This window comes from Dermacentor albipictus, chromosome 6 (genome assembly GCF_038994185.2).
Source record: "Dermacentor albipictus isolate Rhodes 1998 colony chromosome 6, USDA_Dalb.pri_finalv2, whole genome shotgun sequence".
Lineage (NCBI taxonomy): Eukaryota > Metazoa > Arthropoda > Arachnida > Ixodida > Ixodidae > Dermacentor > Dermacentor albipictus.
This window is the reverse complement of record NC_091826.1, coordinates 15496094-15739886: the sequence shown is the minus strand read 5'-3', so window position 1 is coordinate 15739886 and position 243793 is coordinate 15496094. Positions and strand designations below refer to the sequence as shown.

The following is a 243793-nucleotide window of genomic DNA, read 5'->3' as shown; positions in this document are numbered from 1 at the left end:
TAGTCCACATGGTTTGGACCTGTCCTAGCTTTGCCGAGCCAGCTAAATGTAGAGAATCCTGGGAGTCCTTGCTACTCAACCAAGGAGAAGATGCTCAACGACATGTCATCGACCTCGCCCTGACCGCCGCCGCGTCCCAAGAGATCCCGGCCGACGGTTAGGGAGGATGATTGGGGGGCCCAAGCTAAAGCCTCCACCCCTGTCATCTATTTGATGGGTGCGAATAAACTCACTTCTCTCTGGCTCTCTCACTCACACAACACATAAAAACGAGGGGAGTGCTGGTATTGGATTTGTACTGATTATAACCGCTGTTGTAACTGTGCGGTCTGGGACCTCTGTCAGGCCTTCGTGCCTTTAGACCCAGTCTCCCCTCGCACGGACGAGAAATAAAGTTAACTCAGAAACAAGGGCGAGTTTTTATGCACTCCAGGAAGACCTTCTCTACAACATTGAAGAAAGGTCCTGAAAACAATTAAATTGAAAGAGATATTTTCAGTATTGGAAGACTTGAGGTGTTTTGAGAAGCTGCCACAGTGTTACTCAACTTCCGCGCAGCCAGGAAGCAACCCGTTTCGCATATTTTTCGGTGTTTCGGCATCGATCATTTGCAAAAAAAAAAGAAAGATGCCTAATTAGTGTCCGTATTCCCCACCAATCAAACTACGCGATCACAGTAAACAGGGGGCTGTAATAACCGAACTAAACGCATGGTCAGGTGGTTAGCCATGCTTATCCTTTCACGAGAAGGTTGGAGGTAGGAAAGAGCACGAGGTCTATGTAACTGTGCCCATAGTGCGCGTCGATGGTTGCGCCACTGGTGGCGGCCTTGCTAAGTGCACTCGGGTAAGGAGGCAACTGTCCGCCGTATTTTTGCTGTGCTGTTGCTCGCGATTCGTTGTTTTATTGAAGTTTTCCGAGCGAAATAAGCACCACCCATCGCATCTGCATGGTGGCGAAAGCTTCAAGGCGTGTCGAAGGACAATTCTTGCGCGGTGGATCAAGTGCTCAAATACATGCAAGAGCTTGCCGGTAGCATTGCTCTAATAATTCCCCTGCCTACCACTGCATAGCCTACTTCTGCAGCCAGAGGGTACTTTCGAAAGTGACCGCTAGGTGGCCATCAGTGGCGCCTCTATAGGCGATGCACTACGTGCATAGCAAGGAACTCTTGCGCTGCTTCTGTGGCTGAAAACGTTACGCGTGCGTTATGATCGTGAATCTCACGAACAGCAATTATGTGATGCGCACGATGAATTGCGTAGGACCAGGCAGTGTTCATGGTACGCCAGCCTATAGCAAGCGGTACTTATTTCCTTGCACATTTAGTCGCAGATGTCTCGGTGTTAGTGATGTCACGACAAAGTGAGGCGTTTTTTTTTTTTCTGCCGCTTGTGTGAACGGTCACAATAAAGTATACCCCCAGCGCCTGGTACAGACACAGGCAACAGCTGACATGCATTACTGTTACAGTACTGTTATATTGTGTATTCGATGCCCGTTCGGAAATTTTCACTTACAACTAGATATTTTTCTTCTATTGGAGATTACAATCAGCACAGCTACTCACTTTTTACCCCGCGCGCATATGAGCACTGTATGTTGATCTCAAGTGCCCAAGTGTGATCTCAACTATATGTATGACGTTAATTTTCTGCAGCTGTAGCCTTGTTGGGTTCATGTACCTATAGCTACACCCAACCCCGCGCGCGGCGTTCACGTAAGGTCCGACTACAACGTAAATTTATTAGCAGAAATTAATAAAACTTGTATTCCCGGTCGAAGTATGCAAAAGGCATCAATGCTTACTCAGTAAAACAAGAAAGCGAGACTGTCGTTTGTGGTTTGACTCCGAAACAAGAAACGTATTTAGGTTCTGAATTTTTTATTGAGCGATTTTTAAAACGGTAAAAAAAATGGTCACGTTGGCTGGGCGCAAAAAGCGCGGCAACGTCTATGTACATGGAAGCAGGGCAGTGAAGGCTGCGGAAGACCCGTTGCACTCTGCTGCGACTTCGATGACTCCGGAGTCTGGGCAGTTCCCGACGTCTCGACTCAACACGAATCGCGTCTCTTTCGTGCCTGGTCGCACATAACGCGACGGCACTGAAGTTTGAAGCCGAAACCGCTTCTTGAAGGCAACACATTCACGCGACGTACGAAACTGCCGATTCATTTCGAGGACGGAGCGTTACGTGGCCCTGCGCGCTGAAACCCACCGCAATCCGCTTGTCTGCGAAGGTCTTGACGCCCTGCGTTGAGCCACGCCACTCTCGCTCCGCGGAATGATTCAGCGATTTTTCACGTGGTGCGAGTCCACCTTAACCAACGTCACTCTGCAAGGGACGGTGCGGTTGCACACGCTAGGGGTAGTTCTTCGTGGTCGTCTCCGAGGATCGAATGCCTTCGTTCTTGAGTCGCTGGATCATTGGCCCGTAGATCTCCTGTGCGAACGGAAGCACCATGCCCTTGGCTTGGATCTCGCCTGCGAAGGAGTGTCGCGTGATATCGTCAGCGCAGCGCGCAGGAACGTTGTGGTCAGGCATGCAGTTACTACTGGACCTGTGCTGTGGCTACAGAGCAGGACTGAAAACGTTCAGTACGGTGTCTGTCCACAGGCAGATCATGTTGAAGTTCTCTGGAATTTTTAAATATCGCCTGTTGTAGATAGCTTACTTGTTGTCCTTGGGATGGATTATTCGAAGAGGCTTACATTACTAACACGAGAGATCGAACCACAAGATTAACTAAATAACAATATGCGCTAATTTCTTAATTTACGGCACATATTGCAATTTACGAACTGTAGCTGGTGGGTTTCCAAGATGTATCCACTTCACATGAATTTTCAGGATGACACCAGTTTCGATACATTTCCCAAAGTGAGTGCTTCAATATATGAAAAAGCGTCTTGATAACAAAGTAAGTGGAACAATAGTGTATATTTAGGGCAAGTTTGACGGTGCATAACTCCAAACTGGCGTCATTCTGGAAATTAATTCAATGTGGATACGCCTTACAAGCTCACCGGGTACAATTCGTAAATTGCAATACGTACAGTAAAGTAACTAACTAAAAATATTCACCGACATTGAGATACGCCCTAATGCGAAATTAGATCGCAGCTGTATACGTGTTTTGATTTCGCGATATATTGGCTGGCGCGGACAACCTGTCTCGTGCGGCACATTGCAAACGGAGCTAAGTGTGGCGCGACTGTCTCGCTAATCGGGAGATTGCGAGAGCTGGAGCGTGGGCGATGCGTGGGCGCAACTCACAGCAGCCGCCGCAGACAGACCTCCGCTCATGCAGCGCTTTTATACAACGACACACGCTACTCTGGCGCCATCTCGTAGCCATCGTCGCTGCAAAGCACATCTTACACGGCACTAAGCTCTGTTTCTCACGCTTTCGCCATACCCCCCTCCTCCGCTTTCCGCCTCATGGTTCCGCTACACCTCCTTCGTTTTCCTCCTCGTGCTCTTTCGCCATCGACGTCTTTCATCTCCCTCTGCGCTCCGCGTTCGCCTTCATCCTTCGCTGCTGCTCGTTCGCTCGGTTACGAGCGACAACGCCGACGCAGGAACGGGTGCTAAAGAACTGCGCTCTAAAATAATTAGTGGATTTTTGTTAATTAGTTGAATATGTGTTTCGGTTTCTCCTGCAACTAATGCCCATCTCTCGATATTCCACCTCAAGGACTAGAATTATGTTACCTGCAAAAGGCTATTTTTTAAAATTTCGTAAAACTTAAAATGACCACCCCTGTACAGTCGGGGTGTACTTCGGAACCACGAATTTAGGGCGAACACTTTGAACGGACACCCAAAAGCTATAGTTTTTCTCTCTCAGTACACGAGTTCAGAGAGCATGTTAACTACATATCTCTTGGAACGTGTGCTTTGGTACATGTTCAACATACGCAGCACGATCGGCAGGACGAAAGAAGGGACGACGCATGTGCAAAACAACTGTTCAGCCGATGCCTCTTAGATAGCAGGCCTGTATCCTCTGCTCTATGACGTCAAGCAAGTTGAACCGAAATTTCCATTGCCAAAGCCCGACGTGACGAAAGCGGTGACATCAAAATCTACGCGGCTTATTCGGGAGCATCCCCATTAGATTAGTGGGACCGGCCTATCGGGCAAGTCAGTAGCACTACGCTTCGCGAACTGCTACTGACGACCTTACTCACCCTGCAAAATCATCTTGGCAGCAATGGCAGCCGGGTAGCCGACGGTCTTCGCCATCGCAGAGTAGCCGTTGGGGTCTCCGTAGGTCACCATGTCGACGTGCCTCATTTCCTGCACAACAGTCACGCTAGCGGTATAAACTTCACAACACTTAAAGGATGAACTAGTTCGAAGATGTTATCATGTGGACGTATACTACTTTGATCGTATAACGCGCCCGAGGCAGATTGCCATCTCAGATGCGCAATAAGCAACAACGTCAACTATACGTGCATAAAAGAGACGGTGGCGTCTGAGCAGTGCTGACCCTACGACCAGACTGAATGAAATGCCGTGGATAGCGGGCTTTTATCTGTATTTGCGTAGCACGTGCTCTTCGAAGAAAATTAAGGTAGCCCGTCACATAACGGACAATGCATACATATTGCTCTAAGGATATCGTTCACCTTTCCGTCCACATTATCTTTCGCTGAAGTATTGTAATCAGCGTTCATTCGCTGCGATGACGCTGTAACGCAGGGAAACTTGCCTTCTTTTCATCGTGCCACTGGATCCCGATGTCGTGCCTCATTATGACTATATCCCGCTCGCCAGGTTCTGCGACAGACGGACAGGCAGACTTGAAACACTTCAAACGGGTGCGCTCACATACAACCAATACACCACACAGAACCACAGACGCCCATTCTTACCGTATGCAAGCCTGTTGGACAGGTGGAAGATGAGCGTGTCCAGGGGTGTGTTTTTCTTCTCAACCGGTATGTCATCGAGGAGGCCCAGACTGTAAATTGCGTTTAGCACAGGATGCGGCATCACTTAAATATTAAAGCTGTCAGTCAAAGCTGCCAAGTACTTTATAAGCTTTAAACATCACCCATATCCTCGCCTTTAACACTTTCTGGAGTATGCACATTCTCTCCATCATTCTCCGACGTAACATTTGGCATCAGATTAAATGCAGTAGTTACAATTTTCTTTTTGGTTCAGCAGTCAAATGTGGCCACAGTCCGCGAATACAGAATCACAGGCACTTAGGTCAGCACGATGCTATTCTCAAATACAAAGCAGTGCTCTTGAAGCCATTGTAGCGATAAAATTGGGTGAACTCAGTTCACAATGTCAACAAAAACGTCGTTGGACAAGGATAGCAGGTAACAGGGCTCCTTGTGTGCTTGTCCCTCCAAAACCAACTTGGGCGAGCTTAGCTAGTATGAGGTCACTAGACGCATGGTAACAGAAGCATGGAAGAACAAACACAGAGGAGCGAACGTACTCTTCAATGGCTTTCGTCCTGAACTCGCACTTGTCCACCCGGTCGTAGATGAGATTCTTGATGTTGGAGGTGAGCAGATTGTCCGGTTGGCCCATCAGCGTCGTCATGAACAGGCGCTGTGCAAACGAAATATAAGTGCTGAATAACCATGGCAAGTGTATAAGGTAGCAAATCAGTGCACAAAAGAACGACCTACGAGCCTGAATATCAAGTGGCAACTAAACGGCGAGTGTGCGATCACACGGATGTAATGCCACTTGGCAAAAATTCGACGCATACCCAGGTTTTCTGAAGTGAAGGCGCTTAAATTACGGAGGACAAAGAAGAAACACACACACACACAGGGCGCCCTGTGTGTATGTGTATGTCATCGTGGAGGCCCAGACTTCACGATGTTTCTTCTTTGTCCTCCGTCATTTTAGCGTCTTCACTTCAGAAATCATGCTTAACCAACACGCCCAACTATCCATTCTAACAACATACCCAAGTGATCTCCGGTCCCCTCGGGTGCAGGCTGGGGTGAGGCTCGGTACCTAGAAGTCCGAGAAGCTGAAGCCCTTTCATGGCGCTTGAGAATCCCTGGGAGAAAGACCGCGATACGTTAGAGGTAACCTGAGTAAATATTAACCAATCAATTGACTGCGTCGCTTTGCACGCTTACACGCATGGCACACTTCGTGAAAACCATTCAAATGCATAAGTTCAGATGGCCCACCAGTTTCAATCGCATGAAGCAGCTTCTTGCGACCTCACCGAACGAGGGAACGATTTGCAGATGTTATTTGTTAATCTTAAGAAGCGTCGCATTTCGGGTCTGAAAGAACATGTTACAGTTTTTGTACGCTTTCTGCGCCGACATACAACTGTCGATGAAACGATTTTGACGTTGACCTGCGCGACGCCATTCCAATGAACGTGCAAGTTCAGGGCCCCCGTGCGAGCCCAGAGTTGGCCACATGTGTAGTGGCGTTCTTGTTAATGACCTCGCGCATCGTTACTGCATCAGCACTCCTCACCTTGTATCTGAGCGTACCGCGAAGCACGGTGTGGGCGTTGTTGATACCGTAGGTGTTCTTGTAGACAAGCGAGTCTCTGTTCGGGTATCCCTCAAGGTTGAAGCCCGGCAGGAAGGGAACGCGCTGGGCGTTGTCCAGCAGACTACCGGGAGCTATTTCCACCTCCTGCACGGAAACAAGCAATGCGTTGGCCATAAGTGCGTTGACGCCGTCGCGAGAGCTGCGATGCTTGACTGCGTGGCGAAACTCGCCGACAGGCTTGCCGAATGTAATTACCCCCGTATTCAGGCATGCAACTTAAGTTGAAGCCCAAGCTTGACTTGATCTAAGTGACGCCTATCGAAAACGCACCGAAGGAAACCCAATCAGCGTCTTTGGGCACGTTAACGCGACGCGTCATCTAAATCAAGTCAAGCATGAGCTTAGACTTAAGTTGCATTTCTGAATAAGAGTGTGCTTGTCACGGTGCAGCAAGCCCAGGCCGAGAGTGTCCGAGCTCACTCAGAAGATGCTGCTAGGCGAGATTTCTATGGACACGACCTTGCATACGATGCAATAAACGTGGCGCCCATACGGAATACATTCGAAAGGTTACCGCTGCAGCTGGCTGACATCCAGCCGTATTCCAGGCTCAACATTCATGCAGGTGGAATCTGCATTTAATCCCGACTCCTGCGTCTGCAATGCGGGAAATATCGAAAAATCGGTTTGAATTGCGGTCGCTTACCTTGCCGTTTTCGAGATATCGAGCCGGTCCCATGCAATTGACAAAGGCGCTTCGTGGATTCCAGCTGTGACGAGTAAGAAGAGGACATAATTAGGTTCCGAGATTGTCATTTACGTTTATTTTTACTACTTCCTAAGCGTGTGCGAATTACGTATCGTACACTTTTCTTTCGAATTGAGGAATGCGGTTCAAGAGACTTGTCCAATTTCACAATTTCCTACTATGACCAAAGAAACAGTTGCACTGCCTCTATCGGAGCTTGCTGGTGGTAAAAAGAAATGTTTAGGCACATATCGTCCATCGGCATGCTTCGAGCGCCCGTGGTATACGGTGCTGACATTTTGTTGACATTTTGTTTATTAAAAAGCTATTCAACCAGACTTACAAATGGCGTTGCGCCTGTTTAAAAAGAAAAGCCTTTGTACAATAATTTCTATTCCCCCCCCCCCTTCCGCGCCCGCCGCCCTCCTAAATTTTTTTTCTTCTTGCTCACTGTCATACGAAAAATATCTAGTGTTGCGCCCGATATTCGAAGCCAGCATATTTCGCTATTTGAACATGCTCACGTGCTACTTATTCCCCCCTTGGTGCGACGATGAAAAATATTTCAACAACGGTTTTATCTTGTTTGGTTTTTGACTGCTCAGCGTATACAGCCCGAACTTACGGACATGACATAAAGGAGACATCAGGACATTGAGCGCACGCAAAGTTTCTTTTGACAACGCCCACCTGATCTTGTATCGAAGCGGGTTGTTGGCGTGTTCCGGGGCCGGCAGCCCACCACAGTAGGACACGAAGGATACGACCTGCAGAAACGACAATGCACCGTCAGCGCAATCCGAGCCATGAACCCGACACAGGCGGGTCGAGTTGGGTTGTCCGGCTGTAAACTGCTCGTCGGGGTCACGTGAACGCCAGCGGATTGTGCCGAGCGAGAGTTCTGTCACCCCTTCGTCAAAGGATGGGTAGGTCTTTGAAACTCGCTTGGCGGATGCACTTTAAAGGCGGTCGGGTCAGTCTGGGTCAGCTAATTTCCGACTCGACCCGTTCGCGTCGAGTGCATGTAACCGAAGCCACATCCTCGGTGTACAATGACTCGTCTGGTGCCTAACAATACACGAAGAATGTGTACGGCGTCGACCTACCTTGCCTCCCTTTCTGCGTACTTCGTCGAAGCACTCCATGGCCAGAAGGTGGTCGATGCCAGGGTCGAGACCGACTTCGTTCATGACCGTGATGTTCGCGTCAGCGGCTCTGAAAGTATGGTCACAGGAAATAATCTTGATGAACGTCACTTCGTTGGCGCAAGTCTGAGGCAAGTAGCTGCCCAGACCCGAGAGAAAGTTAAGTAAACGGCACTTACGCGCTGTGCAGTTCTTTCATCTCCGGGGTGAGGTAGCTGGCGGTCACCATGTTTGTCTTGTGTGCGATGCAGTATTCGGCTATCGTTGGGTGTAGCGGGTATGGCAGCAAGCTGTTAAAATAAGTACAGTTTCACAGTTCCGCACTTTTTGTGCAAGATCTCGCGAATGCTACAGTAAAAACACAACACTGAGATACTTTTATGATCTGACTAAAAAACACTGTCAGTCCACATCGTCAAGCAATGTTAACCGACTATAGGTGCGTAAAGCAATCACAGGAAATGCATATTTGCGGTAACAGTCCCCCTAATCACATGTTGCGGAAGAAATTTAGAACGTTGCTTTACAAGCTGATGCAATTAACACGGACAGGCACTGAACACAAGAACATGGTGTACAGTCTTAAGACATAGCTCGGCTAGTTCACTGCTTCCATTGCATGAAATATTTATATCCATAAATATGGAACATCGAATAGACAGGATGGGCTGAGGATGGCAGCCGTGTTGCACGAATGAATTACTTTTGCCGTGTTACGTTCCAAAACCACGAATTGATTATGAGGCACATCGTAGCGGGGGAACTCCGGATTAATTTTGACCACCAGGGCATCTTTAACGTGCCTCCATATACGAGGCACTGGCGATATTGTATTTCGCCAGTGCCACTATAGCCACTAAGCCACCGCGGTTAGTGGCAGCCGAGTTCAGCTGCTCTAGAAAACAAATGAGCACCAGCACCGACGATTCTATTCTATATAGAAATAAAAAAAATGGGCAGTTCCGCCGGAAAGGAGAACCACCGATACCGATAGCAAATTAGCAGATAGCTGTGCGATTAAGGATAGTAGTTTTATCGACCGTTTACACTTGTAAACATTCACTTACTAATTAACAATAATAGAATGTGTAAGCGCGACTCAACGAGGACGTAGAAAGAAACAGACACACGGAGACAACGCTGTCTTTGTGTGTCTGCTTCTTTCCAAGTCCTTGTGCAGTCGCGCTTACACATTCTATTATGGATTCAAACGAACTAGCCCGTCAGTGTTATAACTAAGTTAACCAGCACGGTGTCACGCGCACACAGGTAAACATGAACACACATCGCTTGATGAAGGCGGAAACAGTGTGAAAAGGCTAGAGTTAGGAATCGCGGCAGGAGCCAATTGACCTCCGTGCATCTGTCGCTTCAACACGTACGAAACGTCGAAAGCACAGCGCATACGAAGCTACCGGCACTACGCGCACTCTGAAAACGTCTCACATCGCTTTAAAGGTGAGGCCCGCGTGGGCGTGCACTTTATCCACGTCGCAGACCGCTTTCATGACACGAGCGCCGGCAACGCATCCCTACGGCGTCCACCAAAAGCGTCTACTACGGCGTCCGCCAAAAGCGTCTACTACGGCGTCCGCCAAAAGCGTCTACTACGGCGTCCGCCAAAAGCGTCTACTACGGCGTCCGCCAAAAGCGTCTACTACGGCGTCCGCCAAAAGCGTCTACTACGGCGTCCGCCAAAAGCGTCTACTACGGCGTCCGCCAAAAGCGTGGCCAATGCCGTAGTAGACGCCGCGGTTTCCTCCACTCTGTACGGAGTGGCGGGCGAGTAGGACATCGAGGCACCGTAGCAGCTGTCGGAGAAGAAAGCCCCTTCTCCCACGCCTCACCCCCTGCCATGCGCGCCACAGGAGGGCGCACGCATCCGGGCCACGTTCCTTGCTCGCGCACGCGAGATTGAACCGCGTTCGCCTGCTCACCCTTACACGCTTTCACTCATACGGAACCTCACTGTGACGCCAGAAATGCGCCTGGAGTGTCCATATAATTGCTATCGCAAAAAAAAAAATATCGGAGCGATGGACGTAAGCTCGCAAGGTCGAATAATTTTATGAAAACTGCGGCAACCTCAGCGCACTCACGTTCGCACTGTCCTCCGGAAAACACTCATTTCAATTTCCTAAACAGCAACCTCACCGGAAATGACAACGGGCCGCCTGGTATGGCGGCTGAAAAAGAACTGCTGTCCGAAAGCCTGCGCACATGCGGCAGCTGCGGACACAGCCTGGGGGCGTGGTGTACCTGACCACTAAATCGGCGTCCTTGATGAGGTTCTGTATCGCGTCCGGAGTCTTCGTCACGTCGACGACCACGGACTCGGTGTTCGGTGACTTGATGGCCAAAGCCTCGCCTTCCTTCTGGAATGCCGTTCCTGAGAGAGAGCACAAGGGGGCAGTGGAAAGGAGAATCATTCGATCGTGTATGCCACATTCAGTCCTTGAGGCTGGTGAAAACGAAATTTATTTGAAGGAAGGCGCATGCCGGGCTAAGATAAAACCCCGCTGCTCTACACAGAGAGAAAGAAGAAAGACGACGGGCGATAAGAACAGACGGTAGAAAAACATTCAAGATTCGCATCCGGAGTGGCTTAAACCACAGCCGGGAATTTAAATCTGCATTGCTCAAATTCACTAAACCCACCAATGACTTGGCCAACTAAGGGCTCAAAGGAAGTTAGCCTCAGCCAATAATATCCTGCTAATTAATGTCGTTGAAGGGGCCGATGCTTTAACATTCGCATGTACATTGGAGCATACAAGTATGCGCTCGACTGTTTTGGACCGTTCACACAAATGTTTCGAGAGTCTGCGCGCCTGACGGGTAGTAGAAATGGCATGTAAAGGCGACACCCAAGTTTAACCTGCGCAATAAGAAGCTCGCATGACTACGCTGCATGCAGCACAGAATACAAAATCAATCTTGCAGCCATTGACGCAGTCTTGGCTGCTTGAACAACCGCTGGAAGCCTAAAAGCAGCAATCCCGGATGCATTCTCTGAGCCTTCCCGTATGTGCTCAAAGAACAACCCTAGTCCAACATTTTTTTTTTTCCTTTCGGCTCGGTGCCTTAACTCAGAAATAGCAGGGCCTGCCTCTCTGCTCTGAGCCTTGCCAGGGCCACATTCAGCGTAACTTCGAGAGCCGATAGATCAAACTTAATACGCACCAAGCATAACGCTGAGAATACCCCGGTCATGTTGGGCTCGGAAGTAGCGATATTTATGTTTCTCTGAAAAGTGACAGCGAACGATTGCTTTGTACCACAACTACGCCAAAGCATGAGCGACGTTTTATTGCAGGGAGGTGCACAACCGGTTACCAGGCAACCTTTTGCGTTGGCCTCCGTATTAGGCGGTTGGCCGCTCTGCCCCCCCCCCCCCTCCGAGGCCTAGCGAAATTGCTCTCGCGCATGCGTCGTTCGCGATTACGTTTCCCCACCCTAGTACAGAGAGTGAAGTGCCGTACCGATGACGACGTGCACGGAGTCGTCCCTCGTCAGGTACTCTACCAGAGGCGCCGACACGTAGCCCGCGCCCAGCACCAGCACCTTCTTCATCTTCGCAGCCGTCGCACTCTGCGCCTTCTTCATGGACCTGCGCACGGGAACGGGGCGCGCGCGTTGCAGCGGCAGCGATACCGCAGATAGCAGCACCGCTCTCGAGAAGGCAGGCCACTCAGATAAGCCTCTCGCGAAATGGCGGCCTTTTTTTTTTAGAGGCACTACAAGAAATAACAAAGCAGCCTCAGGAGAAAGGTGACTATAAGGCTGTGCGAATATTCAACATTTCCACTACGAATCCAATAAGGATGTAAACATGGGCAATTTCATATTCAATCCCTTTGGATATCTGACATGACTGAATACACGCTCATGCGGATTGTTTTCGCACTGTTTGAAGCAGGACGATATTCGGCAGTAAAATCGGTAATCGGAGGACCTCTGCATATGTAGATATACAGACACACATGCGTATACATTATTTGGTCGTTTCACAATTTAAACGTCCTTGGCCACACTTGTTGCCATTCCCACCAGTAAAGCGTGTCGCTCAATGAGCGACACGCTTTACTGTTACGACGCCCGTGTAAGGTGAGCTGCGCCATAGTCGTCAGCTCAGAAGTGAGCCGAGTTACAAGGGACTCTAACATTGAGGTGCACGTGACCTCTCAGTATTGATTTAAGGAGAAGCCTTTTCTGCACGCTACTACAGGTGTATTACTGCTTAACCTACGCCATGAAATGCTGCCGTGACGTTGACGTGTACGTTACAGGAGTTTCCCGAAGTACGCGCGATCACACTTTACCTGTGATTTATGCTAGCTCCGCTGCGCGCTGACGGAATAAGAAAAGTAAACTATAGCAAGGTTCTCGAGCCCCTGGTATGGCCCACGTGACCCTCCTGCGGCATCATTTCATCCACGTTAAATATTGAAGCCGTTGTCGACGCAGCCTGCCTCCTCGGAAAGTCGTGCCGTCAACAAGAACTCATCTGCTACGCAAGCGATCCTGTGCGCGACTCCTGGACTAAAACTAACCTCGACGTGTTGCGCAGGTCCTCTATGTACTCGTAGTTGGGCGTCAGCTTTCCGTTGCTGGCGATGACTGCCTGCGTGAAAGAAAAGCACACGCGCGTCAGAATTTTGGAGGGAGATTGAAACCGTCAAGTATGCCGAGACGCTATACGCACCCCTTCGACGACAGGTGACATTCGGTGTTGAGACAGCGGCTTTGTCGCGTCGGAGGCCATCTGGAAGAAAGTCGCATATTGGGATTCGAGTCATCGTCTTAAAAAATGGTTCAGTCTTGTAGAGGGGTCAAATTGTTCGGGTTGCCCAGGTGATGGCACACTAGCCTGTACTGTGGTCAGTTTCATAGTGTCACTTCCACGCTATGATCTTGCTAGGAGATTGTCTACAGCTTGTAATAGTAAGTTCGCATCAGTGTAAGCAGACGGAGGCAATACGCCCCCCCCCCCTCCAATATATGTATAACAATGACATTTATATTAATTGGTGGCATAGTATGAGGATTTAGCTGCCGCGGATATCGCGCTTAAGCCAGCGAAGTACCACTAACGCGAAATGTGCCTTCAAGCAAACTTGCGAGAAGTTTGTGCTCGCTGAACTTTGTCATATATTACTGTGGTGACTGGCAGCATTTCTTACGATGTCGTTGATGTAGGGCATGAGCAGCTTCCCGAAGTAGTCGGTCGCTTCCAAAGGCAGCTGCGTCGGCATGTTGTCAATGGAGCACACGAGAACGCCGGGGCCTGCGAAGCTGAAAGATGCGGGAAACGGGATGCCACGTTAACCAAAATCGGACGTTGCATGTAGTCGAGAATCTAGCCGCAGCTAACTACCATAAAGCATTGTGAAATGCGTGCAAGGTGTCTCAGCCATAACAGAGACGTATTTAATAAACGAAAGTGGCCGAAAGACCAGAGGGCATATTACTACTTGTGGCTGGCCTAGTTGGTTGCTCCTTATTACGATGTATTAAGACGCAAGACAATTTGAAGTAGGACAGATTAACCTTGCCCTCCGCCCTGTCCACCCGGCACTCTTCTGTCTTGTTACGGCCTTCAATTTGTTTCACGTCCTCTTACACTGTAAGAAGTACCGAAGGACATGCAGGCTCTAGATTCTGCTGGCACGTAAAGTGAGTTGAGTTGCAGAAGCATCTGACCAGCTACGTTCAAAGCTACATGTCGATGAGGCACATGCAGATTTTAAGTGCAGCGCCCGTCGATGGAGACGCCATCAATGAAAACATTCGTTCTTAGGAACCGCTGTCCTACGCTACGCAGTTTGCTACGCATGCGACAGCTAGGTGCTCACCAACTCTTAGGCTGTAAGCTGAAAAAAAATTCAAATTATAGTTTATCAAAAGGTAGTGTTTATAGTGACAATGCAATAATAGAATAATAATAGCATAATATAAAATAATCAAGGAACTAATGTCAAAGCAGTTGTAAAGGGCGGGCAATTAACGCGCACGGGGTATCACCGCCGTCAGGTTTTCAAGCACATGATTTTCAGAAAACTATGTCCCGTCGTCGTGACATGTTTGCCACTGTTCTTCAAAATTTTGATGCTACCGCAAGAGTGCGGTATTACTACGGTGTGCAAGAACTCGCGTATAAAGCCAAACGCTCAGCTCTCGCACGGCACTCGTCAAAAATTGTTTTGGCAGAGACAGCAGTCAGCGGCCCTAATATTGTAACGATGTGTTCTTTTCACCGCATGTTCATCGTCTGCGACGCCGCACCATTTTCGCCACCAGGGTTCGCCACGGGAGGCAATGCAAAACGAAATTAATTGTTACGAAGTACAGTAATAAAATAGAACCACAGCAAGGAACGGCAACGTTAGTGACGAAAGGAGGCGCTGTGTCGAGGGAGCTAGAACGCGCGTGCCGAACCGGCGCTTACCTCTCGGTGTTCTTGTGTTGGTCGGCGTCGTAGAGGCAGAACGGCGCGTCGATGGTGGTGCACTCGTTCATGAACTCGATGGAGCCACCGGGGTCGGCGCTGATGTCGCAGATGGCGAGCAGCCGGTGAGGCAGGGACGGCCCGCCGGCGCTGCTCGGGAGCCACGGAGTGTTGGTGGGCTGCAGCAGCCGCTTGGCGTCCGGAATGGTCAGCAACTTGGGGGAGTTGACCGCCCAGTAGATGCCGTTCACGATCACCGACGCGTACGGCGCGATCTGCGGGGACAAGAGAACGTTATAACCACAAAAAAAGAAAGAAAAAGTAAAGAAAAAGGTTGGTCGCAGACTCAGAGCGAGCACAGAATACTGACCCTACCCAAGATGCAAGGGCACCGCGAGCAATAATGTGGCAAGGTTTGCTAAGTCCTAGGGACCTTTATGACTTGTCTAAGCGTATATAACACTGCCGTCAGTGCAGTGAATGGCACGAAGGTCTGGACGGGAATTTAGGGCGCAGGCTGTTTTCCCAAGCGTACCAACCCTGAAGAAAGCCGAACTCCAGGCCGTAGTACACTTGGGCGCATATGAGAACCAGTGGGTGCCTGCGGTCGGTGAAAATCGAACCAGCAACCTCCCGTAGCCGAGGCCGGGGCTCTACAACTAAGCTGTCTCCTCTCTTTCCTGCTTTCTGTTTTTGTCGTCCTGCGCTGCCCTTTCAAGACGACCCAATGACATGAATACAGCAGCGTGGATTGGACAGCGAAGCAGTGTAGCTGATATTTCAGTCGAGTTAAAAAGAAAGAAGTGGACTTGGGCAGTTCGTGGAAGGGGTAGGTCAGCTTCAATGCTTTCCTGGCAGAACTCGATGCTGGGATAACTCTCTTCAGCAGGTGCGCATCACACTTAGGGAGAAATCCAACCATACAAAACAAGTAATCTTGAAGTAACAATAGACGTCAAGAGAAAGAACGCACAGTCGAGTAGTGCAGGAGATGAAGTGATGCGATGAGGTTAGGAAATTTTCGGGAATAAGACTCAGTCGGCTGATGCAAAACAATGGTGGTTAGGAGATGGCTGGGAGAAAAAGAACTTTAATGAGCTAAAGGTTAAGAGGTCGGGCTGATGGGGTTTTACTATGGGAAGAAGGCGCTCCTTTCTGCAGCCCAAAAGAAGGAAGCACAGCTCGGCACGTGGTCGGCCTGTGTCATGCAATTAGCCTGCTACTCCGTGCAGGTGAAGGTGTTTGGGAGAGAGACAGGCTATGAAGATATCACATAGAAATTGCTGCACATTGTATATATACTACTATGAAACCCGCATTAGAAGAAGAGACCGAGTAATACCACTGATTACGGGCAATGCCAGCAAAATAAGGGCAAGTGGTAGAGCTCATAGGAACTCACGATGAGTTACGAAAGACTGAGCACTGCTATATTCCAGAGCCGACGATTTTAGTCTTTACCGACGGTGATAGGGTGTGTACGATTTGTAAACAGCTTAGTCATAGCTGCAGTGCTAAAATAACGTGGGGCACCAGAGGAGGACAGCACTGGGCAAACGCTGCGGAGGTGTTACATATAGGCATTCACTATAAAACTGACACGTTACGTGAAGCTTTCGTGCGGTCGCATCTGTTGAAGCAATGTGCCGTTCTACGAGATACAAGACCCCTCACCGATGATTTCTTGGACGGCGCAGTTACACTAAAATCTGCACGAACATTTTGTTCTCGCGACTAAACCGAAGAGATGTACAAGGAGAATGTTTTGCAGATTACTCTGCGCATACGGCTGAATCTATAGTATTCGCTAACGCTGTACAGGCAGGACGAGGATATATTCTGCCGACACGAAAACATCGTAGTGGGTTAGGTCATAAAATCATGCACCAACCAACCAACCGCGCAAATGCTCGCGCTGCCTTTGTATCGCGAGCAAGAAAGAAGCGTCTGGGCAGGAAATCGTCATCACCAGGAAATCGTGCTGTTCGAAGCTGCAGTCATGGCGCAGGAACGGCAGAGGCTACCCGCGAACCTCCTCTGGGACGTGCTGGACGATGCGCTGACGCACGTCGTCCGAATACTGACGGCAGTCAGCTGTTGCATGCTACTCGTCATCATCACAATCAACCTGAGCCCTCGCTTCCTGGACAGCGGAGGCGCCACGCTGCCTTACACGCCGCTGCCCGACACGGAGGAGCAGGTGTCCTTCACGCGAGTCACGAACGCGGCGGCCAACGCGCTCCTGCTGCTCGGAGTGGTCATCACGATGACGGTGCTCATGGTGACGCTCTACTACTACCGCTACTACACCGTCATCGGAGCCTGGATCACCCTCGCCTGCGCCATGATCCTGGTCATGTCGCCCGTCACCTACATCGACATTTTCTTCAACAAGTACAACGTGCCGGCCGACATCTTCTCGGTTGGCTTCTTCGTCTACAACTTTATGGGGCTCGGCCTCGTCGTGATACTGTCCAAGGGCCCGCTCCTGCTGCAGCAGTTCTACCTGATCGTCGAATCTGCCTTCATGTCGATCATTCTGCTCAAGTTCCTGCCCGCCTGGACCCTGTGGGTCGTGCTGTGCCTCATACCCATCTGGGACCTGGTCGCCGTGCTGGCCGTCGTCGGGCCACTGAGGATCCTCGTCGAGACGGCTAAGGAGAGGAATGAGGGCCTGCAGCCGGGACTGGTCTTCTCCACAATGGTGGTGGGCACATTCCCGGGAATGGCGACGCGGCCGAAGCACGACTCGGCGAAAAAGCGACGCTCCCACGGTCGCAGGGCATCCGACCGGCGACCGTCCGACGTTCCCGACCAACTTGGTCCGGCTTTGCCGAGGCCGTCGGACGCAGGGCCTCCCGATGTCGTGCCGCTAGACCGCAGGATGTCCTACCGCAGGCCGTCGGACGCTGGCTCCAGCGCACCGGAGTCTTACGACGTCGCCGATGATCAGGCCGAACAGGCTGAGTCGCCGCCGGCCCAGGTAGCGGAAGTTCCGCCAGCTCAAGGACGACGGGGCCAAGTCAAGAAGCCGTCGGCGGATTTGTCAGCGGCGAAGGATGAGGAGGATTCCAGTTCGGACAGCGGATCGGACGACCAGGAGAGCCAGGGCATCAAGATGGGGCTCGGCGACTTTGTATTCTACAGCGTCCTCGTCGGCAAAGTGGCGACGTTCGGCGACTGGACCATCGTGTGCGCCTGCTTCGTCGGCATCCTGGTGGGCATATGTGTCACCCTGTTCATGTTGGCCATCATGCAGAGTGCGCTGCCGGCGCTTCCCGTATCGCTGGCATTCGGCCTCACTTTCGTCGCCTTCCACGAGCTCATTCAGAACTTTATGAACGAACTGTTCGTCATGCAAGGGTTCATATGAGGCCACGAGCCTCCTCCACACGCCGCACAGGACACGACACACCGAGCACAAAAGGTGTGTTATGCGAAATAAACAAAATGCTCATCATAACTGGCGGCCTGGAGAGAACGTCGGGCCAACAGAAACTCATCTTCTTTGTTCTATTTTATGATGATCAATTTGAATTGATAATTCGAATGCACGAGCACATCAGAGGTAAACTCAGTGTGTGCACTGCATCGCGTTTTAATGACTTAAGGAATTGCATTGGCGCTCATATTTCAACCGAGGATGTGAAATGGTCATAACGACCGTGACTTACGTCCTTGGAAAAGGTGGAGTAATAGCGCTCGGGGAACTGGTCGCACTCTTCGGGGTCATAGTGGTCATCCTCGATCCTTCGGTAATGGTCGTCCCGGCTGACCACGGCGCCATAGACCTTGGTGATGGCTGAAAGAGGTGGCAGGAATTACTGGCTTTGTTTGCCCACGCAGACCCGTCAGGAGATGCCACGGTTATTAGAGCAAACCCTTGTCAATTGGGGGTCCGTGAATATTGGAATTTTTTAGCACGAATCGTATACTGGTTCTTCGAACATAAGTATTCGATCGACATTTGAATCGTTTACACATTTTATTTTGGTCACTGTTGGGCTGCAATTCAATATTTTCCGCCTTTAGAAGAGCCAAATCATACGACAACCTGACCGCTTCAGGTTCTTGGTTATTGTAAAATTATCGTGAAGCTCGCTTCCACTTTACATGATACGAAATCGAACGGAATTTCAAATGGCGTTGCGTGTATTGGAGCTAAAAAGTTATGTCGATGATGTCATGTATCTCCTGCTTTCTTTTTATTCAGTTATAGAAGACAAATACTGAGCATTCTATTCGACGGTAATGCTGTTCGCGTATTCGCACTGCAATGGCAAAAATTCGCTGTTCGAATGCCCGCGTTAAGAAATTTGTTGACTTACTGCCTTGCTCGCACACTTCACGTAGGTCCCTCGGATCGACCCACTCGCATGGAAGGGATTCGAAGATATCTTGCGCACCCTGGAACGGGAAAGAGCGACAACGCTGTCACTGATGGTGTGTTGTTTATAGAGTCATCTACGGTTACTTGGTGGTAAATGTGACGGCACAAATATAGGTCGAGGTTCTTGAATTTCGTGCCAAACTACAGTACTTGTAGGTCAGTTTGATGTCACGTATCCGGAATTATCTCGGCGCATCTGGGCCGTTCATGTGCAGGATGGGTTCTGAAAGCTCACCATGTTGAATGTTCGTTCTTGATTTTTCAGAATCGAATATGGAATTTTCATGAAAGTAAACATTTCAGACAAAATGTGACGTTACGGGGTACTAGTTCAGGAAATTCAAGGTGGCGGAGCCACTTGTAATTTTTTCAGTTTCCCCGACTTACGAAGGTTCCGATCAAGCAGTGACCTTGCTACACGCCTGATTAAATGATACAGCTCTGACTTTTTTTTTCAGTTTATTGAACTTTCTGACAAATGGTGCGCGAGTTAACTAACAGAGCAACATGCTAGAGGAGAATAATTTATTAGCCGCATTTGTTCGTGCAGCTGTACAGAGTGGGTAGGGATATGGTTTGTGGTGCTGCATGTCGGGCTATAGAAGCTGAATTTGCAGCAACTTGACTAGCGCCACATCCTCGTAGTTCACAATGCCAGCTTTAAAGAGACGTAAATTGCCTTATTTGACAAAATGTGCACTATTTACGAACAGGAAACATTAAGATAGCGTTTTTTTGGTAAAACCAAATAAGAAACCTTCGTTAGTGAGGCTGAACTGATTACCTATTGTTTACCAAGAATGCTCAAACATTTGAAATCTGTACTTCGCGCGCGGCCCTCGAGTATACCTATGTTCAGAGTGTCGAGTAGATCGCGAATTTTTTTGCGAATAGACGCAACCGCTATTGCGTAAGGCCGAAAAATTGACATTTGATAGTTCAACTGACTTTAAGAAGGAACAACACAGGCGGAACGTCAGTATGAATTTTTAATTGTGTGATGATATTTTTTCTGTCGTAACATGATCTAATTTTCCGAAGTAAAATCAGTTGAAAGGCCAACGTATTCTTTCCCCTCTCTCCTAACGATGTTGCACTCGTTCAGAGACAACACATGCGCGCAGAGTAACAAAAAAAAAATAACGAGGAATAAGCACGCTACCTGCGAGACGTTTCCGGATCCGGTGAAGACGAACGTGAGCGGCCCGATGGACCGGGGCATCATGGCGAGCGCGATCTCGTAGCCGGCATCGCGCACAGCCTGCTTGGCCATGCCGCTGTTGCGGTAGTTGTGCGCCGGGCCGATGTGCTGCGCCGCGGGAAGAATGGCGGCGTGAATTGCACGAAGTGCGTGCGTGAAACGCCCTGGACACAAGCACTGCAGACGCGGGAAATCTTAGCGCACTAGAGGGGGATCGGGCCGCACTGCCCGATCCCCCTCTAGTGAGATAATTTCGCTTCTGTTCTGGTTCTTACATTTGAAAGGGAGAAAATAAATATGAAGCTAAAAAATTGCAGTTTACGGCGAGCCTTGTCGCACAGATCGCCGAAACCAGAAGTGCTGTCGGCGCGAACGTGGTGCAGTTTGCACCGCCTGTTCGATGCCACCACCTATAAATAAGTCTGGAACAACACCCGCGTTGTCAACGGCAGAATCAAAAAACAGCGTACACTGAGCAGATCGAGAAACGAAAAGAACGAGCGACAAGTATAGCGCCTGTCTGTAAAGCGGTTGATGGCCCCTCTCTGTTCAGTGTATACGGACCGATTTGCCGTATAAACCTGTACCAGGCAGCGCGCATAAACGGAGTTCATGTATGGCTTAACGCCGCATTAGGCTTATCAGATTAATGAGTGGTGGCCGACTCACCGACTGCACAAAGCCAGATATTACGCTCAATCAAACGCGCTTTCGAGAATGCGACAGAGCTGACCAGTCAATACATTCGCGCTACAATCTGAAGTATGCGACAGCTCTTCACCCCAGTTGAATCTTCAGCCTCCTTGCGGGTTCCCGCAGAATATTTTGACTCTAAGAAGCACGCCACGTGCTTCTCAGACAGCATGTACTTAGCGGTTCTGTTCTCCACAGAATTAAGCAATGAAACAACAAACGGTAACTAAATATCCCCACGGCAGCAAGTGCGTTTCGTCGGGCACACAATTCCTTTAATAAAACGAACTTTCTTGAAGCGCTCGGGTATTCACTCACGCTGAAAATCATTGTGAACAGTTTCTGCACAATTTTCTGTCTCGCGTCGCGTTTCAGCGGTGCCACGTTGGAAGTCAGCCAGGTGTTCGTGCGGCAGCAGCGGTGAAAGCCGACTGCGTGTGCCAGCAACGCAGCTTACGAGGGAGCACCGAAGTGGCGGTATGACCGTAGGGTCAGTGATGAACCACCACTAAGAGCAGCCAGCATATAGACCCCTGTGGGTTTGACAACACCTGAGGTATGCAGCTTCGCCATCGTTGATGTACCATTTACTCAGACTGGCATACATCTGCAAATTACTTTCGTATGGCACCGACATCGAAAAGCCACGTCATTCGAAAAGTGAGTTGATTTTTTTTTTCCCGAGCCTTTCCGAGCGATTGCACCAACAAACACCTGGATATGTGCTCCGACGTCGGCGATCGAAGGCGCGCAACAGTCTGAGCGGTGCGCATCTCGCATCGCAGCTGGTGAAATGATACACGGACTTCAAATGTGACAACGATAGGGATGTCGCTTCACTTTACCTTTTAGCGTGATATTAACACGATCGCGCTAAAGGTCCCGTGTCGCAGAAAATCCGGTGTTTGTGCCCGGCGCTTTAGCCGACATTGGTGTCCCGTGAGCAAAAATTACTGTATATATTCTACACGGCACTAAACTGCTTTTGTCACTAACGTTGCTAGTACCTTGCCTTACATTACTTAGAAAGTTATTCCTCGGAATTTCGAGAGCGACAGCCCACAAACAAATGTCATGAAACAAAACGCCTATGGCGCGTGCATTTTATGCTAAATCTTCTCGGAATGAAATATTTTTCAACTCTGGCTAATCCTTGTACTGCAGCTTGTCTCAAGTTATTTCTGTTGAATCGGCACTTTTATGTAAGATTTAGCTTGGCGCAGGAAAAGCTAATCTTACTTCAACTAGACATCTAAGGAAAACCGATGAAGATTCCAGGGAAAACATCTCCCAAATTGAAAGCAAGATTGGAAAAATAGAGCGCAGTACTCGAGAGACACAAAGAAGACACAAACATATAGGCGCTCATTCACAAGCCGCATCATTCGAAAAGTACCTAATGCGTTTTTTTTTTCAAGCTTCAATTTTTTTTAAGATTTGAGTCACTTCGTGCCTTGTTATTGCTCTAGTTTTGCAATAACGAAATACCAGCTAGCAAAACTGTACACACTAATGCAATAGAAAAAAAAAATTCGTCCTGGTCCAGACAATCTGAAGCCTGCACGACGGCGCGGCACTGTTTATAAATGCACTGCAGCGTCATGAAAGACGATTGAAAGAAACTGAAACGCTGAGAAGTGCCGGCTTAGCGCAAGCAAAGCGGACTCGTGCGCCCACCATGAACGGCGTGTGGTGACCCAGGGCGAGCAGTCGCAGGCCGAGCCCGTGGAGGATGTTGATCATGCCGGCCTTCCCGGCGTACTTGCCGAAGGCGACGACGCGCGAGCCGTTCTCGTCGCACATGCGCTCGTAGTCGATGAGGCGGATGTTGCGCTCCAGGATGACGTCCAGCATGGGCATGTTGGCCTCCTGCGCCTTGATGGTGTGCGAGAAGAACACGTACGTCTTGTTCGGGTGCAGCTGGTCGATGGGCACCTGCTTGACGCCGATGATGACCGGCACATCGCTGATGTCCTCGCGAACCTCCGCGCCGGCGTTCACGTAAGCCTGCGGCGGGAGAAATCAACCGGACGACGGCTCTGTTGGAGGTCGTTTGTTGAGAGGGGAAGCTTTACTGAGCTCTGACGGCTCTGGGTTCCCCAGCACCGAACTGAATCAAATTCCTTGCATTTGGGAGAGGAAAATAAACCTTGACGATGGCAGTCATCAGTATTGATGTAGGACTTGAAGTGTTTTACGATATTTGCCAAGAACTTACGGAACTCTAAGGCATCAAGTTTGCGAATTCGTCATTTCACACCGAAAGCATTAGGCGATTCTGTAAACCACGTCAATTAGAGGGTCGATGCGGATCAATGTAGTTGCACAATGTTGAAGCTTACGGACGATTTTTCTCAGTTGCTCCAAATTAAAATGCGACTGGAGTTGAACTCGGGACATTAACGGGAGAAATCCGCATTTGCAACACCGCTTTAGTGGTGCATTACGTAATACCAGCTTACCATACCACACGCAAAAGAAAAAAAAACAAATAGAACACATGGTCATACGACAAATTCTCCGTTCGGCAGAACGGATCCAGCCGAGGGGCTGCGGATTACCGTATTGCCCGTACGGCTAACACGACAACGCGTCGGAACTAAAGCTGTAATAACTCGCAAGTGGTTATAGGAAATCGGGGCAAAACCTGGCTTACCTGAATCGGGTAGGCCCTCCTGTTGGAAGGCTGCACGTAGACCTTGACGCCGCTCTTGGCGAGCGCTCGCACATGGTGGGGCGCCAGGGGGGCACGACGTTCCCAGAGCGACGCATCTTCGCGCCGGATGGCGATGGTCTGCGGACAGCCCGTGAGCACAGTTGAACGAGTGACGTACACAGATGGGGCATACGTAAAGCAGAAGTTTTTGTTGGGCTAGTTAGTGCATGTTACTGACGTATACTAAAGCGCCAAACAGACGACACAAGAAGAGAGACGGACGAGCGCTCAGTATAAGAACTGTTAGTAAGTTGGTAGTAAGCGCTCGTCCGTGTCCCTTTTGTGTCGTCTGTTTGGCGCTTTAGTACTTCAGTAATACGTAAAACAGTTCGATAAAACGCCATCGCACGTTTCTAACAGAAAAGCCGGTTGATATTACCTGCGTGATACCAACAAGCATAAGCTGAGACACCTTTACGTACTGCAAAGGAGTCTGAACTTAAGCTTGTTGGTACGGTTTTATGTCGGAAAAGAAAGTTAAACTGGGTACACGAGTTATTTAGCATACCGCCTCCGATACCAGGATGCAGCTGGTGCGGCCAGGAATTGATCCCGCAACCTCAGCTGCAGAAAACGCCATAACCACTGAGCGGTGGTTGCCGTTAACGTTTCTAGCAGCAGTGACGCGTCTCTAAGGTGAGCGGTAATATTGAGGAGACAGGGGCAGCGACTCGCTGAACTACAGCAAGCAACTTAAGGTTTTCGCGGTTTGAAAATTATAACAGCGCTAACACACGCAACCACAAAAGAACAACGACGAGAAACAGCGCTTGTGTCTCGTCCTTGCTCTTTTATGGTTGCGTGTGTTATCGCTGGTATAATTTTCAAATCAAGTATGCACCAACTCGTCCAGAAAGAAGCTTTAATGAAGCTTTTGCGGATTTCATGGAAAGAAAACGAAAAGGCAAAAGGTGACATATTTATGTGACGGTAGCTTGCACGTCACGGGCTATATGCCTACGATAATTCCCGACTTAAACCATCACCTTGAGAATAAAAGAAATCGCGCAGTCTGTCACAATAATTTGCAGAATTGTCATATACCAGGGGGCAAATTGCTTTAGGAAACCGACTACTGCGATTTCATTTTGATTGATTTAATTTCACTTTCTTGTAATACCTTGCACTTCACTTAAGAGTGCGACAACAGAGGAAGAAGATTACAAGAACGCACGTGCGCTACTCACCTTGTGCCTCGCAGAGCGCAGCTCCGAAGAGCAGCGAGATAGGACGGCCTTCAGGCAGGGCAGCCGGCGACCCTTCAGCATATGCAGCATTTTATCTGCGCGTAACCAGCAAGGGGCGTTGAGTCCTCGATTAGAACAAACTCGAACCGAACCACGCCGAACACTGGACGGCGCCAAACGAAACAGAAATCCGCGCTATTCGTAACACAAAATTTGTACTTCACATCGAACACAGCCACACACAGGAACCGGTATTCAAGCACATCGGGAAGAAAAGCATCGGGCAAGACCTCAAAGATGCCACCCCGACTTCACTATATCCGAGGCGCGGACCAATGAGAGTAACGATGGTCAGCTAAACGACACAAACAGGAACCACCGGCAGCGCAGAAAGCCCAAAACTTCGAATGCTTCCACTTGAACAGAACCTAAATGCACCCTTTCCGCTACACCGAAAAGGCACACACGCACGAACCTTTTAGGAAGGCACGGTGTAACAACTGAAAGGCTCCGCGCCGATTTCACTGCAGTTAGGGCCGAGTACCGACGAACATGATCTCGTCCCCTCGGCGTCTCCCCCTGGGCCGACAATGAAGAGGCAGCGGTCAGCAGATGCCGCTTATGCGAATTCCCTTCTCCCCTCCCCCCCTAAATAATGAAGCAACGCGTGACGTCACAATGCGCGACATTCCTCTCTCCCGGCTATCATCGCTCAGCGGCGCGTCGGTACTTTGGTACATGCGTGCAGCGCCAAGGCACCCGAGACGTCGCTCTCAACGAAATCACATCGCCTTCGCGGATTGATACATCAGGGCAGCGTACAATGCGCGGTCGCGCGTTTGTAGATTTAGGCGAGAAAAACTAAAGTAGTCTTTCCCGCTTGTCCGCTTTCGTGACATGTGGCAGTCGTAATTCGGAAGTACGCGTTATCTCTGCGCAAAGGTGAGTTTTTCCGTCTTCATGCTGAGCTGTCACTCTGAATGACGTGGTTGAGAGGGCGAAAGAGAAAGAGAGGATGACAATCAGAGGCGCACGCAACACAGGCTATTTTGTGTATGTTCTAGCGCAAGATTGTTTCATATCGCGCGATTTCCCTCGCTATATTGCGGGTACGCGACGCCGCAGCTGCGGCAGATGCAGCGTTGACCGCGTCGCGCGCGCGATTTTTGCGACGTTCGAGGGTTATGTGAACTCGCCCCGCGTAATCGGTTGGGATGCGTGATCGGGGAAGCCAACAAAGACGCGGCTCGTGTACGTCAACGCGTCACGGTGTTGCTCGCTGTGACGTCAGAATGCCACTGCCGGCCTGCTTATTCCTTCCTTTGACTGAATAACGCGTTCGAACAAACGAAGACCCTTGACGCTTGGTCGTGAACGAGATGTATCGGCGATGGCCGCTGTATTCTGGGTGAGTCCACGACTCGCGAAACGGCGGTTCCGTCTTCCGCTGCGTATTCGGAAAATTCGCAGATTGCAGACATCGCGGAGCATGAGGTTGCGGGTTCGACTCAGCGTGGCGGCGACCGCACTTACGATGCCTGGCGGCATGCAAAAACGCTCGTGTACCGAGGCTTCTGCGCATGCGTGAACAACCGCAAGTACTCAAAACTAATGCGGAGCCATCCACTACCCCACGTCTTTCGCTATAGCGTTGGCGGTGTTGCTTCGAGCGTCGCCGCTAGAGTAATGCAGAATCAGTTTAAAGTATTTTTTTGTACTGTTATTAAATACTTAAACATCCTTTCAGTACTCTCAATTTCGTTAATATGGCGAAAGAGAGGACTGAAAAAAAAAGCTAAAGGCTGAATTTTTATGAATTTCGCGCCGTAACCTAAGCGCCACCAGCACTACAGCGATTTCAATGTATGCTGTTCTTTTTTTTTTGGGGGGGGGAGGGGGGGAGGCTTCTTGGGCACACGAAATATTTTCGAAGGTTGCTGGTACGAGTCTAGGCTCAATATTTTTGTTTAGACTGGCAGACAAGAACGCACAAGCTAAGGTCGACCTCGATCACTGCCTTTCCTGCAAATATAATCTATCTCGCATGTCGCGATAAACGCTTATAACTATACCTAAGTAGACGCAATGTGTCGCGTTAAGCTGGATCAAGAACTCCAAGGCGGCGTCGGCATCCACCTTTCGTCTTTGCGACTTTCCTGGTTTACCAAGACTCGTCTCACGGTAAGAGCGGCTGTTTTCCTCTTGCATATACGTAATTTACTGATACAGCATAACTCAATATTCCTATTTAGTGCTCCTTTATAAGCTCAAATGGTCGATCAGAAAATATCTAAGTGAAACTGGCTTTTATTTTTCACTCTCCCTTCTCAGCCGCCCCTCTCCAACGCCGAGGTGTTCGATCACTGTCGATCTCGGTCGACAGCCTAAGCATTGCTGCACAGAACTCGGGGTCCCGAGACGACGTGGGGCAGTAAAGGTACTGCGGCGGGGAGTAGATGATACGGGCGTACGATAAGCTGCAGTCGTGGCGCAAGCTTCCAGCGCGTCACGGGGGGTGTCGTCAGGAGGAGCTGGCGAGATTGCGCGCGGCCGAGATGTCGCACGAGTGGCGGGCGTGTTCGATAAGTGTACACTGCGCATATACGCGCACCGAGATCGACACGAAGTGCCGCCGTGAGATATCTCGCCGCTGGCATCTCTCATCATCGTCGGGAGCGTTGGCTACTTAGCTGCCGTGGCGTGAGAGCTTCGCGGACGCTTCGACGGAGACTATTAAATATTCCCGTAGACAGCGCCCCAGCTGATCCCCCCTCCCCCCGTATGTCCCGGGATATCCTCAAGTGTGAAGCATACCAACTATAGATCCATCTGTCACACTTAAAAATCGTACGCTCGTCACACTTGGTCGCAAACCTTTCTGTTCAAGAGTACATTAATACCGCTATTGCGGATTATAGTGGGAGTCGGCGGCTGCGCCATAAAAACGGAAATTTACTTACTTTATTTCATGCTTTGAAAATAAAAATAAGACAATTATAGTGTTTCACGCGCCAAGCCTTCGATCTGATTACGAGGCACGTCGTAGTGACGGACTCCGGAATAATTCTGACCACCCGGGGCTCTTCAGCGTGCACGCAATGCTAAGTACTACACGAGCGTTTGTCTTTGCATTTCGCCCTCCATCGAAAGGCGGCCGCCGCGGCCGGAATCGGACCCGCTACCTCGAGCTCAGTAGCACAACGCCATAGCCACTGGGCTACGTACCGGCCGCGACGGGTTCCATGCTCTGGGAGCCGTGCAGAACGAAGACGTTTCTTTTATGCATTCCAGTTGTTGCCGTTCAGTCGCCGTTTCCTCGGTGAAATCTAATCTCGGCTTAACTGTCCCATCATCGCGCCGCAAGTCCCACACGCCGTAAGTCCTTGCATAAACTTTACGACGCTAGCCAAGTTTTGAAAGACCAGCTTCTAATTCGGCCGGCTTGCACCTAATCCTGCAGTGCATCATCGCTTCGAAGTTGGTAATTGTGGTGTTCTTCCAGGCAGGCAGGAACCAGGCGGTTGCAGGGATAGTACGCAAAGGGAATTGCTTTATTCCATTGACAAGGTGACTGGCGAGCACCAGCACAGCTGGGCCGCCGACTGTGATAAGCTGGGAGGAAGTGCGCCGGCTACGCTCGGCGCCGCGGTATATAAGCTCTTATCAAAGGGGCGTGTCGCAGTAGCGCACGTGTAGGTTATCGGTTGGCGTGCAGCCACTACAGTAATGCCTTGTGTCTCACTTACGCACACTTCAAGAGGTTCACGGGATGATGGAGGCTTGAAGTGTAACAGTGCTAGAAGAAAGAATTAAGGTCACTGAAGCAGACGTCAGGGCCAAGACAACGACGAAGAGAAGACCCAATGCCGAAACGTTGGTTTCAGCGAAATTCTTCGTTCTACCACCGTTAATGACTTAACGCGTGCTATCTATGTCTCCTTTCTCCCCCGAACTATAGCACAGATTAGATGCGCGTTCTTGTTACCATCGCTATCACGACTCACACTGTCGCCTTTAAAAAATTCTGTCGATGACAACGGGTGATTACCACTACATGCCGTCGTGGCATAGAGAGTATGAAAATAAATAAATTACTCTGAGAGTGTATACATAAAATAAGGGGGAAGGGGGAAGAGTATAAGGGTGCTAGCGATACTCGTCGCAAGCGTACGGTGATTTCTTACGGATTCCACGAACAGATAGTGGCGCGGCTCTTATCAAGCGACCTTGTCAGCTGGTAGTCTACTACAACGACTCCGACAGCTCTCCTCCTTCAAATCGCTCTATCTGAGGCCGCTACAGTGTAGCAAACCGTTCACCCGCCGTGTTTGCTCAGTGGCTATGGTGTTCGGCTGCTAATCACGAGGTCGCGGGATCGAATTCCGGCCACGGCGGCCGCATTTCGGTGGGGGCGAAATGCAAAAACACCCGTGGTACTTAGATTTAGGTCCAGGTTAAAGAACCCCAGGTGGTCTAAATTTCCGGAGTCCTCCACTACGGCATACCTCATAATCAGAAAGTGGTTCTGGCACGTAAATCCCCATAACTTAATTTTTGTAGCAAACCGCGTATCGGCTATGCACGCCTCCAGCAGGCCATCCTGCTGCATTACATCGCAATGCAGTTTCTCGATTTCATTTCGCAAGCAATCATCGCAGCCACGCGCCTTTAACATGCGCGAGCACAATTAGACACAGCGGCATTATCGCCGGGCACTCTCAACGACTTAAGAGACATGAATGACCGTTTAAGCTGACGTGAAAAAAAGTTATGCCGATCCAATGTACTATTTGAAATGAGTTGCTATAAAACTAAATGCCGTGCTTCCAGCTGTGTTTATCAACCTATGCAAGTGTAATCTGACGCAATGTGTACGTTTGGGAAACGCACAGGTCACAACTTAATGGCGCATTCAACTGGTTCTATAACACTCTCCGACTCGACCGCCTTACAGCGATGCGACGCCCTCACGACATTGAAGCCAGAGAATGCCTGCCCCGGCAGAATGTGCAGCTGACACCAGAGTTATGGTAATTAGCCATGTCATTGAAAGATTCCGTCGAATCTTGATCGCGCTCCCACCTCGAAGGTGCAGAGCGCCTCCGAGCGCTCTGAACTGGAGTGCTGCGACCTGGGTGCACCAGGCGAGTGTGAGCCGAGCACTCGATTTCGACGAGCCAGATGTAATCCGCACTTCTGGAGCGCTCGAAAGGGACCAGTCGAATGTACCATTATAGTGGCATGCAATGTTTATGTTTGTGGACTTCACCGTTCACAAGCTATGCCGAAATAGAAACAACGATTCACGCGAATGCATACCTCAGTATGCATTCGCGTGAACCGCTGTTTCTATTTCGACGCAATCATGTCACGAAGGCGATGTTTGACATGTGTCGAGAGAAGAATGGCAAGTAAAAGGTGCACGCATACGTAAGTACGACGTCTAGGACCGCGGGTAAGGTTGACTGTTACTCGGCCCGTTTCATTCCAGCTTGTGTGCCAGATGGAAGCTTACATTTAATTTCACTCTTACGTTATGCCGAATGGCAATCCAAGCGAATAAAAATAAAAGATGAAGGAAAAATGAATAAAAAGCTGGCGTGCACGCACGTTCTTTCGCGCAAACGTGGCACGTGCTGTACGCGCTATGAGAGAAGTATGCATTAGATGAATAAAGTAATAAAAAAAAGATGTCCGGTGGCGCTGTAGTTATACCAACAATGAGAATAACCCAGCGGCTCAAGAATTCCCACATCACTACGTCTACAGCTGCAGAGGTTGCGGCTCTCCGCGACGCGCTTCATGTGATAAAAGCTGAAAGTCCTAGAAAATGGGCAGCCTTCTGCGATTCAAGGCCGGCCCTGCAATGTGTGCAGTCGTTTCTCAGACGAGGAACTCCCGATAAGCTCACGTGCGAAATCGTGGAACTTGTCCATCACTTAAGAGAAAAAGGCCATGATATCTCTTTCCAGTGGATACCAGGTCATTGCGGTATCATAGGAAATGATGACGCCGATAAGGCAGGTCGGACATCAAACCAAAAAGACCGCTGCGTCCACATTCCTCTCTCAAGGACCGACGCCGCGAGACAACTTGGCATTCTAGCACGCACGATCTCCTTAGCAGTGTGTAATACCGCACATACAAATCACACAAGACTGCACAGACTAAACCCGTCGCTTCAACTCAGACCCCCAGACGGTCTACACCGACGTGAAGCGTCTCTTCTGTGTCGCTTATGGCTTGGAGTTGCCTTCACCAATGCCTACTCGCCACTAATTGGAATGGCTGATAGTCCTGCATGTGATGTTTGCGGATGCGAGGAGAACATTGACCACATATTGTGCCATTGTCCTCAATTTCAAGCACAAAGACAATCTTTGTCCAACACATTGAGGAAAATAGATGATCGTCCTCTGAGTGAACAGACAGTACTAGAGCACCGTTCCCACCGATCATCGGCTCAGAAGGCAGTGAAGGCACTTTTGTGCTTTCTCAGAACTTCTGGTTTGTGCGAGTGGCTTTAACTCGAGTGCTGTCCATACACGTATCTACACCTTCTCTCTCCCTTCTCTCGCTTCCCCTTCTCCCTTCCCCCAGCGTAGGGTAGCCAACTAGACTATTGACTGTTAAACATCCCTGTCTTCCTATATTACTCGCTCTCTCTCTTGAGCGCAGCTGTATATGTGTTTCCTATTCGCGATAAATTGAGGCAAAGAATTTGAGATCAAGATCACTGCACCGACTGGCAGTGGACCGGTGCCGTCAGCGGCTTCGCAGGGGGAGGGGCAGTATGGGTTTGCATAAACAAGCGTCTTCCCTTTCTTTAGATCACTATCATCATCAGTATAGGAACGCTAGCATGATGTGCGGTGTCGGAGCCAGCGGTGAAGAATACGACGACAAAGGCGCGAGCGGTGGCACGAGCGCTATCGCACGGTTACGCCGAAGGACAGTGATGCTCAACCCAGGAACAAGGCGCCTAAGAACTGCGCTTTAAAAAAAAAAGAAAAAAAGAGACTGACTTAATGTCAGAGCGTCGCGGCGCTCTTGTGCTGGTAGGTCAAGGTTCAATCCCTTTAACGGACCCGTAGTTTTCGCTTATAAGTTTTCTACGTGTGATCTGTTAGGAAAGGCAGCAGCCGTTGTTATCGAAGTCCACGAAGGTTCGCTAAGGAAGTTTCGCTCTACAGGCATGCTGCTTCATTTTCCTTCGCAAGTTTCATAAAAAAAAAGAGAAAAATAAAAGAGAAAAAAGTTGAAGGCCGAAGAAAAAAATAAGCACCCCTAACGTTCGACATATTTCAAAAATTATTTAGTTTATGCACGGGAAATCTAACCGAAATCGGTTCATTGGATAACAGAACAAAACGATAGGAGCTACCGAGTCAGCGAACCGTCAAAGCCATCGCTGCGATTGTGCGTCGAGCCCCTATTAGAGTGACGTTGAAAGACGACCGTCGATGCTGCGACAGCGACGCTGAGATCAATAAGAGCAGACCTAACCAGTTCAGTTGGACGCCCAGCCAACGTCCAAGAAGCCCAATTCCAATCAACCTTGTCGGAAGCAACTTCCAATCCCAATCTCCCCTCCTCCCGCTCTCGGGCAGCTTCGCACTATACCACAATTACTGGCGCCTGACGAAAGCAAGAACGCAACAAAGGAGTGCATATAGTAATTTGCCGCCTCTGGTATTCGAAAAATTCCGGCCGCCATGCCTCAGGGGTCATTGCATCCTGCTGCCGAGATCAAAGTTGCAGGCATGACTCCCGGTTGCACATCAGTTGGTGGGGTGATGGGTGAGGGGGGGGGGGGCGTCAGAACCTATTAACCCTCGTTTACCGTGATTTGGGTGCACGCGTATAACCCGTCAAAACTTACCCTTATATTTTTGATACGCCGAGTTTGATTTTCAGCGCCGGATATTTCACGTAAATTCATGGTAGCGTTTTTCATTCTCGACAGTGAATAAAAGAAGTTAGCAATCAAATATTTACTATAGTGATGAAGTTCTAACTGAAGTAGTAGTACTAATAATAATAATAATAATAATAATAATAATAATAATAATAATAATAATAATAATAATAATAATAATAATAATAATAATAATAATAATAATGTTTAATTAAAATACAATACCAATACAAGTACGAAAGCGGTTCTGCCGAAGCCAAACGAGGGCTTGAGGGGCAATACCCCTCGAATGGTATGTCATTGCGTTTTTCGTACGAATGTATTCTCCATGGCCAGAAATAAAGATGAACAAGTCGTTTTAGTTCTCCTTAACGTAGAAAGGTGTCTGGGCTTTGCGGGGTTAGAAAAGCACAGTTGGTCAAAATTTATTCTCTTCTACTCATTTTTTTTTCTTTTTAATTTGTGGCGTCTCTCATAACGGTTGGTTTAGAACGTTTAATAATTTAATTTATTTTTATTCCCGAACGAGAGGTGAAACTAATAGACACTGGAGAGGCAGTCACACGGTGTAGCGGCGCCAGTAAGCAAACAAGAAAGAGCGAATCGTGTCTGGGTTCCCTCGCCAGTTCCGCCACGCGCCTCATCCACGCACGAGACTGTTTTTCCGGTTCTTCAGCCTTCCGCGTTTCGCTTTCCTTTTGTGCTCGTTTTTGGGAGCTGGCTCGGTGTCTCTTTCTCGCGTTACTTAGTGGTTTTTCTTCCTTTATTTCCTGAGCTCGCTGTTTTTTCCTTGGCTGTCATCGCTACAGGTATGGCGGGAGAGAGGGGGAGGGAGGGGAGGGGAGAGAGGGGAGCCAGCCGGGCTGAATGGAAAATTCCCACTGACTGGCGGTTGGCCTCCTCGACGGTCAAGGGCTTGCGTTTGCACCGGGGTGCAGTTATTTAATTGGAGGCACGGTCATTTATCATTCCTTTCTTTTTGTTTTAGGGGGGGGGGGGGGAGCACTGTCGTGGCTTTCTGTAGGTCGCGCAGCTTTTGTTCCAATACGCTACGGTATTGCTATTGCCAAATGAATCCATGCAGCTGCACTGCACCATATTAAATAGAATGACTAATGAATACGGTACAAGGCTTCTGAGACGCCATATAAATAAATAAACATATATATATATATATAATGTATGTATGTATATATACTAAGTTAAGTTATGGGGCTTTACGTGCCAAAACCACTTTCTGACTATGAGGCACGCCGTAGTGGAGGACTCCGGAAATTTCGACCACCTGGAGTTCTTTAACGTGCACCTAAATCTAAGTACACGGTTGTTTTCGCATTTCGCCCCCATCATATATATATATACTGAACATCCTGAAAAGCCACCCGAGAACACGAGTTTTCGGACGACAAGAGACAAACAGACGCGACGGGCGGATCGTATACGACACTCGGGGCCTCTTGGTAAGCGCTGAAAAACATATATATATATATATATATATATATATATATATATATATATATATATATATATAAATATATATATATATATATATATATATATATATATATATATATGTGTGTGTATATATATATATATATATATATATATATATATATATATATATATATATATATATATATATATATATATATATATATATATATATTTGACTTCTAGATGTATATGTGGAGCCTTGTAAGGAAGCTTTTACGGCGGCGGCAGCAGCCAACAACAACAATAATAATAAAAGCGATAAATAGGGAGTGCAATCATACACATGCACACACTCCTATATGTAGACCAAAAAAAAGTAAAGTACTTGTGCCACCCTTTACATAGGTTTCCGTTGCGTCGAAACCCGTTGACGTTTTAAGTACAACGTGAAAAAAAAAAAAGGTAAGGCGTGCAGACACGGACACAAGAGAACCAGACAACACAAACGCCGTTTGTGTTCTCTTCTCCTCGTCTGCAAGCTTTGCCTTCTTGCACGATGCACCCCTGCCAGCTAGCTCAACCTTCTGTGGTTGTAAGTGCAACCTGTAAGTTGTCCAAAGTGCCAATGTAACTTTGAAGACATCAGCGGCTCGCTGTTTGCGTATGGCTTGGCTCGGTCAGGTATGGCTGTCACAAATTTTTACAGAGCTCTATTGACGAAAGGCAGAGAAATCACGCGATCGTATACTGAGGTTAATTCTGTTAGACAGCGTCTAATCAAGCGGGAACAAGGTATATTCAAGAAACATCTTGCGCTTTCATATACCTGGCTAGCAAACGGGGGGGTCTACACATGGACTCCCATTAAGATGAACGCCATGAGACCGTGACCATCTGTTGGTCATAATAGAAGTGGCCCTTTAGGACTGCAAATCTACCCAACGAACTAAAATATAATGTAAGAAGAGGATTCAGTGGAGAGCCTGTTTCGCCACTGAATCTGGATCTTTTACGTCAGGAGCATCCACCCCTTTCGTAGAAAATATCAGCTCCTTCACTTCTCGGTTAGTTCTTTTTAACGCTTCGAGAGCTGTTACGCAAACGCTACGCATGACTCTCTTGGACGGAGGCCAGAATGTGGCGTGAGATGGTGTCGAGGTGTTTCCTCCAACCGGCGGTCTTTCAGGTTTCAAAGTAAGCGTAGTACCAGCAGCACGTGTAGTAGAGCTCGTATATCCTGTTCGGGGCATCTTGAGAGAGACAGCGCGAAAATACGATACACATGGAAGACGCATATATATATATATATATATATATATATATATATATATATATATATATATATATATATATATATAATTTGAATTTTTGTTTGCGACGTTTCTGTCAAGAACACAATAATGCCAACTTGCGGAAGTTTTATATGTTCCCCGTTCGGAGCCTTCCTGTCAAACAAATGTGACACCTCCGGAAACAAGCGAGAATTATAGTTTACATGCAGACGGATAGAGGAATGACCAAACAACACAAAAGCAGCGACGAATACACGCGCACAGAATGCTATAGCGATATCTGTGTCCGCATATGTGCCTCTTTTGTGTTGTGTGCTTATTGCTCTATCAGTCGTGAATCTGCTCTACCAACTCATCCCGTTTCTAGCGTGAGAAACTCGACGTGTAGGGCAGTTATCAAATCCGGTGTCTAATAGTACGCCAACGCCGGTAGCCTCTCTCAAGAAGGAGAAATCGTTCGATTTAGAATGTACAAAACAACGTGTTCTATCGTCAACTACTACGCCCAAGCACCCTTTATTCTGACTTGCACTAAACCTCTTCCGCTGTTCGCCTCACGTCCTCCTCAGGACGAGAGCCTTTCCGAGCGATCTCCAGTTAACTGTGTATTGCATCGACCGACTGCGTATCTTATACGCTTGTAAATTTCCTAGTTTGGTCACGCCTACATAGTACCTTCTTCCCTCCCTCTCTTTTCTTTTTTCCCCTTAAAACTCTTCCCCTGTGTAGGGTAGCAAACCGGACGTGCGTCTAGTTGACCTCCCTACCTTAATTTCCTTCCTTCCTTCCTTCCTCCCTCCCTCCTCCTCCTCCGAGTTTTATCACTCTGTATAATCATCTGCTACCTCTGACAATAATTCTGTAGCTTTACGCGAGCACAGGTTATTTCTAACACCAGCAACACCCATTTGTTATCTAGTAAGTCACTCCGGATTGATTTTGACCGCCTGGGGGTCTTTTAACTACCACCTGAATCTGAGCGCATGAGCGCTCTTGAATTTCTCCGCTGTCGAAATGGGGCCGCCGCGGCTGGTTTCGAAACCGCGTCTTCGAGCTCAGCAGATCAACGCCGTACACCCACTGGGTAGCCGCATCGGGTCTTCTCGAGCTTGCGCGCAGAGATTATTTTCATATATATTCTTATACTTTCTATACCCATAGTATCCAACCGGAGAGTTCATTTGGTTAACCTCTGCACCCTTCATCTCATCTCCGTATCTCTCTTGGAGGAGCAGAGGGGCCACCAGTTTCCTTACTCCTTGCTATGCGCTATTTTAGGGCTCAAGCAGTTCAATGAATATCCGTCACACGAAAAACAGACTTGCCCTAAAATGACCTTCAAGCTCAATTTCAAACGAACTTCAGTGCAGATGTGTTGGATCGCGGCCTGACACAGGAGCATCTGTCGCGAATCGGCTGGCGTTACGTTCATCTGATAGCAACCCGCTCACGTTCACAGCAGGGCGCGAAAGAGGATAACAGTGTTTTGTAGCGAGCTGAATTGTGCGCGTTGGAATTCGTCTTCAGCGTATAATTTACATGCATACGTGTGGTTACCACAGATGAGGACGTTGAGCGTGCGGGAAACCGCGAACGTTGCCTTGAGATGGCTGTAGCCTTGTCCTCGACGACGTGTGATGCCTGGATTACGGCATAGCTTTAACGACGTAATTTGCAGGCCGCTCGAGTAAAGAAGCATACCGTCTACGGTGCAGTTGTTTATTGGGCGTACTGGTAAATAGTATGTTTAGACAGCATTTATAGAGAGATAAAAAAGGACGAAAAAAAAGCGCCGTTGACGGAAGAAAGGAGAAAAGAAACTCTGACGTTATTTGTGCCCCTCCTATTTAGAGAAATAACAGCGGCAAAAGCTACCGGAAGGTATGGCGCATTGTGCGTCAGCGCAGCTTCTATTCAAGTATACGAGACAAAGATGTCGACGGGGTTTTCGTTAATATAGTGTGAACGTTTGAAGGCAAGCGCCACGATAGATCAAGCTGCATTGGCCAATAATTATCTGTTAAAGTTAGTGCACTGTGTCGTCTGCGTCTCCCTCTAGTCCTTGGCTGCTGGGACTAAAATGCTGCGTTTATCGACAAACAATGATTGCGTTGGTTTCTAAAGAAATCAAAGACGAAGATGTATAGAATGTTTTCCATACAGAAACGGCGCAAACGTCAGAAAATTTCTGTAATTTCGTCGCTGACAGACTCTGCAGTTGCGGCTAGATATTCAAAAAAGAGTTCACCCTTTATTTTATCCGTTAATAAAGAGATATTGAAGCAGCGCACTTACATCTGACACGTACACGCACACACAAAAAGGACATACACAGACGCTGCTGTGTGCGTGTACGTGTCAAATGCAAGTGCGCGCTGCTTCAGTGTCATGGTTCACCAACAATAGCCCATCAGCATCTTTTAAGCAAATAAGCAGATTCTTTTTTTAATCTATGCTTTCTTTGCGAACTCTCCCAAACTTTGCTCAGTTCTGCTGCTGCTGTCTTGACGAATAGCTTAAGCGCTTTGTACAACAGCAGGCATATAACGAATGAGCTTATAAACAGCGATTTGTGCAACCCCTGCAGATGCAACCCCTGCAACCCCGGCATCTTTATTGTGCAAAATAGAAGTGAGCCGTGCAGACAGGACACAAGAGTAGAGAAGTGGACAACACGAACGCCGACTATCAACTGAAGGGAGCACTGAGGCGAAAAAAGAAAGAAGACACAAAACTCATCTGCGCATGCTCAGGAATGGTAACACCACCTGTCAATCGGGTACACGTGCCGGTCTACGTGAGAGATAACTGTTAAGGCACTTAATCTCTTCCTTATGTAAAGTAATCGAAGGTTGACTCACGCACGCACTTCCATTATTATAGATATGCCATGCCTCTACCACAATACGCGTACCTTCATTCTTATGCCTGTACAATATCGCGCATTCATCTAACTCTGGCGTGCAGTTACAATCTCGGCAATGTAGCGAAAGATTAGAAGGCGATCCACCGGCCGGCATCTGTTCTCTACGGTATTTGGCAATGAAACAACAAACGGTATACCTATGTTACTTACTGCTGTAAATATGCGCCTGATATTTCTTCGCCTGATTCTCCGAGGGATCTGGCACGTCTGCTGGTTCGGTTATTCTCGGACCAAAGCGAGTCGGTCCTGCGGATAGCGCAATATTGAACTGGAGCCGATCCTGGAGACAGCCTAATGAAAAGTGACAACTCAGTTCTGCGGAATTCCGTAAGGTGGAGGAAGGTTCATGTAAGGAAGAAAAAAAAAAGAAAAATTGTCCTCCGCCTGACTGCAGCACGAAGCTACGAAGAAAACCAATAGTGCTTTCTTGGAAAGAGAGCTTCGCAGTCGAAGGAAAATTCCTCCTGGTCCGTGATGCACCCAGACGAATGCGAACGAATGTTTCTTCAACTGCGAAGCTATCTGAGAAACCCGTACGGGTTTCTTTTGTAGTTTTGTGCTGCACTCGGGTGGAGGACAGTCTCTCTCTTTCGTTTAATGAAAACTGGGTCAATTCGGAAGGCTGCAATCTGTGATCGCGCGAGTCACGTGGTGGGAGTTTCCGCATCTTCCTCGTCTGACGGACAGGCACGAAATCACCGCGCTGCAAAGCGCGTGGGAGAAAACGAAAAGTTTTATAGCACTCAATTATCCGTTTCGCGAAAGCGTCGCTTCACATATACGTCATTTTTCTTTTCTGCAAATAAACGCTAATTTAGTAGTGAAGGAATATTAGCCGGGCTAAACTACCAAGTGTTGACTTTTTAGTGTCCCCACGGTGCACGGCGTGCGCACGCGGTCCGCGAGCAGCGCTTCGCTAAAACTCGCCAGCGAAGTCGCGCTGTCCCTCCCCGTTGTCGCCAAGGTCGCTGCGGCGAGGTTGAAGGCCTGGCTTCCCTTCCTGTCGCGGTGTACGACGCGCAGTCGTCGAGTGGGAATTTCGCGTAAGAATCCGTGCACGTCTCACTTGCCCGCTCGCCTCGCTTGCCGAAGGGTGAAACGCCCCTCCAGGCAGGAACGCGCAGGCATTCGAACGCGCAGGGAGCGTGTTTTAGTCGCAAAGGTGCGCGTGTTTTTTCCAGCTTTCGCCGCGGGTTCGCGGGCACCTCTGTGTTTCGAGGCTGATTTTGCAAGGCTGCGACTGCACGAACGCATGCTTCGTTTTGCCGTACGGTTTTTTTTTCTTTTTTTTTAATGTCTAAGTTTGTGTATCCGTTATAACTATTCTGTCCGTGCGTTAAAGTACCGTGCGCTGTATCGCCAGAAATTTGTTTCCTTTTCCTGGTTGTTTCACTGAGTCTTCTTTTGTAGCATTCGCTCATTTATGATAAATTCGCGCCGGAAGCAACGACACCATTCGACCTCCAGCCGGTCTGAGAACTGGCTAACTTGCCTGGATTTCTGTCTATTTCCCCTCCTCCTTCTGGCCGCTCTGTTTCGAGCATGTTTTTGATTGAAGTTTACCCAAGGAGGCTTAAACGTAAATTTAATCCTCGTTGGGTTTACCGAAGTTATGCAGCAGCTAGCCCACCAATATCGTGCTCTGCTGGATTATAGCAGATAAGAGAGAACACCCTATGTCCACATGTGCGGTTTTTTGGAGGTCTTGCTCGCAGCACAAGTATTGGCTTCTCTCTCTCTCTTTCTCTCTCTCTCTCCTCCCCCTCAACCGATGTGTTTCACGAGCTTTACAGACGGGCACTACTCTGCAGCTGAATCTGAAGTTCGCAATGTAGTTGCGCAAATAATTAATGACGATACGTATACTGACGCATTGAACAGATATAACGGAAGGCATGCTTAAAGGGAGGAGCACCTGAAGGCACAGACGGGAGAGACAAGGCCTACAGCAGTAACCTGACGGGATTCGCTTCACGGACAGAGGTCTGTTAAAGGGCCCGAGCGGCAACCTTCGGGAGCGTGAAGTATGCGCTAGGCCTGCCTGTGCCTTTCCAAAAGCGCACCTGCGCACTGACGCACGCGAATGAATCTTTGTTTCTCGCAAGTGGCGACCAGGAAAGGAGAGAGAAACGAGGCGGGGGAGAGGGAATGTCACTGCTGTTCAGGGTTGCGTCGTGACTGCTTTGTATTGCACACGCCTAGCATAATGAACGGCTGTGGAACTGAGAACGCAGGCTTGGTATGGTGTCCTAACGGACGCAAGTGCGAAAAGGCAGCTGGCGAATTCTGGTAGATATTTCCGCACGTCAGCGTAACACCATAAATTTTAACTGCGTCTTGTGCCGGATAATTAACTGTTGCGCTTATCGATGAAGTAAGATTCCGTCGCAATATAAAAGGTTAGTAAAAAGTCAACCTAACGACATTTTCTGCGTTTGCGCTGAAAGCTCCCAAATAACGAACACACACGCACACACGCACACACGCATACACACACATATGTATATTTACAACGTAAGATTCATGACGTGTTATGGATCATGGCATGGCAGTGTCAGCCCGAGCGCAATGTGCAAAAAGAAAAATGAAAAAAAAAGAAAGAAAAGAAAAAGTTACTTGTTTCGTTTCTCTTTTGTTTCAGATAGTATAAAACAACCCCTCTACCACCGAGACAGCTTTGAAATGGTTCCTTTGGGTGAAAAGAAAGCCTTTCGAACCACGTGTAATTCTGCAGTTCGATATATGAGGTTTGCATGCTGCCGCCGTCCCCCGTAATGGCCTCATAATGTGTGCATGCACACCGGAGGCAAAAGTTGTTTACAATGCGTAGGCTACACTGGCGTTCATTCGTTATTGTTCTTCGGCGAACGACGGCTGTCGAAGCATTTGCTTCTCTTGATTGTCGGTCGCTGTGCCGATGTAAACAGCTTCACGTTGATGTCGCGTCATAAGTTCGTCTTCGTCTGCTCTCCTTAGTTCTGCTGACGGCTCGTGGTCAATATAAGTTCTTATTGCAAGCATCGGTGGGTGCGCCCTTACAGTTAGGCAGCACTTAACGAATTGCTATAGAACGCCAACCCTTGGAACATTTCACTGCTGCCAAGAAGCCAAGAAAAACAACAATGCCGGCTTCTCCGTTCATAAGCTCTATCTCTTATTTTTTTTTAATGACCAGCTTTTGTTGAGCACCTGGTTACGTTTGTTAAAATATTTCTTTTTCTTTTTTCAACCGGAGGCGAAATACCTGCCAGGCAACATTGTCGTATAGAGCGCTCATACTTGTAGGTCATGCGCCTTAATACACCGTTGCTGCTTTCTGTATTAGGGACGATCGGGTATCTGTAGTTCCAAGGGCTATTTTCAGCTTTCAAATAAACTGTGCAATGCAGATCGTGAATGGCGATCATTCGCAGGTTTGGTACGAAGGACGCAAGAATCGTGTATTTCACGTTGACGCGATGTTCCATCGCTTAGCTGATGCTGAAATGATGTCAGCTGGAATCGTACATCCTGTCTTTGAATCTGTATGCGCAGTGTTTTCTGTGAAACACTGGAAAGTGTATACGGAAGGAAAAAAAGGATCCGATTTTCTTTCGGCTGCAGGCGAAGTAAAAAAGGTAGGCGTTGACACGCTCTGCCCGCTCGGCAAGATGCGCGCTGACCCGCCGTCTTAGCCCACCGGCTATGGCGTCGCGTCGATGTGCTCGAGGTCGCGATTTCGATCACGGCCATGCCGACTGCATTTCGATGTGGGGGGGGGGGGGGGGGTGGAAATGTGAAAACACTCATGCACTAGATTTAGATTCAAGGCAAGGAACGCCAGTTGGTCAAAATTTATCTGAAGTGCCTCACTGTTATAATCTCATAATCAGATCATGGTGCTGGTACGTGAAACCACCAGAATTTAATTTAATTTTGCACGTAAAAGCCGCCGGGTCGCCCTGGGTCAGCTCGACTTGTGACTCGATCCGCTCCCTATCGAGTATTTTTTTCTCAAACGAAGCTCCTGCCCCGGTTTCGTCGTGTTGAGTCCGCTGAAATTGTTGGTGCTATAAGAAGCGCTGACGGTACGTACCAGAGTTCACGTTCTCTAGACCTTTCTTGCTCTGCGGCTATATTAAGGTCGGAGGTACGACGCTGAGCGTGACACTGACATGACTGAATTTTTCACTGTCTCTTGAAGCACATAGTACAACGTACTCATCGCCACAAGGCGTACCCGTTATGTAGAGCTCGCGTTATTGCACACACACGCTGGCATCTAAATCAGTTGGCAGTCTCACCGCATTGGCGGCGAACAAGGGAGCGAAATAAACTTTTATTAAGAGTAGAGAACAAGAAAAAAAAACTGAACATTCACCGGCGCGTTTCGGCACTAACGCAATGACCTAAGTACAACCAACTCGGTCGCCTATTCCAGAGAACGAAATTCTCTACGAGACGTGATAAAGGCGCTATAGTCTGCTCCAGTATTTAAAGAAGAAGAAAAGAAGCGTCCAGCCCATCATAATTACGCAGGGCGGGCAAATACGGGAAATAATTGCAGGAGGAAACCAAACGCTGTGAATCTCCGTTCCCGGCTGCTTGAGCGGTTCCACTCTGTGCTCCAACATCGTACAGGATATGGGGTCTTAAAGACTGTACTGTTTGGCGAACAAAACCTGATGACACAGAGGTGGCTACGGAGATTCTCTGATGCGTATTGAAGTTTCACACGATGCTTATCATTGTGCTCAAGTACCGACGCTTAGTAGTAACACTGAGCTTCCATATAGAATATAATGTACGTACAATGGCATCGAACGTGTGCAGGCGCACGTAAACGTATATTCGCAGTATAGGACACAGAAGTTTACGGAAGATTAGATCTGTCCAAAGAAACGAAGAAAAAGCTGTACTTCCACGAAGCATAGGTGCATGGCTTCAAATTCAAAGTGTCCGTCAGTAGTAAATTTATCAACCCACAAGGCGGTCGATTAAATTAGAAGCGATGTGCCCTAACACAGCAGAAATTCACACCTGTCGTGGAATCCGTCTTCCGTAAAATGTTGTAGTCAATTGCGCGCTGCTCACGACCTCACGGTTTGGGTCACGCAAGGTTCACTGGGAGAAAAACAAGAGAAGCTACAAGAGGCTGCGCGCTGTGTCGAAAAGTACACCAGAGAGAGGGGACTGGTATGCTCCACAGAAAAATTCGAACTACTGAGAGTAGGTAGACACCCCACCCAAGCAACACTGGAAGTAACGCTCGACGGTCAAAACATCCCGGAAAAGAATATGATTAGAATCCTGGACATGTGGCTACAGGGCAGCAGAAAATGCAGCCACACCATCAGCCTGCTGAGCAAAGTGACGGAGCAGGTGGGCCGGATGATCAACAGGGTCTCCCAAAAAAGATACGGCATGAAAGAGGAAGACACACTCAAACTCGTCGGCAGCCTGGTCGTCAGCCGAGTCATCTACTCGCTACCGTACCACGCAATGACCAAAGGAGAGAGGGAACAGGCGGACACGATACTCAGGAAAGCATACAAGACGACTCTCCATCTGCCAAAAAACACGTCAAATGAAAAACTGCTCCAACTGGGCATCAGCAACACTTTCAGCGAACTGGCGCAAGCCCTGCTCGAAACGCAAAAAGCCAGACTCAAAAGCACCCCTGCAGGGAGAGCGCTCCTGACTAGGCTGGGACGGGACACGAGCGGACACGTAGATAGATACGCAGACGTGCCCGACTGCTTAAGAAAAAAAATAAGCGTTAGGCCAGTACCTAAGAACATGGACCCCAACCTCCACGAGAGCAGAAGGTAGGCGCGAGCCGAATACGTGGAAAAGACACTAGCGCTACTAGACAACACGGTATACACGAGTTCTGCCACGTACCCGCGAGAAGGGAAGCGCACGGCCACGGCGGTGGTGGTGGACGGCGACAGGAATCTGATCATATGTGCGACGGTAAAGGCAGCCGACACAGCGGAGGTCGAAGAAATTGCCGTGGCGCTGGCGGCAGTAGAAGGATATAGGACAGGCAGGCCTCTAAACATCTTAACAGACTCGAAGGAAGCGTGCAGAAATTACACGAGGGGCAGGATTAGCAAAGCCGCCCTCAGAATTCTTGACGGAGCCAACTTCGCCGAGAGGAACGTTACGCAGAAGTTAATCTGGATTCCGGCCCACGCAGGCATAGAGGGTAACGAAAGGGCATACAGCCTAGCTCGAGAGACCACGTTCCGAGCAGAGCAGTCGCACGCCCCGAAGTATCACCCACACGCTTGTGAAGGAGGATACACAGAAATCTTAAACTTATACAGAGGGACGAGAGCCAAATATCCCCCACCGCACAAAGCTCTAACGTAGGAGGAAGCAACGAGTTGGCGCAGATTGCAGACAAACTCCTTCCCAAATTTATACATCCTAAACAAAATGTACCCAACACAATACAGAGACACCTGCCCGTGGTGCGGTGTCACACCCACACTATATCATGTCACATGGGAATGTAAACAAAATCAATCATTCCACCAACACAATAACCCGAGTGCGGAGCAATGGGAGAGTCGGCTTACCAGCTGCGAGCTCACGGCCCAAAGGGCCTTAGTGCAGCACGCTAGTGAGGTAGCTAGGCTCAGTGGAGCCCTGGAATAGGGGCCCACCCTTGCCGGAAGAGGCTCCAAGTCGCCGGCGCCCAAGACGACAACCGAGACCTCGAGACGCTAAATCCTTGAAGGAACCAAATAAAGTTTTTCTCTCTCTCTCTCTCACCAATAGTGGTGCTTCTTCATATTATACTTTGTGCGGCTGATCTCGTGTACGCATCCATGTTTCTATACGTCAACAATATATATATATATGAACAGGCGAACGTCGCATGAGCAGCCACACGCTGTAATAAGCAATTCGACGAGGAGGAGGACGTGCGAGTCGCGCCGGCTCACCTGTTTACAGACGAGCCAGGAGTACTCGCTGGAAGCCCAGTTGTCGCGGTGGACGGCCTCGTGCTCGGACCAGTAGTCGCAGCGGCGTACTTCGCCGAACAAGGTCGGAAGCATCCACTTTTCACGCGTCGCGCCGCGAACGCCCTCGGGGGCCGTCAGAACTGGGGCGCACCGCTGAACGTGCCAGGCGAAGGCAACCGGAAAAGGCCCGTCACCCTAGACGGTACGACGGCGTGACCCCTCTTCTTGACAGCAGAGGATACTCTCGGCGGTGATACTCCCTCAGGTGGTTCGAAGTCCGTGCTCAGACGAGGTTCGAAGGCGACTCGGCCTGTCTGCGCTCTTGAAAGAAGCCTTGCGAGCAGTAAGACTTGTTTACCTTCGTCCTCGGGGTACGCCTCTTGTTTTTATTGATTTATCTATTCACTTCCCTACGGCCTACAGGGGCAAACCTTGCAGCTGAGGAGGTCGACGCGCTGTGACTGTCGCAGATGTGCTCGGCGGTGCAGTGGTTCTTGGAGATGCGCGCCAGGCCAACCGCACCTTTTCTGGCTCTTCCGGTGGGTTAAGGCGCTCTTTGATGAAGCTTTTTACTTCTGCACCACTTAAGGCAGGTCGTTGTCCCGAGCATACAGCTGTAATCGTTGATCCATGGATCTCCGTAGAGTGTCGGTGTGGTTTTCCCTTCAGCGAGCAGCCAGCTTTACTGCCTATCCCGGCGACCGCCTCTGCAGGAAAAAAAAGCAAACAAACAAACAAACAAATGAGCTTGAAAAAGCCATGGCGTGAGCGAGGCAAGTGAAGAAAAAAAACCGAACCGTTATTTCACAACGAGTGGAGAAAGGAGCTCGCGGCAGTTTTCAGTGGCGTCGAAAGTTGCCACAGAGGAAAACGCCAGTATAGGCCGGACGGAGGCAGGAAGTCGCGCTCTCGCCAGTCGATCGGAAACTCCAGATTTCAGTTCCGCCAAGCAGTTCCCCCACCACGCTTGGGCAATGCGCTCGTAAGACGACGGGCGGATGCGAAGCGAGCCAGCGAGTACGTTTTAAATTATGCGTACGCGGACGATGAACTAAATTACAAAAAAAAGGGGGGGGGGGTTACACGAGGGAGGTACATACACGAAATGCAGGATACAATCCATTGCTACGTACACACACGGCCCATTGTTAAATCAGTCCACGCGAGTGATGGCCAACCGTATAGTAAGGTCACGCCACACTTTACGTTCCTTTACTGACGTCACACCGACGCGTAACACGTGCAGCAACTCCACAAAACACGCTAGCACACATTTGAACTGTTGCCCAACACGTGCGGACAACGCACAACGCCCAGAGGACAGGACGCGAGCAAGGGCACGCGCTTTCTCCTCTTCCCCTTCGCGTAGTACGCGCTGGCCGGGGAAACACGTGCGTGCACCACAGCACTGCCCTCGCAGTAGACAAAACGTCGTAACGTAAACGAGCGAACATAAAAGGATGCAAGCCAAGGCCGAGAGGACAACCGTGCCCGCCTCCTCTCGGACGGCGAACGCACCGTCGTCGCCTCGTAGTCGCCCGGGATGCGAGCCGAAGTCGTTCGGTGAAGGTTACACTGCCGGCGCCGTGTCGTGGTCGTACGATCGTATCCTTCCCCGTCCTCCGCTGCTTCGCCGGCGGCGACGGAATGCACGAACAGCAGTAGCAACGAATCCACGCTGCAGGCGCGTCTGTGAGCGCGCGCGTAGCTTCGCTATCCCGGCTCCCTACCGGCACCGTCGCTACGGCGGCTTCTGCCAGCATGCCACGTTGGATTCACTTCTCTTCGTTTCCCATCCACGTTTACCGCATTTTTTTTGCTGCTTTCTTCGTTTCGAGCGATCCACAGGTGCTCGTCGAGGGAGAGAGAACCAAACGAAGGGCGCGGAGGGGAGCAGGAAGAGTCGTCCGAGGGGAAGGAGATAGAGACGGAGAGGTCGGCGAGCGAGTGAGGTAGCTGCTGGCACGCCGCAGCAGAGGCCGCAGCCTGCTGCCTCTCGCAGTCTGCGTGCCCGCCTGTCTGCGCGTTCGCGGCCGCTTTGTGTCGGGTGTCAGCGGGTTGTTGTGCGGATATCTCGTACGCGGAACCCCGTGCACGGTTAATGCGCTACTCCCGTCATGCGAATGACTAAAGCGCTGTTGAAGTTTCTGCATGACACGAAACTAGACGAGCGGCTGTAGTAGGGTCACCGTCTAACGCACCTAAGCACTCACCACTTATCAACATCCATCCCAGTGCTTTCATTCCCCTTCCCTCTTCCCCAGTGCAGAGTAGCAGACGAGCGCACTAGCTCAGGTCGCCTTCTCCGTCTTTCTTATCAATAACATATATCTATCTACATTTTCTACGCTCTCTGGCATCTATCTGGCTGCCGAATAGAGCTGGTACTCAGACGGTACCAGCAATGTGATGCAGTACCTCTGAAGATCACTTGGGGCTTATACGTCACAAAAATTTGTGCGAGCATCGCGTATTGCACAGCGTTGAAATCTGATGCTACATTCCGACGGCGTACTATCGTTGCGCTGAAACGTTCTGTATTCTTTTTTTTTTTTTACTGAACATACATATCTGTCCTCGTAGTTGTATGTTTACACCCCTCCCTGCATCGTAAACCCTCCCGGAAGCGAGCGAGTGGCTATGATATTCAGTGTAGGGGCACTGAAGGGCACGCTACATTTGCATAACAACTTGTACCTCTAATAACGCAACGGTGTCAGCTCGCGGAGTAGCGTCACCTGGGCTTTGCGTACAACGAAGGTGCTTAGCTAGTCTAGAAAAATTGGTAGCGCAAACTAAGCTTCGTGGTCTGCTGCTGGTCTTCCTCTTGTCACTTCTGGTCCACACAAAAACCTATTGTCTGGTCGTCCTGTTCCGTTATGCCAATCTTTGCACCAAGAAATTTATAAGATTTTGGTATGCTTAATCCTTAGTTCCTTTAGTATAGAACGTAGTCTATTGATAAGCAGTTACTTAGTACATGGCATCCGATATAAAGGGGCACGCTTTCTCCCGCGCAGCTCCTGATCTCAGAGGCCATGCCTAATCTGTGCATACGCTGCCGAAATTCGTGGTGCCGAGGGGCGCTATGCTGTTCGAATTTCACGGCGGAGTCACTGCCTTCCTCTTGTTTTCGCGTCTTTCATATCTTTCAAAGCTTCCTATTATTGTTGAGACTGGCCTGTATTGTATTCAAGAAGCCTGTAACTTACACATGGCCACTCATTCAAAGCAAACTGCGTTTTTGTCGATCTGCCGTGGCAATTACTAAACCGTCTTAACTTAATATACGTACAGCCGGCGTCAGACTTGACCGCTGCGATGAAGACAGGTCGCACAACTATAACAAGTGCGGCCTGTAAACAACAGACATCCAATGTTTTGTAAGGAATACGCATCAGGCTCAGCACATTCAAGCGCACCCTCTCCCCCCCCCCCCCCCCGAAAGAATTATACACCATCCTACGCAGAAGCAAAAGAAGCTATCCAGGCCTCTTAGGGTTAAGTATGACGGAGACTGCATGCGTCCCTGGTGTCCCTTTCAGCGCCAAACGAGGGCACACTGTCTAAAAAAAGAACTTGCAGTTACGCAATACCCAACAGGCATGGTGCTTGAGTCTCTTCTTCCCAGTTTCCAGATCGAGAGAAAGGCGTTGCCCTTTGGATTCTTTCTCGCGTCCCAAGGCTCCGTCGGCGCCGAACGTAAACACAGCAGACTATGTGCACGGCGTCTGCCAAGAGTTCCGCGACACAAACATGTACGCGAATTCCTTCGGAGGTGCTCCAACGCACTCCCCTCCCCCTTTATGACCATCGCCGCCTTTGCCAGCGACCATAAAAGCAGGCGCCGCCGCTGTGAAAATGTCCGGCCTTGGGAGCCAGAAGCACGATTATGTAGCCGTATCCGTGACACAGATTTACGCTCGCTTTAATTGCCCCTCCTCTTTATCCGAGGTAGTCTCTCCGGGAAAGCGTAAAAAGCCTCGCGCCTATGTGTCTCGATGCCGCATACATGCACACGTGTGCGTTCCCGTGTCTCCTTTTCCTTTATTTTTTTTTCTTGACGGCGTAAAAGTGGGCTTAGCGAGTGCGTATTGTTATTGTTTGTTACGGTCAAGGATACCTGCGTGTGCTTATTGCAAATTAGAGTCAGGTGGACGTTCAGTAGCGTACAGCGAATGGTGAACCGGGAGACGACAAGCGTCGTGTTGAGAAACAGAGAGGACAATGTGGATGAGACAACTAACACGGGTGCGTGATAATCTGTTTGAGATCAAGATAAGTTACTGGAGCGTGGGTAGCAATGCAAGCGAAAAAAAAAATGCTCTCAGGGAGGTGAAGATGTGAAATAATGTGGAGTAATCGAGCAATGGATGTGGCTGGAGCCAGCGTCTCGACAAGGGCACTTGTCTTCATCAAGTGAGGGCAAGTGATGAGTACGACAACACAGCTCGATAAAATTGACGGAACCCGCTCAAACTCACTCAGACTCGCTCACAACTCGTATCTTTATCTTGCGACTCACTCGGACTCAGACTCACCAAACTTCTGCTCAACTGGTCTCACTCAGACTCAACAGAATTCTACTCAGCTGGGCTCACTCAAACTCGGAATCGCGAGTCGTTGTGAATGATTCCTAGGTAGTCGACTCATGAGTCGGCTCTTGGGTGGGTTCGCCGACCTTTGGACTCAACCCTTTGTTGAAACGTGGTTCCATAAACCCAAAATACTCGTCACCACTCGGCGTTGAACAGGTCACGTAAGGCACTGAAGAGAAAGTCACTAATCTAATAGCGTAAAAGGAGTGCCAACGGAAGGTAGGCGCAGTCGGGAATGGTTGATTCTTGATTCATGCATGTTACCATGGTGATAGAAACAAGACACAAAAAGCAGACGCAGGCAACACAAACGCTGGGCTTTGCAGCTAAGATTACTTGAAACAAGGCAACAAAGGCAAGAAGCATAAAACGTGTAGCATTATTACTGCGCATGAGTGCCACTCGACCTCAGACTTAGATACTCCAGTTGTGAAGCCAACAGAAGTGATGATAGTTACATTGAGGAAGCCTGATGCGACTGTTTTTAGGTGGTCTTATGCCTAATTCAGTTTAGGCTCCGAGGAGTGCTACTCGCAACGCTACTTCTGTGCTGCTGCTCTCGGCTCAATTAGAAGGCTTCTCCAGACAACCAATGGTAATTGGTCAGATCTGTATTTTCTGTCCCGTACCCCTACAAAAGTCGGATCCTCTCGTTAAATATCATTTGACGCTACAATGCACAGCAATATCCAATCAACTGGCCAGTTCTCCTTTCGCCAAAAGTTGTCCATTGGTCCGGACTTCAGCAGTAGGCTCTCTCATGAGTTGTTCGTTGGTCTCACTAAGCAGCAATCTCTCCCGTGGCACGGACGCAGCAATCATTGGTTCTTGTAGGTCACCGATCGCTCCCGCCTTCTTCCGCCCGCGCCGACTATAGATCAGCGCGACGAGAACTGCTATGTCGGTGTCGTTGTTCGTTCTCAAAACAAGTGGCCTCACGCAGGGTCTTCGGTTTCGCTCTTGGGTTCCCTTGTTGATGTAAACAGTCGAACACCACCGCGGCGCCCATTTCTGGGAATCTGCTTCTTGCGCACGTTTAAGTAAACGCCGTAAACGTCACCGCAGAAATATGCCTCGCAAGCGGTCGGATATCGAACGCCTTTCCCACATCCAGGTGCGCTCTGCCCCTTGGACGATGAGGCATCGAGTCGAATCAATGCCCGTGTATGGTGCGTGGCAACTGGTCTGGCCGTCCGCAAGCTGATCCGCCGATTCTCGGTGCAGAGTCTCCGTCGTCGTCGTCCCGTTCCCTCTCCGGTGTTCAGAGCGCTGTTTACGTCGGCCGCACTATTGGCCTCGAGCTCCACCACTGGAAAAGCTGGCGCCACCGTCGGCGTGACGTGCTAGGAGGGATCACGTGGGCATAGCGGCCACGTCGTCTGCTTCGGGCGCGCCGAAGCGAGCTGAAAACGAGCTTAAATTCCCTCGTACGCTGCGGTTTTCATTTAGTGGCGAAATTTTCACGCTTCGAGTGTCTCCTCTACAACGCTTGAAAGCACTACAATAGGTAGTGGCTGCCTTTGAAGGCGCGCGACATGGTAGGCTACTGCTCGACGTGCCGCAGAGCCGGACGCACGTAACGGAGGCCGGTGTCAACCTTATTCGCACGTAGCCGCAGGACAAGAAGCTGTGTGAAGCTTGGCTCGCGAAACATAAAACCGGCAAACAGACATCGGCTACAACTCGGGTATGCAGCAAGCACAGACGCAAGGAAGATTTCTGCTACGGCGCCGGGCCTGCGATGTTCTGGAAACGCGCACTGAGACGCTCGCCCGAGTCCGCTGCCCGACTAATGTCATGACGGTTTAGTCTATGAACTTGTCGATACTATAGATACTGGCAAGTTCAGTGGAGTGGAAAGGCAGCGGTAAGAAGCACATTTAAAGAAAGCATGGCATATGGTCATGTTTGTGTTATGAATTAATGCGCTGGATTACAAAAAAAGGAGCAGCGGGAAATTGCACGCTGAGAACGCCGATAAACATACAGTGCGACGCAACTAGAGAAATAGTATTGAAAGGACAAAGAATTTAGAAGAAAAAAAGATTGAATCGTCGCGACGGCACATCACAGTCCCGTAGGCGTCGAAGTCTCTACAATGAAATTATTTTTGAACAGCTCTGATAGCGCCCACGCAACAATGGTTGCTTGTATGTCAAATGCTCATATTCTGCGGCCTTAAGCTCATGGCACGGTGCGAAAACGCGCGCGCGCAGAGAGCGAAACAGTGCGCGGACAAGCATGCAGACGCGCAGTCGGTCGCTGCGAATCTGCGCGATCGCTGCATTGAGGCTTCATTCTATTACGCTCCATTTAGTTATACAAACACTATAAGAACATATTTCACATAGTTTGCTCTCAGCGTTTACCTACCTTTCACGCAAGAAGCCGGTTCGGGAGACTCCATCGCGGCGACCGCGCGCAGTGGCGTTCACTGTACGTATTCGGTAAAGAGATAGCGGCTGTAAACGATTGTGTGTTTTCAGTTTGCCCAAGATTATTATTTAGACAGTAAGAAACTTCTCTCGTTTCGAAAGTACTCACAGAAATGTCCGGGAGAGCTCACGCGTGGTGTTTTCAGTGAGCGCTGACAGCAAAACCTACGAGGAGCGCGCCACGTGATCCCTCATACTACGCCAGCGAGGCGCTTCCGATAGAGGGCGACTCCGTAACTCCTCGCCGCCAATTCACGTTGACTCTCGTTGCAGCGTTCCCACCGTCAGCGCCCAACGTCGCCGGCCCGCTCACTCTCCAGTCCGCGAAGCACTGTTTACGTGGGCCACGTCGTTCACGTACGCTTGTTTCGTGCCAACTCGCTCGACGTGCTGCGTTGGGCTTGACAGTGATAATGCACTTGTCGCTGTCCTTTTCTGATGCTAAATGCATCAAAGGCAAGGGTAACTTAACATACTAGGAGAAGGGCGTCGTCCGAGATCTGCAGTGAATAATAGTTAAGCCATTGATAATTTGTTTTGGAGATCTCGTTGAATTTTTCTATGGTTCTGTCCAGAGGTATTGTACGTAAAGGCGTAGCTCTTCGTTTATTTACTGCGAGGAGGCTTCTGTGTTCCCCATGGTTTGATGCTTAACTCAAAAAGTTATAAAGTCAACAGAATCCTTGTCTCCTTGTCCTTGTCCATCCTTGTTTTAAGAGTGAGCGTATCGTAGCTTGTTTCTCTTACCCAGTTCTTGTTTATGTGAACTTGCTTGGGGCGGAACAGAGCATTCAACTAAGCCTCGTGTTAGACGCCCTATTGGCGGCGAGGAGTTACGGAGTCGCCCTCTATCGGAAGCGCCTCGATGCCGTAGTATGAGGGATCACGTGACGCGCTCCTCATAGGTTTTGCTGTCAGCGCTCACTGAAAACACCACGCGCGAGCTCTCCCGAACATTTCTGTAAGTACTTTCGAAACGAGAGAAGTTTCTTACTGTCTAAATAATAATCTTGGGCAAGCTGAAAGCACACAATCGTTTACAGTCGCTATCTCTTTACCGAATACGTACAGTGAACGCCACTGCGCGCGGTCGCCGCGATGGAGTCTCCCGAACCGGCTTCTTGCGTGAAAGGTAGGTAAACGCCGAGAGCAAACTATGTGAAATATGTTCTTATAGTGTTTGTATAACTAAATGGAGCGTAATAGAATGAAGCCTCAATGCAGCGATCGCGCAGATTCGCAGCGACCGACTGCGCGTCTGCATGCTTGTCCGCGCACTGTTTCGCTTTCTCCGCGCGCGCGTTTTCGCACCGTGCCATGAGCTTTAGGCCGCAGAATATGAGCATTTGACAGTATACAGGCAACCATTGTTGCGTGGGCGCTATCAGAGCTGTTCAAAAATAATTTCATTGTAGAGACTTCGACGCCTACGGGGACTGTGATGTGCCGTCGCGACGATGCAATCTTTTTTTTTCTTCTAAATTCTTTGACCTATCAATACTATTTTTCGAGTTGCGTCGCACTGTATGTTTATCGGCGTTCTCAGCGTGCAATTTCCCGCTGCTCCTTTTTTGTAATCCAGTGCATTGATTCATAACACAAACATGACTATATGCTATGCATTCTTTAAATGTGCTTCTCACCGCTGCCTTTCCACTCCACTGAACTTGGCAGTCTCTATAGTATCGACAAGTTCATAGACCAAACCGTCATGACCGTCAGGCAGCGGACTCAGGCGAGCGTCTCAGTGCGCGTTTTGAGAACATCGCAGACCGGGCGCCGTAGCAGAAATCTTCCTCGCGTCTGTGCTTGCTGCATACCCGAGTTGTAGCCGATGACTGCCGGTTTTATGTTTCGCGAGCCAAGCTTCACACAGCTTCTTGTCCTGCGGCTACGTGTGAATAAGGCCGACACCGGACTCCGTCACGTGCGTCCGGTCCTGCGGCACCGAGCAGTAGCCTACCATGTTGCGCGCCTTCAAAGGCAGCCACTACCTATTGTAGTGCTTTCAAGCGTTGTAAAGGAGACACTCGAAGCGGGAAAATTTCGCCACTAAATGAAAACCGCAGCGTACGAGGGAATTTAAACTCGTTTTCAGCTCGCTTCGGCGCGCCCGAAGCAGCCGACGCGGCTGCTATGTCCACGTGATCCCTCCTAGCACGTCACGCCGACGGTGGCGCCAGCTTTTCCAGTGGTGGAGCTCGAGGCCAATACTCGAGCTGCGCTGCGCTTGGTTTTGCACGTCTTGGCCAACGCTCAACAGTCAGCACAATCAAAACTAATCGACCACGTAAGTGCTGAGAACATCGCATCACCGCTGGGCTTTCTTTCCTTCTTTCTTTCCTTCTTTCTTTCATTTTTTTTTCTTTTCTTTTAACTCATTTTGATGCTCGCAGATGGCACGAGAATTAACTGGTCAGCAGTCTAGATAAGTAAGAGACTATCGGGGTATTGATAGATTGATAGAGATTTATAGGTTCCGAGTCCTTGCGAAGGTAGCTGATGGTACAGTATAGTGAGAGGTACAGTACAGTATAGAGGTTTTAAATACGAAAGTCAAGGTCGAGATCAGATTGTCAAAAGGCTCCATATATGTTGTAAAACCGGGTTAAATAAAGCAGTCTAGGGGATTATTAGTCCCCGCCCTGTTTCAAGTTGGATTGCCAAATTAATAACAATTACAATAATAATAATAATAATAATAATAATAATAATAATGATGATGATGATGATGATGATGATGATGATGATGATGATGATGATGATGATGATGATGATGATGAAGGAGAAGGAGTAGAAGACGATGACACCGATGGTAATGATTGCAAGTTCTAGCCTGATTATTGCTACCATTTTTGGAACGCGTACGGTATCGAGGGCGCATTCGTGGCGAAATCGAATGACTGGATCGAGCAATAGCATTGAAATTGGCACAGAACCGCGCTGAGCATTGGCGTGGTTCGTGTTTCGGCTGATACGTAAGCGACAGTGCGGAGATCAGAAATGGACATCCGACCAAGGGTGCACGACGTTTCGATGGCACATCCAACAACACCGGATTTGAGAGGAATAAAGAAAGGAACATTCCGCCTATACGTGGTAAACCAGAAGAATAATTTTGTTAGTGAAAGTTGGCACATTTACTTGTGAGAAGCGGCTGGTGGGCCAGAGGGGCACTCATCTGCATAGATAGTGACAAGGTAAAGAATGCAGTGGTAAGTGCCCCTTCAACGGAAACATTCTCGTACATGCGCCAGCGAATCACCGCATGCGGTTTTTTGTTCTAGCATTGGTGCATTACGTTGACATTCATGTTTTAAAGAGAAGCTTTAAAACGTTACTGTCATGAATTATTCATGTCTCGTGAATGAATGTATGAAAACACGAATGACTCGTGAATCCTTCATGTTATTATGATTTATGTTTACCCTTGTTATTCATGTTGTATGTTGTTCATGTTATTCATGTGATTCATGTTTAACATGAATGTCGTCTAAACCACCACAATGCCGTAAACAGGCACTTCCTTTTGCGTGAGCGGTATCTCTAGGAGAAGTATCGTTTTTTTCCTCCTTTTTTTTAAGCGCGGAGGTAAAATAATACACCCGTCACGCTTACCTTTATATGAACTTTTTCAGAATTACATTGAAGCGGAAGAGCGGCAGACAGGAAGGAAGAGTGATAATATTCACGTACACGACCTATGGGAATGTGTATGTGCTTATGTGATCACTGTGTATATATATCATAATTCTCGCCCATAGCCTGGAGTAATGTGCCAGGCTGAGATATCCAGGATAATATTAAAGCCTGTATCTCCCGCTGTCTCAACAGGAATGTTCAACGTCTCCTCTTTAGACTTGTGTGTTTAGAAAACGCATAGCAAGCCACGTGCGAAATAATAATTCAGAAAAAGAAGCTGCATTGAACTGTTCTCTTTTATCAATCCAAGGGAACTGCCGTTTCACTCGTAGAAGAATAGGCGAACGCACGGGGGAGCCGCCGGAGGTTCGTGAGCCGGCGTCCATTTCCTACACGTGTGGGTGACCTCGTGCAGGAAACACTATAGACAGGCCCGACCACTAAAAAAGCGCGATGTTTAACTGTTAGTTCAGAATGATTCAGCATGTGTATGCCATTAAAGAGAGACTAGAGGGCAACGCATGAATAATCTTACTGATTAAGTATTCTCTCAAAAGTCTATTTGCATTTTATATCGTGTGGTACAGCGCGAAGCAGGGGCAAAGGACGCAAGAAAAACGAGGACAAGCGCTTACTGCCAACTGAAATTTTATTGCTTGGTGCAAGGTGTTATATATAAACAAACAGAGGGAAAAAGACATAAAATTATATATGTAAGAAACAAACAATACGGATGAAACAACCAAGAAGAAAAACATTCTGAAGGTGCCATCACAGCTCACTGTTCGCGCTGCCCTTGTCTTGTCTTGTGTCTTGTCTTGTCTTGACTCCCTTCGTGATGAGGCCAGGGATGGCTTGCTTATGTAGTCATTATTCACGCGCCATGCTAGCCGATTCAATGATGACGCGCGTTCGGTCATCGCCGCGTGTGAAGGTTACTTCTGTTTTTTCGAACAGAGGCGTGCAACCGCATGCGCTACAGCGCAGGGCTAAGAAACCTTCGTCTCCATTCTTAACATTATTCGCATGTTCACGCAGACGATCGTACAGACACCTGCCTGTCTGACCTGCGCCACACAATAGTGTATGTTGTTTATATAGAATGTCTAGTCCTTCTTTACGCTTAAACAATCTGCCAGCACCAGAACAAACGTTCGTCTAAAAACGAACAGAATGTTCGTCTAAAAAGTCAGTTAAATGTCTGTGAATAATATTCTCAAGTAAGTTGCATGCAGTAGAGATTGGCCGATAATTTTGCTTACATTTTTTGTCACCACCTTTATGTAGAGGTTTAATTCTTGCGACTCGCCAGTCATGCGGTAAAACACCTTCCTGTAGCCACCTTCTGGATATCACAAATAAATATTTAAAGTACTATTCAGCATACTGCTTTAGAAAGGCATTTTGGAATGTCATCTGGACCGGGTGATTTCTTCACATCAAGTTTTAACAATAGGTTAAACACTCCATTTTCAGGTATGATAACATCAGAGACAGGAGGTAAAGACAAACTAAATGGTGGAAGGTGACCATTGTCAGCAGTGAAAGCGTGGAAGCGTGAAAATGCGTGGAACCCCAGCCATATACAGCCTCGCTGTAATATTGAAGAATAAGTTATCAGACGAATGAGGCCGGACGTGGCCAAATAACAAGTTTGTCTGAACAGCACGAACAAATACAGTTGTGTTTAAATAGTACATCTGCGAAATGTGGCAGGAGTAACAACGCTTATCGGGGAGTTCACAAAGAGGTAATAAATTCTTGTCGTACCAACGGTAAATCAGGCGGACGACATTTTTTTCCCGTTGGTTCTATATTCCTGCTGTAGTAGGAAATAATCCTTCGTAAAAAAATGAACCAAAAATGTGGATGTAACATCCTGTATTAAAGCTGTTGTGTCTGCCTGGCAGTAAGTCGGTAGATTTATATCTTTCACAGGAGTTGAAGGGCCGGCGGTGCATGCGTGCCTGCACCGCCGGCCCTTGTGAGCGGTGCATGTCAGCGGTGAGCGGCCCTTGTGAGCGGAGCCTCATTCAGCTACAGCTGAATGAGGCTCCGTTGCAGATATCAGGATCACTTCTGTCGAAGCTTTGAATGAGCTTGTCGATGCTGATGCCTGTACCTCCGCTGCGGCGCCGACGCATAACAAGCTATGCGGTGTTTCCAAGAATGTAACGCTTCCCCCCCCCCCTCTCTCTCTCTCTCTCTCTCTCTCTCTCTCTCTCTCTCTCTCTCTCCATATATATATATATATATATATATATATATATATATATATATATATATATATATATATATATATATATATATATATATATATATATTAATGAGAAGCCAACAAACACTGACACCAAGAAGAGTGTCTTGGTGTCAGTGTTTGTTGGCTTCTCATTTTATGACTAATAAATATCGGGTCCCTCGGTTAACCCCCTTTCTTCTCGTTTATATATATATATATATATATATATATATATATATATATATATATATATATATATATATATATATATATATATAGAATGCTTAAATGTAGCGTCATTGTCGATTTGTTAAGTTACATGGCTACAAAGCAGCAGATTTGCAAAATTTTCTGGATGTAGCGGCATTCAAAGCTTACCTGTGGCTGTATAGCAATGTGGCTATCGTTGCGCTGCTGAAATTGAGGTCGCGGACTCGATCCCGGCCACAATGGAAAAATTCCGATAGGGGCGAAATGCAAAAACGCTCTTCTGCTTATTTTGCTACACGTTAAAGGAACCCAGGTGGTCAACATTATTCCATAATCCCGCGCCAGGCGTGCCCGTAATGCAGATCGTGGTTTGGCACGTAAAACCCCAGAAGTTGAAAACACTTGCTTCCTTCTATACTCCGCTTATCTTGGTATATGCGTGCGCTTATACGTTGCTATTAGAGATATCTTAATTTATATAACGCCTAAGCCTACTGAAATAAAACGAGATCATTGAAAAGAAACGTTCATGACATGAGAACGTGATGTCCGGTCATGAAATAAAGGTTTTTTGTATGCGATAGCTATGCGCGAAGCGCGAATGAACTTGGCCGGTAGTTTGCAAACGGATATGCGGAAGCCGAGGCTGTAGTTTCTGGACACTTGTGGCGCATTCCAAGGATCGATTTGGAGGGCCCGGGCATGGGCTATACGTATATGAAACTCGTGAAAGACGGCTTTAACGAGCAAAAGTATGTCTGATAACGATATAGCCTGGCTAACTCATTGCTACTGGAGGCGGCCTCGCCATGTTTCAAGTCACGCTTCAGCGCCATCTTAACCTTTCTAGCATTGCCGGAGTCTATTCAAATATCCCCGCAACAGGCGGGAGCCCAGGAGCGCTTATCTTCTACAGTGCCGCTATTGTAACGCGTTTCTTTAATTAAGTATACAAAAAAATAAAAACGAACTGCTAGTCTTTAGGCAACGATACAGTAAAGAGCGCACTATTTCTGTTGTCTGCTGCTCTTGTAATGTTAATGAGTAATGTAATCTGCTCGAGTAATATAAAGTCCGCCTACTCTGTGTGTTCTTAAGAATTACCTTTGTCTTCGTTGGAACGCTGGGCTCTTTCCAGTGATACACCCGCCGTGGTTGCTCAGTGGCTATGGTGTTGGGCTGCTGAGCACGAGGTCGCGGGATCGAATCCCGGCCACGGCGGCCGCATTTCGATGGGGGCGAAATGCGAAAACACCCGTGTGCTTAGATTTAGGTGCACGTTAAAGAACCCCAGGTGGTCAAAATTTCCGGAGTCCTCCACTACGGCGTGCCTCATAATCAGAAAGTGGTTTTGGCACGTAAAACCCCAAATATTATTATTTCCAGTGATATTGTCTAGCTGTCGCTCGTACAGTATTATCGGGCAGCAGCTACTTAATCACCTAACTGATAAGCAGGCGCCAGCTGCATATTTCACAGTACACTACATAGTTGTTGCGTGGCAGGAGCATACAAGCACTCACGGCCGGAGTCAATGTCACACTGTGCGCTGTTTGCGCCGCTCCACTTTGGCGTTCCAGTTGTCCTGCGGTCCGAATGGAGAGGCGACGGTAACCTTGTTACACTTGTGTCACTTTTTTAGAGTGCATGCGCTCGTTCGCACACGCTGCCAGAAACAAGTCAACAGGATGTAGAGCACAACATATATGTATAGAAGAGAGGGAACACGAGAGAAATACGTGTGGATACCACGCACTGGGCTGGAATCGACGCGAGCGATTCACAGCTGTTTGCGCTGACAGACGATAATTAGCGGTGATGTTGAGGGGGAACGTTTATGCCTCTTAGCGTTTAGTGCAGTACGAGTGAGGCGAGGTGATGTTAAATGTTACCTTGCGTGCACCACTTGCGTTTCTACGCGCAGTACACAGGACGCATGGCGAGGCGAGTTTGCTTGAAGCGTTGTAGTCTGCCATGGCCTTCGAGAGGGTTCGCACTGCCATTGCCCCACGCGGTGCATGGCATCGTGGCAGAAGCGCTAAACGTTAATTGAATTATGGGACTTTACGAGCCAAAACCACTATCTGGTACGCCGTACAGTGGGTGTGGGGGCTCCGGTTTAATTTTGACCGCCTGGGATTCTGTAACGGGCACCTAAATCTAATATACACGAGCAGGTTCTTTTTCTTTTATTTTACTTTGCCTTTTGCCCTCGTTGAAATGCAGCCGCCGCGGTTTGGACCGAACCCGCGTCTTCGAGCAACGCCATAGCCACAAAGCTACCGCGGCGGGTGTTGATTAGCTGGGCGGGTGATTTAGTAAGGTTTTGCGTCTGTACACCCTGCGTAAATTTTCCGCTGGACAAAATTGCACGGCGGTTATTTTCAGAAATAGCAGCAACTTACCCGTTTCGTACCCTGAATTTACATTTATATAGTTTGTCCGCCACTCTTCCCGCGTATATACTCGATCTCGCAGGTCGTTTGCAGCACCGTGGAAGCTGCGGGACTTCTTAGTCAATAGAGTTGCAAGTTGCAGTTTCCAGAAGCAAACCTGGCAGCGCGGTTCTGAATGCGTTCAAGTTTGTCTATGAGATAAGAGGTTTGAGGGTCCCTAGCCGCGCAAGTGGACTCGAGTATCGTGCGAACATTTGTGTCGTAAAGCTCCAGTTTTACACCTTTGGGGGCTTCATGAATATTACACCCAATGGGGTTGAGAATTCTTCGCGACATTAAGGTGAGACGTTATATACGCCTATTCCAGGTCAAAGTTTCTGAAAAGTAGACTTCGAGATAATTATAATGTTCAATCCGTTTAGAAGGCAGTCCATCGAAATTTTAAACGGATCTCACAGGGAGGCGTCTACGCGTGGAAGACGCGAGTTGACACTTTGCGCTGTTTATAATGACATGCCAGACTTCGAGCGCCAACCTTTAATTGCGTTTAAATCACTCTGTAGGCAGCTAACATCATGATCATTTTGAATATCTGTGAACGCCTGGGATAGGAACGCCTTTTCTGTTACCTGCTTTTCTTTTTCTTTTTTTGTTCCTTTTTATTCTTCCTCTCGCTATTTGTCTTCACAACCTCTTTAACCCCCCCCCCCCCCACCCCAGTGCAGGGTAGCAAACCAAAAACTCGCCTCTAGTTAACCTCCATGCGCCTCTCGCTCTCTCTCTCTCTCTCTCTCTCTCTCTCTCTCTCTCTCTCTCATTTACGCAGTCGTACACTAAAGACTAAAATAACAACGGCCCCAAAACAGACCCTTGGTGTACGCCAGAAATTAGTGACAGCAGTTGATTTAACCCCCTTGATTAACACATGCTGCTTTCGCCCAGTCAAATAATTTCTGATCCATTCACCTATAGCAGGATGATTGCAGAGACATGATAATTTATGTAACGGCAAGGCATGAGGAACCGTATCAAAGGCCTTTCGGAAGTCTAAAAATGCACAGTTTACCTGGTCACCTAGGTCGAAAGAGTAAAACAAATCGTGACAGAATTAATATTACCTGTGTACGCCTTGTACCTTAGGTAGTACTGCAAATGACTTGCGAGATGCGAGTATAGTAGTACCGTTTAGTTTATTGAAGAGACCTCGAAAGAGGCATATGGTTCCTCGCGGCGCGTTTTCCCTATTCCGTGCTTCACCCACGTATGCGAGCTGCCATGAGCGAAGCGTGGCGATTGCTATTCACTCGTTTCGTGACTGTATCGGCTCCACCCATTCTCTGCCTCCTCTCCCTACCTCCTGTCTACAATTCTATTTACCTGCCTTCTGGGCTGTTGTATGGGAGTACAAGGGTATAAGCGCTGCAGCTACTGCAATATTCTTACAGTAGGGGGGGGGGGGGGGGTTGTCACGCATAATGACAACCGTCCAGAGGGTATTGTGAGACGCCCAGGAAGCTCTAAAGGACATTGTGGCAACTGGTTTCCCATGTCTATTGTCCCCTTGATGTGCTCCTGCCATGCGTACAGACGGTTTAAACCACCTCATGACACGGCGTGCCAGACAGCAGCAGCAACAGCAGCAGTGGGAAAGTCGAAGAGGCAAAGAAAGCTTCTTAAAAAAAATAAGCAGGGATAGCCACCATCGCGTGTCAGTGTTTTAAAAAGGCTCACTCTAAAGGCGTCAGGGGGAATATCTGCTAAACGCGCGTGAAAGAAATAAAAAGGAAAGAAACCTGCGTCTAGGTTCACAGGACTATTATTGCAATGTCACTTTTGTTGCCGTTCTTCATTGGCTTGAGGTTTGCGCTCCCAACCTTTCCAACTCGTCACCTAGCTAAGTCCGTCCGCCCGGCCGTTCGATCTCCCGGCTTCTTAAACTTGTCGCGATAGCAATATAGGGCAACCTCACAAGGTTCCCACATCATTATAAGGTGGACCTCAACCTCAATTTGACCACAACTTCAGAAAGTAAGGAAGAGTTTGCAACTGTTACAAATTACGTGAATGAGGGCAGCAGTTCTATCCTCAACCTGATTTGTGCCTGATGTTGAGCGAGGCCGAACGAACGCTCGGTGAGGTCGAGTTTCGAGGTCGGAGTTTTCCGCGCCCGCCGCAGTGACTCAGTGACTATAGCGATCTGCCGCCGAGCACGTGCTTGCGAGTTGAATTCCAGGCCGTGAATGCGGCATTTCGATGAAGACGGTATCCAAAAATGCTCGAGTATCGTGCTTCCTGGGCACGCCAAGGAAATCCAAGGGTTCAAAACTAATTCGAAGCGCTCCACGACCACTGTGCAGTTTCGAGGCGTTAAATCAGTAATAATATCTCAGCGAGGAACTGCTATAAAGGTATTAGAGATTTTTTTAAAAGATATATGCAGTTCCAATGCACATGTTGAAATTTGTGTCAACTGAAACTTTTGTGAAGCAGTTAATGAAATGCTATAAATGTACTCATTTCATTTCGGCGCCTTTGGCGCGATTAAAGGAAGCTGGCGCGCGCACGTGGTCTGGCGTACTGTTGCTACGCAACGTGACAAAGCTTTTATAGGCTTGCGTTTCTTCATTTCGTCTTATTTGTTTCAAATGTGCTGGCCACATCTTGGCCATTCCACGGCTGTGGGCATGTGCCAGAGTGGGGAACTCTGGATCATCATCGACACGCTGCAACCGTGTCAAAGAGCTAGTGAATGTTGTCACGACCTGTACCACCCACTTTTGATCAACCGCCATTGGGGCTATGTCCCATAGCACGAAAATCATCATCATAATCAACACGCGTACACGCTGGTATGTGCAATAGAATGAGATTCATAATCATGAACACGCGGCGATCATCGCTAAGAGCTAGTTGGTGTTGACACGAGATGAGTGTACGTGCCGCTTTGTGTGGTCTTCTATCTATGAACCGATAAGGCGAGACAATATATTTACACCCGTGTGTGCTGACGGCCGGACTTGGTCTGGCGCATCTACTTGTGCGACAGATTGATTGTCGTTTCCTCTTTTTTCACAATATTTCACACCCGACACTACGATCATTCGCATTTGTTATTACAGCCAATGCGTCACCCAACTAGGTAATTTCATATATTCTTTTTTCAAGTGAATATATACTCGGCGAGAGCCCGACCAGCGACCAACAGACCCAGGTGAAACCATGCAATACAGTGAAAGCTCGTTAATTCGAACTTCAATAATTCGAATTTATGGATAATTCGAACTGTACGATTTGGTCCGGCCAAGCTCCACAGAAGTCTGTGTATAAAGAAGTCCGTTAATTCGAACACGAGAAGGTTCCCTCACGGATAATTCGAACTACGCTCGCCTGGCACACGGCCAGAGAAACGCGCCTACTGCCTACACACAAGGCTGTATTGCCTCCGAAACGGAGAGAACGGCGAGAGAAGGCAAAATCGGAAAAAAATCTAACCGACGCGGGGTGAGCCAGACGGCAGCGGCGGCTGCCGCCTCTCCGTTCTACGTAACCTCCGAGACTTCTTGCCCGCTGCGAATCTCGGAGGCTTCGCAAATCTTGTACAGCTGCTAATGCTGAGCGGAGATGGCACGGCAAGCGCCAAAACACAGCGAATCAAGTACGTCGCAGCTGCGCTTGCAATGAAGAACCAACGAATCAGGGCCTTCGCCACCTTCACATGTTCAGCGTCTTTGTCTCGGCAGTCTTCATCGGTTGTGCACCTCTGTTTTCAGCTTAGGAGGCATCGGCCGTCGCGATTCATTGTGATGGTGTTAAGCCTCGGCTAACGTTCGTTTCATTGGACATCGGTGGTGTGGCACAGTCGGACCCAGAGCTTCGACTCGAAGAGGGCGTGTGCCCGCGGCACTCGCCATCACTTTTTGACTCGCCAAATTTCTGGCATGCCCTACTGCTTCCAAATCGCAGTCTACTGTTGCTCTCCTTCACTTTCGTTAGTTCGAACTTTCGTTAATTCGAACTGAAGCGGCTTCCCCTTGCGGTTCGAATTAACGAGCTTTTACTGTATAGGCAAAAGAAAATTCGCTTTAAAAGACAAAAGGCGAAAGCGAGCTATGCAGCAAGATAACGAGGAATACGTAGCTAGAAAGTGGCATTTACCCTCTCGTGCTTCGTTCTTTTGGATTATCTCATATTTCTATTCCCTCTTTCCGGTATCCCGGAGTAAGGTAGCCAACCAGACGCATATCTATGCATTTATGGCTAACATCGCTGCCTTCTCTCTTTCTTTCCTCCTTCTCCTCCTCCTCCTCTTCTGGGCGAACAACATGTTTTTCGACAGTATACGGGCACGAGCACAAGTCGGTAGCGCGAAACCTTGAGGAGGTCTGGAGATAAGGCGGCTAGAATATTGACCAATACTCGAAAGGGAAGGTAACAGGGTAGACACCTTATCGCGCCAGCCTGATAAGCACAGCGGGTCGTTCGACGTGATCATCCGAGCAAGCTCCGCGAATTGACTCGGCCAAAGCCACCGGGTGCTTACGCAGTTTTTTCGATTACTCGAAAAACAAGTAGCGACTGCCGTACGACCAATGTGCGCCTTTAAACGAACCAATCGATGCACTTGAAGTCTTAACATTATGCACAGAGTTCTAGAAGAAGAGGTGAAAGCAGGGTGTAGGGGGTCAGTCCGTCAGCATAGTATAGTTTAAGTAGCGTGGGAATAACGGGCGTTGCGTAAGTTTACATAAACGTTGTTCTGCTGGCTTCGAACGCTCGTGTTGCTGCCGTATATCCGACGCCCAATATCCACTTAACCAAGCGATGCAGTGTAAAGATAGTTTAGAACATTGTGGGGTTTTGCGTGAGAAAACCACGATATGATTATGAGGCTCGCCGCAGTGGGAGACCTCGGATTAAATTTGAACACCTGGGGTTCATTAACGTGCTCCCAATGCATGGTACCACCGGCGTTCTTGCGTTTCGCCCCCATCGAAATGCGGCCGCCGCGGTCGGGATTCGATCCCGCGCCGTCGAGCTTAGCAATGCAACAGCAAAGGTACAGTTTCATACGTATATTATTAGATGAAAATCTGCTGCCTCGGTAGTCTCTATAAGGTTAGTCAGATAATTGCAAATGTCGCCATGGACTGCCTCAAAGAACGGAGGCGAGGTACCAGATCTTCAAAGTATGTAAAGTATGTGTACCAGATCTGTAGGTACCAGATCTGTAAAGCATGTGAACAGTACACCGGTGTATTTTCTTCTATATTTTTGTACGTATTGGGGCGCTGAGGCCTCCTTATCACCTTAAACGCTGTACACCTTCCTACTGAACCCGGTAGCGCTGGACCACCCAGCCGCCCTGAGCTGCTCGATACGCTGAGTCCAATACTCGCGTCCCATACTGACCACATCAAAACAGCCAGCAGGCTGCGTGTAAGTTTCCCGATGGCTCGTGTAGTGCTCGCATATGAGCAAAATATCATCGTCAACTGGCTGCCGGGACCCTGCAGCGCGTCGATGACGTGCGTTTATGCATATTTCATTATGTTACATGCGCATACCTGTTGTGGACAGTACGGAGATCTTAACGATTTCTAAGAGTTACAAAGAAAATGGGAAATATATTAGCACGACAGATCACCTGTGTGCCTTGCGTCTTTTAACCCCACATTGCAAACAGCCAAGAAAAGAAAAAGAACTCTAATATGTGCTGAAAAGCCTAATCGATGACATCAGCAGGCCCATTAATGCTTAGTTGCCTGCGTGATGTCTCCGCCTTTATACCCTATTGTTAATGTGATAGCATTATAGGCGGACTTCAACCACTTTGGAGGTATCACGTTCTTCTGACGAAAAATATGAGTCGATTCCGAAGGTAGTGAAGTCCAGCGTCTCAAAGCACTAACGACAAATGAATTGTAAGAGAGAGAACGAGAGGAAAGGAAACCGAGGGCCCGATATTTATTAGTCATATCATAAGAAGCCAACAAACAAAGCCACCAAGGACAGCATAGGGGAAACTGCTTGTACTTCTTAATTGAATTAAAGAAATGATAAATTAATGGAAATTAAAGTGGACGAAAGAAAAACCAGCTGGCCGCAGGTGGGGCACAAACCCAGGTCTTCGCATTGCGCGTACGATGCTCTTAGCAGTTGAGCGACCGTGGCACCGTTTTCCCAGCCACTTTCTAAGGTATTGATGTTTATCTGCTAGAACTAAACCTGGGAGTGTTAGCCAGCGCCATCGCTCATGGCCTTGACTGCGGATGTGGAACATTCTTTCTGCCGCTGGCGTCACGTGTACAGGTTGTTCCTTCACTAAAGTCGTCGAAACGCGAGAAAAAAAAAATGTTGCAAATCTATGACGTCCAACTGACGTCGTGGCACTACTGTTATTTATTTATTTATTTATTTATTTATTTATTTATTTATTTATTTATCAATACTGCAATCCCCATTGGGAATTTTAGCAGGGTGGGAAACAATACATATGTAAAGAATACTATAGCATAGGCAACGAAAACTACAAATCAGGTTAACAACGCTTAAACATAGCAGGGGCACAGCAAGAAAACAAATTGTTACTCAATACTTGAAACAAACGCCGAAAGTGATGATTTTAAAACTTGGTGATTTAAACTTGGAGCGCGATATGCTAAGATTGATTTAAAGTTTGGCGTTCATTGCCTCCGATATTAGCCATGTTCCCGCTAAAGAAAAGAAAACCTCGTGAACCAGCGCTTGTCTTGAAGGAGCTGTTGTCGGTATACTATTTTCTCTATTATTTGTTTGAAACCTTTGCGCAGTTTGGTAAATTAGGATGAAAGGAGCAGGCAGCGATTTTTTGTTGTTGTTTAATAACTGCAGACCAATAGAAAGGTGAACCAAATTAAAGCCAGCTATCCCAAGGCATAGTTAAAGAAATGGAAACTACACATTTCCCCATATAAGTTGCACACGTACCACAAGCACACAAGCATGTTAAACGTAACTGTAATAAAAGGCAAGCAATGAAAAGGAGAAAAGGCGTTCTATATGCACCCGCGTTAAGAAAAAGAAGTTCATGTCCGTCTACAGGTATCGACATCTCATTGAACACGCGTGAAATGAAAAATTATGATTGACTCGATTGCAGCAGGGTAACCTATACGCGTTTCTCGGAACCATATTTTCGAGTTGATTAATCCGGCCTCGAACGTTCTGCGCAATATGCCCCGCTGGTTAGCTCACATGGTGGAGCGACCACCCCGGAAGGGCGTTGTTCCCGTGTTCGATCTCCGGACAAAGGCTAATTTCTCTACAAATGCGTTGTTTTCTTTCCGATAAACCCGTACAGGTTTTCTCGCTACCTACCTGACTACAGTCCGGTGGGTGACGATCTACTGTTCGCAACCTTTCATAACCCTTTCTCCATCATGCTAGTTCCCGCAAAATTGATTTACCTCGGACATTCACAAAAAATATGTATAGTGCACCAGTTTTAACTGCTTTGATATCGAGTCTTGGCGCCCGTTCTCAACGCTGTGCTCACCTGCAGCGGCGCGACCCCGACGGGGCCACGACGAACGACCACCGTGCCTGCCGCGAGACGACGATCCGTTGCAGCCGTGATTTTCGAGGTGCCGGCAGAGCGCGCGTGTACGTAGCGAGGGCTTGCAGCGGGAGATCCTGTAAGGCGAGCACACCCACCCGGCTGCGTGCTGGACACCGCTCTGATGTTACGGACGGAGCGGTCCGATAACGTCCTGCTCGGAAATTCCTCCGCGTGGCCGCTAGACGTGGACGCAGACAATCGCCTCCTCCCGAGAGCACACACCGACGCGTTATCTTTATTCCATTTCTCCTCGGGCTTTGCAGCGATGCAACACTCTTCTTTCTCTCTTTTTTTTTTTGTTTATTGTCTGCGGTGTCAGTAGTGAGTACGGGGGCGTCTAATGGAGATAACGACGCTGTGGAAATGATATCTCCATTTTCTGTCTAGACCACGTTCAAATCTCGTGAGAATACGTGGTTACTATTTGATACGCAGGTTGTCAAGAATGAAGACAAAAATAGAAAGAAAGAAAAAGGAAGAAAGGAAAAGAAAGAAAGGAAAAGAAAGAAAGAAAGAAGGAAGGAAGGAAAGAAAGAAGGAAGGAAAGAAGGAAAGAAAGACACTAATCGGTTGTGTAGGTCCCATGCACGTGGTAATCTATGTGATGCGACATCATTCGCAATGTGGATGCATTCGCGAAACTGTCGCTGTCGACGCCGTCGTAAGCAAGCTAACGCTGTCTTTATGACGTCACGATCGTCATAACATGGTCGCCACTCCGTAGTCTTCCTGCCATTGTCGTCGTGTCACCATCGTCACCGTCGCGCCGTGGAGCGCCTTACGGGAATTACGAAAGAGGCGAGGTACCAACACGGGGGATCCCCGCAAAGTGGGAGCAGCTAGTCGCTGAACGCTATCGCATCAGAAAAAGAAAAGTAATTCACGCCCACAGTTCAAATCCAATGAGAAAGCTCCCTGTTATTTTGCAGTAGACTCTTTTCATGCCAATCTTGTACTGCATTGCTCTTAACTGGCAGTCACTGCTAATCAGTATGCAATGCTCGGTTTATATATTGTCAGCCGACACTTAATCAGGCCTGAGCCGAGCGCGCACGTTAACAATTGTAACAGGATTATTCAACGGCTTATTTGCATTGTGTTAGCATTTTCTCCAGATGGCTTGTACAGGTGCTCCCTCTGACAGCCTACTTTGAATACCATCTATATACCACATTTGTTTGATTCTAATGCCCCCTCGACTGTGACGCATATCCGATTTTCTCGGCGAGAAGCGAAAAGTGCAATGCCCTTCATTGTAGAACTGTCTTTTATTTTCGAACTTTGAGAAATGATAACCACAATGCCCTACATATTCCATTCACCAGCTTCCCTTGACAAGAGAAATGGTAATGGTGATTTATCGTCAATCGGAAGAGTAAAATTTATTGCATCCAAGCAAGTATGGACAGGGCATCACTCATCGTCACTATCGCAGGTCTCGTTATTATAAACGGCCCCGGGGAATCATGTGTTCGGGGCCATCTGCGGCATTTCAAATACCGCATTTCTTAAACGGCTTGCAAGTCATGGCAGCCTAAGCTGCGGAGAAAGTCACTTCCGCTTCAACAGCTTAGGGGCTATTTGGACACTCAAAATTTTAAAAAGTTATTGAATTCCGCCATGTTCGTGTTTTGAGCCAATCATTGAAGGTGCAGTAGCGGTTTCAACCAATCAGGGGTGACAAGATGTCGAATTGAACAAGACAGCGGAGTTTGACAGTACTCCAAGCAGTGCAGTGTGCTAAAATACTACACCGTTAGTATGGTGGCTAGAAGGGGGCAATGTAGCGGGCGGGAGCCGGCGAGGCGCACAGATGAACGATGAAAGTTGTAGATGGTGGTACTTGCAGCTGGTGTGCAGCTTTCGCTGCTTTTGAAGGGGACGGCGCATGACAACTAGCACGCGCGTTTCGTTCACTTTGCGTCGTGTTTGAATTTTTAATGTAATGCGCGATGCAAACATCACGAAGTGTGTGCGGCTCAGAGATGCATTATTAAGAAGGGTGGCACTTCTTCGGAGAGCAGAGAATAGAAATATGCGTTATTTACAACACCGAATTGCGCAGCAGATTTTAGCCATCTGATTTAAACATGGAGTAAGACCACATTTGAAGGTTACTCTGGGCGAGTTGGTTTTTACTAAAAGGATTGGTGTTAACGCAAGCGAACGTGGACCGTGAACACAAACAAGCCGAAACGCCGATTTTCAACTTTTGGCATTCGATCCGCTGCTGCAAATATAGCCAGTGGGCACAGAGAAAGTCGTACACACAAACAGACAAAAACAACGCTGGGGCTGCGCGCAATAAACAGGTGAATAACATCACCGAGTCGTTCAGTTCACTGCCACGTCCGCATGCACCAACAACATGCCCTTTATAGAAACTTTAGTCTTGTACAAAAAAAAAAGTACGTATGTGGGCCGCTTTGGCGAACCGCAACATGCACTAAACATTTGCCATCATTGCTTTTATCGTAGAGGTTGTACTTTATTATATAGTACAGTGAATTCTAGTGAAGTTAACGACGCTGCGAGGTGTCAGGTACGTCAGAGAGGAGAAGGGGGCGATCGCCCCCTACCACACGCCCTCCCGTAATTTGTTTAAATAATCTCCTGCTAAATACCTCACTAAATACCACACTGGGGACCGATTGAACAGCTGGCTGGACCAATTGGCTCTCTGGAAAAAGGGATCAACGGTAGTGACTGGACGCTAGTATTAAAATCTTGCAGTTTTTTTTCCCCCGTAACGCAAACAGCACAAGGACGTAGAACATAAACAGAGATACACACAGGCGCCGTGTGTGTCTCCGTTTCTCTTCCACGTCCTTGTGCTATTTGTGCTACAGGAAAAAAAAACTACAAAATGTTACACCAACAAGCCCAAATATCTGCTGATATTACTAAAAAGCAGCGAAAAAGCAGCAATAATGTAGTTATAAAACGTATCTACACGTACGGGGAAATGGTGCAGAAAGAGTATAGTGTACAACATGTGTTCAACTGACACAACTAGTGACAACTTAGTTCAACGAATTAAAGGTTCACGTGCAGTGTTTAATTATTATTATAATTATTTTTTACCCTACATGACTAACTTCTTTCGAGGAGTGACGCTTCATCGAGTCCCACTTTCAACTGGGTCACTATGACCTTCCTTATCTCGCGAGAGGGCATGATATTCGGCAGGAAACTGCATGATTGGTCACGTAATGACGTCGAAAGAAAATGCCTCCACTTGTATAGTGCGAAAGTGCGGCGGTGTGGATGACACAAAATTGCTCGCTCCCTTTTCACTGTGATGGCAAAACGTTCCTCCCGCCTATGGAGAGGAACGCTCTGCCGTTTCCCTTCGCGCTGCGTTTCCTGCCGCATCTAATTGCGAGAGCAGCTTGTACGACCACGTCATAATGTACGCCAAACAATGTCGGAGCGGCAGATGACTAACGTAATTACTAAATGCACATAATGGTTCTGTGGACGTCAAATCGTGCCGAGCTGGATCTTGAGTCGCAGGCTCTCGTTGCAAGGTTGAGCCGACTCCTTTCGCGTGATTCAAATTCAATAATGTTTACGGATTACGAGGCACGCACATCTGTAGAAATGTTGGCTTACTTAATATATGGCTTTAGGTTGCTGGTTTTTTTTTATTGATACTGGCTAATAACACAATTGTTCTTTTTCGCTGTCGTGCTCAAGCCAAGTTAAGTTTTCATGTGCAGCAACATTCATTTTTGCAAGCTAAAGTAACTCCTTGGCTAGTCCTCTGCTGTGGCTACGTGTCGCGAGAAAGAGGAGCGTCTAACAACGAGATTTCAGGCTCATTAAAATCGTGATTATCATAATTGCCATCAACATCTTGCTATTTATCGCTCGATGTGCTTTCTAATGCTTATATGTAGCCTCATGGCATACGTCCTCCCTGAGAAAATAATATGACACTAACACTATAGTAAAACGACAACAGTGAACTAGCAACGCGACAACAGCGTACTATTAGAACAACGGCGAAATGGGAGAGCACTTCTCTCACCAGCGTCACACACAGTCAACGTACGAGATACCAGTGTTGGGAGTTTTCATTGCGTTTATTGGCTCGGATAAAACAACCGTTACAAAAACACTTTCAATAAACAACAGGTATATAGAGGTGAAAAACTGTAAAAAAAGATATTTATCGCACAACGTGTTGTGCTATCAGTATGTACAAAAGAGTCACGCGTGAGTTTCCACGGCGTTGAATACCATAACGAGGGTGGTCAAACATCCACTTTGACAAACGTAAACCGAAAGAAGTACGCTGTGTTGTCGTCGGCGATAAGAGAGTGAAAGGACACCGCTGATAATTAATGCCCAAGCGGCTATCGTCAACGTGATGGGTATGTGCATGACAGAAAAAGGGCGCAATGTTGGTGAATCATGACTGGAGATAAGGTAAAAAAGACGAAACAATGAGAAAGGGTGGTGGTCGGCTAGAACTTCAGCAATAAAGGGTACGCCTGACCTGCAGATACTTATGGAGGAAAGATCGAAGTTTTGCCGATTGTGGTCGATTTGAGTGAGAAAGGAAAGACTATCGTAATTTTCTTTGTGTGTGTAGTACATGTGTGTGAAGCGCGAACGCTTAACGGTAGATAAATTCGCACTTCACAGAAAAATTATGTAATGCCAGCTATCCCAATATGTTGCTCGAGAACATAAATCTTCCAGACTGAGGTTCCAGACTGAGTGTAAGGGTATATATATATATATATATATATATATATATATATATATATATATATATATATATATATATATATATATATATATATATAACAAAATACACGGCTGTATAATCCTGTCCCCGTTTGATCACTGATACCGGCGCGAACACGTGATAATTTGAAACTGGCGTGTTTCACTACTAAACACGTTAATTTCATTCTATGTTTGTCAACTGTGATCAATCAATTAATACAAACATGGAGATAAAGATTGCGAGATTCTTCGATCACGTTTTGGCCTTCCGACAACACGCCAAGATCTCTGCTGCATGACTTGAGATGCGCACCATAAACTTAATGTCAAACGCTGACTTCACATTCACCCGTACAATGATCAAGTGTGATACGACAGATAAAACGGCACTCAAGGCACATACGGTCGGCCGAATCACTCTCATGAACGACCGAAATCTCCTCCATACGGAATAGTGTAGATGCAGTGTACACAAACACGATATTCTGAACGAAGGCGCATATTTCTACTTAGAATAAACATTTCGCCACAGGCATTTTTATCACAAAAAGAACTTCTTTATGGCCACATGTATAGCATGCGCCCATGCATGTTCTCACGCAAACGTTTAAACTTCTGCATGCAGCAGAATTTACCATAACAATGTGTTGTAAACGCGTTTCGCTTGGGGTTTTAAGTTCTGCCCGCTGTTGGAGGAAGGGGGGCGGATGTCTTAACACGTGTGTGCAGAATTATTACCGGCCATGTAGATGAAAAATACTACTACGACGCGCAGAATGCCAGGTTATTTTGATGAAACTTACCACGTCATAATAGACTCGCCTTAACAAATATACTGTATGTAATTCTTAAGTAATTTGGCCGAGTTGTTTTTGATAAAAAACCGCGATTATTTGTCGCGTTAAAGAAGGCGAAGTTAAATAGTGACGCTATGGATAAAATACACGCCTTGTATGTCTTTTTTTTTTTCATGGTATGAAAAATCTCTTCCAAGGACATCGCGGCACTTAACTTCAACTTCGTCCGCTATGCGGCGACACTTATTTTGGGCTGTAATGCGTCAGTGTGCGCCTATATGTGTGCAGGCTCCTGGAGAAACAAATTCGCTAGAGACAGGCTTAGAGGTGAGTCATACAGGACCCAAGGTATTATGGGCCTCAATACGAAAGTCTCTGGTTGTCATCAAGACATAACAGAAGCCGAGCTCAAAATTTTCGCCGCGCATGGGTAACTGGCACAATATTTTTTTTTCTTCAGGTGATGGAGGGACATAATCAGCGCTTATGAAAGCGGCAGTAGATTGCCGCAGCGCTGCCTAATGCGCTCAAAAAATACGATGTAATAGGATGGAAAGGAGACAGGTGAGAAGAGAGAAATCGTGTGTGTGCGTGGAGACTGTTGCGTAAACAAGAGAGGAAGGTATAACTGATTGTACCGGCATAAACGGGCTTGCTCTATAGTACCGAAATTATGGTTAGACGTGTCAGTCACAGTTTATTTCGTTCAGCGTCGTGTTTGGGTTCAGCACGTGCTTCTTTCGTCCAGGGTGAACCACGACTTCAGGTCGCCGGCATGCACCGTTGCGTTGCCATGTATTGTCGCTTGCAGCGGTGGGAATGGTTACGTCGTCTGTCACTATGACTGTTACTATACCAGACACCGAGCGCGAGATTTCTTCTACACGAAACGCACAAGTATGCGCCGAAACATAGTAAACCGAATTCGCTGCGGAAGTGTGGGTATGCGTGTAATTTGAGCGAGGATGAGCTAGCGGTATGCAGGAAACGACCATTTATACCTGTCTCTGTTAGCTGGGCAACATTCAGTATGACGTGCAAGCCCGGACTCGATCGACTCGTGTGGCCCTAAGCACAATGGCGGATGTTTGCCCACAGCGTCCCAGCATGCACATCTTCCAGCGTGGACTGTTATAACCAGGCCGGCGCGTGCTCAGCTGCTGCCGAAGGCGACGGCGCGAACCAGGACCAGTGCTACGGCGGCCAGCAGCATGGCACCGGAGGTTTTGGCGATGCAGCCGCTACAGCGGTACGCGTTGAAGTCCCTGCACTCGTAGTCGAGCTCCCTGGTCTGCTGGTAGAGGATGTTGTCGATGACCGCGCTGCCGGCGTCTCGACACTGGTCGTGCAGCACCACCTTGATGCATTCCCGGTAGGCTAGTGTGGCGCTGCGAGCGTACAAAGAGCGTATAACGAAGATGAGAAAGAGAAAGAAAGAATAGTCTAGTAAGTACAATGTATCCAAGGCAGTAAAGCTAATTTTAGCTGACCGATGGTGCGTAATCTTTAAAGCCACATATATAGCCCTATTTCCCCTGTCTTGAAAGATAAAAGTAGCTATTGTCGCGATGAGTCCGGTTCAGATCTGTTAGCAAAGTCCAACGCTCGCATGTTCGTACCTTGTCTTATGTTTGATCAGAGCTGGAACACTAATACGGTCCTTTCTAGGTTTGCATGCACACGAAGAATACCTTTTAGCCGTGCAGTACAGGTGTCCGTCGCACTGGGAAGGACAAGATTCCCTGTTGTTACTTGCGGTCAAGTTCGAAATATCTACCTAGCCCTCCTGAGCGTAGCTACATCAATCATGTTTCGAAGGCTAGCCCTTCGCATATTTTACGAGGAACGTGTTATCGAAAAGAACACGCGCTACTGCTCCTAATATAATGGTCACTGTGACGGCAACAAGTGCGAAAGAGAGAGAAAGCAAAGAGAGGAAGGGCAACTAGGTGAGCTTCTGGTTTGCTACCCTACATGGTGTAAATGAGTTATAAGAGTACTGACACGATTTCGAAGTCGTGGAGTCTATACCACACACTACTCGCACTTAAAAAGATGACACTTGACAAATATGAAGCCTGGTACTGAATATAGTTTCGTCATCGACAGTATCGTCGCATTATCGTGAAATTGCTGATGTTGCTTAACAACAGGGCTGGGTGTAATGACTTTCATCATCAGAAAAAATAATGTGCAAGGGTGCTGCGTGCATTTCGTATAACTGCGCTAGCGTGTACAGCAGCAGCCGTTCCTTACAAAATAAGATGTACTGTCGGACTGTATTTTTTTATTCATCCAGTGTTCTACTGAGTGCCATATCTCGTGTCGCTATTCTCGCTTTTTACGCAAATTTGTTTCCTTTGCCAAGTGACAAGGAGTAGCGGGTGCCACCATAAAGGCGCCAACCTCTCCTAATATTCACTTCAATAAAAAAAAAAGCTATAGACATTGTGTTAGGTTTCTATTGACCTTCTGATACATTCGAGTCACTTTCTGTAGAAATGCCACTGACGTCATGCATGACTTTTCCAAGAGGTAGCCATCGACGGAACTGAGCGAGCCAGTGCATAGTGACGTCATGACGCCCGTCCATGTCCTCGGCACCGAAAATGGAAGTGGTTCGAAGGGGCAAGCATAATAGTAAATTAATTATGGTCCTCTAGCGTTTGCCAGCAATTTTTGTGGGGCTCAGAGGTGTCGGACCTTGCATTAGCGCAATAAAGATACAAAAGTAAACGGCAAATACAATATCAGTACTCCTCTAAGTTAGCAGAACATGATGGGAGGAAATGACTGGAAGGGAGATTGCGCAACGTAACGGAAGCCAAACAAGTCGTCCCATCACGTGATCGTCACGTCATAGCACACAGTAGCCGTTTTAATGCTCCCATTCTGCAGGCAGAGCTACGGCACAGCAGCCGAACAAGTGCGTGTCGATTAAAAAGTACCGGGAACCAGACATATCCTGCCCACACGCTGAGGTTCAGACGTCACTTGTTGGGCTTATACTGCAAGAGGAAAAGCGAAGGGAATGGCTTCACAGAGAGTACGCCGGTTAAAGCTGGCTGCATGACATATCGCTTCCTACTGTAGCTTATTTCCTTCCTTCATGGGGCATACAGAGGACTCGTTAACCGACGGGGTGTAAAATATGGGAAAAGGATATATAAGCACACGTGTCAATACATAGCTCATGCGAGCTGACCTAATGCCCCGGCCAGCGTGCATTATGAGGAGCAACTCACCAGCAAGTCTCCTTTACTCGGTCGTCCGAGTGATATCTCCTGGCGTTGTACTGTCGCTTCTGGTGTTCCCTGGAGCAGTCTTGGATGTACTCGCTGGCACGAAGCATGCAGTACGAATCTGTCGCACGTGGAGAGACAAGTGGCATCCGTGTTGAGGAACAAGGTAAACATTCGCGGCACTTATATAAATACGGTTCGTGATACGTGTTCATGCTTTTGACTAAAAGATACCTGTTTGACCATTGTGCTAGCTACGCTGGTTGCGTTAATAAACGTGTTGGTTACAGCGGTGCAACGGAGAATGATTTTAGGTATTGTTAAGCAAGATAATGAATTATTGGGCCTCCGAAATGAGCTGAAGTAAACTGGAATCCAGCACGAATTGCTGAAAGAACACAGTAGTGGTAACAGGTTTTGTCGAAGCTGGTTTCTTTCTTGCGTACATTAAGGCAGAATATATGCATACACGGTGGTACACTGGCGCAAAGCTAGGCAGAAAAAAAGAAAGCACGGATATGTAAGGAAGCAATCAGGCTGATGTAGTGTGCAAAGCTCATAAAGTAAAATGCGCTTTTACTGCTGTGCTGCGAGCTAAGGGAGAAGCTATGTGGAAGGCTCTGGATTCATTTATACCACCCAGGATTCTTTGTATTCTTTAATGTGCACGTTAATCCACGTACACATACACCTTGCCATTGCGCCACCATCGGAAGTGGCCTCAGCGACTGGAAATCGAGCGCACAACCTCGACAGCGGGAACGCCAGTTGCCAGAGGTCGTGTGCCTAAACGACAACGACGCGTTTTGGCGTGAGTCATTATAGGGGTAGGGCACGCGGCAATCAGAACTAGAACACGGAATTTGCCGCTTCTCATCATTTACAAGGCGGGGAAATTTTGCTCGCACAGTGCGTAATACTGATGAAGATAATTCTTTTTCTTTTTTTATTGTTGATACATGTTCACAAATGAACGTCATTTTTCTTACTGTGAAACAAACCAATTGAAATGAGTGCATACAGAAGTGAAAGCTGACAAACACTGTTAGAAAAACGGACACCCTTATTGTGGTTTATCCTGTCCCGAAACAAGTAAAACATCGTTATTTATATTGCGTGCCTTTTGTTTCTTCAACGCTGCACGCCCGATACTTGCAGGTCGCGAAAGTAATGCGCGTAGCAGCATAACTTGTTGCTCGGCGAGTTGATAAATCTTAATGACAGCTCGAAGGGCGTCATCACGTGTACATGCTATTGCATGCGCATGTGTATGTGCCCTTCAGGCTGTAATTAAGTGCACCAGCATGACATATCGTTCTTGGCAAGAAAGTTGCGCAGCGCAAAGTGGTGATGAAAGAAAACGCGTGAAAGATAGACGATTGTTATTGTTTGGGGACAAGATAAGCTCCAAAAGGTATAATTTTTTTAGAGTGCAGTGACGTTTGCGGAGGAGACGATCATATAATGAAGCGTGTGCTCCAAATTTCTACATAGGGTGTCATCATGGAGTTTCACACTAAACATAGTAGTTGGCAATCTGGTGGTAGCGTCTGCGGGCGTCGGCAGCTTGGCTGTTAATCCAGCGTGGGAATATTAGGCAGTACAAATGAATTTGCCTGAGTTTGGTGCTTCTGGCTTAAAATGGTCTCGGGGTTGTTACGTTGCTTTCCTTCAAGCTAATTTTGTCATATTGAATTCGATAAACAGGTCTCGTTTACCATTCACTGTCTCTACCATTCAATGTATCTTCAGAAGATTACAAACAAATGTAGTTGTTCCCGATACAGCAAATAATTAGCCATGGTGAGCATTTCTGACGAAATACGTGCAATCTAGACTTGACAACGCAGATATACAAATGTATCGTGATGTTTAACGCCGGAAATTTCGCAATGAGATGAATTCATTTTCAATGCAAAGCACTTAGGTGCGTCAGCAGAACTTAACTGGCTCTAAAGAAGCTACATAACGGCGCTCAGTTGAATTGCAAATGACCACACAAATATTTTGAACATTGTTTCTTTTTTTTGTCTACGAATCTATGGCAAATCGTAAGAAATTAGTGCACTGCCCGCGATTCCAATAGTAGATGAACGATTTCAGCGCCATATTTCCCTCTAGCTGTTATAATCTTAGTGTGAAACAGTATGAGACTTCACAATCAAAGGAAAAGACGGTGCGGCAACTGAACAAGGCCGAGTGACAGCGTGAGTGAGCTAGCTGCTCGCACAGAAAGCACGTGGGAAGTGGTGGTGGTGGTGCGGTGTGTGTAAACAGCAGCGTACCCTCGTTGGAAGACGCCCTAGACGAGGGCGAGGAAGCGGAAACGGCCGAGAAATTGTATCGGTGCAGTGGTGCCAGTGGCAGCGGGGGGCTCGTGGAGGAGGTCCCCAGGTACCGAGGAGGGTAGTAGGCCGGGGCTGGGACGGGTCAAGGGGTCACAGGTCATGCACATGCGGGCACCGTGCGAGCATGCAGGCACTAATATTGGCGAGCTTTAGCGTAGCGGAGACGGGCACCCCCAGACGCACACCGGAGTACAGAAAGCGACGTATCGTGAAACTGGTGATCAAACGTAATGCCCAATAAGAGTGTTTCGTAAGACGGTCATTGTCGCTATCGGCATGTTTGCGCCAGCGAGTAAGCGAAATGCTGTCGGTCATCGCAAAAAAAGAAAAGGGGTCTCGCATGCATTGTTTTAAAACGGGCCACAAGATGGCGCTATCAGTACTCTCGCTTTCTGGTGCATCTTTCTGTATTCCGGTATACGTCTCCGCTACGCTAAATTTCTGTAATTGAGAAATGTTAACGGCCTGATCTAAAAGCAAATAAAACAACACAGAAGACAAGCCCCCATATATCCCCCATATTCAACATGTATATCCAATATCTATATCCAATAAAACCAATGTGATTGCATGTGTAGAACAGGAAGGCAAAACGGCAATGTGGGATTATTGAATGTGGAGATATTAGGCAGCTTTTTAAACTGCATCTTGTGCATAAATTTGGGCTTACTTGAAGACGCTGCCTACTCAAATTACATCACACTCTTTGTAGAAGCATAGCGCTCTCAATAAACATGTCGTAAGTTTGTGAAAGCTCCCCAAGGTTAATTTGCTTTATTGCGACTAAAATTAGCGCTCACTCTACAACGAAAGACAGGTAGGCGCCAATTAACGCAGACACACTGCGACATATTTAAAATAAATTTTAGCATGAAGTGTGTGAGCAAATGGAGGCTTTGTCTATTGCCTCAATACTTATCTCTACAGTGGTACAGGGACATTTACGGGCATCATTTTCGTGCTCACGACTCATGCTCACTTTCTCACTGTTCACTGCTGGCTGCTCACTTTCAAAGTTGTGCGTTGAGGTTTCAGAAAAAAAAAATGTGTCTGAAAGCGACAAAAATGTGCTGCAGGATACTGGACATTGTCTTTAGAGGTGAACCGCGTTGCTATATATTACACCTACGAAGTGACGTAACGGCTTCTTCAGTAGTAGCCCACGCAGGTAGGAAGATGGCTAGCCATAACAAGCTCGAATATTACAATAGCTGAGCACCATTCAACATTGTCGCTCAATTCAAGATGTCCGGAAAGTGCGAAGCGTCCCCGTTCTCGAGCTCTGCGTCGTCGTTTTATCTCCCGCATGAGCATGTTTTACAAAGTGGAATAACACGCTGCAATAAAACAAAAATACTATGGAACGCTGTGTAGTAAGATGAAACAGCAAGCAATAAGAAGAAAATGAGATTCCCAAATAATGCGGGAAACTTATAAAAGCTCTGAAATAGCACATCCATTCCAAATCTCTCATCTTCAGGAGTGAAGCGATGGCCCCGAAACAGTCAGTCAACAACAGTGAGGGTTCAGTAAAACTCAATTTTTCCTCTGGAATCGCGTGTTGAATAGCGACATTAAGAAGCTCTCTCTTGCATTCAAGTCATTTTGGTAGCTAAGACTTCAAGCTATGGTTTAGATATGCACGTACTGTACTTGGAGACACAAACATATAGCATGCCATGCCTGTTTGGAAAAAGTGCAGCACCGGACATTTGTTTCTTTTTTCCTCTTTCTAAACTGAATAAATACAAATATATAGAACCGATATCCCTGACAAGCGCTAACAATGGCTATTAACAAGAGAACAAGAGAACAATAACAGATAATTACAAATTATTTACGTTAATGATAAACGGGCAACGTTTCCGGCATTATGCCTTTCGTCACATGAAATGTGAGAAATATTGTTCGAAGATGGCTACATGAGCACAATAATTAACTCAAATTAACTCTTGAACTGATAACTTTTCTTAGCGGGCATCAACCTTTAGCTGGTATTTAAATGGCAAAGGGTGTTTAAACTGCTTACTTAGGGCACTTGTTGTAATTGTTGAAGGAAAACCATTCAGTCAATCCCACACCTGTTCTCCGTTCGTATTCTTCCAATTGACAATAATCGCCATCAACATTTCGCTGGTGTTACACTGGCAACTGGAATTTCTGGTGGTATTGTAGGGCACACTTTGTAGTGATTCAGTTACGCTACACGTCTTCGCCGTCGTTCGCGGCGTATCCTCGACGGCGTGCCTGGTGCTCGCGCATATACCTTGCGTGTAGGGGGCGTATCCGCCAGGGGACCCCGACCGGTAGATGCTGTGCACGTCCCGGGCTTCTCCCGAACTGGCGCCGCACTGCCAGCTCAGTTCCCGCGCCCGGTCCACCAGGTAGGAGGACAGCTGGCGCTCCTCCTCCACCGAACACCGACGGCCCGCCACGTCCTTGACGCACCGCTTGAACGCGACGTAGCTCCTGCACGAGGCATATACATTGGGACACAGGTTGGCGCAATATGCGGACACTATCTCGTGCTCACTCGCCAATATTTTTTTTTTTTTCGGGCAATATATCCACTGAAACTCGTCGCAACTTATACTCACGCTCTTTACTCACGCTAACGCGTGCTCGCTAACACTCGCTCGCGTTCATACTCGTTTTAATTCACTCCTACCAGTACCCATTTATGCACGTTCGAACCGGCGTCCACTCAACCACACCGTCACTGAGTTTCGTCGACGTTCATGTTATCCGGCACTCGCTTCTCTTCATACTCACGCGCGCTCAGATTCACGGGCACTCAACCCCGTTCAGACAAACTCCCACTTGAGCGCCGTATGTTCATATCCCTGGAAACAACTAATAAAGCGGCATTCAAGGTGATGCGTGGAACGCATTGCTCGAAAACAGTTTTCTTCTCTTCGAGCCTGTTTGAACAACGCTTGAATACAATGCTATCATTTCATGTCCAACTGCGACCGCCTGAACCGTCATGTTTTACACATTCAACGAGTGGCCGACGCCCATGCCTAAGTTTTCTCAATAAATTTCACCGCAATGATAACATCAAAGGCGAAATTCTTCAAGTATTTCGTACAAAGAACAACAAGCGGCGCAGTGAACAACTGTGTGCTAACTTTGGAAACCTCAGCATCGAGCAAAGTTATCGACAAGGTCTCCCTCTTAGTGTGTACGCCTTGCCTTACCAAGGCCTGTAGTGCTTATTTGTGTGCACTCTCAGCAATGCTGAGACGGGAGATAATTGTTCGAAGAGAAGCTGCTGAGGAGTACAGCTAATCAATTCTTGATCTTTGGGACGATGTCTGCCGACACTCGCGAAGCGGGTTCACGGTACACGGGGGTGCGAAGAAGAAAAAGAGATTACTCAGTGAGAGAAGGTCTCAGAGAAAAGGAATGCTTCTGTCCTTGGAATATAAAAGCGTTTCCGTGACGCACGCCGCCCAAAATGAACGTCCGCTCACGGACACAGCGCCTCCCCCCGCAGATCGCCGTGGTTGTTGTGCAAACGCGAAGAAGGGTCGAAGCAGTCGGGGATGGGCGTTGGCCACCCGCCGTCGGCGCCGCGCTCACCTGCACGAGTCGGTGACGATGGACGTCTTGCCTCCGGCCACGAAGTTGGCTTCGCACTGCTTCACGTCGTCGTACTGGAAGCAGCGGCTCACGCGCCAGCCTGCGCATGCGCGGAACGTTGCTCGTAGACATTCCTTTAACATTGCACACGCACGCTTTGAATTCCACCTTGAACACAGAGCACTGGCTGCGCATTGACACTGTGCTCATGCAGATCACTGTACGGCTGTTAGGTGACTTCAAATGCCGTGTCATTTCCAACTAATTTTCATCTCACTTCCATAAAGAAACCAGAAGGGTGTTCAAGAAGAAAAAAAAAACCGGTGAACGGGTAGGGTCCTTATTTGAAATGCACGGCAGAATGCCCTTTTTACAAGGCAGATAGTAAATACATAGAATACAGAACGAAATGCATTGTTAACAGTATGGAGTGACGCGTTGAAATCAGTATAAATCAAGGTTCCGCTGATTGAATCAGGAGAAATTTGCGTTCATATTTGTAGAATACATAGTTCACTTTTCTAAATTTTGTGTTATTTAAGCTATCTATGGTTTATTGGTTAATATTTTAATTTATTTATTACGTTCATTGCAAGTTTATTGTGTTGTGTGATGTTAGCTTTTTCTGAATCACCTGATCCCGTTAAGTTGTAGTTATTTTTCTTTGATGCGCGTATTAACAGAAGGTCTCGCACTCCGGCTCTTGCCTGTGTGATCTCCTTTTGTATTCATGCCTTTGAAACGTATATTGCAAATTTATGAGAATAAAAAATGAACTTCCAATTGAAACACACAATAAAAGAGTCTTCAAATATAGTAAGGAAGAGACCTGTTAGTTTCATGCAACACGTTCATAAAATTACGCCAGTTAATGGAAAAGGTAACAATAAAAACGCTTCATAATAAGGCACGATAATTGAAGAATACAGCTAGTTGAAATTCACGCCACTGAAATGCAGTTACATCTTAACAAGCCAGTAACAACACAGTTACGTTTAATAGAAGTTGTCTAAGGTAACAATTAGTCACCTGGTGAAACTGCAGACTAGTATGGCGGTTAAGACAAAGGAGAGGATGGCAGGAATGTTATATAAGCGTTGACAGTGGCTACAGACTTCCGGAAATCGGCGCTTTCATAATAAGAAGCCGTCGACCAACTTGGAATGTTAGTGTAACGCAAACTAAGACGAGTCCATGAGAAGGGCACGCGAAAACTCATACATAATGCGCTCATCCGCTGTTCTTGTCTCCTCGCATTGCTTGTGCTACAATAGTACTCGAGGATGACATACAAACGAGCCCGCATTGCAACCCTCACACTAAAAGATGTTAGCACTCTTCGGAACATCTCTAGTCACCAAGCAATAATCGGCATTAGTGTTGCATGCGTTTCTTCTCTTTCTACCCCCTTCGCTCGCTGTTCTTCTGTCAAGGAACGCCAAGTGATGTTGACACGCGCATGCCATTCTCGTGCAAATTAAAATTTTTTTCCTGATGCCGTGATTTCCAAACTTTTGCTCGCGAGTATACGACAACGGCATGGAGTGTAAAAGAAATGTATACTTATTTTAGCAAATCCTTTCAGGCGCAGCTTCATGCGAAAAGCCTCTAGTTCCTTTTTTTTTCAGTTACGTCACATTATGTTGAGTACAACAGGTACTCTGTCAGTTATGAGCGAACCGCGAGCACCGAGGTGCTCACCTGGATGTTCATTACCTTTTCACGCTTTCAACAATAAGATCACACGCCGCGAAACAAGAACTAAGAGGAAATGCGACGCATACCTCCGTCGAGATCACATGATCGGTCCAGGAAGGACTTCGCAGACAGGATGACGTCGCCACTCTTGTCCTGCTGGTCTCTGGACTGGCAGTTGGCCGAGTGCCACATCAGGCAAGCCATGTTGTCCCGGGCAGATCTGCATTGCCGCGAATGCGACTTCTTCAGTAACTTTAAGGCGTTAAGGTTTGGGCGCGTTAGTTAAGCACGTTGAGGATCGTCATCAGGAGCGCTGTTTACGTTAGCAACAGTGTAGGAGTCCTGTTCTTCAACTAAGCTTGCGCTGTTCATTTGTCAAGTTTCGCAGCCACATGACTAGGTTGCTGGCAAGGTGTAAAATCTCAAGGATAAAAATGACTTACGGTAGAAATAAAACAATTTTCTCTTTCATATCCTTCTGGTGGCATTTGAATGCAAAAACTAAAAAAATTGCTTCTGTCATTCGGTTCAAGCGTAAACTAAAATCATTTTATGATTTAATTTTTAAATTTGTTGCTGCGGCTATGGCTCGCTTTGATTTCTTGTGTAGCCGGTGTGTTCCTTGCTGGGGAATATGGTTTATTCATCTTTTATTCATTTTTTACTCGCCGTCGCGTTTTGTGATTTTAAGTCTCACTGAAATAGTGAAACGTGTGTTGGTGTTGTTACCTTTATATTTCTCTTGTCGGGTAAGCCCACTGTTAGCCGAATCATTGGATGGCTTGGCCTGTATTATCTCAACGTCGAACACCTACAGCTCTCGTCGGTTCCATGTATCTAAACACTTATGAAAAGTTTGGTAGCTGGAGTTTTGTTCACCTAGCGCTATATATACGTATTTGCGTAGTAGCTAGGGTGGAGATAATGCAATAATTGTATACAATGCTACGCCTTATCGCGATTCATAGCCTACGTGGTCCGATCTGTCCCCCCCCCCCCCTTTCCTAATCCAGCGTTCATGGACGGTGATATGGATGACGTTCGTGGATGATAAGAAAGGAATAGAATCAGACGAATGGAATCGTTACACAGCACCAGACTTTTTTTTGAAGGCCTCCAGTGACAGACCTTCACAACGTTGATCGTCTCGTTATCAAGCGGTTAATTATCTTAGATAGGGTGTGGCCGATGAGGAAACACACCTGTACGTGTAATCCAGCATTAACGAATACGAGCCCTGAGCCTTTGTTTTGTAACGTTAGCATTCATTTCGCATTCTTTATTTCTTATCGTGAGTCGCACCGAGTGGCCGATCCCATTGATAACGGCGACGCGGCGGCGTCTAAACCACGGGGTCGCTAGAACCTTGCTCCGTGGGGCCATTGCCATAAACAAAATCAAGAAGAAAAGAAAAGCACGTGCGTATTGCTCACCTGCAGAGGTTGGCGATCTCCTGCCCCCTGAAGCTGCGGCTCTCCTGCCGTACTTGCCTCATCAGGTCGTCACGGCACTGAGCCGATCGCTCCAAGCTGCACGTCTGAGCCATGGCCGGCAGGACGCCTGCGTGTATCGGATGATGCCGACGCGCTTTAAATGCTAATCTCTTTTTAGGGGAAAAGGCGAGCAAACGACCATTTCTTGTCGTCCGTTCCTTGTACCTAGACTGCGTCGCGCTGCACGTATACTAAAAAATGTTGACCTACCAACTCGCCCAACTTGCTCTGCTGATTAAGAAGATGACGTCACACAAATAGACGGACACACGGAAAGCCGCAAATTTCCATCCTTGTGCTTCAAATGGACAGTCACATAAATTGTGGGGCATAACGTCGTAAAACTGCGCAGTGAGTTATAAGGAATGCTCATTTATGTCTTACCTCCTGGGGTTCCTTATTGTGCACCTAAATCGAAGTACACGAGTGCTATTTGCTTTCTTTCTTTTCTTTTTGCGTTTCGCCCTCATGGAAATGCAGCAGCCGTGGCTAGAAATGAACCCCCAATCCCGTGCTCAGCTAAAAAAAAAGTTAAATATACAGTAAAGGGAAAGATGTAATTAAGCTAGGTTGACAAAATACTCTTGAGAATTACTAATGAGCCTAGAATAATCAGGGGCACCGAGGAATTCAACCTATTAGGAACCACGAGTCAAAACCAGCAGAAATTGAAGCCACGCAAGCGATGCGCTGGCGCGGTCGCGGTCGTAATATTAAAACGAGAAACTGCCACCACATTGTCCACAGGCGTGTTTTCAGCACCTCCTGTAATGCATACATGTCATATAATGCACACTACATAGCAGACACCACCAGCACTGGTGGTGTCTATAAACGCCACTGACATCCTAATGAGAACACCGCGGAGACCATCGTCGAAAGCACATCCAGGGTATTCTCAAAACAGCAGCATTTACTTGGAAATGCTGAAAAGAGCCGAGCAAGGCACGCAGTTTAACACAATAATGGAAAAGGGCAGGTCGCAGTAAAGCTGCTGAAGAGACACAGGAAAGAGGTTAAGAAGGCACCGAGTAAACATAAGGAAAATCAAAGCGATATCATGCGAATGTCGCTCGGAGGCAGTCCGCTAGATTTTTGCATATCAAATCAAATCAAATAAACGCCTTCAATTAAATATTAGCCTCAGGGACTGCTTTAGGCTCATTATGCTACAACATAGGATCAAGGCCAGATTCCACAATGTAGGGGAGGAGCGAGCCATGGTCTCATGGTGAGTCAGGGTGAGGAGCGAGTCATCTGTGCTCGGAGACCGTCCGGGTCACAATACACAGCGGTAATAAAGAACAATGATTCTGCCATTTTCCTTCTATTTGTTCTCTTCCGTGGGTTTATCTGTGTGAAAAGAAAGTCCGTTCGCGATTATAGCAACTAAACATTTTGAACATTGTTTTCGTTTTGTACCCTTATTTGTACTCAGAGGGTGGGTGTCACTCTAGGTGACTCTGCAAGCAATCGACTGTCCCTCGACGTTCCAGTAACCACAAGACCTCGCTCGCTCCAATGCAAAGTTATTGTGTCGTTTGTGGCTGACCATGGCATTAGGAAAAACATCATTTTAATTTTCCTCGTTTGGAAGGCTCTTCACATCCGCAACTGTCGCACTTTCGTGCGACAGTTGCGGATGTGAAGAGCCCATCGAACATCTCCATTGCATCTGCCTCCGCTATGACGACCAGCACCGTCATGTCATCACGTCATCATGTCACCGTCATGTCACGTCATCCACACGACGTCATGTCACCTGTATCCAAGGTCGCTCTCGATGACAAGAGATGGGACCGTGGCCACATGCCTCACAAGCCGAGAAAGTGAGCGCGCAGTGCCGCAGTTTGTGGAGTCAGCAGACCTGATTAAGCCACTGTAGTTTTGATTTAGATCTCCTAACGGAGCGACACCCTCAGTAAAGCACATATGTTGGCTAATTGGTGCTCCGTCTACTTAGTGTAGCAAACAATCAAACAAAGGACAGAGGACGAACTGCACGGACGAGCGTGAACCTCTAAGTTACATTATTGGCCACATGTGCACTCATAAATATAGAAAGCCAAAGGAAAAAAGAAGCGTATAAACAAAGAAAAAAGACGGACCAAGGAAAACAAAACTTTCGTTGGGTTTTCTTTGTTCATGTATTGTCATTCCTGGACGGTCTCGTCCTCGCGCAGAGCAGCAAACAGGAAGTGCGCCTGGCTGGCCTGCCTGTCTTTAGTTCCCTTCTTTCTCTCTCTCTCTGTGATATATATATATATATATATATATATATATATATATATATATATATATATATATATATATATATATATATATATAGCTCTGCGAACGCTAAAATTGTAGAGCCACTGCTCGAGATAACATACGTTCACACTAGCGTAGACACAAATGCAAGCAAGCTTTCATCTACACTATTGTGCTCAGAAGCAGTTCTATAAGGGCCAGATGACCATAAACTTCTGTGGCTCCTAGGATTCTCTCTGTCCGCTTTTAAATACGTCTTGTTTGTTTGTTTGTTTGTTTGTTTGTTTGTTTGTTTGTTTGTTTGTTTGTTTGTTTGTTTGTTTGTTTGTTTGTTTGTTTGTTTGTTGCGTGCAATGAGGCAGCCATCGCCTTATTTTGCGACTCGCTGCCTACTAGCAGGAGTAGCCCGCTACTCAACGACCATTAGCGCGAAAGTGCCGATGAAAACTGAAAAAAGGAAAAGTGCACAATTTCGAAATGCACTCCATTGTACCTGAGCACCCAGTGCACGAAAGAAACGCGCACAGCAAGAACACGTACAAGCATATGTTGCAATTGCTTAGGTTGTTTTACAAGGGCGTGTTTTATGAGCTTTGTTTTGGTTGTGTAAGTGCGCTCAATAGTGACCATATACACCTTGCTAGCGATCGTAAAGGCGAAGAGTTTTCCACAGCCGTTTGTCGCACTGCTACTTCGAAAGTTGCCAACGCTGTACGTGCGGAACGTTATGTCGTTTACTGTTCCCGTGCCTTGTTGCCTTCGCGCGGCGCGTGCTATCTTGATTTTATTATTTCTTCCTAGCAACGTCTTTTGTCGTCTTATGTTTCCTGAAGTAAACCTGCTTGCGATGATGTGATGTGGCAAACCGACAGGCAAATCCAGTATGCCCCACACTGTCGTCATCACTTTCATTACAGCACGACGCCTTCTATGTTACAGAGGACTAACAGCCCTGACTATCTGTCACATCTAAATCAGCTGGTCTTCAACAGAAGCCTATACAGGGGCTCTGAACACAAATGCTGGACTGTTCTGAGGAAACAAGTTTGCCTACTCTGAACAGTCTAGAAACAGATATTAGGTCCGCGTCGATAGAACAAACTGATTCTGATTTAAGGCAGTCCCGTTATTGCGAAAGCTCGGATACAGCAAATGCGTCCAACATGACTGGAATACTGGTTATAAGTGGCTCGACTCCATTATGTCTGTTTTACCACAACGGAATGCAGATAACAAACAATGAAGCTAGCGAAACCATATAGAAATTAATTCGTGCGTTTAACTGAAATGTAGAAATAGTAAGGAAAATAGAAATGAAAGAGGACGAAAAGAATGCTTGCCGCAGATTTGAGTCCAACCCACGTCTTCCGCATTATGCTCGCGCGGAGCGGTAATGAATTAAGCTACCGAATCGGTCATTTTCTCTTCCGCTATCTTGGGCATTTGTGCATGTGTACGAGTTTAGCCTTGGGTGTGTCAGCCAGCGCGGCTCGCGGCTTAGGCGGCGGACGCGGGATATTCTTGCAACCGCAGGCGTCGTGCAGAATGCGTTGGCTTGCGAGCAGGCATCAGGCCAATAAACCCTCGCATGCAAGTTGAAGCCATCAAGGCTGCCGGCGTCGAGGCCCTAGCTTTTCACGGGAGAATTGCAGCCGATGTAACTTCATTGGTAAAGCACCACACGCCTATTGCGAAACATACGTGAGCTCGGCTTTCACGTGCGGCAATTATCTTTTTCTCCTCTTTCATTTCCCTTGACCCTATTATTTCTGTACTTCATTTGGACGTAACAATGAAGTTCTTCTTAGCTTTCTCTGGCATCATTGTCTTTTCTGCACATTGTTGTAAGCAACAAAAAAACAAAATCGAGTTTTTCGGATCCATTTATTGTTCTCACTAATTATCGCAACGAAATAATTGGCAAACTTTACCCTTGCCGAGACCAGTGTCCTGGGGCCTCGATATTGTAGCGGTACCCTAGCTCGGCTCCAATTATATGCCACTCTTATCACCCACCGCCCACGGCCGGCTGATCTCAATGATAACGCGCGCGGAGCGTCGCTCTAACCACTGACCAAGCGCGGAAAGTGCGATGACGAATCGCATAGGAAAGGACACCGCTACAAAATCGCGGCTCTGGCTACGCGTTCACTGGTTCTGACACCATTTCTAACCAGAACCACATTTCTCGTTCTTATTGGCGTTGACCCCACTTGAATTGCTTTCCTTTCTGTCTTTGATTCGTTTGCGTCCTTATTTAGGTCTGCCACAGGAAGCGGCGACTTTCTCTTCCGGTGGCAGTTGCCAGTCTTCTCCTCGTTTTCCCTTTCCTCTCAGTGTGTATAATGTTTTCAACCCAAGTAATATTAATAATAATAAGTTTTTTTCCGCTGCCGAAACTAGCGGGAGTGGAACGCGTCGTTGCAGGCCAGCGACGAGTCCTTTCAATTCCTCGAGTTTAAAAGCCAGCTCCGAAAAATTCAAAACGAGGGACAGATTCGGCTGGCGAACTTCCTAGCTCGGAGCGGCGGTACTGTCCAAGGCCGTGCGCTAGCGGAAGCCGTCCAGGCGGATGCGAGACAATTCTATTGTTTCCTTTTTCTTCGAGGACGGGGTTGGACGGCGGGGTCGAGGACTTTTTTGAACGCACACGCAGTAACCGTCTTTGCGACAGCTTTGTGTCGTCGTCGTACTATGTAGGCATTCGCGCGGAGTGCACGTTAAGCCTAACCATACGGACCGAACGCGCGAAGAGAGTCGGAAGAACAGTGGCCGTCGGTTGAGAGCGACGCCCGCGTCGCCCAGCGCGTGTGTAATTAGGGCGGGCGGCCTCGCGCGCTGAGTGCCGGTGACCCGCCTTCTTCCCGTCGCCGATGACGGCTTCGGGTTCCGCGCTGCAAGCGGCGCTCACTGGCGTCGGCGGCGGCGATGACTTTGCGCGATCGAGGACCCATCGGCGTCGGCGCGCGCGGCCGGGTCACGTCCCGCACCGCTGGCCGCGCGGAAGGTCGCCGCCCAATCGTTCCTCCGTCCGGCCGGCCTGGCCGACCCCTCCGTCGCTCGCGCAACGAGCACTTTCCCTGCACGCGCGTGCGTATAGGCCGTCTGCTACGACACTGCTCGCGCCTGCTTGAGCGCACTCGTGCGACGTCTGCCCCCTTTGAGGGTTTGCGTTGTGTGTGTGCAATTGCGTTTGCGTGTTTGTGCGTGTGTGTGTGTGTTGCAACTACACGGAACAGTTTATACTGCGACAGTATTTGCGGTCTGCTCAATATATGTGTACAACGTCTCCTTCTGTCTGTGTAGAGACCGTACTCCGTGATTGTTATAGGGTTATAAACAGTTGACACATGCAATCTGCGACTAAGTGTCGCTGTCGTCTCGGGAGAGGGTGAACGACGCACCAGACAGACAGAGAGAAAGAGAAACATTTATTTCCAGAGAGCATCAGTACAGGTTTCCAAGCGCACCACCTATGCTGCCGCTCGCAATCGCGAAAGAGCATGCCGGAAATAGAAGGACGCGTTACGTCGTGTCTGTGTGCGTACATTGTAACTGCTATCTTTACGGCATGCCGCTGTTTTCATCGCACTTAACGCGGCTAGCTCGTACAAGTGTATAGGTAACACGGAACACCACAACTACGGCGCTGTGGAAAGGTATCTCCTGCATGCCTTTCTTATTTATACTTTTGCAAGCTTTCTAGGATTTTTCTAGGATTTCTGCGATACAGCTTGCCAGCAATAAGCAGCACAGGTAAAACAAATGTACGCACAATACAAAGTCTTCAGGGTCAAGTGCTCCGGATCTGTCTAGGCCTGCCTCAGAGTGCTTCGACAGTGGCTACAATAGCAATCGCTGGAGACCACCTTGTCAGGACCCACACTGAAATTGAAGTACTCGCGAAAGAGCATGCCGGAAATAGAAGGACGCGTTACGTCGTGTCTGTGTGCGTACATTGTAACTGCTATCTTTACGGCATGCCGCTGTTTTCATCGCACTTAACGCGGCTAGCTCGTACAAGTGTATAGGTAACACGGAACACCACAACTACGGCGCTGTGGAAAGGTATCTCCTGCTTGCCTTTCTTATTTATACTTTTGCAAGCTTTCTAGGATTTTTCTAGGATTTCTGCGATACAGCTTGCCAGCAATAAGCAGCACAGGTAGAACAAATGTACGCACAATACAAAGTCTTCAGGGTCAAGTGCTCCGGATCTGTCTATAGGCCTGCCTCAGAGTGCTTCGACAGTGGCTACAATAGCAATCGCTGGAGACCACCTTGTCAGGACCCACACTGAAATTGAAGTACTCAGGACACATATAAGGCATCTGGCCAGGACTCCTCGTCACCACCTGGCTTCTCTAACAACGGACAGACCACACACATCTTTCAGCCAGACGATAACCGCATATAATGAGTCATTGCCAGCTTGTTTCACCCCGGCTGCGAGACCTTCGATTCCTCCATGGTGCCTCGCTCAGCCAAAAATCAACCTCGCTATACCTGGTATCTCGAAAAAAGCTGATCTATCATCGCCAGCCCTTAGACAGCTCACGCTACTACATTTGTACGAGAACTACCGTGATTCTACGCATATTTACACTGATGGATCTGTCCTTCCAAGAAGCTCCGCGGCGGCAATCGTCATACCAGCGAAAGCTACAACAATCAAATTTAAGACGACTCACGCCACAACATCGACGGCAGCAGAGCTCGCAGCGCTCTTTACTGCCCTTCAACACATTGGTGATGAACCGCCACACAAATGGACAATATTCTGCGATTCGAAGGCGGCACTGCAGTCTCTACTGTCACCTTTACGACGCGGACGGCACGAACAGCTAATATTCCATATTACAGAAATGTTACAACATACAAGTGATGCAGGCCACGAAATAACCTTTCAGTGGCTTCCAAGTCATTGCGGGATTATCGGCAATGAACGGGCGGATCACGCTGCCCGCTCAGCCCATACTGAGGAGCGCCACGTCCCAATTCCTCTTTCTAGAACTGACGCAGCACGAAAGCTCCGCCTACTTGCTCGGCAGTGCACCGCGTCGCAATGGAATGAGCCACATTTAAGAAACACGCGACTGTACTCACTTGATCCCACACTAAGTCTTCGAGCGCCATCACAGCTTCGCCGTAGAGACGCCACGCTTTTATATCGACTTTGGTTGGGCGTTGCCTTTACTAAAGCCTATGCATTCCGCATAGGGATGACCGACAGCCCAACCTCTGACCGCTGCGGCCTTGACGAATCAATTGGCCATATCTTGTGTGCCTGCCCGCAGTACAGTTCCCAGAGGGCATGCCTTCGCCACGCACTTGACCACGCACTGACCAACATCGAAAGGACCTATCGTCACAGAAGAAGGCCGTGCAAGCGCTATTGCGCTTTTTACGATCTACCGGCCTGTGTGAACGACTTTAACTGGAACGCCATTTGTGTGTGCGCCTCCATGTGTGCGTGTCTTTTTTATTCCCTTTTTTTTAGCGTTTTCCTCTGCCATCTTTCTAACCCCTATCCCCAATCCCCAGTGCAGGGTAGCAAACCGGAGACTCATATCTGGTTAACCTCCCTGCCTTTCCTTTTCATTCTCTCTCTCTCTCTCTCTTTGCAAGCTTTCACATATACGCAAAACAAGGCCATGATTTGAGCGTCTTTTCGTTCCCGTTGCACTGCACGTTCGCTCGTTAAAAAAAAAATGTGTGTGTGATAGTCAAGTGCATCTCAACAGAAAGTCTACCGAGGTCAGCAGACACCAAAAAGAAACGCAACAAACGTTTTCTAACAACTTCCGTAAGGCGGCTATCCGTTACAGCTAAATTTCACGCGCGAAATTATATATAAACACAGGAAAACCAGATAATTAGGGTTTCGCCGTCGATACCTGTACGCCTCGTTAAACCGTGGAACCGTTTCGCGTATTTCTGTGAACGTTAATTTTCGCATCGTTTACAACCTGTAAATGTTGTGTGCGCGGCCTCTTGAAGCGGGTCCTTTTGGGGATTATAAATATATATGCATATATGAAGTGCTTTTCAATGGCATCGTGTCAAAGAATTCCTTAGAATAGATTCCTACTGCACCAGTTGGTGCATTATACATTGAGGTTCCTGTTATTCAGCGCCGTAAAACACTACAAGCGGCAAATAAAAGGCAGGTCAGGTGCTCGTCCTCGTGCCAGTTCTTTTTCTTTTTTACTTTATGGCTCTAAATAACATTAACGTCAACTGTGCGAAACTATTTAGCGCACAGAGGAGCGCGTCCTCGATCACTCAATGTCGGGGTTAAAGTGCTTTCGCGTATAGCGCGACGTCGTCCGCGACGCGTCACTGGATCGACGGGCATCCTGTCAACGCACTCGAGAAGTACGCGACGTGAAAATAACGCTGAAGGGATGTGCCGGACGTCACAGATGTCATTTTCTACAAGGAGGCTAATTTGGGCTCGTTAGTCGAACATCAACGTGCTGAACAAACAGCGCAGACGTAATGAATATATATATATATATATATATATATATATATATATATATATATATATATATATATATATATATATATATATATATATATATATATATACATATATATATATACACACACACACACGAGGCAACGACGCTATCCTCTAGTCTGCACTGTTTGCCCAGTATGTCAGATTATTTTGAATCAAATAATCCTGCGCTCAACGGTTATTCTCAATGTGCGCCTGCCGAGTGGCACATATATTCCATGCTATTGCCAGAGCCGACGGCTCCGAAAAAGAGCCGCTTGTAAATAAAGTTCAGCTTTCCCTCCCTTTCGAAACATGGATACATGTAGCCTTAATAAATGTGAACATATTCACATTTTTGAAGGTGAGCGGCACTGTTTATCGTAAGTAACAGTAACATGCAGGCTTGTGTGTTTTAGTTTTCATTATTTCTGAAGCTATCCTCTATGTTATCAAATTTGCAGGGACATTATAGACTTCACCGCCAGGCGTAATGTTATACATGCGCAAACATCGTACATGGCGCCTCAGTTGCATATATTGTTCTTTCCTGTAAAAATTTATCCGATTGATTTAAACACTAGGCCTCATATTACCATTATTTTGGGCGTATCACCGGGCAAAGTGCATATAAGAATGTGTAAGTGCGCTCATTTTCATGATTTACGTTGTTTAGGGTACACGATGAGTACCGACCACACAGTGCCCGCCGCAGTCGCATGGTGGCTATGGAGTTACGCTGCTGAGCCCTAGGTCGCGGGTTCGAAACCTGTCCGCGGAGCCCGCATTCCGATGAAGGCGGAATTCGAAACCACTTGGGTATACTTAAATTTGGGTACCCACTAAAGAACCCCAGGAAGTCAAAATTAATTCAGTACCCTCCACTATACACCATCACTAGTATCCCACAGTGCGGTATCGAGACGTTAAACGCCACAAATTAATTAATGAACTGACCACACAAATGATTTTCTATCTTCGTGGTCTTGTTTACCGTCTTCATTTAATTATCTTTCCTGCACGCTGAGTGCGAGAGAGAGAGTGCTTTGTCTTTGAAGAACTTTTGGGTCGGGACATACTCTGGTTTCTCAGTCGAAGTACACCGGGCACAAATAAATGCTCTCATTAAACGGCAGAACGGATTCGAATGATAGTTGCTGCATGCGAAAGTTCGTCGTCTCTTTACTGCGTACGTTACGTCGGGTCCTGCGTGCTGAATTTTAAGAAACCCCCCTATATATATAGAGCTGCACAATTTTCCTAAAAAAACTGATGACGTAACAATTATCTCCCGACATTCAGCAGCCTTTCAATCTGCCTTTTGAGTGCACAAACCTCATCAAAACTCGTTGGGTGCATGTCGAACAGAACAATTTCTGCGTTGCCACGTGTTTAGACAGTAGCTCTCGAAACGAAGTTTCCTCTTAAAATGTATCTCTCGACTCTGAATTTCGGCATCTCACTTTAATTACGTGTCCGGCCTGAAGCGCATCAGTTCCATTCCCTTTTGAATCTAGCGCAACCTGCAGTAAAGAATCCAAGCGCCTCGTGATTCATGTTACGAAACGTAACTAGCCCAAATTCACGCAATTCTATCGTCGCCTGTGTGCAACCATAACTCATCCTCCGATGAAGACACCGTGACGCGTCATGTGGCCGCAACTAGTCACGAAGCTATTAACTAGCGCAACCGCGCTTTCTGTTTTGTGGCCCGAACAATACGGCCATTACCGCATGTCGTCGCCATCAATCATGCCTGTTGTTCAGCAACGGCCTCGCGTCCCGTGCCTACGTGACTTGGGCGTCTCAATTAACGGGGACTGACGTCACAGCGCTGACGTCACGCTGCATACAGCCGAACCAAGTTCCTGCGGTGAATTCTTCACCCCTGATGCAGGGACTGAGTCGTCCGGATCCACTCGCCCAAAACTCGATGACGACATTTTGGCTCATTCAATATTCCGTTCTCTCTCTCTCTTTCAAGTTTAGCGAAAGTGCTACCCCTCGGTGCTCGTTGTGGTTTCCTCCGAATAATAAATTTTGAAGAGAAGCCCAAAATACGGAGAACCTTCCCAACTACCGGAATTTCTTCTCTTTCGTTTTTTTGTCATTTTGCTTCGTTAGTGAGTCCAGGACTCGCATAAGAACGGCACCTTGGCCTTGGATCGGTCGTGCATGTAAATAAGAGTGCCGCGGCCGGAGGTGGCCCTTGCAAACAAACGCCGGAAAGGAATTATTTGTGGAGTCGTCATTACTCTGTTGGTCACATCCTCGAACGTGCTCTCGCAGCCGCTTCTGTGACATCGGAGTCTCCGACGTTGTCGCGGTGCCCGGCTTCCGCTCGTTTCTTTCGGCTTCAATCGCGCTTCCTCCAGCCGCCACCGGGTTTTCCGTGCCGTTGTGCGCCGACGTATATACAGGGTGGCCCACGTGATTTGTGCCAAAGCTTAAACACGTGCGAGTGCCACGTAGCTTGACGTAACCAAGTTAATGTTGCATGCCGTCGCTTTGAGCAAGTCAGGCTTTTTTGTATTTCACCTAATATACAGTATTAGTTACTGTTAATTAACGTTTCAAACGCTATAATTAGAGCATCGTTGTCAATTAGAAAATTGTAGGCCATCACCGAAAATTGCCGATCCATTTTTCTGTTGCTCAATATGTGCTATACGTACGAGTTCTATTTCCAAGGGTTAAAGAAAGCCCGCAAAACACAAGAATGTGCCGCGCGACTAATTGTGCGCCACTTAGCGCGTGATTTTGAGGGATTTTTTAGCATGCATACTTCTAAGATATACCATATATAACATTTAGCATATACTTCTTTAAACATGTACACCAGTATTCGGGGCTGCAGACCTCGTCAAGCCTGATGAATGGCTTTGTGTCTCTACCCACCAAGTGTCTTTGATACTGGATTGATTGATTGATTGATTGATTGATTGATTGATTGATTGATTGATTGATTGATTGATTGATTGATTGATTGATTGATTGATTGATTGATTGATTGACCTTGTATATGTCTCCGACGGTCAGCTTGTTGCTTGCAGAGATCAGTGTGCGCGTACTACGCATACATGTTGTCTCAATAACTGTGTGGATCATTGTGACAGCTAGACCTGACGCCAGATGACAGGGTCCTTTAAGATAGGTACTGCGGGGTACATGTTCTGTGGGATTTTTCGTTGTTAACAGACAACTATAAGGAAGGAAGGAAAAGGTGAAGAAGGAAATGCAGGGAGATTAGTCAGTTTAGCTTAACCGGTTTGCTACCCTACACATGGGAGCGCGATGGGGGGATGAAAGATAGGGAGGAGAGAGAGAGAGAGAGCGCGCGCACAACACAGCACATAGAATGTTGCTGAAGATATAGCCCGTTAAGTACACTCCAAAAACAGTTGTGGCTGGCCCAACGACAGCAAAGATAAAAGCGGTGATAAAGGCGCCACCGCGACGAAAACAACGACAGCTGCTTGGCGAGGATGATGAGAGGCGACGAAATTAAGTCGACAATTACCGCACGAGACCGATAACTGAACGATGGTGACAACTCCAGAACAAGACAACGACGCGGCGCTTATTTTATTTATTTTTATTTGTGCATACTGCAACCCTATAGAAATGTTTATCGTAAGAGCGGCGTGTAAACAATGTGCATTACGAAATACACATTCTTCGCAAGAGCGAGGTCGGCCGCTGTCAACAGCAGCTACAAGTTTCTTCAGTGACAAAAGTCCGAAGATCACCGGGTAACATGTTCCACCGTTTGATAGCGCGAAAGAAAAGGTTGTGTACCATATTCAGAGGGTCAAAATATCTGCGAGAAGAAGGTTTAGAAAACTTGATGAAATGTAAAGGTGTAAAGAGGATTGAGCGTTATCGACAGTGTAATGAAATTCAACGCATTTCATCCTGGCAACATGCATGAGGAGAGGTAACACTACGCGAGAAGAGTGCCACAACTTCGCAATGCGCTCCTCTGACATGACCACACACTGCGTCAAATCGTATGGTCGATATTCAAAGAAGACAGGTTAGAAGAGAGGGAGAAGGAAGAAGAGGGAGAATAGAGGGAGGGAGAAGGAGGGAAGAGAGGGAGAAGTCGCGGTCGTGACAATGGCATATAAAGCGAAAGGCTTATTTTTAAATTCAAGATGTCCTATTGCAAGTTATGATTTCGAATGACTTGTACAACGACGGTGATGACCGCAGACAACGACGACCACAAGACGACGTTGACGATTCCGGAGATGGCATGAATACTCGCTCTTCGCTAATGTGGTGGGAACGGGGGAGAAGAAGAGTACAATTTCTTGCCGGTTCAACTGCGCACAAAATACATGCACGCAGTGAAAGCTTTAAAGTGAAGGCTTTATTCTGCGTTAAGGGGGTACTGACACGATATTTCCTCGTCTTTTTCTTTTCTGCTTTATGGGAAGTTCCGATACCTGCAAACGCCAGCAAGAATGCTGTCAAGGCTCACAAGGCTCCAAGTAACTGAATATAATAGCTTTTCTACAACTCGTTTAGGTTTCGTTTCTACTGTGTAGTGACGTCATGCCGAAGTATGGGATCACGTGATAGCAGGAGACTGCGACGTTTTGACACTCGCTGCGGCTCGCTCGGTCATCCGCTATTATGCTACACCATCCGTTATCACAGCGAGTGTACCATTACGCGAGAAGAGTGCCAAAACTTCGCAATGTCCTGCTCTGACATGACCACACACTGCGTCGCGACGTCACGATGCAAAGGAAAAAAAACGATAGTGGCAGTAGAAAAGCTATTATATTACATTATTTATGGTGCTCTCAGGCCTGCCACAATTCTGTATACAGTTCCAAGACCTTCATTTAACGCAAGAAAAAAAGAATAGTAAAAAATATCATGTCATTATACCTGTAAAGGAGGGACACGTCAGAATGTCTTACAGCTTCGACAATTCTGCCACTGTTTAAGTTCGACTGGGGCACAAGTATCTCAGGCTGGCGTCTAAAACAGCGCTTCCACCCGACTGCTCCTCTCGACCTCGGCGACAGCGTTGAGCTTGTTTCCTTTTACTTATTTTATTTACACATTACTGTTAGCCTTCTACAGGTCTGTAAGCACCAGAGGGGAAATAGAGGAATCCTTCTTTGGTTTAACATAAACTGGTGCGTAACAGAAGACAAAACGCTATCGGTAAATCAAAACACAAGAACAAAATTGAAAGCAGATTTGCAAATCGGTAGATTTGCAAAGCGACGGCGACGGCATCACGGCGACGGTATGACAAATCCGTGACGACAACTGTATGCCGACTAAACAATGACGACGATGGCTTGACGGGAGTCGGATAATGAAGCCGGAGTGACGCGAATGCAACAAGCACCATGGCATGACGTCGGCGGCATGACAACAGACGTGAGAGCGACTCACTGACGACGACGCAATGACATCGATGGCACGACAACGCCGACGTAATCGCGGTTTACTTATGGCATCGTAAATAGATACTACAACGCAGAAAGGATTGACGTCGATGCAACGATATAAGTGGTACGACGACGATGGCATGGCGACAATGGGAAGACGTTTGTGAAGTGATAACGATAGTAAAACGACAGCGTGACGATGGCGTCAGGACGAGAACGGTATGACGACGAGGGCATGACGAGAGCTGGGTGACGAAGTTAGAAATGGTGGCAATAGGATGACCGCGACGGTATGGTGACGAATGCCTGACGACGACTGTAAGACGACGGCACAGTGACTACAGTGGCACGACAACTGTATAAGGACGTTTGGATTACGACGAGCGCATGACGACACTGAGAACCCGTCGACTGTATTACGAAGGCTCTTTGACGACGATGGGGGGACGTCGATGGGATGACGAGAGTCGGATGACTTAGCTAGAGTGACGACGATGGAAGATGAAAGAGTGACGACCCCGAAGCTTTCATGACGGCGGTGTGACAACGAATGCATGAAGACTGTGTGACCACGATGGCTTGACGACGGTGACTTCACCAGTTTCGGATGACAGAGCTTTGATGACGACGAGGTCACGAGCACAGACTCGGTGATCCAAGCTATTAGACAACTTGGGCCACTTGGCGTGCAAGTCGTGACAACGACGGCACGACGAGAATAAGGTCAAGAAACGGAAATGACGACGACAAAACGACCATGATGGCATAACGATTACGCGCACATTTCTAGCTGCCCAAGCTGGCAGACAACTTGAGTCACTGAGTCGGCCTAAGAGTCTGGCTGGCTGGATAGATAGATAGATAGATAGATAGATAGATAGATAGATAGATAGATAGATAGATAGATAGATAGATAGATAGATAGATAGATAGATGGATAGATGGATAGATGGATAGATGGATAGATGGATAGATAGATATAGAGATAGATAGATAGATAGATATAGATGGATAGATAGATAGATATAGATGGATAGATAGATATAGAGATAGATAGATAGATAGATAGATAGATAGATAGATAGATAGATAGATAGATAGATAGATAGATAGATAGATATAGATGGATAGATAGATATAGATGGATAGACAGATATAGACAGATATAGACAGATATAGATAGAGATAGATGGATAGACAGATATAGACAGATATAGACAGATATAGATGGATAGACAGATATAGACAGATATAGATAGATAGATAGATAGATAGATAGATAGATAGATAGATAGATAGATAGATAGATAGATAGATAGATAGATAGATAGATAGATAGATAGATAGATAGATAGATAGATAGATAGATAGATAGATAGATAGATAGATAGATAGATAGATAGATAGATGGATGGATGGATAGATGGATAGACAGATATAGATGGATAGACAGATATAGATGGATAGACAGATATAGATGGATATAGATAGATGGATAGCATTACAAAACATGGCTTGTAGCACGAATATTTTGTAGTATATAGCGACAAGTCGCGTTTAACTGCAGTTACAAAAAAGAAAAAAAAGAAATGGGCTAGACAAACATTCCACGATATTGGCAAAAAGGCTATTCCATTCTTGGATAGCTCACTTCTTCCTTTCTTTCTTTCTTTCTTTCTTTCTTTCTTTCTTTCTTTCTTTCTTTCTTTCTTTCTTTCTTTCTTTCTTTCTTTCAGTGTTTGTGTTGTACGCTTGGTTTTATGCAAACAAAGGGAGAAAGTTGCGTGGTCGGCATCCTCTGCAGGGCCGGCGCTTACTCCGACACGGCACGACACAGTCGTGGGCGAGTCTACATGAAGATTGCCCCCATTGTTGACAAGTCCCCGAACGCCGTGCCGGTGTGTACGGTGACTCGGCACCGTCACGCGAGGCTGTCATTTCCTGTCTACTTTGATGTGAATTCTTTCGCTGTGCATTTGCGAGTGCACCTTTTCAAGGTTTACGCGTTCGTTCTTGACGTAACGTTGTGTTGTGCAGCGCAATGTAATTTAACAAGCGAAAGCGAACAGACTTAAACAGTATTTGAACAAGTGGTCTTTTCCTCTTAGGTTTCCCCACTCACGGCTCCGTGTCATTCTCTGCGTCCCGGTCTCTATGCATTTCAATTAGAAAAATAGCGGCTCATTTGATGAACTTGTTGGAATCAACGTTATGCGAAACCTTCCTGAAAAGTTTCGCTTAAATGCTGCGCAAAGAGACACATCATGCTTGTAGTTTTATTTTATGTCCATCTTTGCACGAAAGAAACTATTAGCTTTCTTCTCCCATCATAGAAGTTTTGTGTTATTTGGCTTCGCCTGTGTGTGCGGTATTATTTTTCTTCCGTTTTTTTTCATTCTTTATATCTCTCTCACCTATTGCATCCCTCTGACCATCCCCCGGTATAAGGTAGCCAACCGGAGGTAATCTCTGGTTAGAAAGAGAGAGAAAGAAGGGAAGAAGGAAAGGCAGGGAGGTTAATCAGACTTAGTCCAGTTTGCTACCCTACAGGGGGAGGCTAATGGGGAGTGAAAGAGAGCGAGAGAAAACATGAGTCTGGTCGCCCATCTGGCCGCCCATCTTTCCTTGGCCCTTTCTCTCTCTCTCTCTCTCTCTCTGCTTCACTGGCAAGTTCGTGTTATGCACAGCGTTCCGCAGCATAGCCCCAACGAGATGCGGCCGCCGTGGTCAGGATTTGATCGATCCCGCGCCCTCAGGCTTAGCAGCGCAACACCAAACACACCGCGCCACAATGGCGGGTGTTTTAAAATACATTTAATGCAGATGAGTATGCGGTTTTCTTGGAGGAGTGGCTAAATTTCAGCTCACAAGTCGAATGTAGTCTGAATCCTGGCATGAGTCGCAACCTCCTGGTCCGGTGATGCTTCTGCTCCTACCGCTCCTCTGAACACGGCAATGTATAGCGCACCTCTTCTACTTAATTCATTAGTCAAGCGCCCATAACTGTCCAGCGGGCTATGAGGGACACCTCAGCGGAGGGCTTTGGCTTAAGAGCATTTTTTTAAAGGAGGAAACACTTTATTTAAAACCCGAAAGAAATGTACAAAACGCTGTTCGGACCGATAGCTTAAAAGCTGATAGGCGGTCCAATATCGACTATGCGTATAGGTTATGCGTAAGGGGGAAAGCACAAGCAACGCTCAGATGCAGCATTTCTTCACGTGTATCACTGAAAAACATACTAAGCCAAACTTTAACAGCCACGAGTCTGTGCTTAATGAAATTCAACATACAATTCTGTGAAGACACACTCCGTAACATCAAAATTAAGGTTAAAAAGGGGGTGAAAAGCAATGACAAAAAGAAAGAAAGCATAACAAAACGAAAATGAAAACAAAAGGACAGGCGTGCAGAAGTAACGAGAAATTTCACCATTCTGTTAGGTTAGATAAGTAAGACAGTTTACAACTCAGTTTAAAATCTCTAGCTACCTTTATTTCTATTGGTAGCTCATTCCAAACTTTTGCGCTGACACTTAACCGCTCACCGTACAAGTTGCTACGTTTTGGTAGGTTGAAATTGAAATTAGAAGCTTGCCTAGGGATACGGCTAGGGAGAAAGAAAATACTCGATGGAAATGAAGAATTAGTCTGGATTGTGTTGTTTGTCGTGATGCTGATCTTATGATTTCGCAGTGACATGTAGGATAAGATACCGAGCTCTTCTAAATAATTTACACTTGAGAGGCAGAATGGGCTGAAACTAATGATGCGTAATGCCCGTTTTTGAAGATGCTGTAAAGGCGGTAAGTATGTTGCGTACGTATGTGAGTCCCCAAGAGTCAATGCAATAGCTAGTGTGAGAGTGACAGAACGAAAAGTATGAAGATTTAAGGAAGAGGGAAAATCCTGCTTGGCTTTTGTCAAAGTATATCACGCAAATGCTAATTTTTTTACACACAATGATGACGTGGTCCTTCCAATGCAAATGACTGTCGAAAAAGCAAAAAACCTAAGTACTCGAACGAAAACACTTGCTCAGTTCCGCTTTAGGTTCTTTATTATGCAAATAAAAATAGCTTCTCATTTTAACATTCTTCCCTCATTCTCAACAGAGTCGCTGTGACCTCGCGTTAAGAAACAGAGCGCACTGAGACAGTGGTGTTCCAATCGTAGAACCAGGAAGCCTTCACAGTGTCAGTCATCCTCGCCAGCCATGTCAGCTATAACCGTAGGAGCAAATTCAGTGTTTGAACTTTTCACAAGGAGTGCGCTCGCTGTGAGGAAGCAGTAAATCTAGCGATATTGCAGTGTGGGAAGCCTGCCAAAAGTGGTGATTGGTATATTCGAAGTCTTGTAGCTTGCCCACAAAGATACAGCCATAGAAGTTACACCGAAAAACACACACCGCTACAACCTCTTCGATGTTTTTTTTAAATAAATATATGATGGTTAGGAATTGTTGGTGACATTAATTGGCGCCGGCTTCTCCTTTTCACATACAATAGAAATTATGAAAGCCACATACATGTAAATATTACCATAAAATCACAATCAAACTTAAAGTAAACTTACATATGTAAGTCAAACTCTCAATCTTAAAAGTAATGTCGCTGAAAAAGACAATGCATAAGAACACAGAAACGCGGAATAAATTCACACAAAGGCACGTCAATCCAGGCAGAGAATGGAACAAAGTGTACTCAATAGTTTACTGTGTTTCTGCCCTTGTGTGTGCGGTGCGATTATTTTAAGATGACTTACGAACAAACCCACATGGTCACTCTCATTATTTTTAACAGGTCGATTCGGCCACCCCTTATGTACTGCGCATGGCAGGTGATCCGATGTCATGCAACAAGAAGTTTGCGGAGAAGAATTCCCTTTGTTTTGTTTTGTTTTTCTTTCCATGGGGCTAAACCGTCCACAAAGCACATTGGGCCCTATCAAACGTCGTTTTTAAAGACAAAAGGTGGGCCAATCAGTTGTCTGAATAACGCAGCGCGATTTACAACGGCGAAAAAGTTTAGAAAAGGAATCACAGATAGAAAAGACGCTAACTTTGGCTATCTCTTAAGGATGTCGTCCTACTTGGTCCAAAAGCTGTAGACTTCACCTAGTGGCTTAAGGCCTGGTGTATAGTGTGACGTTCGAAGTTGCGCACTGGCATCTCTCTTGAAGTGACCGTCACATTTCCTGGCTGATCGAAGTATGATTAACATTTTCCAAAAGACACGTTGGCACAATAACAAGCGCTGTCGTGTATTGCATGCTCCATATTATTATAGACCACCGAGGTTTCGTTAGTTTTCACCGGAGTCACGGTAAATTTGCGTTTCCGCAATGTGTCTAAAAAAAAGGAAAAAGAGAAGAAAGGAAATGCGGCCACCGCGTCTAGAAAACGAACTAGAGATATCGTGCTCAGCACCGGAACGCCTCCATGGTCATACGGAACCTACTCTTTCGATCTACCGTATTTTATCGAATATGACACGTTTTGAACACAGTACATAGCTTGCACGAAGTTTCAGCATTTTAGTGGTGCAGTTTATGTAACATGGTGTTACAATGTGTATTGTTGTCATTATTCCTCCACAAATTGGGTAACTGCGGTGTTACCGATAACACTGACGTACCTTAAATATACACATTCGCATATATATCCGAGTTTCCACGAATTGTTCAAGTGTCCAATCGTTTAATGCTATTAAAGATCAATCCCCTCCGTGGTTGCGTAGTGGCTTGGGCATTGCGCTGCTAAGTACGTGGTCGCGGGATCGAATCCTGGCCGCGGCGGCCGCATTTCGCGGGCGAAATGCAAAAACGCCCGTGTACCGTGCACTGGGCGCACGTTAAAGAGTCCCAGGTGGTCAAAATAATTCGGAGTCCCCCACTACGGCGTGCCTCATAACCAAATCGTTGTTTTGGCAAGTAAAACATCAGAATTTAATTTTTAATTATCAAATATCAAAGCAGAATTTTATCTTCGAGTGAAAATTATGGACCTTATAGCTTGCTTACTTTGAACGAGAAGAAGGGATACCGTGGGGCCCGAGTTTTGTTAATCACAACCATATAAAGCCAACAGACAAAAAAAAATGAACTAATGCTCAATAAAGTCGATGTTGATACAAACGCACGCAGTTGCCAGTACGGCCAAATTAACGGACGGAGTTCCTAAGGCAGCACGGGAAACTGCCTTCTGACTCGTGCGTCATCGTCTCATTCAAAATCATTCATTCATTGGATTATCGGGAGTCGAACACGAATCTAAGGTACCTAATGTCATTGTCATGCCTTCGTTTTGCTAATACTGTTCATTGCGAATGCTTCGTTTTCAACGCTGACGATTTTTTTCCGTAGTGTCATGGTACCCCCCGCAAACACGTGAACAAGGAGACTACAGCACAGAAGTGCACTGTATCACGCAGTACTTTAGACAAGACTGCATTTTTATTAACTAGAAGCAAATGATCAGTCCTTCGGATGGGTCTGTCAGAGCAGAGATTTGTTCACTCCGTTTTCTTATTTTTTCACGTTTGAAATTCGGAGCGTCTAGAAATTGTAGGCGCTACCGGAACGACTAACACTTCAAATATTTTAAGACCCGTGAAATATGTCGTCGTTGCTCTTTACGTCGTAGCCTACCTATTAAACTGACACACTTTGCATTCAGATGCAGTCTAATATTCCTACAGTGCATTACATTCGAACATTATATACCCTTCTCCTCGTCAACATTTGACATTTATTACACCAATAGAGGGGGGGTGGGGGTGAGGGAGAGTGTGCGATGGTACTCACAGCTAGTGACAATGACGCACGCTGCAGCCACAGTTGTCCATACCCTTGATCGAGCCATGTCTTGAGGTATTGAAGGCGAAGACCTCGGGAGCGTCGCAGTACTGGGAGGTCCAAATAGCTCTCCAAGTATTCTTGCTTGCGATTTTGGGCAACCTCACACCACGTGCTAGTAACTTCTCGTACAAGCTAAGAGAATCACGTGCTGTAAGCACTTGGTAAGTCTCTTAAAGTTTAGGAAACACGACTTCTTGAGATCGGTGAACAAAAGCTTTTGAAAGACGGCTTGCTGTCCAGCGCTTAGTATATCTCGAGGAGAGGCACTGCAGACCAGTCTGACGAGCACAAAGTCTGATTCACCTGGAAATCACGATTTATCCTCCTGTCATCAAACTTACACAAATTCTTGAGAGGGGTTTCAGCTTCGCCACCTTTTATGCGCTTGGGGTAACATCATCGGCACTCTTATAAAGCGTCAAGACTGTACTTTCGAGTTGCTTGGCTGTCCTCGGAAAGCTTTCCGGACACCCTCGCAAAGACGACTTCACTGAAGAATCTCTCCTGGAAAGTTGGTACCAGTGCCGATTTGCAACGGCCTCTTGCTTGCAACAAACTGCGCAGCTCGGTTCGAGAACTACCAAAGCACACCCCACGAGAAGCGAGCGTTTGGTTCGCTGCCACGCCGATTACAGCTCCGTTACAGCCGCGGTGCGATTATGCTGCCGCACAGGTCCTTCGGCTGCCGCTTTCCACGGGCTCCGCTGACGTCCAATTGTTTCGAGCGCCAAGCGTGTTCTTCGGGCTGGCGCGGGCACTTACTTCACCACCATCACCGTCGAGGCGAGGGTGAGTCTCGCTTCTCGCTTCAAGCCGGTAACGGTCCCGACCTCCTCCTTCTCAGCGCATGCGCTGTCCTCACCCCTTGGATACGCATGGGCGCTGGTCCACGCAAAGCGCCGCGGGCGACTGTGGGTGGGGTGCCAGCGACGCCCTCACCGTTGGAGACTGGGCCGATGCCTGGTGGTGGAAGCGTCGTCTTCTCGCAGCAGTGGCCCTACGCGTCCTGTTTGGAACACCGTTTCGGGGACACGTGCTCTGCCAGCGCGAACGGGAGAGCTCCGTCGTCTCACTCTTCTCTCTCGCCTATCTAGCCTGCTCTTCACTAATGGTTACGATACATTTCGCAAGCTCCCTAAAACACTCTCTCTATATATATATTTTTTTAATTGGGTTGCGCCTCGTCGCTTCTCGACTTCTTCTTATGATCGACCCGCAGTTTCGATGCTTTTGAAGGCCTTCTTTTAAAAATGCCCCGTGCTGCTATTTTCGGTCGCCGAGGGGACCGCTTTTGATGACACGCTACACTGCTCGAAATGATGTTCCATGTTAGATACTTGGTAGCAAAAACAGCGCTTAAAGGAGACTGAAACAAACAAGGTTCTCGTCTGTCCGGACTTCTAGACGAGTACAGAGGAAAAAAAAAGAAAGGAAAACCCACCCCTACTTGTGGATAGCCTGCGACCTTCAGTGCAGTGTTTCTCATGCATAGTCAATGCAACGTGGGCAAAAGGTTCTGTCAAAGGAATCCTAGGTTCCGCGACAAGAGTTCTCCACGACCTGACCGAGTACTTGGCTTAGCTGCGCGAAAACTTTGTAATGATTCAGAAACGCTTCTCTCTCTCTCTCTCTCTATCTCCCTTTTAGTTTGTCTGCATGACATGCGTTCGCAAGAAAGGGATAGCACGAAGTAGACGCAGGCTCCACAGTCCGGCCTCTTGCCCATGCTCTCGTGTAAGTCAAGTCCCCGCTTTCCAAGCAGGCGCTACGGCGCTCTCCCACTTCAGCCGACCCTTCTAAAAGACCTATTAGAATTCTCTGCAAGGGTCCGCTGCCGCTTTCGCCGGGCTGTGAGACAGCTCGAAAAGCGGATGGGACCGATTCCAGCCTACCCGCCTTGAAGGTAGACCTGTCCCTGAAACAAACAGAAAGGTAAAAAGAAAGATTGAGTGAAAGTAAAACTCTATAGAGGAAGAAACACAATACGAGAGAGGAACAAGGAGCGGGCTCTCCGTTTTATCTCTTGTCGTCGACTGTCGCCTCAGCACCGCGCCCGAAAGCGAAGCGTAGCCTCCTCTTCTTGGCTTGGCCGAGGTCCGGCCTTGAAGGTGTGTCTCTTTGCAAGCCGCCGGCCCGCTTTTACTTTCAGGCTTCGTCTTAGACACTTGCGTCGCATTCCTTTTCTTTCTTTTTTGCGCGTTTTGACTCGGTTTTCATATTTTGCCTTTGGGACAGTCCACGCTCCCGCCGCTTCTCATGCTGTGGCGCGAAAAACCGCGCGGGGTGTCCCAGCGAGGAAGCTTCGCGCGACTGCGGTGCGAATTCGCAACCGCAAGAATGCAGCGGCTTACGAAACGTCGCTGACCATAAGGAAAAAAGAAGCAAATAAAAGAGAGAGAAGGGCGGGTTGTCGGCGTGTGTAATAGCGGCAACAGCGGAACACGGCTGAATGCCTTTATTCACTCCGCGTGCCGGTCTGTTGGGACGCGCCTGTGAAGCATTTCTCCGTGCGGGTGATGCGTACACGTGGGGCGAGTTGTTTTTCTCTGCATTCGCTGGAGAGGGGAGTGGGGAGGGTGAGTCAATAGCAGCTCGGACACGACGGCGGATATACGCGCCGAACGGTCACGCTCGTGTGATTCGGACACTTGTGTCACGCGAAGGTCGCGCACTTGCGACTGATTCGCGTCAAAGACGTAGCACAAAGGTATTCCAGTGCGCGCCATTGGACGCTTTTGTGTGCAGCAAGGGTGAAGGAAATATTCCCCAATATTTTTCGGCGGTTTTCCGGTCCTTACGCTTCTATCAGCGCTGGCTTACAGCAAAAACAAAAAAAACTTGGTAGGGAACTGGTAATGACCGCGAAAGCAGCGATGAACAACAATAGCCGCAGTGGCAACGACAACAACAAGAAACTAAATGTAGGGGCTGAAAGAGGTTACTATGGACTAGATGACAAACTGGTGTGTACGTGATATTTTAGTTGAGATTATGGGGAAGTGGAGCTCGTCAAATGATGTAGGGCATTGAGCAGGTAGTCTAGTACAGTACAGCCGATTGTAATTCGGATTTTCGCTTAATTCGTATGTACTGGAATGTTCCGCCGTAAACAATATATTGCTGTGAAAGAAAAACTACTTTAGTTCGAGCGCGAAAGCACGCAGCTTCGGTTAGTTGTTGCCCACCGGCGTCCCCTCATGCGCGCTGCGGTTACTAATGCAAGTCTTCTTTTCTTCCCAAAAGATTCAGAACTTTGCTTGTCGTTGCATTCGAACGCCGAGGCAGCGTTTAAGCATATCGGTCCCATTATAGACTACTTAGAGCAATAAAAAAAATTACTGAATTCGGTCATTTTGCCCCCACTTGTTCATTCAACTTCTCGGATAATTCGACCAAATTCGGATAATTCGACCAGAGCCGAACTAATGGGAGTCGGCTGTCTAACAAAATAGGTGCGGAAGGACGGAATACACGGTCGAGGACTCCAGGTCGTGCGGTAGAGATCAGAACGTTTGCACGCACGGTGATGGAGTCAGCTGGCGCAAGGATTTGAGTAGGCTGGGAGAGATATTTGTCTTTGCAGTGGACAGTAAATCGCATGACGATTATGACAGCGAGAGTTGCTACAATATCTTGACTCACTCGGGTGTGCTTAGAGTATGTCATTGATAACCATCGCAGCACACTCCATATATCTAATTTTGGATCAGTATATACAGCATGTGGGTGCGTAGTGAACGTTGAAGAGGAACGCCAATGAAAGTTCGCAAAGCATTTTGAATCCGCATTTTTCTATATATATGCAGGCACATAGTTCCCTAGCAAATGGTTGTGTTTTGCGTACTAACTCCCATTATGTAATTAGAGCATATCCCTTACGTTCTCAATTAAATGTATATTTAGCGACAGTTATTTTGTAATGATCGTATTGCGGATTATCACAAATTCTGATGGTGGCCATGGTTATGAATCATCGTCAGCAACAGTTATTTTGTCTCCAAACCCGTTTTCTTATAGTCAGAGGTAGTAATCGCTGGGGAAACAAACGGTGTTCTGAAGTCCTCGCTTCCTTTTTCTCCACTGCACACTGTTCTATAGAACGGCTTCTACTGTTCTGACAATCGGTCGAATTATTTTTACGGGCGTGCAAACTTATATACGTTTTGGGATAAGCAAGTACACTTGACGTGACGTCGTGCAATGTGACTGCATCCGCTCGATGACAAAGAAGGAATACCTTTTGCTCCAGAGCAAAGATTCCAACTTGAAAGTTTTCGGAACTTTTCCTGCACGAAAAGGGTGAAAATACGAGAAAATACTTTCAAATATATGAGAGAGAGAGAGAGAGAGAAGGGAAGACGGAAAGGCAGGGAGGTTAACCAGACTGAGTCCAGTTTGCTACCCTACACGTGGGGAGGGGAATGGGGAGTGAAAGAGGAAGAGAGAGACCCTAGTGTAGGATGTCTATAGTCGAGCACTCAAGTCTGTTGACCTCAGGTAGCGAAAAAGCGCTCTAACTGCTTTCTGGGCCAATGAACTGTGAGGCCAGGCTCCCAAGATCTTCGCTTCCGTAAATGGCCTGTCATCCAGTCTATTTAAGGCACACTGGAGAGTCTCACGTTGATTATCGAAGCGAGAACAGTGGCACAGAAGGTGTCTGATGGTCTCTTCACACTTGCACTTAGCGTCACGCTTGCGTGTACTACCTGGCGTTTGGGGTCGAAATTCAAGAAAACAAAGTTTGGCTTTCGCTTACTTCACTAGAAATGAAGTTAACAAGTATTGCTGAATGGGCGAGTTGGTGCATCATATTATTGTCTTGTTTTAGCGTGACTCAGTTCGAGTGTGAAGGAAAAAGACAGGTGACAGGACGAGCGCTAGAAAGAAAAACGTTTCCCAGCAACTGGACGAGAGAGCAGCGTTATCAAAGAATATTTTACCAGTACAAACTGTCTTTTCTTATTTCTTCCTTCTTCCTCTTTCTTTATTTGTGGGATTTACGTCAAACCATATGTAGGGAAATACTTATGAATAAAGGACAGCAAATAAACGTATGCAATCTGTGTGATTCAGGAAATGCAACAACGAGTTCGCGCACTTAGAATTCCAAATCAAATTTTTATTTCAACGTCATATATGCATACATGATACTGGAGACACAGCCAAAAGGCCACCAATGGGCCTGGCGGGGACCTGTGCCCTCTTTACGATGCACCATTCACAGTATCTAAATACAGAAAGACATATAATACTTTCATAAAGGTTAAATTCAAACACATGTATACACTACAACATTATAAATGAAATGTACAAACCGTTGTACCCATTTGGAGAAATTGGTCGTTAAAGAATGCTATTAAAACTGTCAAGACAAGCGAGAAAGTCCGTCTTCCAGCTGTGGAGCCCTACGCTTGAATTTGGCCTGCCGCGGTAATTGATTTATTAATATAAACAGACTTTAATGCGGATTATATGCCCCATTACGCGAAAATCCGTCGGCGTGACCCAAAGATGACCCCAAATATAGCCGACGCCGCAAGGAGTAAAAACACGTTAAAAGATGCTCGAATCGACGTCACATTTCTCATTGAGGTTCATGTAAACGAATTAAATTAAGTGCTTCGAAAAGAAAATTTAAGTGGTGGGCTCCTGAGCATGAGGTCGCGGGATCGAAAACCGACCGCGGCGGCCGCATTTCGCCCCCGGCCCCGGGGAAGTAGTCGGCCGGGGCCGGGGGCGAAATGCGAAAACACCCGTGTACTTAGATTTAGGTGAACGTTAAAGAACCCCAGGTGGTCGAAATTTCCGGAGTCTTCCCTATACGGCGTGCCTCATAATCAGAAAGTGGTTTTGGCACGTTAAACCACATAATTTAAGAAAATTTGGTAAATTTCGGTTTGGGTGGGAATCGAAGCCGGGCCACCGGGATGTTAGACGAGCACGCTTTCCCGACGTGTGCCTAGTGAAGTGTGCCTATAATGCGGGTATCATTGCACACGTTACGTTTATGAACTCCTCGCGGGCAAGCGAACGCATTGAAAAGCTTGGCGCCTTTTGATTTGACCTTGCCAAGGCGCGGTTAGAACGCATGCGAGAGCTCGCGTGGACAAAGAACGTGCTGAAAAAGTCAGTTCGCCAAAAGGACTATAATGCTTTCGCATTCCCACACGTGAGCACACGTAAGTCTGCTTGCCGATTCTTTTTTTATTGTTACTCTTAACTCTTTAATTTTCCTTTAATTTCTATGGCTCCACTAAAACCAGCACAAGCTTTCTTCAGTTTTGCAGCTCTTCGAACGACGCAGTACTTGGCTTACCATTAACGAGGAAAATGGCGCGCTGAAAAATAAGTTGCCAGCTTGTTGCCAGCTTGTTGCCAGCTTGTTGCAAAATTAGGAGCAAGTTCGTGCCTATCCCAGGGAAAGTAGACATTTCCTCGTTAGGCATCTGGACCGTCGAACTTGCTGAAATGCTTGCATTTGGAAGAAAGCAAACTCTTGCAACCGTAAGAAGCATAATTTCTCATTTCTTGCCCATACTCGAAGTTTCAGGACGTAAAGCTTTCAAAAAGCCATGGTTTCAAGGTAGCTCCTCAGTAAGAATGATAGGTCGTTTGAAACTAAAGAAAGCACAAAAGAAAAGTTTAATCATTCAATTTTACGATAAAAATCTGCGTCGGCGGCGGGATCATTCGATTCACGGCATAAAAGAATAATGTTTTTGTTCTGCCTTAAACGTTGCCTGAGGTGAAGTTGGTAATTTTTCTATATCTGCTTTGAATATGGACCTACAGAGCGTCGTGAACATGCCCATTTCGAACTTTAATGTTCGACGATTTTTCCCGCTTTTACAAAAAGACATATTGATATAAGGTAAATGTTAACTTGCAAATATGATTTTTGCTTCCAGTTGTGATCGCAATTGTCACGCTTTCTGCCCAATACAACTCGTGTGTCAGCACTAAGCTCTTGAATTGCCACTGTCTTGAATTGCCACTGCTCTTGAATACACTGTCACTGCAGCTTAAAGTCCAGGGTTTCACGGAAGCCTACCGGGCGTGAATAATACATGCTAGTTCTTGTGAAAAGAAATAAAAAAAGAAATTGACTAAACGCCAAATTTAGCAAAGATATATGGGGTGTTTTTATTTTTTTTAGATTATATATATATTTTTTAATCGCCTGCGGCACATAGCTTGATTCTAGTACTTGAGCTGGGTTACTCCATGCAGTGGACATTACTCGCACAAGCAATCAAAATGCATAATCTACTAATTAACAAAAATTCACTAGTTGACTTAAATTATTAACCTTACGGGACATTTTGCAACTTACGAATTGTAGCCGGTGAGTTTGCAAACCATAATCACATGGAGCGACTTCTTAGTATCGCATGGGTTTAGAGATATGCGCCGTTAAACACGCGGCAAGCATTCACTATTGTTCCACTTACTTTTCTAACAAACCGCCGTTTTATGCATCTAAGCACAAGTGCAGTTGGAACGCGCATATATTGCGTCGCACGCTTTGAGACAGAATATCTCGAACCTGATGTCATCCCAACATTGGTTCTCGCCGGCTGCAATTCGTAAATTGCAGTATGTGATGCAAACTAAATATTTTAAAAGTTAACTTGCGGTTGATTGTTAATTAGTCGATTAGGCATTTCGATTTCTCGCGCAAGGAATGTCTGCCTCTTTGAGTAATCCATTCCGAGGATTAGAATTGTGCTATATCTGCCACAGGCGATTTTTAAATGTTCTGTATGGCCTAAAAACAAAAAAGAAACAAAAATAAGAAACGCGAAATATAGGAACCGAGTGGACGTAGAAGTTAAACAGAAATAAGAAACAAGAAGTAAGTAGAATGCATGAAATATTTTAACTTAATGAATAAGACGAAACTCGGAATGGATACCAGCTAAAGTGATGACTGGAGACCGCGTAAGAAAGAAGTGAAATGAGAAAAGCGGAGAAGGAAAGGATGAGGCAAATGCTTTTGGAATGGTACCAATTAAACCAAAGACTTCATTTACGGGATACGTGAGAGAATCGAGAAATGCTTGTTACTTTTGAAAAAGCGCTCTCGGCAGCACATGAGTGTGTGTGAAAACGCGCGTTATCTCGACTTCAATACTCACCGCGGCTATACTTAGTGGCCATGGCGATCTGCTGGCGAGCACGAAGTAGTGCCGGTTCGCTACCCGGCCACGGCAGGCGCTTTCCGGTGCGGGTGGAATGCAAACACGCTCGTGTACCGAGAATAGGGTTCACGTCAAAGAACACCGCTTGGTGAGTGAGTGAGTGAGTGAAACAACTTTATTTTGTCCACTATAGACGTAAGTAAACTCCACGCCACCTGGCTAGGCCCACTCGGGGACCATCAGGTGGAACCTGACGGCCCTGTCGCGAGCCCTCTGGACTGCCAGGATTTGAGAGGTCTGATCCTGGGCCCTAATTAGCTTCATCATTCCCTCTTGAGTGAAAGGGGGACAGGCAGAGGCGCAGCCCCACAGGACATGTTCGAAGTCCGCATAATCACCACACAGAGGGCAGTCCGGGCTTGGGAACCGTTCGGGGTACATTGTGTGCAGCGCCGCAGGGCTCGGGTAAGTGCTTGTTTAGAACACCGCTTGGTAAAAATTTATCTGCTGGCAGCCCTCCAAGCTATGACATGTTTCATTGCCCGGGCGTTGCTTTCGGACGTTTTGCGCACTAACTCGCTCAATCAATCAATCAATCAATCAATCAATCAATCAATCAATCAATCAATCAATCAATCAATCAATCAATCAAGTGAGAAACGTCGACGCGCCATATGTACCGCCTGTCACATCATGACTAAGAATCAGCCGTCTCTACTACAGTTGGCGGTGCACTACAGATGGAACTGAATGCTCTGTGCCAGCCACTTTTTCTGAACAGTGCCGGTCGAAGTAACGAGGCCTAGGACAGCTCCCAACCACGTCACAATGTCACTCCTCTAAAGAGACGCGTCACCAGAACCATTCACCGTAAAGCAATGTCATTGGAGGCAGAATTACTGAATTACAAGTTAAACGGAAGCCACCCGATACTCGCTCTAGCGGACGAGGAAGTCGGTAACCACGCCCATTTCTAAGACCTTCCAGCCGCAGTCACGTTCGAAACACTCTCAGGGCACGCAAGCCAAAGACACGGTCATTATATACGGCAACCCGTCAGAGAGCAAGTGAAAAGGATGCGAGCGCCCGAGGGCAGTTAACTCGAAACACCTACCGGGAAAAAAGTAGTTGGGAACGGCGTGACTTCCTGGACGCCTTCAAGGTTTTGGCGAAAGGATTGTTCGTCTTTGGCAAGGCGGCCCTACGTCCCGATACTGACGTCTCTGTATTACCTCTCCTGCGGCGGCTTAAGTGCCTGTGTCTCATTGGAACGTTCGGCAATCGCAGTTACACGTGTTGTACGTCAAAAAGCGAGGGCACAATCTAACGAGCAGCTGCCTTCTCAATGATCCCCGAACATGCGAGGAAGCCGCGTCGGCTACTTTAATTACGGAACACTCTCAGTACGCTCTCTTGTATATTAATGGATCCGTGTGTTTCCTAAGATGGAGTTGGTATTGCCCAATAAATCGTCAGACATGTATCCGTTAACGGACTGTAAGCACACGTTTATGCTTCGACCAAGCTGTGATGTTTGTATTTCTAATCTGGCACAGTCGTATGTTCTTTAGGGTGTGACGTATACGTGTGCAGACACCTGGGAACAAAAGAGTACATAGTTTACATTATTGTACTCGCTCATATAAGCTGAATTGATGTTATTGGAATGGCTCATAAGCTTTCGCTCGTTGACGTTTCTTTTATTATAGTGCAGCTGTTAAGAGCTTGTTCTTTTTTTAATGATATAAGCAGATGTTGAAGCACAATTTAAGGCGCTGGCTACTCCTTAGCTCTTGAATGGGTCTAGCTTACAACATATGGGGCTCGAGATTACCATATCAAATAACCTTTTCATACAAGCACCAGAAGTTGTCAAGCAACGTTTTCACAGTAACACTATAACGCGAGAAACACATGGTACATACAATATACAAGTTAAATGACTCCACTGTTCTGCAGAAAAAATATCAAAAATACAAATGATAGTGTCGCCTAATAACAGTCTCTAGTCGGCGGGTGGTACGTCAGCGCCTGTTCCTGCATTGAGCGCCAGCGTTGTCGGCGTAACCGAGCGAACGAGCAGAGCAAAGGATGAAAGAGCGAATGCGGAGCGCAGCGGGGGATGAAAAGCGAGGAGGAAAGCGGATGAGGAGGCTACTTTGAAAGCGTGAAGCGGAAAGGGGCGGAGGAGGGTATGGTGAAAGCGTGAGAAGGAAAGCGTAGGGTCGCTTTGCGGCGACGATGGCTACGAGATGGCGCCAGGGTAGCGCGCGTTGTCTGTTCACCGATGGCATGCGTCGAGCGCGTCCAACGATACTATATACGAAAACAAAGCGCTGCATTAGCGGAGGTGTGTTTGCTGCTGTGAATCGCGCCCACGTGTTACCAACACGCTGTCTCTTGCGACCTCCCGATTAGCGAGGCAGTCGCACTACACTTTGCTCTGTTTGCAAACGTGCCGCACGAGACAGATTGTCCGCTTCAGTCAGTATGTTGCGAAATAAAAACACGCATAGAGCTGCTCTCAAATTTGCATTAGTATCGGAATCGTCGGTGAAGTTTCCTGTAAAACGTGTGTCGATCTATACTGTTCCTTTCCGCCGGATGTGTTGATTTTTATGATTGTAGCATATTACGCCTTTCGCACTTGTGCTCCACTACACAAAACGTCTTCCCTCAATGCGGCATAATAAGAAAAAAATCTTTGCGAAGATTCTGGACTAACTGTTCGCACCTTTGTAGAATCAACGTTTATATTTACGAAACTGCAGCGGCGACAATTTTTCGTGAGAGCGATAAAGTGATGACAGCGTAAAGACGAAAGTTGGAAGCCGCTTGACATTTCCAATTCCATCCGGAGGCATCTAAAACGGATTACAAACAACTCTAGCAGCGTTGCCTATAGTTCTCCTCGGGGAATACCCAGGAACACTTCCATTTTGTACTTCGCTCTCTGTCGCTTTCAATAAAGAAAAGCAATTACAGGTTTCCCTTCAAAGAAGCCAGACTGCCTATTACGTTCTTTTTCATGTTCGTTCTCCGTCACTCGCTCCGCGTAACAGTTTTCATCATTGTCTGCGTGTGGTGCGGGCGATCGTCATGCGTGACCGATGCTTTCCCGAACGAATCCAGCCGTGACTGACGGGTGGTTTCGGCATACATATCCCGGCCGCTCTCGAACTATGGGCTACGTGGAAGCCAGACACTCCCAGGAGAGTGTTGACGACGCAAGCAGCTGGGGTTGTGGCGCACAGGAGCTTGGCGAGAAGGAGAGAATGGTGCTTTCGATGGGCTGGGTGGGTGCGACTGTTTGTTTTAGCGCGCAATGGTTCAGCGACGACGGCGAGGGTGACATCGTGGTGGGCGTTGGCGACGTGTTGTTTTTCGCTCTCTCTATTTTCTTTTTTTTTTAGCTCGTTTGGCGGGGCGGATATGGTTTTCGGTGTCGCTCGAGCGTCGATCGACTTGCGACTATTTCCCGGGTCGTTATACGCTGCCTCACGAAAAGTGTGCAGCACTTTAAAAAACTATACTTAAAATAAGAAAGATCACTTGATAAAGTCCATAGATTGCTTATATTTATATATTTATATATTTATATATTTATATACTTATATACTTCCTGTAGGCTACCTATACGCTTCCTGTAGACAAGTGTCTCCCTGTAGAGTTTCCTATTTTCCAGTACATAATTGAGAAATTTGCTGACACCACTAGGCTTGCTGTGCATAACTCCATGTTGGCTATGAGTGTCTATACACAGAAAGGACCTCATAAGTTCCGCATAACGTTCGGGGTAGACAGCAGCCTTTAACATAATCCCGTATGAGAATATATTCATGGACTGTTTCTGTAAAGCGTCATGACATCGCCTTTACTACTCTGCCTGCTTATAGATATTTTTTTTCTCTGCCTAGCGCGTAATCTCTGACGCCCTAAAGATAACATGTTGTTAAATGTTCATGCACTCTGTATAACAGTCATATTACCTTTAGAAGCAACAATTCCTTGGTTTGTGCAAGTTGTTTCATCTTGACAGTTTTCATAAAAAAACGTGCTAAAGACGAAGACGAAAGGAACACATACGACAGTCCTGTCGTATCTGTTTCTTTCGTCTTCGTCTTTAGCGCGTTTTTGTGAAAACTGTCCGCCTTTAAAAGCTTATTCCGGATGCGCTCCTTGTGAACGGTAATGTCTGCTTACGGTTTATATGTACTGTTACACTTATGTCTCCGGACTTCCTTCAATTCGACGGGAAAAACATTTTACAGTGAATACTGCTGTCGATTGTGGCTACTGGTAGGGCTATTTTGGAAACTGCTGTTAGTACCAAATAACTCCGTCGATTCGGCCCTTTATTGTGACTGACGCCATCACTAGCTTCTTTGGCGCTGCATGGTATTAATGGGACAATAAACGGACGCATCGTTCTGACAGGCCTCCGGGGTCAATGTCTGGCCCACTGCGAGCAATGCAATCCAGGAACAGCGTGGAAAGGGTGAAGGTCGGTGACTGGGAACACCAGCTGTGGTGACGTTTGCAGAGGCCCAAGGCAACTGGGGAAGACAGTTCTAACTGCGTTGACCCACGCCGGCAGTGGCTTAACGAGTGAGGAGTTCCAATGTTGTGCTAGAATTTCCTTCTCTTACGCAGGTGCATTTTGATGCGGCTGCGTCACGACTATAGCTAATGGAACGAATGGAATAAACGAAAAAAGAATGAGAGAGAAAAGCCTCACGCCGTCGAATTTAACCGCGCAACTCACAACGGGGTTTTTCTTATATCATGGCTTAGCTTTAGTCTGTAAGACCCAGACCTTTTTTTAATATATATTCGGTAAGCTGCATGTCTCATTCAAGCCGTTTAATTTTAAGTTCTTTTTTTTATTTTGTCATCTTTCCTTCGCTTCTTCTTGAACTTCTCGGTCGTAATTTTTTTTTTCATTTAACAATACTGTAGGCCTTTGCACAGGCCCAAACAGAAACATGTCCTTATCAGCAGTGTGCTTCCACTTCTGGAGCAGATATCATAGTCGGTGCCTTCTTGTGGCGCAGCTGTTGTCAGTAGTCATAACTTGGCCAAACCGTTTTAGGAATATCTGCAAGATAAGCATATCGATCTACCGGTCTCTTTTTTCTCATTTATCCCATTTCAGTTTCTAACTACGGGACCTCCTTCTGTATATACTTATCATGCAATTATCCCCATTTTTTTTCTTGAATAAAACTGATTATGATTCTGAAATGCAGTTTCAGTGATGGGCTGCTGTACTGCGGCTTCGATGGGGCCGCAGGATAACATTCCGCTGGCTCAAAGCGGCGGACAACGCAGGACGCAGGACACGCATACTCCCAAACACACACGTGTGTGTGCAACATTCCGCTGTGTGTGTGTGTGAGCCGTAATATATATATATATATATATATATATATATATATATATATATATATATATATATATATATATATATATATATATATATATATATATATATATATATATATATATATATATGTATGTATGTATGTATCGAAATTCGCTTTTTGCGTTAGGCCATGAGCGAAATGCAGTGTGTCACCACGAAGGCTTCCAGGTATACTGTGTATACCCAGAACTGTTCACAAACAATGCGCGGGCATATTCTCATCAACATGTGTAAACTCTCAACACGACTCCTTTATGTCTGTTCTTTAGAAAAAAATGAATTGAAAATTTCACACGAGATGACATGAGAGGCGCCAGATATAGCTTGCAATCGAGAAGAACTCGCAGTAGGTCGAGCTGGAACGCTTGCATCATGATGATCACAAAATACGCTACCCAAAACGGAGAATGGGACAGATGATTTTACAATAGTTTATATTAGTAAATGTACCTAATGACGTTGCTGTATTTTCGCCAGCGCGAGCTGAAATCGTTCGAGATGTATGTTTTTTTCTTTTATATTTATAAGCACGCTTCCTGGGAAATACAACCTAAATGGCGAATTCAACGACTGTACTGTCGTTCTCCTCCGCTTTTTGTTTCGTATTTCATGCCGCTATCTTCATGACGGAGCGTGCGGTGATCAAAATGTACTCTAGTATTCCAAAACATTGTTCCGCTTGCTTTATATAAGCTTGATGCCGATTACCCTGGTTAACAGAAAGCAGCGTACAGAGCTACACCTCGCTTCCCCCCCTCCCGCCCCCTATATTCCTCCCCCAATCCTTGGTACAAAGCTTTTTGGGTTCAGTTAATCACCGTTTCGATATTCAAACACATTCAACAGTATACGCTGATACCCTGCTGGTTTCCTGTAAGTTTGGCCTTTGGTGGAGTGTGTATGTAGTCATACTTTCTTTTTAATCTTCTTACGGACCCCTTGTGCAGTCTCAATGTTGACACGTTCGAGAGAAACAAGTACGAAACACGCGCAAACGCAAGCCGCCAGAACGTGGCAAGTCCTACACACTTCGGATCCCAGAGAACTATGGACAGCAGTTTCTAAGCTCTTTATTGGCTTTCTTTCTTTTTTTTTCAATTCTTATTTCGCACGCTTTGTTCCGGCTTCTCTCGTGGTCTGTCGAAGTTGTTTTCGTCCCCTCCGTACGGCGTATATAGACCTCGTCCAGACTTAGCTGACTTTCCTGATTGCCAACCTTGGACGCGTAGCACTACATGCGAAGTGTGCATGCTATGTACACACGGTGTGCTTCAGGCAGGCGGCGGGCAGACGCGCACACACTCCAACGCACGCTCGCATCGCACACACGTGAACGTAGAAAACAGTCGCCATTGTCTTTTCGTCCCCGAATAAGAAAGAAGAATCGAATAGTAACAAAAAAAAAGAAGAAACAGGAGAATACTCTGTGTACGGTTCCTCTTCGACGATGGCCTCCACTCGGAATGAAAAGGTACGGCAAGCCCCTTTTGTCTTGCCGCGCAAGTGGCACACGTACGGCCCTCGACCGATCTTTGCGCTGATGGAAGCAAAAAAAAATAAGAAAAATAAAACAATCACGCGACGCACCCGTGAATATAGTCGAGCCCACAGCCGGTGCGTATCGCGAAGAAACGTGGGGATCGCGTGCCTCGGCTTGATTAAAACTTGGTGACTCGCCGCTTTCGGAACAAGTGGGCGAGGAGAACGCAGGAGGTAAACAAAGTAAAAAAAAAAGAAGCGAATAGCAAGGCCGGCAAAAGAAAAGCACTCAGACGATGGAACGCTAGAGAGTAACGGAAAAATAAAAAAAAAGAACAATTCACTCAATAGGCGCGCCGCAATGACTCGGACGGCGAAGTTGATGGAACGACGTTAACACCCACAAGCGCGCTGCGACGACATCGTGGCGTAGGTGGGCATGACGCCACTCCGGCGTGCGTGCATGGTGTGCATGTTGGCAGCGGCGTAAAATGACATCGCGTGTAGATTAGGCACCGGAGGGCACAGGTTAGAACGGGAGAGCAAGGGAGGGGTTGAACTGTGACGATGGTATGCGCCGACGATGACGGCGACAACGTGACGCTAACGCACCTCATTGACTCATCGCGCATCTGACGCAACGATAAAGAATAGGATTGTCAAGATCAAGTAGGAGCTGTTCGCTAAACGTACCGAAAACTCGGGGGCTCGCAACTGCAGTTCGCATTCGTTAAATTAGGTGATGAAAAGAGCGAGTGAAATTTTTTTTTTGCGTTGCTTTGTCCGCATCACCGTTCTCTATCGGTTATCCTGAATATGCTAGTTATATTGAAAGAGTCGCGTGAGTCTGCCGGTGTTAAAGCCGAGCTTCCTTTGCGAGCTCTTCCTGACTTTCCTGGTCGTGGCGGCCGGCTATCCGTTGTTGCTCTCTCGACGAATAGCTCACACGTAGAACAGCACTACCATTTTACTACCCTAATAGGTGCCCCGACTACTGGCCTAGTTTTCTACGGAATCACGCAGTGACAGAGCAAACGATACCTAAATATCTTCGCTGCGAGAAATATGCATCATCATCAAGAGCACAACTCCATTACTAAAGCAAACCTTTCTAACCTTTCTATGCATGCATACTTTCCTAGCAATTGGACCGCAACCGAGCGTATACTCATATCTTGCCAACTACCTCTGAGATTATCGCCGCGTTTTCATGAATATGGCGATTTCCACAGTATGACACGTACTGGTAACAGGGGGATTGGTCAAGAAGCGGGTGGTACAGTTAAAATACATAAGAAGAAATTAATAAATGCACGACAATAGGAGTAAGAGTTATCACACTGCGTAGCGTGGGTGCTCGAGATAACATGCGAGCGCGCCAGTTTCCTTTACGAAAAAGACGCAGGGATGATATGGGCAAATTTATAGCATTTCATTAACCATTTCTCGAAAGCTTCGCTTCGCATAAATTGCAGCATATGCGTTGGATGTGCATTTTTTTCTAAGGTAAGTTCCGGTGTGCGCGATTCCAGGCTTACCAGCATTACGATTTCGAAAAAGATATATGGTTATGTCGGTTATCTGCTTATTCACAATAATACATATTTCGGCTTTTGCGCTGGTTGTGGTGGGCGTGTGGGATCGAGTGCGGACGTGAATGCGCGCGGGCGGGTGCGTCATCAATTTCGGCCGACCTATGCGCGTACAAATTTATTAATATCCGTGTACCTTTGCACTTCTACCAAATAATGTTTTCTTAAGGTCTTAACGTCGCGAATAACAGCACTTGCACGAGCATAATTTATCCTCTGCCGATAAGCAAGAATTACACTGAATTCTAAAGAAACCAAGTAATCAAGTTAGTAAGTTGCGCGAACGATAGCTTCAGGAAAACAGCCCAATGATCCAAAAAAAACATGGAGCATGACTTCATACTGTCCCATGTCAGCGCTGCAGTATGGGTGCAAAAATAAGGAAAGAATGGAAGCAACCTTGACCTTCGTTTTTTTCGCTAGTAAGCAACATTTGCCTGCCAAACTAGTGAAAACAGTCTTGGGCGAATACTTGACCAGTTTTCTGATTTAGTGTTCCTCTTTCTGGTACCTTGAAAACGCTCATAAGCGCGTGGCCGCTAAGTCAGTCGTAGTCGTCGTCGTCGTCGTCGTCGTCAGCATCATCATCATCACCATCGTCATCATCGTCATCATCATCAGCCTGGCTACGCCCACTGCAGGGCAAAGGCCTCTCCCGTACTTGTCAGCCATCGACAGGAGTTAACTGTCTGTCCGTATGCAAACAGCCTGTTCGCGCAGGTCATCACACGAGAGTGATACAAGCGTGTGAACGAGCGGTCGCGTCGAGTGAAAAGTGCACGTTTCGACGACTCGCGTGATTGCTGTCGTGCCTTCCTCGAAGCGATCACCGTGTGGCTGACGTGCACACTTCAATTCACTCCTCGTCGCAAGCCGTCATTAAATATCGTCGGTGACGCGTCACGTCCAAGTTGCCCGTTTGTTCAGATGACCGGATGCGGAGGTGAGTGTGCTGCTACACGGTCCGAGAAAAAACAAGGGTTAATTAGGGGAAAGAAAGCTACAGGAGCGAGGTCTTCCTCCGTGTAGTTGACTGTATGCATACCAGTGTTAAGAACTTTAAGTGATTTGCAATTAGGATATTTTCAGGCACAGGAATCTGTCAGCTGGTACTGGAGGAGTAAATTGAGATCGGTGGAAGAGGCCTTCGTCCTGCAGTGGACACAAAAGCGATGATGATGATAACTATGGTGATTATTATCATCATCATCATCATGGTTTATTTCTACGCGTCTGGCTTATCCAAAATTAACTTGAAATACAGACACAGCGACCAACCAGGGAGAGCGAGATGAAGAGAAAGAATTACTATAATGATGTTTTTTCTGTAGCATATATATATATATATATATATATTATAGGAATAGCTAATTAATGACATTACCGGTAATTATCGTGCGTTATCTTGTGTACGCCATTGATCTGAAACGTCGTCATAAAAGACATTAGACTTTGTATCAAATTATCTATTTTTAATAACTAGAGGCAGTCTTCGCTGAAGCATCTCGTATGCCCCTGCACCGTTGGATAATTTCAACACGATGGAAGGTTTACCTTACCTACATGTTACGTGCATTGGTGCGAAGAGATGTGTTACGCTCACGTGCTCCCGAATAGCTTGAATGAACGGCCAACCAATGAATGAATGAGCCAACCAATCACCGTATCTGTCAAACGATTATCTTATTTTAGATCATATTCAAAGACCAGCCGCGTGTTATAAAGATGACGAGTCTGTCAGTTATCCTGATTAGCTTTCCACTGCGACTTCCAACAATTAGTGTGGCCAATCATAGTTCTCTGAATAAAGTTCATCAGCTTAACAGGCTTAATGTACCCTCGCCTTCGTCCTGTATTGTTTATATTACGCCGCTCACAATAACCGATTGTAGCAGACAGACGTTTGTGCGCTTGCTACTGCGGGCGACTCTTGTTTGCCAAGCTGTTCAATACGACGGTAACGCCAGACGCCTTCGTCAAACGTCAGTACCGATCAATGAGAACACATGCGCTGAAATCGATTGAGACAGATGTAGACGCAAGGACACGGCCACGATCGCATATTACGGCAAGAAGATATGGTGGCCCACACTAAGTACATTCGTTTGTACGAAAAGCTCCGAGGGTGCGCTTTCTGCAGTCGTAATTGAGTTGGCATAACCAAGAAAGAGAAAGAAAATAGGCAGACGATCGCTTCTCTAGACCATAATTAAGCCACTGATTCCTTGCTTACGTTCAGCAGCTTCTAGTGTAGCCTTAGATAAGAAAAATAAGAAAACCTGGGCACAGTTGGGGGCGGAGTGTTCTGTAGAGTCTTAGCTGTTGTGGTGGGCTGTTCCCCGCAGCCTAAATTATATACGATGATGACATCCGTCGTCGATTTGGCGCTAATCGCTATAACCTCGAACCTAGGTGCACCAACTGCGGCGGTACGCAGCTGCAGTGTTGTCGAGAGGTTCACGCAGGTGAACCCCAAGGTTGTCACAAGGTCACTGTACAGTCACTACACACGATGCTACATTATACTAAATGGTCCACAAAAGCGTCATTGCTATCGCGGCCTCGTATGAAGTAGAATAAAAAAGCGTTGACTAGGCAAGTGTCTCACACAGACTCCATGGCTTGTGTTTCGGTAGAGCTACTCATCTCTGTCAAGGATGACCTTGTCACCCATGGTAATTTTAGGTTGTCAGTGAGTGGAGCGTTGTCACTGCTGAAGGCAGCGAACTGCCAAAGGGTTTGAAAAGAAGATAAGTGCTGGTGCACTACATTTGCAATCCGTCAGTGATAATTGTCTTTTATGAGACACTTTCTGTCCATCGCCTGTTTAGTGGTTGTAGAGGAGCAACGATGCGTTCTCTTCACGACCGGAACACACTTCTTATCTTCTTAGGCCCGTGTACAAGGCAACATTGGTTTGTTACTTGAGAGCCTGCCATGTTGGTGGTACCACGTTGACAGTCACGTGGGGCACATAAAAGCAAACGTTACATCGGGTTGAGCTTCTACAGCCTTCGTACAAAAAATTTCAAAGTCACTGAGCTGGTGACAAAAACTTTCGCCTGGCTTTGTGCCGTTGCTGTAACTCTCGAATCGAATTATTGTGATTGGCACTCTTCTTTAAAACCAGACACAGTCGCAGTCAGTTAACCGGCAACGGCGAAACCAGTGCAAAGCTTGCTCTACCGAACAGTCTTTTCGCGTGAGCAGTGCACTCTGCTTGCACGAATAGTGGTGGTCTTCTTGCATGCATTTTCTTTTCTTCCTTTGCGTGTGATGGAGAGCAGCCATTGCCACTGAAAGGCGCCATCCTCATATCTAAAATCATCTCATTAAAGAAATCGGTTTAAGTGCCTAAGGCACTTAAGCGGGCTTATCGTCATGCCGGGAACCTCGATATCTCAAAATATCTACTTCTTATTAAAGTGTATTTCTCTCCTTTCTGTTCGTACAGTCGATTTCCATCTATTGGTTTCTACAGCTTGAGTCGATACCGTCTATCGAAGCGGGACTACAGAAGGTTATTTTCCATTGGCGCAACCACTATACCTTCTCCGACCGTGAAGCGAGAGTGATAGGAATGACTGTGACAGCGGCAGCCGTGGCCAGGTAAACAGCAACAATGTGTAATTACCGGCATCCTTTCTCGGCTTGCGGTCGCGTAGCGCCCGAGCCTTGTGCCTCTGAATGGCCCATGATTACAGCCATCCCGCTGTCGCACTTCCTGTGGTGCTCAATGCTCTCGTGACCTTCAGGCTCATTAAGAGCCTCCGACACCCCAGCCGGTGTTAAACACCAGCCCTCGCATTTGCTTAGGCCGAAAGGTGAACAGTGTAACTTTCTCAAATTAAACGAAAATGAAAGTGTTTTAGGCATAATCAGCGGGAGGATACTTCTTATTTTAAGGTTATCTAATAACCACGTTAATAAGCGTCAAAGGAACAAAACGCACGAGCATTATGAAGCAGGATCTGTGTAGTTAGAACACTTGCCAAGTTGGCGCTTAGCTGAGAAAAACAGCAGTAAGTTCCGCATTGTTTCAGATTTTAAATGTCTAAATTTATAAATTGAGATTAACGCTTGTACGCAGGTGCAGCAAGGTAAAGTGATGCGCTTTGCTGCTCGTTTTTTCTGTTCCCCTTCTTGTGGTGTGCGCTCTCGCGCATCAAGATATTTATATACGTACGCAGGTGCGCTGACTAGTGTGAGTAATATACGAGTTAAGAATGGTTCAATTATAGACGTTTCCTGTATACACAGGAGGCCCCATTCAGTTTATGACTCTGGGACCTCTTTTCGTATGTAGCAGTATGTAATGACAACATATGGAGAATAATACTTTAGATTCTGTTTCTGATCTAGCGTTTCAAAAGAGCAGCTGGCTAAGAGACGTCGGAAGTGGATGGCGGATGGGAAAGAAGAGGCGAAGTGGTGGTAGAGCTGCCGTTAGCCCTGCTCTGAGCTGTCTATAGTCTCGTTGTGGAAATCATCCTGAAGAAGCTGGCTTTTATACTTCATACTTTTGTACAGTTTTTACAGCCGCTGCTAAAGGTTTCAATGCCACTGAGCTGGTGAAAAAAAATCACTCTCCTAGCTCTGTGCTGATAATGTTTTTTTCATCTCTCGAGCTTCGAACTAGAGCTAGCGCATGGTTACGTCCCCTTAATATGGCACAAAGGTAAAAATGAAATTGATAGGGCTATCGGAAAGAATAGGAGAGATATTTTGTCACTAGCTCACTGAGCTCCATCCAACGTATGCTCCATTCAACGTAATGTTTAGCTTATGCGTTCCTCAATGAGTAGTAGGAGTAAGCAAGCCACGGAGAAGGTTTCGTTACTCGCGGTCCTGCGACCTCGTGCTTAGCAGCCCGATACCATAGCCACTAAGCAACCACGGCGGGTAACCCCAAGTGATGAAATTTATTCCGGAGTCCTCCACTACGGCGGCCTCACAGCTCACTGTGTAGTTTCTAAACGACGAACCTCAAAAATATTAAGTAAGGTGCGCAGATTCGCATCAGCTGATACAGTGCGTCGCTCCTCACTGTCGTCACCGATTGAAAAAGAAATAATAAGATGTCCTAAGTAAACCGATGACATTTGGCTGCAATAAGCAACGCCTGGTGGATCTCATCTAACGAGGCTGGCCGACTTGTCCAGCGAACCACGCAGACTCCCGCTCTGAGCGCAGTGCATATTCCCGCCGACTCACCGGGTCAAGGGCTGGAGACGGCGTCGGCGGCAATTGGGCAACCGTTACGTGCAAAATATTCCGGCCAGCCAGACACTACATGCGGAACGCTTTTGCCGTATGCCTTCCTCCGGTTCGTTAAGGACACGCGTCGTAACAACCAAAGGATTAGTTAATTGGGCACGATCTCTTCGCAGCAGTGCGGACACCAAACTTGCACTGAACCATGGAGTACCTTTCTACAGTTGCTGCTACCGTTAGAGCTCCCCCTTCCCCATATACGCGTGCGTGGAGTTGATTGCACATGTTCCGTTAGGCTATCGATAGTTTGGCAGCAAAAGACATGCACGAAATACCACGGAATGAAAGAAGACGACTCGAGAAGCGCTCGCTTGCAATTGAACATGTATCGTGGAGGTCAATCGAACGGTGGACAATAACAGACGAATTTTAGGTGTAATTACATGGAAGCGCGACATATGATCGTTCGGTAGCTGGTCTACAAGCGTTTAGTAGTCTCAAGTGCACATTTTGGAGTCTGAATTAAGGCGCTGTTAAAATGTAGTAGATACTGGAAACGAAATAATTCGTTGTTGTAGTTACGGACTCGTACGCGTTTGAATTTATGCTATAGAGCGTGTACCAACTCAGTTTAACAACTTACTTTGCTAGGCTAACGCTCTCCTAAAATAATTACTTCAGTTCAATAATTGTCAGTGCTGTCAAACTAGACGCTTTTTGTAGCGTCTAGTTTCTTACCACTTGAAATGTCACTAAAGAGGGACACTAAAATTTATTTTTCGGTGGTGCAGGGTGTTGTTTTGAAACGTTGATCACTGCTTATTTGGCAAGAGACGAGAGAGAGAAAGAAGGGAAGACAGGGAGGTTAGCCAGTGAAAGTACGGGCTGGCTACCATGTGCTGTGGAAAGGCTATCAAAGGTGATAGAAGAAACAAATAACAAAATAAAGTAAGAAAAATTCACACAATAACGCGGTGCTATGCGCTACAACTTTGTTCATTAGGGAAGGGCAAATATATGTCCGAAGTTCCCTTCAATTTTGTGCCCCCACCGTGGTGCAGATGACGTCATCGTGGTGTAATAAGTTTGGTTGTATGGGTGTATGTGTGTGTGTATGTTCTTTTTTAAACACTTGGGAGGTTTTTGTTCAGGATAAGTTTCTACATGTGTCCAGGTTGAGCTACAGCTAAATGTCTCGTTCGGCGTAATCCTTTTTTAGTGAGCACTTCTTTTTTTTTCCCTCGTGCTTAGTGAGCAGCAAGCGGACGCGTGATCTTGACTCTGAGGTGTCCTACTGGTAAATTGACTCCCTCCTTTACAACGATGTTAGCTATTCTTAAAACTTCGGTGGTTGTTTTGATCCCAGGCGCATGCGAGATGACCCATTATCGTGCGTTTTATTTTTCATATATTAAGAGGAAGCTTTAGCTTGGGAGCTCTTCATACACTGAATCGGACAACTCATTTTTCTCCACAACCAATGCACTAATTTTGATGAGGCTTGTTGAACTTAAAGAAAATTTTAAAATCAAGTGATCTTAGGATTTTTATTTCGGTCGACAGGCGCTCGTCTAAGTGAGCTGTTGCAGTACGACGGAGTAGGTGATTACCGCTCCCATGACACTGAGGATAAAGGGGCGGTCGATGTCGAAGCAGTTCCAGCCGGTGAACGCCAGCTGCCCGTTGGCGACGTCCTCCTGGAGCAGCATCACCTGCAAGGCGCAGCAACACGGATGACGACGGTGGCATGACGAGGGTCAGATTACGAAGCTCGATTTACGACAATGGGCACGACGACATAACGACGATGGTGAGGCAATGAATGCGTGACGATGACTGCGTGACGACGATGCAGTGCATGACCACGATGGCATGCGGCGGCATAATTAAATTATGGGGTTTTACGTGCCGAAACCACTTTCTGATTATGAGGCACGCCGTAGTGGAGGACTCCGGAAATTTCGACCACCTGGGGTTCTTTAACGTGCACTTAAAACTAAGTACACGGGTGTTTTCGCATTTCGCCTCCATCGAAATGCGGCCGCCGTGGCCGGGATTCGATCCCGCGACCTCGTGCTCAGCAGCCTAACACCATAGCCACTGAGCAACCACGGCGGGTAGCGGCGGCATAATCACGGCGGTGTGATGACGACGGGAAGCTTTGAAGGACTTGGTATAATTGAAGAGTGGCGTAAAGATGACAGACGGACGGACGGACGAACAGACAGACGAACAGACGGACGAATAGGCGGACGAACAGACAGGAGGACGGACTGACGGACGAACAGACAGGTGGACGGACGGACGGACAGGCGGACGGACAGGCAGATGGACGAACAGACGGATGGACGAACAGACAGACGGACGAACAGACAGACGGACGAATAGGCGGACAAACAGACAGGTGGACGGACGGATGTACGGACGAACAGACGGACGGACAGGCGGACGGACGGGTGGACGGATGGAGGGACGGACGGACGGACGAACAGACAGGCGGACGGACGGACAGGCAGACAGACATTGCTCACCTGATTGCAGAGCTCGTCGTCTTCGGCACCGCCTACGGTGCACACCAGGCGGCACATGTCCTGCAGTAGGTGCCTCCTCTGCGCCACCAGGTTGGCGGCGGAGAGCGAGACGAGCAGAAAGGCGACGGCCAGGTACGCCGCGTGCACGTACGCCCCGGACGCCGAGTACGCGTTGTAGTGCGACAGCGTGTGATACACGGCGCGAACGCTCACCACGATGTTGAGCACAGTGTCCACGTACCTGCGGTACAAGAGGGTTTCAGCTGCGGGATCAACTTCACACGCGCGATTAAGCGTAGCGAAAGATATATGCAGGTCCAACGCGCATGTGGGGATCTATGTGAAGCGAAGCTTTTAATTAATAAGCGGTTAATTTTATGGTTTATAACTAACGGCGATGAGTATAGTTTTGTTTACTCGTACATTCATCCTATGCAAGGTTTGATCCCGCGGAATGTCTATTTTTAGCCAATGCAAAGTTCCCAACTTATTTGTCGTGCAGTTTTGATGTTTTTACACTGTATCGTTCAGAAGCTATGCCGAAATGGAAACTCCAAATCAGGTGGATTCACAGTGGGAGACGTACACGGAGCGATGCCACAATAAGTACGAAGGCGATGTATGATGCTTGGCGAAGGAAGAATGTCGATGACAGATGGTATGCGCAGGAAAGTACGACACGTTGCAAGCAACATTTAGGGATTAAGTATACCTCTTGTCCCACTGTGGGATATACCCGTTCTAGTGGATTGGCAAAGAGCGAGCACACTCGCAGTGGAACATACGGAATGGCTAAATGACAGAAAAGAAATCAAAGGATCCGTTACATATAATTCACCAATCTATTACCAAATCGGCCTGCTTTAGAGATATTTGGGAGCCGACATTATGTGTTCAAGACTTGAGTAGCAAGTTAATTAGTAGGAAGGACGGTTATGGGAGCAGCGATTGAAGCGCGACTATGTTTGGAGGGAACAAACATTGGGAAAGAAAAAAAGCGTCTTCTTTTATTATTAAAGCGAGACAGAGTTAGATTCATTCAACGAAAATAAAATTCCTAATCAATTCTATATATGCGTGACGAGTAAAGAAAAGAACTCTATTCTATTTTATTATTATCGATAAATACCTTTTTTTTTCAGCGCACATCGTTGGCGCCGCTATCACTTGCAATGCAATGCAGCTCTTGAAGTCTGCAGATAGGCGCGCTCGTTAAATTCACCTGTTACAATATGCTCCCCTCACACGTTGTGCTGTTTGGTTGTAGGCGTTTGTCTGAAATTGGTGACGCATCGTTTCTTAACCTGTTCCGTCAAAAGTTGTGAGGTACGACCGCCAGATAATTGTTTAGTTGTTTTCATGCGACTGCGCTGGCCGACGGCCTTAGCGTCCGACGATAGGACCATCACTTTACACCTAAAGCTTTTGTCGGCCTCCAAACAAGGCATGTTCTGTGCAGTGGTGCGATTTGGACTCCCGTACGGCTGGCCTTTTCTTGCATCGCTTTCCGCGCTGAAATCTCGAATCGCCCATCAAGTCGAATAGCGGGGCATTTGAATATACTGCTCTAATGGCGGGCCACCAAAAGAAATTTCGCGCCTTCGATAACAAAATGAAGCCACTACTGTTTCTAACGGATATGGCGTTACATCATTTTTTCTTCCGCCGGAAGTGTTCCTCGTCGTACAGATGGCGCTAATCCTCATGAACCGCTAAAGCTCCTGAAAGTTCATAAATTAGCGACACTCTCCTCCTCCGCCTTCGCTCCTCCTCGTTTCTACTCTCTTTCACGCTCCCTCCTCGACAGTGGCGCCGCCTACACCGCTCGAGCGTAACATAGGAAGCAACACAGAGTAGCAACGGCGCCAACATGCGTTCCTCGCCGCTCTGTAGATGCTTCTCAAGCGGAAATGACTCTGAAGCCCGACTGTAAACAAACGACGCCGGCGCGAGGGCCCACGTGGGACAATAGCGCGAGGGCCAATAGCGACGCCAACGTTACTATGAGCGACGCGGCGTCGGCCTCGGCCAGAGCGCGCGAGGAGGAGGAGGAGGAGGAGGAGGAGAAGGCGGCATTCATCAAAGCGTGGCGCTACATTACGAAGTTTAAGGGGCTTTATGAACCGCCACTGAACCTTCATGTCTTCAACGTATGGGCTTCTATGGAAGCTTCGCTACCAAGTATATTTACATTGTACATTACTTGTACCCAAGGTCAAACATTATCAGTGATCGCGGCACCCACACGCACACCTTATCGTAGCGAATCACTCGCGCACGCACCAGCAGAATAGCGCAGCGCAGAGCTTCTTGTCCATGTACTGCGCCGCTTCCCAGAGGGCAGCATAGGAGCCCTGCAGCTTTCGCACGGTGCTGACCTTGAGCCCGTCGCAACCGGAGGCGCAGTACGCTTGAAGCAGGTGGCGGAAACGGTTTCCCTGTCCGCAGCACGGCGAAAGAGAAAGCGTTCATAACTGTTCATTAAACAGAGGTTAATGTAAGTACTACATGAGGACTCGCTTTCTAGGGGAGGGTCATGCAAATGGGGAAAGTAAAAACCGAGAATAAATAAAATGGAGGTTGCAAGAAAGTGTGCGTAAAAAAGAAAGATGTCTGAGAGTTTTGAATGCGGCTCGCAAGAAAAACATGATTCGCGCCTTCGCAATCAGCTCTATGTTCCTCAACTCGTGACTCATCAGCGTCAGCGGAGGACCGTGTTTGGGACCATGAGGCTCAGCAAAAGCTGAACCTTATGACGTCGTGCACTCTGGCTGAGGGGTGGATCGGTGTCGAACGCCAGAAATCTGCTATATTGGCCATGAGGACGCCGTAAATAAATTCTGCGGTTTAAGTTTGCGCTGCCGGAGTTTCTTCAGCGTGTACCAAAATACGTAAAACGGAGCTTCACATACATGGGCGCACCAAAGAGATACAACCAGCATTGCCACATTTCACATCTGTTAGACGATAGCCGAGGTAGCCGTCGAGTGTTTCCAAAATATAAGCCATGCATGGAACGTGTGATTCGCCTCATGAGCTGTACCTACTCGCGTGCGTGACTCCTTAGAAAGCGATCGTGAAAGCTGGCTTTTCTGCATTAAGCTTTAGTGCGTGGGGAAGTCAACGTGCTGCATTTTCCGTATTGTTGCGCTAATCTATGAAGAGTAAAGGCTCAACCAGACGTACGCGTTCCAATGCGCCCGCACGCGCTGCACCGCGCCTGGGCGCGTACGGCGTCAGGCGCGGAGGCTGTTTCGCTTGTAGGCGCGCGGCGGCGTGGAGACCTACAACCGCTAGGTTTTTCGCGCCGGCGCCGGAAGCTGCCGCTCGCGTCAGTAGCATGACGTACCTCACATGACCACGGCAAGCCAACGCCACTTCCGGAACGACTCTTCGCGCGACGTTCAGGCAAGCCCGGGTAGGGTGGCTAGAATGGGAGGTGTCAGCATCGGCTGGGCTGCGCCGCGTATGGCGGTGCGGCATTTTGTCATGACAGCGACAGGTGGCGCGCTCGTCATCTCCGAGATGCCTAGCGTGATGTTTTGAGCAATCTCTTTGGCTTCACGCGCGCGTCGTGAAATCTGTGGTGAAGTTAGCTTCGCCTTCCCCGCTTTTATTGTGTTTTCTTGCAATATGTAACACACATGCTTAACATGGCCGTTAAGCGAAGGCTAGACTGCCTTGAACATGGCAAGCTAGCAACACTGCGCCGCCGCGGCGAGACGCGCGGCTACGCGCGGCAACTCGTGCATCGTTTGGGTGCGCGCCCTCTTCCTCCGTCGGGCGCGACGCGACGTCGAGTCAGTGCGGCGTGTGCGGACGCATTGGAACGCGTACGTCTGGTTGAGCCTTAACCGGCTCGAACTGGTGATAAGCACTGCCGATACTGTCCCGATGACGTCAGTCTTGCGCCTATGCGAAAGGGAATAAATTGAATGGTTATGTTCTACGTTCCAGTGCTGCACAGCGCTGAGGGCATTTGGTTCCTGAGGTAATATTTTGGAATATAAGAAAGAGAGAGAGAGAACAGATACAGAGGCACATGCATAAAAATAATGCGGGAGTATTTGGAGTCCTTCAACTATATCACTTGAATGTAGGGACTCCACAAGCGCCTTCGTCACTTTCCGGCGCGAGCACTGTACAAGCCGCACTTCAAGATCGTCTGCACTTAAAGCAACCGGTTGTCGAGGCGTGCCAACGCTGTCGCGAGCGACTGTCCCTTGGAGCTGTTGCGAGGACAATGAGAAATTACATAATCTATGGTTTCCTTGCTGCCACAGTCATCACAGGTAGTACTGCCAGCCATTCCGATGCGGCAAGAAAATGTGTTCGTGAAAGATATACACCAAGCCAAACTCGACAGAGAACAGTTGTCTCATTTCTGAGAATCCATATAGAAGGCAGAGTCGGAAAGGTGGGTCCAGGCGGTGTTTGGGCTTTCGCATATTGCGTTCTAGGGCTTGCAATGCTATAGGCTCTTTATCGCTCCACAAATCACGTGCCGAGTGGTGCGCCTCAGTGCCTCGGTGGACTTTAGTCAAGGCTCAGAAGATGCCGCTACTACAGTTTTATAATTTAGGCGGACCTACTGTGTGCAGTGGTTGTTGCACGGAACACTTGTTTCGCACACAAACAGTAATAAGTTCGAACAGTGACAACGACGATGAATTTTGTCTGTAGCAGTTATTTAATGGTCGTTTTTATAACAAATCTAGCGATACAGGTGCCCGTAAGTAATCACTATAAGTAATTATCGGAACTTAAATTGACTTCATAGTTCTGACAGAATGCAGCGATTTCATTTCGCTAAATTCTGCTGTTGTTTTTCATTTTTGTTCATTTTAAATGTGGCAACAATTGTATTCTATTCCATATCTAATCTATTACGTTTCTTCCATTTTATTACACATTTTTTTCCCTCATTCACTCCTCACCACCGGCGCACCCTAGTGACAAGCACAAGGGGTGCGCCGCTCGGACCACTGAGAGCGTGTGAAAAAGGAACATAATTAGAATAGAATCGTTACATCATCCAAGTTAGGCACTTTTTTTGTCCGATTTGTGCCGCGCTGCCCGATCCCAGCTATATGAATCCGCACCGACTCACCCGCCTTTCAGTCAGGCTGTGCTGTGCGGCCTACCTTGAGGACGACCAGGTCGCAGATGCCGACGAAGTGCGCCATGCAGAAGGCCGGCACGAGCACGGCCACGTTGAACGCCGTGAAGTCCACTATGGCGGCGAAGGCGACCACGCTGGGGCGCATGCGCAGTGCGACAGGGTCCAGGCCGTACAGCTGGCTGTGGAAGTAGACCAACGGCCCGTACCGGTAGAGCCAGACGCACTGGTGCACCGCCATGGCGGCCCCGTACGCGGCCACCAGTCCCAAGGCCAGCCACCGCTTGCGCCGCATGGCGACGCTGTTCTTCAGCGACTGGTGCAGTCCTGCCGGAGACCGGAGTACCGAAGTCGGGTAAGGACACATTTGTAAGGAACATTAACGGGGAAGACAGAGTTAGTTTAGTGTGGTATGGTATTTTTGCTTGTTTAGTGGGAACAGGTTGGTTATTAAAGAGCAAAATGAAGGTCAAAGTCTACATCCTTGAATTTCGAGCCCGACAGTTGAAGTGGTAGCTAGTGCTACAGTACCCAGTGATTTCTTTTTTTTTGTTAATTCCTTTTTTTTTACTTCGAACATTTTTTTTTTCAACGCCTAGAAGAGTTACTCTAATTTTGTCACTGTATTGATGAATTACCTGGCCAGGCGGAAATTCTTTGCTGCAAAACCAAAGCCATTCATGCATTAAATGAAGTAACTACATTAATTAACTTTATAGTTACGAACTTCCCGATACGCCTTTGTACTGAAAAGTTGAAGACAATAAAGCAACGTTTTGCTTTGGTGTACCGTTAATTATGTTTGGCTATTTGCCATCGTCGCGGGGACACAGGAAACAGCCTGGAAGGGACTAATCATATCAGAATGCTGTGTTTAAATGATGACTTGACGTCTATTTGAGAAAATATGCAAGGGCTAGAGAGATAAAGACTAAATATGGCTGACAATGGAAGCCTGTCAGCTCACGCGACGTCGAAGATGTGCTTTCGCGTGATTTCTCATCTTAAATGATACCTGACGTTTATTATATTCAACGCATACGTTCCCCGATCTATGTGCCTACTAGTTTACTACTACTACTACTACTAGTCCTCTGTTACTGTGCTCTAACCTGGGTCCAGCTTCCGGTCACGGGAAAGGAAGCGGGCGACGTCCGGGTAGCTCTTGTAGTACAGGTGTGACGTCAACGCGGCGAAGAACGTGCGGCAGGCCACGGACACGGCGTCGAGCACGTTCATGGGGATCCGGGTGGAGGCGCACTTGAACGTGGTGGACACGACGTTGTGCAGGGCGACCACGTACAGGAAGCAGACGCCCAACTTGAGAACAAGGCTCTTCTCGCGGGACACGTGTGCCTGGCCGGAGCGCTTGCTCCTCAGACGCGTCGGTCGGTCGCAGCAGGACGAAGCTGAAGCCGGCGGGGGGGTCTGCGCTTGACCGGACAAGACGAGCGTGGTCGCCCGAAAGACTACAGGGTGCGGCAAGTGCTTTAGCACTCGACTAAAAAATCCATTAACATGGTTGCGACGCACTGTAATCAAACCACTTTTAGGTTATTTTAGTGTGTTATAGCCTAGATACGCAAATCCAAATCCACTTTTCCAAAAGGCGGGTGTAGGTCAGGGTGTGCTTTTTAACACAGACCATACTGAATAGCCAAGCGGATTTAGAACCAATATGTTTGGGGGCCATTCTGAAGCGGAAATGAAAGGAAGGAAGTTTTTCGTGCACCATTATTGCACCAGGTTCGCCTTGTGAAACGGAGCGGAATCATGCTCATACGTCCACTGCACGGTTTCCAAAGTGCGATTCGGTACAAGGAAGGACCTCCTTCTTCAGGACGTCGACACGGCAACTTGAGCTGCTAACTTTCGCTCCATGTTCGAAAAAAAAAGCGTCATCTTTCCATCAGAAGTTATTGCCTCAAAAACCATCACTAATTGAGGGTGAGAAACTCTTGAGGCAATTCTTCCACTGACGTTGGCTTCGTTTAAGGCTTGCTATCAGTACCCTGTTGTTTGGTGGTTTAAAAACTGCTTGGTATTGAACACTGCCTCGTCTGTGACGAAAATTCTGCGCTGGCGTGCATTGCAGCTTAAACGTTTGAGCACGTCCATGCATCTTTTGACCCTGGTCCCCTTCATGTGGTCTGTGAGTCTACGAGCTTTCTGAACCTTGTACTTGTGATTCTTCTCTTTCACAATTCTTATGACTGAACGCTCAAATATTCCTTCGATTATGGTCATTCGAATTATTTTCACAACTGATTCCTGGAGCAAGACTGCGAGTCGGCCTGGTTGGAACAAATTATTCTTAAAACTTATTGTGCGCTTCTCCTTGTGTTTCTTCTATTCTTCGTCCCTGTTTGTTGCGCACAATAAGTTTTAAGATGATTTCTGGAGAGTATGGGAAGTTCTACCATACCATATATATATATATATATATATATATATATATATATATATATATATGGCAGCGAAAAAATTGAAACGAGCTTCCAAACGCCGACCGACGCTTGACCGAGTGTTCAACACTGAGCTTTACCCAGTACAAAGCCAGAGCTTTGGGATTGCTCATGCTGTGAAGTTTGAGCGCTACCCTTGCCTCGCGATAAGAGTTTCGAAGTGTCATCGCGAATCGGGTCCGTATAATTCTGCCTCTTATGCTCGCTCGGCTGTGTGTTCTGGCATTGCTGTCAATTGTGGAAATCCTCAGCGCGGAGTAACTCCCACCGTAGTAGTTCAGTAGCTGAGGTAACGTTTTATTCATGAGCGTGAGGTTGCGGGTTCGACTCTCGGATGCTCCATTTCGTGTCACTTAAATGGCAAATACACCCCTATGTACCAATGTGCCAAGTACGTTGCCCTTATTGAGTGGATGGTCAAATTCAGACTTCGCTAATTTTTCAACTAATAGTGCAAGACACTGTAGCTGCTAGTAAAATCTGGGTTTCTGCTCGTTTGAATTGTATTGTTTAAAAACAAAAGCATTAAAATGGTGCTCTCGAAAAAAAAATGGCCATAATACTTAAATGAACGCTTTGGAACTGAAGAAGATACATCAACAATTGCCGGTGACTAACTCTTCGCCGTAAGCTATGATATTTTAATTTCCTTGCGGGGGCCGAAATATGTTCAGGTAAATGTTTTCGTGGGCGGGATAGCGCTCTCCTGTTTCGAACAAACTTTCACTAGAAACTCCAGGCAAATTAGTATACCACCCGTACATGTGTGATCAGCTGAACTTTCATCCAGTCACATTTGCGGTGGTCAGATAACACTCACAAAGTCCGTGTTCCATCTTATAGAGGTAAAAATTTCTCGCAGTTGTTCTTGCCGCGCACAACTCAAGAACAGAACCAACTTCCGACTTTAATTACGGCCGCTCAAAATCATTGCAAATAGATGAAAACCGTAGCTATGAAATCGTGCGACCAGTTTATCGAGCCATTGTACTCATATTCTTTGTTTCGCACTCTTGCAATCAACCATTTCATAGCATCTATTCAAGACCGCACAATATTTATTAGGACAACAGAAAACATTATACAATCAAAAACTCCATCGTTTTATTCTTATCAGGTGCATTGTACGACTATAAGCTCCATGCATATATTCAATGAAGTAGGCCTTGATTACGTCGGTCACGCGATGTGAAGCTGCCTTGGACAGCTGAACTGAGCATTCCAGATATCTTGTATACAGATCTCCGACCGCAAAACAACCAAATTGGCGTTGTCTGTAAGCCGGCACCGCTTTTCACTACGGTGACTTTTGCTGGTCGGTGAAACCTCGCAATCCTCAGCGGTGGCTCAGTGGATATAGCCTTCGTCTCCTGAGCTCAAGGTCCGGGGTTCGATTTCATACCATGGAGGCCGCGTTCCTACAAATGCCGAATGCAAAAGCACTCGTGTACTTATATTTAGGTGCACTTTAACAAACCGGAGCTGGACGTAATTCATTCGGAAATCCCGACTACGGCATCCTTCATAGTCACTGTTTTGCTTCGAGAAATTAAACCAATTAATTTGATATAGTGAAACCTCACAAAGGGTAATAGCTTAAACCGAGGGTTAGCGTCGGAAGGCAGCACATGTTCCACGAGAAATGGTTAACAAAGATACGCCGCAGTGTGGAGTTGTGGCTCAACTACCTGAGGTTCTTTGCCCCTTCATTCCGTGTCACACTATATTCTGACTGAAAATGGTACATTTCTTTTCTTGCTTTGGAATCCCAGTAAGACAGGCTATGTAGACAATATTTTAAGCGTTTATTTATACAATGTATTTACCAGGTGTTGCAAAAAGTGAAGCTCTACAGTACGATAAAAGAAAATGAGAAGTGTATCGCCGATGAGCTGAGCTCGTCCTTTTCTTGACCTTTTCTTACCAAAAACGCGCGCACGAAACCAGCTCGTCCACAACATGGGGATGGAAGGAAGGGTGAGTAGGGGTAACGTGCACCTAAACCTAACTACACGAGTGTTTCTCGCATTCCGTCCTTATGGGAACGCGGCCGCCGCTGCCAGGTATCGGATCCACGAACTCGTATTTAGCGCAAGAACGTCATGGTCACTGGTTTACCACTGCAGGCTCCAAGAGTAAGAGAACCTAGCGTACAGTTCTGTGTGCGTGCACCGATATAGCAGGAGTATATGCTTACGATGATGGAGATAGGAGGGCTCCAGAAAGCGTCATCCCCAACCTTGATGCGCCTCAGCATTGTTGTTCGGGCGCTTCTCGACGACGGGATGTCCAGAAGACTGGATGTCGCTGTCGTCTGGCCTCGTCTTTCCACGCAGTAATGATCGCTTCTAAAGGTACACTGTCCCTGACGATAATTAAAAACAGGCATTTGTTTCCGCTCGCGCTGAATAGGCTCGTACTTGAAGACTGCCCTTGACAACCGAGAACGATCGACGTTGAATATTTTATGAACGACGTCGTCGGTATCGCGAAAATAATCGCTCGTCAGAACGGCGAATGAAGTGTTAATTAGCTCAAGTCCGACCTCTAAGCAATGTTGAATTCGATCAATGCACGGTCCTTTGTTTTGTTTCTCACTTCGTGTTGATGTTACTAGCTGCCCCGAACGAACTGCCGGTCCAAGCGTGCAATTGATCATCACTGCGAGGAACGTGGGCAACCTTTCGAGAAATTTCCCCATATCTACGTGTGAGCACACCTGCAAGAAGCTGCTTCACGAAAACGTTGAAACCTTTACAAAATAAAAAAAAGAAGCCAAACTTTCTCGCACACATTTCACAGATATTAGCAAGTGCCCTTAGTAACTGTCGTCTTACCGATATGAATAAGACAGCTTCTAAGTTCTCCACCGACTTTTCTTAAGATTATCGACGAAGACTTGTTCTTTTGTTTACAGGACGTCTGAGGATTGTTTCTAAGCAAAAATCATTAGATTTGTTGTGCCCCGTGTGTCACGTGCATGGGGTGCACGTTAAAGAATCCCAGGTGGTCCAAGTTAATCCGCAAACCTCCACTACAGTATCCTTCATAACGAAAACACACTGTGCAGTTTCGGGATTTTAAACCCCACATTTTTTTTTTCTGCCAACTTTGTTCTATCAATTATAACTTTTTTTTGCCAATTATCGCAATCAAAGTACTCATCACAAATTTAATCACTGAATCTCCCATTCAAACACGCACGCTTTTACTGCTTTCACGAAGACTGATTTGCCGAAACAAGCACGCAGATGAACAAAATCCAGTTTCACAAATTTATTTCTTGAAGAAAAATAAGAGGAACGAAAAACACGATGGAATAACAGAGAATGGCTGCGCAACCTGATTTCCCATCAGTTCTCGTACTTCTACTAATTAGTGAACACTTATACAAGCTTTTACGCAAGAGAGTCGAATATCTCGACAGAAAATGGCATGACTTAGCATATGCAGGCGATATTTACCAAAAAGAACCGTAAACGGTGAAAGCTTTCTTCATTTTCTTTTTATCTCTCTTATGGTCACGGTCGGTACAATAATGAATCAATATGAATATCGCTACAGTGCTTTCCAATCTTCCCGCATTTTTCAGTGTTGACCTTGCAAGGACATCGCAGCGCTTGCCTTGCCGAAGCTTTCGAAGGATACACGCATATTGGAAGTCACACACGCCGGGCAAAGTGTGAGAAGAGTGCGCGCGTTGCCACTGGACATGCAGACAACGGAATGTTACATAAGAGGCTGCAACCAAGGTTCGTGGTTGGGTTGAGTTGAATCCACTATCATTTCCAGCGTGAGATTTTTTTTGCAGAATGTGACGTCACACTGACTTCCCCTCAAGTTGTCGCTCAAGGGCCTGCCGGCGTGAGCTGTACGAGCAAGATGGTGTACGTTGCGATGGCTCCTATGACTCCCAGTATGAACGGTCTGTCTATGACGCAGAAGTGACCGCTTGTGAGGACGAGCCGCGAGGATTGCAGGCCATTCTCCAGTAGAAGCACTTGGCCACTGGACTGCCAGTCATTCCCGCTGATAGTTGAGCGCAGTTGCTTGGCTTCCTGAAGGAGCTCTTTGGCTTCAATGTCTACGCTCGAAGCGCTCAAGGACAGGATCAGAAAAATGACCACGTAGTACGTCGAGTCCAGGGCAGACTGTCGAGAGCTTACGCCTTTGGCGAGACTCCTCACGGACAGAACCAAATTGATGATAATGTCCAAGAACCAGAGAAAGACGAGCATGCTGTAGATACTGTCTATGCGCTTCATGTCCTTCCAGACGTCGTAGGACATATCCTGATAGCGCTTCACATCCTGGCTTTGAGTCAGCCCTTTCTTCACGTTCCTCGAGATGACGTCCTTGAATATATGTATGCGCTCTTTGACCTTTAGGCTTGCCGTGACGTAGTCAGCCATCAGGAGTCCCGGTACGACGCTGAGGACGTCGAAGACGGTGAGGTTGAAGAACGCGGCCGCTGTTACACCATCGATAGTTAGGTTTGTCGTGGTTACGTTCATTCCATAGAGGAAATCGCTGCAGTACTCGCTGATGTTGCTGTTCAGCACAAAGTCAGTGGAAAGAGCTATCTCGAGAACGAAATAGCCGAGCACGAACGCTTTGAGGAGCCAGCCCCAAGTGCAGCATCGCGAGCGAGCGTCACCGCTGTCTGCAATCGACAAACGCTGCAGGAGCCTCTTTGATGGCGTGCTGATCTCGAAGGCCAGCTGAAGATTTACAGCCGCGAAGAAGGACCTGGTGACAAAGCTGGCAATGTCGAGCACCTTCATCATGTTGTGAATGCGCATGAAGGTCAGGGCGACGTTGAATAGCGTGTGGAGTGTATAGGCGTACGCAAGAAGCAGGATCGGCCATTTTAGGAAGGCGACCTTCTGCAGAAATCCTACGGGCCCCGATTCCAAGGTACGCATGTAGAGATTCGGCGCGAACATGTGTTGGGAATCGAAGCCTTGCATGATGCGAGCTTTTGAGTCGAGCATATTCGTCGAAATGGCAAGTCGGAGCTGGGGGTCGCTCGCACAATAGCTTCCAGGCGTGCGGAGACTGTCCGCACGAAGTTGCAAGCGCAAATGCGAAGTGCAGCAAAGCACACGGACCACCAATCAAGTAAGTCACCTTCAGTGATCACGTCGCCCACGCGTGCTTTCATTTGCGACACCATCTTGACTCCGCCTTGTTCATTTACATGCTGTCATTTGTGGTCTTCGCTCCTTCGAATTCGACCAGAGTCAAGGTCAGGGATGCTGTCTTTGACTGGGTGTGGCGCAAACTTTGTTGCCGCTACGTATGTGGAGCAGCAAAGGAAAGGGCGCTAATGGTCATACGACTGCCCGATTCCGTCGACAACATCGAGCCATTTCCTTCTGCGAACACGCGCTTCACGAACATACCCTTGGCACATATGTTGACGTTTGACCACGCCTTTCGCGTGTTATCACGTACCATGAGCGCGAACGAATTCGGCTTCAGCTCGTCCGACAATTTGCCATGGTAATCCCAAACATATTATGTAGGTAGGATACGCGAATCAGTCGATGCAGTGAATCGATATGTTTTTCGTATCGAGCTGGTATGCGTGATTTGTATATGTGGGAACGGTAGACAGAACTACTGCCCCCAAGTGTAAGGACTTGGCAGATCTTCTGCGAAGTTCCTACTTGTCAGTCCTTGTTGAGTCGGCATTCAGTACATGCTGAGGCCTCTGCGTGCGCTACCACCAAAAGGCGAACAAGAGTGCAGGTTAGCACCAGCCTTATCTTACTATGTGCATCATACTCTCTTAATCGGTGTAATCTGACTGCTGCATGCTGCTCTTTAAAAAGTGTGAAAACTGCGAACCGGTTTTCTGTGCTGCCTGTAATGACTCGCTGCATAATAAGATGACACTAACTAGAAGGCCTTCCGAATATGCGTGAGCGTAATACTGTACACAACACTTTTCAAACTTTAAAATACTTTAAACGAACGGGCGCTTTGTTTCATTACATTTATTTATTTATTTTCGTTGATACTGCGATTTCCTACTGCAAAATTTAGCGGGGCGGAGTATGCGCACCTAGGTTGCGATAGCTTACATATAGCACATTACAATGTAAGTACAGATTTCAGCAAGTAAAAAAAAAGAAAGAAAAGTAAATAACACAAAAGAAACAAACTTCAGTGTCAAGTACAAAACGGAAACGAGCATTCATTAGGCTAAATGCGACACAAATAATGTTATTATAGGACGGAGGGTCTGAATGGCTTTTAGATCATTCCAACCATTGACAGTACGCAGAAAAAAAGAATACTTGAAACAGTTGCTTTTGGTTCGAAGAGGGGTTATTGTCAACTCGTGTCTTTGCCTTGTGGTGTATCCGAAACAAAATTAGATATATTTTGTGATGTCCGTTTATAGTGTCCTTTAATTAATTGCTATAGCAATTTTAGTCGGGACTTGCGATTTCTTTGCGGTAATTGGGTTCACGTTTACATCTTTCTAATAATCGCGTGATTGAGGTAGGTACGAAATTATTATGAATAAAACGAACAGCTTTCTTTTGGACTCATTCAAGTTTATCTATGTTAATTTTAGTGTAGGGGTCCCATATTATACAAGGGTAGTCTAACGTAGGAAGAATTACAGATGTATAGGCCGGACGTTTAACGGAGGGAGTAGAACGTTTAAGCACTCTTCGTAGAAAAAATAGTTTAGAATTAGCATTTGCTGCTACTGTATCGGTATGTTTAGTCTGAGATCATTAGCTTTCTAGAGACTTAAATATTTGTATTGCATGACCTCCGAAAGCAATACATTACAGGTACCACACAGGAACATTACGGGATATTTCTTGCGTGCAGTGTACATAAAGACAGCTTTTTTTTTTTAAATTGATTGGCATTTGGCCAGGCATTACACCAAGAAATAATTTTTGGGAATGGTTGATTTAACTGCTCCTTGTCAACAGGCTTTTCTACTTACGAATAAATTGCACAGTCTACACTCTACGTACAACTTGATTTTTACTGGTTTGTACTCTACAATATCATTTATAAATAGAAGAAATAACAGGGAGCCAAGCACCGGGCCCTGAGGGACGTCATTGCATTAAATATTGAAGCTGTGCGAAATTCTCGTGCTTGGACGGAACGGTTGATAAAGTTAACACAGCTGGTTTCTTCCTTCCTTTCTTTCTTTCCTTCCTTCTTTCTTTCTTTCCTTCTTTCTTTCTTTCCTTCTTTCTTTCTTTCTGTGTGGTAGCGAACTTCCACACAGCATGCACAATTCTTGCGCTACTGCCCACTCGTCCATTTACGGTTTCCATGCAATACTTGACGAAACCGATATGCAGTGGTATTCTTTTTAATACCGCCGCAAGCAGTCTACAGTGCTATATGTCCGTCGTTTCCTCCTTCCCACCACAGAGTATCAAGCGGGCCGATCAGTTTGCCTTTTCTGTGAATAAGTTATCTCCCTTTTGTCTAATGTGTTGTTTCGTTGTGAAAACAGCCGCTTGATGATTGTGATAAACGACGGCTACACTCACGCTCTTGCAATCCCTTAGGATGTACAGGAGGGACATCTTCCCCGCCGAGGCCACAGTTCTGCCTTTCCAAGAAAAGGCGGCTTCACTGAAACCCGAACGTGAATGGAACGGCAAAGCTGCAAAGAAGTCAGGCCTGTCCCCGTGGGTCATCCTAAAGCTCACGTTCATGTACGTCTACAGCATCCACATCGTGTCCAACGCCATAGCCGGCAGCATACGCACCAGTTCGCTGTCGTACATCATCGAAACACTGACCTACACGGTACGGTCCCTCGTCTCTACCGTCACCACAACTTACTTCGTCGTCAAGGCGAGCGAGTTAAGCGGCATCACCGACGAGCTGGCGCAATTCGAGGGAGTCCAGCCGACCAAGCTTCTCGAGAGAGCCGCCTCCAAGCGCCGATACCTCCGCTTCTCCATAGTCTGCTACAGCTGTCTCCTGATCGCCATGACAGTCCTCTTCTTCGTACTCGTACCCGCGCAGAAGTACTTCGACAAGTGCTTCTATGGCATAGACCTCGCCAGAGCCGGCATACCCAACGGCCCCGCCATCCTGATTGGGCTGATCGAGTGGGACTCTTATAACGTCCTCGTCACCGGCTCTCCGGTGCTGATGACCAACTACATCTACCTTTGCGATTACCTTCGTGCACAAATGCTCGGCTTTAGGGCTTCCGTGAGGGCAGTGCTGGACAGCGGACCTCTGAACGTCACCAAGTTCGAGAAGGTCCGGACCATGTGCACCAGGCTGATAGATGTGGAGCGACGACTCGACTCACTTTTTGCTCCCGCGGTCCTGCTCTGGTTCGTAGACCTGCTAGTCAACATAGTCCTCCCCATTCGCACGCTCATTAACGGCATCGCTTCCTTCACCCTGGCGAATGTTATGTCGTTCTTCATAGAGGTCATCTACTCGGTGTCTTTCTTCATGATCCTATCTTTCTCGCTGGCTCAAGTGGACAAGGAGTACAAGGAGATCGAAGAAGAGACGTTTCGGCTGCGTACCTCCGTTGCCACTGAAGACTGGCAGCTGTGCCAGCAAGTCACCTTGCTCGAATCTAACATCAACTCGTCCAAGTTTACGCTGACCGGCTGGGGTCTGTTCGAAGTGGATCGATCCTTTATTCTGACCATCGTCGGAGCCGTTGCCACGTACACAGTGGTGTTGATTCAACTAACGCCGGGGCAGGACACGTACTGAGAGAACGTTGCTTTGGACGGAGTGCAAGTATAAGCTCGGAAAAGGTTTACCAACCACGAGGGATCCGGCTTATAGCTCAAAAGCAAGGTGGGAGGACTTGCACAAATAAACACATCGTAAAACCTAGCAGTAGTTAGTGCTATGCCAGTCAAATTTTCAGTTTGATGTGACAACATACGTTTCTGGGGGATCAAGGAGTGTATCGATAGCCTTTGTGCCCTCTTAGACAAAATTTTCAGCCTTTCAATCTATAGGCCTATTTATCCGTGCATCCTTGGGCTAGCAAGAATAATCGCCAACTACAAGAATGGCGATCAAAACATCCCAGAAATGTAGTCATAAATCCATTCCATGTTCTCTAAATATTCTGTTTGAAAAACTAATAGTTAAACGCATTATGTCTTTCCTAGGACATTAAAATATTCTTACGCCCTGCCAACGTGGGTTTAGAAATCGTTAGGTAAACGGATACAGCTGTTTAGTTCTTACCTGAGCTTATTAATCTTCATTTAAGTTACAATAAAAAGTAGGTATATTTCTCGACATAAAAAAGCCTTTGATAATGTTTACCACATCATATGAATAAATAAATTAGAATGTTAGCGCTTTCGTTGAATGTGCCTTGATTTCTTTCAGAAACTACCTGTTTAGCGGTACACAGACAGTGGAAATAGGCGGTACCCTGTGCGAACTTCATGAATTAACTACAGGTATACACCAAGGCTTAATTATTGAACCAATATTCTTCTCACCATACATGAAAGGCCTTCCCCGCGCGGTAAAAGTATTTTCAGTATTTATGCATGCTGACGACACCGCTCTCCTATGCGCCCAAGACTCGCCGGACCAAACTTTCACACGTACCAACTCTGAGCTCAAAGAACTTCATAAATGGTTCTCTTCGAACAAACCACCGTTAAATACAGAAAAAAAATCAAGCATATGGTATTTAGTTCACTGGGAAAAACTCTGGAGTAACATTTATGTACACTAACACTAAACAAACCAGCTGTTGAACTTGTGAACGCGTTACGTCCATAAAATACCTCCATAAACAGTCCTCTTCGAAAAAACCAACGTTAAATATAGAAAAAAAATCAAGCATATGGTATTTAGTTCACTGGGAAAAACTCTGGAATAACATTCATGTACACTAACACTAAACAAACCAGCTGTTGAACGTCTGAACGCGTTACGTCCATAAAATACCTAAGCCTCTTACTTGACGAATCTTTTAACTGGAAACTTCATGTCCACGAAGTCTGCAACAAACTTTACATAGCTTGGTTTCTCTTATACATATATGCCGCGACATATTCTACAAACAAAAGATGCGAATTAATATTGCGATTTCAATTATATGGACACTCCAGGTGCATTTCTGCCGTGGGTGTCGGCGTCGCCGTGAGGTTCCGTAAAGTCCAAGGGCGATAAAATCGTTGCTGCGTGCTGCATGTGCGAATGAAAGCATGCACGGTGAGCCGGTGATCGAGGCTCAATCTCGCGCAGGCAACGGAGGAAAGAGGGGAGGAAGCTGGCCGCCTTCCGTCGCGGGGAGGGCTTCGAGGCAAAGGTAGGTGGGGGGGGGGGGGGAGGCATCCTGCTCCGGGCGGCCGGTGCCGCTGTATCTTCAAAGCCATCTATGACGGGCGCAGAGTCTTCGCTATATACGTCGCTGTGTTTTCATGACTTAAGTTCGCGTTGATGCGAGCGGCAGCAATAAGGTCAATGGGGTCGCTGCTGCTGCTGCGCTTCCTCACGGCAGCGTTTTGACAGCGAGTTTCGCGGTCGTCGAAGGAGATGCGTTCATGTTTTGCTTGTGCTCGCTAATGACACCACGCTTGTTAATTTCATTCGTAAGCGAATGTTTGAACTTCTCGCGGTGATAAAACTAATATCCTTACTTTGGGACCCGCCGTGGTTCCTCTGTGGCTATGGTGTTCGGCTGCTGAGCATGAAGTCGCGGGATCGAATTCCGGCCACGGCGGCCGTACTTCTATGGGGGCGAGATGCGAAAACACCCGTGTACTTAGATAGTACTTAGGGTGTAGACGAGCCGTATGTAAAAATACTGAGATATCTATAGCGACTCCACAGCCACCGTAGTGCTCCATAAAGAAAGCAACAAAATCCCAATAAAGAAAGGCGTCAGACAGGAAGATACGATCTCTCCAATGCTATTCACAGCGTGTTTACAGGAGGTATTCAGAGACCTGGATTGGGAAGAATTGGGGGTAAAAGTTTTATTTATTTATTTATTTATTTATTTATTTATTTATTTATTTATTTATTTATTTATTTATTTATTTATTTATTTATACACATACCTCACAGGCTCCAACTGGAGTATAGCGTGAGGGGTGTAAGAGAAACAACATATAGCGAAAACAGTAGCAAAAAACATAGCTAACAACAAATCAAAGAATTAAAAGAAACAGAACTTTGAATCGAAAGACGCCGAACAACATCAAGCAAACGAAGAACAACAACACTCTGGACGATCAGAAACGTGCATGGCTCACCGAATTCCTGCAAAGAACTGCAAACGCATGTATATTTATAAACTGCTTGCAAGGATAGAGAATGACAGTCAAGTCACATGGTGCAAATGAAACGTGTTCGCATAACTACGGAATCAATTTTTTTAATGTTTCTCTAAACGTGTCCAGATTATTAATTTCAACAATGTGGCTTGGAAGATCATTCCAAGCTGCTATTGCCAGAGGCAATGCAGATTTGTTAAATGCATTTGTGTGGCCAAAAACACGTGTGAAACTGTGTGCGTTATATAAGCGGCGAAATTTGCGAAATGGGCGGAGAATACCTTAGTAACTTGCGATTCGCTGATGATATTGCCTTGCTTAGTAACTCGGGGGACCAATTGCAATGCATGCTCACTGACCTGGAGAGACAAAGCAGAAGAGTGGGTCTAAAAATTAATCTGCAGAAAACTAAAGTAATGTTTAACAGTCTCGGAAGAGAACAGCAATGTACGATAGGTAGCGAGGCACTGGAAGTGGTAAGGCAATACATCTACTTAGGACGAGTAGTGATGGCGGATCCGGATCATGAGACGGAAATAATCAAAAGAATAAGAATGGGCTGGAGTGCGTTTGGCAGGCATTCTTAGGTCATGAATAGCAGGTTGCCATTATCCCTCAAGAGAAAAGTGTATAATAGCTGTGTCTTACCAGTACTCACCTACGGGGCAGAAACCTGAAGGCTTACGAAAAGGGTTCTACTCAAATTTAGGATGACGCAACGAGCTATGGAAGGAATGATAGGTGTAACGTTAAGGGATAAGAAAATAGCGGATTGGGCGGATTGAGCGAAGAGCGGATTGAATCAAGAAAAAGAAATTGGCATGGGCAGGACATGTAATGAGGAGGGAAGATAACCGATGGTCATTAAGGGTTACGGACTGGATTCCAAGGGAAGGGAAGCGTAGCAGGGGGCGGCAGAAAGTTAGGTGGGCGGATGAGATTAAGAAGTTTTCAGGGACGACATGGCCACAATTAGTACATGACCGGGGTTGTTGGAGAAGTATGGGTTAGGCCTTTGGCCTACAGTGGGCGTAACCAGGCTGATGATGATGATGATAACTTCGATTTAGGTGCACGTTAAAGAACCCCAGGTGGTCGAAATTTTCGGAGTCCTCCAATACGGCGTGCCTCATAATCAGAAAGTGGTTTTGGCACGTAAAACCCCATAACTTAATATCCTTACTTTGTATAGCTGTCTACTAAACTGCTGTCGCAATCGATGCTTCACCTTTTGGGCGAAACTGCGACTTCTTTTATTTCAACACATTTCACAGTTACTTAACTTACCGTATACTTACTCGGGACCGCACATATCGCACATATTAAGAACCGGTTATAGCCCTTCAGAAATGAAGTATACGCGTTATGGCTTTTTCAGATTACACTGCACATGTACTACCACTCTTCCGGAGGCTAAACATCATGCCGTTCAACGCTCTTCTTGACTACAAAACTGCACTAATGGTCCATGCTATTATCCACACCAACTATGCAGCACACTCATCACTTTTTTTATATTATGTTTATGAAAGCCGTAACAAAGTAGAAACACACACCTCATTCAACGAACACGAAATTCCTATATACGGTAAGAGAAAAATTACAACTAATGGAGTAGTCGTCTGGAATAGCCTACCAGTAGAACTAAAACAGAGTAACAACTTCTATTTGGCCTTGAAATCACATTATCTAAGTAATATTTTTTTCCTCTTTCGTGTTTTAACAACCAAATACTAGAAACAGAAGTGATTTTTCGGGACACGTAACTATGTTGTGCTGACCAACATGTATAATTTACTCCATTGTGTTGTAACGTTCTTTTGCTTTTATTTATATTTGCAATATATACGTTGTCTTTGTGTTCAACGTATTGTGTACATATTATATGAATGTGTTGCTTGTATAAATTTTTCTAATCTTCTTGACTCAGTTTCTATTTTCCGGGTATCCTCAATTTTTTCTCGTAAACTTAACGTTTAAGTAAGTGACATGCTCTTTTATTTGCTTCTACTCGAATGAATCCCAACTAGCCTCTGGCTAGGGATTCAGATGCGTCAATGGAATAGATTTTGACAAATGTTTATTGCGAACAAAAAATTCAATCAATCAACCAACCTAGGGTAACGCGTACTAGAACCTTGTCATTATTATTTTTTTATCATTCATTTTTTTAGTGGGGCGACCGCGCTGGCTCACCTTATGTGTTTTGTGTCGCCAATACCGGCGTGGCACTGCAGTCGGTAACCATAGAATTCATAAGTGTACTTCTGTGTACAAGAAAAGGTAGGCATATAGACCAGTAGAATTTCACTGCCGCCAGCTCCGCTCATTTCTCTGGAATGCGCTGGTCTGACGCATACGTCTCTCCATACGCAAATGCATGTGGGAACGCCGATTTACGTGATGAATAAACGGCCATAGAAATATTGCCCTTCACAGAAGAAAAGGTAAGCAAATAAACCAGTAGAATTTCACTGCCACCAGCTCCGCTCACTTCTCTGGAATGCGCTGGTCTGACGCACACGTCACTCACCACGCAAACGCATGTCCAAACGCCGATTTACGTGATGAATAAACGGCCATTCAAATATTGCCCTTCACAGAAGAAAAGGTAAGTAAATAGACCAGTAGAATTTCAATGCCACCAGCTCCGCTCACTCCTCTGGAATGCGCTGGTCTGACGCATACGTCACTCACCACGCAAACGCGTGTCCAAACGCCGATTTACATGATGAATAAACGGCCATACAAATATTGCCCTTCACAGAAGAAAAGGTAAGTAAATAGACCAGTAGAATTTCAATGCCACCAGCTCCGCTCACTCCTCTGGAATGCGCTGGTCTGACGCACACGTAACTCACCACGCAAACGCATGTCCAAACGCCGATTTACGTGATGAATAAACGGCCATACAAATATTGCCCTTCACAGAAGAAAAGGTAAGTAAATAGACCAGTAGAATTTCAATGCCACCAGCTCCGCTCATTCCTCTGGAATTCGCTGGTCTGACGCATACGTCACTCACCACGCAAACGCGTGTCCAAACGCCGATTTACGTGGTGAATAAACGGCCATACAAATATTGCCCTTCACAGAAGAAAATGTAAGTAAATAGACCAGTAGAATTTCAATGCCACCAGCTCCGCTCATTCCTCTGGAATGCACTGGTCTGACGCATACGTCACTCACCACGCACACGCGTGTCCAAACGCCGATTTACGCGATGAATAAGCGGCCGTACAAATATTGCCCTTCACAGAAGAAAAGGTAAGTAAATAGACCAGTAGAATTTCAATGCCACCAGCTCCGCTCATTCCTCTGGAATGCGCTGGTCTGACGCATACGTCACTCACCACGCAAACGCGTGTCCAAACGCCGATTTACGTGATGAATAAACGGCCATACAAATATTGCCCTTCACAGAAGAAAGGGTAAGTAAATAGACCAGTAGAATTTCAATGCCACCAGCTCCGCTCACTCCTCTGGAATGCGCTGGTCTGACGCATACGTCACTCACCACGCAAACGCGTGTCCAAACGCCGATTTACGTGATGAATAAACGGCCATATAAATATTGCCCTTCACAGAAGAAAAGGTAAGTAAATAGACCAGTAGAATTTCAATGCCACCAGCTCCGCTCATTCCTCTGGAATCCACTGGTCCGACGCACACGTCACTCACCACGCAAACGCATGTCCAAACGCCGATTTACGTGATGAATAAACGGCCATACAAATATTGCCCTTCACAGAAGAAAAGGTAAGTAAATAGACCAGTAGAATTTCAATGCCACCAGCTCCGCTCACTCCTCTGGAATGCGCTGGTCTGACGCATGCGTCACTCACCACGCAAACGCGTGTCCAAACGCCGATTTACGTGATGAATAAGCGGCCGTACAGATATTGCCCTTCACAGAACAAAAGGGAAGTAAATAGACCAGTAGAATTTCAATGCCACCAGCTCCGCTCATTCCTCTGGAATGCGCTGGTCTGACGCATACGTCACTCACCACGCAAACGCGTGTCCAAACGCCGATTTACGTGATGAATAAATGGCCATACAAATATTGCCCTTCACAGAAGAAAAGGTAAGTAAATAGACCAGTAGAATTTCAATGCCACCAGCTCCGCTCACTCCTCTGGAATGCGCTGGTCTGACGCATACGTCACTCACCACGCAAACGCGTGTCCAAACGCCGATTTACGTGATGAATAAACGGCCATACAAATATTGCCCTTCACAGAAGAAAAGGTAAGTAAATAGACCAGTAGAATTTCAATGCCACCAGCTCCGCTCATTCCTCTGGAATGCGCTGGTCTGACGCACACGTCACTCACCACGCAAACGCATGTCCAAACGCCGATTTACGTGATGAATAAACGGCCATACAAATATTGCCCTTCACAGAAGAAAAGGTAAGTAAATAGACCAGTAAAATTTCAATGCCACCAGCTCCGCTCATTCCGCTGGAATGCACTGGTCTGACACATACGTCACTCACCACGCAAACGCGTGTCCAAACGCCGATTTACGTGATGAATAAACGGCCATACAAATATTGCCCTTCACAGAAGAAAGGGTAAGTAAATAGACCAGTAGAATTTCAATGCCACCAGCTCCGCTCACTCCTCTGGAATGCGCTGGTCTGACGCACACGTCACTCACCACGCAAACGCATGTCCAAACGCCGATTTACGTGATGAATAAACTGCCATACAAATATTGCCCTTCACAGAAGAAAAGGTAAGTAAATAGACCAGTAGAATTTCAATGCCACCAGCTCCGCTCACTCCTCTGGAATGCGCTGGTCTGACGCATGCGTCACTCACCACGCAAACGCGTGTCCAAACGCCGATTTACGTGATGAATAAGCGGCCGCACAGATATTGCCCTTCACAGAACAAAAGGGAAGTAGACAGACCTGTAGAATTTCGCTGCCGCCAGCTCCGCTCACTCCTCTGGAATGCGCTGGTCTGACGCACACGTCACTCACCACGCAAACGCATGTCCAAACGCCGATTTACGTGATGAATAAACGGCCATACAAATATTGCCCTTCACAGAAGAAAGGGTAAGTAAATGGACCAGTAGAATTTCAATGCCACCAGCTCCGCTCACTCCTCTGGAATGCGCTGGTCTGACGCACACGTCACTCACCACGCAAACGCATGTCCAAACGCCGATTTGCGTGATGAATAAGTGGCCGTACAGATATTGCCCTTCACAGAACAAAAGGGAAGTAGACAGACCTGTAGAATTTCGCTGCCGCCAGCTCCGCTCACTCCTCTGGAATGCGCTGGTCTGACGCACACGTCACTCACCACGCAAACGCATGTCTCAACGCCGATTTACGTGATGAATAAACGGCCATGCAATTATTGTCCTTCACAAGAAAGGTGATTTGTCCTTCACAAAATGTGATGAAAGAAAAGGCTGCAGTGGAATTTCACTGCAGCCAAATCGACTCACTTCTCTGGAATGCGCTTGTTCGGCGCATACGTCACTTTCCATGCTAAGGTACGTTCCGACGCCGGCTTACGCGACGAGTAAACGGCCATGCAAATATTCTCCTACACAGAAAAAAGGTAAGGTCAAAATTTCGATTCTGCGAAGTTTTCTAACGTCTCCCAAAAAGGCTTGTTCCTTGCCTAACACATTCCCCGTTATAATGCACGTGCTTAAAAGAGTTTCACGAAAATAAACTTACATTCGAAAATCGGGTTTCTTGGGGAAAATGGTAAGGCTATATGTCAGTAAAATTTCGGTTTTCCCATGTTTTATACTTCTACCAAAAGGCGCTTGTTTGTCCCCTAAATCATTCCCCATGATAATGCACGTGCTCACAAGCGGTTCACACGAAGGATAAACTGACATTCGAAAATCGGCTTCTTTCTTTTTTTTTTGGGGGGGGGGGGGGTGGGATAGTAAGCGGAAAATAGTCCAGTAAAATTTCGATTCGGGCCAACTTCGATTTTTCGAAGTTTGCAAGATCCTCCCAAAAAGCGCTAATTTGTCGCCTAAATAATCCCCTACGATAATGCGCATGCTTCCTGGGCCTTACCTCTATTCCCAAAAAGGCCGATTTTTGAATATCGGTTTATTCTTCGCGTAAACCACTTGCAAGCACGCGCAATATCGTAGGGAATTATTCAGGGCATAAACGCGCTTTTTTGGAGAATCTTGCAAAATTCGAAAAATACTTCATGGGCGGTATGCTACCATTTTTTCAATTTTAGGGGAAAAAATTGGAGGACGCTGAAGCTTCGCCTTCAAGAGTGGAACGCGACAGCGTTCCCGTCGACCCGCCAAGGGATGTAAGACAATGGGCTACGGCGCAGTGACTACGCGCCCCGCATTGGACGCGGTGAGCGTCGACCAACGCAGCGTTCGGCGTGGCAACGAAATGTGCGCCTGAGCAAGCGACGCACGCCTGAGCCTTAGAAACAGCTCGTTTCTAAGGCAACACCGCATTCACTAGAGGCGCTTTTGTACCGCTTTGAAGCATCGAACTGGTGTCTGTGATATCCTCTTTTAGTGCCTTTTAAATATGTAGTCTCTCGAAGTGATGTAATATTATCTTTCTGCACCAAGTGACCTACTTTGTACGCGTTTGATTGGTGTTGAAATCAAGGCAATAAAGAAAAAAAACTCGCGGCTGAGTGGCACCGTCTCCGTCTCACACTCCGGAGACCCTGGTTCGATTCCCACCCTGCCCATCTTGCAAGTTGTTTTTTATTCATGAAGTGCCTGCTGTGATTTGTCGCTCACGGCCAACGGCGCCGACACCGACACTGACGCCGACGACACCGGCTTTTCTGCGACACGAGCTCCTAACGCTGTCGCGTTAAAATTATTCTTTGCCTGATCGTTCATTTATCGCGCTTAACGGCATCTGCACGTGCCCGGGGACTGATATATGCGCAGAACCAGCGCTTTCGAGGCACTTTATTTTTCGCCGGAAAAATGATGTTTTCATGGGCTATAGGCTTACCGTTTTTTCAATTTTAGGGGAAAAATTATTCTTTGCCTGATCGTTCATTTATCACGTTAAACGGCATCTGCGCGTGCCCGGGGACTGATATATGCGCAGAACCAGCGCTTTCGAGCCACTTTATTTTTCGTCAGAAAAATGATATTTTCATGGGCTATAGGCTTACCGTTTTTTCAATTTTAGGGGAAAAATTATTCTTTGCCTGATCGTTCATTTATCGCGTTAAACGGCATCTGCGCGTGCCCAGGGACTGATATATGCGCAGAACCAGCACTTTCGAGCCACTTTATTTTTCGTCAGAAAAATGATATTTTCATGGGCTATAGGCTTACCTATAGTTAAATTTTCGGGGAGAAATTATACTTTGCCTGATCGTTCATTTATCGCGTTAAACGGCATCTGCGCGTGCCCGGGGACTGATATATGCGCAGAACCAGCGCTTTCGAGCCACTTTATTTTTCGTCAGAAAAATGTTATTTTCATGGGCTATAGGCTTACCGTTTTTTCAATTTTAGGGGAAAAATTATTCTTTGCCTGATCGTTCATTTATCGCGTTAAACGGCATCTGCGCGTGCCCGGGGACTGATATATGCGCGGAACCAGCGCTTTCGAGGCACTTTATTTTTCGTCAGAAAAATGATATTTTCATGGGCTATAGGCTTACCGTTTTTTCAATTTTAGGGGAAAACTTATTCTTTGCCTGATCGTTTATTTATCGCGTTAAACGGCATCTGCGCGTGCCCGGGGACTGATATATGCGCAGAACCAGCACTTTCGAGCCACTTTATTTTTCGTCAGAAAAATGATATTTTCATGGGCTATAGGCTTACCTATAGTTAAATTTTCGGGGAGAAATTATACTTTGCCTGATCGTTCATTTATCGCGTTAAACGGCATCTGCGCGTGCCCGGGGACTGATATATGCGCAGAACCAGCGCTTTCGAGCCACTTTATTTTTCGTCAGAAAAATGATATTTTCATGGGCTATAGGCTTACCGTTTTTTCAATTTTAGGGGAAAAATTATTCTTTGCCTGATCGTTCATTTATCGCGTTAAACGGCATCTGCGCGTGCCCAGGGACTGATATATGCGCAGAACCAGCGCTTTCGAGCCACTTTATTTTTCGTCAGAAAAATGATATTTTCATGGGCTATAGGCTTACCGGTTTTTCAATTTTAGGGGAAAAATTATTCTTTGCCTGATCGTTCATTTATCGCGTTAAACGGCATCGGCGCGTGCCCGGGGACTGATATATGCGCAGAACCAGCGCTTTCGAGGCACTTTATTTTTCGTCAGAAAAATGATATTTTCATGGGCTATAAGGCTTACCGTTTTTTTCAATTTTAGGGGAAAAATTATTCTTTGCCTGATCGTTCATTTATCGCGTTAAACGGCATCTGCACGTGCCCGGGGACTGATATATGCGCAGAACGAGCGCTTTCGAGGCACTTTATTTTTCGTCGGAAAAACGATATTTTCATGGGCTATAGGCTTACCGTTTTTTCAATTTTAGGGGAAAAATTATTCTTTGCCTGATCGTTCATTTATCGCGTTAAACGGCATCTGCGCGTGCCCAGGGACTGATATATGCGCAGAACCAGCGCTTTCGAGCCACTTTATTTTTCGTCAGAAAAATGATATTTTCATGGGCTATAGGCTTACCGTTTTTTCAATTTTAGGGGAAAAATTATTCTTTGCCTGATCGTTCATTTATCGCGTTAAACGGCATCTGCGCGTGCCCGGGGACTGATATATGCGCAGAACCAGCGCTTTCGAGCCACTTTATTTTTCGTCAGAAAAATGATATTTTCATGGGCTATAGGCTTACCGTTTTTTCAATTTTAGGGGAAAAATTATTCTTTGCCTGATCGTTCATTTATCGCGTTAAACGGCATCTGCGCGTGCCCGGGGACTGATATATGCGCAGAACCAGCGCTTTCGAGCCACTTTATTTTTCGTCAGAAAAATGATATTTTCATGGGCTATAGGCTTACCGTTTTTTCAATTTTAGGGGAAAAATTATTCTTTGCCTGATCGTTCATTTATCGCGTTAAACGGCATCTGCGCGTGCCCAGGGACTGATATATGCGCAGAACCAGCGCTTTCGAGCCACTTTATTTTTCGTCAGAAAAATGATATTTTCATGGGCTATAGGTTTACCGTTTTTTCAATTTTAGGGGAAAAATTATTCTTTGCCTGATCGTTCATTTATCGCGTTAAACGGCATCGGCGCGTGCCCGGGGACTGATATATGCGCAGAACCAGCGCTTTCGAGGCACTTTATTTTTCGTCAGAAAAATGATATTTTCATGGGCTATAAGGCTTACCGTTTTTTTCAATTTTAGGGGAAAAATTATTCTTTGCCTGATCGTTCATTTATCGCGTTAAACGGCATCTGCACGTGCCCGGGGACTGATATATGCGCACAACGAGCGCTTTCGAGCCACTTTATTTTTCGTCGGAAAAATGATATTTTCATGGGCTATAGGCTTACCGTTTTTTCAATTTTAGGGGAAAAATTATTCTTTGCCTGATCGTTCATTTATCGCGTTAAACGGCATCTGCGCGTGCCCGGGGACTGATATATGCACAGAACCAGCGCTTTCGAGCCACTTTATTTTTCGTCAGAAAAATGATATTTTCATGGGCTATAGGCTTACCGTTTTTTCAATTTTAGGGGAAAAATTATTCTTTGCCTGATCGTTCATTTATCGCGTTAAACGGCATCTGCGCGTGCCCGGGGACTGATATATGCGCGGAACCAGCGCTTTCGAGGCACTTTATTTTTCGTCAGAAAAATGATATTTTCATGGGCTATAGGCTTACCGTTTTTTCAATTTTAGGGGAAAAATTATTCTTTGCCTGATCGTTCATTTATCGCGTTAAACGGCATCTGCGCGTGCCCGGGGACTGATATATGCGCAGAACCAGCGCTTTCGAGCCACTTTATTTTTCGTCAGAAAAATGATATTTTCATGGGCTATAGGCTTACCGTTTTTTCAGTTTTAGGGGAAAAATTATTCTTTGCCTGATCGTTCATTTATCGCGTTAAACGGCATCTGCGCGTGCCCAGGGACTGATATATGCGCAGAACCAGCGCTTTCGAGCCACTTTATTTTTCGTCGGAAAAATGATATTTTCATGGGCTATAGGCTTACCGTTTTTTTTCAATTTTAGGGGAAAAATTATTCTTTGCCTGATCGTTCATTTATCACGTTAAACTGCATCTGCGCGTGCCCGGGGACTGATATATGCGCAGAACCAGCGCTTTCGAGCCACTTTATTTTTCGTCAGAAAAATGATATTTTCATGGGCTATAGGCTTACCGTTTTTTCAATTTTAGGGGAAAAATTATTCTTTGCCTGATCGTTCATTTATCGCGTTAAACGGCATCTGCGCGTGCCCGGGGACTGATATATGCGCAGAACCAGCGCTTTCGAGCCACTTTATTTTTCGTCAGAAAAATGATATTTTCATGGGCTATAGGCTTACCGTTTTTTCAATTTTAGGGGAAAAATTATTCTTTGCCTGATCGTTCATTTATCGCGTTAAACGGCATCTGCGCGTGCCCAGGGACTGATATATGCGCAGAACCAGCGCTTTCGAGCCACTTTATTTTTCGTCAGAAAAATGATATTTTCATGGGCTATAGGCTTACCGTTTTTTCAATTTTAGGGGAAAAATTATTCTTTGCCTGATCGTTCATTTATCGCGTTAAACGGCATCTGCGCGTGCCCAGGGACTGATATATGCGCAGAACCAGCGCTTTCGAGGCACTTTATTTTTCGTCGGAAAAATGATATTTTCATGGGCTATAGGCTTACCGTTTTTTTTCAATTTTAGGGGAAAAATTATTCTTTGCCTGATCGTTCATTTATCACGTTAAACTGCATCTGCGCGTGCCCGGGGACTGATATATGCGCAGAACCAGCGCTTTCGAGCCACTTTATTTTTCGTCGGAAAAATGATATTTTCATGGGCTATAGGCTTACCGTTTTTTCAATTTTAGGGGAAAAATTATTCTTTGCCTGATCGTTCATTTATCACGTTAAACGGCATCTGCGCGTGCCCAGGGACTGATATATGCGCAGAACCAGCGCTTTCGAGCCACTTTATTTTTCGTCAGAAAAATGATATTTTCATGGGCTATAGGCTTACCGTTTTTTCAATTTTAGGGGAAAAATTATTCTTTGCCTGATCGTTCATTTATCGCGTTAAACGGCATCTGCGCGTGCCCAGGGACTGATATATGCGCAGAACCAGCGCTTTCGAGGCACTTTATTTTTCGTCGGAAAAATGATATTTTCATGGGCTATAGGCTTACCGTTTTTTCAATTTTAGGGGAAAAATTATTCTTTGCCTGATCGTTCATTTATGGCGTTAAACGGCATCTGCGCGTGCCCGGGGACTGATATATGCGCAGAACCAGCGCTTTCGAGCCACTTTATTTTTCGTCGGAAAAATGATATTTTCATGGGCTATAGGCTTACCGTTTTTTCAATTTTAGGGGAAAAATTATTCTTTGCCTGATCGTTCATTTATCACGTTAAACTGCATCTGCGCGTGCCCGGGGACTGATATATGCGCAGAACCAGCGCTTTCGAGCCACTTTATTTTTCGTCAGAAAAATGATATTTTCATGGGCTATAGGCTTACCGTTTTTTCAATTTTAGGGGAAAAATTATTCTTTGCCTGATCGTTCATTTATCGCGTTAAACGGCATCTGCGCGTGCCCGGGGACTGATATATGCGCAGAACCAGCGCTTTCGAGCCACTTTATTTTTCGTCAGAAAAATGATATTTTCATGGGCTATAGGCTTACCGTTTTTTTTTTCAATTTTAGGGGAAAAATTATTCTTTGCCTGATCGTTCATTTATCGCGTTAAACGGCATCTGCGCGTGCCCGGGGACTGATATATGCGCAGAACCAGCGCTTTCGAGGCACTTTATTTTTCGTCAGAAAAAAGGCTTACCGTTTTTTCAATTTTAGGGGAAAAATTATTCTTTGCCTGATCGTTCATTTATCGCGTTAAACGGCATCTGCACGTGCCCGGGGACTGATATATGCGCAGAACGAGCGCTTTCGAGGCACTTTATTTTTCGTCGGAAAAACGATATTTTCATGGGCTATAGGCTTACCGTTTTTTCAATTTTAGGGGAAAAATTATTCTTTGCCTGATCGTTCATTTATCACGTTAAACGGCATCTGCGCGTGCCCGAGGACTGATATATGCGCAGAACCAGCGCTTTCGAGCCACTTTATTTTTCGTCGGAAAAATGATATTTTCATGGGCTATAGGCTTACCGTTTTTTCAATTTGAGGGGAAAAATTATTCTTTGCCTGATCGTTCATTTATCGCGTTAAACGGCATCTGCGCGTGCCCAGGGACTGATATATGCGCAGAACCAGCGCTTTCGAGCCACTTTATTTTTCGTCGGAAAAATGATATTTTCATGGGCTATAGGCTTACCGTTTTTTCAATTTTAGGGGAAAAATTATTCTTTGCCTGATCGTTCATTTATCGCGTTAAACGGCATCTGCGTGTGCCCGGGGACTGATATATGCGCAGAACCAGCGCTTTCAAGCCACTTTATTTTTCGTCAGAAAAATGATATTTTCATGGGCTATAGGCTTACCGTTTTTTTTTTCAATTTTAGGGGAAAAATTATTCTTTGCCTGATCGTTCATTTATCGCGTTAAACGGCATCTGCGCGTGCCCGGGGACTGATATATGCGCAGAACCAGCGCTTTCGAGGCACTTTATTTTTCGTCAGGAAAAAGGCTTACCGTTTTTTCAATTTTAGGGGAAAAATTATTCTTTGCCTGATCGTTCATTTATCGCGTTAAACGGCATCTGCACGTGCCCGGGGACTGATATATGCGCAGAACCAGGGCTTTCGAGCCACTTTATTTTTCGTCAGAAAAATGATATTTTCATGGGCTATAGGCTTACCGTTTTTTCAATTTTAGGGGAAAAATTATTCTTTGCCTGATCGTTCATTCATCGCGTTAAACGGCATCTGCGCGTGCCCGGGGACTGATATATGCGCGGAACCAGCGCTTTCGAGGCACTTTATTTTTCGTCAGAAAAATGATATTTTCATGGGCTGTAGGCTTACCGTTTTTTCAATTTTAGGGGAAAAATTATTCTTTGCCTGATCGTTCATTTATCGCGTTAAACGGCATCTGCGCGTGCCCAGGGACTGATATATGCGCAGAACCAGCGCTTTCGAGCCACTTTATTTTTCGTCGGAAAAATGATATTTTCATGGGCTATAGGCTTACCGTTTTTTCAATTTTAGGGGAAAAATTATTCTTTGCCTGATCGTTCATTTATCGCGTTAAACGGCATCTGCGTGTGCCCGGGGACTGATATATGGGCAGAACCAGCGCTTTCGAGCCACTTTATTTTTCGTCGGAAAAATGATATTTTCATGGGCTATAGGCTTACCGTTTTTTCAATTTTAGGGGAAAAATTATTCTTTGCCTGATCGTTCATTTATCGCGTTAAACGGCATCTGCGCGTGCCCAGGGACTGATATATGCGCAGAACCAGCGCTTTCGAGCCACTTTATTTTTCGTCAGAAAAATGATATTTTCATGGGCTATAGGCTTACCGTTTTTTCAATTTTAGGGGAAAAATTATTCTTTGCCTGATCGTTCATTTATCGCGTTAAACGGCATCTGCGTGTGCCCGGGGACTGATATATGCGCAGAACCAGCGCTTTCGAGCCACTTTATTTTTCGTCAGAAAAATGATATTTTCATGGGCTATAGGCTTACCGTTTTTTCAATTTTCGGGGAAAAATTATACTTTGCCTGATCGTTCATTTATCGCGTTAAACGGCATCTGCGCGTGCCCGGGGACTGATATATGCGCAGAACCAGCGCTTTCGAGCCACTTTATTTTTCGTCAGAAAAATGATATTTTCATGGGCTATAGGCTTACCGTTTTTTCAATTTTAGGGGAAAAATTATTCTTTGCCTGATCGTTCATTTATCGCGTTAAACGGCATCTGCGCGTGCCCAGGGACTGATATATGCGCAGAACCAGCGCTTTCGAGGCACTTTATTTTTCGTCGGAAAAATGATATTTTCATGGGCTATAGGCTTACCGGTTTTTTTTTCAATTTTAGGGGAAAAATTATTCTTTGCCTGATCGTTCATTTATCACGTTAAACTGCATCTGCGCGTGCCCGGGGACTGATATATGCGCAGAACCAGCGCTTTCGAGCCACTTTATTTTTCGTCAGAAAAATGATATTTTCATGGGCTATAGGCTTACCGTTTTTTCAATTTTAGGGGAAAAATTATTCTTTGCCTGATCGTTCATTTATCGCGTTAAACGGCATCTGCGCGTGCCCAGGGACTGATATATGCGCAGAACCAGCGCTTTCGAGGCACTTTATTTTTCGTCGGAAAAATGATATTTTCATGGGCTATAGGCTTACCGTTTTTTCAATTTTAGGGGAAAAATTATTCTTTGCCTGATCGTTCATTTATCGCGTTAAACGGCATCTGCGCGTGCCCGGGGACTGATATATGCGCACAACCAGCGCTTTCGAGCCACTTTATTTTTCGTCGGAAAAATGATATTTTCATGGGCTATAGGCTTACCGTTTTTTCAATTTTAGGGGAAAAATTATTCTTTGCCTGATCGTTCATTTATCACGTTAAACTGCATCTGCGCGTGCCCGGGGACTGATATATGCGCAGAACCAGCGCTTTCGAGCCACTTTATTTTTCGTCAGAAAAATGATATTTTCATGGGCTATAGGCTTACCGTTTTTTCAATTTTAGGGGAAAAATTATTCTTTGCCTGATCGTTCATTTATCGCGTTAAACGGCATCTGCGCGTGCCCGGGGACTGATATATGCGCAGAACCAGCGCTTTCGAGCCACTTTATTTTTCGTCAGAAAAATGAGTTTTTCATGGGCTATAGGCTTACCGTTTTTTTTTTCAATTTTAGGGGAAAAATTATTCTTTGCCTGATCGTTCATTTATCGCGTTAAACGGCATCTGCGCGTGCCCGGGGACTGATATATGCGCAGAACCAGCGCTTTCGAGGCACTTTATTTTTCGTCAGAAAAAAGGCTTACCGTTTTTTCAATTTTAGGGGAAAAATTATTCTTTGCCTGATCGTTCATTTATCGCGTTAAACGGCATCTGCACGTGCCCGGGGACTGATATATGCGCAGAACCAGCGCTTTCGAGCCACTTTATTTTTCGTCGGAAAAATGATATTTTCATGGGCTATAGGCTTACCGTTTTTTCAATTTTAGGGGAAAAATTATTCTTTGCCTGATCGTTCATTTATCGCGTTAAACGGCATCTGCACGTGCCCGGGGACTGATATATGCGCAGAACCAGCGCTTTCGAGCCACTTTATTTTTCGTCGGAAAAATGATATTTTCATGGGCTATAGGCTTACCGTTTTTTCAATTTTAGGGGAAAAATTATTCTTTGCCTGATCGTTCATTTATCGCGTTAAACGGCATCTGCACGTGCCCGGGGACTGATATATGCGCAGAACCAGCGCTTTCGAGCCACTTTATTTTTCGTCGGAAAAATGATATTTTCATGGGCTATAGGCTTACCGTTTTTTCAATTTTAGGGGAAAAATTATTCTTTGCCTGATCGTTCATTTATCACGTTAAACTGCATCTGCGCGTGCCCGGGGACTGATATATGCGCAGAACCAGCGCTTTCGAGCCACTTTATTTTTCGTCAGAAAAATGATATTTTCATGGGCTATAGGCTTACCGTTTTTTCAATTTTAGGGGAAAAATTATTCTTTGCCTGATCGTTCATTTATCGCGTTAAACGGCATCTGCGCGTGCCCGGGGACTGATATATGCGCAGAACCAGCGCTTTCGAGCCACTTTATTTTTCGTCAGAAAAATGATATTTTTATGGGCTATAGGCTTACCGTTTTTTTTTTCAATTTTAGGGGAAAAATTATTCTTTGCCTGATCGTTCATTTATCGCGTTAAACGGCATCTGCGCGTGCCCGGGGACTGATATATGCGCAGAACCAGCGCTTTCGAGGCACTTTATTTTTCGTCAGAAAAAAGGCTTACCGTTTTTTCAATTTTAGGGGAAAAATTATTCTTTGCCTGATCGTTCATTTATCGCGTTAAACGGCATCTGCACGTGCCCGGGGACTGATATATGCGCAGAACGAGCGCTTTCGAGGCACTTTATTTTTCGTCGGAAAAACGATATTTTCATGGGCTATAGGCTTACCGTTTTTTCAATTTTAGGGGAAAAATTATTCTTTGCCTGATCGTTCATTTATCACGTTAAACGGCATCTGCGCGTGCCCGGGGACTGATATATGCGCAGAACCAGCGCTTTCGAGCCACTTTATTTTTCGTCGGAAAAATGATATTTTCATGGGCTATAGGCTTACCGTTTTTTCAATTTGAGGGGAAAAATTATTCTTTGCCTGATCGTTCATTTATCACGTTAAACGGCATCTGCGCGTGCCCGGGGACTGATATATGCGCAGAACCAGGGCTTTCGAGCCACTTTATTTTTCGTCAGAAAAATGATATTTTCATGGGCTATAGGCTTACCGTTTTTTCAATTTTAGGGGAAAAATTATTCTTTGCCTGATCGTTCATTCATCGCGTTAAACGGCATCTGCGCGTGCCCGGGGACTGATATATGCGCGGAACCAGCGCTTTCGAGGCACTTTATTTTTCGTCAGAAAAATGATATTTTCATGGGCTATAGGCTTACCGTTTTTTCAATTTTAGGGGAAAAATTATTCTTTGCCTGATCGTTCATTTATCGCGTTAAACGGCATCTGCGCGTGCCCAGGGACTGATATATGCGCAGAACCAGCGCTTTCGAGCCACTTTATTTTTCGTCGGAAAAATGATATTTTCATGGGCTATAGGCTTACCGTTTTTTCAATTTTAGGGGAAAAATTATTCTTTGCCTGATCGTTCATTTATCGCGTTAAACGGCATCTGCGCGTGCCCAGGGACTGATATATGCGCAGAACCAGCGCTTTCGAGCCACTTTATTTTTCGTCAGAAAAATGATATTTTCATGGGCTATAGGCTTACCGTTTTTTCAATTTTAGGGGAAAAATTATTCTTTGCCTGATCGTTCATTTATCGCGTTAAACGGCATCTGCGTGTGCCCGGGGACTGATATATGCGCAGAACCAGCGCTTTCGAGCCACTTTATTTTTCGTCAGAAAAATGATATTTTCATGGGCTATAGGCTTACCGTTTTTTCAATTTTCGGGGAAAAATTATACTTTGCCTGATCGTTCATTTATCGCGTTAAACGGCATCTGCGCGTCCCCGGGGACTGATATATGCGCAGAACCAGCGCTTTCGAGCCACTTTATTTTTCGTCAGAAAAATGATATTTTCATGGGCTATAGGCTTACCGTTTTTTCAATTTTAGGGGAAAAATTATTCTTTGCCTGATCGTTCATTTATCGCGTTAAACGGCATCTGCGCGTGCCCGGGGACTGATATATGCGCAGAACCAGCGCTTTCGAGCCACTTTATTTTTCGTCGGAAAAATGATATTTTCATGGGCTATAGGCTTACCGTTTTTTCAATTTGAGGGGAAAAATTATTCTTTGCCTGATCGTTCATTTATCACGTTAAACGGCATCTGCGCGTGCCCAGGGACTGATATATGCGCAGAACCAGGGCTTTCGAGGCACTTTATTTTTCGTCAGAAAAATGATATTTTCATGGGCTATAGGCTTACCGTTTTTTCAATTTTAGGGGAAAAATTATTCTTTGCCTGATCGTTCATTTATCGCGTTAAACGGCATCTGCGCGTGCCCAGGGACTGATATATGCGCAGAACCAGCGCTTTCGAGCCACTTTATTTTTCGTCAGAAAAATGATATTTTCATGGGCTATAGGCTCACCGTTTTTTCAATTTTAGGGGAAAAATTATTCTTTGCCTGATCGTTCATTTATCGCGTTAAACGGCATCTGCGCGTGCCCGGGGACTGATATATGCGCAGAACCAGCGCTTTCGAGCCACTTTATTTTTCGTCAGAAAAATGATATTTTCATGGGCTATAGGCTTACCGTTTGTTCAATTTTAGGGGAAAAATTATTCTTTGCCTGATCGTTCATTTATCACGTTAAACGGCATCTGCGCGTGCCCGGGGACTGATATATGCGCAGAACCAGCGCTTTCGAGCCACTTTATTTTTCGTCGGAAAAATGATATTTTCATGGGCTATAGGCTTACCGTTTTTTCAATTTTAGGGGAAAAATTATTCTTTGCCTGATCGTTCATTCATCGCGTTAAACGGCATCTGCGCGTGCCCGGGGACTGATATATGCGCGGAACCAGCGCTTTCGAGGCACTTTATTTTTCGTCAGAAAAATGATATTTTCATGGGCTATAGGCTTACCGTTTTTTCAATTTTAGGGGAAAAATTATTCTTTGCCTGATCGTTCATTTATCGCGTTAAACGGCATCTGCGCGTGCCCAGGGACTGATATATGCGCAGAACCAGCGCTTTCGAGCCACTTTATTTTTCGTCGGAAAAATGATATTTTCATGGGCTATAGGCTTACCGTTTTTTCAATTTGAGGGGAAAAATTATTCTTTGCCTGATCGTTCATTTATCACGTTAAACGGCATCTGCGCGTGCCCGGGGACTGATATATGCGCAGAACCAGCGCTTTCGAGCCACTTTATTTTTCGTCAGAAAAATGATATTTTCATGGGCTATAGGCTTACCGTTTTTTCAATTTTAGGGGAAAAATTATTCTTTGCCTGATCGTTCATTTATCGCGTTAAACGGCATCTGCGTGTGCCCGGGGACTGATATATGCGCAGAACCAGCGCTTTCGAGCCACTTTATTTTTCGTCAGAAAAATGATATTTTCATGGGCTATAGGCTTACCGTTTTTTCAATTTTCGGGGAAAAATTATACTTTGCCTGATCGTTCATTTATCGCGTTAAACGGCATCTGCGCGTCCCCGGGGACTGATATATGCGCAGAACCAGCGCTTTCGAGCCACTTTATTTTTCGTCAGAAAAATGATATTTTCATGGGCTATAGGCTTACCGTTTTTTCAATTTTAGGGGAAAAATTATTCTTTGCCTGATCGTTCATTTATCGCGTTAAACGGCATCTGCGCGTGCCCAGGGACTGATATATGCGCAGAACCAGCGCTTTCGAGGCACTTTATTTTTCGTCGGAAAAATGATATTTTCATGGGCTATAGGCTTACCGTTTTTTTTTTCAATTTTAGGGGAAAAATTATTCTTTGCCTGATCGTTCATTCATCGCGTTAAACGGCATCTGCGCGTGCCCGGGGACTGATATATGCGCGGAACCAGCGCTTTCGAGGCACTTTATTTTTCGTCAGAAAAATGATATTTTCATGGGCTATAGGCTTACCGTTTTTTCAATTTTAGGGGAAAAATTATTCTTTGCCTGATCGTTCATTTATCACGTTAAACGGCATCTGCGCGTGCCCGGGGACTGATATATGCGCAGAACCAGCGCTTTCGAGCCACTTTATTTTTCGTCGGAAAAATGATATTTTCATGGGCTATAGGCTTACCGTTTTTTCAATTTGAGGGGAAAAATTATTCTTTGCCTGATCGTTCATTTATCACGTTAAACGGCATCTGCGCGTGCCCGGGGACTGATATATGCGCAGAACCAGGGCTTTCGAGCCACTTTATTTTTCGTCAGAAAAATGATATTTTCATGGGCTATAGGCTTACCGTTTTTTTTTTTCAATTTTAGGGGAAAAATTATTCTTTGCCTGATCGTTCATTTATCGCGTTAAACGGCATCTGCGCGTGCCCGGGGACTGATATATGCGCAGAACCAGCGCTTTCGAGGCACTTTATTTTTCGTCAGAAAAAAGGCTTACCGTTTTTTCAATTTTAGGGGAAAAATTATTCTTTGCCTGATCGTTCATTTATCGCGTTAAACGGCATCTGCACGTGCCCGGGGACTGATATATGCGCAGAACGAGCGCTTTCGAGGCACTTTATTTTTCGTCGGAAAAACGATATTTTCATGGGCTATAGGCTTACCGTTTTTTCAATTTTAGGGGAAAAATTATTCTTTGCCTGATCGTTCATTTATCACGTTAAACGGCATCTGCGCGTGCCCGGGGACTGATATATGCGCAGAACCAGCGCTTTCGAGCCACTTTATTTTTCGTCGGAAAAATGATATTTTCATGGGCTATAGGCTTACCGTTTTTTCAATTTGAGGGGAAAAATTATTCTTTGCCTGATCGTTCATTTATCACGTTAAACGGCATCTGCGCGTGCCCGGGGACTGATATATGCGCAGAACCAGGGCTTTCGAGGCACTTTATTTTTCGTCAGAAAAATGATATTTTCATGGGCTATAGGCTTACCGTTTTTTCAATTTTAGGGGAAAAATTATTCTTTGCCTGATCGTTCATTCATCGCGTTAAACGGCATCTGCGCGTGCCCGGGGACTGATATATGCGCGGAACCAGCGCTTTCGAGGCACTTTATTTTTCGTCAGAAAAATGATATTTTCATGGGCTATAGGCTTACCGTTTTTTCAATTTTAGGGGAAAAATTATTCTTTGCCTGATCGTTCATTTATCGCGTTAAACGGCATCTGCGCGTGCCCAGGGACTGATATATGCGCAGAACCAGCGCTTTTCGAGCCACTTTATTTTTCGTCGGAAAAATGATATTTTCATGGGCTATAGGCTTACCGTTTTTTCAATTTTAGGGAAAAATTATTCTTTGCCTGATCGTTCATTTATCGCGTTAAACGGCATCTGCGTGTGCCCGGGGACTGATATATGCGCAGAACCAGCGCTTTCGAGCCACTTTATTTTTCGTCGGAAAATAATATTTTCATGGGCTATAGGCTTACCGTTTTTTTCAATTTTAGGGGAAAAATTATTCTTTGCCTGATCGTTCATTTATCACGTTAAACGGCATCTGCGCGTGCCCAGGGACTGATATGCGGAGAACCAGCGCTTTCGAGCCACTTTATTTTTCGTCAGAAAAATGATATTTTCATGGGCTATAGGCTTACCGTTTTTTCAATTTTAGGGGAAAAATTATTCTTTGCCTGATCGTTCATTTATCGCGTTTAAACGGCATCTGCGCGTGCCCGGGGACTGATATATGCGCAGAACCAGCGCTTTCGAGGCACTTTATTTTTTCGTCTGAAAAAAGGCTTACCGTTTTTTTCAATTTTAGGGGAAAAATTATTCTTTGCCTGATCGTTCATTTATCGCGTTAAACGGCATCTGCACGTGCCCGGGGACTGATATATGCGCAGAACGAGCGCTTTCGAGGCACTTTATTTTTCGTCGGAAAAACGATATTTTCATGGGCTATAGGCTTACCGTTTTTTCAATTTTAGGGAAAAATTATTCTTTGCCTGATCGTTCATTTATCGCGTTAAACGGCATCTTGCGCGTGCCCGGGGACTGATATATGCGCAGAACCAGCGCTTTCGAGCCACTTTATTTTTTCGTCAGAAAAATGATATTTTCATGGGCTATAGGCTTACCGTTTTTTCAATTTTAGGGGAAAAATTATTCTTTGCCTGATCGTTCATTTATCGCGTTAAACGGCATCTGCGGCGTGCCCAGGGACTGATATATGCGCAGAACCAGCGCTTTCGAGCCACTTCATTTTTCGTCAGAAAAATGATATTTTCATGGGCTATAGGCTTACCGTTTTTTCAATTTTAGGGGAAAAATTATTCTTTGCCTGATCGTTCATTTATCGCGTTAAACGGCATCTGCGCGTGCCCAGGGACTGATATATGCGCAGAACCAGCGCTTTCGAGCCACTTTATTTTTCGTCAGAAAAATGATATTTTCATGGGCTATAGGCTCACCGTTTTTTCAATTTTAGGGGAAAAATTATTCTTTGCCTGATCGTTCATTTATCGCGTTAAACGGCATCTGCGCGTGCCCGGGGACTGATATATGCGCAGAACCAGCGCTTTCGAGCCACTTTATTTTTCGTCAGAAAAATGATATTTTCATGGGCTATAGGCTTACCGTTTGTTCAATTTTAGGGGAAAAATTATTCTTTGCCTGATCGTTCATTTATCGCGTTAAACGGCATCTGCGCGTGCCCGGGGACTGATATATGCGCAGAACCAGCGCTTTCGAGCCACTTTATTTTTCGTCAGAAAAATGATATTTTCATGGGCTATAGGCTTACCGTTTTTTCAATTTTAGGGGAAAAATTATTCTTTGCCTGATCGTTCATTTATCGCGTTAAACGGCATCTGCGCGTGCCCAGGGACTGATATATGCGCAGAACCAGCGCTTTCGAGCCACTTTATTTTTCGTCAGAAAAATGATATTTTCATGGGCTATAGGCTTACCGTTTTTTCAATTTTAGGGGAAAAATTATTCTTTGCCTGATCGTTCATTTATCGCGTTAAACGGCATCTGCGCGTGCCCAGGGACTGATATATGCGCAGAACCAGCGCTTTCGAGGCACTTTATTTTTCGTCAGAAAAATGATATTTTCATGGGCTATAGGCTTACCGTTTTTTCAATTTTAGGGGAAAAATTATTCTTTGCCTGATCGTTCATTTATCGCGTTAAACGGCATCTGCGCGTGCCCGGGGACTGATATATGCGCAGAACCAGCGCTTTCGAGCCACTTTATTTCTCGTCGGAAAAATGATATTTTCATGGGCTATAGGCTTACCGTTTTTTCAATTTTAGGGGAAAAATTATTCTTTGCCTGATCGTTCATTTATCGCGTTAAACGGCATCTGCGCGTGCCCAGGGACTGATATATGCGCAGAACCAGCGCTTTCGAGCCACTTTATTTTTCGTCGGAAAAATGATATTTTCATGGGCTATAGGCTTACCGTTTTTTCAATTTTAGGGGAAAAATTATTCTTTGCCTGATCGTTCATTTATCGCGTTAAACGGAATCTGCGTGTGCCCGGGGACTGATATATGCGCAGAACCAGCGCTTTCGAGGCACTTTATTTTTCGTCAGAAAACTGATATTTTCATGGCTTACCGTTTTTTCAATTTTAGGGGAAAAATTATTCTTTGCCTGATCGTTCATTTATCGCGTTAAACGGCATCTGCGCGTGCCCGGGGACTGATATATGCGCAGAACCAGCGCTTTCGAGGCACTTTATTTTTCGTCAGAAAAATGATATTTTCATGGGCTATAGGCTTACCGTTTTTTCAATTTTAGGGGAAAAATTATTCTTTGCCTGATCGTTCATTTATCGCGTTAAACGGCATCTGCGCGTGCCCGGGGACTGATATATGCGCAGAACCAGCGCTTTCGAGCCACTTTATTTCTCGTCGGAAAAATGATATTTTCATGGGCTATAGGCTTACCGTTTTTTCAATTTTAGGGGAAAAATTATTCTTTGCCTGATCGTTCATTTATCGCGTTAAACGGCATCTGCGCGTGCCCAGGGACTGATATATGCGCAGAACCAGCGCTTTCGAGCCACTTTATTTTTCGTCGGAAAAATGATATTTTCATGGGCTATAGGCTTACCGTTTTTTCAATTTTAGGGGAAAAATTATTCTTTGCCTGATCGTTCATTTATCGCGTTAAACGGAATCTGCGTGTGCCCGGGGACTGATATATGCGCAGAACCAGCGCTTTCGAGGCACTTTATTTTTCGTCAGAAAAATGATATTTTCATGGCTTACCGTTTTTTCAATTTTAGGGGAAAAATTATTCTTTGCCTGATCGTTCATTTATCGCGTTAAACGGCATCTGCGTGTGCCCGGGGACTGATATATGCGCAGAACCAGCGCTTTCGAGCCACTTTATTTTTCGTCGGAAAAATGATATTTTCATGGGCTATAGGCTTACCGTTTTTTCAATTTTAGGGGAAAAATTATTCTTTGCCTGATCGTTCATTTATCGCGTTAAACGGCATCTGCGCGTGCCCAGGGACTGATATATGCGCAGAACCAGCGCTTTCGAGCCACTTTATTTTTCGTCGGAAAAATGATATTTTCATGGGCTATAGGCTTACCGTTTTTTCAATTTTAGGGGAAAAATTATTCTTTGCCTGATCGTTCATTTATCGCGTTAAACGGCATCTGCATGTGCCCGGGGACTGATATATGCGCAGAACCAGCGCTTTCGAGGCACTTTATTTTTCGTCAGAAAAATGATATTTTCATGGGCTATAGGCTTACCGTTTTTTCAATTTTAGGGGAAAAATTATTCTTTGCCTGATCGTTCATTTATCGCGTTAAACGGCATCTGCGCGTGCCCAGGGACTGATATATGCGCAGAACCAGCGCTTTCGAGCCACTTTATTTTTCGTCGGAAAAATGATATTTTCATGGGCTATAGGCTTACCGTTTTTTCAATTTTAGGGGAAAAATTATTCTTTGCCTGATCGTTCATTTATCGCGTTAAACGGCATCTGCGCGTGCCCAGGGACTGATATACGCGCAGAACCAGCGCTTTCGAGCCACTTTATTTTTCGTCAGAAACATGATATTTTCATGGGCTATAGGCTTACCGTTTTTTCAATTTTAGGGGAAAAATTATTCTTTGCCTGATCGTTCATTTATCGCCTTAAACGGCATCTGCGCGTGCCCAGGGACTGATATATGCGCAGAACCAGCGCTTTCGAGCCACTTTATTTTTCGTCAGAAAAATGATATTTTCATGGGCTATAGGCTTACCGTTTTTTCAATTTTAGGGGAAAAATTATTCTTTGCCTGATCGTTCATTTATCGCGTTAAACGGCATCTGCGCGTGCCCGGGGACTGATATATGCGCAGAACCAGCGCTTTCGAGCCACTTTATTTTTCGTCGGAAAAACGATATTTTCATGGGCTATAGGCTTACCGGTTTTTCAATTTTAGGGGAAAAATTATTCTTTGCCTGATCGTTCATTTATCGCGTTAAACGGCATCTGCGTGTGCCCGGGGACTGATATATGCGCAGAACCAGCGCTTTCGAGCCACTTTATTTTTCGTCAGAAAAATGATATTTTCATGGGCTATAGGCTTACCGTTTTTTTTTTCAATTTTAGGGGAAAAATTATTCTTTGCCTGATCGTTCATTTATCACGTTAAACTGCATCTGCGCGTGCCCGGGGACTGATATATGCGCAGAACCAGCGCTTTCGAGCCACTTTATTTTTCGTCAGAAAAATGATATTTTCATGGGCTATAGGCTTACCGTTTTTTCAATTTTAGGGGAAAAATTATTCTTTGCCTGATCGTTCATTTATCGCGTTAAACGGCATCTGCGCGTGCCCAGGGACTGATATATGCGCAGAACCAGCGCTTTCGAGGCACTTTATTTTTCGTCGGAAAAATGATATTTTCATGGGCTATAGGCTTACCGTTTTTTCAATTTTAGGGGAAAAATTATTCTTTGCCTGATCGTTCATTTATCGCGTTAAACGGCATCTGCGCGTGCCCGGGGACTGATATATGCGCACAACCAGCGCTTTCGAGCCACTTTATTTTTCGTCGGAAAAATGATATTTTCATGGGCTATAGGCTTACCGTTTTTTCAATTTTAGGGGAAAAATTATTCTTTGCCTGATCGTTCATTTATCACGTTAAACTGCATCTGCGCGTGCCCGGGGACTGATATATGCGCAGAACCAGCGCTTTCGAGCCACTTTATTTTTCGTCAGAAAAATGATATTTTCATGGGCTATAGGCTTACCGTTTTTTCAATTTTAGGGGAAAAATTATTCTTTGCCTGATCGTTCATTTATCGCGTTAAACGGCATCTGCGCGTGCCCAGGGACTGATATATGCGCAGAACCAGCGCTTTCGAGGCACTTTATTTTTCGTCGGAAAAATGATATTTTCATGGGCTATAGGCTTACCGTTTTTTCAATTTTAGGGGAAAAATTATTCTTTGCCTGATCGTTCATTTATCGCGTTAAACGGCATCTGCGCGTGCCCAGGGACTGATATATGCGCAGAACCAGCGCTTTCGAGGCACTTTATTTTTCGTCGGAAAAATGATATTTTCATGGGCTATAGGCTTACCGTTTTTTCAATTTTAGGGGAAAAATTATTCTTTGCCTGATCGTTCATTTATCGCGTTAAACGGCATCTGCGCGTGCCCGGGGACTGATATATGCGCAGAACCAGCGCTTTCGAGCCACTTTATTTTTCGTCAGAAAAATGAGTTTTTCATGGGCTATAGGCTTACCGTTTTTTTTTTCAATTTTAGGGGAAAAATTATTCTTTGCCTGATCGTTCATTTATCGCGTTAAACGGCATCTGCGCGTGCCCGGGGACTGATATATGCGCAGAACCAGCGCTTTCGAGGCACTTTATTTTTCGTCAGAAAAAAGGCTTACCGTTTTTTCAATTTTAGGGGAAAAATTATTCTTTGCCTGATCGTTCATTTATCGCGTTAAACGGCATCTGCACGTGCCCGGGGACTGATATATGCGCAGAACCAGCGCTTTCGAGCCACTTTATTTTTCGTCGGAAAAATGATATTTTCATGGGCTATAGGCTTACCGTTTTTTCAATTTTAGGGGAAAAATTATTCTTTGCCTGATCGTTCATTTATCGCGTTAAACGGCATCTGCACGTGCCCGGGGACTGATATATGCGCAGAACCAGCGCTTTCGAGCCACTTTATTTTTCGTCGGAAAAATGATATTTTCATGGGCTATAGGCTTACCGTTTTTTCAATTTTAGGGGAAAAATTATTCTTTGCCTGATCGTTCATTTATCGCGTTAAACGGCATCTGCACGTGCCCGGGGACTGATATATGCGCAGAACCAGCGCTTTCGAGCCACTTTATTTTTCGTCGGAAAAATGATATTTTCATGGGCTGTAGGCTTACCGTTTTTTCAATTTTAGGGGAAAAATTATTCTTTGCCTGATCGTTCATTTATCACGTTAAACTGCATCTGCGCGTGCCCGGGGACTGATATATGCGCAGAACCAGCGCTTTCGAGCCACTTTATTTTTCGTCAGAAAAATGATATTTTCATGGGCTATAGGCTTACCGTTTTTTCAATTTTAGGGGAAAAATTATTCTTTGCCTGATCGTTCATTTATCGCGTTAAACGGCATCTGCGCGTGCCCGGGGACTGATATATGCGCAGAACCAGCGCTTTCGAGCCACTTTATTTTTCGTCAGAAAAATGATATTTTCATGGGCTATAGGCTTACCGTTTTTTTTTTCAATTTTAGGGGAAAAATTATTCTTTGCCTGATCGTTCATTTATCGCGTTAAACGGCATCTGCGCGTGCCCGGGGACTGATATATGCGCAGAACCAGCGCTTTCGAGGCACTTTATTTTTCGTCAGAAAAAAGGCTTACCGTTTTTTCAATTTTAGGGGAAAAATTATTCTTTGCCTGATCGTTCATTTATCGCGTTAAACGGCATCTGCACGTGCCCGGGGACTGATATATGCGCAGAACGAGCGCTTTCGAGGCACTTTATTTTTCGTCGGAAAAACGATATTTTCATGGGCTATAGGCTTACCGTTTTTTCAATTTTAGGGGAAAAATTATTCTTTGCCTGATCGTTCATTTATCACGTTAAACGGCATCTGCGCGTGCCCGGGGACTGATATATGCGCAGAACCAGCGCTTTCGAGCCACTTTATTTTTCGTCGGAAAAATGATATTTTCATGGGCTATAGGCTTACCGTTTTTTCAATTTGAGGGGAAAAATTATTCTTTGCCTGATCGTTCATTTATCACGTTAAACGGCATCTGCGCGTGCCCGGGGACTGATATATGCGCAGAACCAGGGCTTTCGAGCCACTTTATTTTTCGTCAGAAAATGATATTTTCATGGGCTATAGGCTTACCGTTTTTTCAATTTTAGGGGAAAAATTATTCTTTGCCTGATCGTTCATTCATCGCGTTAAACGGCATCTGCGCGTGCCCGGGGACTGATATATGCGCGGAACCAGCGCTTTCGAGGCACTTTATTTTTCGTCAGAAAAATGATATTTCATGGGCTATAGGCTTACCGTTTTTTCAATTTTAGGGGAAAAATTATTCTTTGCCTGATCGTTCATTTATCGCGTTAAACGGCATCTGCGCGTGCCCAGGGACTGATATATGCGCAGAACCAGCGCTTTCGAGCCACTTTATTTTTCGTCGGAAAAATGATATTTTCATGGGCTATAGGCTTACCGTTTTTTCAATTTTAGGGGAAAAATTATTCTTTGCCTGATCGTTCATTTATCGCGTTAAACGGCATCTGCGCGTGCCCAGGGACTGATATATGCGCAGAACCAGCGCTTTCGAGCCACTTTATTTTTCGTCAGAAAAATGATATTTTCATGGGCTATAGGCTTACCGTTTTTTCAATTTTAGGGGAAAAATTATTCTTTGCCTGATCGTTCATTTATCGCGTTAAACGGCATCTGCGTGTGCCCGGGGACTGATATATGCGCAGAACCAGCGCTTTCGAGCCACTTTATTTTTCGTCAGAAAAATGATATTTTCATGGGCTATAGGCTTACCGTTTTTTCAATTTTCGGGGAAAAATTATACTTTGCCTGATCGTTCATTTATCGCGTTAAACGGCATCTGCGCGTCCCCGGGGACTGATATATGCGCAGAACCAGCGCTTTCGAGCCACTTTATTTTTCGTCAGAAAAATGATATTTTCATGGGCTATAGGCTTACCGTTTTTTCAATTTTAGGGGAAAAATTATTCTTTGCCTGATCGTTCATTTATCGCGTTAAACGGCATCTGCGCGTGCCCGGGGACTGATATATGCGCAGAACCAGCGCTTTCGAGCCACTTTATTTTTCGTCGGAAAAATGATATTTTCATGGGCTATAGGCTTACCGTTTTTTCAATTTGAGGGGAAAAATTATTCTTTGCCTGATCGTTCATTTATCACGTTAAACGGCATCTGCGCGTGCCCGGGGACTGATATATGCGCAGAACCAGGGCTTTCGAGGCACTTTATTTTTCGTCAGAAAAATGATATTTTCATGGGCTATAGGCTTACCGTTTTTTCAATTTTAGGGGAAAAATTATTCTTTGCCTGATCGTTCATTTATCGCGTTAAACGGCATCTGCGCGTGCCCAGGGACTGATATATGCGCAGAACCAGCGCTTTCGAGCCACTTTATTTTTCGTCAGAAAAATGATATTTTCATGGGCTATAGGCTCACCGTTTTTTCAATTTTAGGGGAAAAATTATTCTTTGCCTGATCGTTCATTTATCGCGTTAAACGGCATCTGCGCGTGCCCGGGGACTGATATATGCGCAGAACCAGCGCTTTCGAGCCACTTTATTTTTCGTCAGAAAAATGATATTTTCATGGGCTATAGGCTTACCGTTTGTTCAATTTTAGGGGAAAAATTATTCTTTGCCTGATCGTTCATTTATCACGTTAAACGGCATCTGCGCGTGCCCGGGGACTGATATATGCGCAGAACCAGCGCTTTCGAGCCACTTTATTTTTCGTCGGAAAAATGATATTTTCATGGGCTATAGGCTTACCGTTTTTTCAATTTTAGGGGAAAAATTATTCTTTGCCTGATCGTTCATTCATCGCGTTAAACGGCATCTGCGCGTGCCCGGGGACTGATATATGCGCGGAACCAGCGCTTTCGAGGCACTTTATTTTTCGTCAGAAAAATGATATTTTCATGGGCTATAGGCTTACCGTTTTTTCAATTTTAGGGGAAAAATTATTCTTTGCCTGATCGTTCATTTATCGCGTTAAACGGCATCTGCGCGTGCCCAGGGACTGATATATGCGCAGAACCAGCGCTTTCGAGCCACTTTATTTTTCGTCGGAAAAATGATATTTTCATGGGCTATAGGCTTACCGTTTTTTCAATTTGAGGGGAAAAATTATTCTTTGCCTGATCGTTCATTTATCACGTTAAACGGCATCTGCGCGTGCCCGGGGACTGATATATGCGCAGAACCAGCGCTTTCGAGCCACTTTATTTTTCGTCAGAAAAATGATATTTTCATGGGCTATAGGCTTACCGTTTTTTCAATTTTAGGGGAAAAATTATTCTTTGCCTGATCGTTCATTTATCGCGTTAAACGGCATCTGCGTGTGCCCGGGGACTGATATATGCGCAGAACCAGCGCTTTCGAGCCACTTTATTTTTCGTCAGAAAAATGATATTTTCATGGGCTATAGGCTTACCGTTTTTTCAATTTTCGGGGAAAAATTATACTTTGCCTGATCGTTCATTTATCGCGTTAAACGGCATCTGCGCGTCCCCGGGGACTGATATATGCGCAGAACCAGCGCTTTCGAGCCACTTTATTTTTCGTCAGAAAAATGATATTTTCATGGGCTATAGGCTTACCGTTTTTTCAATTTTAGGGGAAAAATTATTCTTTGCCTGATCGTTCATTTATCGCGTTAAACGGCATCTGCGCGTGCCCAGGGACTGATATATGCGCAGAACCAGCGCTTTCGAGGCACTTTATTTTTCGTCGGAAAAATGATATTTTCATGGGCTATAGGCTTACCGTTTTTTTTTTCAATTTTAGGGGAAAAATTATTCTTTGCCTGATCGTTCATTCATCGCGTTAAACGGCATCTGCGCGTGCCCGGGGACTGATATATGCGCGGAACCAGCGCTTTCGAGGCACTTTATTTTTCGTCAGAAAAATGATATTTTCATGGGCTATAGGCTTACCGTTTTTTCAATTTTAGGGGAAAAATTATTCTTTGCCTGATCGTTCATTTATCACGTTAAACGGCATCTGCGCGTGCCCGGGGACTGATATATGCGCAGAACCAGCGCTTTCGAGCCACTTTATTTTTCGTCGGAAAAATGATATTTTCATGGGCTATAGGCTTACCGTTTTTTCAATTTGAGGGGAAAAATTATTCTTTGCCTGATCGTTCATTTATCACGTTAAACGGCATCTGCGCGTGCCCGGGGACTGATATATGCGCAGAACCAGGGCTTTCGAGCCACTTTATTTTTCGTCAGAAAAATGATATTTTCATGGGCTATAGGCTTACCGTTTTTTTTTTTCAATTTTAGGGGAAAAATTATTCTTTGCCTGATCGTTCATTTATCGCGTTAAACGGCATCTGCGCGTGCCCGGGTACTGATATATGCGCAGAACCAGCGCTTTCGAGGCACTTTATTTTTCGTCAGAAAAAAGGCTTACCGTTTTTTCAATTTTAGGGGAAAAATTATTCTTTGCCTGATCGTTCATTTATCGCGTTAAACGGCATCTGCACGTGCCCGGGGACTGATATATGCGCAGAACGAGCGCTTTCGAGGCACTTTATTTTTCGTCGGAAAAACGATATTTTCATGGGCTATAGGCTTACCGTTTTTTCAATTTTAGGGGAAAAATTATTCTTTGCCTGATCGTTCATTTATCACGTTAAACGGCATCTGCGCGTGCCCGGGGACTGATATATGCGCAGAACCAGCGCTTTCGAGCCACTTTATTTTTCGTCGGAAAAATGATATTTTCATGGGCTATAGGCTTACCGTTTTTTCAATTTGAGGGGAAAAATTATTCTTTGCCTGATCGTTCATTTATCACGTTAAACGGCATCTGCGCGTGCCCGGGGACTGATATATGCGCAGAACCAGGGCTTTCGAGGCACTTTATTTTTCGTCAGAAAAATGATATTTTCATGGGCTATAGGCTTACCGTTTTTTCAATTTTAGGGGAAAAATTATTCTTTGCCTGATCGTTCATTCATCGCGTTAAACGGCATCTGCGCGTGCCCGGGGACTGATATATGCGCGGAACCAGCGCTTTCGAGGCACTTTATTTTTCGTCAGAAAAATGATATTTTCATGGGCTATAGGCTTACCGTTTTTTCAATTTTAGGGGAAAAATTATTCTTTGCCTGATCGTTCATTTATCGCGTTAAACGGCATCTGCGCGTGCCCAGGGACTGATATATGCGCAGAACCAGCGCTTTCGAGCCACTTTATTTTTCGTCGGAAAAATGATATTTTCATGGGCTATAGGCTTACCGTTTTTTCAATTTTAGGGGAAAAATTATTCTTTGCCTGATCGTTCATTTATCGCGTTAAACGGCATCTGCGTGTGCCCGGGGACTGATATATGCGCAGAACCAGCGCTTTCGAGCCACTTTATTTTTCGTCGGAAAAATGATATTTTCATGGGCTATAGGCTTACCGTTTTTTCAATTTTAGGGGAAAAATTATTCTTTGCCTGATCGTTCATTTATCGCGTTAAACGGCATCTGCGCGTGCCCAGGGACTGATATATGCGCAGAACCAGCGCTTTCGAGCCACTTTATTTTTCGTCAGAAAAATGATATTTTCATGGGCTATAGGCTTACCGTTTTTTCAATTTTAGGGGAAAAATTATTCTTTGCCTGATCGTTCATTTATCGCGTTAAACGGCATCTGCGTGTGCCCGGGGACTGATATATGCGCAGAACCAGCGCTTTCGAGCCACTTTATTTTTCGTCAGAAAAATGATATTTTCATGGGCTATAGGCTTACCGTTTTTTCAATTTTCGGGGAAAAATTATACTTTGCCTGATCGTTCATTTATCGCGTTAAACGGCATCTGCGCGTCCCCGGGGACTGATATATGCGCAGAACCAGCGCTTTCGAGCCACTTTATTTTTCGTCAGAAAAATGATATTTTCATGGGCTATAGGCTTACCGTTTTTTCAATTTTAGGGGAAAAATTATTCTTTGCCTGATCGTTCATTTATCGCGTTAAACGGCATCTGCGCGTGCCCAGGGACTGATATATGCGCAGAACCAGCGCTTTCGAGGCACTTTATTTTTCGTCGGAAAAATGATATTTTCATGGGCTTATAGGCTTACCGTTTTTTTTTCAATTTTAGGGGAAAAATTATTCTTTGCCTGATCGTTCATTTATCACGTTAAACTGCATCTGCGCGTGCCCGGGGACTGATATATGCGCAGAACCAGCGCTTTCGAGCCACTTTATTTTTCGTCGGAAAAATAATATTTTCATGGGCTATAGGCTTACCGTTTTTTCAATTTTAGGGGAAAAATTATTCTTTGCCTGATCGTTCATTTATCACGTTAAACGGCATCTGCGCGTGCCCAGGGACTGATATATGCGCAGAACCAGCGCTTTCGAGCCACTTTATTTTTCGTCAGAAAAATGATATTTTCATGGGCTATAGGCTTACCGTTTTTTCAATTTTAGGGGAAAAATTATTCTTTGCCTGATCGTTCATTTATCGCGTTAAACGGCATCTGCGCGTGCCCGGGGACTGATATATGCGCAGAACCAGCGCTTTCGAGGCACTTTATTTTTCGTCTGAAAAAAGGCTTACCGTTTTTTTCAATTTTAGGGGAAAAATTATTCTTTGCCTGATCGTTCATTTATCGCGTTAAACGGCATCTGCACGTGCCCGGGGACTGATATATGCGCAGAACGAGCGCTTTCGAGGCACTTTATTTTTCGTCGGAAAAACGATATTTTCATGGGCTATAGGCTTACCGTTTTTTCAATTTTAGGGGAAAAATTATTCTTTGCCTGATCGTTCATTTATCGCGTTAAACGGCATCTGCGCGTGCCCGGGGACTGATATATGCGCAGAACCAGCGCTTTCGAGCCACTTTATTTTTCGTCAGAAAAATGATATTTTCATGGGCTATAGGCTTACCGTTTTTTCAATTTTAGGGGAAAAATTATTCTTTGCCTGATCGTTCATTTATCGCGTTAAACGGCATCTGCGCGTGCCCAGGGACTGATATATGCGCAGAACCAGCGCTTTCGAGCCACTTCATTTTTCGTCAGAAAAATGATATTTTCATGGGCTATAGGCTTACCGTTTTTTCAATTTTAGGGGAAAAATTATTCTTTGCCTGATCGTTCATTTATCGCGTTAAACGGCATCTGCGCGTGCCCGGGGACTGATATATGCGCAGAACCAGCGCTTTCGAGCCACTTTATTTTTCGTCAGAAAAATGATATTTTCATGGGCTATAGGCTTACCGTTTTTTCAATTTTAGGGGAAAAATTATTCTTTGCCTGATCGTTCATTTATCGCGTTAAACGGCATCTGCACGTGCCCGGGGACTGATATATGCGCAGAACGAGCGCTTTCGAGGCACTTTATTTTTCGTCGGAAAAACGATATTTTCATGGGCTATAGGCTTACCGTTTTTTCAATTTTAGGGGAAAAATTATTCTTTGCCTGATCGTTCATTTATCGCGTTAAACGGCATCTGCGCGTGCCCAGGGACTGATATATGCGCAGAACCAGCGCTTTCGAGCCACTTTATTTTTCGTCAGAAAAATGATATTTTCATGGGCTATAGGCTTACCGTTTGTTCAATTTTAGGGGAAAAATTATTCTTTGCCTGATCGTTCATTTATCGCGTTAAACGGCATCTGCGCGTGCCCGGGGACTGATATATGCGCAGAACCAGCGCTTTCGAGCCACTTTATTTTTCGTCAGAAAAATGATATTTTCATGGGCTATAGGCTTACCGTTTTTTCAATTTGAGGGGAAAAATTATTCTTTGCCTGATCGTTCATTTATCACGTTAAACGGCATCTGCGCGTGCCCGGGGACTGATATATGCGCAGAACCAGCGCTTTCGAGCCACTTTATTTTTCGTCAGAAAAATGATATTTTCATGGGCTATAGGCTTACCGTTTTTTCAATTTTAGGGGAAAAATTATTCTTTGCCTGATCGTTCATTTATCGCGTTAAACGGCATCTGCGTGTGCCCGGGGACTGATATATGCGCAGAACCAGCGCTTTCGAGCCACTTTATTTTTCGTCAGAAAAATGATATTTTCATGGGCTATAGGCTTACCGTTTTTTCAATTTTCGGGGAAAAATTATACTTTGCCTGATCGTTCATTTATCGCGTTAAACGGCATCTGCGCGTCCCCGGGGACTGATATATGCGCAGAACCAGCGCTTTCGAGCCACTTTATTTTTCGTCAGAAAAATGATATTTTCATGGGCTATAGGCTTACCGTTTTTTCAATTTTAGGGGAAAAATTATTCTTTGCCTGATCGTTCATTTATCGCGTTAAACGGCATCTGCGCGTGCCCAGGGACTGATATATGCGCAGAACCAGCGCTTTCGAGGCACTTTATTTTTCGTCGGAAAAATGATATTTTCATGGGCTATAGGCTTACCGTTTTTTTTTTCAATTTTAGGGGAAAAATTATTCTTTGCCTGATCGTTCATTCATCGCGTTAAACGGCATCTGCGCGTGCCCGGGGACTGATATATGCGCGGAACCAGCGCTTTCGAGGCACTTTATTTTTCGTCAGAAAAATGATATTTTCATGGGCTATAGGCTTACCGTTTTTTCAATTTTAGGGGAAAAATTATTCTTTGCCTGATCGTTCATTTATCACGTTAAACGGCATCTGCGCGTGCCCGGGGACTGATATATGCGCAGAACCAGCGCTTTCGAGCCACTTTATTTTTCGTCGGAAAAATGATATTTTCATGGGCTATAGGCTTACCGTTTTTTCAATTTGAGGGGAAAAATTATTCTTTGCCTGATCGTTCATTTATCACGTTAAACGGCATCTGCGCGTGCCCGGGGACTGATATATGCGCAGAACCAGGGCTTTCGAGCCACTTTATTTTTCGTCAGAAAAATGATATTTTCATGGGCTATAGGCTTACCGTTTTTTTTTTCAATTTTAGGGGAAAAATTATTCTTTGCCTGATCGTTCATTTATCGCGTTAAACGGCATCTGCGCGTGCCCGGGGACTGATATATGCGCAGAACCAGCGCTTTCGAGGCACTTTATTTTTCGTCAGAAAAAAGGCTTACCGTTTTTTCAATTTTAGGGGAAAAATTATTCTTTGCCTGATCGTTCATTTATCGCGTTAAACGGCATCTGCACGTGCCCGGGGACTGATATATGCGCAGAACGAGCGCTTTCGAGGCACTTTATTTTTCGTCGGAAAAACGATATTTTCATGGGCTATAGGCTTACCGTTTTTTCAATTTTAGGGGAAAAATTATTCTTTGCCTGATCGTTCATTTATCACGTTAAACGGCATCTGCGCGTGCCCGGGGACTGATATATGCGCAGAACCAGCGCTTTCGAGCCACTTTATTTTTCGTCGGAAAAATGATATTTTCATGGGCTATAGGCTTACCGTTTTTTCAATTTGAGGGGAAAAATTATTCTTTGCCTGATCGTTCATTTATCACGTTAAACGGCATCTGCGCGTGCCCGGGGACTGATATATGCGCAGAACCAGGGCTTTCGAGGCACTTTATTTTTCGTCAGAAAAATGATATTTTCATGGGCTATAGGCTTACCGTTTTTTCAATTTTAGGGGAAAAATTATTCTTTGCCTGATCGTTCATTCATCGCGTTAAACGGCATCTGCGCGTGCCCGGGGACTGATATATGCGCGGAACCAGCGCTTTCGAGGCACTTTATTTTTCGTCAGAAAAATGATATTTTCATGGGCTATAGGCTTACCGTTTTTTCAATTTTAGGGGAAAAATTATTCTTTGCCTGATCGTTCATTTATCGCGTTAAACGGCATCTGCGCGTGCCCAGGGACTGATATATGCGCAGAACCAGCGCTTTCGAGCCACTTTATTTTTCGTCGGAAAAATGATATTTTCATGGGCTATAGGCTTACCGTTTTTTCAATTTTAGGGGAAAAATTATTCTTTGCCTGATCGTTCATTTATCGCGTTAAACGGCATCTGCGTGTGCCCGGGGACTGATATATGCGCAGAACCAGCGCTTTCGAGCCACTTTATTTTTCGTCGGAAAAATGATATTTTCATGGGCTATAGGCTTACCGTTTTTTCAATTTTAGGGGAAAAATTATTCTTTGCCTGATCGTTCATTTATCGCGTTAAACGGCATCTGCGCGTGCCCAGGGACTGATATATGCGCAGAACCAGCGCTTTCGAGCCACTTTATTTTTCGTCAGAAAAATGATATTTTCATGGGCTATAGGCTTACCGTTTTTTCAATTTTAGGGGAAAAATTATTCTTTGCCTGATCGTTCATTTATCGCGTTAAACGGCATCTGCGTGTGCCCGGGGACTGATATATGCGCAGAACCAGCGCTTTCGAGCCACTTTATTTTTCGTCAGAAAAATGATATTTTCATGGGCTATAGGCTTACCGTTTTTTCAATTTTCGGGGAAAAATTATACTTTGCCTGATCGTTCATTTATCGCGTTAAACGGCATCTGCGCGTCCCCGGGGACTGATATATGCGCAGAACCAGCGCTTTCGAGCCACTTTATTTTTCGTCAGAAAAATGATATTTTCATGGGCTATAGGCTTACCGTTTTTTCAATTTTAGGGGAAAAATTATTCTTTGCCTGATCGTTCATTTATCGCGTTAAACGGCATCTGCGCGTGCCCAGGGACTGATATATGCGCAGAACCAGCGCTTTCGAGGCACTTTATTTTTCGTCGGAAAAATGATATTTTCATGGGCTTATAGGCTTACCGTTTTTTTTTCAATTTTAGGGGAAAAATTATTCTTTGCCTGATCGTTCATTTATCACGTTAAACTGCATCTGCGCGTGCCCGGGGACTGATATATGCGCAGAACCAGCGCTTTCGAGCCACTTTATTTTTCGTCGGAAAAATAATATTTTCATGGGCTATAGGCTTACCGTTTTTTCAATTTTAGGGGAAAAATTATTCTTTGCCTGATCGTTCATTTATCACGTTAAACGGCATCTGCGCGTGCCCAGGGACTGATATATGCGCAGAACCAGCGCTTTCGAGCCACTTTATTTTTCGTCAGAAAAATGATATTTTCATGGGCTATAGGCTTACCGTTTTTTCAATTTTAGGGGAAAAATTATTCTTTGCCTGATCGTTCATTTATCGCGTTAAACGGCATCTGCGCGTGCCCGGGGACTGATATATGCGCAGAACCAGCGCTTTCGAGGCACTTTATTTTTCGTCTGAAAAAAGGCTTACCGTTTTTTTCAATTTTAGGGGAAAAATTATTCTTTGCCTGATCGTTCATTTATCGCGTTAAACGGCATCTGCACGTGCCCGGGGACTGATATATGCGCAGAACGAGCGCTTTCGAGGCACTTTATTTTTCGTCGGAAAAACGATATTTTCATGGGCTATAGGCTTACCGTTTTTTCAATTTTAGGGGAAAAATTATTCTTTGCCTGATCGTTCATTTATCGCGTTAAACGGCATCTGCGCGTGCCCGGGGACTGATATATGCGCAGAACCAGCGCTTTCGAGCCACTTTATTTTTCGTCAGAAAAATGATATTTTCATGGGCTATAGGCTTACCGTTTTTTCAATTTTAGGGGAAAAATTATTCTTTGCCTGATCGTTCATTTATCGCGTTAAACGGCATCTGCGCGTGCCCAGGGACTGATATATGCGCAGAACCAGCGCTTTCGAGCCACTTCATTTTTCGTCAGAAAAATGATATTTTCATGGGCTATAGGCTTACCGTTTTTTCAATTTTAGGGGAAAAATTATTCTTTGCCTGATCGTTCATTTATCGCGTTAAACGGCATCTGCGCGTGCCCAGGGACTGATATATGCGCAGAACCAGCGCTTTCGAGCCACTTTATTTTTCGTCAGAAAAATGATATTTTCATGGGCTATAGGCTCACCGTTTTTTCAATTTTAGGGGAAAAATTATTCTTTGCCTGATCGTTCATTTATCGCGTTAAACGGCATCTGCGCGTGCCCGGGGACTGATATATGCGCAGAACCAGCGCTTTCGAGCCACTTTATTTTTCGTCAGAAAAATGATATTTTCATGGGCTATAGGCTTACCGTTTGTTCAATTTTAGGGGAAAAATTATTCTTTGCCTGATCGTTCATTTATCGCGTTAAACGGCATCTGCGCGTGCCCGGGGACTGATATATGCGCAGAACCAGCGCTTTCGAGCCACTTTATTTTTCGTCAGAAAAATGATATTTTCATGGGCTATAGGCTTACCGTTTTTTCAATTTTAGGGGAAAAATTATTCTTTGCCTGATCGTTCATTTATCGCGTTAAACGGCATCTGCGCGTGCCCAGGGACTGATATATGCGCAGAACCAGCGCTTTCGAGCCACTTTATTTTTCGTCAGAAAAATGATATTTTCATGGGCTATAGGCTTACCGTTTTTTCAATTTTAGGGGAAAAATTATTCTTTGCCTGATCGTTCATTTATCGCGTTAAACGGCATCTGCGCGTGCCCAGGGACTGATATATGCGCAGAACCAGCGCTTTCGAGGCACTTTATTTTTCGTCAGAAAAATGATATTTTCATGGGCTATAGGCTTACCGTTTTTTCAATTTTAGGGGAAAAATTATTCTTTGCCTGATCGTTCATTTATCGCGTTAAACGGCATCTGCGCGTGCCCGGGGACTGATATATGCGCAGAACCAGCGCTTTCGAGCCACTTTATTTCTCGTCGGAAAAATGATATTTTCATGGGCTATAGGCTTACCGTTTTTTCAATTTTAGGGGAAAAATTATTCTTTGCCTGATCGTTCATTTATCGCGTTAAACGGCATCTGCGCGTGCCCAGGGACTGATATATGCGCAGAACCAGCGCTTTCGAGCCACTTTATTTTTCGTCGGAAAAATGATATTTTCATGGGCTATAGGCTTACCGTTTTTTCAATTTTAGGGGAAAAATTATTCTTTGCCTGATCGTTCATTTATCGCGTTAAACGGAATCTGCGTGTGCCCGGGGACTGATATATGCGCAGAACCAGCGCTTTCGAGGCACTTTATTTTTCGTCAGAAAACTGATATTTTCATGGCTTACCGTTTTTTCAATTTTAGGGGAAAAATTATTCTTTGCCTGATCGTTCATTTATCGCGTTAAACGGCATCTGCGCGTGCCCGGGGACTGATATATGCGCAGAACCAGCGCTTTCGAGGCACTTTATTTTTCGTCAGAAAAATGATATTTTCATGGGCTATAGGCTTACCGTTTTTTCAATTTTAGGGGAAAAATTATTCTTTGCCTGATCGTTCATTTATCGCGTTAAACGGCATCTGCGCGTGCCCGGGGACTGATATATGCGCAGAACCAGCGCTTTCGAGCCACTTTATTTCTCGTCGGAAAAATGATATTTTCATGGGCTATAGGCTTACCGTTTTTTCAATTTTAGGGGAAAAATTATTCTTTGCCTGATCGTTCATTTATCGCGTTAAACGGCATCTGCGCGTGCCCAGGGACTGATATATGCGCAGAACCAGCGCTTTCGAGCCACTTTATTTTTCGTCGGAAAAATGATATTTTCATGGGCTATAGGCTTACCGTTTTTTCAATTTTAGGGGAAAAATTATTCTTTGCCTGATCGTTCATTTATCGCGTTAAACGGAATCTGCGTGTGCCCGGGGACTGATATATGCGCAGAACCAGCGCTTTCGAGGCACTTTATTTTTCGTCAGAAAAATGATATTTTCATGGCTTACCGTTTTTTCAATTTTAGGGGAAAAATTATTCTTTGCCTGATCGTTCATTTATCGCGTTAAACGGCATCTGCGTGTGCCCGGGGACTGATATATGCGCAGAACCAGCGCTTTCGAGCCACTTTATTTTTCGTCGGAAAAATGATATTTTCATGGGCTATAGGCTTACCGTTTTTTCAATTTTAGGGGAAAAATTATTCTTTGCCTGATCGTTCATTTATCGCGTTAAACGGCATCTGCGCGTGCCCAGGGACTGATATATGCGCAGAACCAGCGCTTTCGAGCCACTTTATTTTTCGTCGGAAAAATGATATTTTCATGGGCTATAGGCTTACCGTTTTTTCAATTTTAGGGGAAAAATTATTCTTTGCCTGATCGTTCATTTATCGCGTTAAACGGCATCTGCATGTGCCCGGGGACTGATATATGCGCAGAACCAGCGCTTTCGAGGCACTTTATTTTTCGTCAGAAAAATGATATTTTCATGGGCTATAGGCTTACCGTTTTTTCAATTTTAGGGGAAAAATTATTCTTTGCCTGATCGTTCATTTATCGCGTTAAACGGCATCTGCGCGTGCCCAGGGACTGATATATGCGCAGAACCAGCGCTTTCGAGCCACTTTATTTTTCGTCGGAAAAATGATATTTTCATGGGCTATAGGCTTACCGTTTTTTCAATTTTAGGGGAAAAATTATTCTTTGCCTGATCGTTCATTTATCGCGTTAAACGGCATCTGCGCGTGCCCAGGGACTGATATACGCGCAGAACCAGCGCTTTCGAGCCACTTTATTTTTCGTCAGAAACATGATATTTTCATGGGCTATAGGCTTACCGTTTTTTCAATTTTAGGGGAAAAATTATTCTTTGCCTGATCGTTCATTTATCGCCTTAAACGGCATCTGCGCGTGCCCAGGGACTGATATATGCGCAGAACCAGCGCTTTCGAGCCACTTTATTTTTCGTCAGAAAAATGATATTTTCATGGGCTATAGGCTTACCGTTTTTTCAATTTTAGGGGAAAAATTATTCTTTGCCTGATCGTTCATTTATCGCGTTAAACGGCATCTGCGCGTGCCCGGGGACTGATATATGCGCAGAACCAGCGCTTTCGAGCCACTTTATTTTTCGTCGGAAAAACGATATTTTCATGGGCTATAGGCTTACCGGTTTTTCAATTTTAGGGGAAAAATTATTCTTTGCCTGATCGTTCATTTATCGCGTTAAACGGCATCTGCGTGTGCCCGGGGACTGATATATGCGCAGAACCAGCGCTTTCGAGCCACTTTATTTTTCGTCGGAAAAATGATATTTTCATGGGCTATAGGCTTACCGTTTTTTCAATTTTAGGGGAAAAATTATTCTTTGCCTGATCGTTCATTTATCGCGTTAAACGGCATCTGCATGTGCCCGGGGACTGATATATGCGCAGAACCAGCGCTTTCGAGGCACTTTATTTTTCGTCAGAAAAATGATATTTTCATGGGCTATAGGCTTACCGTTTTTTCAATTTTAGGGGAAAAATTATTCTTTGCCTGATCGTTCATTTATCGCGTTAAACGGCATCTGCGCGTGCCCAGGGACTGATATATGCGCAGAACCAGCGCTTTCGAGCCACTTTATTTTTCGTCGGAAAAATGATATTTTCATGGGCTATAGGCTTACCGTTTTTTCAATTTTAGGGGAAAAATTATTCTTTGCCTGATCGTTCATTTATCGCGTTAAACGGCATCTGCGCGTGCCCAGGGACTGATATATGCGCAGAACCAGCGCTTTCGAGGCACTTTATTTTTCGCCGGAAAAATGATATTTTCATGGGCCGATTTTTGAATATCGGTTTATTCTTCACATTAACCGCTTGCAAGCACGCGCATTATCGAAGGGAAATATTTAGGTGACAAACTAGCGCTTCTTTGGAGGATCTTGAGAATTTCGAAAAATCGAAATTTTCCTTGGCTATAAATATGAAGCCTCGCCTTTTTTCGAAAAAGGCCGATTTTTTACATCCGTTTATTCTTCGCGTAAACCACTTGCAAGCACGCGCATTATCGTAGGGATGATGATGATGATGATGGTGATGATGATGATGATGATGAACTACGGTGCCGGCGTGTGTGAGTGGGTCACTGCTCCTGCAATGGGCAATGGCGAGCGGCTACGAATATGGTCGGGTGTACACGCTTTTTGGTGTTGCCGCCACTAACACTGGTGGCAGGATTCCACCGCGACGAAGGGCCGCTCTCGTCGTTGGTGGAACGGAAGCGTGATACGAAAAGCGTAGGGCCGCGCAAGACGGGCTGCGCTGAGACAATGGCAACGATATGGCGCCAGAGTAGCGCACGTTTTCTGTATGTAAACCAAGCCTGATACAGCGTACTCTTCCTAATATAGAGCGTGTACCGATATAATCATAATAGAAACTATTGACACGCGAAATGAAAGCGCGTTTAGAGCTGCGCTGAAATTTCGTATTAGGGAGTATCGTAATCGTCAGAGAATTTTTATTCTAATATTTTGTATACAACTATGTAATATTTTTTTTCTTCCTCAAAACTTCCATGTTTACATAGTATTGCTACTAGTGCCTGTAAGGTATCTGGTCGTACCTACCTTCCCTGCACCCGCCGCGGTTGCTCAGTGGCTATGGTGTTAGGCTGTTGAGCACGATGTCGCGGGATCGAATCCCGGCCACGGCGGCCGCATTGCGATGGGGGCGAAGTGCGAAAACACCCGTGTACTTAGATTTAGGTGCACGTTAAAGAACCCCAGGTGGTCGAAATTTCCGGAGTCATCCACTACGGCGTGCCTCATAATCAGAAAGTGGTTTTGGCACGTAAAACCCCATAATTTAATTTTTTTAAATCTTCCCTGCCTTTTTTACCCCATGCACTGCAGCGCTCTTGCCAGCGAAGGAAGGAGGTGCGAATATAGTCTTAATCGATGCGGCGGTCGGGCAAGGCCCGACTGTCCCAACGTGGGAGCGGCCCGCAGCGCGCTGAGTCGCGTACCTCAGGACCTTATTAAAGTTTTGCATCCATCCATCCATCTCTCTGCAACAGACAGACGGCGCCGTTGAGAAGCTAGTGACTGTCGACAACGAATTTTCAATCTAGGCCGTCAACGTTTTAATAAAAATTGTTTAAAATCACAAACATTAAGAAAATAAAACGATGAAGTTTATAACTCGGTACTATTGCAATGCAAAACGATATAACAATTCTGTAAATTACGTGAATAGTACTTCTAAAGCAGACTAAATCCCATTCCCTATCACCAGGTGGACTCAAATCCCTCCTACATATTTACACATTTCGGGCTATTTTTCCCCAATTCTTGCAGACCAAAAACAATCCCTGTAGGTATGTGCTACAGTGGTAGGAGGATGGGGCCAAAAATGCTAACGGATTTTGATGCAAGCTGGAGCTATCTTTACGATTTTCTGCCTAAGACTTCAACACTGAGCAGCTCAAAACCTCAATGAAAACATATTCGCTGAGCGCAATAATAACTAAAATTAATTAATTAAGGCGCGTACTTAAAGTTTTATGTCGGCCTCCGTTGTGAATTGCGGCAAAAAAAAAAAAAGATCCTGCCTTTGAGTTTCCAGCTTACCTTTGAATCCTCTATTTTAGTTTCTTTTTTTTATCCTTGGCGAAAGGCCCTGTGTATCAGGACAGGCTTTGCTGAAACGAACGACTTTTTACACACTGAAGCATAAGAATAAAAAATAAAAAGCAGGAAGATATTTAGAGTACAGATTTTCAAATCCACTTCATACGCGAGAACGGTTTGCAATACTGGCGTCGAGAAGTATAGTGACTCGTTGATCCGCTGATGGCAATACTAAACTCAAATAGTTCATAAGAATAAAAATGTTGAGAGTCCTTTATAATTGGGATGGAGAGAGAGAGAGAGAGAAAGACAGCCATTGCTAACTTTTTTCTAAGGGAACGCTCTGCGATCCAGTCAAGATCATCTTAACCTTACACCAACTCCCCCCAACCCCTCTCCCTTGTGACTGAGCCATGCCCCCACAAGGGTGGCAGAAGCCAGTGACCCTTGTCCTTCCATCAAGTCACTGTATATCCAGCCAAGCTCTAACATACAGCCTGTGTTATGTTTGCGTTACTATTGCAACATAACTAATTCTTACCGTTTGTGCTTGTGAGCTTGAAGTGTGATTCCCACCTGACCTGCACGACATAAGCTGATATTGCCTTGCTGCGTAAAACTTTTGTCCAGCATTTATCAAGCACTAGTCGTGTGACACCTCGCTGCTGTAGCCGACTCAATCGCTGTTGCGACCGACGGTTTTATAGGATGCGGCGCCTGTGGCAAGAGAATTTTGTCGCTAGCTTAAAACTACAACCAGCTCACGTTCGGATGTCCCTAGCAACAATGTCTGCGCTGCACAAAAACGAGAAGAGGAAGACATGTATGTATATATTGAATTCCAGCAGTTATGGCATCCACTTTTGACTGGTGTCATCAGTGGACAGAACGATGTCTAGTGGCTACGCATCCTGAAGCATTGCCTGGTCGATAAAGGCCAGGACGGTGTCCAGGACAATTAATTGTCCTCCTCCGATGGTGGCCTTGAGTAACACCTCCAGTCTAGACTCTCAGGTCGGATTCGCAAAGGTCTTGATGAGCCTCTGAGCGGTGGGTCGGTGGCCTCACACTCCCACAAAGTGTGACGGGCGCCTGCTGGAGTATGCATTTTGAAATTAGAGAAGTGACCTGTCGCAGCGATACTGATTGTTTGTGCTGTAAACGCAGCTGTACAATTGGTGTGTCGCATTAGCACGACTACCGTTTCATTCAATAACATGTAAGGGCTCTGCAACTTCGATATTCCTTTAGATGGTGAGAATATCATGCCTTATCTCTAACATTTATGAAGTTTACTCCCATTCTGCCTTAAAACTACAGCCTGCATACTTTCCACTTAGTCTCTTAGAGACACGCTCTAAATTCTGCGCCTAAGTTTTTAGAAATGAATTATTAGCTTTACTCGAAGGTTGCCGAGTTACATGTCGTGGGGCGTAGGAGGAAGATTGAAATTGAGAAAGCCGCAGGACGATTATAAAACATTGCTACGGGAAGAGTCGTGGTGAGGTCTCACATTTAATTTACGTATAGTTCATTTTGCATTTGTCCCTTAACATAGAGGCTGCATTTAGAGGTTGCTCCAAGCGAATGAGTAGCTTCCTTTAGTCATTTCGCTTTGCTTTTCTCGCCCTCTCAACAAAAATAAAAATTAAAATATTACGGATAAATAAACAAGGCTGCTGGATTGTGTCGATTTTTTGGCTTGCCAACATGCCTGTACTGTGGGTTTCGGGCAGATTAGAGTGTGAATGCTATTTTATTCGTGAACATTGTGCACTGGCTAAAGTCGGGAACGGGAATCGGGGATTACGAAGATTGCGCAGGCGGAGGTCTAGCTGGGGACTTCGAAAGAGCCCGCGCTCACGAATGACGCTTCTGTCGTGCGGGCAACCGCTTTTCCGGTCACGTGACCCAACATGTCCGCCTTCCATTTGCCCTGATCGGATTGCTAGCCGCCCTGGGAATATTTTTGAAGTAGGAAGGCGCGGATCAGCAGGTGTTTGTCGCCGACGCAGCGAGCGTGCGTCGCCCGTGAAGGACCATGAGCGACGACGACCACTTCGACTTTCTCTTTAAGATCGTGCTGATCGGCGACTGCGGCGTCGGCAAAACTTGCGTCGTCCACCGATTCAAGAGCGGAATGTACGTCGAGCGTCACGGCAACACGATCGGCGTGGATTTTGCCATGAAGACGCTCACGGTCGAAGGCAAAAAAGTCAAGGTAAGTGCGAACCCCTCTCCACGGAATGTCGTTACCCTGGTGACAAGCGATTTTTTATTATTACTATTCGCTTACCTTACTGCGCACGCGTACGAAGCACCTCGCAGTGATACGGCGATCGCCCCTTTCTGTGTGCTGTCATTTCCAACCGAGAAAGCGACGCAGTTGTTGTTCGGGGGCACGCGATTAGACGTCTATTTTTAATATGCTTCGCGCTGCCGTCGCTGATCGTCGGGCAATTATTGCAGAAAGCGGGATGACTCACCCCCTCCACGGTAGCGTCGTCAAACAAGCCGACACGCTTCAGCGCGTTTCCGGAGCAGCGCTTAGGAGGAAAACCGAATGCCGACCTTTATCGTATCCTTGAACTGGCCTCCCCCAATAGTTCGAAAGGGACCGTTGAATTGGTTGGATTGTCTGTAGTGTATATCGTAACTCTCAAGAGCATTGCCGACGCCTGCTAAACTAAAGGGCACTTTGATATGATACCAAGAAAGGAAAAAAACAATATGTGTACGCACTTCAGCAATAAATCTGTGGTTTTTTACACGCAACAGTTGCATCTGTGTTTTGTTGTTTGAACGTGAAGCCGAAAACGTGCACCTTTTGGTTAATTATGTACTGAACAGTAGCAGTAACAGTAACAGTAGTAGAAAAACCTGCCGTAAAGCCTAGCCGCTTGACATCAGACGTACGTTTCTCTATCATGACCCCGACCATATCAATGCGCAGCTCCAGATATGGGACACGGCAGGACAAGAGCGCTTCCGGACAATCACCCAGAGCTACTACCGCAGCGCCAATGGTGTCGTCATTGTTTACGACATCACGAAGAGGTCGTCATTCCTGAGTCTACCGCGCTGGGTCGAAGAAGTGCGGAGGTACACGGGTTGTAATGTGCCTCTGCTACTTGTAGGTGAGTATTTCAATACCATTTTGTAAAATTTAGCACAGGACCGGAGAGCTGCATTATTAGCATATAGTACTTTTGTAAAGTATCATCCTGGGCATTTGTGCAAATTGTTTTTAACGAGACCACTTTCTCCACGTACAGTAAGAACGCAAGGAAACTTGCAGAAACTTGGCGTCACTGGTAAAAGAAAGAGAGAGGTAGGTTGTGTACTCTGATGAAAACACTCAATGTTCTTGCAAAATTTAAGGTATTTATTGAAATGTTGATAGAAACAGAAGGAGTGTATTATAGAAAAATTAAGTGCCACATGTGATACGTTTCCCTTTGCACTCATTTTTAGCAGTGCTATCAGTCCTATAACACTTTCGTTCTTGTATATAACATGCTGAGGTGACTGTTATGCCACGAATGTTGTAGCTGCTTACAGATGGGCAGGCCTGTCTTATCAGATTGTGTGCAATGCACAGTGGAATAAGCTGAGGATGTGGTTTCATGGGCTGAATCTCTCCTGAAATGCTTAGTCATCCAGGTGACGGTCATGAAATTGTGGAAGGCCCCTCTCACAGTAAAAGCCTGGCTATGCCACTGGCAACACATTTTCATTTCCAAACTATCTCTATAATGCCCAGTTAATTTACATTGCTAGCCTCAATCAGGCACTGACAAAATCCATGACTTTGCATGGAGCAGCTCTGGGAATATTTAGTTGCCTTTGCCACTTGTCTAACTTTTTGAATTCTCACTCAAGCCACAGCTCATTATTAAAATGACCTATTCGGTGTTCTAAATTAGTAATCTACAACCCTAGGTTAACATAACGCTTGCTTTGAGTACTCCTTTGAATCCACACCAAGTGAAAGGATTGTCTCATGTTGAAGATAACTTGTGCATAAAAAAATAAGCATTCCCAGCTGATGCATATCTTGGCACACCTTCTCTCCCTTGATGGTAGCAGAACTGTCTTGAATGTACGTAACGGTACGCTCAACTTCTATTAATTTGATCATGAAAGGACCATCTATGATCAAGATTTCCAGCGTGCCAAATTTAACAGTCACAAAAAAGACAGAAACACACTTGCTAATTCATTAGGCTGTATTTGCCTAATTCTAACATTTTGCTAGTTCGTCTTGTGATGTATACAATTTTCCGGAAAGCCAAGAACATGCGACACAACTTGTTGCTGCTTACTTAGCATGCAAAATAAGTGATCCTTCAAATTAGCTTTCACAATAAAATACTGAAAGCAGCATGCTGTCATCGTCATTCTACACAAAAACTGGTTCTGTTGCCATCTTATGGTAGCATGGCAATGACACTGGCTAGGCTGGCTGTGATGGATCGCTGTGACTTCAGTTTGGTTTTGTATCCAACTGCACCATACAGAGAATTTCCTGAACAATGTTTTTGAAACAAAAGGGAATGCATTACAATTATGTAAACAAACTAATTGTTCAATGTGTGCTGCTGTTTTTGCTTGAAAAATCGTCCTAAGGCAGGCTGAAAACCAGCATCTTCGCTGGTAGATGTGCATTTAACGCACTCACTGTCCCCTAGTGCTGCCAAAACAGATGCTGCACCTGTTGTCATGTTTGGGGTGACCGTTGGGCTTCGGTGTGTTCACACTAGCCAGTCAAGTTCCAGTTTTCTTGTGAGGGCCAATTCAAGAGTCGAAATAACAAACATTTTGACCCATATCAATGTGTGGGTGTTGGCCAGGACTTTCGATAAGGATTAAATTAACCAAAAAGTCTAATTATCCGGAGACAGATTAGTGAAAGGCCACTGTACAGGCCACTGTATAAATCTTGGAAGAACGCTAACATAATCCTAATCCACAAGAAAGGGGACGCCAAAAACTTGAAAATTATAGACCGATCAGCTTACTGTCTGCTGCCTACAAAGTATTTACTAAGGTAATCGCAAATAGAATCGGGAACACCTTAGACTTCTGTCAACCAAAGGACCAGGCAAAATTTCATCAAGGCTACTCAATGGTAGACCATATTCACACTATCAATCATGTGATAGAGAAACGTGCGGAATATAACCAACCCTTATTCATGTATATAGCTTTCATTGATTAGGAGAAAGCGTTTGATTCAGTCGAAACCTCGGCAGTCATACAGGCATTATGGGATCAGGGTGTAGACGAGCCGTATGTAAAAATACTGAAAGATATCTATAGTGGCTCCACAGCCACCGTAGTCCTCCATAAAGGAAGCAGCAAAATCCCAATAAAGAAAGGTGTCAGGCAGGGAGATACGATCTCTCCAATGCTATTCACAGCGTGTTTATAGGAGGTATTCAGAGACCTGGATTGGGAAGAATTGGGGATAAGAATTAATGGAGAATACCTTAGTAACTTGCTATTCGCTGATGATATTGCCTTGCTCAGTAACTCAGGAGACCAATTGCAATGCATGCTGACTGACCTGGAGAGGCAAAGCAGAAGGGTGGGTCCAAAAATTAATCTGCAGAAAACTAAAGTAACATTTAACAGTCTCGGAAGAGAACAGCAGTTTACGATAGGTAGCGAGGCACTGGAAATGGTAAGGGAATACATCTACTTAGGGCAGGCAGTGACCGCGGATCCGGATCACGAGACTGAAATAATCAGAAGAAGGAGAATGGGCTGGGGTGCATTTGGCAGGCATTCTCAAATCATGAACAGCAGGTTGCCATTATCCCTCAAGAGGAAAATGTATAACAGCTGTCTTACCAGTGCTCACATACGGTGCAGAAACCTGGAGGCTTACAAAAAGGGTTCTACTTAAATTCAGGACGACGCAACAAGTTATGGAAAGAAGAATGATGGGTGTGACGTTAAGGGATCAGAAAAAAGCAGATTGGGTGAGGGAACACGAGTTGATGACATCTTAGTTGAAATCAAGAAAAAGAAATGGGCATGGGCAGGACATGTAATGAGGAGGGAAGATAACCGATGGTCATTAAGGGTTACGGTCTGGATTTCAACAGAAGGGTAGCGTAGCAGGGGGCGGCAGAAAGTTAGGTGGGCGGATGAGATTAAGAAGTTTGCAGGGACAACATAGCCACAATTAGTACATGACCGGGGTAGTTAGAGAAGTATGGGAGAGGCCTTTGCCCTGCAGTGAGTGTAACCAGGCTGATGATGATGATGATGACTGTGTAAAAATTTTTATGTGCTAGCCATCACAGATCTTGCCATGGCCACATTTGTCTGATCACATCAGTCTGTATTTGATAGCTGATTCAAATAAATGCTATTGGAGGTGCAGCACTCCATTCTGTCCTTCCACTTCATCCCATCCATTGTGTCTGTGGACTGTTTCTTGTGAAACTATGGGAAGTCAAAAAGCCCAAACAAGGGCTAAGCTATTAGACGGGCACTCCATTTCGTACATAGCAGGCTATGCATAGCATAGATGCTATGAAGGCTAGAGAGACCTCTCTGACTTTTTCTATTTGCAACCAAAAAATAGTGCATCGTATATGAAAGGAAGACATAGGTATGTGTCATATAATTCGATTTAACATTAAGTGTCATACTCTTATATTGCATAAATTGATGTATTATTATATGAAGAGTGTCGCAGATTTTAACGTATTTGTCAAAGGAAGAGGAAAGCGACATATTTCTGTGAGCAGTGCCCATAACACACTGCTTTCACGTGCGGCCAAAACATAGTATGTTGCATACTAGAAGCACAAAGGTGCACTAGTACTATGTAACTTGAGCTAACATTGCATCTACAAGTTGTAGTTGTAATAATATACATGGTTATACTGTAGAAAGATTCGCCACTCAGAAACAGCTCTGGTGCAAAATCTGTGAAGTGAGACTTTTATGACTGCAATACCTGTGTCAGCATCCGGAGCATTGCCTGGTAAGTATGAAATGGAGTATAAGGAGTCCAGCGGTATCAGTTGATTACACTCCAGCAATAGCAAAATGGACAGCCTTACTGTGACAGGATCCTTGGTAAGCCAGCAGACGTGAAAACAAAATACCAGTGGTGACATCGTGCTGAAGTTTTCGTACCGGCTTGCCATAGTGTCATGAATTCTTACAGCATATGCTCGGGTTTAGTTAACTGTGTAATTGATATGGTAGGATCATATTCTAAATTCATTCTAAAATCATTCTAAAGGAACCAAAGACTCAACATGCCAAGTTTCGAGAACTGGTGCCAAAACAGTCCATGTACAAGAATATTAGTTCGAAATCCACATCCTCACATGGGAGGCTGTAGCGTGGAGTTCAGAAAAGAGAGGCATAGCCTTCAGTTTTCCTTTTTGTTTTTTCTTGTTACTGAATCATCTTCTGCCATATGAGGAATGCATTGACAGTCTAAACTGATTTAGTGTTACTCATTAATGTCCTTTTTAGTGTTGTTCATGCTGCTACTGATAGCTTAAAAGCATTACTGCAACACAGGGACGGATTTTTGGCAACCTTTATGAATGTGAGCCACAGAAAGTGTGTCAGGGCACAGAAAGTGTGTCATGTTGCGTGTAGTTATTACAGATTTGCTGCACACAGTCATCACCCATTTAAACTGAAGGGTTTTTTTGCTTTGGTGTTCTGGTTGCTAAAAGATCTGTACCTCGTACTCAAAAGAACACTAAAGGAAAAATATTAAGTCAAGCTATATTAGGTTATTTGTCTTGAAGTCTATCACCATTTTTTGCTTGCCAGTATATCACTTTGTTGCACACAAAATTGTCACTGGAGGTGCCACTCCTGCTCCTCAATGTGAACCACCCACGGCACAATGGATGAGTTGATGTAATCTCCACGTGACCTCCATCTGTGCCATTCTCTGTGAATCAGCCAGTGCTGACATCACTTGACAGGCACCATAGTCCACAACAGGTGGTGTCACTCTCTTCTGTTTTCATTATTTTCTCATGTACAAAAGCTCTGTTCTTCCTATGAATAATGAATTCGTTATTACAGAGGCCTAATCTTTTAATCTAGCTTGTTTTAATGTATTCCTTTAGTGACCCTTTAAAGGGTCACTAAAGAGTAATGAGAAAAACTGGTGGATCTGTATTAGTAAATTGACCTCCAACAATATAATCAAATGGCGATTTGGCATGTAGATCCTGATAATTCAATGTTCTTTAAATTGCGGATGGAATGTGGCACATCAACCATGCCATCAGAAGTGGCAGTGCCTTCAGCAAGGTAGTTATATGTAGAAATATTCATCACATTGGAGTGAAATGGAGGGACACTGGGTATGCAGAGGGTTCAAATTTAGCTGGAACTTTATTTTCATGGTTTTTTTTTTTCCTTGCCACCACTAGACAGGACTGACATAAACAACAGAGACCTGCCAGCATTTATGATTTGATTATAACATTCTTAACTTTTAGAGCTTGTTTACAATTGTCGTATTGACACCAAATATGCTACAATTTTTTATTTGCGTCTAGCTTAGGGCAAAACTGATTCCAAGAAAGATGCAAATACAGGTGCTGAGTGATTTTTCATTGCCCAGTTTTTCAGACCTGTCTATTATAGAAACATACCCTCGCAGTATTGACATCAGCCTATAGAAGCAATGTATAACAGTCACCAAATTTTCTACCACTGTAACGTAGATATTTCATGAATAAATTCCATGAACATTTCTGCACAGATTATTCTTATGGTAACTGTAGAGCGCCTGCTCACAGCAGCCTTACAAAACAAAGTCTGCGAATCTTTATTAAACAGTCAACACATTGAGTAATCAAACAATTTTCAGCATTTATCCAAATTTCTGTACTTTTTCTGCCCTACACTGTAGCATTTTCTTTTATTCCAGGGATGGAAAGTCTGAAGTTACATACACAAATTTATGCACCGTATTTGAAGTGGATCAAACAGAGTTTTGAAGGGACACATTATCAGCCTAAACTGATTTAGAGTTTGTCTCTCGTGTCCTTTTAACCAGGCCCACCTCAATCTTTGATGACAGCCCATTCTCATTGTGGCCTTGCTTGCAGGAAACAAATGCGACTGTGAGAGCTTGCGGGAAGTGACACAGGAGGAGGCACAAGCCTTGGCCGACCAGTACCCAGAGTTCATGGCCACCATTGAGACAAGCGCCAAGGAGAACACCAATATTGAGTCCGTGTTTGTCATGCTCGCCACCGAACTTAAGAACACCCACGACCCTGTCGGACACCTGACCGACGAGGACCTGCGCCGAATCTCCCTCAACACGAGCAAGGTCGGGCCCAAGGCGGCATGCTGCACAAAACTGTGATGGAGAGAAAATTCCCCACTTGACGAAGGGAGGGGGCAGGCTGTAACATTTTTTTTCCCCTCCTTCCATCCTGGGTGCTGCCTGCAGAGTATTTTTTCCACATACCCTCCTTCTTTCACTACCAGAACAATGCAATTTGGGAGCCACATTACAACTTGTGCCTCCGGTTTAATTTGCCCATCATACGTGGCAGCTTCCAGCAAAAGAATGAAAAATTTGCGACTTGTCGGATAGTTACCTGACAATGCTGGGTAGAGAATGCACTGTGCTGCAGGAGTCAACGGCTTGCACCCATTTGTTGAGCGGGCTCCGAGGTTGAACAAACATATCAACTTTTTGAAAGTCTTTGCGGTTGTGAACACCCGCCGTCTTCTCAGAACTGCCTTTTGGCACACGGTCACACACGTGCAGTGTCCCAGCGGTGCAAAGTCCTTTCTTTTTTTTCACTTTGTTGTAAATGCTGTGTACGCCCTCCGAGGCGCAGAACCAAGCATCTGAAAGGACTATAAAAACACTCCGTGCCTTTTTAGCCTTTTGGCAATGCCGAAGTGCCCCACAAAAACTGCACTCTTTATTCTGCCTTGCGAGTGGGGAGTGCTCATGGGTAGTTTCACGTGACCCACGTTTCTAATAAAGGTGTCGCTTTTCAAGTGTGATGCGCTCGCTCGAAGGCCTGAGTGAGCCAATGACAGCGCATCTTTTCATAGCCTTTTAACAATGACTACTCCAACTAATGAAGCACTCAGGATGCATATTTGCGAGTTTTACTCAGTGTTATTGCCCACTAGTCACACTGTTTGTTTCTTCATGGCCATTTAATCTTACAAAGTCTCTTTCCTAGTTTTTGAGCATGCAGAGATCGACATATGTAGTGAAAAATGAAAGATTCCATGACTGCTTGCTGACACAGGCATGGAATGATTAGGTCCATTCTCTTTGCCTGCACTATGTAATCTAGTTGAGGAACTAGCTGTGATGGCTCAGCTGCTATAGCCTTCTGCTGAGCATGGTATCAAGGTTTGGTTTCTGGCTACAGCAGTGGTTGCACTTTAATAGGGCCAAAATGTAAAAATGCTTGTGCACTTAGATTTAAGTTCATGTTAAAGAATCCCAGGTGGTCAAAATTAATTGGGAGGCATACGCTACGCCACCCCTCATACCCCAGTGTAGTCTTGAGACATTAAACCTCATGAGCCGATCAATCAATCAGTCTAGTTGTGATGTAAGGAGGATGGCAAAGTTCTGTGCAATTGGTATTATCAATGCGGTGTTGCAGCATCTCTACATCGCCATCTTATTGCGCAATCCGAGTGTCGTGCAGAATCAGTTTACAGCATTCTCCGCACTTTTTAAAGAGTTGGTGCAGGCTTCATGCAAAAGGCGTTAGCTCATTCAGCAGGTGCACAGAACTGACGTAAACAAAGCTGGAAGTGCAGGGTGAATAGAACAGGTCTTAGGCTTTTGCAGGCTCTTGCACAAGTTGAATAAAGCAGCAGCTAGACTACATTGCTTGTAGTCATAGATTACCAAATGACTTTTGACAGCTTGCATCACTGCTTGTGATAGCTGTCACTACAATTAGCATTGTCAATAATGTAGGAGCTAGAATAGCTGTAGCACCATTTTCTTGATTACTGTTCGTGGCAGCAGCGCTGCCAAATTCCAAATGCTGGCCTGCATAACCATGTTGCCGCAAGTTATATCATGTAAAAATCTTTAGCTGAAGAATGTTGCTCTTTTGACATGTCAATGTTTCTGTGCGTGCGGCAGTGGTCTCATCATGGCTAGGTGTGCTTTAAGGACGTAACAAGGGTCAGGTTAGTGACAAGAAAACAGGCAAAGCAAAGCACGATGAAACTGCCTAGACAAGTTTTGTCATGCTTCACCTCATTTGTTCTTGTGCTGATGTGTGTGGGTTTTTTTTTTTTTCGTTTTTGTCGCTAACCTGTCCCTGGTTACACCTTTAAACAGTAGCCTTGATGTTTAATTGCCATTGCACTATTACTGGCAGTGGTCTGCTTAGCAAATGGTTGCTGATTTTCCAACTTCACAGGTCGGGTTTACTCATCCAAAAGCTACTTTGTGTGAGCTGGTCATGCCACTGTTGACTTCCATCCACTGTCATGCAACTAGTATGCACTCTGACATTTTTTACTTCAATCAGTCATGCTACTAATATGCACTGACAACTTTTTGTGTACATTGCTTAGTGAATTCCATTGCATGAGCAGGAGCACTTTGAATAGCCCGGAAAGTGCTCTTGCAGTTGCCTGTGCTGGTTTTAACAGCATTCATTAACAGGGCACTGCAACACTTTTTAATCACATTAAGAAAACACTTCCGATCTGCAGGACAGTGCTGTTGTGAACGCGCGAGCTAGTGCACATACAGGAAGACCATATTCTCTCATGATAGATAGTTTGCTGTCTCCTGTGACTTTTGAGCTCTCTTCTCTTTTGCCACCGCTGAAGACATCATAGCCTTCAAGACAGCCCATAGACACCAGCCATTGAGCAATTGTTCATGGCCATGAGCTACTGATTCCGTTACTTCTGAGTGAAAATTCACACACACGTGCACCCCTCCTATGTCCTGGCAAACAGAGATTGCTGATGCACTCTGCCCATCCTGTAACTGCTGCTTTGCTGCTTTCTGGCACCTTTGTAAGATGTCCACCTTGAATAGTTCCATAAGTGCACTGTGGAAAGAAGAAAAAGGAAAAATGATCAATAGCTAAGGCAATGCTATCAGAGCTGTCCCAGTCGACTGGAAATGTTCAGTTGAGGGAGAATAGGGTAAAATAGATATTGTGCTCTTTATGTCCCATTCATACTAAGTCCTTTTCAAAAAATTTCTGCTGTGATATATTCTTCCTCAAAAATAGGTGTGGCAGGGCTCCTTTATCAAAGCCAGCATGAGCACTCAAAAGTAATCTTGTTCGCTAAGTTGAATTCACTATTTGTTAAAAATGTTTCAGAAGTTCACTTGCATTGTATTCTTAGCCAGCAACAGTTGTTGTTGCATCAGATTCACCTCACCAAGTTGTTCAAATACTTTGCTACATTTAAAGCTACAATGCAGGCACTATATAAAAATGGGCCAACATGGGATGCTGTATGTTTAAAAGCAAGAACACAGCTTTGACCTGTATAGGATCTCAGTGAGCTGCCATGTGAGGAAATGTTTACTTGTGTAGATCTTAGTCGTTTTGCTTTAGCCAGGGCAGCTGCACTTTATTGAAAATGCAGTAGACTCCCGTTAAAACTAACTTCAAGGGACCGTGAAAGCATGTTCATTTTATCAGAACTATACCTTAAAAGTGATCCAGCAAACTGGAAATCTATTACTGGTGCATCCAAATATCCGCAACACAAAACAGTAAATGAAACAGAATTAAAACCAAAATGCAGATGTGTAAAGATTGTTGCTTGCTGGTGTTGTACAACACTGCGCACTGTTAGAAAAGCTGAAGTTTGACCTAGCTTGCTCAAGAATTATCCTTATGTTGTTGATAAAAATGCACCAAAGTATTCAGGACATTATCAGCTGAGCATGTGTGGACACTGCTCATTCTTGTAACTCCTGGGTAGTCCCTGCACCATAATTATCAGCCTGCAAAGGAATGTTGAGGACCTAATTAATCACTGTTTCTGTGGTGCCAGTCCAGCAGTTTTTCACGTCATTGTCAATGCTAGTGTAGCCATTTGCCTCCAAAAACACCATTTGCTTGTCATGTAGATAACAGAGTCGCCTCCTCCAAGCCCGCTGATTAGAGTCTTTTGATGAACCAAGTTGCCGGTACCTATGGCATCTGGCAAAGTTTGGCTTAACCAAATGAGAGGTTCATGTTAAGCAAATTTCTTTGCATTGGGTCTATGGGAAACCAACCAAACATTCCCACAGTTATGTTATACAAAAGTTTGGTTTAGCTTGGTTCATCTTGAAGGGAGTCTTCTGTATTGTTCATTATATTCATTTTTTCTGCAGCTGTAGTATTTCTCTTGAGCGTGAAATGCAAATATATTCACAAACTTTTTTAAACTGTGCAATAGCAAGTTTGCTATGGCATTATTCCCACTTAGCTGGGTCAGTTCACAAGAATGCCATAAATTGATATGCAAGTACATGCATATTGCCAGCTGTTTGTTGTTGCTAGACACAATTAGCTGGGAATGGGTCTACATGTATCGAGGGCCTTGTGACAGAGAGAACCTGCACTGGTGTATTTGAACATTTCATTCATTGACTTCTCCCTGCGCAGATCACCAGTTTGAAAAACTGCAAACAGAATGTCTGGCTTTGAATTCCAAACCAGTCAGTGCCATACCCTCTTGCCTTCCCTGTGACATGCTCTACAGGGTAAATGAAGATGTTCATGCTCTTGTTAAGCGTGTAAGCAGTCTGTAATGATCCTTTGAATCCTAACCCTGCTTGCAACTAGAGTTGGACTTCTGTTTCTTTGGCATCAGCAGCACATGAAACATTCACAAATGATTTTAGTGACTCGAAGGTCAGTGCAGCGCATGCTTTTGTAATTTCCACTAAATGTCTTTTGCGGTCACTTGAAAAAAAAAAAAGCTTAAGTGCTTTAGTATTTGGAAATGGACCTGGCACAAGTAAATTTAAATGATTAAGCTGCTGTTTGATTTGTCCTTGGTGATCTCTAAATAGCTGAAAGACAGCAGTGTAAAGCAATGACTTATTTTATTTTTAGCTGTGGCAATTGATACATGCTGAGAGAACTGGAAAGCTGCAAAATGCCCTGACGAGTTTCTGTGGCATAGAGTCAGAAGGAAGCACTCTCATCCCGTTACATGTGCATAAAGGTTGTGGTGTTATCTGCAAGAAAAATTGACATGCATCTGCAGATGCTAGGCTGCGTATTTCTTTACAGCTGTTCACAATATTGTGCATGTTGCTGCGCTGCGTGACAATAGACAGCGTTAGGAGAGCATTGCTTACAGTCCACTCCGTTCACGTTTTGTGCACTGCAGAGAACTGTGTTGATTTCACATTTTTTTATAAGTGCTCCTCCCAGAGATGCAAGCAGTGAGCAGTCAACTTGGCTGCAAAATGACACAGCAGCCGATTGGATGCTCCATTCACTGAGCTCGGCAGTGTAGTAAGGGCAGCATTATAAGGTGGTATTCTCGGGCCACTGTGAGATAGTTGCTCTTCTTATTCATGCAACTAGCGCTAGATTCATAAGCATCTACGGGCAACATCATTCCTGGCGCAATGCCAAGCGCACAGTCTGGGCACAGTGCCAGGAACGCTGTTGTCTGAAGATGCTGCAGTGTTTAGTGCTAGTAGCACAAAATTTCGTGAAAAGGAAACTATCCCTGGAAGCAATTGCCAGAGAATACCAACCCCGCCTTCCACTGCGGCACAAGCATTGTGTGCATTCGCACTGAGCAGCTGCATGCAAATTGTGAGGATATGCTAAACGGAATGAATCAGAATGTGAGCACTGAGCTAAAGCTCTAATAGCTGCTGATCTTCTGTTCGTATAACTGACATTGGACATTACAATTTCGTGTTCTTAAGCCTTCCCTCACATGAGAAATTTAAAACCCTCGGCTGGGTAACAAGTTGTTTAATATAAGCAGATACCATTTTTGCAGAGTTGCTTTTAAAGTTCTCCAGTTGCTTGTCAATGCTTTGTGCAGTTGTAGTGTTCAGTGTTTTGTTGCAAAAAATTGCTTCACGTGTATCTTGATATTCATTTGTGTTTTCTGCGTGGTCAATATTGCCAGGTAGCCTGGTTTGGTGCATTCATTCAGATGTGCAACTCTTCAGAATTGCAGAGCAGCCTAATATTGTTCTTCCATGCAATGTAAGATTGTAATGAAAATGCTTGTTTATGGAAGTTTTTCTGCAACGTTCATAAGAGATATAGCTGTCTCCAAAAATACGTTTGGAAGTGCAGTGTACCAGGCCCATTTCCAACTCAAACAATGTGCACGTTTATATCACTTATCATACGAAATTTTATAATAAAAAATGGGAGAAATATGAACAGAAATATTTGGTTTTAAGTGGACTCTATGAAATATTGTGCTCCTTTAGGGCTGCTTTTTGTGCAAGCTGTGCTGCGTGTTTGGGTTTGTTTTAAGAATCTGTTTGCATACGACCTGATCATCCCAGCCTGCCACACTCATCTAGAACATGACAGCAGTGTGCTTAGAAATGCATATGCACATTCTATCCAGGCCACTGTTTTGAGACAACCTTCTTTAAGCATGCATTGCCTGTTGGTCTGTCCACTAATCCACATGCGTCTGTTTTTTAGTGCTGTCCGAGGTATTTTTTTCATTAAAAGAATGTTCCTTCAATAACTAGCCAGACTTGCAATCATTCCCTCGCACGCCTCGTTTTTTTTTTTTTTTTTAAGTACCACAATTTCATGACAGGCGAGCCTCAGTACTCGCCTAGCTGCAAAGATAGCCATCTTTACTGCACAAAAAACGACTAATTAGCAATGGTCTGACAGTCAGGCAGTGCTTGCTCAGAAGCAAATGGTCTCAACTCAGCGGTCACTGGTGGCGAATGTTAAAAACATAGCCCGCAACAGTAATCCCATTTCAGACAAGCCAAGGGCTGCACAAACAATCGTTTGGACCCTGGCAGGATGATAAATTGAACTGAAGATCGAACAAACCAGTGCCAAATAAACAGAAGTTGACTCCAACAACACCTTGCTATGGTTCCCACAAATGATCACAGTGTCATGCACATCTGTCGTAAGACTTGAATGTAGACTCTTTAAAATGCCAGCCATTGAGTTCTGTGCACTGGCATGTTCTTTCCTTTGTATGTGTGTGTGTCTGTCTGAACAATGTGCAATGCTTTAGCTTAGCCAAACAATCACATGCCAGATGTGGCACAGAGAACTAATTAAGAGGAAGGAAATCTCGGTGCTGGTGCTACCGTGTACTTGTTTAAAGAAGTGTTGGAAGCTTCTTTTTTTTACCATTTGTAAGCTCAAAGATACTTGTATTTGGTGCTTCAAAAGATTATATTGCACCCCATTTGTGCTTGCTAATTGCAAGTGTAGTTGGCAGCGTGTTGAATGCCTGTTTTTAAATGTTAAGGCTGCTTTATAAATAATGCCACTCTTGAAACATCTTAGTGCAAAATATTTTCATGTTAGCACTCTCCTGGAATAAATGGAAGTTGTTGCGATTTTGCCTGAAATGTGTCTTTTTTTCTGTTCAATCAAAAGTCAAACAAGGGCTGGAGCCAGCACTTCCAACAAGGGGGCTGGTCTTGGAGCGAAATGTCCTTGTTAGAACACCACTGTCTCCATATTCCTGTGAATATCTGTCTTTGGGTTTTTTTTTTTTTGCAAAGCATCTGCAGGTTTGCTTCCAGGTTTTATGTTATCATTTGTCCAGGCAGCCTCCTTGACTTTCAGTGCTGTATGTGTTTCCTCATTCTCTTGGAAATGTGCTGTGTTCCACTCCAGATTGCTCCGGATACTGCAGGTTTAGAGGCTATGCATTAGACTGATTGTGATGCCCTAAGTAAGCCCAAACAAAGTGCTGTCACACCATTGCCACGTGTTGTTGCATTACCACTGAATGTAAACAGGACTGAGAACGGGAATTGGAAGCAAGACGAAAATAAGAGTATCCTCTTGTCACTGCCGAAACCACCGAGGAATGACAATGTCAGTTAAAAGCTAGGTAGGAATGCAACATGGTTAAAAATAATGTACCAAACATGTTGTAAAGTGTTGTCTCTCATGTCAATGCAGGTTGACTGCATCAACACTTCGTGTTTTCACATTGCTTTAACCATTGCTTAAAATCAGTGTCTGTGTTTCAGCAATTGTAAAGTGCACAGGCACAAACAGTGACACAAGCAAGTGGTGGGCAATACAGGAGCACACACAAAATGAAAACATTTTAGCATTTAATCACGTGCATTGTGTCACTGAATGCTTGGCATTAACAGATTTCCATTAGCATGGACTGAATGGGATCTGTATAACTTTTTCTATTTGTGTTAGTAAAGGCATTTCTATAATGATTCGACTGTGGCCATTGTTCAGGCTAGCATTTTGCATAGCCTAGTTCATCTTTTGGCAACTTTTTGTTTTATGCCAGACTACTAAAGCACAGAAGAAAAAATTACAGCAGAAACCATCCTTGATGATTGTCTAAGTCAATGCTTAGTAGTATTTGTCCCCTGCAACTGGCACAAAGCCCAAACAAACTCTCGTCTCCAGGGAAAACACAAACTCGAGGACTGCCACATGCACGGGCCACAACACCCTGACAATGTACGATCGGAACCAGAGGCGGTCATAGGCACTACACAACGCACCATTCAAATTCAAGTGCTTTTGAAAGTATGTGTCTGCATCCCGCAAGTGGTGCTGCTGCAATTGGCATCGCTTGGTCTTGGCAGCCTGTTCTGCAGCTGTTTGCTTGGCGTGCCACTGTTCTTCGGCCGTATGCTATTTCTCTTGTTGCTTGTGCTCCACGTCCACATGTATCTTGGTGGCCCATCGCTTCCCCTCCCGTCTCGCCACTTTAGTATGCATCATATACATCTGTAGTTTCTGCAGAGCCTTTGCACTCTTATGCTTCTCTTCCACTTGATACTTTCGACAGCCCATTGCTGTATTTGCAAGTAGAGGCTTACATGCAACATTGCACAATCGAGCCACGTCCATTTATGACGTACACACTTGCACCGGATAGTGGAGCAAGGAGAGGAGGCGCGAAGCCAGTAGCAGTGTATGAGTGGTGCGTGAGAGAGCGCGAGCATGGACATGGAGCAAGGAGCGGCACAGCTAATAGCAGTCAGCAAGCGAGCTCATGGACATGTGCGCGCATCGGTGAAAAAATTTGTGACCTTTGACAGCCTTGCGCTTGCCCTTGGCTCTGCGCAAATAAAGAGGTGCATCGCATTTAAAAAAATCAAGCCTTTTATTTTGTATTGATACCCACAATGCAGGGACATTGGTGACAACATTTATCACTGGAAACGTTGGTAGGCACAAATGATGATTGGAATGGCATCAATATGTTGAAGTTTATGCTTCATAGCTTTCAGTATCAAAATATACCCCTCACTTCAATCAAACTTGTAGCCGCGTTTCTTGAGGTCCTCTCTGGCTTCCACGATTTGCTGCAACAAGAAGAAAACACACGAGGTATGTTACTGCACCGAAACCTCCTGTACCAACCACCTTCCACTGTTTTCACACTTGGCTTGTAAAGCCTTTGTACTTAAAGAATTGCAGAGTTCAACATCACAAAGTTGCACACAAATGTTGTAGTGGATGGCTCCGGATTAATGCTAATCGCCTGGGAATCGTTAATGTACACCCAAAGCACAGTATGCAAGCGTTTTAAATGATTAAATTGAAAGTTAAGAAAAATAAATGCAGATCCCATGCACCTTGAGAATCGGTCTTTGTGAAGCTTTGGTGATCTGACAAGATGAAACAATGCAACATGACGAAAGCATAGGCGTGCGCAGGATGCAACAACAGTTGTCTCTTTACAGACCAGTGAAATATTTTTCCCTCGTATCCATTGGATAACTGACATAATATGGCTGTGTGCAGCGATTATAAGATAATTTTGCATTCTGTTACTCGTACATAAAGTACTTTTCGGCCCTGACTATAAATGAACACACAAAGTTGGGTCATGCTTTTCCAGTAGATTGACAATTTCTAAAATGAGCTCCCGCTCTCCACTTTCCTCCCCTTCAGCATGCCTTCTAGATGACCTTCATCCTTTTGTGAGCAGGACTACGACTTCAAGTAGGCACTTTAGAACATTGCGAATTCGTTGGCGTTGTTCCTTTGCTTGGAACTCTCATCGAGCAAGGCCCTCATTGAGGAGAAAAGAAAATGACTTCGTATTTCTTTTGGAACTATTCCACAAGATACTGTTCACATGGCCCCCAGACTTTTCATGCTGGTAGAATGCTTGCATCACATTCTTTCAAGCATAAAAATTCAGTCGATACAAATGACAGGTCCCTATGCACTTTCGAAACACCACCTCCCAGTGAAAATGCCCGGCAACAAAAGCAAAACACTGTGCCCTTTTCTGGACTGTACAGAGCCAGATAAACTTAGCAAGCCACTGTGCACAAAAACTGCATTTGTGATTACTCCTTTCTGTTTGAGGACAGCCACTAAGGCGCGGTTGGAAGGCACTATGTGCTTGCCTGGCCTGCTTCTATAAGTCATTAGTGGGCAGTGGCAAGGAAGGGTTATCACCTGACATGTGGCTCTGCTCACCAAATAACGTCAAAAATTCCCCAGTTTGTTTTTCCTGTTTATCGCTGGCATTGCTTGGTTGGACATCGCTCCTGCAGCAGGAAGCTCGGGCCATGGCACTGAGCGTCAATCTGAACACGCTTTTCTTGCCTGCTGCTTATGCTGTGCTGTTCCAATGCATTCATTTTGGAAACAGAGCTTTCCATAGTGGAATACAACAGGCGCGAATCATAACACCGTATATGTGCTGGGGGATAGGGGGCCGTTTTTGTTGCAGACAGACAGCTCAAAACAGATGTGTGCCAATTCAGGAAATTTTGGGTTGTGCAGCTTTGTTCACGCCCTAGAAACAGCGTTTGCGAAGTCACATGTGCCCTTGTACGCCAGCAGTAGCCTTCAACTTAGTATCTATTTGCATGGCGTGTGCTGCCTTTTTCATAGAACTGAGGTGAAACAGCGCGAAAAAGACGAGGACACAAGGAAACAAATACCACAGACAAGCGCTTGTCTGTGGTATTTGTTTCCTTGTGTCCTCGTCTTTTTCGCGCTGTTTCACCTCAGTTCTAAGTATGAACCAACTAGCCCTCATCAAGATCTTACTAATGCCTTTTTCAATCTTCTCTTTAGTGCCTTTTGAGACGCATGTCATATTTCCTGCCTTCACAGAATTTGTGCCCCTGCCCAGGCAACGGTGGGTGGCTAAGGCCATCCTGGCCCCCCTTGTGTACACACTTACGAATGAGAGACATGAAGCGACCTTACTTTGCATGTGTATTTTGGCAGCAAATATGTACCACAGCTGCCCTCAACCTGAGTGCACCTTGCAGACTCTTGTGGAGAAACATGGCACAGCCCAATACCAACCAAAGCACCTAGTCTCACTCAGAGTCTCTTAATGTGGCCCGTTCTGTGCCGATGAAGCAAAAATACTGGTACAGCAAATATGGTTGTGAATGAATGACAGCATGGCTGCATGGGCTTCTTTTTCAGGTGTGAAACTTCTGTAATCATTGTCTGCTAGCACAGTCTACATTTTTACTTTTTAGAAGTAAATTGTTGCTATGCAATGCGGCACATGTAGCAAACATCTCAAAGAGCTAGCACGCATGAGGAAAGAACTGGTAAAATTGTTATCCAGCCATTCTATGCATGCATCCGTAGCCTAACATGTAGAGCTGCTGCACTGGGGGACCCAACGGAGGATGAAGCCACAAGATGCCAGATGAACAGAATATGAATGATAAAGCATGACTTTCGGGTATTAACTACAACATGTGCAGTGCCACTTACTATATGTATGTAGAATGAGCTGATATGTTACACTCGCCCTTATTTTTCGTGTGAACTGCTTCCCACACAGCCTTGAAATTAGTTTACAAGAACATAACAATAAAATGAAATATTTTTAGAAAATCTTACAGATGGCAACTACATTGCTTTATTCAATAAGCAAATATGCATAGTCCTACTATTTTAATTAGTTGGCAGTCTCATTGGTGCTGTTAGGCTTTTAAAGCTTCATTTACAGTCTACGCCGTGTTAGGTTTTAGGCAATTAGGGCACATTCACACCGGCGACTTGAGGAGGTCGCGCGACCAAGTTGGTCGCTTTGCGACCAGTCGCAAATGGTCGCAAACGGTCGCCTTTCTCAAAAAGCGACCATTTTGGGCGAGTCGCTCTCTGCGCGATTTTTCAGTCGCGCGACCGTGGTCGCAAAACTGATAAACCAATCAGCGGCGCACCGGAAGTGATCTTTCGTGTGTCTACATCCGGCCTCCTCCAGCGTCACATTCAAATTCCGCGTAGATTCCGAAAGTTCTCGCTGAGAACGATAATCTCCGGGATTGCGACTTGCGGGTCGCGCTCAGCCGGGCTTGCCGGTGTGAACATCAGTCGCCTTCGGTCGCTTTTTGATTGCGAGTCGCAAATGGTCGCGCGACCTCCTCAAGTCGCCGGTGTGAATGTGCCTTTAGATTTGTTGTATGTGACAGCAATCTATGTTAGTAAGCGCTTGCACCTGAGGCAGCAGTTAATGTTTGGGATACATTAGAATGTAGTGGGTGGCTTCATGTGTCACAGATGCCACAATGGCATACATGTTGTGGTTTGTACAGCATTGGCTATGACATGCAGACAGCCTGCATGTCATAGCCTCCCAAAGCCTGCAACCTCCCAAATGTGCCTGCATTGGACAAGCCTGCAACCACTATGAGAATACAACCAATGAAAACAGCACACTCTGCGCATTGAATGTGACCAACAAAGGCTGTGTAACGCTTCATAGTAAGAAAGAAAGGAACTTGAGTCAAATAGCAATGGCACGTACCTTCTTGAGCTCTGCTGCTGCTGCTTCACAGTTGTTGAATGTGAGTACTCTGTAGACGACAACTGAAGCAGCATACATCTGAAAAGCAGCAAGAGGTCACATTTGGGCTAAATTGTGTGACACAGCTGGATGCAGCAGAAGAGTTACACGTGGACAAAACAATAATGCGTTGAAAACTGAGGTTGTTGGTGCATATCTATGGAAATACTCGGGGACAGCATGAAAAGATGGGATGAGATTAAACAACACGAGCACAGGCTAGAAAGTTTTGTTTGAAAAGACAAGCATATATATTCGGTGAAGATGTGCAAACAATCAATTTGGTCAAGTGTGACACCAAACCACAACCACAGTTTGGACAAAAAAGTGCAACAAGGTGACAGGTTTGTGTGCTCTAGCTATCATTCTACTTGGTTATGAATAAACTTTTTGGCTTTGCACTTTTTTGAATAATTTGACTGCGTGCACATCTTCACCTAGGATATATATATATGTCTCTACAAATAGAAGTTTTCAGTCAGCACTTGTGTTGTCTAATCTTGTCCCACCTTTCTGCACTGCCCCCAAGGATTCCTGTGCCATGAAGAGACATGGCCTACAATGCTACATCAGCATAGACCTCCATGTTCACACCATGGCACGCCTGTGTTTTGCTGTTCTTATGTCAGCACATGGACATACCCATCAGTGTTTCAGTTCAGCACATTGCTCATAACAGCTGGATGTGCCTGCCTGACATGGGAGAAAATGATAAACCAAGAGAAGTGCTTAAATTATGCTTAACAGCTTATTAGGCTGGCGTCATTTACTGTTCAAGCAATGTATCGCTGCGGCGATGACACGTATGATATACACAGGCATTTGATTTGTCAATGTGCAAGTGTATTTAGTTACGGATAGAATATCTGCTTCCCCCCCCCCCCCCTATATAAAATTATGCACAATGCTAATGAAATGTAAACGCACTCTGTGAAGTTCTAATATGGCTAGCCTTGAAGCTCGAGTTGTTTTGACAGGCTCGCTGTTGAATCGACTTTAATAAGACGGTAAAACTTTCATTATTGAGTGTTTCGCGCTTTGAACGCCTCAGTTATGATCGGTCGATACGAATTGCGTATAGTGTGCACATTAAGCTTAATCAAGAGTATCCATTAATTCTAACGACGTTTATGCTTACACGTGCACTTTAATTAAGTACAAGGCATCTTGGTATCACGGCGGCCACAAGAACACTATGAAATTTGTAATGCTGAGCAAACTTACCCCAAAGACAACGCAAGCGTACACTGGAAGCTGGAAATATATGTATAAATATAAGCAAACTCAACCTTAATATCTAACGAGAAAATGAAGTAACGAAACATTAGATGGTAAATTCGCTTACCAGCCAAACGTGGGTCTCCGCATCGCCTAACCTTTGCGAAAGAAGTGCGGCCCATATTGCCATGAATATGGAGAGCCCTAGCAACCACTGCATCAACTTCGTCATCGCCGGTTCCTGTAAGCAGCAAAAACAGACGCTTGATTTAAAGACACGTCCATCACAAAGTAGCGCTGCCCCTACGTGTGGAGAAAATTTCGTGGAGACGGCAAGCACTTGTTTGCCCACGGAAGGAGTGGGCAACTTCGAAGATGCTCTTTCGCTTACCTGCCAACGCAGTGCGTAAGCGACACGCGCACAATTGAAATCAGTCTCTTGACCCGCCGAAGATATCCCACGAAAGCAAGCACGGTACACACGCAAATCCGGCTGCTTGACACGGAGCCGGAGCTACCGGAACGCCACAAACGGCAGTGTCTGTCAGGCACTTTATTACCATCATTCTACGGCCTCCGAGATCGGCAAAGAATTTATTAGTCTGCCACAGTAAATTGTATTATAAAGTAGCCAAACTATTTCAATCAAAAAGTTGAATTCGAATCCTCATGCACCTTCATCGTAGCTCAGTGTATGTTTGCGGGCATTACAGGCAGAAGCGTATCCCCGCAGGCCGGCTGTACCCGGTTTAGAGGCAAACCGGATGTGACGTGAGCCAGTGCCGTACTCCCTGCCCCCAGATAGGTACTTGTACGCCTAGGGAAAGACGCTGCTAGGTGCTGCTGCTAAATCCCTGTGGTTTCTGCCGGCTCACGTAGGTTCGTTCGCGTGGTCTTGTTACGCCTCGCTGGATCGTGTTCAGTCATGCCGTCCTTGCGCGGCGTCATTGTCGGCGAGTCAGGTTAAATTCTTTAATAGGTCGCGCCTGTGCCTAATTGAGTCTATTAAAGACTGCACATTCAGTTTTGCTGGCTACAATTCAGTGTGGCTGGCGTGGGCTGTCTCCACGATGCGCTTCGAGCGTGTCGATTTCGCCGTTCTTTATGTTGGCGGAAATGACCGTGAAAGCAACATGGATCTACAAGAAATATGCAACAACATCAAGGTAAGTCTACTGAAATCACAAAATTTGAAACAATAAGCGCTAATAGTTGTGTTTTCTTTTAAATTTTAGGTCTTGATTGTTCAGCGAGACGGCGCCCGTCGTGCTGGTTTTCAAGGTGCTCTCTCGCTGGCTAGAAGATGCTGATGCGGAACAGAAAATGCAAAAACGTCGCTTGCTCAACCGCAAATTGACGGCTACGCTGAAGTGCATGCCGTGTCTGCGGAATTTGAACCCCGAGGTATGGACCCCTTTCTTCCAGAGGCATGCCGTTACATACCGTCAGGAACACGCTTGGCTTATTTCTGACTCGGTAAAAAAATGTTTCACTTTTTCTCGCTGCTCGCTGCTGAAGAAATGCGGACCGTTTGTCGTAGTTGTCTCCATCACAGGGTGGCATTACTGCGGTGAACAAAGCAAGTGTTGCCGTACATACTGTGCGCACTTCACCCTTTGTTGGGCGGTCGGAAAATATTGGTCCCACTATTCAGGGCAACTTCGCTACTCTGTAGCGGTGAAGTGTAATTTCTACCATTGAACGTTCCTGTGTAGACATGTTTCTGAATCACGTTAAGCACATTTTTTCGTCAATTTCTTTGTCAAACATGCGATAGAGCGGTTGCGCAGATTGTTTACTTCCCTTTCTACAATGTTTGGTTTATTCTGTCGCCGTCCTTCAAACCACCACAGCGGCAAATCGACTCTTTTGATCGAAATTCCGCGTTTTCATAATAGCTGAATTTTGGTGCGGTTAGGTGTCTAAATTTCTCGTGCCCACAGCTACCAAAACAGGTGATCAAATTATTAGCATCGCGAATAAATCGCATTCCTACATATGCAAGCTGCTACATATTTTTGATTGATTGATTGAATAACTTTAATGAGCGGTTCTTAAAACGAAACCCGCTTTGCCTCTTCCTTGCTCAGTGGGTGGTGGCTGCTGCAGTCCTGCCAATATTGGTCACTGTGTATGGCACTGGATATGTGCTGCTTGGCATGTGTCCAAATGGCAACTTGGTTACCTGTTAAGTGCAGCTCAACATGTACCACTGGGTAGACACGTAGAACAAGAGGCAAGAAATTAAGTATACAACAGGAAATTTAAGAAGTCAGCCACAGAGAAGTCGGAAAGTCAGCATCGAAAGCAACCGAGTATGGACAAAAATGAACTAAACGAGACCAGGACATGCATTGTGTGCAGAATTATAGAAGTAAACGAGTGGTTGCATTTTACTGAACATTACAAAGGCTTCACTTATAACCGATTTTCACATATGCATGGAATCTGCTAACTTTTCTGTGCAAAACTCTACCGGAAAGGATATATTGCATCCATCGGTGTTAATATATTTCCTAGCATATTTTCTCTTTTTCAGCCAACATACACATCCCCGTTAAATCAAATAGATCACTGTAGATGGCTGCCACAAGCATATTACAAGAACTGTGAATTGGAAGCTGTTGGCTACCTGTGGCACGAAGTCATGCAAGGGTACATGTAGTCTTTGTGTGCACATTGACTTCATGTTTTACTCATTTGACTGGCTCCTATTGCACTCCGGCTGAATAGCAATAACACACAGGCCACTTTACGCTCGAGAAGCCTGCGAAAGCTGCAGGTACATTCATAAAAGTTCATAAGTACATGGCATTAGTGAAAAAAATTAAAACCTTTTCTGGTACAGCCGTGCGTTGTCGGAAGTGTCTCAATGCATTGCAGTGATTAAACAGGCACATATTGGCTGTACCACTTGGATTTCAGCGTGCACGCGTTGGCTGGATAAAAAATTCTACCATATTTTAACACCGAACATTAGCTCACGGGTGGAAAGCGCTGTTTCTGTTGTAAATAGATGTGGCTTGCACACAAGGTATGCTGCATGAACAGAAGGTGCTGCAGCCACATAACCTGACCTTTGATCTTCATTATGCTCACAGATTGAAGGGATGGAACTAAGTGCGTCTTTTAAATGCTTGATTTCAGCCAGTTAAATTTGCCAACACGGGGGATTCAAACCACTGGTGTCCATCTGCTGTTGGGCTGGATTCTCAATTTAGTGAGAATACTTACTGCGTTCATTGGTGCTGACAGATATCAAGTCAGTTGTAGCTCGGCATTTACTGTATTCCGTTTGTCACCAAAATGCTAGAGAACCACTCGAGATCCTTCGATGTCAGCATCGTCATAATCAGTGGGCACCCCATAAGAAAAATAGGTCAATTTTGGATGGTATCCTTGCAAGTGGGAGAAGGCTAGGCCACAGAAACTCTCGTTTCTGATTTGTGCACTATTCAGCCACGTTAAAATGTGAGGAGCCTAGACATCTAAAAGACGAGGAGCAAGCAAATTGAATGTAGCTACCAAGCAAAAAATGTGGAAGCGTAAGCTGTTGATTTTTTACTCTAAAGGCACGTTCACACTGAAGACGGAGCGGCTAAACCGGGCAAAGCTCTTGGCCAGGCAGATAAAAGCAGGCGTTAAACGTGGCAGCAAGCCCGATCGCTTGCGGACCACTTTTTTTCCTGCCCGCCAGAGCTGTCCGCTTTGCTGCAGCCAATTGGAACACCAGACGACGCTGGCGTGTGCGCGATAAGGATGGACGACCGGTGCCACGAGACGGCGACAAGTGCACCACAAAAACGTAAGATACTCCGCCTCGGCGGTGCGGGCAGCCAGGCAAGCTGTCCAGTATACAGGGTGTTTCAGCTAACTTGTGCCGAGGCTTTAAAAGAGAAAGACCGAAAGAAACTAGGCCTGCAGTACTCAAATGCAATCAATTCAGTAAACTACCCTTTTGAGCAACTTTAGTACTTACAGCTCATTGAGAAACATCTGCTTTATTTTTATGTGGTTATTTTTTCAGGACAAAAGAAAGTGCACAAAATCGAAAAAAAGTACCATGCAACTATGCACTTTTTAGCAGTGATGAACAATGCGGCATGCAGACAGGATGTAAAAAATATGCAGTTCTGACACACTGAAAATTATGTAAGCAGCTTTCTTTGCTGCTTCTGTTCGTTGATGGCATTTGGCAGTGATGTGTTAAATGTTACCTTGCATGCACCACTTGTGTTTGTAGTACAAAGAGCTCACAGACAGACGTGCGCTCCGATGCTCAAGGTGGTGTTGTGCACCATCCATATCCTGTGAGAGTAGTGGCACTGTCATTCCCTCACATGGCGCATCGCATGGCGGGTGAGGTAGAGAAATCCGTTTATTGAATCCTTAGGAGAAATAGTTGCTGCCACGTCCTGTGCCCGACAGAGCAGTGCCTGCTGGCCACCCAGTGTTGCAGTGTAGGGACATTGAAGTTTTGATGCTGGACCACCACTTGCATACTGTCGTTTTGACGGCGTGGTGCTGTATTGCAGTTTTGCATCTGCACATCCTGTGTCAATTGTTGGCATGGACACACTTGCCGTGTTTATTTTTTTCAGAAATAGCATAAACATGCCATACCACACCTTGAACTATCATTATATTTTTAGTTTGCCCACAACTGTCACCATGTCTAGTTGTAGTGTTTTTCTTTTAAAGAGACTCCATACGAAAGATGCTTTCTGATGGCATCTTTACCTTCTCGTGTGATCATTCAGCGAGCACAAAGTACTGCAGCTTCTGCAATGCTTTTGTCTATTCCTTCTAGGCACACTACTCTCAATGTATCATTAGCGCTGAAATAGAATACCACCTGTTGCTCAAAGCAGCTTCAATATAGATTCTAATCGGAATAGGCAGACTTGTGGCAGTATACAACTTTCTATAGCCATAAAAGGCAAGCTAGCATAGTGGGGCATCTCAATGCTCGTAAAAGCATTCAACTGCATGTATCTCCAAATAACTAAGCTCAAGCAGACACTGTCAATATCTGTGCTTGTCACGGTGAGTTGGTGCGGGAACTTGAAGGTGTCGCTTTTCCTTCATATTTGTGTGTCTCTTATGTTTTTGCTAAGGCTCTTGCCACAGCAAAGTTGCTCTTGTGGTATTTTAGAAGGGTAATTTACTAATCACCTAGGCAATGTCATTTCCTACATTTGGTTGCACCGTGTGCATCAGTGCAATAAAATGGGTCAAACGGCTTAGTACAAGATGTTGCCAGGCCTTTTTGGCACGACACTTGTGGATAACATTTTGGTGTGGCTTGGGCGAGACCGAAAGAGAGAAATTTGCACATACGAGCACAAAGGCCAGGCACTGTTCCCTTGTGGCCTGCACAACCACTAGAATAGCAGCTAGTCTTATCAATTCATACCGAGTATCACAAAGTGGATTATTGCAAGAACTGTAGCTTGGTTGATACAAGGCACTTACAGCTGCAGCTGAAACATGTGGTGTGATCAACATGTACAAGGTTACAACACTCTTCACCCTTTTTGTATTTAAGACTTTTTAAACTTTGCCCGCAATTTGATTACAGCTTTCCAGAGTTCCTTGGAAAATCCGCCCATGCTCCTGCCATGTACATTGCCCCGCCCCCCCCTCCTCGATGTGGCATGCAAGATGGCAGCAGCAGCTGTGGAACAGTTGAAGAGGCGAAGAAAGGTCCACATTATAATAGGTTGTATGTAAATAAAACTGATTGAACACAACCGATTCGGCTTCCACTTTCGTCAAGACAATTGTCAGCAAACAAATGGAGTAATTTCAGTAGGGTGATACTAATAGTGCATAGAAATTCTTGGAAGCCTCGTCAGCTTTCTTGCTGTTAACAGGCTGTGTTGGTGAGGTGGTTTAGGCAGGGAATGCCAATTCATGAGGGATGGTCATGGCCACCATGTTCAATGTATGTGCAGCATCAATCAGTTCTCTAGACCGAGTGCACTAATGTCATGGCAGGCCAGCACTTCGTCGCATGATATATTTTCAAACCTCGCATGCTTTGGGGCTCTGAGAAAATTAATGAAGCATGAAACTAAAATCGGCATGTTGCAGTTTTCAATACAACCATCACTGCATTTGTCCATTCTTGAAACAAATTTTATTGTACCAAATGCATACAGAATTGTGGAATATCCGAAGTACATTTTGCTTGTTTTGGTCGAGCAGCTGGCAGAACAAAACCACAAAGTTCCAAAGCAGGAAGGTAACACTTCTTTTGAAGTACACAACGAGTGCAAAACTTGCCGCCAATTAAAAAAAGAAGGGAGCTGCGACACACCATTTCTTGGTTCTTTGACCATTTATTTTTTCTTTTGTGGCTGATGTTTAAAAATCCTTGCTATAGCAAATGCAAAGACATCAAAAATTAACGCACGACAGATATTGGTACTATGGTGTAAAGTAATGAAGATATAATTTTGCATGCACATTATTTCGTCTGAAATAGAGGGATATAGCACAAACGTTGCTCTTCAATCCCAATAAAATATAAGGAACTCGTGGGCTACAAGAGGGCTACGGATGATTGTTGAGGGCCTCGGCTTCTGTAATGTGCAGCTATACTTAAGTACACAAGCATTTTTGGAATCTGCCTCTACCTGGGTGCAGCTTTGTGACCTGGAATGAAAAGCCACAGCCATTGAGCTGCTGCAGTGGTGACATCACAGTAAAAGGGAATAGTGAAAAATTAAAACAATAATATGGCCATGCAACTTGCAACAAATCAGATAGGTCACCTGAAGCTTCTATTTCCAATTTTTCTGGTGTTGCATAGAAGGGCAAAAATCTTGAAATAGTGTACGACTTTCATGCATAAACAATTGTGCATATCTACTTTTTTTTAACCGTGCAGATATTTAGCAAAAAGTTTTGAGCACGGAGAGCCCAGCGTTTTTGCAAAGGAGTTTCTAGGTGAGGTGGACACACTATGCTGCTAATAATGCGAGTTTCAGAAAATTAATTTTGAAAAATTCAGTCACTTTTTTTATTAGTAACTTGGCGGCAGCCTTCTAAATGGCATATTTGGAGGCAGTCGCATGTGAACGCACACCCTTTCTTTTTCTAAATCTCGAAAATTGCACTTATTTTGAGATATTCATTATCGCGCTCAATTGAGTACAATCAAAACTTGGTGCATCCTCCTCCACATCAGGCGGCAGTGCCCTGTCAAGAAGTGTGGGACAAAGCTTAAATGATAGCCTGATATGGCACACTGACGCACATGCTTGCCAGGCAAAGTGTGTCGTATCAGCAGCTACAATGACTGGCCAAGATGTTTCCATCTGATGAGATAGCGGGACCTTCTTTTCTGCACTCCCAGCACACTCAGTTCCAATATTGCCTCGATTTACCAGTGAAATTCAATGATGAATATCTTGAATTAGGTGCAACTTTCAAGATTTGTAAGAAATGAGAGTGCATTAGAGGAATTCCTCTGCAAGAATGCCACATTTTCCGCGCTCATAACTTGAAAACGAGAAAATCTGTACGGTAATAAAAGACGCCCTATACGTATACAGTGCATTGGAGCATTTCATGCAACCAATATTCAAGCACCTTCTGTCTACAAAGAATTCATAAAGCAAATTTATGCACTAATACTGGAATCAGTTACGAGCACTGGAAATGCAAACACTGTTATGAACCCTGGTCACATGCCAGGCATTGTGTTGCTGCTCTCTGCGTAGGGCCTATGAATAAAAACCACCTTCAACATCGCACAGTAAGCTACTAATTGCTATGTGTAGGAAGACCTACAGTTCTTCAAATGCAATTATGACCTAGACATTCTAAAGTTTTTCTAATAATGTACTTTTAGTGAACAAGTCCCCAAAACTTGGAACAACTCTGAAGCTATAATGCCATTATTATCTGAAAGATGCACTACACATTTTTTTAACGCAGTAAGGAAACATTCATAATCGACAATGCCACCATTTTGAGAGTCATAATATTGCACTGCGTGCAGCAAGGATAGCACAATCTCGCACAAAAGATTATGTCTCTCCCGCAGCCTTTGAGGCCCCCTTTATTATGTCTCGCTTATGATGCCGTAACATAGTACGAAACCATGATGACGTAACTTATGATCGTGAGTTACTCTTGAAAGAAAGCTTGTGCACACATGCATATTCCTGCATTGTAACTCTGGAGTGCACTTAAAGTAAGGACACTGTGAAAAGAAGAAAAATAAGGCCAACAGCAAGAACCAGGCAGCGCAGTGCGATTTGCACCTTCTCGGCTGTTGTCGGTTTAAGTCACCTTTGCTGCAGCAGAGTCGTGTTATGCAGCGAAGCATATTTATCATCATGCAGTGAAGCATATCTGAAGTTAAAGGAGACACTGTCACGGGGCCCCTACGGGTGCTTATGGTTACCCGACACTAGCTTAAGTACCTATACTGTGACCTCTTCATGCATTTGGACAACACCAATCGCCATGTGTAAACCTCTGTGTTCACTGCTAATCTTGCCAAGAGCCTAAATTGTTCCAAACTACAAATTTCACCAAGTGGCAAACTTGGCAATGCTTCTGGAACCTCATTCTAAAGTACTTTAATACTACCAGGATGCTTCAATGTCAAACTGGATTAACAACCTGAGATGAAATTGCGCCAGCTTCTAACTTTCTGAATGTTTGCTTCACCTCCTACATCAGTGAGTAGGCAGTGTTCAATTGGCGCTCCCGCTTCACCAAGCAGACGACCGCTGACGAAAGCACAGTGAAGGCGAATAATGAGAGCGCAAGCAAACATTCAGAATGCGAGATCTCGCCCTTGGATTTAGAGAAAGGAAGGGTAATTTCATCACCAAGGAACCGAAGTATGCATTCAACAACAAAAGCTTCTGAACGGGCCACTTCCACATCAGCACTGTGGAAAGACTCTGATGAGCTTATCAACCAGCATAAATTTTCACTCGTGGCAGAAATTTTCACTACCACAATCGCAGGTTTAAAGATATTTGCATGATGACATTTTGGTCCAAAAAGAAGATCCGTTTGAGCGATGGTGTAAGCGTGGTGCCCACTGTTGGCTCGGCTTGCGAAGGGCGACCTGCTGATACCAGACACTTAAGCAGCTCTTTTTGATGTCTGAATCGATGGTGACATGCACTAGGTGTCACTGCTCTTCGAACATGTTGAGCTGTTGTCCTTGCTTCATGAAACATTAAGTAACTACAATTATGACATTGTCAAACAAAAGTGTTGTATTAGAGAATTTTGTTAACCACGAAGCATAATATCCCTGTACATTATTTGCTATGCAGTCTATGTAGTATAACTATTTTGCACCTCTGGTTGGTGAAAAGAAATGGATTTTTGCAATACCAATAGTATTCATATTCGAAAAGTATTCGCTTCGCACTTAGGTTTCATTATTCGAATTAGCTTTGAAATTAAAAAATTGATATTTCCACACCCATAGTTTTTACTCAAATACCTGGAGCATAAGTCATTTGAGGACGTAACTTCAGGAATAGCAACAGTATGCCACCAAAGAGTCAACACAGTTCAAATTTTTTTTACATTCTTTTACAATTGTTTTCTACTGTACATCATTAAAACGATCTTAAGCCTCAATAATTGACTAAACTAAGCTTTGATAACAGCTGCATGCTTGGAACGAACGGTGCATGTTCCAGCCACTCTAGGGTAGCAGTTTAGGGTAAAAAATATCTGTTACTTAGGAATGCCACTTGGTGACCTTGTGCAGAGAAATCCCAGCTGGACTTTGCCATTTGAAGCTGCTGCGCACAATGGCTAATCACTGGCTTCTTTGGTCTTCTCGATGGCATCTACTTGCTTGAGAAGCTCGACCTCAATGACGTCTGACCACTGGCAGCACATATTTCTGTTTATCACAGATAAAAATTGCCTATGAGCTCTTATTTCGCCCAAAACACAGACTTTTGCCACATTTAAGAAAGTGGCACTCTCCAAGTCAGTGTGGTCAGCATGTCTGGCATGCACTTTTATCTCCTGCGTCAGAGTGGAGTTACTATCCTAAATTAATGTGCTACAGAGATGACAGAGAGGTTGGCAAAGAAGTTATGTGCCCAGACAGAAAGAATGATAATATTTATGTCTACTGCAATCAAAGCCATCTATTTGAGCACCTTGCACCACCAGAGAAATCCTAATGGCTTCCTTTTCTTCCATCTCATAATGTGGGCGGTTACACCCCATTAAATGGTCCCTAAGATGGTTTTTGTCAACCCTGAGGAAATCTCTCACAGAAAACTTGTAGACAGTCTTGATAAGTGTTGTCAGATTACCTTTCAATGTGTCCTTTATCATCACTGTGGTGATCGTAATTTCAATTCATGTGCAGCACTCACACAGTGTGCACTCCTTGCAGACATCTGTAACTAGTGGCAGTTTACCAGCATACTTGAAGGGAGGAAAAAAGAGCATGGCCACACCAACCACATCACAGCATGTGCATACATCAGATGACATTGTGGAACCTAATTCTATGTCAGCAGGAAATGCATGGCTGCTGTCGCTATTTCGAGTGCAAATATTTGTCCCACGGGTACAGAGAAGTCATTATGGCAACCACATAATCCAGGCAGCTTAGTGCTGGGCAACTGCAATATTTATGAAGCAGCACACTGCATTCAAAGCCAGGCACTGTCACACTTGTCTGGGAAAATCGGTGCTTGTATACACAGGGGCTGGACCATTTCAAACCACAGTCACATTGGAACTCTGTCCACTCTCGTAGGGTGCATTTTCTGTGTAGTCACTGCCACTGCAGGAATAATTTTCTTCGAACTGCACAAACAGAAAATTGTAGCACTGTGCTCTGCAGTGCTTGGTGCAAAGGCAGAGCAGCCATGAGCCTTCTCCCATCCACAATTCAGAAATCCGCCAATACATAGATGGCTTACAGTGGCATCTCTACAGGCAGCACACACCACCTATATGCTGCCACTTAGATTGCAACACACTGAGGGTCTCCATGCCTTTATGTAAATGCTCAAATATACTACAGGACAGGATCTTTAGGGAATAAAGGTTGTTTCACGGTCCTCATATCTATGCTATGACAAAGCCAACTCCAACTGCACAGGTAGAAATTGCTGTGGAAAATTAAATTTTACAGTTCCATGTACCATATTTTCCATACAGTACTATAGTCTGCAGGATCTAATTTGGGCTGAAAAGCCCCTCTCATTAAGCACCATGGCAAATTTTAGTTATAGGTACATTGGAAGTTGTAAGATGCCGTCAAGGGAGCATTTCCTCAAACAAATATTTCTAATTAGTTCATTATTAAAGGAAATGGAAGAAATTGAAATGTTGCATTTTCACGCTGCCAGGACGCGAGTGCTAAAAGTGACGGCACTCAGCCCCTTTGCCTCCTAGTGAACTTCCTTCTTCATCTTCCCCCATGACGGAGCCAAGGGTTCACGTCATACTCGCTTACGAGCCGTCTTTTCTTTCCTTTTTTTCTTCTCTTCCTTTTTTGCTGTGGGGCACATATCCAGGGATGGCATTTAACATTGGTTGGCTTACGAAAGTCACGTGCCATGGTTGGTGATATTGCAGGCAGCACGTTTTACATAGAGACATTTGTGCATGTAACCTTGACTCTGGCTGAAGCAGGGCTTCGTTGAGACCATGATGGCTTTTGTTTAAAATTTCAGTTGTTTTCCCACTGTGCATCATTTTGATAATTTGGAGACAGGATTGTTAGTGTGTGATCTATGCACTGCACTTGTCGGTTTGCAACTTCCAATCTTGGTGAGACGCCTTTTCATATAACAAAGTGCAACTGAACTTCCTGAAGGCATTTGCCTCCTATGTTCAAGGGAAGCAGCCCACATCCGCATACCTTATTCACAGATGTCAATTCTTTTTTTGTTGCTGCTCCGTATTAAAGATGGGAACCCAAGACTGTGGAAGTAGCGTGGGCTTGGTGGTCTGGAGCTTACCATTGGTTGTCGGATCGTGCCGCTGACTGCATTTTGCAGCGGCTCATGAGTGCTGAGGGGGCCAGGCAGGAGATACGGCAACAATTCAACGAGTAGCAATGAATGTTTACTTCACATTGTTACGGAGTGGTCAACTCTGCAAGTTTCCCGATGGTGAGCGACAGACATGCTAGTTTGCTCAAAAACTGAAGGCTGAAGTCCATTAGCGAAGACGTCCTTTATAGTGTTTGGAATACCCTCGCTCAAGAAAAGGAGAGAGAAAACACTCTCCACGCTGGCGGCTGCCGCTCGATACATGGAAGTGTTCAACTAATTTTCTAACCCCCACTGGCTCAGTAGAAGGAAAGGCACTGACATGCGCATACACACACACACACGCACACAACGCTGGCATCTTCCCTGCCGAGGACAAAGAGAAATAACGAATGCACACACGAAGCTTAATCGTCCCACTTGCTGAAGGGAGACAACACTGTGGAGACTAAGCAGACATCAGGGTGTTGTGCAAGCCGTGGGTAAGAAGGCGAAAATGCCTGCACAAATGATAAGGTCTTATTGCTATTGGGGCCTCCTAGGCGTTTTCCAACGGTTGCAGGCGGCTCGGCGTATCTAAAGGGTCCAGCCTTTCGCTGTTGCTTTGGTGGCGCGACACAAATCGTTGACCACACAGGCCAGTCATAACATCAGTTAGACTAGTTCTTGTGCACGCTCACGGACACTGAGCTTGAACGACGCCATGAATGCTCTGTCTTTTCAGTGCTATTAGAACTGTTCTTGTATTTTCTGTGTATACGAAGTCGATTATAAATCTCTTGTGCATTTTGCAACGTGGCCTTAAATATCCAAGCACTGAAACGCAGCCACATGATCAGAGTAAGCAGCATTCACTTGCATATCGTGAGTTGCCAGAATAAATTGAAAATATTGTGCTGCGACTATCATTACTGCGTCATGAAGCAACCAGAAATGACAGTACCATGCTTCACAATGCGACTTTCATTTCTCCCCTGGTGCGCTTGTACTTCTCTGGTCCCCTTTCCACCGTGTAGAGCTCCCAGAAAAGCTTTTCTCAGGACAGGGGACCATACTGTGCGCTCAACCAGGTGGCACCCATCACCACAACATTGCCCCAATCAGTCTCACCTTGTCATCTCTCGTCCTGTCCAGTGACGTTCTTCACATTTCAAGGATGAAGGTTTAGCACTGTGCTTCCGATGACTCCTTAGAGCTCTGGGACAGTGCTTCCGCTGCCAGGGATAATGCTACAGAACAGCGAGTCCACTGACGCAGGTATGCAATGTTTGAAGAGACAAAGATAAAACCTTGTGCAGGCTGTCCGACATGCATATACATCTTTTTCTGCGCCTCTTTCTAAGCAACAATGCTTTCACTGGTGAACAGGAAGGCAGCCTTTGTTTCTTTTTTTCATTATCGTTTCTCAGTTTTACAAGGCCATAAAAAAAATAAGGAAAACAGAAAAGATTGCGAACCAGCCCTGCAATTTTCTTGAATTATTGGAAACGAATATGTGCGAACAGAGGATGCCAAATGAAATGAACAGCCAGGTGCAACAACAAGTCACATCATTCAGGTGGTGCAGGCGGTTTGGGAGGCCCATAAAATGCCTTAATAATGGGATTTATTTGAGCATGAACATGGTGAGAAGGCTGCTTCTGCCTTGCAGTGGTATAAAGACTGCTGCATGTCTGGAGGTTAAATGCTCATCGTTCTATCATGCATGGAAGTATTCCGACTATTTAGTGGAGACATGGGAAAGCCACTCAAGCCTACATTAGCAAAATGTGTGGTACTGATTACAGCGAACGCACTCCCTCCATGTTCATGCAACCGAATGTAAACATACTGAAAGCTGAGGTGTACCTGACGAGTGTAGCATTGTGATGCTTGCCAACAGCCCATAGGACAGGAAAGGCAAATCCCTGTGCACGCATAGTGAATTCGTCACTACTGTGCATGCTCATTTCGGCAAACTGGCATAACAGATGTATTGCGAGTGCAATATGTGACTGTAAAGCATGTGGCGCGTCTTTGTCACCATAGCTTGAGCTTGGTGAGAATCAAGTGGTTTGATAAATGTACAACAGAGTCAGCAATGGTGGGACAGTTCTTAGAAACTTCAAAGCATGCCCGTCTGGCTCTACAATGTAAAAAAAAAATTGGCTTTGATCCAAGAGCCAGATCTTTCTGACTGGGCAACATTCATGCACCAGCTTTGTCAGTTTTTTTATGCTCCCACTACTTGTGCTGAGGTTGTGAGAAAGGCCTGGAGAGAGTATACAATTAGAGAATCATGTACCTCTTACATTGTGGATGTCCTGGAATTGTGCTAACGCATGAACACCACCACGTCTCAAAATGATCGAATGCGACATATTAAAGGCACAAGCACTGTTACCTTATACGCCCTTGGTATGCAGAACCCCAGCACTTCTAAGGAACCGCTTTATTCGTGCCGAGCTAGAGCTATGGCGAGGAAGAAGCGACACACTACGTACGGATGAGGAAGATGAAGGAAAGCCACATTGCGCTCACAATATCGCTAACGTGGTAGTTTCCCAAAGGAAGCGGTCACACTACTGCGTATAAAGTGTATGCACAGGGATACTCATGTCTTCCCTGTCCAAGGGATTGGTGGCAAGCACCACAGAGCAGCACTGGTCAGGTGCATTCCAGTTAAATTCTTAAGAATTGAGAAAAGGCCGATTCCACACAAAGCAACGACCTGACACCCTTGCCAACAAATATGTTGAACTGGCATCGAGTTTCAGGTATTTGCGGCCACACATAGGTAAACCAATGGGCAAGGTTCTGACTGGTGTTGTAGAAGTCGCGGGGCGCTTTTTTCGTTGCGACGATAGATCAGATTCATTTACAAGTACTGCTCCAGGGGGGCACATGTAACCGGCAAACAGAGGCCTCAGGAGAGCATTAGACTGGAAGCAGGGCGGTCCCAAACTGGAAGCAGGTTATGTTGCCCCAACCCACGGACCACCCTGACTCCTGCTTTCTTGTCCGCGAAAGCGGACAGCTGATCTTAAAATGCGTCAGAAAATTCGGGAAGTACGACTTACACACAGCCTACGGGCATCATAGATATACTACTAGCACGCGCAGGCCTCGGCGAGCCCCAACCCATGGACCAGTCCGGGTTCTAGCTCTGGTGTCCCCGTTACCGATTTGGTGTCCTGGAGACGCCGCCAATAATATGAAATAGTGACACGTTGTTACTAGTAAAAAAACACGATTTAAGCCGCTAACGCTACGTTCAGCACTGCCGCGCCCAACAACTTCTGCAACACCTGTGAGAACTTCGCCAATCAATGGTTGTTCATGGCAATACTTAGAACTTGTGAATTTTGTGTACCGTTCATGCTTAACTTTGTAGTGCACTGTGGCTTAATGAAGCACTACGCTTGCGTGTAGCATACGTACACATCTTACCTGATAGACGGTGAACGGGGTCTTGTACATATATCCGCTGAAGAAGAAAAGACTACACCTTCACATGTGTTAAAACACATGCCAAACTTGAAAAAACAAACGTACAATGAACCCCCACACGTTAAAATAGCAAAAGAATCACTTATAAGGCGAAAACTATTGAAAACTTCGCAAGCGCCACGGCAAGCGCAAATCCGCCATTGCTGCTGATATTGATGTTGATCAGGCTGTCCCCTTGCGATCGAGTCGGCAAGCGCGCGGAAGCGCGTTTCTTTATTCTATGGAAGCGCAATTGGCGCAATGTAGCCAAAATAAGTAAATAAAGAAAACTGTGCATCAACTCCAAATACACACGCAAAAGAAAATAGTCGGGATTCTCTATAGCGATGTTTCCAACCCCTTGACTGATATTTCATACAGCTCGTTGCATTAATTAAAATACCTGCAGTGCATTGTTTTCATAACGCGCAAAAAAAAAAAAAAATTCTGCGCTTAAGTTTACCCGCACAAACACGCGGCGCAAATTCGTAGAACGCCACCAGTGCAGCCCCACCCTCCAAGAATATATATAAAAGACTAGTCAATAATAATAGCATATAATTATAACGTGAGCGTCGGTGCAATCAATGGAGAATTCATTTTATTTGTTATAGAAAATCAAATGCAATGCAGTAAACAATGGATAGAATTAAGCATACGGCTTCCTGGAGTCTAAAAAAAAATCTGCCTTGAAACTTGACATGGTGACGAGGCAAATTGTGGGTACACGATTGAAAATAATTGCTATAATGTGTTCGCGTATGAGTAAACTTCTCAAAAGGAGTTTCAAGTGTTTTCATGGTATGGCAAGCTTATATCTTGATTCATAAAGTTTTTTTTTATTCATATTGGTCAATTATGTTTAAAAAGAGAATTGCAAATCCCAATGGTTTTGTTTTTTACCGGGGGAACACAGAGTTGAGCCACTGTTTTGAAACAAACTTTTATTTAAAGGCAGTTACAAGTAACGCCGACAGCCTCACTCATGACAAAACAACTTTCACTTGCTGTGTCCAGACACTTGGTTCAAGTTGCATGTAATGCTTCATCTCCAAGCTTTGCGTGGTTTCTTAAAGGCATTGTGAAATCTACATGGTGTTTTTATTTTACACCTCCTCATCTCACAGCACAAGATCTGAAATGCGTGATTAAGAAGAATCAGGCCAGCACATATTCACAGAAACGAACTCTTCACAGTGCAGTTGACAAGTGCAAAAATTACAGCAGAAACTGTCAGTCACATGATATGAGCAAAACATAACTGTTCTTTTTGCGGGAAAGCCTCAGTCCCATGCCGACATTAACCCATATGGTGGTCATCACTGGCAATGTTTGAAAGATTTTCATAAATTAGAGACTGAATGTCTGGAGTATTTATCATAAGGGAAGTAGAAACTCACACGTCTTCTAAACAGCACTTTGCAGTGCAAAATGTATGCTCGCTATTGATAGTAATAAATAGTATGACTGTTACAACTGTTAAACAAGACAAAAGCTCACAGGAATATGAAGGCTTGAAGTGATAAACAGTGTTTGGAGGGGGAATGTAGCTGTAATGAACCTTTTGACAAAGATTTGTCTTCGTCAGTGCTGCAATTAAGTTCTGCACAGCAATCTTTATGCACGCTTAGCTCACTTTCCCACACCATCAATGTAGGATGAAGAGGAGAATAAGATAGTGCGTAGAATGAAGTTGAAGTGTAGAAAAGAAATGGGGAGACAGTGAAAGAGAAGGTAGGAGCATTGTTGTAGATTATTCTTCCAAGGTTGCTCTTCCAAAAGAAAAAAAGAAAAATATTAAATGTGTAAGGAAGCATTGCCAATTATTATTCTGCCACCATAAGCACCATAAAAGATGCAATATAAAACTGATCTGATATGTAGAGTGGCCTAAAGCTTTCTGCATAGTCTTTACTATCATTATGACACTGTCTGCTGCAGCCAAATATGCAGAAGTTTTCATTGAGTGCTCATGACCAGAGCAACTTATCCAGACTGCACACAACACCACTGCATATACCCTCTATTTTGGTAATCTGAAAAATAAAAGTTTATTCAAATGGGCAATAAAGAACATCACATGGAACACAACATCTAGATAGAATTATGAGGCATGCCACAGTGCGGGACTCAGTATTATTTTGACCACCTTGGGTTCTGTGATGTGCACTTGAATTCAACTACATGCTTTTTTTTTTTTTCATTTCACCACCACTGAAATGCAGCCACCTTTGCTGGGATTGAACCCGCAGGCTTGAGCTCAGCAGTGCAACATCATGACTACTGCACTACTGAGTGTTTACACAAATTTATAAGTAGCAAAACACATTGGAGGCTTTTGCACACTGAAACACTACAAACCGTCCAATGCGCTTCCTTACATCTATGTACAGACATACTTACCAGCGGCTCATATGACAAGCATGGAGGCGTGCTCGAACACACTACTATCCAACAGCTGCCACATACCAGAGATAACCACTGAGTCTGTACCTATTTTCACAGAACACTTAGCAGCAGCTCATACAACAAGCATGGAGGCATCTCTCGTGCTCTAACACACATACCATCCAGCTGTGACATATGGCTGCACACCACAGACAAAAACAGACGGGCTAATCATCAGAGACCACATGTCATGATTTGTTTATATGCGAGCCCTCAACCTGCTTCTATAAGGCATGACAGCACAGCACTACTGCACCACTTCTCTCTTCCTAACTGCACTGGAGGCTTGTTACCAGTAATCGTGCCCTGCTGACGTGGTTATCTCTTCAGTTTCTATGTTGCTGTCCCTAAGCTGTTATTTAAGGACTTCCTTTCGAGCTTCAGTGGGCCTTGAAAGGCTAGATGATGGCTGCGACAATCTAGGGGTTTTTGTAGAGTGAAATCTTAACAGGTGCACAACTTTTTTGTTGGCTGGTTCATTTGAATGGTCTGGCATCTTTCTTTTTGGGTCACTTTCACTTTCCACAAGCATGAAAACTGGCTCAAACAAATTGTTTGCCTTCTCAGCCACACCCTCAGAGACTTCACCATCTGATATTGCCTGTCTGACTGAGTCCATTTTTGCTCTTAAGAGTGTTGAGCTTGACACTGCTTTGGCTGCTTCCAGCTTTGTTATACTCTGTACAATGTGCAATGCCCGACTTGCCTCACATGCTTCTTTGGGTGAGCTCTCATGGGCCTTGTTGCTGCTAGTTGGATTAGTGATGACCACACAGTGACTGTGCTTGCACACACACTGCGCATTCGTTGCACCTCAAAGGACAGCAAGCACCATCTTTCACTTTTGACACTTTATATGAGAGCCCTTTAATAGACTGAAATGGCACAGTCCATATGCCATCTTCATTTATTTTGGCACAAGCTGCCATTTCACTGCCAGACCTGTGGTTCTTCTGAATTGATCTCAGCTCCTTACCCTTTGCCCCTTTCATCATCTGGCTAGCCCTTTTCATTAAAAAATGATTTGTCAAGTCCATGAGGGCAGAAATTAGTTTGTCACCATGCTTATTCTGTTTTCTCTCCAGCATAGTATGCTTTAACGTCCTGTGCTTGCTCTCAAGGTGCATGTTAGTGTTGACAGCTGCTCTAGTCCTAAAGCGATAGGCCCACTCTTGCGGCCTAACTGCATAGTGGTCTTTGAAGTACTTGAGGAAGTCCCTCAGTTTTTCTTCCTCACTAGAAAGGAATTGCTTAAAATAATCTTCAAATGCCTTTTCCGCGAGGAACTCTAAGAGTAGCCACACACTATGGTAAACATGTGGCCTTAGCTGTTTCTCTACACACTCGAGTGTCTTCTTACGCCAGTTGTTATCCACATGCCAGGCACAGAGAAGTTTCTGTTTTGCGGCACCTATGACCCTGGACCATGCTTTGTAGAATTGCGAGGCATCATCAGATATCAATGTCTTAGCGGCCACTTTTTGGGCCATGGCCGACTCCAGAGATTTGAAGAATGCTGTCAAAGTTTGCTCGTTCATCTGGTTGCAGATGAAATAAGCTATAGCTACACCTGATCCTTTTTTATCTAGCACCAGAAGAGTGGTCAGCTCAAACTGGTACTCTGTAGTTCCATGTGTGGAGTCAAGACACAGAGTCCCTGCAGGGCCCAATTTTTCTAGTAGCTCCTTCTGAGGCTCTGTCATCAGAACAAGAGCAAAGTCTGCTGAAGAAAATGTACCACTTGGGTCCACTGCACCTTGTGCCTTGTACAGGCGGACAAGTGTTTCACCTTTTTCTTTCATTACAAGCACCCACGTGTCTACACTGACAGCGTCATTAGTGTGACAACGTTCAGGAGCAGCAATGTTAAACTGCTGTTTGATGTTATGCAGGGTTGAGCACTCTGCCAAGTGCACTGGCCTCAGCTTGGATGCCACAGATGTTCTTATTCGCTTTAGTATGGTTTTCATGGGCACACCCCTTTCTAGGTTATCTGCTACACTGGCCTTTTCCTTGTCACTCATTCTCAAGTGCTGAATTTCTGGTTTATGACCATAATGGTTTCTTTGATACCTGACTTTTATGGTGGTGCCTTCAGGTATCGGACTCTGAGTGTTGTCCATTGTGACAGTAATAAATGAAAGACATATCTTACCAGACCTACAGCTCCCCTTACTTTTCTCCCGACGGTCACTATGACCTTCCTTTTTCCTTGCCTCGCCTGATCTATTACAGTAATAGTGGATCCTTGTCTCTCCACTGGCCAGCTTTTTGGAGTCCCTGGGCAAAATGAACCAGCAGTTTTTGCTACCCTCTTCTTCTGCTTTCCATTCATGAAATTCTGTAATAAAAGCACAAAATAGCATTAGATGGTGACAAGTACTTTGTGGAGAGAGATGCAAACAAAAATAATCACTTTGAAGGCTTTGTACACGGGTAATGTAGCATTTATTTTACTCCCTCACCTTCAACTCGACTGTGTCATGAGGTCACCCTTGATATTGCTCAAATTTCTGTTAAAATTGAATTTCAAATATGCAATGCGCCATAACTTCAAAAAATTTATCATATTAGTTTTGTTTTAATAAGAAACAAATATGAAACTTAAGCATGATCTATGCTCACTCCTTCCTCAATATTGAATCAGACTGTACATTCACAGCAATGCTGTTACGATAAGACAAAGACGAACTGAGAGCACATGGTGCAAGCTACGCCCCAGAGCAGTGTGAATCCCTTCTCTCAGTTTCTTCTTGAAAAGCTCCTTCTTTTCAAGAAGAGCTTGATTTTTTTTACTGTAGATAGGGGCTTGGCGAGGGAGTGTTCCATCGTCACGCGGTTATGATCTGGCTTGGGCATGCGCCTGGCTCGAGGAGGCAGCATTATGTGTGATTTCAATAAACCAGTTGCTAGTCTGCGTTCGTCCCGTCTTCTTCGACATTGGTGTCTTTTGCCAAGCACAGTTTAAGTTCACAAAAAGATGTCTTACCAAGTAGCCTCCTAACACACTCTTCTTAAAGAAAAAACGATTGCGCGTGCGTCAAATTTGGCTCTATTTTATGAAATCTACAACCAGAGTCCTTCAATTGAAGGACTGTGGTACTACTAAAGAATTTTCCCAAAGTACGCCGGGAGAGCAAGCCGCTGACAGCCGCAATTGCAAGTGTGGTCCTGGACATACGTCGTCTGCATTCGGACCTACTGCGGCCTGCACTGAGGCGAAGACTGCACCACACACGCAAGTAGCGCAGAGCAACCGTACGTCAGAACGCAGAGCAAATCCCTCCTCTCGTTCAAGAAAAAAAAAAAAAAGAAGGGGGGGGGGGGGGGGTGCGCGAGCGTCACATTTCGCTCTATTCTATGAAATGTACTAATAAAGAGTTTGCCAACAATACGCTGGGAAACCATCCCGGCGACATCCGCAAATTCAAGTATGGTCCCGGTTCTGCGTCTCTGCCGCATTGCAACGTGATTGAGGCGAAGACTAGGCCACGCACGCATGTGGCACAGAGCAACGTCAGAACGCAGAACAGCTTACTCCTGTCGCTTAAAAAAAAGAAAAAAAGATGTACAAACGTCAAATTTCACTCCACTTGCTGTGCAGGAAAGCAGACCATGCCAAACGTACGTCATGTAGCGCATCGATCGCTGGGAGCGCGCACACATGACCATACAAAACAAACAAATTATATTTAACGAGGATACAAAGTTCAACATACCCCAACGAAATAAATTGGGCACCTGCGCAAAAGCTGCTCTTCGCGAAACAGATGCAGAAAGAAAAAACAAAGGCCCGCAAGGTATAAACAACTAGCTGCTTTTGGAGGCACACTGCGCACAAGAAATTTAAAAAAGTCCGACATATAATATTGCGTTTAAACGTCATTTGCTCACGATGACTGAGAATAAACTTAATAAAACTGTTCCTCACCCTTATTGTTCCGGAACACAGGTGCACGTAGTCAGCCTCGAAGTTGTGCGCAGTGATCTGGTGCACCGAATACTTCTCCATTGTAAGCAGGGAAGTCCCACATACGTCGCATTTCATCAATTTCTTGACACCCACGGCCATTCTGTGAACGTTCCTGATGTGTTGCAGCATGTTCTTCCCCTGTATGAATAGTTTGCTGCAAAATTCGCAGCGACGATCGTCATCGCCGATGGCAGCTCGATCACATACGTGCGCCATTCCGAAGCGGAGAGGCGGCATTTGGATGCACGTGGTTTTGCGTCATTGCACGCACTAGGGTGGTTGTATATTCCGGCAATAATACAGGGAAGAAACCTCCCCAATCACGTGACACACTAGGTATTCAGTGGCCCCATAGGGACAATTGGAAACCAACTTAGGGAACCAACATCCGGGAACGCAGGGTCACGTGGATGCTGCCTTCTATTGTTCACCGGCCTCAGCCGGCCTGCGGGGAAACGCATGTCTAGGATGTTTACAGGCGACAGCTGTTCTTGTGCAAGATAACCAACCTTGAAAATTCACACCCAAAGGATTGTGCCGACCATGCTTTCACCGTGGTACCGACCACGGTGAAAGCATGGTCGATACAACCCTCTTACTATACTATACCCTCTATACTATATACTATACTATACCCTCTTACCGATACTATACTTACCGATACCCTCTTACTATACCCTCTTACCGATACTCATACCGATACTATACCCTCTTCCATATTCCGCAGTCGTTCTTCATAATCAATTTTACTGTGAGCTTCTCTCCCTTCAAAACTTGCCCAGCTCATGTCACCCTGCACAGCTTTATTTGTAGTCTTCCCGTGAGCGCCCAATGCGAGGCGTCCCACTGACCTTTGGTTGCCATCGAGTCCTGATTGTACCCCTGATTTCAAGCAAACAACCGCATTTCCAAAAGTGAGTCCTGGAACCATTACACCTTAATTTCCACATATCCCGGAGCACCTCATACGTATATATCATATCCCCATAGCGCTCTGTGCTTCATTATGGCTACATTTCTCCTCCCCTTTACTGTTATTGTTTTTTCCTGTTTCCATATATCTATTGCCTTCGTTTATCCATATAGGTATTTCCTGGCCCTGTGTTTCCACTGTCTGTTCACTATTTTCACCGTGCGCTGGGTCATCAGCCGTCGTCACCGCCCGCCGCCCGTGATGGATGGATGTTATGAGCGTCCCCAAACACGCGATGAATTCTCACATTGTGAACTTTGTTTTTGCACGTCACCGTTTTTTTTTTTTCGTTTCCCTACTTTTCTTCCACCAATCTTCCAATCGCCTTTTACTAATCTCTATTGCGGACATGTTTACTTTCCCCCTGCTCTCGCTAAACCCAAAAGTTTCAAGGAGGCCAGTGGGGCCTAAATCGACCGCCGGGCAGATATCTTCACATTCTAATGACACATGCTCAATCGTTTCCCTAGCTTCACCGCAACAAACACATGCTTCTTCTTCCTTCTTATATCCCGCTTTATAAGTGCGTGTTCTAAGGCATCCTGATCTCGATTCGAAAAGTAATGAGCTTCCCTTTCAGTTATCATAAGTTGTTTCTTCCCTGATTTCGTTTTTTCCTCTTAGGTAGTTACTCATGGCAGGTTTATTTTCCATTACCGTCACCCATGAGATTATTTCAGCCTCTCTGATTTTCCGCTTGACCTTCTTTGTTGCTTTGTTGCTCACCCTACAAGCCGCGAACTTGCTGGTAAGCTTCCTATTTCTTTTTCTCCATTGTGAATCAATCTTTTTTTCTGTACAAATACATCAACACTCTACCAGCCCATTTACTTTCTTCCATATTCCGCAGTCGTTCTTCATAATCAATTTTACTGTGAGCTTCTCTCCCTTCAAAACTTGCCCAGCTCATGTCACCCTGCACAGCTTTATTTGTAGTCTTCCCGTGAGCGCCCAATGCGAGGCGTCCCACTGACCTTTGGTTGCCATCGAGTCCTGATTGTACCCCTGATTTCAAGCAAACAACCGCATTTCCAAAAGTGAGTCCTGGAACCATTACACCTTAATTTCCACATATCCCGGAGCACCTCATACGTATATATCATATCCCCATAGCGCTCTGTGCTTCATTATGGCTACATTTCTCCTCCCCTTTACTGTTATTGTTTTTTCCTGTTTCCATATATCTATTGCCTTCGTTTATCCATATAGGTATTTCCTGGCCCTGTGTTTCCACTGTCTGTTCACTATTTTCATTGAATACGATAACACCTGGTTTTCTAACGTTAAATTTCAAACCTAAATTCTCGCTTTCCTGTCTACAGATGTTAGCCAGACGTTTCAAATTACTTGTTAGCTAGCAACAGAGTGTCGCCCGCATAAAACAAACCTGGAAGTTGCTGCTCTACTTCTGTACCCGCCTGTTGGTGTGAGGGATTAAACCCGATATTACTTCTCGCGCCCTCTCCATCCTCACCACAGCGTCAAACGAAACGTGAACAGCGGAGCGCGTGGCCCAAGCATAAGTGAACCATTCATCACCATTGACAGACACCATGACAGACACGCACATGAGGTTTGGCCGCACCACGCGATATTTTCGCTTCTGTTCTGGTTCTTGCATTTGAAAAGGAGAAAATAAAAATGAAAGCTAAAATATTGCAGTTTGCGGCGAGTATTGTCGCACAGTCCGCCGAAATCGTAAGTGCTATTCGGCGCGAACAGCGGTGTGCGTAGTGTTGCAGATGGGTCGCAAGCCCCAAGGGTAGCGTTGGCCTGGTGGCCTGGGGCACAATTGGAAGCATCCGAAGGTCCTGGCAAAGCATGAGTCGACTGCTAACAGAACAACTTGTTTATTCTAGCATCGCAAAAGAGCGGCCGGTCAGGTCGACCGAAGTGGAGAGACGGGAGAGCACGCTACTCGACGGAAGAATTCGGAGCCTCTCTCTTGGCGTCCGGGGGCAGCTGCTTTTATACTCTCGAAGTCGAGGGCAAGAAGGAACGCCTCGTCCATCGTTACTAGATTATCTAGAAGTATCTAGTAGCGATGGCCTCGTCAGAGGCGCACGTGACGGCGGGGCACGGACACGCTGAGAGACACGTTGAGACGAGTGTAGTGACGCATCCGCCGGGCGGGCGCCGGTCAGACCTCCTCGCTTCACACTTGGGGAGCTCCTCTCCCCGGCTGCCGCGCTTTGACAAGCGTGGGCACCAACATGCACACACACACACACACACACACGCACACACGAATACACGTGGCATAGAAACATGCCTGGACGCGCTGGGAGGCGTTGCGGCAGCGCTGAACGGGCCAAAATGTCCGCCGCTTTGAATGAAGCCCCGGCGTCCGTTGCATCCGCGCCGGCTATACCGCGCGTCGTAGGCGAAACGTAACAGTAGTGCAGTTTACACCGTCATCATTGTAAATTCGCTCATGTGGTTTGCCGCTTGTGCGCCATATTCATTCTTTCAATCGGCAAACTCGCGTAGTGCGCTATCGCCGCGACGGTGGCCGGCGTGGGCGTGCCGAGCGCGTTTGGCCGTTTGACTCCCAAACGAGCGCCGTGCAGCCAAATCGGATGTGCGCGCTTGTCAGTGGTGATCACTGGACGGCGCGCGCTATACCTTCACTTATGCTCTGGCCACGCGCTCCGCTGTTCACGTTTCACTTGACGCTGATAGTACATCATAAACAGCAGTGGGGATAAAGGGCACCCTTGCCTCAGTCCCTTGTTGATGTCAACTTCATCCTCGCTTCTCATCCTTTTTCATGATGGATGGATGGATGGATGTTATGAGCGTCCCCTTTGGAACGGGATGGTGGGTTGCGCCACCAAGCTCTTGCTATTGTGCTGCCTACACTCTTAAGCAAAATTACACCCTTTGCCAAACAACAATA

At 45.7% G+C, this 243793-nt stretch overlaps 7 protein-coding genes and 1 long non-coding RNA gene across 14 annotated transcripts; 3 read left to right on the top strand and 5 right to left on the bottom strand.

Moving 5' to 3' along the window:
- Nucleotides 1-1868: 1868 nt before the first annotated feature.
- LKRSDH (lysine ketoglutarate reductase/saccharopine dehydrogenase) lies at nucleotides 1869-68766 on the bottom strand. 3 transcript variants are annotated; one of them, XM_065452771.2, is made up of 25 exons: nucleotides 68612-68766; nucleotides 45537-46264; nucleotides 25032-25126; nucleotides 23785-23922; nucleotides 22806-23135; nucleotides 20397-20543; nucleotides 19173-19251; nucleotides 18519-18646; nucleotides 14845-15119; nucleotides 13580-13691; nucleotides 13102-13161; nucleotides 12950-13020; nucleotides 11879-12006; nucleotides 10656-10785; nucleotides 8576-8686; nucleotides 8358-8466; nucleotides 7942-8018; nucleotides 7210-7273; nucleotides 6483-6647; nucleotides 5950-6045; nucleotides 5467-5582; nucleotides 4886-4974; nucleotides 4723-4790; nucleotides 4196-4304; nucleotides 1869-2485 (listed from the first exon to the last, which is right to left on the bottom strand). In XM_065452771.2, the coding sequence occupies exons 3-25, from the start codon at nucleotides 25119-25121 to the stop codon at nucleotides 2364-2366; spliced, it is 2814 nt and encodes a 937-aa protein (XP_065308843.1). In that variant the 5' UTR covers nucleotides 25122-25126; nucleotides 45537-46264; nucleotides 68612-68766; the 3' UTR covers nucleotides 1869-2363. The 3 variants fall into 3 exon arrangements, with proteins under 3 accessions (XP_065308843.1, XP_065308842.1, XP_065308841.1); XM_065452770.2 differs by lacking the exon at nucleotides 68612-68766 and adding an exon at nucleotides 47076-47300; XM_065452769.2 differs by lacking the exons at nucleotides 45537-46264; nucleotides 68612-68766 and adding an exon at nucleotides 25507-25664.
- On the top strand, nucleotides 26950-148919 carry LOC135919032 (high-energy light unresponsive protein 1-like). Of its 4 annotated transcripts, none has more exons than XM_070539997.1 (2): nucleotides 26950-27212; nucleotides 147135-148919. In XM_070539997.1, the coding sequence occupies exon 2, from the start codon at nucleotides 147136-147138 to the stop codon at nucleotides 148315-148317; it is 1182 nt and encodes a 393-aa protein (XP_070396098.1). In that variant the 5' UTR covers nucleotides 26950-27212; nucleotide 147135; the 3' UTR covers nucleotides 148318-148919. The 4 variants fall into 4 exon arrangements, with proteins under 4 accessions (XP_070396098.1, XP_065308845.1, XP_070396097.1 ...); XM_065452773.1 differs by lacking the exon at nucleotides 26950-27212 and adding an exon at nucleotides 138512-138586; XM_070539996.1 differs by lacking the exon at nucleotides 26950-27212 and adding an exon at nucleotides 143239-143327.
- LOC135919025 (uncharacterized) lies at nucleotides 73452-108486 on the bottom strand. Of its 2 annotated transcripts, XM_065452763.2 has the most exons (8): nucleotides 107556-108486; nucleotides 86518-86644; nucleotides 85171-85304; nucleotides 83387-83486; nucleotides 82068-82270; nucleotides 79739-79873; nucleotides 77457-77574; nucleotides 73452-75599 (listed from the first exon to the last, which is right to left on the bottom strand). In XM_065452763.2, the coding sequence occupies exons 1-8, from the start codon at nucleotides 107611-107613 to the stop codon at nucleotides 75365-75367; spliced, it is 1110 nt and encodes a 369-aa protein (XP_065308835.1). In that variant the 5' UTR covers nucleotides 107614-108486; the 3' UTR covers nucleotides 73452-75364. The 2 variants fall into 2 exon arrangements, with proteins under 2 accessions (XP_065308835.1, XP_065308836.1); XM_065452764.2 differs by lacking the exon at nucleotides 79739-79873 and having other exon boundaries at nucleotides 107556-108478.
- Nucleotides 131032-141892, bottom strand: LOC135919028 (uncharacterized). Its single transcript, XM_070541449.1, has 6 exons — nucleotides 141773-141892; nucleotides 138223-138538; nucleotides 137136-137437; nucleotides 134275-134429; nucleotides 131992-132232; nucleotides 131032-131172 (listed from the first exon to the last, which is right to left on the bottom strand). The coding sequence occupies exons 1-6, from the start codon at nucleotides 141830-141832 to the stop codon at nucleotides 131032-131034; spliced, it is 1215 nt and encodes a 404-aa protein (XP_070397550.1). The 5' UTR covers nucleotides 141833-141892.
- A 47778-nt stretch (nucleotides 148920-196697) lies between the features above and the next one.
- LOC139060818 (ras-related protein Rab-43-like) lies at nucleotides 196698-204833 on the top strand. The gene is made up of 3 exons (XM_070539995.1): nucleotides 196698-197028; nucleotides 197761-197944; nucleotides 203921-204833. Exons 1-3 carry the CDS (start codon nucleotides 196849-196851, stop codon nucleotides 204181-204183), a joined length of 627 nt encoding a protein of 208 aa, XP_070396096.1. The 5' UTR covers nucleotides 196698-196848; the 3' UTR covers nucleotides 204184-204833.
- An 8270-nt stretch (nucleotides 204834-213103) lies between these two features.
- Dpm3 (Dolichyl-phosphate mannosyltransferase subunit 3) lies at nucleotides 213104-218565 on the bottom strand. Its single transcript, XM_070539994.1, has 5 exons — nucleotides 218407-218565; nucleotides 218143-218256; nucleotides 218022-218051; nucleotides 216759-216836; nucleotides 213104-213324 (listed from the first exon to the last, which is right to left on the bottom strand). Exons 2-5 carry the CDS (start codon nucleotides 218245-218247, stop codon nucleotides 213271-213273), a joined length of 267 nt encoding a protein of 88 aa, XP_070396095.1. The 5' UTR covers nucleotides 218248-218256; nucleotides 218407-218565; the 3' UTR covers nucleotides 213104-213270.
- A 152-nt stretch (nucleotides 218566-218717) lies between these two features.
- Nucleotides 218718-223766, top strand: LOC139060817 (uncharacterized). The gene is made up of 4 exons (XR_011515051.1): nucleotides 218718-219181; nucleotides 219251-219419; nucleotides 221588-221820; nucleotides 223597-223766. It is a non-coding gene; the product is annotated as an uncharacterized lncRNA (long non-coding RNA).
- A 10658-nt stretch (nucleotides 223767-234424) lies between these two features.
- LOC139060815 (uncharacterized) lies at nucleotides 234425-240196 on the bottom strand. The gene is made up of 2 exons (XM_070539993.1): nucleotides 239880-240196; nucleotides 234425-238289 (listed from the first exon to the last, which is right to left on the bottom strand). The coding sequence occupies exon 2, from the start codon at nucleotides 238069-238071 to the stop codon at nucleotides 236707-236709; it is 1365 nt and encodes a 454-aa protein (XP_070396094.1). The 5' UTR covers nucleotides 238072-238289; nucleotides 239880-240196; the 3' UTR covers nucleotides 234425-236706.
- Between the last annotated feature and the right edge of the window lie 3597 nt (nucleotides 240197-243793).

Bases quoted from the DNA above. Each gene is read 5' to 3' on its own strand.
- LKRSDH (XM_065452771.2), bottom strand. From the start codon at position 25,121: ATGCTGCATATGCTGAAGGGTCGCCGGCTGCCCTGCCTGAAGGCCGTC. The intron at 20,544-22,805 runs GTGGGCGCACGA...CCCGCGGCGCAG, and splicing joins GTCACCACACGCCGTTCATG to CACATCGGCCCGGCGCACAA. The intron at 8,687-10,655 runs GTACACCACGCC...TTATTTTAACAG, and splicing joins GACGCCGATTTAGTGGTCAG to CTTGCTGCCATACCCGCTAC.
- LOC135919028 (XM_070541449.1), bottom strand. From the start codon at position 141,832: ATGCTGAGGCGCATCAAGGTTGGGGATGACGCTTTCTGGAGCCCTCCT. The intron at 138,539-141,772 runs GTAAGCATATAC...GGTCAAGCGCAG, and splicing joins GCCCTCCTATCTCCATCATC to ACCCCCCCGCCGGCTTCAGC. The intron at 131,173-131,991 runs GTGAGCAATGTC...TGCGCCTTGCAG, and splicing joins ACGACGAGCTCTGCAATCAG to GTGATGCTGCTCCAGGAGGA.
- LOC139060815 (XM_070539993.1), bottom strand. From the start codon at position 238,071: ATGGACAACACTCAGAGTCCGATACCTGAAGGCACCACCATAAAAGTC.
- Dpm3 (XM_070539994.1), bottom strand. From the start codon at position 218,247: ATGACGAAGTTGATGCAGTGGTTGCTAGGGCTCTCCATATTCATGGCA. The intron at 218,052-218,142 runs GTAAGCGAATTT...ATATATTTCCAG, and splicing joins CGGAGACCCACGTTTGGCTG to CTTCCAGTGTACGCTTGCGT. The intron at 216,837-218,021 runs GTAAGTTTGCTC...GCTGCTTTTCAG, and splicing joins ACGCTTGCGTTGTCTTTGGG to ATGTATGCTGCTTCAGTTGT.
- LOC135919032 (XM_070539996.1), top strand. From the start codon at position 143,302: ATGTTACATAAGAGGCTGCAACCAAG. The intron at 143,328-147,134 runs GTTCGTGGTTGG...GCAATCCCTTAG, and splicing joins CATAAGAGGCTGCAACCAAG to GATGTACAGGAGGGACATCT.
- LOC135919025 (XM_065452763.2), bottom strand. From the start codon at position 107,613: ATGGCTCGATCAAGGGTATGGACAACTGTGGCTGCAGCGTGCGTCATT. The intron at 79,874-82,067 runs GTATATGCGCGA...GACCCGTCCCAG, and splicing joins ATACGCCCCCTACACGCAAG to CCCCGGCCTACTACCCTCCT. The intron at 75,600-77,456 runs GTGAGTTGCTCC...GTACGCTCGCAG, and splicing joins CGAGTAAAGGAGACTTGCTG to CGCCACACTAGCCTACCGGG.
- LOC139060818 (XM_070539995.1), top strand. From the start codon at position 196,849: ATGAGCGACGACGACCACTTCGACTTTCTCTTTAAGATCGTGCTGATC. The intron at 197,029-197,760 runs GTAAGTGCGAAC...ATCAATGCGCAG, and splicing joins TCGAAGGCAAAAAAGTCAAG to CTCCAGATATGGGACACGGC. The intron at 197,945-203,920 runs GTGAGTATTTCA...CCTTGCTTGCAG, and splicing joins TGTGCCTCTGCTACTTGTAG to GAAACAAATGCGACTGTGAG.